The following is a 288,358-nucleotide window of genomic DNA, read 5'->3' on the forward strand; positions in this document are numbered from 1 at the left end:
TGGGCCTGGTGAAGAGTTATCTCATAAGCAAGCATACCACATCTTCTCTTTCTTAAATTGATTCGACATTGCCATGGTAAATTACGGAAAACGACCAAAAGACAAACAACAGTATATAAAACACAACATACAAATTAAAGATTCAGCACACGAAAAAGGTAAAATGACAAAAATACCGAACTCCAAGGAAAATTCAAAACGGAAAGTCCCTTATCGAATGGCAAAATCAAAAGCTCAAACACATCAAACGAATGGAAAACAACTGTCATAATCCTGACTTGTTTTCCTGTTTGTATTGTTTTACATTATCATTTTGGGGCACTTTATAGCTTGCTGTTCGGTGTGAGCCAAGGCTCCATATGACCTACATTTTTTAACTTTTATACATTGTGACTTGGATGGAGAGTTGTCTCATTAGCACTCATACCATATCTTCTTATTTATATTGGTACAGGCATTACTTTATGTAGCAAATGGGGGATTAAACGTGGTTTTATAGCTAGCTAAACCACTCACTTGTATGACATCAGAAACCAGGGTTAATTACAGGTGACCCATAAGACTAAGCAGATCCGTCGTGTTGCTCATTTAAATACAAACCCACTAATTCGGTAGGTCACATTCCGGGAAAAGTGGATGAATTGGGAAAAATAACATCAAAGAAAAGACATTAACTAGCGAAATGCATATCTGGGGCAGTAAAATTGGTACCGTTATTCTTATTGATACATGCATATGGTGCTTAAAACTATTGTGTATAGTGTAATTCGTAATATGAGTTCTGAAATAGCAATAAGATGGTCTATAATTATGTAATCAATGTAGGCTATTGTATCAAATTCAATAAAATTAACAATAAGGAGATGTGGAAGTATTAATAATGAGAAAACGTTCCAGTCGTAAGCCGCTATAGGTATACGTTCGGCCTTCAACAAAAAGCCAAACCCATGCAATGAAAACCAGATACTTATAAAACTGTCCATTGCAACTATCGACATCCTTAGATTTCTAATTCGAGATTTAAATATACTTTAACTTACCAAAGAAACAACACATTCAAAAGAAAGGATGGCCATTCAGAAACAGCATATGAATGTATTTGATTAATCTACATTGTGTTAAAGAAAAGCACTACCAACACATTTTATTATTATGAACATGCACATTATAAGATTAGTAACGTCCTACTACCTAGTTTCATTTTATTTAGAAAAAAAATAAAATGATTGCTTTAAAGTTCAGTTGATCTTAAACAATGTATATATATCACTAATCATTTAAGCCAGTATCCATGTGTCATTTAAATACAACGCAAAAAAATTAGAAATGTAAAATCATTTAATTGCGTATGAAATAACATGACAATTATAATTTAAAGAAAATGGTGAATTAAACGTTGAAATGTCAAGAAAATGGATTCACTTACATATTATTGAAACATAATTTCAAATTAGCAATTGTAATAAAAGCAAATAATGTTGATATGTATGTTGTAAACAACAAACAATCTGGGAGAGAAAGAAAATGATAAGAAAACATGTTTATAATATTTAATTCACATATGATGATGATGATATATGGCTGCTTAACGTCCATCGGCAAATTAATATGCATATTCAGGACGAAAACATGTTAATGTTATATAACTATTAGACATTTTCGAAAAGTCTTCTACACTGACACTTACACCAACACCATTACCTACACTGACTGCAAAAATAGAGGGACCGTTTCAAAATGTCGAAACATACCGAATGAATGACCTCGTAAATTTTGTTGCAGAGGTAGAAAATAACTTCTGTATTTTTTTTTATACAATTTTCATTCGCAATTTCAAAATTCCAAATGCTCTTATTAGTTTTGGATTATTTTAAGTAATGAATTAGTGATATTCCATCTGTTTTTTCAATTGTCTCCTTTTGCAACTACATGTATTTAAATGGAATACAGTGTTGCATGTACGATAGAATAAACATCATTGGAATTTAATTGCTAGAAAGCATTCGAAACACTATGGAGACATCCAATGAACAAAAAGAAATTCCATAAGCGATATCTGTGCAGGCTTAGTTTATCGTCGCCGTCAGCTGTTCTCTTAAATAAGTCTCTTATTTCTAATGAAGCAAGCATATATGTAAATCAACATGTCTTAGGATCTGTAATAATATTAACCGTACCAATGTTGCTGCACCAGATGCGCATTTCGACAATAAATGTCTTTTCAGTGATGCTCGTGGCCAAAATATTAGTAAATCCAAAGCCAAAATAACCAAAGCCGGGCAAGGAATCAGAGATTTCATGAGGGAGATACATTCCTTAATTTAAAAAAAATTTCCTATATTTCGTAACAGCAAATTTTAATAACAAAAAAAATCCGTATTTTCATGCCAGTACCGATGTATAGGCTACTGAACTGATGGACGTTTCGGTGACTCAAGAAGAAAATGTGAAATTTTTAAAAATAAAAATGGTAGCAACGTAATATTTTACCCCCAAAAATGCAAAAAATTAAAAGTTAACCCCCCTCCCCACACCCAAAAAAATATTAAAATTGACAACACGCAGCAGCATCGGTGCTGAAATATTAATTGGAAGTTTTTCATAAGAATTTTTAAATTCTACACCCCGGAAAAAAAATAAGTAAAAGGACGCTTCATAAGAAATACAATCGTTTTCTTGGTGTAATTAGGGGCGTGCGGAATTTTACAATGCATTTTCAACACCGGTGTAAAATTGCGTACACCCCTAATTACACCAAGAAAATTAACAATATCATCTATGTATTTATACGATCGGTCAATTCTCAGCTACTAATAAAGTAACAAATCATTCAAAATGAATGTTTTATACAGTGTTTAGAATATAAATTAGAAAAAAAAATATTACATAAATGCCTGTGGTTGTTGTATACATTGAGATAACCCCTTTTCAAAAAGGTTACCTGTCATCATAGTCATAGGTGTAAGCGTCGGTATCGAATAGTTTTTGAAAATGTCTAGTAACCCTGTTTTGTACTAGACCGACACACTGAACCGAATTTTTAACGTGCTAATACACAAGGTAACAGTCTGCAAGAAGACATGTCATCTTACCCGGACACTCCATTCTGACTCCGTGCTGAGCAGTCTTTGCTCTTAATGGGAAGCGGCAAATACCTATTTCAAAGTCTTTGGTTTGACCCGGCTGGGGTTTAAACCAACGACCTCCCGCACTCGAGGCGAAAACGCTACCAGGGGACCACCGAGGCGGTTTATTTGACATGTGTTATATTGACTTACCTACATCATAATGATTTAGATCTAACATAGTCTTCATGAGGTTTTACAAATTACATAACATGACATAATTAATAACCACATAATTGTACTTGATCAATACATTACTTTAACTCTATTTTGTAGAGAAGTCAATTAAACTTGAATATTCCCTTCATGCGTGTTACTATACTTTTGCATTGCACAAATTTCATTATCTAATTTGCAAGACTTGTCATAACATTTATAATTTTATAATATAATATTAAAGTCATATGAAACGAGTTTCTTGCAATTACAATGATCAGGAAAATTAACGGAAAGTAGAACGGAGCCTTGTTAAATTCTTTTAAGTCAAGTGTGGACACAATGATTGTATTTAAATCAGATTGAGTTTTATGCTTTTCTCTTTCCAACCTTTTGTTTAAAATCTTACTGATAATGAATTGTAAGTTTTAAAAAAACGCACATATGCTGCATCAAACTAATTTTGGGAACTTTTAAGCTGAATATATTTATAATTTCTGGAGCGGCAGTTTCCATTTCAAAGCTTGGTTAGTTTCCTGTAGTAGAGTGCACAGTTCTATCTTCGTTTCCAAATTATGTACAGTGTTAACTACCTTATTCAAAGTTCTTTTGTCGATGCTGTTAGTAGCAGCACTGTGCATTTTTTTTTATATTAAATATGGCCAAGATAGTTAAAAAGGTTGGTAGTGTGCACGATTCGGAAGAGTCTAATATGGTCTGATATGCTGTGCAGTATCTTCGTAACTCTTGTGAAACCCTTCTATGTAAAAGTGTAACTTTGTTTTATATTGTGTATCTCATATGGTTGTAAGTTAGCTTCCTTTTACTTTAATTAGATTATTGAATTTGAATTCCGTAGGTATGTGTGTGTATACGCTGCCTATTAAACTAAGAAAACTTGTCGATAATATTGCCCTAAACTGCTAAAAGCAATACATACAAATAAAAAAAAAATATCCAATATGCGTTCAGCTATTTATAGTCTTTAAAATGATAAAGAATCACAATACCTATCCTATTTTGTGTTGCAGTCATTTTTATTATAGATTACTATGCTACTGTTACATCCCTATTCTCTTCTTCTTACATCAGTATTTAATAGTTGACTGACAGTTAAGCGTCAAGTATTATACATAATTGAACGGATTGATATACCCTCATATTCTTTCAATTTAAAAACAAATAAAAAAATATTACAATAAAGTTAACTAAGTTATTCTTAATTTCTAAATAAAATATCATTTTTAAATTAAAGTATATAATTAGTTAAATAAAAATGTTCATCAATATTTGGAGATGGCAATTTTCTTTTTTTCAATATTATATATCCTAGAAAGGCATGTAATTTTTGTTCCTGTTTACCTTTTTGATATAAAGGTCAATAACTGTGTAGTAAGTAAAAATAATTGTGATGATCAGATGTCAGAAAGTTCACTTAGAAATAGTAATCTTGTTGTACTGATACATTCACCTCTGTAAAAAATGAAAAAAATGTTACAATCTTACACATGTTACGATGTATATATATATATATATATATATATATATATATGGCAATACATGCAAGTGACATTTTGTTAAAACTTTTCAAAAATAAAACTTATAAAACGCTCAAACAAATATTTATTATAAAATGTCGCATTTACCACACAAGGTTCTCGCTTTCGAGGTTAAAATTATCAAAAGAAACTGAAAATTTAAATGTAAAGAAGTTCAATATGTGTTTATATAGCTAAATACACCAATGAAACGTTTTTTATTAAGTGTTTTACTGAAAAAAACAATTGTTTTAAGTGTCAGAGTTGTTATCATTAAATTTTACACGTATACAAGAAAAATGGCAAGACATTCATCGTTCTCTATCTCATATAAAACACAAAATTGTGGCATTAGTACAAATAGTTCATAGGTAAAGCATTAAAAACGATTGATTGATTGATTGATTATTGTTTGCTTAACGTCCAGTGCCAAATATTTCATGCATGCTCATGACGAGAACAAACTGACAATAAATACATAAGGTATGTCCTGTAATAGAAGCCGTCAGGGATAAAGGTAGGGATAATATGGACTGCCAAAGGAAAATGAGGACATATTGGATAGGGACAGAAATTTGACCTTGAAATAGGCCACCTACGCATCCCCTAAAGAGTTGTTGCAAAGGTTATTAACGTGCAAAGAGCGAGGCACTCTCTCTACACGAGGTATTGGATTTAACGTCCCCATTCTTACTAGACGTGGCTGTGAACTTGTACATCCCGCACAACCAAAAGAACACCCCACTTTTGCGACGGTTTTACTGCCGGTCGGAGGAAGACCAATGATAACAATATCTCTATTCCGCAGTCACCCTTGGGGGCAATCAACAATGAAAAGAATCATATAACGAAAGCCTTGATAGCCTATGATGTTGCTACACTTTTAAAGGATATTAAATCATAATTGGGCATCGACTCTTCTTTGGTATAACTAACATTTTGTTTCGAACACTACTGAATAGAAATATTTTTTGGTTAAATGTTATTACCACTTGGTTGTTATCTTTGCAGGTAGTTTGTAACCCCCGAAGGTTTCACCAGCACAGAGGTCAACATTTCGTTAAGGTGATTGAATGGAAATGCAGATATTGTTTTATTGAAATTCATACAATCATCCTGGTATAAAGTTTTGGATTAATTGAATAACACTTTGGTCCTTATTCGGTTTTATCAGCTCTTTAATGCTTGTATTGAGTCGACAACGTCATGGCAAAATACGAAAAACGACCAAAAGACAAACAGCAGTATACAGAACACAACATAAACAAATTAAGATTGTGCAACACGAACCTCACCAAAAACTGGAGTAGAAGGCTAAGCAGATCCTCCTCTACCTGTGTCAACCGCCATGTTGCTCATGTAAGTACAAACCCGCTGATAAGTCTAATTCGGTAGGTCACATTCGAGGAAAAGATGACAAAATTTGGAAAAAATATTGCCTCGAGCATCATTGAGAACCCATTACTTGCCGTAATGCGCATCTTTGGTAGTAACATTGGTACTGTTGAAGTTATTGATACGCACATATGGTGTCTAAAAATTCTATATTGTGTTGCTCATATTTTGTATTCTCAGATTAGGATAACGTGGTCTATTGTTAGATTAAGGTAGATTTTGTATCAAATTCAACAAAAAATATTAATGAGGAGATGTTAGTAAACTATCCAACAGTGTCGTAAGCAGCATTATGTCATCGTTCGGTCTTCAATAAAAAGTCAAATACATGCCATAAGAACTAGAGACTTATGAAACTGCCCATTGCAACTGTAAACATTTTAAGATTTTTAATTCGAGATTTTAATTAATCATAACTTACCAAAGCAGCAACCAATTCAAAACAAAGAAGGACCATTCAGAAACAGCATATGCATTTATTTTATCAATCTTCATTGACATGAAGAAAGGCACTGCCAAAACTATTTTTGTTTCATAAAAATGCGCGTAATAACACCTGTACTGCCCTCTTACCTAGTTTCAGGTTATTTAGAAAACAAAATTAATTGGTTGCTTTCAAGTTCAGTCGATCTTAAAACAATATCCTAGTTCATAAATAATATATATTTGAGGACGATAGCAATATAACTTATCATTTAAGCCAATATTCATGTATCATTAAATACAATAGAGAATAAATTGAAATATAAAAACATATGATTTGATAATGATGTCTAATATTTTGTTTTACATATGATATAACTTCATTATAACCTAAACATAATGATACAATAAAAATAATCAATTAAATGTTGAAATGTTAAAAAAATGGATTAATTTACAGATTATTGAAATCTTTTTCCATATGTCGAGTAATTGTAAAAAAAGTGGTTAATATTATATGTATGTATGTTTTACGCAAAAAACAATCGGAGGCATCGTCGAAATATCGTATAGAAACTATGACGACACTAAAACCTTTCATCATCACTCATGATTTTAAATATTAACTTGGTATGTTTTGTTGTTTTTTCTATCCATCTTTTTGAACCCATTTTGCGATTTGATTCTTTTCCATGCAAAAGTAAAACTTCACACTTGATGTTATAGTTTCTTGTGTCATACTATAACAACATTTGCAAAATGATGTAATCAAGTATTATAATAAATTAAACTTTATGCAGCAATTTTCTGATCACAAGTGCATTCGATATATACCTTACAGTTTAAATTTTTATGTTTTGATTGCGACTTAAGCTAGTCTGATAAATATTGGATTGATTGATTGTGTAATTCACTTTAATCATTAAAAGTTGAAACTTCATGGTGTAAAATGATTATTTTTCATTTAAAACTAGTACAATGATGTACATGTAACTATGCAATACACGAATTAATTGTTTGTCACTAATTGACAAGTGACCATGAAACGTGTTTCAAATTTTAGTCGTTGATTTATTTGTACTGATGTTGTACTTTCCCTTTAAGTACAGATGCACTTATGATTCACTCAACTAAACTTTTAAACAAAGACTATATTCACACTGACCCTGTGAAATATGTTTTATGTACACAATTTTATATTTTGTATTTTGTATTTAAAAACCAATCAATTGTTTGATACGCATTCACTTGAATGTAAACTTGTTTCTCGTTATACTCCAGATTTTAAAATCTATGTCTAATCATTAAAAGAGACTTCAGTTGACGAAAGGTCTAATTACTTGAACTATTTCTATCACTAGCCTGTCAACACTGAGGCTGTGAGATCGAACCCCGCACGTGGCAGGTGCACTCAAATATAATCTTATTGACTAGGACTGTGAGTTTTCCTACCGAAGGTCGGGCGTCTTTTCAGGGCACTTCGGCTTCCTCTACCAGGAAAATCAGACTGCCACAAAATAGCCAACAGTGCTGAAAGTGGCATTAAACACCAATCAATCAAACTAATTCTAAAAAATGCCTGATTACTAGATTTTATTGTGCAATTACATGTAAATGGTAATTTATCGGGTATTTTCGAGATTTATAGAAATTGAGAGCCAAATAGATATAAAGTTTAAGAACATCAACACCAAAAGGCTTTAACAAGGACAGTCATTTTTTTCAAGGTGAATAATGATTTTCAACATTTTTAACAGTAAACTAAGGAAGTGTAATTTTAAATATATCAATAACGAAGCAATGGCTACTTTGTGTTACCTGGGTCTGGTTGATACCTAGGATAGAATGAAATTAATGTAAAAAATACTTTCATAATGTTTATTGAACATGTGTTATATTGGCTTATCACATCATACTCATTTAGAATTAACAAAGTGTTCATCAGATTTCACAAAAAAAACCATAATATCTTACATAATAAGTAACCATATAATTGTACTTGGTGAATTCCATGACTTAAAACATTACTTCAACTCTGAGTTGTCCAGAGGTCAACTGAACTCGATTATTTAATTTCATGTATCTTACCATACTGCAAAACGAATTTCACAAATTTCATTATTTAATTTGAATCACTTGTCATAACATTTATAATATCAAAGTCATATCAAACAAGTTTCTTGTAATTATAATGTTCAGGAAAATTCACAGAAAGTAGAACGGAGTCTTGTCAAATCCTTTTAAGCCAAGTGAAGATACAATGATAGTGTTTAAATCAGATTGCGTTTTATGCGTTCTTCTTTCCAATCCTTTGTTTAAAATCTTACTGTTAATAAATCATAACTTTAAAAAAAACGCACATATGCTGCATCAAATTAATTTTGGCAACTTATAAGCCCAATATATTTTTTATTTTCTGGAGCGACAGATTCCATTTCTAAGCTGTAGATATCTTGACTAGCTTCCTGTAGTACAGAGCACATTTCTATCTTTCTTTCCAAATTATGTGCAGTGTTAATTGCCATGTTCAAGGTCCTTGTTGCGGTGCTGTTAATAACAGCACTGTGCCTTTCTAATATTAATATGACCTAGATAGGTAAATAGGTTGGTAGTGTGCACGGTTCGGAAAAGTCGGATATTAGTGGTTGATATGGTCTGTTACGCTGTGCAGCATCATGGTAATTCTTGTGATACCTTCACATGTAAAAGTGTGACTTTGCTTTATATTGTGTATCGCATATTTTTTTAAGTTCACTTTCTTTCACTTTAATCATATTATTGAATTTAATTCTACAAGTATGTGTGTATATACACTGCTTTTTTAACCAAGAAAACTTGTCGACAATATTGCTATTAAAGCAATACTTACACATAAAAAAGAAGGTCTTGTATTTTTGTTCCGTTTTACCTTTTTATATAACGGTCAATAACAACGTAGTAAGTACAAATAGTTGTGATGATCAAATATTGGAAAATTCACTCAGAAAAAGTAATCTTGTTTTACCGATACATTCCCATCTGTTGAAAATGAAAAAAAATGTTACAATCTTACACATGTTACATATATATGTCAATACATGCAAGTGGTTGACATTTAATCAAAACTGTCATTAGGTGCAACATACAAGATATTTTTGTATTTCAAAAAGTTCTTTGAGCTGGAGTCTTCCTTAGACGAAACGTGCGTGTGGCGTTCACAATTTTAAGCCTGATATATATATATATATATTAACTTTATTTCCTTCTAATCGAAGATTTTGCAAGTAAACAATTTCATACAATAAACAAGTATTTACATATTAATCAAGACATTAGAGTGGTTGAATGATTTAGATGTCACATATAAATTAGAGTGATTGAATCAGTTGAATGTCAATTTTAAATAAATGATAATATTTCTGAATATAAGTTAACTGTAATAGAAAACGCTGCACATTTGATGAACATGTGTTATACAAATTTTTGGGAAATAAATACGTTTATCATCATCCAGATTATATTCCGTATCACGGACAAAAGTGTTGTTTTGAAAGTGGTTGATTGTAGATTGTCTAGATAAACACTGAACACAATCGGGTTAATATTTAGTTAGTCCTCCCAAAGCTTCACTCTTAAGTCTGATAGACATTCGCACATACAAATGATATGTTCAATAACGTAATAGAAAAGCTGTCCACATTTATCAAATAAGAGAGGCGACCCTTCTGTTTGGATGACAGAACATAGGTCAACAAAATGTTTAGCTCCTTCTCTGAAATTAGGATTAGTTTTAGCAATAACCTAAGCTATGTGTGCTACAATGTGTTTTACGGAAAATGTCAAAGTCACTGTCAACTGATATTCTTTGGTGCCATCTGTTATTCTCAGAACTCGCTATGGAAGCGGAAATGTAAGTGTTTTTCTAAAATTTAATTTAGCGGTTTTGTAATCCATGTAAAGTTTGTAATTACGGTCGTAAAATTTGTCATTCTCAATCCATGTTTGACGTTTTAATATCATAATCGTATGATATTCTTTCACAGTTTTTGTCCAATACAGTTTTAAATGTTTTACATATTGTTTTCCGGGAAGAGTCTCGATATCGGCTTTCAAAATAGCATTCACTATTTTGCTGTAGTATTTTTCAATATTAGCCGGAGTAGCAGTTGGTGTTTTGATGTTCAATAAAAATTGTGAGGTTGCAAAGGAATAATCGGCTATAGCACCATTCTGTACAGCTTTAATCCATGATATACGCCTTTGATCAGTAAGATCGACATCCTTAGATAAAAACTTTGTATTGTCCGATAGGGCAAACGAACATCTAACAGGCTTATGGTCTGAAATATTAAACATATGTTCCCCAGGGACTTATATATCAAAGTCATATCAAACGAGTTTCTTGTAATTATTATGTTCAGGAAAATTCACAGAAAGAGGAACAGAGTCTTGTCAAATCCTTTGAAGCCAATTGGTGATGTAATGATTGTTTTTAAATCAGATTGAGTTTTATGCTTTCCTCTTTTCAATCCTTTGTTTTAAATCTTACTGATAATAAATTATAAGTTTAAAAATTAAAAAACGCACATATGCTGCATCAAATTAATTTCGACAACTTATAAACCGACTATATTTTTTTATTTTCAGGAGCGACAGATTGCATTTTGTCAATGGCGGGTTTTGGTCCTCCTTGATATGACTGGAAGGTACAAACTGGTCCATTTCCATTTGATTCCAGATGCAGAGAATGCAGATTACATTCCTAAATAAAAGAGCGAAAACTGTATCTTCTTTTATCACAATCAAACATGTATCTCGGACCATCAACTTTACAATTTAAATCCCCCATAAGGACAACAGTTCCCATAGTTGAATAAATGCTTCAGACATCTATCAGAGTTGCAACTTTTTTCGAGATTAGTTCATAACATTTTGTAACTGCTGCTAGATCAACAGATTTGAGATAAATGTTTGGTGTGTCTGGAATATTTAATTCGATCCCCATTATTCTATTGCTTGCAATGTCAAGTATTTCAACAAAAGGCTGTAGCTATCTCGATACCAGAAAGGCGACGCCTCCTCTAGTATTAAAGTTGAATAATTGGTGACAATTGTCATCAGCGCCTTTCCCGTAACCAATATAATTCGTCGAATCAATTGTATATAAAAACAGCAGCTGACAAGAGCGAAGCCAGTGTTCTGCAATAGCAATTACATCAATTCTATTTGTATTTAAGAAGTCAATAAGATATGAAACACCAGACATGATTCCACGACAGTTCCAACAAGCAATGTTCGGGTCCATAATTAAGTAAAGATTTAGTCTCCTTTGTCATGAATAAATGAAGCCCAAGGCTTTTAATCTCTAGTAAAGATTTCTTTCGGCCAAACACTACAGTCATGTACAATATTTTCATTTCGTGCATCGATATTGAGTTGAGCGGAAGCTGTTTTAAGTGATTTTGTGTCAAAATATCTGTGAAAGGTCACTTAGATTCCGCTTTGTTGTAGAAAATATCGCATTCCTTGGTCAGACGAAACGGTTTTTTCAATGCCACTAACATAAAAAAGCGACTTTTTTACGTTCAACATGAACAATACCAGAAAAATTATGGACTGGGTTGCATAGTGATCGTGGGAAGTGTACTGAAATGTTTGTGTTTCCGTTATCTTTGGAATTTTTGATATCGTCTGTTGCTGATTTGGCATCGTATAACATGTTATGTTCTTCAGCAGTAATGACAGAGTCCCGATTTGAAAGTTCATCTAATTTAGCCGAATTTTGTTTTGGAGGCAGTTTGAAGAGATATTGATTGTCGAAATGCGCATCTGGTGCAGAAAATTGGTACCGTTTATGTTATTACTACCACTGGATCGATGCCTCTGCTGGTGGACTGATAGTCCCCGAGGGTATCACAAGCCCAGTTGCCAGTACTTCGGTACTGGCATGGAAATACGGATTTTGTGTTATTAAAATTTGTTGTTACAAAATTTTGGAAATTATTTAAAATTAAAGAATGTATCTCCCTCATGCAAAGCTCTGATTCCTTACCCAGCTTTAGCTATACTTTTTGTCCTTTTTGGTTTATTGTTCTTCATGTTTTTAATAAGCTTTAGATTTTCAAATATTTTGGCCTCGAGCATCACTGAAGAGAAATTGATTGTCGAAATGCGCATCTGGTAAAGAAACATTGGTACCGTTTATGTTATTACTACCACTGGGTGGATGCCTCTGATGGTGGACTGATAGTTTCCGAGGGTATCACAAGCCCAGTAGCCAGTACTTCGGTACTGGCATAAAAATACGGATTTTGTGTTATTAAAATTTGCTGTTACAAAATTTTAGAAATTATTTAAAATTCAGGAATGTATCTCCCTCATGCAAAGCTCTGATTCCTTGCCCAGCTTTGGCTATACTTTTTGTCCTTTTTGGTTTATTGCTCTTCATGTTTTTAATAAGCTTTAGATTTTCAAATATTTTGGCCTCGAGCATCACTGAAGAAACATTGATTGTCGAAATGCGCATCTGGTGCAGAAAAAATTGGTACCGTTTATGTTATTACTACCACTTGGTCGATGCCTCTGCTGGTGGACTGATAGTCCCTGAGGGTATCACTAGCCCAGTAGCCATTACTTCGGTACTGGCATGAAAATACGGATTTTGTGTTATTAAAATTTGCTGTTACAAAATTTTGGAAATTATTTAAAATTAAGGAATGTATCTCCCTCATGCAAAGCTCTGATTCCTTGCCCAGCTTTGTCTATACTTTTTGTCCTTTTTGGTTTATTGCTCTTCATGTTTTTAATAAGCTTTAGGATTTCAAATATTTTGGCCTCGAGCGTCACTGAAGAGACATTGATTGTCGAAATACGCATCTGGTGCAGAAAAATTGGTACCGTTTATGTTATTGCACGATGTATCAATACTGTTCATACCTTGACTACAAACACAATGCGCCGTTGACTTACAGAGGTGTTCATTGACTTTGTTCGCCTCATTCTCTCTGTTCACTTCAATAACTTTTGTTTATTTTGTTGATTTTGTTTACATCGTTCATTTTTCCTGTTTCGTTGATTTAGTTGGTTTTTTTGTTCGCACCCAATGTTAATGGGGTAACCTTTTTAACTATTTCTGAATAAGTTTTCTGGTTTTTGTTTAAGTTTTTAATTCCTTTTCTGCATTAACAAGAAGTTTACGGACATCGGATACTGATACACTCAAGGAGCTATAGGTTTGACATGCTAATTGTACTTGGGCGTCTAAGTTTGAATTAAAAAAATCTGTTTTAGATTTCAGACTTCTGACTCCTATTGCGCGGGTGTCTGACATTCCGTTTAGGAGCTCGGACTCTGCTTTCACGGTTTTGTTTATGGTTTTCATGTTCGAAGTATGTTTTGTTTTATGTTCACGAATTTTATCAAAGTCTGATTTCATATCTGTTACTGTTTTAACACTCTCCGAAAATTGAGCAACCAAAGATTTTAGTTCACTTTTTGTTTTACTATTCTGTTCACAGTTTTGTTGTAATTGAACTTTAATTGTTTTCACGTCAAGTTGAAATGTTTCTGTACATGTTGTTATTGATTCTGTTTTGGTTTTTGTCATATTGATTTGATTTTGTAGGTTCTTGAAACGTTCACTGTATTTCAAATCGCGGTCATTAAGCTCTTTATTTTCCATCTTTAGTTCCTCAATTGATCTGTTTAACATCTCAGATTCACGTGCATATTCTGATTTTAATACAATCATATCATTTTCTAGACGAACTAGAGTATCCTTTACTGCCAAGTTAAAGATTGCGTCATTTTGTGATGTAGATATCTCATCAGTACAATGTACACTATAAACTCATATTTGAGTTTGATGAAGATTTCACACTAAAGGCGTTTTTCAAGTCGTCTCCAAATTCCCTGACAGAGGCTAAATATAATGCATAACAGTCATTTTCAAGCGTACTTTCAACCGAATCTCCCATTAATTTTCTAAGACGCAATCTTTTCTTTAATATTGCATTTGGGTATGGGAAATTCTGTTGACTTTTTATCAGTTGTTATCAGACAATCTGTTTCTATATAAAAATAAGGAGATGTGGTATGATTGCCAATGAGACAACTACCCACCAAAGTTCAAATGAAGTGGATGTAAGCAATTATAAGCAACCGTAGGGCCTTCAACATTGAAAAAAAAACCATACCGTATGGTCGGCTATACAAGGCCCCGACATGAAATATATGAAACAATTCAATTGAGAAAACTAACGGCCTAATTTATAACAAAACAATTTACGAAAAACAAATATGACAGACATGAACCAACGACTACCACTGAACTACAGGCTCCTGACTTGGGACAGGCACATAAAAAATGTGGCAGTATTAAACATGTTTTTGAGCGCTCAACCCTCCCCCTAACCTAGGACAGTAGTGTAATAAGTACAACATAAGAACGAACTATAAAAATCAATTGAAAAAGGCTTAACTCATCAGATGGATACAAATAGAAATACATCTAACAAAAACACAGAGTGGACGTGGATGGGTACTTGTACATCCCAAAAACAACAAGACACTTAGTACAGATCTGAGAGCACTCGCAGTTACTGACAGCTAGTTCAAAGCCAATAACAACTAATGAAAAAAATTATGTATCTTAGACTAAAATATCAATCAGTACACATCCAACATCCAATGGATTTAGTTTAAAGACCTCATTAACAGTCAGAGATGTATGTATGTTGGCGTTTGCTTTTGTTGTAGTTCAGTGTTTCTGTTGTTCCATTGTTTTCCTCTTATAGTTGATGTGTTTCCCTCTGTTTTAGTTTATTACCCGGATTTGTTTTCTCTTTATCGAATTATGACTATTGATCAGCGGTATACCAGTGTTGCCTTTGTATATTAAACTTGTAAACTCATTTGAGTTGTTTTCTAATGTATTGAAGTCATTCTCTGTGTACGGACATGGTAAGGATAGCGGTAAATTGTAATACTGTTCATGTTGGCTACCGTCAAAACGTTGATGGATTAATAAGTCACTCGATTGAGTGACGTTCTGTTAAATTAGACATATTGTTGTTTACGTATATAAAATCCATCAATTATAGGTTGAAATGCTCTCTAGAAATACACAAATGTAAAGGTCCAACTCCGTTCGAAGTGTTGTGAGCTTACTCCTATGGGTATATTTGCCTAAGGGTATAGTCAGAAAAGGTCTCAAAGGACGAAATTGGAAGTTTTTTTGTTTAGTTAATAAAGTTAATAAAGTGGAATTTTTAGCTTCTAATGTTCAAATTTCTCATAACATCAGTTATTTATAATAATAATATTCACGTTTGCGAAATATGAATTCCATTGCATAACTATAACCATCCTAAATCTGTGAATTTTGGCAGAGCAAAATAACAATCCACGTTGTACAAATCACATGAACATAGCTGGAGTCTTCTGTAGACGAAACATGCGTTTGGCGTACACAATTTTAAGCCTGATATATATGATGATTTTGCTTAATTTGCATTACGAAAACATAATAAGCTTTAACCGCTATCGTCTTTAAGACACCTTTGTTGTGTATCTGGCTTAATGTTTGAACATTATAAGGAATGATGTATGCATATCATGCTTGACTAGAGTTTAAGGATTCCACGTTAGAAGTTTTTATGCCCCAATCAACTTTCGGAAACTGTGAGCACCCTTTGGAATAGTATTAGTATTCTCTTATCGATTGATATTGTGCACTTTTCTTTGTGCATGGTCTTATTTTTCTGAACGATAGAATATGGTGTCACATGACTAGCTCTTCTTCGCAAGTGTCTGTCCAAATATCAGTGTTGATATTCTAGAATGAAGTTGATTTAAATGTCAGATCTTTTAATGAAAGATTGGATCTTATAAATGAAACATTTTTGATAAATCCTAAACTTTAAAAGTATCTGAAGATACTCAAACAACATTATCTTGCTTTGTAAGAACAAGTTTAAAAGGGACATTTTTGTGGAATGTTACAATATCGCCAAAAACAAAAGTGATCAAAAGCTCGTCAACTATTTTGTTGTAAAAGGTCGCAAATCCCTCACAGAGTTCTCGATTTCGTCGTTAAAATTATAAAAAGAAACTAAAAATTTAAATGCAATGAAGTTCAATATGTGTTTATTTAGCTTAATATGCTATGGAACCGTTTTTTTTAAATGTTTGACTGAAAAAAATCATTGTTCTCTGTTTCAGAGGTTTTATCATCAAATTATACACGTACGCACTTAATTTAAAAATGCAAAGACGTTCGTCGGCTTTTATCTCGTATAAAACACATTTTGTGGCATTAGTACAAACAGTTCATTTGTAAAACATCAACCATGAAAAGAATCATGTAGCAAAAGCCTTGATAGACTTAATTGTTACTACACTTAAAGGATATTACATCATAATTGCGCATCAGCTCTTTTTTGGTATACATAACATTTTGTGTCCAACACCACTGCATAGAAATATATTTTTTTTTGTAAAATTAGTAACATTAATGTTAATGTAACCCCGAAGGTTTCACCAGCCCAGAAGTCAGCACTTCTTTTCTGAGGTTTCATGAAAATGCGGATATTGTTTTATTTCAATCTATAAAATTTTGGAAAGCTCTTTGAATAAATAATTTAAAAGAGAGGCTAAAGATACCAATGGGACATTCAAACTCATTAGTCGAAAATAAACTGACAACTTAATCTCCCTAACGCATAGCTTCGGATTCATTTAATATCATTTTGATCCTTATTTGGTTTTATCAGCTCCTTAACGCTTTTATAAGGTTTTGATTTTTAAGAGTGAGCCGAAATTTATAGATACCAAAGGGACATTCAAACTCATAAGTCGAAAACAAACTGAACAATCTACGTGATGTGGTCCCTGGTGAAGATTTATCTCATACGCAAGCATACCACATCTTATTTTTTCTTATATTGTTTCGACAACGCCATGGCAAATTACGAAAAACGACAAAAAGACAAACAACAGTATACAAAACACAACATAAAAAATTAAAGATTGAGCAACACGAACCCCATCAGAAACCGGGTTTAATCTTAGGTGACCAATAAAACTAAGCAGATCCTGCTCCACCTGTGGCATCCGTCGTGTGGCACATTTTAGTACAAACTCGCTAATTCGGTAGGTCACATTTGAGGAAAAGAGGATGAATTGGGGAAAATATTGCCTCGAACATCAAAGAAAAGACATTTACTATCAAAATGTGTATCTGTGGCTGTAAAATTGGTACCGTTATTGTTAATGATACATGCATATGGTGCTTAAAACTATTGTGCATCGTGTAACTCATACTATGAGTTCCCAAATAAAGATAAGGTGATCTATAATAATGTAATCAATGTAGGCTATTGTATCAAAATCAATAAAAATAACAATAAAGAGATGTGGAGGTATTGCCCTTTAGAAAACTTTCCATTCGTAAGCAGCTAAAGGTGTACGTTCGGCCTTCAACAGAAAAAAATCAAACCCGTGCAATGAAAACCAGATACTAATAAAACTATTAACATCCTTATATTTCTAATTCGAGGTTGTAATATACTTTAACTTACCAAAGACACAACATATTCAAAAGAAAGAGGGACCATTCAAAAACAGCGAATGTATTTATTTGACTAATCTTCATTGTCATAAAGAAAAGCACTACCAAAACAATTTAATATTATGAAAATGCACATTATAACACCAGTACCGTCCTGCTACCTAGTTTCACTTTAGAAAAAAAAGTTATTTGATTGCTTTAAAATTCAGTTGATCTTAAACAATATCCTAGTTTATAAAACAATATATATATCTGAGGACGATATCAATATAACTTATCATTTTAGCATGTATTCATGTGTCATTAAAATGCAATGCAAAATAATTAGAAATGTAAAATCATCTAATTGAATATTTTGTTTTGCATTTGAAATATCATGAAAATTATGATTTAAAAAAAATAATGAATTAAACGTTGAAATGTCAATAAGATAGATTAATTTACATAAAAATGAAATCTAATTTCAAATGAATTTAGTAATTGTAATAAAGTAAAATAATGTTGATAGGTATGTTGTTAGCAACAAACAATCAGAAGCATCGTCGTATTATGGTACCTGGGAGAGAATGAAATTGATATGAAAACATGTTTAAAATGTTTATTTCACACATGATGATAATGGATAGCTGCTTTACGTCCAGCGGTAAATTAATATGCATATGCAGGATGAAAACATGTTAATGTAATATGACTATTTACTCTGTTTTGTACTAGACTGACACGCTGAGCTGAATTTTTATCGTGCTAATACACAAGGTAACAGTCAGCAAGAAGTCATGTCACCTTACCCGGAAACATTGTTCTGACTCCGAGCCTACCGATCTTTGCTGTTACTCCTTAATACCGCGTGCTTAGCGGAGAAGCAGCAAATACCCATTTCAAAGTATTTGGTTTGACCCGGTGGAGGTTCGAACCCACGACCTTCCGCACTCGAGGCGAACACGCTAAAACGATACCACCGAGGCGGTTTAGTTGACATGTGTTATATTGAATTACCTACATGATAATGATTATGATTAAACATAGTGTTCATTAGGTTTCACAAATTACATAATATCTGACATAATCAATAACCACACAATTGTACTTGATGAATACATTGACGTAATGCATTTCTTAAACTTTCAATATTCTCTTTCATATGTCTTAGTATACTTCAAACGAATTTCACGAATTTCATTATATAATTTGAAATAATTGTCATCAAATTTATAATATTAAAGTCATACGAAACGAGTTATTCGTAATTATAATGTTCAGGAAAATTAACGGAAAGTAGAACTGAGACTTGTCGAATCCTTTTAATATAATTGTGGACACAATAACTGTTTTTAAATCAGATTGATTTTTACGCTTTCCTTTTTCCAACATTTTGTTTAAAATCTCACTGATAATGAATTATAAGTTTTAAAAAACGCACATATGCTGCATCAAATTCATTTTGGAAACTAATAAGCCGAATTTTATTTTCTGGAGCGGCAGTTTCCATTTCAAAGCTTTAGATACATTGGTTAGTTTCCTGTAGTAGAGAGCACAGTTCTACCCTCCTTTCCAAATCATGTGCGGTGTTAATTGCATTGTTCAAGGTCCTTGTATCCATGCTGTTAGTAGCAGCACTGCATTTTGTTTCATATTAAATATGCCCTAGATAGGTAAAAAGGTTAGTAGTGTGCACGTTTCGGAGGAGTCCGGTGTTGGTGGTTGATATGGTCTGTTATGTTGTGTAGTATCTTGATAATTCTTGTGATACCTTTATATGTAAAAGTGTAACTTTCTTTTATATTGTATATTTCATACTGTTGTAAGTCGACTTCCTATATGGTGCTTATTAAACTAAGGAAACTTGTCGATAATATTGCTCTCAAAGCAATACAAACAAATAAAACAAATATCCAAGATGCGTTCAGCTATTTTATTAGTCTTAATAATCATAACGAATCGCATTACTTACTATATTTTGTATTGCAGTCATTCAAATTATACCATATTGATCACTCTGCTACCGTTACGTCCCCGTTCGCGTCTTCTTACATCATTATGGAATAGTTGACTGACAGATAAGTGTCAGGTATTATACATAATTAAATGTATTTATATATAAAGGCAACAGTATACCGCTGTTCGAAACTCATAAATCGATAGAGATAAAAACAAATCCGGGTTACAAACTAAAACTGAGGGAAACGCATCAAATATGAGAGGAGAACAACGACACAACAAAAACACAACATTAAAATGTAATACACACAGAAACGACCTATAATATAACGATGGCCATTTTCCTGACTATGTACTGGACATTTTAAGAAAAAAATGGTGGGTTGAACCTGGTTTTGTGGCATGCCAAACCTCCCGCTTTTAATGGCAACGTCAAACACAACACCAAAACGACAACATTAAATGACAGGACCACAATACAAATAAATGGGAGAACATATAGGACAAAGAAACACACGAATAATAGCTAGCAGAAGGTACTAGGCTTAAAATTCAATACGCCAGACGTGCGTCTCGTCCACACAAGACTAACCAGTGACGCTCAGATAAAAAAAGTTTGAAAGCCAAAACAAGTACAAAGCTGAAGAGCACCGAGGACCAAAACCTCTAAAAGCTGCGCCCAACACGGCCAGGATTTTCTGGTTGGGACAAGAACATCCTTATTATTTAGAATATAATCCTCATGAATTATATTCTTTCAATTTTTAAATTTATAATTTTTGTTTATCCATAAAATATTTTTCAATGAAGTAAACTAAGTTAAATTCTTCATTTCTCAAATATTATTTTCAAATTAAAGTATAATTCTTTTAATGAAAATCTTCATCAGTATGTGGAGGTGGCAATTTTTTATTTTTCAGTATTATGTATCCTAAAAAAGACATGTAATTTTTGTTCCTGTTTACTTTTTTTTTATATAAAGGTCAATAACTGTGTGGTAAGTACAAAGAATTGTGATGATCAAATGTCAGGAGTTTACTCAGAAATAGTAATCTTGTTTTATCGATACATTCACCTCTGTAAAAAAAGTGTTACAATCTTACACATGTTATAATGTATATATATGTATGTGACCAAGCAAGCTTGTGATTGACATTTGATTGAGACTGTCATTAGAGGCCACTCATATCATACAGGTAAGAAAAGCCTTTGTATTTCACAAAGTGGTTTGTGGAGTCATCTGTAGAAGGAACACGCGTCTGACGTACAAAAATTAAGCCTGGTAATTTTTATGAGTTTATTTGATTTGTATAAGGAAGGTTTACTTAGCTTTATCCGCTGACGTCATTTTGACACTTTTTTTGTGTACCTGGCTTTACGTTCTAACAGTATTACGAATAGTTCAGGCATATCATGCTTGACTAGAGTTTAAGGATTCTTTGTTAGAAGTTTTTATACTTCATTCAACTTTCAGACGTGCGGGAGTTCTTTGAAATAGTATGATCTAGTATTCTCTTAATTGCAGCTGTTCTTCAGTAGAGAACCGTATCTGTATCGATTTATATTGAGCATGTTTCTTTGTGCTTTTTCTTAGTTAACTGCACGATAGAATGGAATCATGTTTTTAACTCAATTTTGTGATTTAATTTTTGCAATGCAGATGTTTAACTTCAAATTTGATGTGATTGTTTTCTTTGTTATAATATTGCAAAATTTTCAAAATGATGTAATCGAATATTATCATAAATCAGACTTCAGGCAGCAACTTTCTAATAACAAGTGCATTTGGTACACACCCGTCAATATGTTTAACATTGTTTCTTGTGCCCAGTAGTCAGCACTTATGTGTTGACATGAGTTATCAATGATATAGTCAAAATAATACATTTACTAGTTTACAAAACTTTGACGTTTTTAAATACAAAAGATTTTCGACCCCAGGAGTAGATAACCATAGCTATATTAAAAAAAACTTTCGAAAATTTTGAGCCCTGGATGTTCTTCAACTTCGAATGTTTTTGGCATTTATAACGTTTTTGATGCAAACGTCACTGATGATGAGTCTTATGTAGATGAAATGCGCGTCTGTCGAACAATTTGTCTTGTCCTGGTATATTTGATGAATTTATTTAACAGATTACGTGTCTATGTTTGACTGCGACTTCCGTTAGTCTATCAATCTGTTGTAGATTGATAGTGCGATTCAATTTAATATGCTAAAAGTTCAAACTTAAATGGTGTTAAATCTTTAATTTTTTTCATTAAAAACTTTGTCATTGGTGTACATGTAATTGATACTTCCATGAATTAAGCGTTTGTCACTAACTGATAAACATATGAACTTGAAACGTGTTTCAAATCATAATCGTTGAGTTATTTGTACTGATGTTGTCTTTTTTCCTTACGTACTGATGCACTAATAATGTATTTAACTGAACTTTTCACAATGCACATGATTTGTGTGCACAATTTGTAATGTTTATTGTTTTGAAATAAAAACGAATCAATTGTTCGACACGCATTCAATTCTATATTCAATAGACATTTAACAGCTTCAATTGTTTTCAAAATGAACGTATTGCTATTCTTTAATAAATGACCAAATTCAATCAAATTTAGTCGGCCTCAGTGTGAAAGCAGCCTTATGCTAAGCTGAATTATAACTAACATTATAAAAAGGCTTATTTTTAATGTTTTTCTCTCTGGTTTTTCTCCATATTTTAAAATCTATTTCTGACCATCAGAAATTTCTGATGACTAGATTGTTTGTGCCATTAATGATAATTTTAAAAGTATGACTCAATTTGTGGTGATCACGAAACCTTTTTCTGAAATAACCTTAGCTTTATCGGTTATTTTCGAGATTTAAAAAAAATGGAAAGCCAAAGATATAGATAGTTTAAGCGAATCAAACGAAAATGACTTTAAAGACAACAGACAAAATCTTCCTGGGTTAACAACGATTTTCATAATTTATAATTAGCAGTTTTCTCAATTGAATTGTTTCATATTTTTCATTCATGTCGTGGCCCTTTATTGCCGACTTTACGGTAGGGGTTTTTCTCATTGTTGAATAACACTGTAGATAACCTTAATAGCCTTTACTACAACGTGGACGGATAACACAATCAGTCCTAATCGGGCTATACAGTGCCGCTCTAAAGCCATTGGTTGACTTTGCAGCTACTTTGTTGTTTAAGTAGACGAAACGCGCGTCTGGTATACCAAATTATGTGCCTGGTATCTTTGTTGAGTTGTTCCAGTCGACAGTGGTTCTGATGAAGAATGAGACAGTTCTTATATTAGTCGATTGATAAAAGTTGGATTTTGACTGTTTTTTGTATTTATACAGTATTGTCTTTCCATCATTTTTGTGATGCATCCGTCATCACCGGATTTGTAATATCTGTTGATAAAACGCACGGCCTTTCTTTGTATCCTTTCTAGCTGGTCTATCTACTTTTTTGTGCATGGGTCCCAATATTGACCTTACGTTTGCGTATTTCTGCATTCTTTTTGGCAGTATGGTAGATTGCGCCTGAGGGAACCAAAGTTTGAACTTGCTTTTTTGCTGGTATTTTCTATATGTGTTCTCCATTTTTAAGTCGTCTGATTTTTGAAGTCCAAGGTATATGTTGGTGTCTTTTAGTAAATGTTCACTTAGGTGGTAAAATTTACCTCATTTTTTGTTCTTAGACATGATATAGCATTTTTCACTTTAAAATCATCTGCTAGTTTTTGTCACATATTTCAATGTTTTAGAGGTCTTGTTGGAGGCTGGTGTGGTCTTTTTCTGGCTGTTGATTACCCTGTATAGTTAGTAGTCGTCTGCAAATAGTCGGATGATTTAACTGCATCAGGGAGGTCATTTATGTGGCAGAGAAATAATACGGGGTCAATATTGGGCCTTGTGGTACTCCGGTGTCTTCTTTAGCTCGTTTTTAAAATTCACCCTCTAGTGCTACTTTCATATATCATATAGCTCTTTAACTGTTTTGGTTCTTATATATCCTTTGATTTCAAATAATCGTCTTTGAGCGTTCCTGATGAAGGTAAATCCAGAAAAGTGTTTTGTACGCATTAAATTTATAACGTTTTGTTTTCATTTCATTTTGTTTTGTCTGTTAGTTAGGAAGTTGGTCATCCATTTGTGCTTGTTGTTTTTGTTTTTTGAATGTTAGAATTGAGAAGTCACAATATTAGCTCTACTTTGCTTGTGTCCTTCCAAAGACAGGAATGAACTTTATCAGTGATAGCTGTTGTAGATATCAGTATGTATATTTTGTAATAAAGTTGATTTTAAAAGCAAATCTTTTGCAGTCTTGTTGAATTTATTCATAATTTTTTCAAGACACGGTGACATATAACTAGGTTTGACATATAATATCAAGACTACGTTGAAGAAAGTATGTTCGGTTTTTGAAAAGATTTACTTTTTTTATTAAAAATAAATAATTATTCTTATTCATTTAATGAGTGTTATAAATGAAACCATTTTTTTCGTGAATCCCAAACTTCATAAGTATCTAAAGATACTAAAATATATTCACTTGCCATCTAAGGAGCAAGTTTAGAATGAGCTTTATAGAACAATATAAGATTTTCTCCAACAGAAAACGGATCAAAACTTCAGTCAAATATTTATTGTGAATGTCGCATTAACCACACAGAGTTGTAGCCTTTGAGGTTACGATTATCAAAAGAAACTGAAATTGTAAATAGGTTTTCTATAGCTTAATACACCAATGAATCGAATTATTTTCTGATGTTTTACTGAAATAAAAATTTGTTCTCTGTGTCAGTGTAGTTATCCTATAATTGTACATGTACACACTTTATAAAAAAATGCAAGACATTCGGCGCCCTAAAAAATAATGTGTTATTAGTACAAATAGATCATAGGTAAAACATAAAAAATGAAAAGGATTATGCAGCGAAATCCATGTAAGGCGTAATTGTTACTATACTTTAAGGATATTACATAATAATTGCGCATCGTCAATTCTTTGTGATAACTAACATTTTGTTTCCAACACCATTGCATGAACATATTTTTGTAAAATTGGTAACATAATATCAATACTAATACTCGATCAACACTCCAGCTGGTGGTGTGTCACTAGTACTTCGGTGCTTGTATAAAGATGCCGATATTGTTTTGTTTAAGATTTGGGAAATCGGTTTTAATAAAGGAATTAATGTTCTGCAATCATAGCTTTGGAATCAATGACCTTAACTTTGGGCCTTATTTGTTCTATCAGCTCCACCGCTGGTGAAAGGTTTTGAATTTTCAAAAGAGTGGCGATAGATACCAAAGGGACATTCAAACTCATACGTCGAAAACAAACTGCACCATTTACGTCATTTGGGTTTTAGTGTTGGGTTGTCTCATTGACAATCATACCACATTTTGATTATTTATATATTAACAACGCCATGGCAAAAAACGAAAAAAGACAAAAAGATAAAAAGACAAACAATAGATTACAAAAGAAAATGATAAAGAACCGAAGATTGAGCAAAAAGAACCCCACTTAAAAGTATGGGTGATAGCAGATGCTCAGGAAGGGTAAGCATACCCTATTCCACACGTCGTGTTCCTCATTATATAAAAAAAATCCGGTCATAAGTCTAAATATGTAGGTCAAATTCCAGGAAAAAGTTAATGTTATCAATGTGCGCATATGGTGCTTAAACAAATCTTTATTGAGTAACTTATTCTATGTGTTCTCAAATTGTGATAAGGTGTACACCATAGTAGCAATATACCATGTTCACCTGCATTTGGGATATCTTTTTCCTAACTCATTCTGTATTCAAGAGCTTGCAGCTGCTACTCAGACTTTGAAAAACGTCACCAGTGTCTGAGCTGAAAGTTGATGAACCAGGGTTATGTCAAAGAACGTCTCGTCCTTTTTCGGAGGATACCAAGACCTTTTTGATGAATATTCCGTATCAACTTCACAAATAATACATGATGGTCTTGAAGTATAGATTCTAGGTTCGTACTGACGTTGTTTATCATCTTAATTACGTGTTATAGTGTTCTTTTATTTGTTTTTGTAAATTATTAACCTTTACTGTTTAGTCCAATTTTGGTAATATCCTCTTGGCGTGGCTCGGTATTTATGCATCTCGCCAATAGATTGTTGTGCTGTAGTCATGTTTTGTATTCTTGTCTTTCATTGTTGCTTATGTGCGTTGTCTATATGACATTTTGTTTTTCTTTGTTGACAAATTCTTTGTTTTTATAGTGATTATGATTATAACACAATGTTGACTGCTGTACCCGTATTTTTGACATTTTTACCGATTATGTCTGTTTGATTTCTTCACACATTGTTGTTAATATAATGGAATGTTATGGTTTAATCGATCATTTTCTTCATAAGGAAATGCCTGTACCAAGTAAGGAATATGACAGTTGTTTTCCATTCGTTTGATGTGTTTGAGCTTTCGAGTTTGCCATTTGATAAGGGACCTTCCGATCTGAATTTTCCTTAGAGTTCGGTATTTTTGTTATATTTCTTTCTACTGTTGGGTTAATGCAAGTTTTTTTTTTCATCAAATTCGAGTAAATAAAAATAAAGAGATGTGGAATGATTGACAATTAGACAACTATACTCCAGAATCATAAGCAGTTATAAGTCACCTTAAGGTCTTCAAAATAAATTAAACCCTTGCCGTAAGGTCAGTTATAAACGGCTCAGCAACAAACGACCACTGAAATTCCCACTTTAATCAGGCACACACAGAAAGTGACGTGGTTAAACATGTTTGTGAGCGCTAAAAAAACCTCTCAGCTGGGACAGTGGTGTAACAGCACATCATAAGAACAAACTAAAAAATCAGATGGAAATGACTTATTAACTTATTCGAAAGGCACTGATTACACTGACCACACAAAGTACCGACTTCATAGTACTAGCATTTACTGACGGCTAGTTCCAAGCCAATTACTCATTTATATAATTATGTTCTCAAGAAGAAAATAACAATCATGCATTATACATGTTATACATCTAACGGATTTAGTGTAAGGACGGCATAATAAATACGAGAAAAGAATGACATTATGCAATGTCAAAATATAAGTCAATAATAAATTTCATTTATTTTACCTTATCCCTAACAGATACTGCTAGATTTCAATATGTAATTACTAGTATGATGGTCATTATTATCAGAAGTATAAACAAAAGAGCAATTTTCACGTAGATATTTCATACTGAAGTATTTCATTCACTATACCGATCATATTTGAGAAGACGTAAAGGAAACACCAATCAATCAACTATCATGAGTATCTAGTTTTATTAAATCAATTTACTATAGACGTTTTTTCGGTCAATTCTAATAATTTTTTTTTTTTTTTTTCCTTTTTTTTTTGTTCTTTTCAAATGTGCATCTTTCAAAGTAAATTCTTCATATTTTATCAATTCAATAATATACAAGGAGGCAAACATGTTTTTGTTTGTCTTTTAACAATATTTGTCTGTTAATTGTGCATTAAAGAGAACTATGTCAATTTGTACAGGTTATATATATCTTATATGATATTATTAAGGGTTGTTGTAATTATAACTGAGCATGTCTTCTCTGATACAACCGCTTCCATTTACTTATATGTAGATGATTTCTTCTCATGTTCTTGTCCTGATATGCATGTAATGTTTGCATTTGGACGTTAAACTACCAATTCATCAGCAAGACACTGGCATAACGTTGAAAGAGTAATAGTGTTAACCTTCAAACGCAGTTGTATAAATACACATATCAAAGATACCAGGCATATAATGTGCATGGTTTTGATGCTGCCTTTTTGGCGATAACCATTCATTCACATAAATTCTATACTTTATATGTATACACTGTATTTTAAAGAATGTATATGTAATACTTTTTAATAATTGACTAATTTTTTTACTGAACTTTTTCCCTGGAAATTCAGTAACTAATAACAGGGATACTCGGGCTAACGCTGTAATCCGAGTAAATTGTTAAAACAGCAGATATGTAATAAAAGATATTTACTTTCAAGAAAAAAAAAAACAAAAAAAACTAAAGACTTAAGAAGCTGTTCACTGCAACTAAGATTTCTAATTTGAGCTGTTATCATACTATTATGTATCACAGAAGCAACATATTCAAAGGAGAGAAGGGCCTTTCAGAAACAGCGTATGCATTTATTTGGTTAATCGTCATTGTCATAAGGAAAGGCTCTACCAAATCAATCTTGTATTATAAAAATGTACATAAAACACCTATACCGCCCTGCTACCTAGTTTCAGATCATTTAGAAAAAAAGGTTGAATTGATTGCGTCAAATTCCGTTGATCTGAAACAATATCCTAGTTTGTAATAAATATTAATATTTGAGGACGATAGCAATACTACAAATTATTTAAGCCAGTATTAATGTGTCATTAAAATAAAATGCAGAATAATTTGAAATGTGAAAACATCTAATAATTGATTGATTGAATTTTGATGTGCAATATTTTGTTTTATATACGAAATAACTTCATTAAAACATGACAATGATGAAATATTAAAAATTATCAATTAAACGTGGAAATGTCAATCTAGTGGATTAATTATCTCATTGAAATTTAACTTCAGGTGAGTAATTGTAATAAACGCGATTAATGTTCATATCTATGTTGTAAGCAATAAACAAGCATCGTCGAATTATCGTACTTGAACTATGTCGACATTGAAATCTTTCACTATCACTCATGATCATAACAGGCATGGAGTTAATTATATTGCAATGTAATGCATTACATTACAATTACTTGGACAAAACCAGCATTATATTACAATTACAATAACATGTATTTTGTAAAGTAATGCATTACATTACTATTACTTTACCAAAGTAATGCATTATATTGCACATTACATTTTATAAATTTTATTTTCAAAAGAAACATACATACAACATTTTATACTGAAATCTTGGTAACTATTAAATAGGTTTTTACAAATCCTTTCACTGCCCTATTAGACCAAATGTCAACAGTCAAACAAATGTGATCAGCTTCCTAAAGGCTATCATATAATTCTGACGTTCATCCTTGGCCTTAGTCTGTATCAATTTAGATGAAAGATGTCTCCGGCATGGATTTGAAATTTTGGATTAAGATTTTATATCAAGTTCTTAAAGTTTAGACTTTCAACTGTTGAAAATGGAAGTAAATCACTTCTAGTTACGAGTATCTGTAGCTTTGTTTTGCTTTGGTTGCACCTGAGATCACCCCCAGTTTTTGGTGGGGTTCGTGTTGCTTAGACTTTAGTTTTCTATGTTGTGTCATCTGTACTATTATTTGTCTGTTTGTCTATTTATTTTTGGCCATGGCGTTGTCAGTTTGTTTTCGATCTATGAATTTGAATGTCCCTCTGGTATCTTTCGTCCCTCTTTTTTAATTGATATTTCTAAAAACCAAATGGTTTTACAAAATTTGCCGAGGTTGATTGTTCTTCTGGGTCAGGCTATTTATATTTCGAAGTAAACATCTCTGTGTTTTCTCAAAAAAAGAAAAACAGAAATTTTGTAAGGAATGTTATTGATTATATTGTTAACCTTCTCTCAATGTTATTTAATTACTTTAAAATCATAAATTCACTTGTTAAAAGAAAGGAATTGATTGCTATACAAACTAATTTGTGGTATTTGACATGTGTCAATTATCAATCATTTAACTTATTTCTTTCATCTTTCAATATATATGTTTAGGTTGTTCAATGACTATAATGGTATATGAAAATGACTGCAAATAAAAACAATATTAATTTTGTATGTTTATAAAATAGAATTGTTTTAATTATTAATACAAATATTTTAGTATCAAGGTTAGATGAAGAAAATCATAAGTTTTACAACAGTTCAAATTAACACTTTTTGTTAATCATTTAAGTAGACATTGATTTGTTTTTGATTTTCCTATTTTCCTAACGGAAAGAATATAAAGTAGGTACTAATTATCGCTAAAATTTGTAGTAATGTTTGGCACTATAAGACAAGAATTTATTCTATGTAATGTCATGTAATACATTAATTACATGCATGTTTGCCAATGTAATGCATAACATTGCAATTACATTTAATGCCAAAACTTTGGACATTAAACATTACATGAATTACTTGTATTTTGGGGCATTACAATTACAAATTAGCATTATCCCATGCCTGGATCATAATTGTTTATTTAGTATGATTGTAATTTATAGATATGTTTTTGTTTTTCTATCCACCGTTCTTAACTCAATTTTGTAATTTGGTTTTTCATTGCTTGGGTAAAACTTCAATTTCATGAGATTTCTTTTTTTTTTAGTCATAACATTACAAAATTGACAAAATGATGTAATGAAGCATAATAAAAATCAAACTTCATACTGCAACTTTCTGATCACAAGTGCATTTGATATATACCGATTTTAGTGGAAACGAAACCTGATTCTGGAATAAATTTTATCGGATATTTTCTAAATTAAAAAAAAATGAAAAGCCAAATCAATAAAAAGTTTGAGAGAATAATAAAAAAAAATTCATCAACGTGAACAGACAAATTTTCATAGGATAACAATGATTTTCATAATCTATAAACAGTACACTCAACAAATTTTTTTAATCATATAATAATCTTTGTGTTACCTGATATAAAAATAAAGAGAGATGTGGTATGAAAGCCAATGAGACAACTATCCACCCATGTTAAAGTGAAGTGGATGTAAGCAATTATGGGCAGCTGTACGGCCTTCAACAATGATAAAAACCCATACCGTATGGTCGGTTATTAAAGTCCCAGACATGCAAAATATGGAACAATTCAATAGATAAAAGATTAAAGGCCTAAGTTATAACAAAACAATTTACGAAAAACAAATATGACAGACATGAACCAACGACTACCACTAAACTACAGGCTCCTGATTTTGGTCAGGCACATGAAGAATGTGATAGGTTAAACGTGTTTGTGAGCGCTCAACCCTCCGCTAACATGGGAAGGTGGTGTAACAGCACAACATAATGTTATAACATTAACATTTAGTATGGTTTTAATTTACTGCTAACAAAATCAATATTTATACCAATAAAAACAATATTCAAAGATTTAATCACAGTGCTGAATTGGTAACCTTTGGAAATGAGTCGGATCGTATCTAAATTTCCGGGATCGGTTAACAACATCACCGTAAATCAGGATGTGCTATTCCGCTTGAAATAAGTTTTCTACAGGTACAGCCAAACTTGCAAACCATAAATATGGTTGATACCTACGAGAGAATGAAATAAATATAAAAACATGTTCATAATATTTTTTTTAAATGTGTTATATTGGCTTATCAACATTATATGGTAAAGAATTAACATAGTGTTCTGGAGCGACAATTTTCTTTTAAAAATTGTAGGTACCTTGACTAGCTTCCTGCAGTAGCAAGCATATTTCTACCCTGCTTACCAAATTATTTGCAATGTTAATTGCCTTGTTCAAGTTCCTTGTGACAATCCTGTAGATAGCTGCAGTGTGCATTTTTTTCTAAATTAGAAATGATCTGGATAGGTAAAAAGGTTGGTAGTGTGCACGTTTCGGAAGAGTCTACTGTTGGTGGTTGATATGGTCTGTTATGCTGTGTAGTATCTTGGTAATTCTTGTTATACCTTTATATGTAAGTTGACTTTCTTTTACTTTGATTAGATTATTGAATCACGATTCCACACGTATGTGTGTATACACGCTGGTTATTAAACTAAGAACACTTGTCGATAATACTGCCCTAAAACCAATACATACAAAGGAAAATAAAATATTGAAAATGCGGTCAGCTATTTTATTTATTATCATTATGAAATGCATCACTTACTCAATTTTGTATTGTAGTCATTCAAATTATAACATTTCGATCACTCTACTACCGTAACGATAATTGGAATCCAACCAATTCGTTATGGTGTCCGTAAAATTTTAGAAGGAATGTTTATAATTGTGTAGGCCAGATGCTCGTGTCCAATACATAAAATCAGTTTGAGATTTGTTTTATCTTCTATATATACATATTGAAAAACTGTTGACTTTAATAACAACTAACAACATACGGTTTGCATTATGTACAGAGAAACCTATCGAGAAATTTAGGAACTAAACATGCATTATTAATCCAATTAACAAAAAGGATTGACCACTGATAAATGTTATACATGTACTTTATGAACTCATTGATTTTAGAAAGACAATATAGAAGAGAAATGGAATTCGAGATACACATCATTATAATTAAGACTTGATGAATTTCGTGCTGTTTTGAACTCTCAACAAATTCAAGCCTGATCGTAGCATTCTGCTTGAAGACAGAAGAATTAAAGACTTAGTATATCTTATTCCTCGAAAAATGTATACTCGACACAGAAAATGTTTCATTTGACCTAAACCTGAGGTTGGTTGCATTCCACCTACCACCCCCATCCCTTTTGATATACTCCCAAACTTTTTATAGATTTTGGTGATTGACAGTAAAGTGTTTAGTATTATACATTATTAAACGGATTGATATACCCTCATAAATTATATTATGTTTGGATATATTATTGTTCTGTGTATGCAAATAATATTACAATAAAGTAAACTAAGTTATCTGTGCCTGTAGTTCTGACTGTAGTTCAGTGGTTGTCATTGGTTCGTATTTGTCATTTTTGTTTTTCGTAAATTGTTATAAGTTAGGCCGTTTTCTCGATTGATTCATTTCCTATTTTTTCATGTTGTGGCCTTTTATATCCGACTATACGGTATGGGTTTTTCTCATTGTTGAAGGCGGTACGATTGCCTATAATTGCTTACATCCACTTCATTTCAACTTTGGTGGAAAGTTCTCTCGTAATCATATCACATCTCCTAGTATTTCTATAAGTTAAATATCTGAATTTCTTAAATAGATGTCCTTTTACAATTAAAACATAATTCTTCAATAAAAATCTTCATCTTTATTTGGAGGTGCCAAATTTTTATCTTCAATATTATATATCTTAGAAAGACATGTGATTTTGTTCCTATTCACCTTTTTTATATAAAAGTCAATAATTGTGTTGTAAGTACAAATACGTGTAATGATCAAAGGTAAGAAAGTTCACTCAGAAGAAGTGTTCTTGTTTTATCGATACATTGACCTCAGTAAAAATGTTACAATCTTACACATGTTATTATGTATATAATATATATAATACAAGCATGTGGATGACATTAGATTAATGCTGTCATTAGAGGCAACATACCAGATACAGGTAAGGAAAGTCGTTGTATTTCAAAAAGTGCTTTGTGTAGGAGTCTCAGTAGACGAAACGCACGTCTGGCGTACAAAATATGAAGCCTTGTATCTATGATGAGTTTATTAACTTTGAATAATGAAAACTTAATTAGATTTATCTGCTATCGTTTTTTTTTATATAATTTTGTTGTGTACATGTATTAACGTTTGACTAATGATGCAGGCATATTATGCTTGACTAGAGTTTAAGGATTCTTTGTTAGAAGTTGTTATACTTCATTCAACTTTCAGAACTGCGAGCACTCTTTGAAATAGGATTATTTTTCTATAAATAATAGATGTTCTTTAGTAGATAACCTTATCAGGATCGATTGCTATTGTTCACTTTTTTGTGCTTTTTCTTAGTTTCTTAACGATTGAATAAAGTAGTCACAAAATAAGCCCTACTTTACAAATGTCTGGATAAATTCAGGAAGGAATCTTATCAGTGGTTGCTGTTGAAAATATTAATGTTAATATCCTGTAAGGAAGTTGATTTGAAAACAGATCTTTGGCAGTCTTGTTGAATATATTCAACAATTTTTGAGGCACGACGAGACATATTTATGATTGACAAATAATATAAGGATTACACTAAAAACAGTATGTTAGGCTATTGAAAAGGTTATTTTTTTCATTAAAATACTACATGGCCGTCGAAAGAGCAAGTCCGGAAGGAACTTTATTAGGGATTGTAAGATTTTCTCCCAAAAAAGCTGATAAAAATCTCAATCAAGTATTTATTGTGAATAGTCGCTTTTACCACACAGAGTTCTAATTTTCGAGGTAAAAATTATCAAAAGAAACTGAAATGGTAAATGTAAAAACGTTTAATAGGTTTTTCTGTAGCTTAATATACCGATAAACTGTTTTCATTAATGTATGTTTTTTCCTGAAAAAAAATATCTATCAGTATCAGAGTTGTTATCATTAAATTTAAGACGGACACACTTTATTTTAAAATCCTTGACATTCGTTGTCCTTTACAAACTTAATTTAAAAATGCATGACATTTGTCGCCCTTTATCCTGTATAAAACGCCTATTATGTCGTTAGTGCAAATAGTACATACTTGGTAAAACATCACCAATGAAAAGAATCATGCAACGAAAGAAGTGTTAGGCTATATTGTTACTGCACTTAATAGACATTACATCATAATTACACGTTGGCTCTTCTTTGAGATAATCAATATTTTGCTTTTAATATCTTTGCAAAAAATGTATTTTTGTAAATTTGGTAATATTAATGTTATTACTAACACTGGATCGATACATCTGCTGGTGGTCTGTAATACCCGAAGGTTTCGCCAGCCCAGAAGTCAGCACTTCATATTCAGTATGAAAATGCGGACATCGTTTTATTGAAATTTATAAAATTTTGTAAATATGTTTAAATAAAGGAATGAAGAGAGAGGCGAAAGATATCAAAGGGACATTCAAACTCATAAGTCGAAAATAAACTCAAAAGTCCAAAACAAACTGAACCATATACGTCATTTGGTCCCTGATGGAGATTTATCTCATTAGCATGTTTACCACATCTTCTTATTCTAATATTGAGTCGACAACGCCATCGCACAATACGAAAAACGACCAAAAAGACAAACAACAGCATACATAACACAGCATAAAGATTGAGCAACATGAACTCCACCAAAAACCAGGGATGATCTCAAGAAGGCTAAGCAGATCCTGCTCCACCAGTGGCACCCTTCATTTTGCTCATGTAATTACAACCCCGCTGATAAGTTAAATTCGGTAAGTCACATTCGAGGAACAGAGGGCGGATATGGTAAAAACATTGCCTCGAGCATCATTGTGTAGCCATTACTTGCCGAAATGCGCATCTTGCACAGTAAAATTGGGACTGTACATATTATTGATACGCGCATATGGTGTTCTAAAAAATCGGTATTGTGTTTCTCGTACTTTGTGTACTCAGATTTGAATAAGGTGGTCTATTGTTGAATAAAGATAGGTTTTTGTATTAAATTCAATAAAAATAATAAGAAGAAGATGTGGAACTATTGCCAATTAGACATCCATCCACCAGAGTCGTAAACAGCTATGGGTCACCGTTCGGCCTTCAACAAAATGTCAAACCCATGCCATGAAACTAGAGACTTATGAAAAATGTTCATTGCAACTATCAACATCCTGAGATTTCTAATTCGAACTTTCATTTCACCATGAATTACAAAGAATCAAAACATTAAAAGCAAGAATGACCATTTAGAAACAGTGTATGCATTTTTTTGATAACCCTTTATTGCCATAAACATGATATAGAAAGGCACCGTCAAAACAATTTTTTATCATAAAGATGCACATTAAATCACCTGTACCGTCTTCCTACCTAGTTTCAGTTTTTCTAGAAAAAAATCATAGGTTGCTTCAAAGTTCAGTAGATTTCCAAAATGTCCTAGTTTATAAAACAATATATATTTGAGGACGATAGCAATATGACTTATCATTTAGGCCAGTATTCATGTGTAATTTAATACAATGTAGAACAATTTGAAATGTAAAAACTTCTAATTGAATGTTGATGTTCAATATTTTGTTTTACATATGGAATAACTTCATTATAACATGACAATCAAAATATGATAAAAATTATCAATTAAACGTTGAAATGTCAAGACAATGGAAAGTTTACATATAATGGAAATCTAACTTTAGATAAGTAATTGTAATAAAAGCAAATAATGTTTATATGTATGTTGTAAGCAATAAACAATAAACAAACACCGTCGAATTATCGTACAGGAACTACATGTATGTCTACATTAAAACCTTTCACCATCACTCATGATCAAAGCTATTTATCTAGTATAATTTGTTGTATTTTGTTTAACCACCTTTTTTAACTCAATTTTGTGATTTGAATTTTTTCAATCCAAAGGTACAACTTCAAATTTTATGTATAGTTTTTTTGTGTCATTAGAAAATTGTCAAAATTATGTTATCAAGCATTATAATAAATTAAACTTTCTTATCATAAGTGCCTTTGATATATACCTTATAAGATTGATTTTAACAGTTGTGTAATTCAATTTAATCATTAAAAGTTGAAACTTCAACGGTGTAAAATTATTAATTTTCATTAACAACTAGTACAATGATGTACATGTAATTATGCACTGCACGATTTAAGCATTTGCCACTAATTTACAAGTGACCATGAAACGTATTTCAAATTTTAGTCGTTGATTTATTTGTACTGATGTTGTATTTTTTCCTTTACGTACATATGCACTCATATTATTCAACTGAACTTACAAACAAAGAATGCGTTCACACTGCCCCTTTGTAGCATGTTTTATGTACAAAAGTTTATATTTTTGAATTAAAAACCAATCATCTGTGTGACAGTTAGTCACTTGTATGTAAACTTGTTTGTTTCTGATTATACTTCATATTTTAAGATAATTTTCAAATCACTAAAAAGGACTCCGATCACCGAGTGGTCTAATTAGTTCAACTGCTGTGAGATCGAGCCCCGAACGTGGCAGGTGCACTTGAATCTAATCGTATTGACTAGGCTAGTCAGTTTTCCTACCAAAGGTCGGTGGTTATTCCCGGGCACTTCGGCTTCCTCCACCAAGAAACACTCACCACCACGAAAAAGTTAACAGTGTTGAAAATGGTATTAAACACCAATCAATCAATCTTATCCTAAATGCCTCATTACTAGTCTGTTTGTGCAATTAAATGATAATTGTAAAAGTATGATACCAGTTCATACATAAAAATGGAGAGCCAATTAGATAAAAAGTCTTAGAAAATCAACACCAAAAAGGTTTTAACCTGAACAGCAAAATTTTTCAAGGTTACCAATGATTTTCATAATTTATAAACAGTAAATTAAGGAAGTATGATTTTAAAGTGGCACTAGCTACGATATATATAAAAATTATAAAATACGATTTTTTTTTGTTAAATCATTAATGAAAGTGTTATAGTGAAATAATATATCGCTTTTAGCAGCCAGTATAGTTCAATTTTGTCAAAATGAGCTAAGAAACATTGAGGATGAATTATTCACTTGCAAGTGAATAATTCGACCTCATTGAATTCGTATTCATGTGAACTTCAATTTAACCCCTTGGCTTGAGATGGATACTGCATGCATTGTGCGTGTTCAATTATTTAAAGGAAAAAAATGTCAACATTGAAAGTGAAACAAAGGTAAATCATTTGATTGACTGATTCGATCCACAAGAAATAATTCTTATACAGGTATAAACGATGATTTACATATATTTTTAATCTATAATATGAAGTTAAGCAGACCTAGAAAAATCCAAATGCACGATTCTGCTATCTATTTATATCTTTATTTATGTTTATATCGCTTATATGGCAATCGGAGGTCTTCGGGGGTCAACTTGACAGTTAATTAGATGGCGTCTAGACTAGAATACACACGAAACGAAGCTACATATTATCGAGCCCATCCCCGGAATATTGTTTATTTTAGACTTTTTATAATTTGGATAAATGTTTTACATTGTTATAAATCAAATATGAGAATTTAAGTCAAATCGATGAACATGAATTTGACAGCTAGTGTCCCTTTAACCATATCAATTATCAAAGCAATATCTACATTGTGTTACCCGGATCTGGTTTATACCTATGTTGGCTTATCAGTATCAGACAAATTAGGAATAAACAAGGTGTTCATTAGATTTCACAAGAAAAAAACTAGTTGATAACCATTTATGTTAAACTTGGTCAATTACATTGACTTAACACACTACTTCAACTCTGCTTTGTCGAGAAGTCAATTGAACTTGATTAGTTTATTGCACGAATTTCATTAATTTATTTGAAACTTTTCGTAACATTTATAATATTAAAGTCATATAAAACGAGTTTCTGTTAATTATAATGTTCAGGAAAATTAACAGAAAGTAGGACGGAGCGTTGTCAGATCCTTGTAAACCAAGTGTGGACACAGAGGTTGTATTTGAATCACAATGTGTTTGATGCCGTCCGTTTTGCAACCAACATAGAAAGAATAAAACTAATACATGTCTGAAACTGAAAACTGACTATAAGCCCGTCCATTCCTATTTTCTCAATAACATAATAGTTTTAAATAGGATTTACATATAGAAAAATCGACAAATATCCTTTAGGAACACATGAAACGTACGTAAGAATTTAGAATCAAAACATAAGGAATTAAGGCCGAAAGCACATAAACGTTAAGTATAGGTAGAAGGTAGTGATAATTAATAAACTAAATAACTTAATAAGAGCCTTCTGTATAGAACGTGATGCTGCTGAGTGATTATAAATAAGTTATTATCAAGATCTATAAAGTATCGTGCAAAGTTTACTAAATACAACCTGATGCAACATCTGTTTCATATCGTACGTGGTATACATGCAGAATCTGAAGTTCTATGAACAACTGCTAAATCATGTGATCACGGTAAACATGTTAATGATAAAACAATTTGATATAATTAATTAGAAACAAAATTGATATTCAAAACAAATCAATGCATATAAGCGAATTTCATGGAACTCTACGAACTCTTATTTAAATAATTACTATTGTATGCTTGAGAGCAGAACTTTTTGTCTTAAACCTAAATATAAGATTCGTTGCAAATCCTTCCCCTCCTCTACCAAGGCATTGTTATTTTGTTAAGGCCATTTTTGTTGTTGTGTCCCAAAACCTTTATATTTTGTAGTATTTGAAAAATGTTCGGTCTCGACAGTACCTGGTAAAAGTTATTTGAAAAATGCGTGGTATACATACGGGAAATCTTATGTTTATTAGTTTCTTATCATCACTGTTTAAGATATTATGAAATTTAATTATAATCATTAAACAATGATATTATTTTCAAGGAAACACGTACAAGTACATTTGCGGATCTGTTTTCAGTCCTTGAATAGTACATGTATGACGATATAAACAAAAATGACAGTTTTTCTCTTAGTACTTGTGTCAAGTTGTACCTCATTTATCATGCTATTTTTGAAATTTTATTTTAATTTAAAACATTAGCAAGTAAAACAAAATCCCCATTCTCGTCATTTTTGTGAAATAGGTGATTAACAGTTAAGTGTCTAGTATTGAGCATACAGTAGATTCATAATTAAACGGATTTATATTCCCTCATCAATTCTATTCGTTCAATTTTAAAAAATGTAATTTTTTCTGTGTATGCACAAAATATTACAATAAAATAAACTTTGTTAAATTCCTATTTCTCAAATAAACATCAGTTTCAAATTAAAAGTATGATTCTTTTAATTAAAATCTTTAATATCAATATTTGGAGATGCTATTTTTTTTATAATCCAAAATTATTTATATAAGAAAGTTATTTAAGAATTGTGATGACCATATATCAAAAAGTTCACTAAGAAATAGTTATCGTGTTTTATCGATACATTCACCTCTGTAAAAATGTTACAATCTTTCACATGTTATTATGTATATATTTACGACAATACAAGCATGTGGTTGACATTTGATTAAGACTGTCATTAGAGGCAACATACCAGATAGAGGTAAGGGAAGTCTTTGTATTTTATTAAGTGCTATGTGGAGGAGTCGTCTGTAGACGAAACGCTCGTCTGGTGTAAATAAGATTTTAAGCTTGGAGAATTGAATTGAATTGTTTCATATTTTTCAGGTCGGTGCCTTTTATATATAGATGATTACACGGTATGGGTTTTTCTCATTTTTGAATGCCGTACGGTTTCCTATAATTGCTAATATCCACTTCATTCAAATTTTGGTAGATAGTTGTCTCATTGACAATCATACTACATCTCCTAATGTTATATTGATTAGAGTTTAAGGATTCTTTGTTTTTATATTTCATTGAACGTTCAGAACTGCGAGCATTCTATGAAATTGTATAAGAATTCTCATAATTGCAGATGTTCTTTGGTAGAGAACTTGAACTGGATCGATTTATATCGCGCATTTGTCTTTGTGCTTTTTCTTAGTTTACAGAACGATAAAATGGAGTAGTCACGAAACTAGCTCTACTTCCCAAGTGTCTATCCAAAGACAGAAAGGAAAATTTTCAGTGATTGCTTTTGTAGATATCAATGTTTATTTTATGTAAAGAAGTTGATTTCAAATTTCAAGTTGAATTTGTTCAAAAGTTTTTGATGCACGATGAGACATTACGTATAAAGTTAAGGACTACATTGAGGACAGAATGTTAGGCTATTGGGCTATTGACAAGATTTACTTTTTAACTTACCATACTACATCCTTTTATTCAGGTGTAATGAATGTAACTTGTGTTTACAAATCCTAAACATCACAGGTTTTTAAAGATACTCAAAAATTTTCACTTGTTATCTAAAGTGCAAGCCAAGAAGGAACTTTATTGAGGAAATGAAAGATTTTCTCTAAAAAAAAAATAATCTAAAGGTCAGTCAAATATTTTATTGTGAAATGTCGCATTTACCATACAGAGTTCTTTACATCTACGTTTTGAATTTTTTCTATCCATCTTTCTTAATTCAATTTTTTTATTTGATTTTCTTATGCAACGGTTAAACCTTAAATTTGATGTAATTGTTATGTGTATTATAATATTACAAATTTGTCAAAATGATGTAATCAAGCATAACAATAAATCAAAATTGATGCAGCAACTTTCTGATCACAAGTACATTTGATATATACCCTAGAAGATTATTTTTGACAGTTTAAGATATTATGTTTTGATTCCAACTTAAGTAAGTTTATTAATATTGAATGATTGTGTAATTCATTTTCAACATTAGAATTTGAAACTTTAATGATGTAAAATGATTATTTTTTCATTTAAAACTAGTACAATAATGTACATGTAATTATGCATTACACGAATTAATTAAGCGTTTGTCACTAATTGACAAGTGACTATGAAACGTGTTTCAAATCTAAGTTGTTGATTTATGTATACTGATGTTGTATTTTTTTATTACGTACAGACGCACTCATAATTTATTCAACTGTACGTTCGATTTAAGACTGTGTTCACACTGCCTTTTGTGAACATGAATTTAGATTTTTGAAAAAATAAACCATTCAATTGTTTGACAGGCACTCGATTCTATATTCAAAGGCTTATTAACACTTTCCAAGTTTTTTTTCAAATCTAATGCATTAATTTCAAACTTGGTTAGCCTCAGTGTAAATATAAAAATAAGGAGATGTGGTATGATTGCCAATGAGACAACTATTACCAAAGTTCAAATGAAGTGGATGTAAGCATTTAAAGGGAATCGCGCGGCCTTCAACAATGAGAAAAAACCCATACCGTGTAGTAGATTATAAAAGGTTCCGACATGATCAATATGAAAAACATTGAGAAAACTAACCGCCTAATTCATATGAAAACAATTACCATTAAAACGTTTAAACCCGCTGCATTTGTTTGCAACTGTCCTAAGTCAGGAATCTGATGTTCAGTAGTTGTCGTTTGTTGATGTGGTTCATAAGTGTTTCTCGTTTCTCGTTTTTTATATAGATTAGACCATTGGTTTTCCCGTTTGAATGGTTTTACACTAGTAATTTTTGGGGCCCTTTATAGCTTACTGTTCGGTGTGAGCCGTGTTGAAGACCGTACTTTGACCTATAATAGTTAACTTTTATAAATTTTGACTTGGATGGAGAGTTGTCTCATTGGCACTCATACCACATCTTCTTATATCTACAGACTTGAACCAACAACAACCACTGAACTACAGACTCTTGACTCGGGACAGGAACATAAAGAATGTGGTGGGGTTAAACATGTTTCTGAGCACTCAATCCTTCCCCTAACATGGGACACAACATAGAAACAAACTATAAATATCATTTGAAAGGGGCTTAACTCATCAGGTCGATACAAAGCAAAAAATCATCTAACAGACCGGACGTGGCAGTGTATTTATTTATATCCCTAACAACAAGAAAGACACAAATTACAGATCTGAGAGAACTCACAGTTACTGGCAGCTAGTCCAAAGCAGATAACAACTAATAAAAAAATCATGTGTCTAAGACTAAAATATCAATAAGTACATATCCAACATCCAATGGATTTAGTGTAAATACTTCATTAACAGCCAGAGAAAAACATGACCTTGTGCAATGCAAAAATACAGGTATCGGCAGATTGTAGTACCGTTAAAGTGTATATGTGCATAACAATATTTTATGTTTAGTTTAAATTTACTGATTGCAAAATCAATATTGATACCAATAAAACAATATTCAAAGATCTTCTTACATTGTTGAAGTGGTAATCTTTTATAATAAGTTTATTCACAGGATTGACAATTTACACGGATTGTATCTTGATTTCCGGGCTCGGTAAACACTGTACTCGGCCTTAGCCTATCATACAAAAATTAATTTTTTTTCACGATTTTTCAGTCTGGTTTTACTCCATGATTTTAAATCTGTTTCTAATCATTAAAAATGCCTGATAACTAGACTTTTTGTGCAATTAAATGATATCTTGAAAAGTATGATACCATTACAAGCGGAAACAAATCGTGATTCTGGTATAACCTTTATCGGATATTTTCGAGATTTAAAAAAATTGGAAACCCAAATAAAATATGTAGTTTAAGAAAATAAAAACCCCAAAACGCTTAAACGAAAACATACAAAATCTTTCAATGTTAACAATGATTTTCATAATTTATAAACAGTACACTAAGCAAGTATCATTTTAATCAAATAATTAACGAAGCATTTGCTACTTTGTGTTTCCTGGGTCTGGTTTATACTTGCTTTGGTAGATAATGAAATTTACATAAAAACATATTTATAATGTTTATTTTATATGTGTTATATTGGCTCATCAACATCATTATGACTTGAAATCAACATAGTGTTCAATAGGTTTCAAAAATTAGATAATATCTGACATAACTTATAACCATATAATTGTACTTGATGCATAAATTGACTTAATACATTACTAAACTTTGTTTTGTCAAGAAGTCAATTGAACTTTGATATTCATCTTCATGTGTCTTACTATACATCATACGCATTGCACGAATTTCATTATTTAATTTGAATAACTTGTCATAACATTTATAATATTAAAGTCAAATGAAACGAGTTTTTTGTAATTACAATGTTCATAAAAATTCACAGAAAGTAGAACTGGACGATGTCAGATCCTTGTAAGCCATGTGTTGACTCAATGATTGTACTTCAATCAGATTGCGTTTTATGCTTTTCTTATTCCAAACTTTTGTTTAAAACACTACTGATAATGAATTAAAGGTTTAAAATAACGCATTTATGCTGCATCAAATTAACTTCGACAACTTGTAAGGCGAACATATTTTTATTTTTTTGATGGAAAGTTTCCATTTTAAAAGGTGAAACCGTGGGTTGTGCACACGTTCCGGAAAGTCTGTGAATAATAGGGTGGTTCATCGCTGGGGTTACATTTTCATGGTTATTCGTCCTTTCTTGCATTCGATATTTTAATGACTTCACGCGATAACGTGTGACCCAATAGAATCGTTTATCAAATATGGAATAATACATGATAATTGCTTTTCGTCTTTCTTAAGGATATAGGCGAGTGACATTTTTTTCGAAAAGCCTCTAAGTTAACGACGTTAATGCACCCACCTAACATACGGCTATACTATATATCATTTGTAAGCTTTTTACCTGTACTTTCTGTTTTGTCCAGTCGTCAATAATTCGTACGGTGCAATTTCTGTTACAAGGTCAAACATAAAAAAAAAAAAAAAAATCCTAAATATTGCATATATTATGAAAAATGACCTTGTCTTGTTCTTTTATAATATAAATGGATCATTTGATGACATTTTACAGAACATGTATAGAGACGTTTTCTTTTCTTTTCTGTAAAGTTTAGTGAAGGGTTGACAGAATCCTTCCGCTCAACTGTTGGAGTGAAGCAAGGGTGCATTTTAAACCCTACATTGTTCTCACTTTATATTAATGACTTAGTTACCATATTTGATAGCTCCTGTGATTTTTCCATATACGTTTATGAAAATATATCGTGCTTGTTTCATGCAGATGACCTTGTGTTAATTTCTGAAACAGAGTCTGGGTCACAACGATGTTTAGACAAAATCAACACTTGCTGTGATTAGTGGAATTTAACTGTAAATCTAATCAAAACTAATGTTATGAATTTTAATAAGCCAGGTAAAGTTCTTAAAAATTACAACTTTAAATCTAATGATTTGACCAATGAATATGAATAGTTAGGTATTAAATTTAAGCCTTCAGGAATTTTCTCTTATGCGGTTAATCATCTGTGTGAAAAAGATTCAAATGCAATGTTTTGCACCAGAAAACTTTTATTTTCTGATAAACTTTACATTTATCCACATTTAAAACTGTTTGAAAGTTGTTTGAAACCTATACTACTTTATTGCAGTTAAATATTGGCATTTGATATGATAGTTAAAGACAATCCAAGTTTTGTAATGTAGATACATATCATTTTTGCCATTAAAATTTCAAATATCTTGTTGGTTTAATATAGCTGCAGTTAACACAGCAGTTTTAGCAGACACAGGTTTATTTTTAATTGCTATTGATGCCTTAAAGGCTTCTGTAGGGTTTCAGTGCCATTTGATAAATGCAAAATGCAAAAGAAAAGTTATGCTTCAAATGCCTATAAATGTAGTTTAAATTTACATAATAGTTTTGCAGCCAAATTGAAAAAAGTTCTTTAAAAAATAAGGTTCAATCATGTATGGGAAAATCAAAATTCTTTCTAAAAAAAATGCCTGATTAATGCTGTAGGGAACAAATTAGCTGAAAGATATATAGATGTCTGTCTTTGTAATGACAAACATAACCCTAATGGAAACAAACTAAGAACGTACAGAAAATTAAAAAAAATGAAAACAAAAAGATATGTTTGTTAATAGATTTAGACACTACGATACATGATATCTATATTTATTAAGATAAGATTAAGTAATTGTAATTTAAATATTGAACAGGGTAGACACCGTAAATTACCCCTTGAAAAAAGATTATGTCCCCTCTGTAAAAAAGTGGGTTGAAGATGACTATCAGTTTGCTTTAAAAAATAAAATTTTAGAAAAACGCAGGCAAAAACTTTTTCAGGAAAGAGAGAGTACAGTCCCATCTTTCAACAAAATGTCTGATGAGGGAAAATGTACATTTATGTTTTACATTTGATGAGTATGACAAAACTAGAATTATTGTTAAGAAGGTTAATGATTTATATGTACTAAGAAACAGCCTAGCTGACAAGAAAAACTTATTTTGTAATACACATTTGTGATTATTTTCTGTTTTTTTTTTATTACATATATATTTGCTTTGTTATATTTTATATCAAATTGAATATCATTAAGAATACTGTAATTGTTCTTTCAAATTTGCAAAAGTATTACTTCCTCCAAAATATCTCAATACATGATTTAGTTATATAATACATGTGTGAGTGTTGGTTAACTATAAATATTGTATGTTTGTAAATATTGTCATTTTTCTCTTGGTAACAACCCAGTATTTGGATTTTATACCAATAAAACGATTTGATTTGATTTGATTTGTATGATATTTTTAAATCTAGAAATTGTATAATTCTTATAGAACAACATAATTCTAAATCAAATAATATCAAGAGATTACATTGTTAAATTTGGGAAATATTTACAGAAAACTTCTAATAAGAATTCTTAAAAATCCTCCAAAATGATAAAATTGCTATAAAATCAAATTATTTCTTGTGGATCAATAATTATATACCAAAAAATAAAGCGAATTTATTGATTAGAGGTCAAGGATTGTTTTCATCAATTTAATCTGTAAGTAATGTTAATTGGTCTGGAAACAGCTTTCTATTGAAACTTTTACAGTTCCCAAAATACCTCCATCTGTTAATAAGCATCATTATTCCTCTGTTATGTTAAGTTAATCACATCGATTGTAGTCGATGTCATGAAGATATTAATTCGTCATAATTAAAGAAAAGTAAGACAAGCTCTCAAAGAGATATAGTGAAATATGCTTGTCGAAAATTATTTACATTTTGGAGTCATATTGAAATGAAAACATGAATTTGCTTCTAAATCAAAGGCAAAATTAAAACAGGTAACTTGCGTTTGGAAATGCTTAATTTTCCTTTTGATAATATCGATGAACCAGAAATAATTCGTCTGATGTTTCTGGTTTAAAGATTGTAATACATGTAACGACGTTTAATTTTGTTTCATTCCCAAATTAATACTGTTTGCACTATAATCTTTGTTACGGCCAGAAACCATCTTTAAATTGTAGCCAACAAGAACAAAAATCAATAGTAAATTTAACAGGGTTTATTATACAATTTTACAAATAGAAATGTCAACTTAACTGTTAATTTAATGTCCGATCCTGTAGTCTTTATCCGGAATTTTTCTCTTTACTGCAACGGAATATTTATATGTCCAATAACAGGACAAACTGGTAAAATGTTAAAGTAAATAAAAGTGTCAATCCAACAACTCCAGATTTCTTCTGAGATAAATAACTATTGTAATTACAATCTTATGCTTTTAAAACAATGTTATATGTTGTCCCATTATAAAGTTGCTTTCTTAAATATTGAATATTTCTGAAATTTCATAGTGTTCAGGATGATACACAACCAAAGATCATCCCCGATGCTAGGTAGTGTCCGCGTTTACATTTCAGTTTTGTGTTTTGTGGACTGTTGATTGGTTGTTCAACCTTTTTGCCTTGGCAATGTTGGTATCTTTGATTCATTTTGTCAGGCATACTAATGAACCGTTTTTTTTAATGTTTTACTAAAACAAAATAATTGTTCTCAGTGCCAGAGTGCTTATCATTAAATTTACGTTTACACTTAATTTAAATAATGCAAGACATTCGTCGCCCTTTATCTTGTATACAACACATATTGCGTCTTGAGTACAAATAGTTCATAGGTAAAACATCAACAATGAAAAGAATCATGCCTTGTAAAGGTCAATTGTTACTTAACTTAAAGGATATTACATAATAATTGCTCATCAGCTTTTATTTGGAATAATTAACATTTTGTTTCCAAAACCACAACATAGAAATATATTTGTGTAAAATTGGTAAGATTTATGTTATTACTACTACTGGTTCGATACCTATGCTGGTGGTCAAATCCCCGTGGTATCATTATTTCGGTGCTTGTATGAAAATGCAGATATTATTTATCGAAATATATAAAATTTTGGAAATCAGGTTGAATAAAGGACTTATCCTTCCTCATGCATAGCTTCGGATTCATTCTCATGTAAAGCTTTTGATTCTCCTCATCCATAGCTTCGGATTCATTCTCATGTATAGCTTTTGATTCTCCTCATCCATAGCTTCGGATTCATTCTCATGTATAGCTTTTGATTTTCCTCATCCATAGCTTCGGATTCATTCTCATGTATAGCTTTTGATTCTCCTCATCCATAGCTTCGGATTCATTCTCATGTATAGCTTTTGATTCTCCTCATCCATAGCTTCGGATTCTTTCTCATGTATAGCTTTTGATTCTCCTCATCCATAGCTTATGATTCATTCTCATGTATAGCTTTTGATTCTCCTCATCTATAGCTTCGGATTCATTCTCATGTATAGCTTTTGATTCTCCTCATCCATAGCTTCGGATTCCTTGACAATAAGTTTGGTCCTTATTTGGTTTTATCGCTAGAATTAGGTTTGGGATTTTCAAAAAACAGACGAAAAATAAAAAAGCAAAGGGACATTCAATCTCATATACAACGACAAACTGAATTTGTACATCATTTGGTGTCTTATTAACAATCATACCACAGCGTCTTCTTTTTATATTTCCAATGCCATAGCAAAAAACCAAAAAAACGAACAAAAGAAAAACAACAGTACACAAAACATAACATAGAAATTAAACACTGAGCAATACTAACCCCACCTAAAACTTTGGTTTGGATTAGGTGGGAGAGAGAGACAGGGAGTAGGGGTGTTTGAGATCATTATAATCTTCATTGTCATAAAGAGAGGCACAACCAAATCAATTTTTAAAATAAAATGCACATTATAATACAGGTATCGCCCTGTTACCTAGTTTTAGTATATTTGGAAAATAGGTTGAATTTATTGCTCGAAGAATGTTTGCTACTCTTTTTTTTGACTTTTTTGTCAGATATTCAGAATTCCTAGTTTTGTTCAATAAATTGTTCCGCTAAACACCACTTTTCTTTTTATAATTTTATTACGTGTAGTTTAAAAAAATTTTTTTTTAAATCGTATCAAATCCTTCGTTACTTTTTCATAGGTTTTGAAAGAAAAAAGGCGCCAATGTTAAATGTAGGAAAAATCTAGAGAGAATCATTTCCTGCCAAATTTTCAATGTAATAATTTTAAAAACAAGGACACGGACCTTTCATTTTTCTCTACTTTTTTAGTTCTGTTATTTATATACTATCAATTCTTAACAGTCTTTTAAAAGGCTTGTTATTTGGAAACAAAGGAACGAACATCATTAACGTTCAGTTGATCTAAAACAATATCCTTGTTTATAATCAAAATATATCTGGGAACGATAGCAATATTACTAATCATTTAAACCAGTATTCATGTATACATCAAAATATAATGCTGAATATTTAGAAATGTAAAAACATCTAATTGAATATTGATGTTCAACATTTTGTTTTACATACGAAATACCTTAATTATAAAATGACAATAATGATAAAGTAAAAATGATCAAATATCCTCAAATAAAAAAGGACATGTCAAATAAATGGATAAATTACATATGAATAAAATCTAACTTCTTTTGAGTAATTGTAATAAAAGCGATTTATAAAATAAAATTGAGAATGGAAATGGGGAATGTGTCAAAGAGACAACAACCCGACCACAGAACAGACAACAGCAGAAGGCCACCAACAGGTCTTCAATGCAGCGAGAAATTCCCGCACCCGGAGGCGTCCTTCAGCTGGCCCCTAAACAAATATATATACTAGTTCAGTGATAATGAACGCCATACTAAACTCCAAATTGTACACAAGAAACTAAAATTAAAAATAATACAAGACTAACAAAGGCTAGAGGCTCCTGACTTGGGACAGGCGCAAAAATGCGGCGGGGTTAAACATGTTTATGAGATCTCAACCCTCCCCCTATACCTCTAGCCAATGTAGAAAAGTAAACGCATAACAATACGCACATTAAAATTCAGTTCAAGAGAAGTCCGAGTCTGATGTCAGAAGATGTAACCAAAGAAAATAAACAAAATGACAATAATACATAAATAACAACAGACTACTAGCAGTTAACTGACATGCCAGCTCCAGACATCAATTAAACTGATTGAAAGATTATGTCTTCATCATATGAATATCAGGCACAATCCTTCCCGTTAGGGGTTTAGTATCATACCATCATAACATATATGAGAAGAACATAACCCGTGTCATGCCAACAACTGGTTTTTAAATAAATGTGTTTAGTGCCGATGCAAAGACCCTATAAGTGAATCAATATTAACGCCAAAATATGCAATCTTTAATGACCTGACAACAGTATCGTAACTATATCCCTTCTTAATAAGTCTATTTAAAGGTTTTGTTAGTTTCAGAGGTGAATACTGACATTTTTGTGCTTTATAAAGAATATTTCCATAAAAAATTGGATGTGAAATACCTGAACGTATAAGAAGTCTGCATGTTGAGCTATATTTACGAATGATGTCCTTATACCGATGATAAAATTTAGTAAATGTTTTGACTAGTTTGTGATATCGAAAACCCTGGTGTAATAATTTTTCAGTAATACATAAATTTCTCTCGTTAAAATCTAAAACATTGTTACATACACGAGCGAATCGTACAAGTTGAGATATATAAACACCGTAAGATGGTGACAAGGGAACGTCACCATCTAAAAATGGATAATTAACGATAGGAAATGAAAAATCATCTCTTTTATCATATATTTTAGTATTAAGCTTTCCGTTAATGATATAGATATCAAGATCGAGGAAAGGGCAGTGGTCATTGTTAGTATTAGCTTTATTTAAAGTAAGTTCAACAGGATAAATTTCTTTAGTATACATACTGAAGTCGTCATTATTGAGAGCCAAAATATCATCCAAATATCTTAAAGTATTATTAAATTTGTGTATCAGATGTTGTTTCGATGGGTCTTTACTGATTTTTGTCATAAATTGTAACTCATAGCAATACAAAAAAAGGTCCGCAATAAGTGGTGCACAGTTAGTCCCCATTGGAATTCCGATAACCTGACGATATACGGAATCTCCAAAGCGAACAAAAATGTTATCTAGTAAAAATTCAAGGGCATATATAGTATCAAAGCATGTCCAATTGATATAGTTTTTTTGTTTATTGCTACTAAAAAATTACCTAAAAGAGTTTGAACATATATATTCACATTCTGACTTTTTAAATGCCCATTTAATTAGGTGTGTGAATTTTTTTTCTTAATGAGAATGTGAGGCAATGTGGTATATAGGGTAGAAAAATCAAAACTTTGAACAGATTCAAAATCACCAATATATGCATGCAATTTATCAAGTACTTCCAACGAGTTCTTGACACTCCAAAAGTAATTAATTCCACTATTTTCGGAGGCCTTATTTGAACAATTTTATGTTCATATGTATGTCGTAAACAATAAACAAGCATCGTCGAATTATCGTATAGAAACTATGTTGACACTAAAACCTTTCACCATCACTTATAATCTTAACTGTGTATTTAGTATGACTGTAAATTACATCTACGTTTTGATATTTTTTTTTCAATCTTTTTTTTTTGCTCACTATTGTGATTTGATTTTTGCGATGAAAATATAAAACTTCAAATTTGATGTTATAGTTGTTTGTTTCATAATATTACAAAACTGTAGAAAGATGTAATCAAGCATTATAATAAACCAAACTACATGCAGCAACTTTCTAATTACAAGTGCATTTAATGTATATCCTATCAGACTATTTTTCACAGTTTTATTTTTATATATTTTGATTGCGACCAGTCTGTTATTATTTTTTTGATTGATTGTGTAATTCACTTTAATCATTAAAAGCTGAAACTTCAATGGTGTAAAATGATTATTTTTCATTTTAAACTAGAACAATGATGTACATGTAATTATGCATTACACGAATTAAGCGTTTGTCACTAATTGACAAGCGACCATGAAACGTGTTTCAAACCTTAGTTTTTGATTTATCTATACTAATAATATATTTTTTCTTTAAGTAGCGATGCACTCAAGATTTATTTAATTGAAATTACGAAGAACAAAGACTACGTTCACTTGCCACTGTGAAGCATGTTTTGTGTACACAAGTTTATATTTTTGAATTAAAAACCAATCAATTGTTTGACATGCATTCACTTGTACAAATGTTGTATTTAAACTTGTTTCTTTCTGGTTTTACATCAGATTTTAAAATCCATTTCTTAACATTAAAAGGAATCTCGGTGGCCGAGTGGTCTAAGTAGTTCAACTACTGAATCACTAGTCTGTCAACACTGGAGTTGTGAGTTCGAACCCCGCACGTGACAGGTGCACTCGACTCTAAGTGACTAGGATCGTCAGTTTTCCTACTGAAGTTCGGTGGTTTTTCCCGAGCACTCCGGCTTCCTCCACCAGGAAAGTTTTATCACCACGAAATAGTAAACAGTGCTGACCGTTGCATGAAACACCAATCAATCAATCAATCTTTTTCTTAAAAATGCCCGATTACTTTGTCTAAATGATAATTTTAAAAGTATGACTCTATTTCAAGTGGAAACAAAACGTGATTCTTTGATAACCTGTATCTGATATTTTCGAGATTTAAAAAATTGAAAGACAAATAAATGAAAGGTTTAACAAAATCTACACTGAAAGGCTTTAACGAGAACAGCCTAAATTTTTAAAGGTTGACAACGATTTTAATAATTTATAAACAGGACACTAAGGAAAAACAATTTTCCAATATCAATAACGAAGCAATTGTTACTTTGTGTAACCTTGGTCTGAATTATACATAGGAGTGAATGTAATTGATGTTAAAACACTTTCATAACGGTTATTTTACATGTGTTTTAAGTACATAGAACTGTGATGATAAAATGTTAGAAAGTTCATTCAGAAATTGTAATATTATTTTATCGATACATTGAGGTTCTAAAAAAGGAAATCACGAATTCACCAACATTCCAACTGACTCCAATTTCTGAAAATGACATCTGTAACAAACATAAACTTTTAGCTACCTCTTTACAAGCAGAACCAAACACTATGTACTGGCTTCCAAAGCTGCACAAAACTCCTTACAAATATAGATTTATTTCGTCTTCAAGCCATTGTTCCACTACTAAACCATCTATTCTACTTACTAGTACACTTGGTACAATCAAAAACCTGGTGATAAATTGTTCAAATAAGGCCTTTGAAAATAGTGGAATTAATTACATTTGGAGAGTAAAAAATTCGTTGGAAGTACTTGATAAATTGCATGCTTGGTGATTTTCTATCTGTTCAAAGTTTTGATTTTTCTACCCTATATACCACTTTGCCTCATAATCTTATTAAGAAAAAAATTCACACACCTGATTAAATGGGCATTTAAAAAGTAGGAATGCGGATATATATGTTCGAACTCTTTTAAGTCATTTTTAGTAACAAGAAACAAAAGAACTATGTCAATTGGACCTGATTTGATACTATAACTGCCCTTGAATTTTTACTAGATAACATTTTTGTTCGCTATGGAGATTCCGTATATCGTCAGGTTATCGGAATTCCCATTGGAACTAACTGTGCACCACTTATTGCGGACCTGCTTCTGTATTGTTATGAGTTACAATGTATGACTAAAATCGGAAAAAAACCATCCAAACAACATCTGATTCAAAAATTTAATAACATTTTTAGATATTTAGATGATATATTGGCTCTTAATAATGATGACTTCAGTATGTACACTTAAGAGAATTATCCTGCCGAACTGACTTTAAATAAAGCTAATACTAACAATGAACGCTGCCCTTTCCTGGATCTTGATAACTATATCTTTAACGGGAAGCTTAATACCAAAACTTATGATAAAAGAGATGATTTTTTATTTCCTATTGTTAATTATTCATTTTTAGATGGTGACGTTCCCTTGTAACCATCTTATGGTGTTTATATATCTCAGCTTGTTCGATTCGCTCGTGTATGTAACAACGTATTTGATTTCAACGAAAGAAATCTCTGTATTATTGAAAAATTATTACACCAAGGTTTTCGATATCACAAACTAGTCAAAACATTTACTAAATTTTATCATCGGTACAAGAACACCATTCACAAATATAAGTCAACATGCAGACACCTTATACGTTCAGGTATTTCACATCCAATATTTTATGGTAATATTCTTTACAGAGCACTTGATAATTGCATATTTTGGTATTATTATTGATTCACTCATAGGGTCTTTGCATCGGAAATAAACACATTTATTCTAAAACCAGTTGTTGGCATGATACGAGTTATGTTCTAATCATATATTTTATGATGGTATGATACTTAACCTGCAACAGGAGGGATTGTACCTGATTTTCATATGATAAAGACATAATCTTTCAATCAGTTTAGTTGAGGTCTGGAGCTGGCATATCAGTAATTGCTAGTAGTCCTTTGTTAATTTATGTATCATTGTCATTTTGCTTAGTTTCTTTTGTTACCTATTCTGACATCGGACTCGGACTTCTTTTAAACTGATATTTACTGTGCGTATTGCTATGTGTTTCTTTATTCTACATTGGCTAGAGGTATAGGGGGAGGTTGAGATCTCACAAAACCCAGCCGCATTTTTGCGCCTGTCCCAAGTCAGGAGCCTCTAGCCTTTGTTAGTCTTGTATGTTTTTTAATTTTAGTTCCTTTATATGTTTTGGAGTTTAGTGTGACGTCCATTTTCACTGAACCAGTACACAATTTTATTTAGTGGGCCAGCGGAATACAACCTCTGGGTGCGGGATTTTCTTGCTGCGTTGAAGACCCATTGATGGCCTTCGGCTGTTATCTGCTCTTTGGTCGGATTGTTGTCTCTTTGACATATTCCCCATTTCCATTCTCAATTTTATTCATCTCTGTAAAAAATGTTACAATCTTTCACATGTTATTATGTATATATATATATATGACAATGCACGCATGTGGTTGACATTTGATTAAGACAGTCAATAAAGGCAACTGCAAGATATAGGTAAGGAAAGTCTTTGTATTTCTAAAAGTGTTTTATGGTGGTGTCTTCTGTGACAAAACGGTCGTCTGGGGTACAAAAATACCTGGGATAATTAGCTTTATCCGCTATCGGTTTTTTTATGACTCTTTTGCTGTGTACCTGGCTTAACGGTTTAACAGTAAAACGAATAATGCAGGCATATCTTGCTTAACTAGCCTTTAAAAATCCTTTGTTAGAAGCTATTATACTTTATTCAACTTTCAGAACTGTGGGCATTCTTTGAAATAGTATTAGAACCCCCTTAATTACAAATGTTCTTTAGTAGAGAACCTTATCTGGATCGATTTATATTGTGCACTTTTTTGTGCTTTTTCTTAGTTTACTGAACGATAGAATGGAGTAGTCACAAAACTAGCTCTTCTGCGCAAGTGTCTGTCTAAAGACATCAACCATGAAAAGAATTTTGCAACGAAAGACTTGTAAGGCTTCATTGTTACTACACTTAAATGATATTACAAACTAATTAGGAATTGGCTCTTCTTTGGGATAACTAACATTTTGTTTCAAACACCATTGCATAAAAATAACTTTTTATTAAATTGGTATCATTAATGTTATTACTACCACTGGATCGATACCTCTGCTTGTTGTCTGTAATCCTCGAGGGTATCACCAGCCTGGAAGTCAGTATGTTTGTAGGAAATTACGGATATTTTTTAAAAAGTAAAATCACAAAAATACTGAACTCCGAGGAAAATTCAAAAAGGAAAGTCCTTAATCAAATGGCAAAATCAAAAGCTCAAACACATCAAACGAATGGATAACAACTGTCATATTCCTGTCTTGGTACAGGCATTTTCTTATGTAGAAAATGGTGGATTGAACCTGGTTTTAAAGCTAGCTAAACCTCTCACTTGTATGACAGTTGCATCAAATTCCATTATATTTACAACGATGCGTGAACAAAACAAACAGACACAATAGGTAAAATTGTCAAAATAGGGGTACAGCAGTCAACATTGTGTTATCATCTCAATCACTATAAAAACAAACAAATGTAACAAAGAAGCACAAAAAGGCATACATCAAATGTAACATCCTTATTTTGCTTTTTTATTATACGATTTTATTTATCTATGTAAAATCCACCCATAAAGGATGGAAGGTTTTGAGTAGTGGCGTAGAATCGCGCGTTTGACGTCACACAGGTAGATATAAAATAATTTTGTCGTTCAAAGTATGACGGGATACATAAGTACAGAGTCACGTCTAATGGATATCAGAAAAAACAGACTTAACAATAAAAGTAATATTAATAAAATAAAATAATTTTGTCGTTCAAAGTATGACGGGATACATAAGTACAGAGTCACGTCAAATGGATATCACAAAAAACAGACTTAACAGTAAAAGTAATATAAATAAAGACAAATAAAAGAATACTATAAAACGTTATTAAGATGATAAACAACGTCAGTACGCAGAATCTATACTTGAAGACCATCGTGTATTATTTGTGAAGTTGATACGGAATATTTATCAACAAGGTCTTGGTATATTCCGATGAACTTTTAAAAAAAAAGGACGAGACGTTCTTTGACATACCCCTGGTTCATCAACCTTCTGCTCAGACACTGGTGACGTTTTACAAAGTCTGAGTAGGAGCCGCAAACTCTTGAATACCGAAAAAGTTGAGAAATGTATATCCAATATGCAGGTGAACTTGGTATATTGCTACTAAGGTGGGGGAAATTGATAATTTCAAAATTAAAACCTTCTTGTTTGTCATAGATTCTGGTACTGAGATGACTGTGTATGTCAAATTCGAGGTCTAAGTCTAAAAATAAGGCGGATGAAGCCGTGTCTGTTGTTTTTTTAGTTTCTAGTTCTGGGGAAAAAATAATGGAACCCAATCAGAAAAGTTCGGATTGTTAATGGAAAGAACATCATCAATATATCTGAAAGTGAAATTAAATAACCTGGTTTCTTTGATCTTCTTGTTTTTGACAAGTGTCTGAAGGAACTCCGATTCATATGAAAATAAGAAAAGTTCGGCAAGGAGAGGCGCACAGTTCGTTCCCATAGGAATGCCGACAATTTGTTGAAAAAATCTACCTCCAAATTCAACAAATATGTTGTCAATAAGAAACTCCAGCATACTGATCACTTGTTCCTCTGTGTAGCATGTTTTACCCTTTTGTTCATTATTAACAAAATATGCCTTAAGCTTATGGTATCCCAAAGTAATAAATTTATAGCGTATGCTACCATTTTTATGTTGAAAAGCATTGTGGATTATTTCTTTTAGACGGTTTTTCAATTTCACATGGGGAATGGTGGTATACAAGGTTGAAAAATCAAAAGTTTTGATAGAACTAATTTCAGAAAAAGACCGAGATTTAAAATTATCCAGAAGTTCTTTGGAGTTTTTAAGAATCCACATATGGTTAATACCACTACGCCAGTAAAAAGTTTCACAGTATTTCTGAAGACCCTCTTTCACTGCGGACAGAATTGAATTTATAAAATTTTTGGAAATCAGTTAAAACTAAAAAGAATTATTTTTCCTGATGCATAGCTCCAGATTCAGCGACTATTATGTTTTCCTGATTGGGTTTCATCAATTCTTCAACGGTAGTATTCTGTTGTGGATTTTCAAATATTGATTTGAAGCTGCAGTTTCTGCTTTTCTTGCTAGGTCTTCCATAAAATCCCTCTTCTTCTTACGTGATGCTATCTTCACCTTTTTGTTGCACTCTATATATATTTTGTTCCTAGCTTTTCTTTAATTCTCTCTAATTGTTTGACATATTTTGTTGTTCACCTCTTTTCTTACTTCTTTCAATTTCCAAGTTTCAGGTGTTATCATTTCTTTGTGTACTTGTCTTTTGAATCCTAGTACCTTTTTACTTGCTTCAATGTAGATTTTATGTATGTGCTGTCATTCATCATTGACTGATGTTGTGTTTGTATCGTCAGTGATAAGGTTTTCTAATAGCTGGAACCTGTTCTTTATACCCAGTTTAAAATCTAGCTGAATTTTTTGGGTCTTGTAATTTACCAACATAAGATTTCCTTTCAATTTTACATGCGTGGGTAGACTACTGTTTAAGTTTTAGTTTGATGTTTGCCATTACTAGATGGAGATCACAAGCAACATCGGCACCCCTCATTTCACGGACATTTTGCAATGATCTTTTCCACTTTCAGTTGATTATAATATGGTCTAGTTGGTTCTTGTCGCTACCATTTTGAGAAATTCAAGTCAGCTTATGTATTTCTTGTTTTTTTGTTTTGTTTGGTAGATGGCTTTCTTATATAGTACTTTCGCTTTAAATTCATAGAACATATATAGATATTAGTGTATATTCATTCCTTAATATAGTTCAGGTATTACATTTTAGCTAGTAATTATATGAAACTACGACGAACAGGGTTGACTGAGTTATTATAAAGTATATATATATATGTATATAAAGAAGTCTAAATTGAAATCAACGTTCAAACCTATGATTACGTTGGATAAAAACCACAATTTTAATACGTGTGCATGCAAAAAAATTGTCTTGGTAGAGGGGTCTAAATACAGCACAAACAAAGTTTAAACCCTGCTGACTGCCATAGGCGATTGCCAAAAAATCGGATCACCAGATGTAACAAAATGGATCTTATCTATTGATTTAATACCAAACAGAAAACAATAAACTTGCGGAAAAGATGGTATACCGCAAACAAAAGGTGCTAAAATTAGTACACCATTGCCGGATTTCGACAATTAATGTCTCTTTAGTGATGTTAGGAATCGAAACGGTATTTGGAAGGCCATATAATTTACCTCAATTTAGGATAGACTCTTGAATTTTGAAGAGTCGAAAAATGATGAACGGATCATATAAACCCGAAGGCAAATATAATACAAGCCCAAACGAAAAAATATAAAGAAGTCTAAATTGAACACAACGTTCAAACCTATGATTGCGTTGGATAAAAACCGCAATTTTTATACGTGTGCATGCAAAACAAATGTATTGAAAGTAAATGCTCTGTGGTCGGGTTGTTGTCTCTTTGACACATTCCCCTTACCGTTCGCAATTTTATATAAAGAAAAAACAAAAACAAATTGAATTCAAAAATAAAAACAAAGCAAATCAATAAATGATAGTTCCCAATGAAATGTAAACTATAAACTGATAGGTAATTGTTAAGTTAATAATATTGTTAAGACATTATATCAGGTTGTTCACCTTTGTGTCGTCTGTGATAAAAATAAAGTATACTTTGATAAAATATAAGAATAAAGGTCCCTTTTTTAATGATATCTCGCTAAAATCATATTTTTAATTTTGAATGTCTAAACTATATCCTGGTAAATGTTTTGAGTAGTTTCTAAGTAATGCAGTCGGAAGGAACTATAAAATTCCCATTGTTTCTCTTGACTGCATTCCCGGACTTTGGAAATATTATGGGCGTAAGAATAAAGTATTTAAGATTATTGGCTGCTCAGCATTAAATAAGGTCCTTAAATTACCCTCACGGTAGGCTATTCTAGGGTGAAACACAGAATAAGGCATTTGCTAATTAAATGCTTCAAAGGATGTCTTCTACGATCGATGTAGCAGATAAAGAATCCTTTAATACGGAATTAAATTTTGTAGTCGTTCCTTTCCCATAACGGTCGCGAATATTATTCTCTTATAGAACTTTCAAAAGTCATACTGGTATTAAGTGATTCCTGCGTCCCTGACGAGTAAAAACACTTCTGTCATAGAATAAGAAATTACCCCTACCTACACCCTTAGTTGCCTATTTTAATATATATACATGTAAAATAAAAAAGAAGAAAAAAAAAAGAAAAAAAATGAACCACAAATATTAATACAATTATATTATTCAAACAATGCTGTTGTTGAATGTTGTTGTGAATATTGAGATTGTCAGCAAAACAATAGTGCAGGTTGTGAATATTATTACAATATCCTGTGTGTGTTTGTCTAACTGACAATATCCTCTAGCACAAATTTTAGTGACATAATCACAGAAAAGAATTAAGCACATGCTTCTATTCAGAAATATATGAACTTAATGTGATCTTTGTTTCATTTTTATTCATTTCTTATAATATGACAGCAATTGTGCGACTTTAAAAGAGATATTGTATTTTCTGCTGTTTTTACTGTTTTTACTGTTTTTTTATTATATATACTGTTAGATTATTTAGACACATTTTAGTGACACCTCCATAAGAAGGATGTAGCAAATGCTTCTATTCTTAAATAACTTAATTTTGGATGTAACCCGTCTTCTGATTGGCTGAAAGGTTTTTGTTCATCAGCTCATGGACATATTTTTTTCATGTGACCGTGACGTCATCAACGTTTTTGAAGTTTACTCCTTAAAAATGGATTTTAGAACTAAAATATAAAGAATGACTGTAATATTTTTCTGTCTATTCGAAGTAACCTCAAAATATGATGCTCACTTTTAAATAACACGCTTCGCGGGTTGTTCAGTGTGCACCACATTTTTGATGTTATTTCGTCACAGATAGAAAAAAAATATTAAAGTAATTCTTTAGATTTATGAGCATTGATACTTTTTTCTATCTCAGGTTGTTCCGCTAGATAGGAATCTGTTTTTTCTTCATCGTCTGCTTCATTTGTTGGACCATAGCATTGAATGATGGTTAGTTTTCCCTGCCTTGATTGGAAGCAAGCTCTCATTATTCTTTCGTTTACAAGGACATACTCTATCATCGCCTTTTTTTATGTTTCTGTTCATTGTAATTTGTACTCCTTCTTGTGGTTTCTTATTGTTTCTACCTGTATACACAAAGGTGTATCTGTAACAGTAAAATTAGTACCGTTAACATTTAGGAACCGGCCAGCTGAACCATGACTCCAGGTGCGGGATTTTCTCACTGCGTTGAAGAACCATTGGTGGCCTTGTGCTGTTTTCTGCTCTTAAGTCGGGTTGTTGTCTTTTTCACACATTCCCCGTTTCCATTCATTATTCCAAATTGTATCAAATTCAATAAAAATAAAAATAAGGAGATATGAAATGATTGCCAATAAGACAACAATCCACCTGAGTAGTAAGGAGCTATCGGTCTTCGTTCGGCAAAATCAAAAAGCCACACCCATACTGCAAGGTCTGCTATAAACGTCTCCGACACAAAACATGTGTAACAATTTAAACAAAAAAACCAACAGCATGAGAACAACAAAAACAAACAAAAAACAAACATTACAGACAGCAACCATCTATCCTTGAATTACAGGCTCCTGACTTTTGTTGACAATATTTGGTAGTGAAATTTGCATTAAAATAAATTATTACAATTTGTACAGGTAATATATATCTAATATAATATTATAAAGCGTTGTCGTAATTGTAACTGAGACATGTCTTCTTTGATAAAACCGCCGCGGGATATATTAGCATATTGATATGCATGTGCAGTTTCATATGAACTAGTTGCTTGCAACCTTTCACGAAAATCCTTGGTATCACATATTCACATGTTTTGATTGATATCTCGTCCTGATGCAATGTTTTGCTTGATTTTGATCGTTTAACCACTAATCCATCATCATCGTCATGACACTGGTATATTGTTGGCATATGACCTACATCTGTTAATTTACAGACGCATTTGTATAAAAACTAATCAAAGATACCAGCCTGATAAAGTGCATGGTTTAGTTGCTGCCTTATTCAGCCTTATAAAGTGCATGGTTTCGTTGATGCCTTTTTAATGTTATTCCATTTATTCACATAAAAACTAGTGACTTATGAACTGCAACTATCGACTGCATACCATTTCTAATTCCAGTTATTATCTTAGAATAACTTTCCAAAGTAGTCACAGATTGAAAGGAAAGAATGACCATTCAGAAACAGCGTATGCCTTTATTTGAATCATCTTCATTGTCATAAAGAAAGGCACTAACAAATCATTTTTTATGAATTATGAACATCAATCCGGGTCCCTTTTCCCTGAATGTGACCTACCGAATAAGACTTATTACCGAGTTTGTACAAACATGAGCAACACGACGGGTGCCACATATGGAGCAGGACCTGCTTACCCTTCCGGAGCACCTGATATCAACCCCAAGTTTTTGGTGGGGTTCGTGTTACTGAGTCTTTAGTTTTCTGTGTTGTGTTTTTTGTACTGTTGTTTATTTTTTGGTCTTTTTCTTTTTATTAGCCATGACGCTGTCAGCTTATTTTCAATTGATGATTTTGAATATCCCTTTGGTACCTTTCGCCTCTCTTTTACCAAATAATGGTATAAATAGGAGCAAGAACACATTAACTTAATGAAAAATAAGTAAAAATTAGAAGAAATTATAAAAGAAAAAGATAAAACTAATCTAAACACCGGGGATAAAACAAAGATCCATGCCCCAACGCCTGTGGTTTCACTTACGGACAAAAAGATTGACAGATAAAAGACGCCTTGAATGACTCTAGCGAAGGCAAGAAACACCTAGATTTAGGTCACTTTGCAAAGATAAGGGATTTCTTTTAGTAGAAAATGCCGATTTTGGTCTGGAGAACGAACTGTGTCTTCATGCGTTTATTAAAAAAATATATACTCATATTGTCCGGCCCGTATATAACCAAACGAGTATATACTCATATGGTCCGAACATACGCGTATAGACGGACCATATTTATACCATGATTATATAACTATGATCATACGCATATGGTCCAAATACTCATATTGTTCGGATCAAAGCTAATCATTTAAGCCAGTAGTCATGTGTCATTTAAATACAATGCAGAATAATTTGAAATGTAAAAAAAATCTAATTGAATATTGATGTTAACATTTTATTTTAATTACGAAATACCTACATGATAACAGGACAATGTTGATATAGTGAAAATGATCAATTAAACGTGGAAATGTCAAATAAATGGATTGATTACATATTACTAAAAGCTGGTTATTAAATATTGCTGTAAATTACAGCTATGTTTAGATTTTTTTCTATTCATCTTTTTAACCTCAATTTCTGTGATTTAATTTTTGCAATGCAAATATAAAACAACACATTTGATGTATTTTGTTTCTTTTTCGTAATATTTCACAATTGCCACAACGATGAAATCAAGCATAATAATAAATCAGACTTCATGCAGTAAGTTTCTGATCGCTAGTGCATATGATGTATACCCTATAAAATTATTTTCTAACAGTTTAAGTTTCTTTGTTTGATTGCGACGTAAGAAAGTCTATCATTCTGTTGTTGTTTAATAGTGTAATTTATTTTTTTTAATTAAAAGTTGAAACTTCAATGGTTTGATATCTTTCGTTTTCATTAAAAAATAGTTTAATGATGTATTTAGTGTTTGTCACTAATTGATACACGTGTGAACAAATTCAAATGTAAGATGCCATTTTGGTGGACATGAAACCTGTTTCTGAAATAACCTTAGCTTTATTGGACATTTTCGAGTTTAAAAAAAAATGGAAAGCCAAAGATGTATAAGTTGAAAAGAATCAAAATTGAAATGGCTTTAAAGATAAGGACAAAATTTTCAAAAGGTTAAGAAAGAATTTCATAATTTATAAACAGTTAACTAAGGAAGTATCATTTAAATCATATCAATAACGAAGGAATGGCTATCTTGTGTTGCAAGGGTCTGGTTTATTTCTGAGAAGAAATGACATTGATGTATACCGTTTTTAGAATAAATATTTTACTTCATAAATTTAATGGACGCCATCACTAGTTGGTTGACCGTTATGGAATATCTGTTTCACAGATATGACAGCAGGTATGTTTCAATTGTTATAACAACAATCCCGTCCCTTTTCCCCCGAATGTGACCTGCCGAATAAGAATTATTATCGAGTTTGTATTAACATGAGCAACACAACGGGTGCCACATATATAGCAGGACCTGCTTACCCTTCCGGAGCACCTGATATCAACCCCAGTTTTTGGTGGGGTTCGTGTTGCTGAGTCTTTAGTTTTCTATGTTGTGTTTTGTGTGTTTGTCTGTTGGTCTTTCTCTTTTTTTCAACCCTGGCGTTGTCAGTTCATTTTCGACCTATGAGTTTGAATGTCCCTTTATTATCTTTCACCTCTCTTTTACTGTATGGTCGTATGAATAGGAGCAAGAACACATCAACTTAGTGACAATAAGTAGAAATTAGAAGAAATTTAAAAAGAAAAATATAAAACTAATCTAAACACCGATGATAAAACAAAAGTCAATGCCCCAAACGCCTGTGGTTTCACTTACGGACGAAACGATCGACAGATAAAAGACGCTTTGAATGACTCAAGCGAAGGCAAGATAACAGAAACACCAATATTTAGGCCATCAGGCAAATATACGGGATTTCATTTAGTAAAAAATGCCGATTTTGGTCCGAAGAACGAACTGTGTCTTCATGCGATGGAAGTTAGCATTTATTCGAAAAAAAAACTTATATGGTCTATATACTCATATTGTCCGGCCCGTATATAACCAAACGAATAAATACTCATATGGTCCGATCATACGCGTATAGACGGACCATATGATTATACGCATATGGCTATGACCATACCAGTATGGTCCAAATACTCATATCTTTCGGATCAAAGCTGAACATTTAAGCCAGTAGTCATGTGTCATTACAATACAATGCAGAATAATTTGTAATGTAAAAAAAATCTAATTGAATATTGATGTTAACATTTTATTTTAATGACGAGATACCTACATTATAACAGGACAATGATGATATAGTAAAAATGATTAATCAAACGTGGAGATGTCAAATAAATGATTACATATTATTAATAGCTGGTTATTAAATATTGCTGTAAATTACAGCTATGTTTAGATTTTATTCTTTTAATCTTTTAACCTCAATTTGTGAATTAATTTTTGCAATGCAAATATGAAACTACACATTTGATGTATTTTGTTTCTTTTTCGTAATATTTCACAATTGCCACAACGATGAAATCAAGCATAATAATAAATCAGACTTCATGCAGTATGTTTTTGATCGCAAGTGCATATGATATGTACCCTATAGAATTATTTTCTAACAGTTTAAGTTTCTTTGTTTGATTGCAACTTGAGTAAAGTCTATCATTCTGTTGTTGATTGATAGTGTAATTTTTTTTTTTTTTTAATTAAAAGTTGAAACTTCAATGATTTAATATCTTTCATGTTCATTAAAAAATAGTTTAATGAGGTATTAAGTGTTTGTCACTAATTGATACACATGTGAACATATTCAAATGTAAGATGCCATTTTGGTGGACACGAAACCTGTTTCTAAAATAACCTTAGCTTTATTGGATATTTTCGAGTTTTTAAAAAATTGAAAGCCAAAGATATATAAGTTGAAAAGAATCAAAATTGAAATGGCTTTAAAGAGAAAAGACAAATTTTTCAAAGGCTAACAAAGAATTTCATAGTTTATGAACAGTTAACTAAGGCCTAGGAGTATCATTTAAATCATATCAATAACGAAGGAAAGGCTATTTTGTACTGCAAGGGTCTGGTTTATTTCAGAAAAAGAATGAAATTGATGTAAAACATTTTTAGAATATTTATTTTACATGTGTAATGTTGGCTTATCAGTATCACTCTAATTAAGAATCAAGATAGTGTTCATGTTGATTTACAAATTACATAATATCTGATATAATTATTAACCATTTATTTGTACTTGGTTAATGAATTATCTTAATATATTACTTAATTTCTGTTTTGTCTTGGAGAGAATTACACTTGATTATTCTCGTCAGTGTGCCTTTTTATACTTTATACGTACATGTATTGCACGAATTTCATTGAGTATAGTTTAAAGGAGCATTATCTGTCATATTCATGTTCACCGAACTTACTTAAATTATCATACTTGATTTGTAACATACTAAAACGTATATTGAAATTGAAAAAAATCCAAAAGAATCAATTAATAATGCTCGAACTTTTGATAATGTATCAGCATTTCGTGCGTTTTTTAGACTAGACGTCATCTAATTATCCATCGAGTGGATCCCCGAAGACTGCCGACGGTCATTTAATCTAATAGAAACATTAAAGAATATATAAATAGACAGTCAAGCACTTGCAATCGTATAATGACGATATTTTTTATGTGCTTGATTTCATGTTATAGATTATAAACATATGTATATAATCGTTTTACTGGTATCAGAATATTTTTTGTGGGCCGGGTCAGTCAAAGAAATTGTTATTCCTGGTGTCTCCCTTGTTTCACTTTTCAATGTTGTCATTCTTCTCTTTTTAATGAATGAACCACATGCTGAACACATGCGTGGCCAATTCACTAAGGGTAAAATTAAAGGTAGCATGAATACGGATTCCAATGAGGTTGAAATATTGACTTATTATAAATGTTTGAAACAAAAAAGAATCATATTTAATTTTAATGTTAACCCAGCAGGCACAGCAACGTTGATTCGACATTGAATAAACGTCAAATTTCAACGTTGAATCAATGTTGAAAAGTAGTGTTGGATTGAAAATTGATATGACGTTGAAAACATAACGTTGATTCAACGTCAGCTTCCAACGTTGAAAAAAGGTTGCATTTTGGTCTAAATTTGGTCAATGCAAGTTGAAAACAAGTCGAATGATGGTTGAACTGTGGTTAGTGTATGTTGAAATTAGGTCGAATGCTGGTTGAACTATGGTCAGCGTATGCTGAAAACATGTCGAATGTTGGTTGAACTGTGGTCAGTGTATGTTGAAATCAGGTCGAATGCTGGTTGTTCTGTGGTCAGTGTATGCTGAAAACCTGTCGAATGTTGGTTGAACTGTGGTCAGTATATGTTGAAAATAGGTAGGATTTGGGCCCAGGTAGACTGTTTAGGCTTAACGTAAATGCAAGTTGAATCTCGAAATGTGGTCAATGTTGAGAATATGATTTTGAACTTTGGTTAAATTGTGGGTTGTCAACAGCTGAAATCATTACCACTTATTATATTCATCAGTGCCATTCTATGTGTAATAAAACTTTCACAAAACTATATGTACTAAGTGGTAGTAGTCATGTGTCGGTGGTTGATGTACACGTAGTCTGTTGTAGAGTTCATTATTTAGGAGATTTCTGCCTGTTCCAATATTTCCCTTTTTGTATTTCGCTAAATTTTATGATTAAGTGAAAAATAAGTCATTCCCTTTGTTTTGGTAATTATTATACTGGTAATGAGACCACTCACTTCTGAATCTAGTGTTTATGATACAAGACTTGACAAGAAGAACAGGCACAACTTGTTAACCTTACCAGACATAGCTAATCTTAAACTTTATTGTAGTGTCAGTTGGCATACATTTTTGTACTTTCATTTTTCATAATAGACAGGATCATGTTTGTTCATACACAAAATATGATTGTGACATAAAATAGTAATTATATAACATGTTGCTCACATATGCATCTTACAATTTCAAACAAACACAAACTGAATACTTAATTTTATTTAAAATGTTAGTCCTTTTGCTAGACACATTCCCGATATTTCAGGGCGTATTTTATGTATTGCACACTAGTTCCATATTGTTGTCCATGTTGCACATTTGTGACTTGTAGCTATAGCATCTGCAACAGAAAAAAAACATATTATACTATTTTTATCATAACTAGGTTAGTATTATTTTGCAGCTCAAATAAAGAACACTACTGTAATATGTGAACAAATAATCTCTGTGCAATGATATTGTTATTTTTAAAAATATTTATTGAGAGCAACCATGTGCTTTTAAACTTGAGTTCAGATATAATAAAAAAAAAATGTTTAATACAAAAAACCTATAGGTTTTAGTAGACAATGATGCTAGAGCACATTTCTCACACAATTGTTAATGTGTAAAACAATGATATATACTTCAATACTCACCTCTTATTATTTCAAAAAAGCTTGAACCACCAAAGGCATGTTTATTCTTTTCACCCGTCATGTATTTTTCAGACATGGGTTTATAAGACATCTACAAAAAAGACACTTTTAAGTGCAGCATTTCCAAATTGTCACAACTCCTTCTACAACTTGAAATAGAAAAATGAAGTTTCATATGTGTGAAACGCTTACAAAATTTGGACTTCCAAAACCTTTCATAATTTGGTTGAAAATCTTTAAGTTCAATTATTTTTATTGTAGCATTAAGGGAAATTTGTCCTGCAGAATCCAACAAGATTCTGGAATCAGTGGGGGATCCGGAAATTTTTATAAGGGGGTCCACTGAGTGCATAAGAGGGGGCACACTCTAGTCATGCTTCAGTGATTTCTTATACAGTCTTTCAAAAGGTTCGCCTCTGGGACCAAGGGCTTTAGAATTAATTTTAATCCTAAATCATAGTTTGAAGATCTCACAATAAGCTAATGGCATTTTAATTTATTTTATCTAGACAGTTACTCATCTTGAAAAACAATAATGCACCACAAGCACCAAGATCTTGACAGTCACTCATCTTAAGAAACAATAATACACCACAAGCACCGAGATCTTGACAGTCACTCATCTTGAGAAACAATAATGCACCACAAGCACCGAGATCTTGACAGTCACTCATCTTGAGAAACAATAATGCACCACAAGCACCGAGATCTTGACAGTCACTTATCTTAAGATACAATATTGCACCGCAAGCAACGAGATCTTGACAGTCACTCATCTTGAGATACAATATTGCACCGCAAGCACCAAGATCTTGACAGTCACTCATCTTGAGATACAATAATGCCCCACAAGCACCGAGATCTTGACAGTCACTCATCTTGAGATACAATAATGTCCCACAAGCACCGAGATCTTGACAGTCACTCATCTTAAGATACGATAATGCCCCACAAGCACCGAGATCTTGACAGTTTCTCATCTTGAGATACAATAATTCCCCACAAGCACCGATATTTTTACAGCAACTCATATTGTTCAGTGGCGGATCCCGAAATTTTCATAAGGGTTGGCCCACTGACTGCCCTAAGAGGGGCCCGGCTCCAGTCATGCTTCAGTGATTCCCTTTATAATCAACCAAATTTTTCCCACAAAAAGGGGGACCCGCCTATGTTGTTAGTATAAAACCCATAAAACAACGCGTGTCGGCAGATAAAGCTTTGGGTGGTCACCTTAAGATGCTTTAGCTGTATTTTGCAAACCTTATAGGAATTTTTGGTCCTCAATGCACTTCAACTTCGTACTTTATTTGACCTTTTAAATATTTCTTGATTCGAGCGTAACTGATGAGTTTTTTGTAGACGAAACGCGCGTCTGGCGCAAATATAAAATTTCAATCCTGGTATCTATGATTATTTTACTTACGTTCATATAATTCAAAATAAATATTATTCATGTATAATTTATTTTATTGATATATTTCATTATATATTTAACTATTTCATCAACTAATATTTTCAGCATGTTTGCTATACTCAAGCAGTAGTTCAACTTTGAACCTTTGTTTACATTCTTCTTCAAACTGCAATAAATTCAAGTCTTTCCGACGTGATACGTCTTTTTTAAATTTTACGTATACATGCATATAGGTTATGTTTAGATATTACAACTAAGGAATATTGTCTATTTCCTTGAATTTTTTGGGCTGTAATAATTCAGTACGGTCGATTGAACAAGCATCTATTTCGACTTTATCATAACTCAGTATCAAATAAACCACTTTGAAATTGGTCAGCTGATTGTGTATTAATTTGTTATGGTCACACGTGTTTCTTATCCGCCGTACGTATTGCGTCACATGATTAGTAAATCTTCGGAATACATGCTGTGAGTGACATCTATTCTGATGCAGAGAAAATAATTTGTTTGTTTTAAATCTATTTCGAGTTCAAGAATGCCATGCGTTGTAAATCTTTGACTTTAAATTACATCAACATATAAAATATCGAGTTTGAGATTACATAGGTGAACTTCAAAAAAGGGGTTATAATTATTTGCCATACTTGCGGGGACAGCGAATAATTACAGCTACAATACTGTTTACATTAAATTATCATATAACTATTATTAAAGCAAACAATGAATGAAAAGTATACTTACTTTGCACTGCTTCGAGCAACTGTTAACTTGTTGTGGTAATCATATTGGCGCATATAAATTCGAAATGTCGGCCTCATACGCATGCGCAAATTAGAAAAAAGAAATCTCTTTCGCGTAAGTTAATTCATTCGCTCTTATCGTGTACATTTGAAGATTTATATAGTACACATGCAACAGTAATCATTTAATTTATTCAAAAACATCAGTAAACCAATATCAATAAAATGTGATTATTTAAACAGGAAGAATTTTATATGTCTTTGTCAAAACATTGTTGGAGAGGATATTTCAGGAATAGAACACGGAAGATCTATGCATATGGCTTGACTTGCGGTTTCTATAGTAATAAAAAAAAAATAAACAAAAAGAGAAATCAATAATGAAAATCAATATGTAAAACAATACCATGTTCTGGTGAATTCCAAATTATTAACATTTATTCCCTATAATTCCTGCAAAGTTGTTTATATATAAAATGATTCAATCTCACCTGGAATGAAATTTCGGTCGACACTTAAAGTCATCAACCTTAAATAAACCTTTTATCAACGTTATTATTTCGACCTATCAAAACATTGCAAGCATTAACTTAAATTCAATGTTGATTCAACGTTGACAGTTCAACGTTGATATTTTTAACCACGAATCAACGTTGATTCAACAACGTGATTTAAACGTTGATAGGATTGACGTTGAGACAACATTGATTTTACGTTGATCAACGCTACAACCAAATTTCAACATATTTTCAACGTTGCTTCAACGTTGTGTGCCTGCTGGGAATTCTTTTAGAGCATACATGTAGCTCTATATTAATGCATTATATAACACCGTCCAGGATGTTTGAACTACATTGTACATGTGTATCGAATAAAAAGCAAAATATATTGTCTTTCTTTATAAATTATTTACATGCGCACCCAAAAGTGGCACAATCCTCAGTATATTAATGGTGACCGCGTAATATTAGAAGTAGAATTCGAAATCATGTGAATTCAGTTGTTCTCTGAGACCATGTGCTTTTTATACATTCTGATACATTTAACGAGATACACAATGTTCCACGTATCAACAAAAATAATACTTTCTACCAATGATTGATCATGGAAAATAGTTTAAAATATTTTACGACCCGAAATATTTATATTTAAAAGAATTGTGAAAATCATCATTAAATTCATACAAACAGACATTCATGTAATCCGTTTATCTGCATTTTTATAAACCTAACTTCAAATGTGATAATGTCATAAAACATAAAAAAAATCCATGTATATATGTATGTTGTAAACAATTGGAAAACATTCAGAAGAAACGTTGAATTATCGTATCATACCAATGGTATCATGCATTCTATGAAAACCTATCTTCAAATGAGATCATGCAATAAAACATCAACATATGTATGTATATGATGTAAGCATTCATAAAACATTCAAAAGAAGAGTTAAATTATCGTATCATAATCATGTTATCATGCATTCTTGGAAAAACCTAACTTCAAACGAGAAAATGTAATAAAACATCGAAATATGTATGTATATGATGTAAGCAATCATAAAACATTCAGAAGAAAAGTTAAGTTTTCGTATCATAACAAATTTATCATGCATTCTGAGAAAACCAAACATTAAATAAGAGCGGATCAGTTACTTTTGTGACGAAAAAGCGTCTTAAAATCTGAAACATACTCTTAAGGATATGTTTCAAACTTTTAACGTACGAATCCTCCTTGAATGGAAGTATGACCATTAATAGAACGACCACTTCATGTCATTATTTGAAAATAAAAATCACATGTATTAGATATGAGTCTTTATTTGGCTAAATTTTAAGCAATTCAACATACAATATTTTATTAGATGCCGGAAGATATATATTAACTATAATCCTTCATTATTATTTAGGGTTTATATCTATGAGACAGTTCGTCTCGTTTCAAAATTAAACATGTTCACCATATATAACGACATTAAAACAAAAAACAAAATACAAAAAGAACCTCAAACTCAATATTTTATATAGGTCGACATGTTTCCCTACTTAAAGTGGCGTCTTCATGAAAATTTAGAGATTGAAACTAAAGATCTTAAGTACGTTCCTGTGGTTCATGTGGTTTACAAAAATTAGTTCAGAAAGTTAACAGGAACAAAATTTGGGGTTTATGCATAATATGCATATGTTTAAATTTCATTTTCATAAATATGCTGTGTAGTTCCATTTTTTCATTTTGTTTCTGGTTCTCTCTTTACTTTTTTTATTCATGCATGTCATGTATGTGTTAGACCTATGGTTAGTATACCAAAAACTAAAATTTTAACTGATTTACTTGGATTTCCACAATTCTCATCATAAGTGACGACCATTCATCTCAATATTCCCGACGCAATTGGAAGTGGTGTCTCTTTCAATGCAAAGCCGGTTAAATTGAATTATTGTGTATATGCGGAATTCAGTTAAATTTGTTTGGAAAATTAATTATTGAAGATTTTGTCCTATTTTGTTCAGGTCGTTTAAGTATTTATTCAAACATGCTGGAAGCATCATACTTGCAACTTTATTGGCAACACACAAATTGTAAAAGATGGACAAACAAAACAAATTCCTGACGAGACAAGGCAAATATTTATTAGCACAAACTCAATTGTAACAATCGGTAAAGACATTGTACTGAAATACATAAATTATATTTCTAGCAACTATAATATCAATGGGTTGAAAATAATGTCATTATTGATAGTTTTAAAATTCGAATAAAGTTTAGATACTTTTATCTCTCTTTTATCCCCATGGAGAACGTTTTCGTTACAATTGATTGCTTTGACAATAAATAGTCCATTTCATGATAAATTTCAATGTGATTTGTTGTTTAAATTCGTAGAAATTGAGAACCGAGATGAATCTTTTAATTAAGTAATAAACCAACTGAAAGGACTAAAAGAAGGAACAATAAAATTACGAAAGGCCACCATAATGACTTCTTCTGTTAAGTTAAATTTCTTTGATAAGATGACTCCCTATGGAAAAGGATCTGACTGGGGTCTACAGAAAAGATAAAAATATGTTTGAATAGAAAAAATAGGCTAATAGATAGAGAATAGAAATTAAAGGGTGATAAACTATTTGTAAAAAGGAGAGAATAATGGACAAACAAATAATGTTTAAAGAAAATGGCCTAAACAAATATAAAATAAAGGAAAGACCCCTACCCTTCTCCCTATTCAGATCCTCATTGAAAACAAATTATATGTCAAATAGTGCATGACATGTCAATTCACACCAGTTCCCTTCCACCACAAATTGCTCATAGTCATTACATATAGGTTTTAAGTTTTCATTAATACCGATTTTTTTCCACATATAATGAATCTTGTTGTGAGTATTGAGTGCATAATGATCATAATAGATATGCGTTCATTTATAAACCGCTATGTTTATACTTATTTTCTTTGTGTGGTTTTTTTTTTTTTTTTAATCTACATTTAAGTGATGTATTTACAAGGAAAAATTCACGGTCTTTTTGGGTTTTTTTTTAGTTGTTATATACATCAATTAAATAGAATTAGTTGTGTTACAATTGACTGCTTTGGCAACATATAGTCCATTCGATGATAAATTTCAATATCATTTGTTGTTTAAATTCGAGGAAATTGAGAATCAATTTGATTTTTCCAATTAAGCAGTAAACTGACTAAAAGGACTAACAGTAGGTAGAATTGAATTATAATGCCTTCTTCTGTTACTATTTAAATTGTTTCGGGGTCTGTTAGTTAAGCTTTTATTTTGATACATATAATTACTAAACAATGGATTGATTTAGATTTACAAGCGACAGCTTAGACATTGCATTTTGACCTCGTTAAGAAAAAATTGTATAAATAAAAAATTAGTGTCATCAATTAACTTCAGATTAAATAAAATACTAAATGCTGCAAACAATGGCAATAAACATATACCTTATCAGATATACGTAACAAGGTTAGGATATTATATTATGTTTGTTTAGCTTTTCTCTGCTTGCTTAATTTTTTTGGTATATTTTATTTTTCATTATTTTTATATATAACAAAAAACTTAAGCAAGAACGGAACAGCTAAACAAGCATAATATACATTTGTAATATCTTAACCTGGTTACATTGATAATATTAAATTTTAAAAGATGCATGTAATTACTTCAACAAAATGTTACTAACATTATAAATTATGATGAAGTCATTGAAAATACATTGAACAGAAAATCTTGCTTTTTACAATCTCTAAGTTACTATTCAGTGGTTGTCGATTGTTGATGTGGTTCATAAGTGTTTCTCGTTTCTCGTTTTTTATATAGATTAGACCATTGGTTTCCTTGTTTGAATTGGTTTACACTAGTCATTTTGGGGCCCTTTATAGCTTGCTGTTCGGTGTGAGCCAAAGCTCCGTGTTGAAGGCCGTACTTTAACCTATAATTGTTTACTTTTTACACATTGTGACTTGGATGGAGAATTGTCTCATTGGCACTCATACCACATCTTCTTATTTATATTTGAATCCGTTTGTGGTGTTCTTATTCTGAGGTACTAGTAACCAATGCTTATGTATACTTTTTAAAAATATTAACCCTTATGATGGCCAATTGGAGTGTCCCTTCTTTTTTGGGTAGTCGATGCTTATACATTGATGTGATCATTTATCTATATCTATATCTATAGCTAATTATATATATATATGTCTTCTTACTCTATGTGATGGCAACAAGACAACTCTTACTCTTGCTTCAAATATTTCACTTACTTACTATCAGAAATGTAACATAATCTGATAATATTATATAAATTTCAGCTCTAAGAATAAAATGAAATGTTACTTAGAAATGATTGTAGGCAAATTGATAATTGACACGCGTTTGAAAAAACAAACTAAAGTTTTAAATTATTATCATCCTGCAAAGCTATTCCATGTAATAACGATTTTCGTATTACAATTTACAAGATTTTATCACAATTGAATAAGACAGTTATTTTTTTAACAGAATTTAAGTATAAACTATTGCTTGAAATTCACAGAATCTGAAATGAAACGATTTATGAAAATAAAAATAAACATCTTGTTTCATAGCCGAAATTTTTAAATAACGATTTATATTCAAAAGTTACATACATTTAAATTTTAAATTTTGGTTTACTTACAGTTGATGAAAATATACGTTAAAATGAAAATACACAACAATATAACTTTTTAGTTCCTAGTGTCACTAATGATGATAACTGTGCTTTGTGTCTTTGAAAATAATGCATTATAATATTCCAGAGCTCTATTAAAGTTCTTTGTTATCCTTTAAATTGTTGCTACCGTTGTATTATCATGCATTTTAAGTAATGTCAGAAAAAATCATCACTTATTAAAAACAAACAGATACTGTCCGAAAGTCACGAAAACAGTGTGTCAGTCCGAATGATTTGAATCCTGGGCATGTTGCTTGGTGTCTTGTTTATATTTAATTCACATCTCCAAAAGATGTTTGGTATCCGCTTTTAAGGTTTTCCGGCATTTATGGTAAACAAGAATTAAATTAAATGAAGTGTGTGGCACTGTAACATAGTCCTCACTTGAGTTTTTCTATCTAACTCTCAACAGAAGAACAACTTCTGTGAGAGCAGAACCTAGATTTCTTCATTTCGGGGAGAATAGCAGGTTGCAATGCCCGAGATGGTATAAGGCATTTTTGTCGTTGTAGAGACAGGCCGGCAACACCCAGTGAGAAGAGGTTCGGATCTTTTTGATAAAGAAAAGGAAAGAAAAAGTAGTAACGATATAAGATGAAATATAATTTGAACGTTAAAACAAATTGAAGAACAATAATAAAATTAGACATGAATTTTCAATTACTTACTAAATATTAAAACAGCAATTATTTTTAAACAAGATTTTTTTATCAATATTCAATTAATTATATTAATTATATAAGTTTTATTAAACATTTCAAAGTTTTTAAAGTCGTAAAAACTTTTCTATTAAGGGAATATTCGCATTTTGGCGAGCCAGCTTTAATTCAAGCTTATAAGTAGTACTCGTTGATGCTATGGCAGCGTAAATTTCTTGATTATTATAGCCAAATATCGGACTGTCCGAAAGAAAGGCTAATTGTCAAGTTGTATACGAACAGATGTTTATATTATGTCCAGAATTATATAATAAATGTTGACCTGCTTGTGATGTTAATTTGATTCATATCTCATTAGAGATCTGTTATATCAAGAAAAAGTTAATTTTTCGTTGATATTAAGATAGTAATGATAAAGAAAGTGTATGAGCAGATTACTTAAATATTATTGACCATAACCAACTATACCTCATAATATTGACATGTATATGGAATATTTTGTCACAAACCAACCCTAATCCGAATTCCAACAAACAAAACAAACATATTTGAATCATATCAATATTTGGAGAAAAAATTACATTTTTATTGGACATTCGAGCTCACCAGTTTAAGATTCGTGCGCAATAGTTTAAAAGTGGTGCGAACCAGATATAAAGTAGATCGCACCAGATGAAAGTGCTCCACACCAGTTTCAAAGTCTTGCACACCAGATTGAAAGTCGAGCACGACAGTTTTAAAGTCGTGTGGATCAGTTTCAAAGTAATGCGCACAAGTTTCAAATTCTTGTACATTACTTTAAAGTTGTGCGCGCATTTAACCTGTTTTTTTAATACGTGTGCATCTAAGCCATATCTGAAAAAAAAAACGAACGTAGATTAATCGGAATATTAAATTCGGATTATTTACATTCAATCCGTGATATAGATTATAAATTTGTTTCTGTTTATCTATGCAATGTTTGTATCAGATTCGATCGGAATAAGAAAATTTCTTATACAGAATATCCACCACTGTTCCTGTCAAGTTTTAATTTGGGTCATAAAACCAAAGGCAACCTAAAAAGACAAATATCAAATGTCGATTTGACACTGGTTTTAATAGACTTTTTATAGCATTATTACAGTAATGTGTTCTACTTCATGTAAAACCAAAAATTGTTGCTGGTTACAACGTTTTACCTCTGAACGAAAAGAATTGTGCAGTCCTGTATATATTGTCCGAACACGACAGTATTACTTCTGGTAATGCCTTCCTTTGCGAGACTAACGTTACATTCTCATATCACCTATATGCTGACATAAATGTGGTCAAAAGTTTGCGTCAGTTATTTTTTTCACGTGACTGTATTGCAAATTTTACGTTTTTTTGCAACCATATTGGACACTGTTTGAATATATTTCTTTATGTAAAAAATTTTATCTAGCGTTGAGGGACACATATTTTGAGAAGAAAAATTTAAGGCCAATTTCCCCATGAAATTATTTCTTGAGATGAACATTTTTCAAAAGTGTTTTAATCTCAACAAGTTTACAGTATCACAGCTTCATGCATGTACATTAATGATCATGTGGTTTATTCTAAATTTATTTAACAAAGTATAAACGCCAAAATAAAGCTTTATCAAAATATGAATGAGAAGACAATCTATTAACCAATGACAAAATAAATGATACAAATATTTTTAAAATTATTGTCTTACAGATACAAATTGATTGGTGTTGGTTATAGATGTCCGCTGATGGAAAAATATACAACAACAAAAAGAGAAACATAGGCAAAATTGCTTTAAACAGAAATATGTTGCGCTATATAAAACTTGATTTTATGGAGCTATGTCAAATTGAAAAAAAGTTTGAAGTACACTACATAGACTTCTTTATATTAAAATTCCAGTAAGATTTAACAACTTTTGACCTGACCTTGTGATTGAAACAAACACAGGGGAAATCGTCACATCTCTCTTAAATTTTAGTGACAAGGAAGATGATTCATGTATTACACATAGCATATGGGGGTTTACTTTAAAATTTGCATGAAATTAAATAACAATTTTCATTTTTAAACATTGAACAATAAACAAGAAATCAATCTTTTCCTTTTTTATTTAGTGGATTTATTCTTCTGACGTTTTACATTTGGTATGATTTATCATAATGTTTTTGTGAAAATCGCTATTCATCAAGTTGTATTTGATGTGTATGTTGTGGTAACTGTGATGAATAGCAAGAGTTTTACCTAAAAAAGCCGATTTTGTTTAAATATATACATATTTTACAGAAATTTAAACCATTTCTTGGAAACTTGCAATGAATGGGCTCTGGTATGTTCTTCTTTATGTTCTTGTTCAGACGACACTTTTCGCATACGCGCAAGGCCCAGGAGACATTTCAGCAGCAATCGCTGATGCAGTAACGGAAGTGAGTGCCAGAAGACCTGGTGGACCTGCGCTAGCATCTGGTAATTAATTTATTAATAGATTTATATGTTGCTGAATTAAGTAACAAATATTTGTTTTAATCTTTAATGCAATAATACAATAATTCATTTATTCATTTTAAATGTCTATATCTAAAACTACATTTTATATCCATATAATGTATTTAAGCATTCATTCCAGACATTACATTATCATATTTATTCAGGTGCTGGTCCTGCTGGAGGTGGTGCTGGTTTTGGTGGTGCTGTCGGTGGACTTGGTGGTGCCGGTGGTGGACTTGGTGGAGTTGCCGCCCCGGGATCGGGATCTGTAGCAGACAACCCAGTATCTATCCATGCTTTGTTCAGTAGAAGAAGAGAAGCCCCAGGGGCAGTTGCAGCTTTTGGCTCCGCGGGAGATATATCAACTACTGCAACTTCTAACTTTGCCACAAGGTTTTTATATGTTTGATTTAGATGTTTCGATTGTAAATTTGTTGATGGAATTTCCAGTAGCCTAAATTTTGAACACGTAAAGATTAATCTAGTAAAACAAATATAAAGTATTCCATATGTTATGATTTGGAAAAACATAAAAATGCAAAATTTAGATATAACAACTTCCTATGCAACGTACAAATCATGAGATCAAATTTCTTGGATGTTCAAGAATCACGCTAAGAAACATTTAACTCGTGGAAATATCATTCTTGTATCGATGACTGTACATTTCATGAGATCTAAGTAATTTTTTTTATTGCTACAGAATATAAAGAAGACGTGGGGTTTTAATAAATGAGACGGCTATACATCACGAATTCTATAATAAAATATGTTTACACTAAAACTTATAAACTGAAAAATTGAAAAATCGCTACCAAGTCCGAATAATATAATTTCAAACACAGTGTTAGCCTACTACATAAAGCAGTCAATTTTTCACTTGACGCAGCTAAAACTTCCACTATCATAATTCGTTTATCAAAGCTCATATAACACGTCAGTAAAGAATTGAAAATATTCAATGTGCAAGAAAACACAGGATTATATTTATGGCATATTCGAATTATCTTCGTTTTTATACGTTGGGAAAAACTTTTTGTGGCAAAATTTGAAATTGTAAATACGAGTGTAACAGGATCAATTCTGATGGGGATTCGTGGATGCGAACCACAGCTTATTGACTGATTGACGATGGATACAAAATGTAATAACGCTAAAATTATCTAAACAAAATGAAACGAAAACAGTACAAATATGAAATATAATTTTTTTTCTGAATACAACTTTAAGCATATAAACCTCCAATATATAGAAATGGAATTCGGATATTTGGATAAGCTCGGCTATCCTACAATTGGACTGGAAGCCAATCCTCAGACAATTTGATAAAGCTAACAAAATACTTTATAGATGTAGGACTCAAATCTATGGTGGGTTCCTGATCTATGACATATTCCTAATCTATGGTAAATATGACGTCATGCCATCCCAAACTATGGCAGATTTTTAGAATCGGAATCTATGGCGAATTTTTAGTTTTCAATCCATGGTGGATTTCTAGTTTTCAAATCTATGGCAGATTTTCTGCAAATGGAAGACCAGTCAGTTCATATCTGACCAATGATTTCAAAGTTGCTTTAAATAAGTGGAAATGTCCAAAGGGTATCGCTAAAGCTGCTTTAAGTAAAGCCAGTATAAGAAAAACAGATAAGAGGTACGACAACGGGAGCATATCCATAACCATTTGTGAAATGAACATTGAATAATAGTCAACCAAATCGTGATGACAACCATAAAAATTTTCTTCGTAAGGAAGTGACATACACTAACATAGACTTTAGGTTTGAAATGATGTGCTCCGGGAGAATAAGCATGTCCTACTCTGTGCATAGTACATTGTTGACCCTGTCAAACAATGTACTATGCACAGAGTAGGACATGCTTATTCTGTGCATAGTACATTGTTGACCCTGTCATTTAACCAAGTCCCTTAACAACCAAAAGGCAGTTTGTATGAAAAGAATTAAACAGTTTGATTTTTTTACCTAATATTCATTGGAGCGTTTATAAATCTTTTTGAACTGATGACGATTTAAGTCAAAGCCCTGTAATGACCAATGACTTGCCTCAAACAAGTGGCTAATTCAAAATAGCCTAATTTCTATTACAGTTCAGGTACTCGACATAAATATAGCTGAACAAAATGTAAATAGTTATTTGAAATCTATGACCGATTTTTTATTTTAGTTTCTAATCTCAAGAAAGATTATTTGCTACAATAGTATACAGGTAGTCGCTGTAATAAAGCTGAAAAATGCTATAGATTATGTTTAAAACAAACTTGAAGAGTACCATAGGGATAAAAAAAAATAACAAAAAAATAGCATAGCATAAAAATAGATAATGAATGAAAAGAAAAACACTTTTCAAACTCACAGTAAAAACTCGTAAAATCAAGAAACTAGGGAATACCAGATACAAAGACGAGGATAAGAAAGCAAGGACCGGAAACAAACACGAAACATAAACACCGAAATACCAAAAACATAATCATTCATTTGCGTGAAATTGCCTGCACCAGCGATTATGCTGCTACGAATGACTATGGGTTTGAACGGTAGTATTCGTATATCATCCGAATCAGATGAGTACATCTTCTCATTTGTAGGGATTTCCGTTACCGTAAATTCGAATTCTGAAATATAATTTAATTTATGGATTAGGTTCCTTGAAACTGGCCTTTTCCTTTCCTTCTATATAACAAAACAGTCATCGTTAGCGGAGGCGTGAACATTATAGTTTACTCTTCTTCCCGGAAAAATACGTACTATCAAAATCTGCCATAGATTTGGAGAAAATAAAAATCGTCCATAGATTTATGATTTGTTTGGCATTTGTGACATCATGTTTACCCTAGATTAGGAATTTGCCATATATCTAGAATCCACCATAGATTTGAGTCCTACATATATAACTGCAAAGGTTCTAAATTTTGGTCATTAAGATTTTTAAACTTTTCAAAACAAGGCGAATATATTTCTGAATATAAATAAATGTCTTTTTGAAACAAATTATAAGCATCAAAGTCAATAAAATTTAACTTATTTGTAATTATATAATATGAAATCACTTGAAAAACATGTCACTGTATAACACATACACAAAGCACATATCAGAATCAGAATCAGGTTCATCTGTTAAAAGACGCGATCTTTATGTCTTCTTGGTATGCAGTCTTCGGTGATATTACGAATACTCTAACAGAACAGATAATGTTAAAATTAATAAAAAGTTGTACCAGGCAATGTCCACCAATGTTAATCTCACAGTTGCACATTTGACGTGTACCACCGGGTTATATTATTGCAGTCCAACGTACGTTGTTGATAACGGTAACACAAACGTTGTGCCACCGAAGATGAATCGGGTCCATCTGTATGCAAGTTTCACAAAATAAAATTGGACGATGCCCAGCTTTTTTGCAAAAGTTCTCAAATTAAAAACGAACGATGCCCAAATGGTGTACAAGGTACTGAATAATGGATCGGGTCAATCTGTATGCGCTTGAAGTGTTCCTAACTTCAGGCTTAACTTTCACTCTATTGGTTTCTGCCATGACTAAAAAAAGTCAAGTAGTCGGACTTCCATAAACTCTCTAAATACTAAATATTTAGCTAGAGATTACAATTCATGCAATCCAGAAAAATGAGCAGCAACCCATAAAACAAACCAATTCCTATTAATACTTGCTAACGTTCTACACTTCAAACTGCACATAAGATTACTGAGCCATGATGAATAAAGTAATTGATATTAAAAAATCAAGGCGAGTTGCACCGCATCCTTTTCTTGGAATAAGAAAAGCCAAACAGTCAAACTGAGGTATGTGACATCTATATGTACACTGAAATAAACCTAAAGTAAACATGCAACATAATGTAAAAACAAGCATTAAACAAAGGTAACACAATCTGAACTACAATATATGTGTTTCAAATCGTTCTTTCATATCGTCTATTTGGGGAAATTCACTTGATTTTCTGCAGACCTTTAAACTGTAACTTTTTTTTAGACATATTTGACATTTAGACCTGACATGACCTGACTGATGAAATTTGAGACACTTCTTAGGTTTAGGTTTCCTTTGTGATTTTACTCTTTCTTCAAAACATTAATCAAAATTTCAAGACTTGTATGAACAGTATGACAACAAGTTGATCTTTTTGTCTTATCCACAGTCTGTCAGTGGATCACCAGAAAAATGAACAGCTTCATATACCATATCCAATTATAAAGTCTCATCTAAACTATGAGGGAGCCTGAACGTGATAAATGTAGCCATCTCAATATTCAAACATGAAGTGAATAAGTCAGTAAAATACACATCTAAATCTGCAAAAAATCATCAAGATAAGCATTATCAACTTATATCTATAAACGCTGACCAAACTCAGAAATTATTTCGTTTTCCTTCAAACTACAAAGTCTTAATTGAAATTCAAAATATGCCACACTCTCTTAAGGATTGAACCTCTGAATGAGTACATTTTTCAAGCAGTCATTATCATACAACTGTGGTCTTTAAAGAAAACGTAAAACAGTTTGAGCATTGCCTCTCAAATCCATTATCAATTGACATGCCACCTCAAAATCATTCCACTGATTCCAAAGAGAAACTGTCTCAAAATGTACAAAATAACCGGTAATATCAATACTGACACCGTCAAATGAATAGGGCTTTTCCTCAAAATAAAGCATGATTAATAAACTTTTATGATATTCCTACATTGCTCCATTTCAGTTTTCAGTAATAAACTAGCAAAGTTGCTTTCAAGTTCTGCATTCACATCGTGGGACCAAATGTAGCAGGAACACTTTTGCTTTGGATTCTGGGATGCGGACCACAGCTTATGCTAGCTTGCTTATTGACTGATTGACGATGGATGCCAAATAAAATAACGCTAAAAGAATAGTCTAAAGTCAATTAAAAACAACAGTGTAACAAAATATATAATTTAATTTCCAAATACAACTTTTATAATACCAGCTTCCTATTTAATCAAAATGGAGCAATAACGGAATTGTAGTTACAGCTACTTAACCATTCAACGTTCTCGTTCTTTCGTTTTCGTTCCGTTTTTCATTCATTCCGTTTGCGTGTTTCGTTCATTCCGAATTCAGTTCATTTCGTTTGAGTCAATGCCGTGTTTCGTTCATTTCCACTTCGTTCATAAACGAAATTGACTGATAGCAAGTGTGCTGTGTTGTTAACGTGTGGGACTTGCCATTTCGCGTATGAACGTTTACAGCGTGTGTGAACGATAGTATCATTCTGAAACAAAAGGTATATTATAGACATATTTCGTTTTAAGTAATCACTACTTTACGTGTATTTTTTTTTTCGTCAACAAAACTGACGATCTTTACAACGATCATACTGGTTTTGCCATTTTACATGTTTTACATGAAATTATATACAATGTAACAAAATTGTGAACCGTTAAATTTCTGTACAAAATGGTTGTTTCATGCCTATAAGACCCTCTATTATAAATAAATCCCGTGAAACTGCGTTAGTATCAAGATGAATAGTCACCAAGTGTGATACTTATCTCAATACAAACGGAGGTCACTTGTGATTATTTTATATACTTATTCTTTGTACTTTTTTGGTTCGCAATGTATCCATTAAATACTTGTTCAGACTAAAAGATTTAGTGTACTTGCAGATAGATGTACAAAACGTATTTTAATTTCAAAGGAGGTTAAAAAAAAATGTCACTATATTAAAACTTATTATACAAATATATGAAAAGGATTTTCAGGGGCTTCCAACTTATATACACAATAAAATGAAGGAAGAAAAACAGTTTGGTAGTTCGTATATTGTTCTTTTTTTAAATAAAGTGAATAAGTTAATTAAATGAAGGAATAATATTTCAGAATGTATGTTTTCCATGTAATGTAACAAACTCTTTAGTTTTCACATTAATGTTATTTAAATGTAGGTAATGTAATCTTAAGGAAGACTACTTTAATTGACCTATAATTGTTTACTTTTTACACATTGTGACTTAGATGGATAGTTGTCTCATTGGCACTCATACCACATCTTCTTATTTATGCACTAATCATTTACATAATTATGTGACAAGTATATGCAGCCGTGAGTTAAATTATGCTTACTTGATAACTATAATTAATAACATAGTTAGAAGACTTAAAGTACGTATGCCATTACTATATTAACATTAATTCCATGAGATGTGTGCTTATAAAAAAGTGATGATAACGTTTTCAAGTTTCGCAATCAAAATAACCTGAAGGCGAACTATGCAGGACATCTCTCTAAACTTACCAGAACATTTCACACTTATCTGTTTAACAGATAATTTTTCTACCGCCAAACATCGTTCTTTTTGGAAATGAATCTATTGTCTTTTTTTGTAAGCATTTGATACTGATATATTTTACACAATTGCTAATTATTTTGTCGGTTATGCATATTGACAACGGGTGCTATGAACAAGGACCTTTTTACCAATGTTTTAATTTTTTTTTAATAATATGCTTTATGATTTTAATCTAATCTATTTCCTTTATTTAAAATGTGTTTGTTCTTTTATATCCATGCAATCTCACAATATCAGTAGGGGACAATCATTTGAATCAGACATTTGTTCACAATAAATTCTGGTATTTCGTGTCGCAAATTATTCATTTTAAGTCTGACTTGGGCAAAATCATTTATTTTCAGCTTTACATATATACCAGGCCTAGACAAGGCAAACATTTTTTTTCTAAATCCTCATCCAACACCCCCCCCCCCCCCTCCCCCTTTTCGAAAATCAAATGGTCGTTTCCTAGTGAAAAAAATCATTGCAGCACATATAAACGGACGAAAAGAGGTTTTATGATTCAAAATTTAATGATTTTGGTTTTGTCAATGGTGCAACATAGATGTAACATATATCTACAAAAGCGGTGACACAACTTGTTTCTGCACCATGATTTAATTGATTGAAAGTTTCGTATAATCTTTCTTATGCATAATGTCATAATGAATCTCAGGTTTTTGTTTTAAATAAAACCATTCCTGAAACATGTATGTGCTGTATAAAAAAAAACTAATGAAGCTTAAAACCAGTACCAATAGTTGATGTATTCAGCTATTTTTTCCATTTCTCAATGAATCAAAAAACCTTTAACAAAAAAAAAACTATACTTTTTCCGCAATTTGACTCTTGAAATTAATTTTGATTAACAAAAGCTTACCTATATATGTACATGTACAATGATTGTTAAAATTTAAGCTAATCAATTTGTTTCTCAAAATGTTCTCATTGTTTCAAAGTGTTGAGTCAAAATCGAAAATGTGCAAGTTTTATTGAAATCACATTACAAAAGAGTCTTTATTAGAAATTTCTGAAAAAAATCAGCAACTGTACAAATTTCCATAACATAGAAACTCGACTCAAATCTTAGTTGACTAGGATTGTAAGTTTTCCAACCAAAGGTCGCTGGCTTCTCTCCGGCCACTCCGGCTTCCTCCACAAAAAAAATGGACCGCCACAAAATAGCACAATAGTGCTGAAAGTGGCAATAAACAACAATTAATGAATCAATCAATCTTTTTCTAACATGAGAGGAAAATCAATTAATTATCCCTTAAACATTCTTTATAGGTACCTACGCCCTATTTATCTTTTTTTACGTGGTTTTGATATATGAGATAGAAATTTATCAATATTGTCTCTTTGTTTATACAAACATTATTGCTTCTGGTAGCTCCCCTCGGGCATTTATTTGCTTCAAGTTACCAGGTTTTGATTTAGTGTGAGGTTTAGAAATTTGACTGTTGTCAGGGTAAGGTACGGGTTAGTGTTAACCCAACCCACCCTTCCCTCGAATTTGTTGTGTTCATATTTTTTTTCTATTTAGATGTATTGCAAAATTTTACGGTCATTGAATTTACTTTTTGTTTTACTCTTTCATTGATAACAAGTCAAAGCTTGTTCTAGCACTCCCTTTGTGTTGGGGTGGAGATTTTCCTTGTAAATATGTTAATGACACATCTCCATTGATCCCAATATGGAGTGTACACGAATTCCACTGTACCATCGCAGCTCTCCAGGAGTGATCCGAATAACGGAAGTATCTACAAGTACACACATACATATATATCTATTCTTGAGGAATGCACGTTGACCTCTTGATATATAGTCTTTGGTTTTTAGTTACGCAATAATGCTACCTCATTGGTGTATACCCCATGTCTTCTCTTATGTCCATAAAAATAACACAATTTTAAACTTACCAGCGTGTATGTTTAATTTCAGACTTGCTTATTACAAAATAATAAATGAGCAAATGAATGAAACAATGATAATTATTACCGTTTGAATGAATAATTTCTTATTTGAAAATCAAATCAATTGATTATCTGAGAAAACAAACATGTTTACTCGTTCACCAAACCCCACATCCTTCTTATGTCACATATAAATATATCAAATTACAGAACTGGAGGTGCTACACCCGATGCAGCTGAATTCAGCAGACAGATTGCTCCATATTGTCCAGTTCGTCGCCCTGTATGTAATCCTAACGACCGCTATCGAACAGCAGATGGCTCTTGCAACAACTTAAACAATCCATTATGGGGAGCCTCTATAACAAATCAAGCAAGATTTCTCTCACCTACATACGGAGATCGTAAGTTTATTATTTCGACTGAGTTGAAAAAACTAAAGGGTATTAAAATAACTATGCAACATTTCATTGATCATATTTCAAATATTTACCAGTAATGTCTTGCTTAGTATTGAGTTTAGCTTTTTAGTCTTTTATAAAATGTTTCTGACTCCTGTTTTCAATTCGATATGAAATATGTATACATGTAAATTGATATACATATACAACACAGTTTTGACATGTCTTTTTCATTGTAGCATTTAACACTGGCTCTGTTCCACGTATACGTAGTGTGCTTGGATCCCTCCTCCCTAGTCCACGTGACATATCTAACGCTGTCCTAAATGGTGGTGTATCACCTCCTAGAAGTAGAATTTATAGTATATCCTTAACTCATTTTGGACAGTTTGTCGACCACGATTTCATATCAACACCTATACTTAAAGGTAAATTTTTAAATTGTTTCTGTATAAAAAGACTCCAAAAAGACAAATAATATTTTAAGCGAAAATGTTTTTGCTATAACATTAATGTTTGTATTAATATGACCATGTTACTCAAATAATTTACATCTAGACATCCTGAACAGATCATTTTTGACAGCACTGCTACGTTAGGGTTTAAAAATTTCATGGTATTTTTTTTTTTTTTTTTTTTTGGGTGCAAAAATAATGGAAATGAACATTGGGTGTACTTAAGTCGATTGTTTACAAATACACTTTATAAACTGGTAAATCAAACTAGTATAAGAAACATATATCCCAAGTATATATCTAAGGTCAATGTTAACGTTTTTTATGTATCATAATTGTTTGTGTAATAAAAATTTGTTTGTACTATATTTTTGTAGATGGTGACCAAGATATAGTCTGCTGCAATGGAGATGTTCCGATTGTCAGGTAATTTCAGTGTAATGTGCATGCTTGTAAGCAAACCATTTGGTTGGATGAAAATCAAATAACCAGTCCCTAAACGGTATTTTGCATTTTTCTTAGTTCTTTCAATTATGTGCTAATCAAATTAAAATCATTACAAATCTCCATGTCTTTAGTTCAGTTACATACAGCTACAACATAATTCGTGTAAGCAAGTGTGATTAAAATGCAGGAATATAACTTTTTCTCAGTTAATGTATGAAAATACTAATTGGGCGTGAAAAACTTTCTTGAAATACAATCTTGTTCATAATAGAACGAAATTTCTCACTTCAAACCTGACATCACTTAGTTCCAACTTGAAAGTTTCGAGTTTTCATATCACACTACTATACCAGAAAGCTGTGATTAGACATTTCAGGAATATTGGATTACACTTTAGCATTTAATTACATTATGCTAACCATGTCAAATTAACCAAACTGGTAAAAACACAATAATCTACACTAATAATTTAGGGATAATTCATAAAGTCCGAAGACATAACTGAAAACCAACATTTTAATTGGACATGATAAACTAAAATACTTTGTGTTAATATTTTTTTACAACTAAATAGTTTGCTATTTCTCTCATGAACCCTTTAAATATTCGAATTTTTAAAATATATTTTGAGAGTTTGAACATTTCAATTTGTACATGGAATGTGAACACAAAGTAGACACTTACAATTTATAATATTGTTTAAAAAACAAATACATCTCTGTATTCACGTTTTTTTTTTTGTATTTGTTTTGTAGACCAGAGTGTTTTCCCTTCAGAACTCCGCCAGGCGATTTCCAGACTACTTGTATGCATTTTGTAAGATCGGACTTTGGTGTTTCCCCAGGATGTCCACCTGGTAAGGATGTTTCAAATGTCAAAATTTTGTTTAAAAAGTATAAACAAAATAAACCAGTTTAACTTTTCGACTAAAACAAAGCAAAAGTTAGAATAAGCAATCGTACAAACATATACATATTTTTTCATACTTACCGGAACCGCCTCGTTGGTCTTGTGGAAGTGTGCTTGTCTCGAGTGCGGGATACTACCTTATGAATTAGCCGTTAAAATCTTATTGTGGGTCTAGTCCAAAGCAACGTCCATATTCATATCACATGAATATGTTGCCGTCCCGAGATTTGTGTATGTAAAATATCTTCTTCTTCTTTCTCTCCTTCTCCGTAGTATGCATTTACTTGAAAAATCCGTTCCATGTTCAACAACAACATTCGGAATTTTAAAGCAAACACAACTCTTGTAATTTACGATACACAGACCCTCTACTGGTTTACTACTCCGTGATTGCGACAATCCAACTTGCAAAGAAACCTAAAAGTGGGTGTTCGTGATATATTTGTTGATGTTTTGGTAAAAATATCAATGTCATAATGTCATTAGAACATGCAATAAAGCAGCAGAATCAACTCTTTCAATTTTCTAAATAATCAACAAACAAGCCATTTTAAATAAGTTATATGATGTCAAATTTAACTCCTTAAATTGCACTTTGCAAACAATATTGCAAATTACTTCTGCTGGTCGTGTTCATATGATATCCACGACTGCTTAACATTTGGATATAAAAAGAAAATTATAAGACTGGGCGCATCATAGAAGTAAAAGTGAATCATCTTATGCAAAAAGATTCAGGGGGTTGATAATGATTGGTGGACTCGTTCTTACAACATTGTATAGCCGCTTGGCCTTTTCTTCAACGCCTTTATAAGCGTACACTGCTTTTTCAGGCAACATTTGGAGTTTTTGTTTGTTTCTTATCGCATTATCTATCTCCTATCATATCTGCAGGCAAATGGATTTTTGTTGGTTCCAAATAGCAAAATACATTTATTTTCTTATTCGATTGAATCATATCGGTACATGTTATTGTTCATTTTGAATTGTTTTTCATTCTGCTCTTTATGAGACTTTATTGTTTACCATACTATATGAGTTTTTCTCAGCATTAAAGGTCGTAAAGTAACTTGTAATTGGTTACACCCTTATTTCTTGTTCTTTGGTGGATAGTTGTCACATCATACCACATCTTATTGTCTTATATTTGTTGTCGAAAAAAATATGTACTAGATTTAAAATTGAATATATAATAACAATAAACTTGTGAATGGAATTGAATAACTCGCTTGAAAAAATTTCTAATTTGATATGTTCTCAGTTAAATGTCATTGTTCGCCTTCTTGCTGTTTGTTCCGTACAAATGTTTGGGGGTACCTCTACAAAAGGGAGCTAGGTTTTTTTATGGAATGAATCCTCAAAGATTATGTTCCACATAGTAGCAATTCAGTTGTGCAACTCTTATTTCGAGTCTTGAATCAACGGTGAACCGCTATTTTTTTCCAAAGATCAAAAAGAGGGGTCTTCATTTTTAAGTTTTGCTTCTAGATTTTCGTGTAATTAAACCAGAGTTGTAAAAATGTATCGTTTAACATATTATAAAGAAACACACTAACTATATATAATAAACCATTTATATGTTTTACCAGAATCTAGAAATCAAATAAATCAGAGGACATCTTTTCTTGATCTGTCTGTGACGTATGGAAACACACTCGATGGACAAAATGACTTACGAGAATTGAACACAGGTATTTACACAATATGATGCTATTTTACTTCGACGCTTTAAAGGGAGAAAAATGTCAACTTCAAACTAAACAATAAAAATTAGGAAGCAGATACTGCATGTAGTTCCAACTTCATACCTGTTAAAAGATTCCATCGTTTAGTCTTCGCAGTTACTAAGTTAATGCATCGTCACAAAAAAGAGGACTTGTTCTTAAGCTTTCTACAACTTCGAAAATGCGCGACTGTGATTAGATTGAGAGAAAACTGAAGTAAGAGTGAAATGGTGTAATTTTACTCATTGCCAGTTATAAAAGTTTCCGCATTCTAAATTATGTCTGATAATAGATATAAGATGTGGTATGAGTGCCAATGAGACAACTCTCCATCCAAGTCAAAATTTATAAAAGTAAACCATTATAGGTCAAAGTACGGTCTTCAACACGGAGCCTTGGCTCACACCAAACAGTAAGCTATAAAAGGCCCCAAAAATTACTAGTGTAAAACCATTCAAACGGGAAACCCAACGGTCTAATCTATATAAAAAACGAGAAACGAGAAACACTTATGATCCACATCAACAAACGACAACTACTGAACATCAGATTCCTGACTTAGGACAGGTGCAAACAAATGCAGCGGGTTTAAACGTTTTAATGGTACCAAACCTTCATTCTTTTTCTGAAACAATAATGTAACATCACAACATAGAAAGACACACTATAAAATATCAACTGAAACTGACTATATTTTTAAGGTAGCATTATTATATTAAATGTTTGAATAATTATTTCATCACTTTGCTTTTTAATATTAATGGTATAGGCAGACTCCAAGAAGGCATTAACAGACTTCTGCCTACTGGTCCTCCAGGATCTGAATGCTTAGCAGGGGAAGAGTGTTTCAAATCTGGTACGTAATAAATAGTTTTTACTTATTTCCTTCCGGTATTCTGTTTCTTATAGTTAGCGAATTATTGTACCGCTAAATAATTTAATTGGATATGATCGTCTGAATAGAAGTTGATTACATTTGAGTTTCAGATATTTTCAGACATATGAAATTCTTGTACACGAAGAGTAAAATGTAAAATCAGCGTTGCTATCTTTTAAGTTTTCTTCTAGTCTGTCGTATGTACACAAACGAGAAAAAATACATTTTACCTTTGTGAATAGAAACAAAGAAATATTTCTTTTCTAGGGGACAACAGACCAGCAGAAGTTCCAATGCTGACAGTCGTGCATACTGCATTTTTGCGTGAGCATAACAATATTGTTGAAAGGTTGAGAGCACTGGGGTGGACTGATGGAGAAGAATTGTACCAGGAAGCAAAAAAAATTCTCACAGGAATTTATCAGCACATAATTTACACTGAATATCTTCCTATAGTACTTGGGGCAGAAGGTATGAATTTTTTTGGGCTACGAAGTAATCGATTTGGGTTTAATACATTATATAATCCTTCTGCAAATCCATCTACGAGAAATGCATTTGGAGCCGCAGCATATCGATTTGGCCATTCTCTTGTTGGTTCTTTTGTTGAATCGTTTAACCAAGACTTCACACCACGCGCCAGGGTACCTATGGAAGACCATTTCTTTAGTACTCGTTTAATAAGAGACTTTACTACATTTGGTCCAGATGCAATAGCCAGATGGATGACAACACAGTTCAAGAGCAGAGCAGACCGTTTTCTGACTCCAGCAATAAGGAACAGACTATTTCAAACAATGCCAGGAAACGGCTTTGACCTTGGTTCACTAAACATCCAGCGTGGTAGAGACCATGGCGTTCCATCATATAACAGATGGCGACAGTTCTGTGGATTACAGCCTGCTTTACATTTTGGATCAGGACACTTAGGTTTAACCAACCATCATGCTTCGGCTGCAAAAGCATTATCATCCGTTTACAGGTAAATTATGTTGATTGTGTTATTTCCTTAAGGTAGTATTGAGAGTATAAACCAAATTAATAGATCAATACCCTGTCGAAGATGAGTGTGCCACAAATGATTTATGTAGCCTAACAATTCATATATTGCAAAATCATTAGATTTCTATTTAGAGATTGCTGTATCTATATTTAACATGATACATATTTATTATATTAAGGTTAAATCCAACTATCCTACTGTCTATCGATACTTTTATTTTGGCATTGCACAAGTCGTGTCTTCTTTGACTGTCTAAGGCGTTAAAACACTAAATTCCTGGGATGTGTTTTAATTGTTTTTAGTCTCTTTTGTTTATAAATGTTGATATGCCTAACGTATTTTCCACTAAAAAGGATATCGGAAAAGTTAACTTATTTGGTTATTCATATAAGGAAGATGTTACTATATTCTCTATTAAATATTCTGTCTGACATAGTGATAGGCGTCATTCGGTCTATCAAAGACTCATTCCGTTGATCTATGTTTTATGAAGTTACATAGGAGAGGTCCGTTGATCGAGAAGGCTACTGGTCCGTTGGAATTGATTTTTAAACATCTGCTTCAATTTTGGTAGAGTTTTATGATTTTCTTATATTTGAAGTATTTTTGCAATAGGGTTTAGTATTTAGCATTACAAAATGAATACCTGTAACAGTAAACTCTGAATAAAACCGAAAGACGACAAGAGACTTCTTCAAATCGATCCTACAGACATTTCAAAAGTTAATGACAAAAATAAGAGAAGCGATTATATACGTCGCTAAATCAGACAATAGTACTTAAAAGTAATAGCGATGTCTTACATTTATTTTCTGGGGAAAGAAATACACAAAACAATATTTTTTTTTATCAAATTGCAAACGATCTGTCCGTTGATAAGAAGTATAAATGTAACCCTGTCCGTTGATAAATTGTAACCATCAAACGTTATTGTTGGTATTGATTAAAGAAAGCTCTTTTTTTTATTTTATTTTATTTTCTATTTTGTTTTTTAAAGTTACAGGACTTTAATTATCAGATTTAAATAATGATATCACATGTTATACCATAACTCGAGTTTGCTAGATTGATTTATTGGAAATTTTACATAATTGTTGTTATTAGTGAACGCGGATGTCGATTGACAAAAAACATTCTGACAGGTCATTCAAGAGTTGTGGGACTTTGATCGTCGGATAAATAAAGGCATTATTTAAATGCCATGCACAAGCTAGTAGCTATAGTATGCCTTTATCAAATTAATACAAACTTAACACTGTTGTTGTTGGGATTGATGAATATCGACTCACTTATGAAATTGATAGTTTTCTGTTTGTCGGATTTTTAACAGTCACATTTGAAACAAGGTTATCTTTATTTAACGTCATTGTCTTCATCTGGAAGCATTTATGTCAGACCAAGTCGGAAAAAATGTCCGATTGTGCAGAATTCTGATCAACGAGTGTCCTGGGTTATACTCAAATTGATCTGGCAATATCATGACTCCTTGTATATCTGATCTACATCGATTGTGCAGAATTCTGATCAACGAGTGTCCTGGGTTATACTCAAATTGATCTGGCAATATCATGACTCCTTGTATATCTGATCTACATAGAAGTATATATATATATATATATATATATATATATATATATATATGCATGATAATAGTTCATGTGTGCGGTCTATACTATTGATATTGAGGCAACCACATTACTCCCACCCCATCTAATGTTCCCTTATTGTTCTCAGTTTTGTTTTATCTTTACCTCCATGCAGGACATTAAAGTCATAATAACCAATCTAGAAAAGATATATGGACAATGAATTGGAAGATTGAACTTCTAAATTACAGTTCATCGTTTATTTGATATGTGGATATTGAAAAAGACATTTTCAGGTAGAACAGAATTTGAAGTTTGCATTCCTGAAATAGTTCAGTGTTACACTGAAACGATAAACATGATTAGCGTGATAATATATTATTAATCGAAATCACCTTTCCTACTTTTTAGCCATCCTGATGATATTGATTTATTTCCTGGTGGACTGTCAGAAACACCAGTAGCAGGTGCCCTGGTGGGACCAACATTCAGATGTATCATTGGACTTCAGTTCATGTTGTTTAAAATTGGTGACCGTTTCTTTTATGAGAACGAATTCGTTCCCACTGGTTTTACTGCTGGTTAGTATATATATATTTCATTAATCACAATTTATGTCTTGTTTTTATTTGTTTATACAATATAACATTTAAACTAAAATTGCAATATAATATAAGCCAAAAACAGCTGAAAATGACCATTTATTTCTCCTACGGGAATGATATTTCTTCTTAGTATTCCTTTTTTATAACAATACTATGTCGAAATTATATGAACATCTATCAAATAACTTTTTTGTTAGTTAATGGATAATTCAACTGTATTATTTTTCAATTAAATATTTTTACATTACATTGTAAACAAAAATGGAGAAAAAAATTAGTGCTAAAATAAATATTTAATCCTTTATATATAAGTTATTCTTGATATACATTTAAATCAAAATGCCAGTAAAATAATTGGATAACTTTTTCTAACATCATTTCCCCAAAACGGTCCATATATTTCTCTACCATCGATAAGTACTTATTTTCCAATAGACAATGAATGCATTAATTTTTTAATAAAGGAAATTGCCAAGTGTAAACAGTTAAGGTTTACGTCAACTGTTATTCATCAAGTGCAAGGATCACTAGAAGCCAAAATCTATTGAGGTATACCCAAAATTTAAATACAGATTTTTTGCATTTATTTCAGCTCAATTGGAACAGATCAAAAGACAGTCTTTGTCGGCACTTTATTGTAGAACTCTCGATGTGAAATCAATGCCTGCAAATCCGTTTGTGTCTCCGTTAACTGGGTAATGCTTGATTACAGTCTTTTATTATACCCCACGGAACAAAGTTCCGTTGTGTAATATATTTTTGACCCGTCCGTCCATCATTCTTTCCGTCAGTCTGTCCGTCATTATGTCCGTCAGTCTGTCCGTCAGTCCGTTAATCCGTCCTTCAGTTATTGACATCGCAACTTCTCTTAAACCACACAACAGAATTTCTTTAAACTTTGTAAATATTAAAGGACATACTATGTTGCCATACTCCTGTTGTGAATATCGACAGGAAATTATGATTCTATTTTTTGTCCTAGGAGGTATGCTCCGTTGAACTTAGAATTTAGGCCTGAATATATTACTGCAACATATCGACAGGAAATTATGGATTAAATTTCTAGGCGTTATGCCCCTTTGAACTTAGAATTTCCTACAAAAATACATCCGCAATAATTTGTCAGCGCAACTCCTCTGAAACCACGCAACAGAATTTCATGAAACTTTGTAGATAATGTGCACATAATATGTAGATGTGCTTATCGAAAAGAAATTTTTATCAGTTGACTTTTGTAAGAGTTATGAGTCTTTGATCTTAGGAATCCGGTGAGATTTTGTTTGCCCAGTGACAATGCTGGGTGTTGGGTATGTGAGCGTGCTCACAAAGTTTCTTTTATTTATTCTATTATGTATAGGGAACTGAAAACGTAAGAAGATTATTGAGTCTTTTTATTGCATTTATTTACATAATATAAGTGTAATGGTCTCAAGCTACAAGAAACAGTTGAATATCAAGCAAAATGCACAGATATTCAAACAAAAATACTAAACAGAAAAAAATAATCGTATAAACACGTTATTGTTGAACAAGGAAACTATTTCAGAACATTTACTTCGTTGTTGTATGACATTAATTTTCCTAAATTATGTCTAGAGATGTGATACAGGAATATATTGATTTTCTATCACATTTCAAATATTTAATGCAGTTATCTACATGTATGACAGGGTATTGGACGATCCTGTTATAACAAATGTCTTTGGGAATAGCTCATGATTGTAGTCAATTAGACACTCAATTGAAATTTCTAATAACATATTAGAAAAGTTCAAATTGTTTACAATTTACAGGAATAAACAGTATCAAGTATACATTTAAGATAGCTGGGTGTCTAAATGTTTCACTATAGATTTTTCTTAAACTTCTGTAAAGATAATTTTGGTCAATGTACCTTCAAATTTCAATACAAAAACTGGGGTCACGGACCTTGTGTTTTCGTTAAAAAACATTGAACATAACGAAATTATAGTTATTTTATATGGGTTATATAGTAACCATTTTATTTGTTCCCATTGAGGAAACATTAAACAACAGAATAGGTTAAAATTAAATTAGAGAATTGCTATTCATAAAAACTTTTGAAATATCAAATAAAAGTAAGCGGTCACGGGCCATATTTTCTTGAAAGATGCAAAGCTCAAAGGATATATAACTACTTCAATACAGAGAGCTTATGAACAAAATGAGAGAAAGCTCTAATATTTTTTCAGTAGTACGTACTTATACTCGAAACAGCTGCGTCATTATGTTCTTCTTCACTTTTGCTTGAAATATGTATGTTTATCGACATTATTAAGCAATCAATTCGAATTATATAATCTTCATATTTCCGATTGTTGATTTCAAATTTGTATTGTTTCTGTAGTTATGTATATGTATATCCAGTAAATGTAAATGCAGATTTAACGAATAATGATACATTTTCTTGCCTATTATTGTCTTTAAAAATTAGAAATATAACACAACATATATTAGCTGCAATGCAAAGATGAATCAATATCAATATCTATTAAGAACCGGTATGGTTTTTTTCTCATTGTTGAAGGCCATACGATGACCTATAGTTGTTAATGTCTATGTCAGTTTGTCCCTGATGGAGAATTGTCTCAATGGGAATTATACCCCATCTTTTTTTCATATTTACCTTACTGTATGTGTGAGTTTTTCCAGTGATAAAAACATCAATACGACTTTAAATGAAGAATAGCAGTTAGTGCAGGCTATTCATTTGATTAAGGATTTGTCGATTATGTGGATGAATTTTGTGTCAAGAATAAATACAGGATCTTATGCATTTCATGCTATAAGCCGGACGCAGCCAACTAGTCTAGTATGTATTTGACCATATCCGGTCCAAAATACAATGTCTGCGGGAAGTTTCTAACTTACAATCAAGTCCTCGGTTAGGAACTTATGACGTTATCTTGAGAAACAATTTATTTTTTGATATTATATAAGAAATAATCACTTAAACTAAATATACTTTTTATGTTTTCTTTAGAGCTCCACGTATACCTTGTCAAAATTTTCCTAGACTGGATTTAAGACCATGGAGTAGAATAAACAATTCCGGTTATCCCAGAAGGAGTGGTAGACGAAACAGAAGTTGGAAGAAAAAAAACTCTTATTAAAGGGGGTCACAATAATTTTTTACTTGTTTTCATTTTGTTTTTCATTATAATATAGAAAAAAACAACTGAACAAACCAGAAAATCAAGGATTCAGCAACATTAAAACAAACAAATGACCGGGACGGCATTTAGGTACTCAGGAAGAGTAAATTGGATTTTGTGTGGAACTAGTGGCAAGCGTCGCGTTATTTATGACTAGTCAAATCTGGTATTATATAACCGTTGTCATGTGTGTTACAGACTTGCGTTAACGGTCATGATGGGGCGTGAAAAACGTTCTAAGACATGCCTCATCTTTATCGATAGGAACCCTTTGTTAAACAGAAACCGTCTATGAAGAAAATCTTGATGAGTAAAGAAATATATTACTGAATAAATAAAGTAACAGATATTGAGTAACCAAAAATATAATACCTACAAATATAATGTTTATATCAAGTAATATGTATAATTGTGACAAATGTGTTCATAATACATATAAAGATAATTCGAGTTACCAAAACATTAAACAGTACAAACGACCACACAGAACACAAACTTAGGACACCATGGGGAAAATATAATCAACCATAAAAAACATGTGTTTCAGGTAACACATGTGTTAGGATTAGACCAGTTCTATGTTCAGAAACCACCCCTTTTGCTTATATAAATAACAACATCGTAAAATTAAAACACAAAAAAATACGCAAGTTTCATTTTTTAACAGGATGAATACTTACTTGAAAAGTACGGCCTTCAACCTAGCCCAAAATAAACCGTACAGTAAACAGTAAAAGGACTTCACATGCCAAAATGTAAAACAATTTAAACAAGAAAAACCCAAAATCTGATTTATAATAAAAATTCAAAGAATAATAATTATGACAGACAGTGACCAATGACAAACCTTGAATTACAGGATCCTGACATGGGACATACATATAGAGTGGCGGGTTTAAATATGTTTATGAGAGCTCAACTCCCCTTAACCTGGGACAGTGATGTAACAGTTCAAATTAGGGACAAAACGGTAGATATTAGTTTAAAAAGGCTTTACTCATCATATCTGCACGACGCATTAAAACTGATATTAGGCAAAAACAAAAATAACAATTAAAGAGTACTCGCAGCGTAGTTACTTAATATAGATAAGAAGATGTGGTACAGTCCTTGGATGGTGTAAACTTCCCACTCACACCATTACACCATTCACCATACACCATTACACCATACACCGTGTGCCATTACACCATACACGTTACACCTTTGCACCATACACCTTACACATTACACCATACACCATTACCCATTCTATCTACACGATCCGAAATTACCCATAATGCAATTAAATTTCAAAGAAAGCGTGCGACTACAAAATTATTTATTTGATTTAAAAAACGAATTTTGATCACAATTATATTGTAAATTAATGTATAAAATTAAAATCTCCGTGGTCATGCCTATGATGGTTATATAAACAATACAGATTAAATATATATACATGTATTTGTAAATAAAGTACGCATAAAACTTTGCTTGTAATGCAAATTTATCCGCGATCTGCCTATCTATAAATTAAAAACGATATTGGTTACAATACTATTATTATCGGTTTTAACATGTATCGTAAATCTTATAAACTTGGTTTTCAGATAAAATCGGCAAACAATGCTAAAAATGAATACTTCAGGATGACTGGTACATGTACAACATGTACAACAAAATTATTTTAAGCATCAACCAAAACTGACCATATTTGCACTTATAATTATAAAATTGAGAATGGAAATGGGGAGTGTGTCAATCTGTTAATTTATATAGGGTTAAAAAATTTGGAAATATTTTTGCCCTCCTTTTATTAAAAATATTGTCTCGCTACAAAATTTCAGTAATTTTGATACCTCAGGCTGACTCATATAACAAAATTATTTAACTCATCAACCAAAACTGACCATAATATTTTCACTTTATTATATAGATCTATATAGCCGCATAGTAAATCAGCAATACTTTGATGTCAGGGTGGATTGTATAATACAAATGACAGCAACATTGCAAAACAACATGTACAATGACAAAAATTTGTCCCCATCAATCTAGATTGCCAGCATGTCCTCTTTTTATTCAATATATTGTCTCGCAACAAAATTTCAGTAGTTTTGATACCTCAGGTTGACTCGTATAACAAAATTATTTTAACGCATCAACAAAAACTGACCATATTTGCACTTTATTATGTATATCTATAAAGCCACATAGTAAATCAGCAATATCTTGTTGTCAGGATGGATTGTATAACACAAATGACAGCAACAGTGCAATACAATGACAACAAAATTTTGTCCTGATCAATCTAGATAGCCAGCATGACCTCTTTTATTCAAAATATTGTCTCGCAAGAAAATTTCAGTAGTTTTGATACCTCAGGCTGACTCGTATAACAAAATTATTTTAAAGCATCAACCAAAACTGACCATATTTGCACTTTATCATGTAAATCTATATAGCCGCATAGTAAATCAGCAATATTTTGATGTCAGAATGGATTGTATAATACAAATGACAGCAACATTGCAACACAATGACGACAAAAAATATACCCATCAATTTAGATAGCCAGCATGTCATCTTTTTAATTAAAATATGGTCTCGCAACAATTTTTCAGTAATTTTGATACCTAAGGCTGACTAGTATAACCAAATTATTTTAACGCATCAACAAAAACTGACCATATTTGCACTTTATTATGTATATCTATAAAGCCACATAGTAAATCAGCAATATCTTGTTGTCAGGATGGATTGTATAACACAAATGACAGCAACAGTGCAATACAATGACAACAAAATTTTGTCCTGATCAATCTAGATAGCCAGCATGACCTCTTTTTTTCAAAATATTGTCTCGCAAGAAAATTTCAGTAGTTTTGATACCTCAGGCTGACTCGTATAACAAAATTATTTTAAAGCATCAACCAAAACTGACCATATTTGCACTTTATCATGTAAATCTATATAGCCGCATAGTAAATCAGCAATATTTTGATGTCAGAATGGATTGTATAATACAAATGACAGCAACATTGCAACACAATGACGACAAAAAATATACCCATCAATTTAGATAGCCAGCATGTCCTCTTTTTAATTAAAATATGGTCTCGCAACAATTTTTCAGTAATTTTGATACCTAAGGCTGACTAGTATAACAAAATTATTTAAACGCATCAACAAAAACTGACCATATTTGCACTTTATTATGTATATCTATATAGCCGCATAGTAAATCAGCAATATTTTGATGTCAGGATGGATTGTATAATACAAATGACAGCAACATTGCAATACGATGGCAACAAAAATTTGTCCCCATCAATCTAGATAGCCAGCATGTCCTCTTTTTATCAAAATATTGTCTCGTAAGAAAATTTCAGTAGTTTTGATACCTCAGGCTGACTTGTATAACAAAATTATTTTAAAGCATCAACCAAAACTGACCATATTTGCACTTTTAATATTATGTATATCTATATAGCCACATAGTAAAGCAGCTATATCTTATTGTCAGAATGGGTTGCATTATACAAATGACAGCAACATTGCAACACAATGACAACAAAAATTATCCCCATCAATTAAGATTGCCAGCATGTCCTCTTTTTATTCAAAATATTGTCTCGCAACAAAATTTCAGTAGTTTTGATACCTAAGGCTGACTAGTATAACCAAATTATTTTAACGCATCAACAAAAACTGACCATATTTGCACATTATTATGTATATCTATATAGCCACATAGTAAATCAGCAATATTTTGATGTCAGGATGGATTGTATAATACAAATGACAGCAACATTGCAATACAATGACAACAAAAATTTATTCCCATCAATCTAGATAGCCAGCATGTCCTCTTTTTATTCAAAATATTGTCACGCAACAAAATTTCAGTAGTTTTGATACCTCAGGCTGACTCGTATAACAAAATTATTTAAACGAATCAACCAAAACTGACCATATTTGCATTTTATTATGTAAATCTATATAGCCGCATAGTAAATCAGCAATATTTTGTTGTCAGAATGGATTGCATAATACAAATGACAGCAACATTGCAACACAATGACAAAAAAAATTTGTCCCCATCAATCTAGATTGCCAGCATGTCCTCTTTTATTCAAAATATTGTGTCTCAAGAAAATTTCAGTAGTTTTGATACCTAAGGCTGACTCATATAACAAAACTATTTTAAAGTATCAACCAAAACTGACCATATTTGCACTTTATTATGTAAATCTATATAGCCGCATAGTAAATCAGCAATATTTTGATGTCAGGATGGATTGTATAATACAAATGACAGCAACATTGCAATACAATGACAACAAAAATTTGTCCCCATCAATCTAGATAGCCAGCATGTCCTCTTTTTATTCAAAATATTGTCTCTTAAGAAAATTTCAGTAGTTTTGATACCTCAGGCTGACTTGTATAACAAAATTATTTTACAGCATCAACCAAAACTGACCATATTTGCACTTTTAATATTATGTATATCTATATAGCCACATAGTAAAGCAGCTATATTTTATTGTCAGAATGGATTGTATAATACAAATGACAGCAACATTGCAACACAATGACAACAAAAATTATCCCCATCAATTTAGATTGCCAGCATGTCCTCTTTTTATTCAAAATATTGTCTCGCAACAAAATTTCAGTAATTTTAATACCTAAGGCTGACTAGTATAACAAAATTATTTAAACGCATCAACAAAAACTGACCATATTTGCACATTATTATGTATATCTATATAGCCACATAGTAAATCAGCAATATTTTGATGTCAGGATGGATTGCATTATACAAATTAAATGACAGCAACATTGCAACACAATGACAACAAAAATTTGTCCCCATCAATCTACATGTAGATAGCCAGCATGTCCTCTTTTTATTCAAAATATTGTCTCGCATGAAAATTTTAGTAGTTTTGATACCTCAGGCTGACTTGTATAACAAAATTATTTTAAAGCATCAGCCAAAACTGATCATATTAGCACTTTATTATGTCATGTATGTAAATCTATATAGCCGCATAGTAAATCAGCATATAGCCGCAAAGTAAATCAGCAATATTTTGATGTGAGGATGGATTGTATAATACAAATGACAGCAACATTGCAATACAATGACAACAAAAATTTGTCCCCATCAATCTAGATAGCCAGCATGTCCTCTTTTTATTAAAAATATTGTCTCGCAAGAAAATTTCAGTAGTTTTGATACCTCAGGCTGACTCGTATAACAAAACTATTTTAAAGTATCAAACAAAACTGACCATATTTGCACTTTATTATGTAAATCTATATAGCGGCAGCCGCATAGTAAATCAGCAATATTTTGATGTCAGGATGGATTGTATAATACAAATGACAGCAACATTGCAATACAATGATAACAAAATCTTGTCCGCTTTAATTTAGAGTGCCAGCATTTCATCTCTGTATTCGTTATATAAAACTGTCACTAAAGTCAGTATCAGTATCTGTATTTCCCACTTTCATGACTTCTGAATATGGACGGGTACATCACAGATTCCTTTTGGGCTATAGTGTGATGGGTTGGTCTGCGCATAAATTAGTCGTGCTTGCTGAGGTGTGATGATTTAAACTCAGTAGTTCAGGATAGTTTGTATAATAAAACTATTCCACCTCATCATCCAACAGTGTGACTGACATGACAGATTTCATTTGTACTTTATAATGAAAAGTATGAGAAGTTCTCTTCTAGGAAAAGTATACTGTTAGTATATTATGTCGGTTGGTTGATTTTGTTGGTGGCTAAATATCAAGCGGCAAATATTTCATTCCGTTTCACATAAGTATATTTTTTCGGATGTTCAAGATATCATTTATAATCCGTAAAGACAAATCTAACGAAATTGACGAGATTGTTCATAATTATACAACACCTTATGTGCAATAACACTGTACAATTTTCCTTTGAACATTTTTTGGAAAACAGAATCGTAAATCCAAGGCAAACATAAGTGAATGACGATAAGATATTTATAAAGAGACTGTCAAAAGTGGGGAACGAAGCAACTTTAAAAATGATGTTGATAACCCGTGATATAAAAATACTGTTCCGATGCGTGGATAACCTTTCTATCCGCCTTCTAGTTTAAATAAAATCCTTTCTTTTATGATAACTGCATGTGATCACAAGTGTGTAATTTTAAAGCCATTGTTTAATGTAAATAAAAATATGAAAAAAAAAAGATTTTTTAATATGTGTATATTAAATATATATGACATAGAGTCTAACGAGTAAAGTAATTTGCTTTACTGGGAAAAAAGAACAATAGGATTATTATTATTGTTTATGTTTACAATCCGAAAAATTAAAATAAAATGAACTTCGGTTTCAACCAATGAAATGTCGTACACCATTCATTCACACCATTCCCGATCGCACGTTACACAATCACACCATTCCTCATACACCATTACACCATTCCCCTTACACCATACACCATAGCACCATACACCTTCTACCATTGCACCATATGCCATACACCATTACACCATACACGTTATTTTGGGAAGTTTACACCATCCAAGGGCTGTATGAGCGTAAATGAGACAATTCTCTATCCAAGTAACAATGTATAAAAAGTAAACCATTATAGGTCAAAGTAAGGGCTTCAACACGGAGCCTTGGCTCACACCGAACAGCAGGCTATTAAGGGCCCCAAAATGACTAGTGTAAAACAATTCAAACAGGAAAACCAACGGTCTAATCTATATAAAAAACGAGAATCGAGAAACACTTATGAACCACACCAACAAACGACAACAACTGAACAACAGGCTCCTGACTCAGGACAGGTGAAACAAATGCAGTGGGTTTAAACATTTTAACAGGCTAGTTTAAACCAATTAAAACCAATAAACGAACCAAGATTTCCCATACTAGAATATCAATCAGTACACGTCCAACATACTAAACATACAGACGTCATTAAACAATATGAGATACGATTGCCTTTGCGCAATGCTAAAATGTTAGCATCGACAGGATATAAAACCATAATTGTTAACAACTGTATAGCAATATATAGTAAGTAATGTTTAAATTTATGAATAACAAAAATAATAGTTGTGTATCAATACAGACAACATTTAAAGATCTCATAACACTGTTTCAATTTGCCAACTTATAAGTGTATTCAAATGATGGAGCGAATCTAAATTTACAGGCCATATAAACAATATAACCGTAAATTAGGATGTACTATCCAGTTTCTACAGGTACAGACTACAAACCAATGGAGATGGGGCAATAAGGCCCTTATTTGGACCAAACATTAGTGCAAATTAAAAAGTAACCATACGTATTCATAACTTAGTCCAAACTACACTAATGTTCAAGGTGTTCAGAAAATAAAAACAAATTTCACATTTAACGAATTACTATGGCAACAAACTATGACAAAATGTGTTTATTTTGTAAAATTTCATGATTTTCCTTGTTTTCATGAATTTGGGATATTTTATGACGTAATTGTAAATGGTATGTGCAAATTTTAAATAGGTCTCATAAACTTTTTTTTCTTGAGCTAAAACCGGCCTTAATGCCCCTACTCCTTTTTGTATCTATGGAAGAATTTAGATATTATTTATTAGTAATTTTGTGTAACGAAGTCCCTGACTTTATAAATTATCAGTCAAACCTTAATTAATTTCATTGAAATCAAAAGCGTCACTTCAGACACGGACATAGCGGAAGATCTGGTAAATACACACAACGTAAGAAGGGGCAAACGAAAAATCACAATCGAAAAAGGAAAATTAACAACAGGAAACAAAAAATCGCTTTTTTCAATTTTGTATGGATGTTAAACTAAACTACTTTTTTTTTTTTTTTTTATGAGTATTTATTGTAAAATAAAAATTGTCGACCTTTTGGTATGCCTTAATTCTTTGCATCAATCTTATTGACAATGAAGTTGTCATATTTTGTTTGTGTAGAGATGTATTTTATCTAAATCAAAGGACATTCGACGTTTAGTGAATAACATTGTATCAATTAAAAATGACAGGTTATGATTTTTTACTTAAAACAAACTATTTCTTTATGCTTATTTATTGTTTATTTTTAAGTTGAAATTGGTTTTGAACTAGTTCTTATTAACTGCAAGTACCTTGTGTTTTTTCGTCTTTGTAGTTTTTGTTGTTGATCTTCGTTTAGATATGACGAGTTAAACCCTTTCCAAGAGAGGCGAAAAATACAAAAGGGACATTCAAACTCTTAAGTCGAAAATAAACTGACAACGTCATTGCTAAAAAATATAATGACAAACAGACAAACAACTGTACACCAAACACAACATAGAAAACCAAAGACTAATTTCACTGATTTAACTGGTTTTCCGCACACCAACCTGTTAAATCCCACCCCTTTTTAATGTTCCTGTTCCTAGTAAGAGCATGTTATTCAGTGGTTATCCTTGGTTTCTGTCTGTCATATTTTTTCTCGTTGCTCTAGCATAATCTGATCATTGTATTCAAAATTATTTATTTTGTAAAAATATTTCCTTTCTCTATTGGTACTGTACAGGTATACCTAACAACAAAATTATTTTCATTTACCTGTGTTTAAAGTTATTGCAAATGGATGGTATTTTTGTTCGAGCATATTGTTTTTCTTTAATTGTTTAACATTTCTTACCGATATAACATGTTACTTTTTTTATTATTCTTCCCTTAGTTTATTTATTTTGTATTTACATTGTGTCATAGGTAAAATTTAATTGTTCAGTGTATGTTCAATGGTGTTAATATGTCTTTTGATTGAGTTAAGCTATTTCAGTTGATATTTTATAGTGTGTCTTTCTATGTTGTGATGTTACACTATTGTTTCAGAAAAAGGGTGAAGGTTTGGTACCATTAAAACGTTTAAACCCGCTGCATTTGTTTGCACCTGTCCAAAGTCAGGAATCTGATGTTCAGTAGTTGTCGTTTGTTGATGTGGTTCATAAGTGTTTCTCGTTTTTTATATAGATTAGACCGTTGATTTTCCCTTTTGAATGGTTTTACACTAGTATTTTTTTGGGGCCCTTTATAGCTTACGGTTCGGTGTGAGCCAAGGCTCCGTGTTGAAGACCGTACTGTGACCTATAGTGGTTTACTTTTATAAAATTTTACTTGGATGGAGAGTTGTCTCATTGGCACTCATACCACATCTTCTTATATCTATTGGTTTCATTTTTGAGTTTTTCAATTTTTTTCAATTTTTCCTGCCATGGCTTTACACAGCTAACAGTAAAGGTTTTATTTATTATTGAACGCGTTTAGTGGTGTTTACTTCCTCGTCCATTAGTATCTGTTGAATAGATGTCTCATTGGCAATCAGTTATATTTGTATATATATATATATATATATATATATATATTAAATATCAATTGCTACAGATTTATTCCAATTGGGATTTGAAAAACTGATAATTACTTCTTTATGAAAATATGAAGATTTGGAATGATTGCCAATGAAACAAATTGCCCCAAGAGATCAAATTACGTAGACTCTAGTAACTATTGGTAACCGTAAGGCCTTCAACAATGAACAGAACCAATAAATGTAATACAATTCGAACGAGAAAACTAACGGCCTGATTTATGTACAAAACAATAATCGAAAAACAATTATTACATCACAAAACCAAACGACAACCACTGAATTACAGGCTCCTGGATTTGAACAGACAGCAATCAAATAGTGGCGGGTTTAAAACTTGTTTGCGATTGTCATGTTCGACCCTGGTTTCAATTAAAAACATGAAATGGAGTACATTTTATAGTGTACAATGTTGATGTACCCATTACGTCATACGACAAAAAGTATTCATATCAGAACTCCAGAGGGCACTACATTACTAAGGGATACTAACTTTACTTGAACTTTGATATTCATATAATCTATAATATCATTAAATGTACTTTTTAGACATGTCATATTGTAATTTTACAGTGTTCAAGATAAAATAGTTATTTCTAGCAATCTATGAAATAAACAAGAAAGTTTCATTATTTTTCAAAAAAGAACTGGAAGATACCAAAAGGATATTGAAACTCATATGTCGAAAAAGAACTAACAGGTATATGGCAATAAACAAAACACAACCAAAAGACACATAACCGTTTGAAAAACACAACAGAGAAAACTAAAGACTTAACAACGCAACCCCATTAAAACCAGCGGTATTTATATGTGCTCCGGAAGGATAAGAAGATCATGCTCTACATGTGACAGCCATTTTGTTGCTTGTGTAAGTACAAACCCGGTGATAAGTCTAAACAGGTAGGTTTCATTCGAGGAATAGGGACTGTTCGTGGCCATTTGTTAAACAGATATTCCATAACGGTCAACCAACTCGAGATTGCGTCCGTAATATTTTCGAAAGGATGACTTCATCTTCACCGCTTCGCACTCTTGGCTTAAGAGTTTCTTTGAAAGCAGCAACCCTCTATCAAGGAAATCATAAAAGGAAACGCATGAAATATTTTATGAAATGGGAGATATATACTTCATATGCAGACGCTTCTCGATTGTTGCAACGTAAAAATGGAAAGTTCACATTGGGAAGTTATGTTCTTAACAGATCATCATTGTCAACTTCTAAATGTAAGGCAAGATATTCGGCAAACTGCATTTATTAAACCTTTATTTCAAGTTCGATAGGATAGATGCGATCAACATAGTCACCAAACTTTGATTATTCAGTGAGAAGACATCATAGATACAGCGGAACATGAAGTTAAAGGATGATGCTAGCTTCATTTCATTCTTCGTTTGAAACTCCTGCATGATATCTGCCTCAAATGAATAAAGGGAAAAGTCGACAAAAAGAGAAGCACAGTTGGTTCTCATTGGAATGCCGATTGATTGTTGAAAAGCATGTCCTAAGAACGTTAAACATCATACAGATTTTGAGGAGTAAGTATCATTCAATTAGCGTAAGATTTGAAAAAAATATCCAGTCACACAACTTTCCGAAATTGTATTACTATACTATACATAAAACAATGCACATGCAAAATTAGCAACAGTAATTAGTCAATCAGTCAATCATCACTTAATCGACAGTTACGTAACATATCATTTTAAATAAGTGATGTACTGACATTTTTAAGTTGTAGCTATATTCTGGTCATATTGTTTAAATGTTTCATCGACTGCAACCTATCACGGAAGTTTAAATTATCACAAGGAACACGACAGGTGTCACTGGTGTCACATGAACTTCCTCTCCTTCCAGAGTGTTTTTGAATTTAACACGATATATTGATGAACCTAGTTTTTCTTTTAAACTAGTATCAGTATTATTGTCGTTTTATTCCACTTTAAAATACTGGTTTCATTTGCGCCTTACAAATTTCCTTTGTATCCTTTGTGTCTTCTTTTCTTTAAATGAAAAGTAATGTTTTCCAATATTTTGTTATTGATAAAATGATTCTACTGTTGTGACCTTTTGATATTCAGCATAAAATGATACATGATTGCTCCCTGTGTATATTAAAGAAACCTTTCTTCGTATATATTAATTGGCTCTTCGTTTAAGGAATGAATTTATCTTGGCTGTTGTATAATTCCTTGGTTTTGTTTCCTTTTTTTATATTAAGTGTGTTTGCATGGTTATTGATTAATCACGAATAATTACTAGTCAGTCAAGATAGAACACATGCAATCTAGAACATTAACAATGATGCTTTATAGTCTACGCCAGTTAAGCTTCGCACAGGTATGAAGTTAAATAACTACTATCCACATTCGCCATGGTTGTCTTTCTTTAACGTGTCAATTAACTCGCTTTTATAATCCATCATTTCAGCAACACTAACAGTTTTGTTTCCCTTTAAGGTTTTTAAATGGTGGAGCTAAAGTTATGTTTGAAAGTGTTCCTTTTAAGAGCTGGTTTAACTTTTTTCAGAAAACGCGAGATTAAAAAAAAAGGTAATATCAAAGAAAAAATAAGATAGCAAATGATACTGTTTTAAAACAAATGTATGAACGAGATATCTGGTGGTTCGTATTGATGATCGCTTCTAAAACAAAATCAACGTATGTGACTCTTCGCTATATCAAGGCAATATTACTTAACTCATGTTAACGTTTTATGTAAAAAGGTGCGAGAAACTTCATCATGAAAGTCTTTTTGTTTACTTCTGCCTGTTTGTGGTCAAAATCGGCATATGTCTATTTTCTATACTGTATTTTATTTCAAGATGTTAAATCACATCTATTATGAGACTTTTAAATTGCATTTAACCGAACATAATCATAATTATATAATCCGATATTAAATTGATTCTGTTAGGATTTCATACAACTAAGTATTCGATTTGAAAAAATGTTAAAAAGCTCTTGACGCAAAACATAAGCACTTCTTCATTCGCTTAGTTCATCTTTGGTGGGGTTTATGTTGTTCAATGTTTTATTTCTGTATAGTGTTTTGTTAATGGTTTGTTCTTTTTGTTAACTCTGTCGACTGTCGAAACATCTGACCTCCTTCCGTTATGAAGTCATGCGATTCCCTTGGATTGTGTCTCTTGTTTTTTTTTTTTTATTCACATTTGTTAAAAAAAAACCATTTTAAGCCTTGTATCTTTGATTGGATTTAGTTATTAATATCCAAGTAGTCGGTACTGACATTTAACTGGTGTTGTCATTTCCTAACATTTGACTGTTCATACAATATTCGAATTATTTGAAACACCATGAATTTCCATTCAATACACAGGATTTGGAATTTTTGGTTTTCAGTGCTCTTCAACTAAATTTATGTAGCCTTCTTAAAGAAAAGCCGGCGACCAAAATGGTATTCAAACCCATTCCCAAAATGATTTGGCAACGATATGGCAAAACGAACTGTTATAATTCGAGCGTCACTGATGGGTGCTATGTAGACGAGACACACGTATGGCATAGTAGTGTAAAAAGGCCGATTCTACACTAACCCGAATAATTCAGTACCTCCCGGTAATCGATCTCTCCTACTTGCGAGGGCCTGAATTCCTAACACGATAAAAATTCTTCACGAATCATGGATTGTGATTGGTGCCCTGTAGAAGAGGTGACCAATCAGTAATCATCTCAACTTTATCGAGATAGGGAAATCCCGAGCTAATTCCGAATGATTGATAGAAGATTTTTCATTGTCTATGCATTCAGGCGTTAATGAAGTAATCGTAGATCAGCGGAATATAACGACTGAATTATTCGGGTTAATTCTACACCACCTCCAATTTAAGAGTAGAAATATAGCATCTTAACTCCAAAATTCAACATAAATTGTAAACAAACAGCGTTTGAATTAGTTACTAAGTAAATATACAACATGATGGCCTTTTTTAAACAAAAAGATTTAATGATTTTAAAATTGAAATAAGATAAAAGAATTACAACTGATAATAATAGTAATAAGGATTTGATACAAAGGTATGATTTTGAAAATATGGAAGATGACTTTATCAGCGACAGCGCTTCCAAGGAAAAGGTACTGGAGCAAAATCATGAAATTTTGAAATGGAAGGAACTCCCCATCGGAGTGATTTATAAAATTTTAGAGGTGAGAAAAGAAGAGACTAAGTTTGATAAAGATGAAAAACTTTTTTTGAAAAATAGAGAAGGGAAGATATTAAGGTGTTGGCCTGTAGTGGACTTAATAATAAGAAAGAACCTATGGTAAAAAAACGTTTGCACAACCTATGTAAAAGTAAAGGTTTAAAAACAAGTAAAAAGATCAATAATGAGTATTTTTCATACGATCTTGTTGGTGTTTTGCTTGATTAGAAATTTTTAGATAGTTATGTTTGTGAAAACGTTCCAACTCACCCAAACCACTTAACATGGAAGAAGATGAAAATTTACCCTGTTGTTTCAACAACTGTTTCATCGCTATTCATCACTTAGGGGGCGCTCGTTCCATCGCTATAGAGCGTTCGTTCCATCGCTATAGGGCGTTCGTTCCATCGCTTCATCGTGTAGAGCGTTCGTTACATTGCTCCATCGCTATAAAGTGTTTGTTCCATTGCTATAATGCGTTCGTTCCATTGCTATAAGGCGTTCGTTCCATCGCTCCATTTCTATAGCGCTGAAACGATGGACCAAACGTCCTATAGCGATGAAACGAACGCTCTATAGCGATGGAACGAACGCACATTACCGATGAATAGCGATGGAACAGTTGTTGAAACAACTGGGTAAATTTTCATCTTCTTAAATTTTAAGTAGTTTTGTGTGACATTGATTCACAAACTGATGTCCTTTGTTTATTATTGCACTGCATTGGGGCTGATGAGGCTTTGGACACACTTGACCATTTTAAGTGTCTGAGGCATAGGTCTTGGGTCGGCCGACACCGATTATGCATTGAGGTCCTAACTTCGTTTTTTCACTACATTGCGGTTGTTGAGAAGGTTTCGGCCGGTGGTAGGTCTTTCCTCTATTCCAGTTATCGAAACCACTATTGGAGTCAATGAGGACACATAATGTCACACCACATTTATATAGCCTTTATATTAAATAGTCTTTCAAGACCGTCATAATCATGATAATTATTTGGACTAGTATTGTGAAAATAATTGTGAATTTTTGGATCTCGTTCCATATAATTGTATGAATTTCAAGATTATATATACGTCACAAAAATACGTCACAGTGTGTGGTGTCCTGTGTTGTTGTAAATGGGAGACATCCGTTGTTATTCTGCGGTGTACATGTTGTACATGTTGTAATGTACTATCATATTATTTTTTATGTGCTTCTCTGTCCTGAATGTTCTTGTGTTTATTTGTACTGTATTCCTGTCACGTAATGTTGTCATTTTAGCGTTATGCTTAACATTGCCACCTTTTTCGCAATTACAAAAAAACTTCTAAAAAAGGAGATTGATTAATATTTTAAAGAATTTCACTATAGATGAGAGATTATCAGCAACTCAATATCAATCTGAATCTATCTTCACAAGCATATCAATTCAAACCTGTCTTTACCTAAATCTCGATAGAGAAATTTTTATTCGTATGACCACAAACAGAGTCAGCAAACGCACGCCATTACACATATAAAATGAATTGTACAGGATTGACTTAACCTTCTAGTATGTTTAATAGAAAGAATAGATCGTCCAAAGCTATGGATAAGAAACGCAAAAGTGCCTAATTTAAAGAAAAACGAAAACTATACATTATTAAACGACAGCAAAATTATAACCACTGTAAACAATCAAAGTATAATTAGATAAGAAAGTACATAAAAATAATCAGGTTTTAACAGATTCACCAGGTGTCGTGCCACAAAAATGTAACTGCATTTGATACGTTACACGATAGAAACATATTGATAACAATTAAAAAGTAATCATAATCAAATGTTACAGGAAAATAAATGAATTAGGCCAGGGCACCTGACGAGGATGAACGGCCTTGGTCGAACTTGACCTAAATGATATCCGAAACACCAGGTGTAATATCATCAAATTAAAGAAATTCATAGACGACCAGTTGATTACCACAGCTCGTTTACGTTGGGAAAATCCTTTCAAATAAAAAGATGTGTAAAGGTTTCTAACTAACCACAGAACAATCTACTGAGTAAAGGTCAAATCAGGTTTTAACAGTTAAAGATAATATACATAATTTAAAGTAAATATATATAAGCGAAACATGCTATATATATATGAATCACCAAATCATGCATTAACAAAGCAATAACAGAATAAACCTGTAATTTAAGACAAACATTTAAATGCATATAAAATTGCATATAACGTATACACAGCGATGCATGGAAAATCATTATAGAAATTGATACGGACAAGAAAAAAAATATCCTATAGGCAATAATGTTAGTAGGTTTTGCTAAGATTGGTTCATAGACACGATTATTTATAAATTGTACTGTATTCCTGTCACGGAATGTTGTCATTTTAGCGTTATGTTTAACATTGCCATACAAGCTGGAGGTTTGGCTAGCCATAAAACCAGGTTCAACCCACCATTTTTTTCTTAAAAATGTCCTGTACCAAGTCAGGAATATGGCAGTTGATATCAAATAGTCTGTTTCTATGTATGTTGGCGTTTGATTTTGTTGCAGTTCAGTGTTTCTGTTGTTCCGTTGTTTCCTTTTATAGTTGATGTGTTTCTCTCGGTTTTAGTTTGTAATCAGGATTAGTTTTCTTTTAATCGATTTATGACTTTTTTATACTACTTTTGCCTTTATATATAACACATCTTGAACCCCCTAATGTCTACATACATAGTTGCAATAGCTCATACACATGAGTTCCTTTTCAAGAATCATTATGTGATGGTTTATCAAACAGTTGTAACAAACATCGCTCAGTCGTTCAAATGTTTGTAGTCTTCGTTTTTTTTTAAATCTTACTACAGTCACATTCTCCATCGAGATTCCATTTCATCTGTTTGAGGCAGTGTTCTATAGAGCACATCTAACACCTATTGTTCCAATGCGGTATTCCCAATGGTATCGTTCTTGCAATTTCGACTTGTTCTTCTGTGTCGGATGTCTCGTGTGTGCCATTTAATCCAAAACGTTGGTACAGGAGATAGTCCTTTTCGTTTTCAATAGTCTTTTCCCTCATCCTGGTACACCCACATCAATTCATCGTATTTGTCTTCAGACTTCATTTTTTATTATCAAACGACATAGAACTCTTTTATTTTGAATCTGTATTTTTCATTTTCATCGGTGTTGGTGAGATCGATGGTAACAAATCCGTGAGGTTAAGACCAGCGACGGTTGCACAAAATTTTGAACTTCACTGAGGTGAAATCCGAACAATGATCGCGGTAAATTAAATGTGTTGAAGATTCTTGGCATCATGTCGAAAGAGACATATAAAGTTGGTGTTTTTCTGAATGGACTGGCGTAGGAGTTTCAAGTAGTTTTGACATAGATAGAAACAGTCCACATCATTGCAACGTAGACCGATATCGCAATTAGACCCGATTGCGGCTATACAGTGCCGCTTTAAAGGCTTCGGTTGACTTTGCAGCCACTATACTGTCTTCTAGTAGACGAAAAGCACGTCTGGCGTACCAAATTATAAGCTTGGTATCTTTCATGAGTTTTGTTTTTGTTCCAGTCGACTGCCATTCTGATCAAGAATGAGAGTTGGATTTTGACTATTTTTTCGTATTTATGCAGAATTGGCTTTCCACAGTGTTTGATAAAATACAGTCTTTTTGGGGTTTTTTTTTAGGATTATGTGGTCGAAAGGTGGCATTGCTGGTACCGTGTCCCTTAACCAGTCTGTAGTAAGATATTAGCTACTGATGTTTTCGTCATCGTCTAGTAGTAATAATTCTCAACCTTGCTTTTTTGTGATTCATCAGCCATCACTGGATTTCTAATCGCAGTTCATAAAACACACAGCCCTTCTTTGTATTCTTTCTAGCTAGTATATCTCCTATTTTGTGAATGGACTCCATATGATAGTCTCAATTCAAAATTGACCTTATTAGGATACGTTTGCGTTTTTGTTTCTGCATTCTTTTGGGCGATATGGTAGATTGCATCTGAAGAAACCAAAGTTTGAACTTGTTTGTTTGCTGGTATTTGCTATATGTCTTCTCCATTGTAGATCGTCTGATTTTTGAATTACGAAGTAATTGTGGTGTCTTTTAGCATATGTCCCCTTAGATGGTTTACTTGATCTTTTGATCCGCCCTTTTTTTGCCCCATTCTTTAATGTTTCAAAGCCTTGCTGAATGATGATGTGGTCTACTTCTGGCTGTTGATTTCTCCATATAGTAAGCAGTTGTCTGCAAATAGTCGGAATGAGGATTTTACTGCATCATTCATGTGGCAGACTTTTCTTATCTTACTGTGTCTTACCTGTTGAGTTGTGGCATGTAGTAGAATCCAACAAGTAGATCCTCATTTGGTAATATTTTAGTTTTGATGTTTCCCAGTTATATTACAAAGTTATCGGTACTTATACATCCTCGGATTTCAAATGTTTGGCTTTGAGCGTTCCTGATGAAGATAAATCCAGAAAAACGCTTCGGACGCATGAAATGACTAAACGTGTTGTTTTCAATTTTTTACAGCACTGGGTCGATACCTCTGCTGGTGGACTATCAGTCCCCGAGGGTATCATCAGCTCAGTAGTCAGTACTTCGGTACTGACATGATTTATAACAAACCTTTCTAAAATTGTTCGTTTATAAATTTCGAAATTATAAAGAAAATATGGTTTCAACTCCCTCAGGCAAAGTTGACCTAAGATGAATTTGGCTATTTTTTAATGTATTTTTGTCATATAGCTCTTCAACTGTTTCAGTACTTATATATCCTCGGATTTCAAATGTTTGGCTTTGAGCGTTCCTGATGAGGGTAAATCCAGAAAAGCGCTTCGGACGCATGAAATGATAAAACGTGTTGTTTTCAATTTTTTAGTTGTTAAATCTGGTCTTTCTGTAGATGTTAGTTCTTTATGGACCACGATTAAAGTGCCTCCTCCTAGTGTCCTTCTATTGTTTGGGGACATTGTGTTTTTGTATTGTAAGGTATGCCCGAGATTGAATTCTTGTTGTTAGATCCTTTTCTCGGGGATTGTTTTGTACCTTGGCTAGCTTCCTGTAGTAGCGAGCACAATTCAACCCTTTATTTCGTTGTTCAAGTTCGTTGTTGCTATCCTGTTGGTCGCTGCACTGTACAGTTTTGTTAAATATAAGATATGGTATAGAAAGGTAAAAATATTGGTTGTGTGCACGTTTCGTAAGAGTCGAGTGTTGTTAGTTGATATGGACTGTTCTGCTGTGCAGTATCTAGTAATTCTTGTGATACCTTTCTATTTAAGAGTCTTTATTATCATAAATTAATGCACTGCTACATCAATGTTGTATTGTAGTCATTCAATTTACAACATATCGATCACTTTGCTACCGTTATGATAATTGGAACATATCTGTCGTCATCTGTGAAATAGATATATCATAACGGTCAACCAACTCATGATGGTGTCCGTAAAATTTTCGAAAGGATGATTTTAATTGTATAGGCAGGACGCTCGTGTCCAATACAGAAAATCAGTTTGAGATTTGTTTTATCTCCTATATGCCAATATTGAAGAACTGCTGACTTGAATAAGAACTAACAACATACTGTTTGTATTAGGTACAGAGAAGACTATCGAGGGATTTAGAAACTAAACATGCATTATTAATCCACATAACAAAAAATATTGACCACTGATAAATGATGTACATGTACTTAATCAACTCTTAAATTACAATTGATTCTTTAAAATCATTGATTTTAGAACCACAATCAAGACGCCAAATGGAATTCGGGAAACACAGCATTATATCTTAGACTTGAAGATTAACTTGCAACAAATTCAAGCTTGATAGTAGAGTTCAAGGCATTCTCCTTAAAGGCAGAAAAATAAGGACAAAGAAATATCGTATTACTCAAAAAGTTGACTGCAGAAAATTTGTATTCGACATAAAGTTGGCTGCAAGACCCCCCTCAACCCTACCCAGGCAGTGTTAAATTGTCAAGGCCAGTTTAGTTGTTGTGTCCCAAAACCTTTTATAGTTTTTAGTATTTTTTTAACAATATGTACCTGGTGAAGGTTATACAAAAAATTCAAGGTGAACATACGGGAATCTTATGTTCATTGGTTTTTAATCATCCCGGTCTTCTATATTATCAAATCTAATTATAATTATTAACCTTGAGATTTTTTTCAAGGAAACAAGAACAAGTGTATGCCAATCTTTTTTCAGTTCTTAAAAAGTACATGTATGAGGCTATCAACAAATATGACAGATTTTCTCTTTGTACTTCTCAAGCTGTAGCCCATTTATCAAGGCTATTTTCGAAATTGTAATAATTTTTTTTTTTATTTTTTTTTTTTTATTCAACAACAATATTGCACATGCTGTTAACAGATTTCTTCACTGGTACAGCTATTTCAGTGGAGATCCCTGTATATTAGTACCTTAAGACCAGGGTATCTTCAGGTATATATTTATAATTTTGTTAGTATGTATATTATATGTCTTTAATACATTGTTTATCATTAATACATTATTTCTCTATTATTTTACTATTATAATTCTGAATATGAACTTTATATATATAGTAAAAAAACAGTTTTCTTTAATATACAATCAATTGCTACTATCTGATAGATGCTGAGAATAAAACAGAATAACGGGTTATGTTAGCGTGTTCGGAATTTGGTTTGTGGTTTAATATATTTCTCTGTTGTCCGGTATAACGGTTTTTCAGTTGTTGTATTTTTGTGTGGATTAATTGCTTTCACCACGTGTCTCCCAAATATAATTGTATTAGGCACGGAAGGTATGTACACAAAAAAAAAATTGGTCTCATATAGTAAGCATAATTTATATATCTTCCGTATAATCTAAAATTATAGTATATCAATTTGTGGTAGAAATAAGTGGTACTTTCACTTTCAAAACTCATTGAAATTGTAAAATGAAATGATCATCTATCAAACCGTTCTGTTAAATTACATATATAATAACAATATTGACAATAATATAACAATGTTGTCAAATATAAGAATGTATCTTTTCTAGTATCCCTTTTCCTTCAATATTAATATATTTTTTTTGTAATAATAATCCTTTTTTAAATTCTGACCTAAAAACATTATATAGATTGATTTTTTTTGTCCTATATTCTGACAAATAGTGTATTTTGTGTATAGTGAACACAATAACTGTAAGTAAAAAGTTTATTTCATAATAATGTTCATCATTAATTTTATATCCCCAGATTAAATTTTTTTCAGTGAAAATGTGTCTACCAATCTTAGCTATTTCAAATAACTTATATATTTCCCCCCAAAACTCATCTAAAAAGTGGCACGTTACAAAAAAATGTTCATAGTCTTCTGTAAGGTTACAAAAATTACAGGTAGAGTTATGGCTTATTTTCCAATGTTTTAACAACACTTTGTTTGGAAGAATAAAGTGTAATAGTTTCCATCTGCACATTTTTAATTTATTATCTTTTAAATAGTTATGAATAAATTTTTGCATATATTGAGCTTCACTTTGTATATTTTCACATTTTAATATTCTGTTCCACTTATGATACCCTATTGGAACTTCTTTATCATATTCTATTAAAATTGTATAAATTTTCTTCGAATCTAATTTTTCTAGTTTATGTTTGCAATTATTTTTTTCACATATATATAGTGAGTTATTTGTTAAAACACTAGTTTTTATTGAACTTTCTTCATTTAATATTTTTAACCATTCTTTTGGAATTGCTTTTCTTAATTTTGAGAATTCAGCTATCCAATTCGATTTATTCTTTAATTTTAAACTTATAATTTTTTCTGAAAAGACTCCATTTTCATCAATAATATCATTTATATGAATGATATTGCTATCTATCCAGTTTTGGAAAAGCAGTGTTTTCTTTTGAAATTTGATCAATTGATTTCCCCAAATGACTTCTTGGCGGATAAGTCTGTAATTATTTGGATGTTTAGTTTTATTATTTTTATTTTTTAACCATACTTTAATCATATCAAGATAAAATTCTGGTAGCTCTTTAGTACCTGGTAGCGAGTATATATTATAAGTATTCATTCTTAAGATAAGTAGATTGCTACCAAATTTATTTAGATAAAATTTTGGTATAACCATCCAATTAAGAAATTTATCAGCAGTTAATCTTTTTATCCAACCTATTTTAATAGATTCTATATATTTATTAATATTTACCATTTTTAATCCGCCATCTAGTTGGTTGAAGCTTAATACAGTGCGTTTAACTTTTTCTGTCTTATTGTTCCATAGAAATTCATATATAATTTTTTTAAATTTATCTAAAGACTCTTTGCCCAAGGTTGAGACTGTAGCCAAATAAGTAATTATAGGAATAACTAAAGATTTAATAACTGTTATTCTTCCTATCATGGTTAAGTTTCTTTTTTTCCAATTAGATATAATTTTTACAGACTTTTCTAGCTGTTTTTCAAAATTTAGTTTAAGACACTCTTCTTTGTTATGCCCAAAATATATCCCCAGACTTTTAACTGGTTTATCTGTAAAGTTAATATTTTCATATTTTTCTTTACAATGTTTTTGTTTCCCTAGCCAAATACCCTCCGTTTTAGATCTGTTAAGTTTTAATCCTGACAGTGAAGCAAATGTTTCAATCATGTTAAGAGCTTTTGAAATATCTTGTTTTGATTTGAGAAAAAGAGTGGTGTCATCTGCTAGCTGACTTATTTTTAAAGTATGGGTTTTTCCATCTATCTTGATTTCAAATCCTTTAAGGTTATGGTCTTGCCTAATTTTACAAGCTAGAATCTCCACAGCAATAACAAAAATTATCGCACTACATGGACAGCCTTGACGTATTCCACGATATATACTCATGGGTTTTGAAATCCACCCATTATTTAAAACTGAACTTTTTATGTCAGAATATAAAAGTTTTATCCATCTCATCATAGAATTTTTAAATCCAAATTTTTGTAAAGCAAAGAACATAAAATCCCACTCTAATGAATCGAATGCCTTTGAAAAATCTAAGAATAATAAAGCGCCCTCTATATTAAATTTGTCTGCATAATCTATGACATCTTGAATTTGTCTAATATTATATCCTATATATCTGTTTTTAACATACCCATTTTGATCTCCATGAATAATTTGGGGTAATATTTTGATGATTCTTTGAGCAAGTGAATAAGCAACTAATTTTGTGTCAACATTCAGTAATGTTATTGGTCTATAATTGTCTAAACTGAGAGGATCATTTTTTTTTTTATGTAAAAGGGAAATAACTCCTAATTTTTGTGAATTTGTTAACTTCCCTTTATCAAATGAGAAATTAAAAGTTTTGACTGCAAACTCTTTAAGATGTTCCCAAAAAGTTCTATAAAATTCTACACTTAAGCCATCAATTCCTGGGGCTTTATTTAGTTTCATTTTAAATAATGAATCTGTGCATTCTTGAGTGCTTAATAAGCCTTCCATACTATCGCCTTCTTTATCTGTTAGGACATGATCACATTCTGTATTCATAACATAATCTTTTATAAAAATTTTATTGGGATTTATTTATTTCCGTCCTCCTTTTTGGGCAGAATCTTCATATTTTGTAAAGGCTGTATATGGGAAGATGTGATAAAAGACAACAGAGACAAATGGATTTTAGTTTATATTAGTATAATAATCTAAAACTTTAGGAAATAAAAAAAAATTCCAATTCTCGTCTTCTTACATTATTATGAAATAGGTGATTGTCAGTTAAGTACGGATTTATATATCCTCATAAATTATATGCACAACATAACAATAAGATAAATTAAGTTAAATTTTTAATTTCTCAAATGAACATCATTTTCAAATTAAAGTATGATTCGTTTAATAAAATATTAATCAATATTTGGAGGCGCCAATTTTTTTTTGTAATCCAATATTATATATCTAAGAAAGGCAGGTCGTTTTTGTTTCTGTTTTCTTTTTTAATATAAAAGTCAATAACTGTGTAGTAAGTATATCTAATTGTGATGATCAAATGTGAGAAAGTTCACTCAGCTATAGTAATCTTGTTTTTTTTTGTACGTTCACCATCTTACCCATGTTAGTATGTATATATATATATATATTTACAAGCGTCTCTATGTTGTTCGGTTTTAACTGTTTTATTGTATAAATTTCAAGAGTGTTATAGTTTAATCAGAATAGATTGATATGATTCATTTTACATCATAATCATACTGATGAAGGATATCTGTTATCCGAAATATTTATAGATAATTACATTTAATGTTTCCTTTTTTTTTGTTATTGGTGTTGTTTTGTACCTTTTTATGCGTTTATATAATATATTTATTGTGTACATGTATCGTTACTCGTAACGATCCAGCGCCCTCGTGGGAAAGATCGTTGACTTATATTCAGACGTTTTATATTTATATATATATATAAAAACAAGTCTTAATTGAAAACAACGTTCAAACCTATGATTGCGCTTGATAAAAACCGCAATTTTTATACGTGTGCATGCAAAACAAATTTTTTGGTAGAGGGGTCTAAATTCAGCACAAACAACATTTTCCAAAAGACCGAAAAAGTGAAAAAGTATATTTTAACAAAACGCATTTGACTAGCAGTTCGAACACCGGATGTTATTAAACCCTGCTGACTGCTATTGGCGATTACAAAACGGATCTTCATTATTAATTATATATATATATATATATATATATGACAATACAAGTATGTGGTTGCCATTTAATTAAAACTGTCATTAGGTGCTTCATACAACATACAGGTAGGGAAAGTATTTGTAATTTAAAAAAGTGCTTTGAGCTGGAGTCTTATGTAGACGAAACGCGCGTCTGGCGTACAAAATTTTAAGCCTGATGTATAACATAATTTTGTTTAATTTGCATTAGGAAAACATAACACGTTTTATCTGCCATCGTCTTTTGACACATTTGTTGTGTACCTGGCTTAAGGTTGGAACATCCTTATGAATGATGCAGGCATATTATGCTTGACTAGAGTTTAGGGATTCTTTGTTTGAAGTTTGTATACTCAATCAACTTTCGGAAATTCTTTGATTAGTATTAGTAGTCTCTTATCGATTTATATTGTGCATTTTCTTTGTTTTTTGTTATTTTTTTTTTTGAAAGATAGAATGGAGTAGTCACATAACTAGCTCTACGTCGCAATTGTCCTTCCAAAGACAGTGATTGTTGTTATAGATATCAGTGTTGATATTCTGTAAGGAAGTTGATTTTGAAATCAGATCTTTGATAGTCTTGTTAAATGTATTCGCAAATTTTTGAGGCACGATGAGACATTACTAGGATTGACATATATAATAAGACTGCATTGAAGGCAGTATATTTGGCTATTGAAAAGGTTAACGTTTTTTTACTAAAATACAACATCCGTTTAATCGAAGATTGCATATTATAAATGAAACATTTTTGATAAATCCTAATCTTCACAAGTATCTCCCTTACCTTGCCAGGAGCAAGTTCAAAAAGGACTTTATTGCGGAAAGTAACATTTCTTCCAAAACAAGACTGACCAAAAGCTCAGTCAAATATTTCTTGTAAAATGTCGCTTTTACTACAAAGAGTTCTCGCTTTCGAGGTTAAAAGAAGTTTAATATGTCTTTATTTATTTATATTAATGAACCATTTTTTAATGTTTTACTGAACAAAAATTGTTCTCAGTGTCAGAGTTGTTATCAATGAATTATCACGTACACACTTTATTTAAAAATGTTAAAAAAAAATTAATTGATTGCTTTAAAGTCCTATATCCTAGTTTTTAAAACAATATATATTTGAGGACGATATCAATATTACTAATTATGTAACACGAAAGCCTATTAAGAGTTATTTTCTGTAAGCATCACAATCAGGTGGAAATGACATGTAACAGAATTGATTCAAACTTTGTAAAAATGTTTTAACCATTGAGTTATACATATATCAAAATATGTATCATGTTCCACATAAAAAATTTTGGTTGTTATGGAAAGTGCTTGGCCACTTTATGGTCTATTTTTTAAGTGAAAAAGGCTTAAAATATGCAATAACAATTGAATCCATATGGTCTTTAAGAGAATGAAAAAGAAAATCGTTTTTATTGTTATGACTAAGTATGATTATTACATATTTTAAAATTGCATTAAGAAAAATATATTACTTAGTAGTTATGTCAAGAACTTATCAATAAACAGTATCAAATTCCTTGTGTATTCGGATTCCAACTTTACCCTGTTTTAAAAGTTTTGTGGAATTTCTACCCAGATTTTCCAAACATGGCTAAAACACTCTTTTTTAATAATTTTACCATCTATAAATCAAAATACAAAAATATGGGAGGGTGATACTTAAAAATGTTGCACAATTCATTTTTTTCGAAACTGTTTGAAATGGTAAATAATGTGTTTACCATAATCCAAGACGGTTTTATATCATTCCCAGTGACCAACTGATCTAATATTTTAATTGAATTAGGTATTTTACCACACAATATATTGAAAAGTCCGAATTTTCTGTATGTTTACCACGTTCAAAACAATTGTCAAGCAAAATAAAGTAAGGAAGAGTAGAGATTTGTGCATTGTACCCAGGGCAATTAGTACACATCCAAATGATGACTTTTCAAAGAAGACAAACATATCAGTTAAATTCATAGAGAGACTAGAAATTATATGTTGATTGACAATGTTATAAATTTAAATTTTCCTCAGCATTATTGAATTTAAATCAATAGTTAACGCAAATATTGTTGAAACTACAATGTAAATGTGCTCTTACTGCATGTATGATAACACATTATTTGATTTTTCTTTCTCCCAGCTTCGTGTATCATGAAAAGTCAAAAGTAAAGATATGGATGAGATACCTGGATTGGCAGGTATATATATTTATTATTGTTTTCCTTGTTATCTTACAACTATAACCCCATTTTATATTTTGATGTTTTACTTTTATCAGCAATTTGAATTCATATTAGCTAAATGCACATGAACTATTTGCTGTAAATTGTTTTCATACCTGTAATTAAAAGAACAATATTTTTATGAGGTTACATATTCAATTTTTAATGACACTTTTTTTTTAATTCGATACAATTTATTTCCAATATCCTGTTACTGTTTTTTTTTTTTTTTTTTTTTTTTTTTTTTTTTTTTGTTGTTGCTCGCAGAATAGAAGACAGGGATTAATTCTGGTAGAGATGGCGTAAACTATATATTTAAAGCTTTATATTTCAGAAGGAAGAAGACCTGGATGCTTCATACCTTGTATTTAAATGCCTTAATTTACGAATTTTACGTCTGTTATATGACCATTGTCCTTGACCTGATTTCCATGGTTCAGTGACTGCTTAAAATAAATGAAGTTTTTTTGCCATTCAAATTTAATAAGTAATAGGATATCTTTATTTGGTTAATTGGTTTTTTTGCAACGTCTACATGTCGATGAGATAGGTTTCATCTAACCTCAAATTCATTTCATGGATCAGTGATCAAGGTTTTAGTTATGTGATTAGGTCTGTTTCTAAGATACTATAAGCAGTAGGTCTCTTATATGTGGTGTATGGAATGATTGGAAGGTGTACATTTCAGTCTGGCGGGTTTAATCTGACCTTGACCTCATTTTCATGGTGCCTTTGTCATTGTCAAGTTTTGTGTTTACGTCTGTTTTTTTCAAGTATTGATACTTTAAATCAAAGGTCAACTATATTTGGTGTATGGAATGATTTTTAGGTGCACATGTTTGCCATCTGTAAGTTATCGTCTGCCCTTTACCTCATTTTCATGGTTCATTGGTCACTGCTAAGTTTCTCTAGTGTAGTCCTCTTCCAAGATACTATAAGTATTAGGTCAATTATACATGTAAGGTGCACATGTACTACTATGCGATACTTGTAGTAAAATCTTTTCTTTTACACCACTGTCTCAGTTTGGAAGGTTGGGCGTCGGCAAACATGTCTAACCCAATCACATTCTTTCTGTGCCTGTCCCAAGTCAGGAGTCTGTAAATCAGTGGTTGTCGTTTGTTGCTTATATATCATATTGTTTTGTTTTCGTTTATTGCATTGTACTGGTAGAATTGTTTTACATTTGTCACTAAGGGCCATTTATAGCTTGCTGTGGGGTATGGGCTTTGCTCATTATCGTATTCCGTACAGTCACCTGTACATGTAGTTGCTTACTTTTATTTGTTTGATTTTTAATCTCTTGTTATGACTGTGTGTTTAAAAATTTCAATTTTAACATTTTCTCTGTCTCAAAGCGGTCCTGAGGATAAAGAAACACCTGTTGTCCGTGTGTCTTTCAGTCCAGCTGGTTTAGAGTAATTTGTGAAACTTAGTTCACATGTTCATTATGAAAGTGAACTATTTAATATACATGTATATGCCAAATTAGGGTTTAGTTCAAGATATCACGGTTATATGAACATATAGATATACTAGTGGGAAACCACAATGCGGCTATGCCTTTTCTATTTTTATAAAGGTAAATGTTTTTTTTTTTCATTAAACAGGAAATATTATCTGCTTTGAAACAGTGGCAATTAGTAGCCCAAAATATCAGATGTCAAGCAATCAGAAATAACGTTAAATATGATGTTGCATTTAAATGTACATATTTTTTTCAGGAAACGGAATCCAGAAATCTGATGGTTTTAGATTGCATCTTCCTTCTTTACAAGACCAAGTGGTTGATCATTTAGAATATGATGTCACCTTTCACAGTGTAACTAGACCAACAACCAAATCGTGAAACAATAAAGACGTTTTTGTATGCACCAACAATCATTGTATGACTTATTTTTCTACATAAATTGTATGTGGAATGTTAGAACTATGCGACTATAGATAACTGTAAATTTCAGCTTGAGGAAAAACCAAAGTTGAAGCAGTCAGGCTTTATGTTGATAAAATAAAGAAAATAGATAAAAATTGCCTCAACTAGTGCACCTTTGCTTCATCATCTTATTACAGATGGACTGGGAATTGAAGGAAGTTAGAAAAAAATGTGAAATTCACTAACAAACAAAAGTAATTTCTTATTGCCAAATTTAACAATGGAATAGTGTGTAGTCACCAAGATGACCATAAAAGTGTATCAAACTACTTGGTATTTTCGACAATCCAGATGACAGTAGAATGTTTGAAATGGATTAATTTCTAATACCTCAACAAATAATTTGTTCACCTCATGCAAGAAAACGTAGTGCAGCTGGATAGCAAGTTATAACAGAACTTCAGAAAAAATTTTCAATGACAGTTTTTATAAACAATGAATATTTCATCATGCAAAATGTCTTATCTTTTGTTAATAGAAAACTTGAAATCCCAATAAAAAATTTCCTTTTACAAAATTTCCTGGAGTAAAAAGTTTGAAAAGCAGAAAGTTATTCATAAGATATTTCCAAACCAACATTAATATTAGCATGAATAGTATAAGCGTTTGGATACTTCTCCTTAAGCATTGAATCTAATTTTTGCAGATATACTTTTTTGTGCCAGATATTCTTATTAATGTATTATTATTATTGTATCAAACATTTGTTGAAATTATTTTTTTTTTAAATTATCTTAAACTCTAAATCCTACTAAGGTGGATTTAAGCCAAGTATATTATTTGGATTGACAAATGTATGCTTTACTCGACAGAGAGATTATTGGTCAATAGTTCATTTAGTAGGTTACGCCCATAATGCAACATTTGGCCGATTTTCAGATTCTATTCCAAATTATTCGCTAGTTACAAAACTTACATACATACTTTTATAATCTAATGTTTTTTGACAATAATGTATTCCGATTTTGTTTTTTGTAAAATTTTCATTGCATCAACTTATCGAAACATAAGTTTTGATGGCAATGGTTACTATGGGTACGAAAGAAATTTCGACACCTATTTAAGAAGAAAAGGCAGTTATTTGAAAGCTTGATATTAGGTCATTCACCATGCAACAAGTTTCCAACAACTTGCATGCAAAATATGTGTTCTATTTGGTTAATCAGGAAAAATATGATAAGTCAACCAAGCAAGGTCATTTAAATGAGGAAATCTCTATTTTTCGTTCTCATATTTAATTATCATTGACTGTTAAAGGTATTTAAATGTGTCTAGTGTATTTCCGTGTATTGCTTGGACATAACTGATCATTTGATATGAAATATTTCCATGAATGAACATCCTCTGGGATTTTTTTGTAAAGAATGCATCAGATGCAATATTTTAAAAAGTTTATGCCACAAAATCTGGAATGAAATTTTTTAAAGCGGTAAAGTTGAGGTTTTTTGTGAATTTTTACAAATCGTGATTTTTTGAAAAAACCACAAATTTAAAAATTCACAATTTTTACTAAAAAAAGAAAGAATTTTCCAAACTTTCAAATATAATTATGAAACATTGATATGTGATATTTTGATAGCAAAAGAAAAAGTGGCAATATATATTTAGATTTTGTTTAAATCAAAGTGATAAAAACATGGAAAAAAAGTAATATTTTTGTTGTCAGTGCACTATATAACAAACATCAGATATAGAAATAGGAAATCCTGGATTATTCATTTCTCATTTTCTTTCAAACTTTATTTATTCTAACAATGAATGACTCTTAAGAGGTTTATTGAGAAATATTTACAGAAATTCTTAAAAATCCTCCCAAAATAATAAATTGCTCTAAAATCAAAATATTTCTGATGGGATCAATATTTCTTTACCCAAAATAAAGCGAATTTATTGATTATAGGTTAAGAAACGTTTCATTGGTAAGTAATGTATAGTGTTCTGAACACAGCCTTCTATGGAAGCTTTTACAGTTGCCAAAATACCGCCATCTGCTAATAAGCATCATTATGCGTTTGATATGTTAAGTTAAACACATCGATTGCAGTCGATGTCTGTAAGAAATTAATTCGTTATAATTAAAGAAGGGGTAATACAAGTACTCACAGAAATATAGTAAAATATGCTTGTCAAAATTTTATTTACGTTTTGGAATCATATTGAAATGCAAACATGATCTTGCCTCTTTATAAATGGCGAAATTGAAGCAGGTAACTTGCGTTTGGAAGTGCTTGGTCGTCTTTCAATAATATAAACAAACCAGAAATAATTCATGTTAGAGATTGCTTTATCTATATATAACATGATAATATTAATTATAAGGTTAAATCCTAACAATCCTACTGCCTGCCGATACTTTTATATTGGCATTGCACAAGTCATGTCTTCGTTGACTGTCCATGGCGTTAAAACACTAAATTCCTGTGATGTGTTTTTATTGATTTTAGTCTCTGATGCATGATTTTTTATGTAAATTGTTTTTGGCTTTGAACTAGCTTTCAGTTACTGCGAGTACTCTCAAATCGTACTTTCGTGTTAATTTGACCTGTTGACACAATTTGTAATGCATTTCTGTAATTCAATGTTTACCTATTTTGTGTTATATCTCGTCTCACTATCTTTAATATCTACCACCTTTGATAAGTATTTAGCATGACGATAAATTTTAACTTCTGTACTCGTATTCTGAACAACAAATTTATTTATTTTGTGAAAAATGTATACTTCCGTACTCCTAAGAACAAAATTATTATATTTAAATTTACCTGCGTACGTTGTTTTATTTAACGCCATTTTGTCCCAGGTAAGAGTTGTCTTATTGACACTCTTCCTATACCTTTTATAATTACTACTTGTAACGTCTATGTTATAAAGGAATCTACGTTTTAATATTGTATTTATATTGTGTCATAGATCAAACTTATTCGTTCAGTGTATGTTTACTTGGTTTTGTTTAAATGTCTTTTTGATCGAGATAAGCCATTTCAATTGATATTTTATAGTGCGTCTTTTTTGTTGTTGTAATGTAAAACAACTGTCTCAGGTAAGGGTGAAGGTTGGCGCCTGTTACGACGTTCAAACTCGCTGCATGTTAATGCATCTGACCTAAGTCAGGAGCTTGTTGTTCTGTGGTTGTCGTTTGAAGGTGTGGTTCATAGGTGTTTCTCGTTTCTCGTTTTTTATATAGATTAGACCGTTGGTTTTCCTGTTTGAACTGTTTTACACTAGTCAGTTTGGAGCCCTTTTTAACTTTCTGTTCGGTGTGAGCCAAGGTTCCGTGTTGAAGGCCGTACTTTGACCTATGATTATTAACTTTTTATACATTGTGACTTGGGTGGAGAGTTTTTTCATTGGCACTCATACCACATCTTCTTATTTATATAGATAAAGAGTTATAATCATGAGTGATGGTGAAAGGTTTTAGTGTCGACATAGTTTCTGTATGATAATTCGGCAGTGCTTGCGCATTGCTTACAACATGCATTTTTTGCTTTTATTACAATTATTTATTTGAAGGTGAATTTCATTTGTATGTAATTAATCCATGTGTTTGACATTTCCACTTTTAGTACCAAGTCAGGAATATGGCATTTGTTATCAGACAGTCCGTTTCTATGTATGTTGGCGTTTGCGCTTTTGTTGTAGTTCAGTATTTCTGTTGTTCCGTTGTTTTCCTTATAGGTGATGTGTTTGCCTTGGTTTTAGTTTGTTTCCCGAATTTGTTTGTTCTTAATCGAATAATGACTATTGAACAGCGGTATACTACAGTTGCCTTTGTTTAATTGAAAATATTCGATCACGTTTACTTTATCATTATTGTCATGTCACCAGCCCAGTAGCAAGTACATTCGGTAGTGGCATGAAATTTACGAATATTGTGATGTTTAAAATTTACTGTTATGAAATTTTAGAAATCAATTCAAATTAAGGAATATATCTCCCTCATGCAGAGCTCTGATTGCTTGTCAGATTTTGGCTATACTTTAGGTTTTTTTGGTTGATCAGCTCTTCAACGTTTGTATTAGGTTTTGGATTTTTTCAATATTTTGGCCTCGGACATCACTGAGGAGACCTTAATTGTCAAAATGCGCATCTGATGCAGTAAAATTGGTACCGTTTATATTATTATAATGAATGTGTTTTGTTTGTAAATATTCAATTAAATGATTTTACATTTCTGATTATTCTGCATTGTATTTAAATGACACGTGAATACTGACTTAAATGATTAGTAATATTGATATCGTCCTCAAATATATTTGTTTACAGGAACTATGATATTTTTTAAGATCATTTACACGTTTAAGCAAGCAATTAAACCGGTTTTCTATATGAACTGTAACTAAGAAGCAGGGCCGTACATTTGTAATTATGTGCATTTTCATAATAAAGACTTGATTTGGCAAAGCCTCTTTTTACGATATATAGATTAATGAGATCACCCTTGGTTTTAATGGGGTTCGTGTTGCTCAGTTTTTTGTTTCTTTGTTGTGTTTTTTGTACTGTTATTTGTCTTTCGGTTGCTTTTAGTTTGTTGCAAAGGCAGTGTCAGTTTTTTTTTCGGTTAATGTAATTGCATATCCTTTCGTATTTTTTCGCCTGTCCTTTAATCTAATAATTTTGGTGCGCGCGTGCAGTGGTGTTTTTAATGTCTCGACACTCGATTATATATGTGTGAAGTAGGCTCTGCTTACCCTTCTAGAGCATCTGAGATGACCCTAGGATTTTGGTGGTGTTCGTATTGCTCAGTCCTAAGTTTTCTATGTTGTGTTTTGGTATCCTGTTATTTGTTTTTATTCGTTTTTCGTTTTTTGCGATGGCGTTCTCAATATGAAAATAATAAGATATGGTATGATTGCCAATGAGGCAACTTTTCACCAGAGACCCAATGACGTACAAGATTCAGTTTGTTTTCGACTTGTGAGTTTGAATATCCCATTCTTTTGGTATCTTACGCCTCTCTTTTGAAAATCCAAACCTTAATACAAGTGTTGATGAGAAAAAAAAAAGTACCAAAGAGAAAGTCAATGAACCCGAAGCTATGCATGAGGAAGATTAATTCCTTTTTTTGAAACTGTTTTTAAATTTCGATAAAACAATCAATATCCGCATTTTCATTCACGCAACGAAGTACTGACTTCTGGGCTGGTGATACCCTCAGAGATTACAGACCAACAGCAGAGGTATCGATCCAATGGTAGTTATAGCATTATTGTTACCAATTTTACACAAATATATTTCTATGATAAGGTGTTGGAAACAAAATGTAAGTTATTTAAAAGAAGACCTGATGCGCAATTATTATGTAACATCCTTTTAGTGTGGTACCAAATGACACTTACGAGGCTTTCGTTGAAGGATTCTTTTCATTATTTATGTTTAAACAATGAGCTATTTGTACTGACGACACAATATGTGTTTTATACGAGACAAAGGGCGACGAATGTCTTACAACGTTAACTTTAGATAAAGTGTATACGTGTAAAATTTAATGATAACAACTCTGAAAATCAGAACAGTTATTTTATTTCAGTTAAACATTTATAATATTAAGCTAAAAAAAAGTATTGAACTTCTTATCATTTAATATTGCATTGCAATTTCCTTTGATAATTTTTACCCCAAAAGCTCTGTGTTGTGTTAAAAAAAACCTGTTGAACTTCGTAAATCGTAACCCATGATAGGATTAAACAAAGATACCACCATTACCAAAGCAAAAAGGTTGAACAGCCAATCAACAGTCCACAAACACAACAATTACACATAAAAGCGAACACTAACTAACACTGGGGTTGATCTTTTGTGGTCAGGAAAATCCTGAAAATAATGATTTCAGTAATGTTCAATATTCAAATATTCAAAAATACACCAACTTATTCATGTTACAACACATAGAATTACAAGGGTTTGTGAACTTAAAGAGCAAAGTGCAAACAGTATTCATTTGGATATTGAACAAAATTAAGCTTCTTTACATGTTTAACACTTTTTAAACAAAAAGCAAAAAAAGCAGAAGAATTGCAAGTGTCTAAATAGAAAATTAACGTGGATGTGTATTTATACATCCCAAAAACCATTCGAAAAGAATACAAATTTAGTTATGTTTTAATTTGTTGATGGCAGTGCCAGTGTAAACAATATTCAAAGATCTTATTAAAACATTAAAAAGATAACCTTTACTAATAAGTTTGTTTAAAGGGTCGATGTGTTAACACGGATCACATAATGAATTCCGCGCTTTTAGTACAATGTTACCGTAAAATTTAGGATGTTAAATACCGTTTTTAATAAGTTTTCTACAGGTACAGCCAAGTTTACAAATCAAATCTTTGTATCTAAGAAAGAATGAAGTAAATGTTTTAAGTAATTTATAGTTACGAAATTCCTGACTTAATAATTATGACTGTAAATTACATCTACTTTTTGAATTTTTTTTTGCATATTACCTTTTTGACTCAATTTTGTGATTTAATTTTTGCAATGCAAAGGTAAAACTTCATTTGATTGTTTTCTGTGTCATAATATTATAAAATGGTCAAAACGATGTAACAATAAATCAGACTTTAGGCAGCAAATTTCTGATCACAAGTGCATTTGATACATACCATATAAAATTGTTTTAACAGTTCAAATTTAAATGTTTTGATTGCGACTGAATTTAGTCTATCAATATTTTGTTGATTGATTGTAATTTAATTTTATTCATTAAAAGTTGAAACTTCATTATTTTCATAAAACAATATTACAATGATGTATATGTTGTTTACACAAATTTAGCGTTTGTCACTGATTAATAAGTGACTATGAAACATGTTCAAATCTTAATCATTGATTGTTGTGTACTGATGTTGTTTTTTTTCCTTTACAGATGCACTTAGAATTTATTCAACTGAACGTTTTCGATATAAGACTGTGTTCACACTTCCCATATGAAACATATCTTTTTTTGGTACGCAAGTTTAAATTTTTGAAATCAATTGTTTGACACGCACTCGATTCTATATTCAAACGCCAATCAACAGCTTCAAGTGTTTTCAAAACTATGTCATTGATTTAACGCATTAATACTTTTAAATAAATGTTCAAAATTATATTAAACTTGTTTCAAAACTGCTTAGCCTCAGTATGAACGCGGCCTTAGCCTTTCAAACTAGAATGATCTATTTCTAAGGTTTTTCTTTTTTGTTTACTCCATATTTTTAAATCTATTTCTAAAAATTAAAAATGCCTGATTACTTTTTGTGGAATGAAATAATTTTAAAAGTATGAAACCATTTCTAGTGAAAACGAAACGTGATTCTGGAATAACCTTTATCGGGTATTTTCGAGATTTAAAAACATGGAAACCAAAAAAAAAAAAAAATAGTTTAAAAGAATCAAAACCACACAACACTTAAACGAGAACAGACACGTTTTCCAAGGTTAGCAATGCTTTTCATAATTTATTAACAGTATACTTAGCAAGATGCATCTTAATCAAATAATTAATGAAGCAATTGCTACATTATGTTACCTGGGTTGGTTAATATATGGAAAAGAATGAAATTGATATCAAACATGTTCATAATGTTTAATTTATATGTGTAATATTGGCTTATCTGCATCATAATGATTAAGAATTAATAAAGTGTTCATTAGGTTTCACAAGTGACATAATATCTGATATAATTAATAACAATATTATTGTACTTGATGCATACATTGACTTAATGCATTTTTTCAACTCTATTTTGTCAAGGGGTCAATTGAACTTGAATATTCTCTATCATGTGTCTTACTATGCTTCAAACGCATTGCACGAATTTCATTATTTAATTTGAATAACTTGTCATGATATTTATGATATCAAAGTCATATGAAACGAGTTTCTTGTAATTATGAAGTTTAGGAAAATTAGCAGAAAGTAGAACGGCGCGTTGTCAGATCCTTGTAAACCAAGTTTGAACACAGAGATTGTATTTGAATCAGATTGCGTTTTATTCTTTCCTCATTTAATCTTTTGTCTAAAACACTACTTGTAATGAATTATAGGTTTTGAAAAACGCACATATGGTGCATCAAATTAATTTCGGCAACTTTTAAGCCGAACATATTTTTTTTATTTACCGGAGCGACAGTTTCAACTTAAAAGTTAAAACCGTGGGTTGTGCTCACGTATCGGAAGAGTCGGGTGCTGGTGGTTGATATGGTCTGTTATACTGTGTAGTATCTTGGTAATTCTTGTAATACCTTTACATGTAAAAATGTAACTTTGTTTTATATGTGTACCTCATATTGTTGTAAGTTGACTTTCTTTTACTTTAATTAGATTATAGCTTTAAAATTCCACAAATATGTGTTTGTATACGCTGCTTATTAAACTAAGAAAACTTGTCGATAATATTGCCCTAGAGCAATACATACAAATGAAAAATTATATCCAAGATGCGTTGACCTATTTTATTGGTCTTTATCATCATAAAGAAATGCACTACTTACTATTTTGCATTGCAGTCATTCAAATTATAAAATAATAATATCGATCACTCTGCTACCATTACGTCCCAATACTCGTCTTTGTACGTCATTCAGAAATAGACGACTAACAATTAAGTGTCTAGTATCGTACTGAATTAAACAGATTTATGTACCCTCATCAATTATATTCTTTTAATATTTGAAAATATTATTTTGTCTGGTTATGTAAAAATTGTTACAATAAAGTATACTAAGTTAAACTCTTAATTTCTCAAATAAATATCATTTTCAAATAAAATTATGATTCGTTTAATATAAATCATCATCAATATTTTTATATCCCATTATTATATATTTTAGATAGCATGTGACCTATAGTTGATAATTTCTGTGTCATTTGGTCTTTTGTGGAGAGTTGTCTCATAGGCAATCATACCACATCTTCTTTTTTGTATGTAATTTTTGTTCCTGTTTACGTTTTTATATAACGGTCAATAACTGTCTAGCAAGTACAACGAATTGTCATGATCAAATGTGTGGAAGTTCACTTGGACATTTATCTTGTTTTATCGATACATTCACCTCTGTAAAAAATGTTCAATCTTACACATGTTATTATGTATGTATATATATATATATATATATATATAGCCAAGTCGAAATTGAAAACAACGTTCAAACCTATGATTGCGTTGGATAAAAACCGCAATTTTTATACGTGTGCATGCAAACAAATTTCTTGGTAGAGGGGTATAAATACAGCACAAACAACATTTTCCAAAAGACCAAATGAGTTAAAAAGTATATTTCAACAAAACGCATTTGACTAGCAGGTCGAACAACTGATGTTCTTAAACCCTGCTGACTGGCATTGGCGATTGCCAAATAAACGGATCACAAGATGTAACAAAATAGATCTTAATATTAATTTATTACCAAACAGAAAACAATAAACTTCCGGAAAAGATGGTATACCGCAAATATGAGGTGCACAAATTTATACACCATATCCGGATTTCGACAATTAATATCTCTTCAGTGATGTTAGGAATAGAAACGGTATTTGGAAGGCCATATAATTTACCTCAATTTAGGATAGACTCTTGAATTTTGAAAGAGTCAAAATAGGATGAACGGATCATATAAACCCGAAGGCAAATATAATACAAGCTCAAACGAAAAAATATAAACAAGTCTAAATTAAAAACAACGTTCAAACCTACATTGTATGATTGCGTTGGATAAAAACCGCAATTTGTATACATGTGCATGCAAAACAAATGTCTTGGTAGAGGGATCTAAATACAGCACAAACAACATTTTCCAAAAGACCAAATGAGTGAAAAATGATATTTTAACAAAACGCATTTGACTAGCAGGTCAAACAACTGGTTTTCCTTAACCCTGCTGACTGCCATTGGCGATTGACAAATAAACGGATCACAATATGTAACAAAAAGGATCTTATTATTAATTTATTACCAAACAGAAAACAATAAACTTGCGGAAAAGATGGTATACCGCAAACATGAGGTGCAAAAATTTATACACCATATCCGGATTTCGACAATTAATGTCTCTTCAGTGATGTTAGGAATAGAAACTGTATTTGGAAGGCCATATAATTTACCTCAATTTAGGATAGACTCTTGAATTTTGAAAGAGTCAAAATAGGAGAAACGGATCATATAAACCCGAAGGCAAATATAATACAAGCCCAAACGAAAAAATATAAACAAGTCTAAATTAAAAACAACGTTCAAACCTACATTGTATGATTGCGTTGGATAAAAACCGCAATTTGTATACATGTGCATGCAAAACAAATTTCTTGGTAGAGGGATCTAAATACAGCACAAACAACATTTTCCAAAAGACCAAATGAGTGAAAAATGATATTTTAACAAAACGCATTTGACTAGCAGGTCAAACAACTGGTTTTCCTTAACCCTGCTGACTGCCATTGGCGATTGACAAATAAACGGATCACAATATGTAACAAAAAAGATCTTATTATTAATTTATTACCAAACAGAAAACAATAAACTTGCGGAAAAGATGGTATACCGCAAACATGAGGTGCAAAAATTTATACACCATATCCGGATTTCGACAATTAATGTCTCTTCAGTGATGTTAGGAATAGAAACTGTATTTGGAAGGCCATATAATTTACCTCAATTTAGGATAGACTCTTGAATTTTGAAAGAGTCAAAATAGGAGAAACGGATCATATAAACCCGAAGGCAAATATAATACAAGCCCAAACGAAAAAATATAAACAAGTCTAAATTAAAAACAACGTTCAAACCTACATTGTATGATTGCGTTGGATAAAAACCGCAATTTGTATACATGTGCATGCAAAACAAATTTCTTGGTAGAGGGATCTAAATACAGCACAAACAACATTTTCCAAAAGACCAAATGAGTTAAAAAGTATATTTTAACAAAACGCATTTGACTAGCAGGTCGAACAACTGATGTTCTTAAACCCTGCTGACTGTCATTGGCGATTGCCAAATAAACGGATCACAAGATGTAACAAAATAGATCTTAATATTAATTTATTACCAAACAGAAAACAATAAACTTGCGGAAAAGATGGTATACCGCAAACATAAGGTGCAAAAATTTGTACACCATATCCGGATTTCGACAATTAATGTCTCTTCAGTGATGTTAGGAATCGAAACGGTATTTGGAAGGCCATATAATTTACCTCAATTTAGGATAGACTCTTGAATTTTAAAAGAGTCAAAATAGGATGAACGGATCATATAAACCCGAAGGCAAATATAATACAAGCCCAAACGAAAAAATATAAACAAGGCTAAATTGAAAACAACGTTCAAACCTATGATTGCGTTGATATATATGACAATGCACGCATGTGGTTGACATTTGATTAAGACTGTCTCTAGAGGCAACATACAAGATACAGGTAAGGAAAGTCTTCGTATTTCAAAAAATGGTTTGTGCAGAAGTCTTCTGTATACGAAACGCACATCTGGTGCACAAAATTTTAAGCCTGGTATCTAGGATGACTTTATTTATTTTGCATAAGGAAAACATTATTCACTTGATCTGCTATCGTCTTTTTGACAATTTTATTGTGTACTTGACTTAACATTTTAACAGTATGACTGATGATACAGCCAAATCATGCTTGACTAGAGTTTAAGGATTCTTTGTTAGAAAATTTTATACTTCATTCAACTTTCCTTTGAAATAGTATAAGTATTCTCTTAATTGTAGATGTTCTTTAGTAAATGACCTAATCGTAATTAATTTATATTGTGCACTTTTCTTTGTGCTTTGTCTTCCCTTACTGAACAATTGAATGGAGTAGTCAAATAACTAGCTCTACTTCGCAAGTGTCTGTCCAAAGACAGGAAGGAACCTCATTGATTGATGTTGTAAATACTTAAAAATATTCACTTGCCATTTAAAGAACAAGTCCAGAATGAACTATATTGAGGAATGTAAGATCTTTAACACTTCAGAAATGTCGCATTCACCACACAGATTTCTAGCTTTCGAGGTAAAAATTATAAAAAGAAACTAAAATTTTAAATGTAAAGTAGACCAATAGATTTTTCTGTAGCTTAATATACTGATAAACTGGTTTGATTAATGTGTTCGTGAACAAAATAATATTTATCAGCGTGAGAGTTGCTATCGTTAAATTTTACACGGACATACTGTTTTTTTTTTTAAATTCAAGAAGTGCGTTGTCCTTTACATAGTTTATCTAAAAATGCACGACATTCGTCGCCCTTTATTACGAAATTATTTTTCATGCCATGCTCTATGCTCATTTTAACAAGGATAGGCATTATATTTGTCAATATCGTTATACCGAGCGTTAGCGATGTGTTAAATGTTGACAAATATAATGCCTACCAATGTTAAAATTAGCATAGAGCATGGCATGATAGAATTATTTCGATTCTAATATGAAAAGTTTTATCTTTTGTATTACAAAGCGGACCTATAATACACGTTCGGAAGGCAGCCATTTTGATTTGATGAACCAAAAACGTTATAGAAAATCGACAATTTAACAAAAAAAAGTGAACAGATACATTTAAACTTACTTTTAAAATGATTTAAATTAATTTCCTAGCAAGAAACACCAACACAAATGTCCATTTTGATCTCCGGCGTTGTTCAAAATTTAACTGACGCTGCAATTTCAATTGCGACGTCAATCACGTGTAGCCCATGTTTTATTGGAATAAGAACATGTCTTTGTTTCCAAAGTGAAAGAAGAACATTATATAAGAATCTCGTATAAAACACGGATTTTGTCGTTAGTACAAATAGTACAAAAAATGTACATAGGTAAAACATCAACTATGAAAAGCTGAAGGATATTGCATAATAATTGCGCATCGGCTCTTCTTTGGGATAACTAGCATTTTGTTTCAAACACCATTGCATAGAAATATATTTTTTCAAAATTGGTAACATAATGTTATTAATGCCACTTGATCTGCTGGTGTTCTGTAAACCCCGAGGGTATCACCAGCCCAGAAGTCAGTTCCCTGTGTTTGTATGAAAATGCAGATATTGTTTTATTGTAGTTTAAAAAAATTTAAAAATCAGTTTTAAAAAAGGAATTTAATCTTCCTTATTCATAGCTCCGGATTTATCGACTATATTGTTTGTCTTTAAATATAGATTCTACCACTGCATCGTGTGTGATACAATATTTTTCCACTCGAGACAGTAACATTTTCCAATGCTAAACGCGAGCCTCGTTTTGCACGAGATTTTGTTATAGAATCCGTTTCTCTAATGATTTTTAGACTATATGTAACCACACTTCTTTTCCAATGATATGTAAACAAGTGCTCTTTCTATGAAATGTCATCAGAAATGGTCGCCTTTTTTCGTGACGTCACAATTAGGAAATTAGATTAAAGGAAGAAAATTTTACGTCATAATTGAATTTTGACCAACGAAGAAATAAGATCAGATGAACCACACCTTGATTAGATGAAAATAATCAACAGGTCAGGAAAAGTAGAAATCCACTAAGAATTCAGGAATTGGTTTTACCAGCTCTTCAACGCTATTATTATGTTTTCAAATATTGCCCCGAACATCATTGAAAAGACAAAACTTGCCGATATTGTGTAAATAAAGGCAACAGTCGTATACCGGTGTTCAAAAGTCATAAATCTATTGAGAGAAAGGAAAAAAGGGTTACAAACTAAAACCGAGGGAAACACATCAACTATAAGAGGAAAACAAAGGAACAACGCCAACATACATAGAAACGAACTATTCTATAACAACTGCCATAGTCCTGACTTGGTACAGGACATTTTAAGAACAAAATGGTGGGTTGAACCTGGTTTAATGTCTAGCCAAACTTCCCGCTTATATGACAATGTTAAAAAATATCGCTAAAATGACAACACTACGTGACAGAAATACAGCACAAACACACACAAGAACACTCATCACAGAGAAACGCACAATCAAATAATATAATAGTCGAAAAACCATGCAAACCGCAGAACAACAACGAACATCTTCCATCAACCGCAGACACCACAGGACATCACAAACAGTGACGCACTTACGTAACGAACATGCAATCTCGAACTTTATCAAATTATTTTCACAATACCAGTCAAAACAATTTTCATGACAATGATGGTATTGAAAGGCTATTTTATATATGTGGATGCAGTAGAATGTGTCCCCGTGCTTATGGTGTATGCTCTTATATTTTTCAATTATGGGTTGTTTGCCTGTGAGAGAGCCTCCACGTGTTTATTATATCTTTGTTCTTAATTGTTTATTATATATTATGGTGTTTGGATGTATAAATACTCATCAACGCCTGCTATTTTTATTATTGTCTCCTGCTATGGTTTTACTAAGATATAACTATAAATTTTCATTTCTTCGTACTATGAGCATCAAAATTATTTATTTTGTAAAAACATTTCCTTTCTCCATTTGAACTGTATAAGTATACCTAACAACAAAATTATTTTCATTTACCTGTGTTTAAAGTAATTGCAAATGGCTGATATTTTTGTTCAAGCATATTGTTTTTCTTAAATTTGTTTAACATTTCACAGCGGTATAACATGTTACTTTAATTGTTCTTCCCTTAGTTTATTTATTTTGTATTTACATTGTATCATAGGTAAAATTTGTTTGTTCAGTGTATGTTCACTGGTGTTAATATGTCTTTTGATTGAGTTAAGCCATTTCAATTGATATTTTTTTAGTGTGTCTTTCTATGTGGTGATGTTACACTATTGTTTCAGATAAGGGTAAAGGTTTGGTACCATTAAAACGTTTAAACCCGCTGTGATTGTTTGCACGTGTTCTAAGTCATGAATCTGATGTTCAGTAGTTGTCGTTTGTTGATGTGGTTCATAAGTGTTTCTCGTTTCTCGTTTTTATATAGATTAGACCGTTGGTTTTCCCGTTTGAGTGTTTTACACTAGTAATTTTTGGGGCCCTTAATAGCTTGCTGTTCGGTGTGAGCCAAGGTTCCGTGTAGAAGACCGTACTTTGACCTATAAGTTTACTTAGATAAATTTTGACTTGGATAGAGAGTTGTCTCATCAGAACTCATACCACATCTTCTTATATCTATCTACTAAAACGTACTATGTGTTCTCAAATTGAGATACGGTGGTCTTTTGTTTAATTAATGTAGTCTATTGTACCAAATTCAATACAAATAAAAAAGGAGATGTGGAATGATTGCACCATCAAATTGTCATGCAGAAACTATGTCGACACGAAAACCTTTCACCATTACTCAAAATCTTAACTGGTAATTTAGTACGGCTGTAAAATACATCTATGTTTTGAGTTTTTTTCTTAATTCCCTATTTTTATTGTGTTCAAATCTTAACCATTTCAGGGCCATCAATATTTTACAAAAAGATTCTACCTTTTTTGTACATACGAGACATTTTAAGACACACATTTATTTTCAAACATTTTATTTTGTGTTTGTTACTACAGTAAGGTTAGATCTTCTTCAATGGTTCAAACGGCCCATCCACTGTTCATTCGGTATAATAAAACAATTGTGGCTCCTTAGAAGCGATGAATATCCAAAATTGTCAACCCTAAAATAATTATTTCACTGAGGGCTGCGCCCTCAGTGAAATAATTCTTTCGTGTTGAAAAATTTTGGTCACTCATCTTTTCTACGGGTCATAATTGTATAATAATGGCTTATCTGCACCACAATGATTAAGAATTAATACAGTGTTCATTAGGTTTCACAAGTGACCTAATATCTGACATAATTAATAACGATATTATTGTACTTGATGAATACATTTACTTAATGTATTTCTTCAACTCTGTTTTGTCGAGGTGTCAATTGAACTTGAATATTCTCTGTAATTTGTCTTACTCTGCTTCAAACGCATTGCACGAATTTCATCATTTAATTTGAATAACTTGTCATAACATTTATGATATTAAAGTCATATGAAACGAGTTTCTTCTCATTATAAAGTTTAGCAAAATTAGCATAAAGTAGAACGGAGCGTTGTCAGATCCTTGTTAACCTAGTGTGGACACAGATATTGTATTTGAATCAGAATGCGTTTAATGCTTTCCTCATTTAATCTTTTACCTCAAACACTACTTATAATGAAATATAGGTTTTGAAAAACGCCCATATGCTGCATCAAATTAATTTCGGCAATTTTTAAGCCGAACATATTTTTTCATTTACCGGAGTGAGTTTCAATTTTAAAAGGTAAAACCGTGGGTTGTGCTCACGTATCGGAAGAGTCGGGTGTTGGTGGTTGATTTGGTTTGTATGGTATGTAGTATCTTGGTAATTCTTGTGATACCTTTCTATTTAAAAGTGTGACTTTGTTTTATATTGTGTATCTCATATTTTTGTAAGTTGACTTTCTTTTACTTTAATTAGATCATAGCTTTAAAATTCTACAAATATGTGTTTGTGTACCTGCTTATTAAACTAAGAAAACTTGTCGATAATATTGCCCTAGTGCAATACATACAAATGAAAAAGATGCGTTGACCTATTTTATTGGTCTTTATCATCATAAAGAAATGCACTGCTTACTATTTTGCATTGCAGTCATTCAAATTATAAAATAATGATATCGATCACTCTGCTACCATTACGTCCCAATACTCGTCTTGGTACGTCATTCAGAAATAGATGACTGAAAATTAAGTGTCTAGTATCGTACTTAATTAAACGGATTTATGTACCCTCATCAATTATATTCTTTTAATATTTGAAAATATTATTTTGTCTGGTTATTTAAAACTTGTAACAATAAAGTAAACTAAGTTAAACTCTTAATTTCTCAAATAAATATCATTTTCAAATTAAATTATGATTCGTTTAATATAAATCTTCATCAATATTTTGAGATGGCAATTTTTTTATATCCCATTATTATATATTTTAGAAAGGCATGTGACCTGTAGTTGTTAATTTCTGTGTCATTTGGTCTCTTGTGGAGAGTTGTCTCATTGGCAATCATACCACATCTTCTATTTTATATGTAATTTTTGTTCTTGTTTACCTTTTTATATAAAGGTCAATAACCGTGTAGTAAGTACAACGATTGTCATGATCAAATGTGTGGAATTTTACTCGGATATAGTTATCTTGTTTTATCGATACATTCACCTCTGTAAAAATTTTCAATCTTGCACATGTAAATATGTATATATATATATACAAGTCTAAATTGAAAACATATATGACAATGCATGCATGTGGTTGACATTTGATTAAGACAGTCATTAGAGGCAACATACAAGATATAGGTAAGGAAAGTCTTTGTATTTCAAAAAAATGGTTTGTGGAGAAGTCTTCTCTATACGAGACGCACCTCTGGCGCACAAAATTTAAGCCTGGTATCTATGATGACTTTATTTATTTTGCATAAGGAAAGCATAATTCGCTTGATCTGCTATCGTCTTTTTGACACTTTTGTTGTGTACCTGGCTTAACGTTTTAACAGTATGACTGATGATACAGGCATAGCATCCTTGACTAGAGTTTTAGGATTCCTTGTTTTCGAAAATTTTATACTTCATTCAACTTTCAGAACTGCGAGCATCCTTTGAAATAGTATAAGTATTCTCTTAATTTTAGATGTTTTATAGTAGATAACCTTATATCAATCGATTTATATTGTGCACTTTTCTTTGTGCTTTTTTTTCCTTACTAATCAATTGAAAGGAGTAGTCACAATACTAGCTCTACTTCGCAAGTGTCTGTCCAAAGACAGGAGGGAACCTGCTCAGTGATTGATGTTGTGAATACTAAAAAATGTTCACTTCCCATTTAAGGAGCAAGACCTAGCACTCGAGGTAAATATTATCAAAAGAAACTAAAATTTTAAATGTAAAGAAATTCAATACTAGGTTTTTCTGTAGCCTAATATACTGATAAACTGGTTTGATTAATGTTTTCCTGAACAAAATAAAATTTATTAGCGTCAGAGTTGCTATCGTTAAATTTTACACGGACACACTTAGAATTTAAGACGTGCGTTGTCCTTTACACACTTTATTTAAAAATGCATGACATTCGTCGCCCTTTATCTAGTATAAAACACGTATTTTGTCGTTATTACATTTAGTACATAGATAAAACATGAAAAGTTAAAGAATATTACATAATAATTGCGCATCGGCTCTTCTTTGGGATAACTAGCATTTTGTTTCAAACACAATTGCATAGAAATATATTTTTGTAAAATTGATAACATTATGTTATTACTGCCACTTGATCTGCTGGTGTTCTGTCAACCCCGAGGGTATCACCTGTCCAGAATTCAGTATTTAAGTGTTTGTATGAAAATGCGGATATTGTTTTATTGTAGTTAACGAAATTTTAGAAATCAGTTTTAAAAAAAAGGATTTAATCTTCCTTATTCATAGCTCCGGATTTATCGTCTATATTCTTTAAATAAAGATTCAACCACTGCATCGTGTGTGATACAATATTTCTCCACCCGAGACAGTTACATTTTCAAATGTTAAACGCGAGGCTCGTTTTGCACGAGATTTTGTTGTAGAATCTGTTTCTCTGATGATTTTTAGACTATATGCAGACAAACTTATTTTCCAACGATATGTAAACATGTGTTCTTTCGATGAAATGTCATCAGAAATGGTCGCCTTTTTTCGGGACGTCACAATTAGGAATTCAGATTAAAGGAAGAAAATTTGACGTTATAATTGAATTTTGACCAATGAAGAACTAAGATCAGACGAACCACACCTTGATTAAATAAAAACAATCAACAGGTCAGGAAAAGAAGAAATCCACTAAGAATTCGGGAATTAGTTTTACCAGCTCTTCAACGCAAGTATTAGGTTTTTGATTTTCAAATATTACCTCGAACATCATTGAAAAGACATAATTTGCCGAAATGCGCATATGAGGCAGTTAAATTGATACTGTTAATGTAATTGATACATGCATATGATGCCTAAAACTATTATGTATCGTGAAACACGTACTATGTGTTTTCAAATTCGATAAGGTGATCTTTTGTTTAATTAATGTAGTGTATCAAATTCAATACAAATAAAAAAGGAGATGTGGAATGATTGCACCGTCAAGTTGTCATACAGAAACTATGTCGACACGAAAACCTTTCGCCATTACTCAAAATCTTAACTGGTAATTTTGTACGGCTGTAAATCACATCTATGTTTTGATTTTGTTCTTTATCCTCTTTTTTAACTCAATTTTGTGACTTGATTTGTTGCATTTCTCACATTGACTATTCATCACTGTGAAACTGCTGTAAATTATGAGTCATTCTGTTCAGCTGTTTCTGATTAAAGTTTGTCAAAAATATCGTGTGACGAACGGACGCTCAGATAGGCAAACAAGGTTTTAGTTTTATAGACTTAAACTTAAAGTCTATTATATCAACATATATGGCTTTGGACTAACATTTAGTAATTGCGAGTTCTCTCAGATATAAAAATAAGAAGATGCGGTATGATTGCCAAAGAGACAACTCTCCACCAGAGACCAAATGACATAGAGGTTATCAACTATAGAACACCATACGGCCTCTAACAAGGAGCAAAACTCATACCGCAGAGTCAGCGTCTCAGGTGTTTAATTTGTTTCTTTAGTGTTTTTGTAGGTTGTTATTGTGCTTTGTATCGATCTGATGAGTTAAGCATTTTCATTTGAATTTAATGTTTTTTTCTTATGTTGTGCTGTTGCACCACTGTTCCAGGTAAAGGGAGGGTTGGGCGCCTGCACACATATTTAACAATGCCTCATTCTGTTTGTGCATGTCCCAAGCCAGGAGCATGTATTTCAGTTATTTTGCGTTTGTTGCTGTGTGTCATATTTGTTTTTCGTTTCTTGTTTTGTACATGCATTGTTTGAATTGTTTTTCATTTGTCAGGTCAGGGCCTTTTTTTTTAGCTTGCTATGCGGTATGGGTTTTGCTCATTGTCGAAGGCCAAAAGGTGACCTATAGTTGCTAATTTGGTCTCTGGTGGAGAGGTGTTCCATTGGAAATCATACCACATCTTCTTATTTCTATATAGATAAAACGTAGGCATCAAATCTTTTTTTTCTTCTAAATATTGACGTAGAATTCGTTTAAATTCATTAAAAATTGCAATTTCTCTACAATTAACTCTACAGCATGTAAGCTTTGTTCACACTCGACGTTGCAAGCGACATAATTTAGATCTTTATAGAAGCTTTTTTCTATCAATCATAAGTCCACTGCTAAAGAATTATATAAGTATCTATTTATAGAAAATACTGGTCACGGGCTTCAAATATATTTGAATGTTCATAGCTGAATAACACAAGCCAATGTGCAGGTGAAACATGTGAAACGAATGAAACATCAAAAACATGAAAACTCACATTTCAATTCATTTAATTTGAAGTTGGAATAGTTTGAATATTTGTTATTTGAGGAATATTTGTACGTACTTCCATGCAGTAAGTGAAGTATATGCATATATTAAAATTAAGACCATTCACGTTTATTCATCTTTTTGTTTGATAATGGATTCATATTAGAAGTGATAACATTTAACAACGAACAACTAGAAAAAGGAAACAAATATACATGATTGCACTGATTCGAGCATGGCTTGGTGCGACCATGACGTAACATGTATACGAACCACGAAATCAAACCTAGCAGAGTGGTTTAACAATTCATATTTATCTTTCCTAAATATTAATGGAGTGGTCTATTTTCAGTCTTTATATCCTTTATAAATTATATATTTAAGATTTTAGTACATTAATTTTCGGTCATTGATTCATGGTCCATACCCTTTTTTCATAATCATAGAGAGTGTAAACATGAAAAATGAAGTTTTCGTCACCTGCACTAGGAATCCTTTTTTCTTATCAGGTGCGGATCTAGGATTTTGAAAAAAAGGGGGGGGGGGGAGCCTAGAAATCCAACGTTTGGAGTAATCCTTGTAAAACGTCTATGCATTTATCATAAATTATATGTAGCTCCCTATGGGGTATCCGGGCCCCTCTCCCTAAATCCGCCTCTGCTTAATTTTTTTTTATTTAATTCATTGGATGCAACAAATCGACAAACAAACTAGAATAAAACTTTGCTGTGATGACAAATACATCATGAGAGGAAAAATATAGTGTATTCATAACAGAGTAATCCGCAACTTCCAAAGCCGAGTTACCGGTACATCACATCATTAAATTATTCAAGTTCTTTCAGTACGTTTGTAAAAATAAAAACTGATGTTCTTCGGTTATTTCCAAAGTATATTTTTAATATATTACATGTCTTATACGAATCAGCGGTAGTTGCGTTCCACTATAGTACTCCGTTAAAATAGCACTAGTAAAAATCCGTATTTCAGTTCCGTAGGCACTTCTTTTAATTTTGAAATTATTAATTTCCCCCACCTTAGTAGCAATAGATCAACTTCACCTGCATATGGGATATACATTTCCCAACTCATTCGGTATTCAAGAGCTAGCAGCTGCTACTCAGACTTTATAAAACGTCACCAGTGTCTGAGCAGAAAGTTGATGAACTAGGGTTATGTCTAGAAGAACGTCTCGTCCTTTTTCTAAAAAAGTTCATCGGAAGATACCAAGACCTGATTGATAAATATTCCGTATCAACTTCACAAATAATACATGATGGTCTTGAAGAGTAGATTCGATGTACAGACGTTGTTTATCATCTTAACAACGTTTTATAGTGTTCTTTTATTTGTCTTTGTAAATTATTAACCTTTACTGTTTAGTGAATTTTTGGTAATATCCTTTTGGCGTGGCTCGGTATTGTGCTATGGTCATTTTTTGTATTCTTGTCTTTCTTTTTTGCTTATGTGCTTTGTCTATATGCCATTTTGTTTTTCTTTGTTGAAATATTTGTTTGTTTTTATAGTGATTAAGATTATAACACAATGTTGACTGCTGTGTTCCTATTATGTCTGTTTGTTTTGTTCACACATTGTTGTCAATATAATGGAATTTTATGCAACTGTCATACCAGTGAGAGGTTTAGATAGCTATAGGTTTATAGGTTCAATCCACCATTTTCTACATAAGGAAATGCCTGTACCAAGTCAGGAATATGACAGTTGTTTTCCATTCGATTGATGTGTTTGAGCTTTTGTGAATAAAGCACGGGAAAATTACACGGTAAACATAAATTCATGCTGGCCAGTGCATCAATCTATTGATAATTATTAAAAATTGCGATAATTTGATGCCTTTTTTTGCAAAGTTTTCATCAAAATTCAGTATTAGCGCAGCTTTACCCCACGAAAATATTTACACACAAGATGCAATTTGTTGATATTGGTACAATGACAAAATATTTTATTGGGGCAAGACTGCTTTGTTTTTTCGTACATATACCAAGTGAAAATTAGATAAAGATTGAAAAAATCCTATTTCTGCACGTGAAGTAGCGTCAAAACACTGCATTATGACGTCAAATACCTCAAAAATGTTTTCGTTCCTGAAAGTAAAACTGTTCAACTAAAAAAAAAATTTATTCACATTAGAATAAGTAGACTTTGAAAATTTCATGAAATTGAGACCAATATGAGTTTTTAGAGCCCCCACTCCTTCATAATACTACAAAATTGTCAAAATGATGTAATCAAGCATAATATTAAATCAAAATTCATGCATCGAATTTTTTAGCATAAGTACATTTGATAATACCCTATAAGATTGATTTCAACAGTTTAAGTTTTTATGTTTGGTTGCGACTAAAGTCTATCAATCTGTTGTTGCTGGTGTTATTCATTTTGTTCATTTTAAAGTTGAAATTTCAATGATGTAAAATGATTACTTTTCATTAAAAAGTAGTACAATGATGTACATGCAATTATGCATTACACGAATTAAGCGGCTGTCACTAATCAACAAATGACCATGGAACGTGTTTCAAATCTTAGTCGTTGATTTATTTGTACTGATGTTGTACTTTTTCATTACGTACAGATGCACTTATGATTTATGCAACGGAACTTTTAAACAAAGAATACGTTCACACTACCCCTGTGAAACATGTTTTGTGTACACAAGTTTATATTTTTGAAAAAAAAATAATAATTGTTTGACACGCATTCACTTGTATGTAAACTTATTTCTTTCTGGTTTAAATCCATATTTTAAATCTATTTCTAATCATTAAAAGGGGTCTCGGTGGCCTAGTGGTCTAAGTAGTTCAACTACTTTATCACTAGCCTGTAAACACTTCGGTTGTGAGTTAGAACCCCGCATGTGGCAGGTGCACTCGACTCTAATCTTAATTGACTGGGATTGTCAGGATTCCTACCGAAGATCGGTGGTTCTTCCCGGGCACACCGGCTTCTTCAATCAAGTAAAACTGACCGCCATGAAATAGCCAACAGTGCTGACAGTGGCATTAAAAACAAATCAATCAATCAATCTTATCCTTAAAAATGCCTGATTACTTATCTTTTTGTGCAATGAAATGATAATTTTAAAAGTATGAGACCATTTCTAGTGGAAACAAAACGTGATTCTGCAATAACTTTTATCGGATATTTTCGAGAATTAAAACAATGGAAAGCCAAAGAAATCAATAGTTTAGAGAATCAAAACTGATAAGGCTTTAAAGAAAACAGACAAAATCTTCGCAAGTTAACAACGATTTTCATAATTTATAAACAGTATACTAACCAAGTATCATTTTAATCACATCAATAACGAAGCAATTACTACAGATCTTGCACCCTTAGGCGTTACTCTTTGACGGGAACTTGACTGATCAGTGAATTATCGGTGACGGATGTTTTATTGATCGATGAATGATTGTTGATCAATGACCCATAGAATCCGTCAGATACTTCAAATAAGCTATGTGAGAGTTACCGTGACAACAGTCAGCGATCGATCAGTCAAATAATTATATGCACGTATCGGACGGATACGTATATAATTAAATTTTTTATGTAAACCGAACTCCGCTGCATTTACATACGATAAACGCGGACCTCTACGGAGACACCTTTACCCGACATTTGTTATCAGCTAGATCGCAATCACATATTAGAAAAATACATATATTTCTTTTAACGCATCATAATATGCAATGTCTTTATTATTGGTTCTTTTGTTTTTCTGCTAAAAAAAAACATAATTGCAGAATAGTGACAATGCTCAGAGTGTTTCTGTATCACCAATAAAAGATATCATGTTAGACTTAAAAAAGTGCCCTATTTATCACTTACATGCAATTTAATGCCACTAGATAAGTTAATGTTCATAAAATGTAAATACTATAAAAGTAAAGATACTCAAAGCTTTGTTTGTGTCGATTAAGAGTGCAATTATTTCTTCATCTTAATGAAAATCATGATCCGCTATAGTTTTTTCGCACTTTTCTGTAAATTCAAATGGGTTGTTTTTCATTAATAAAGATAAATATTTGAGACAAGTTACTACATTTTTGTTCACATTGTTTTAAAAAACCAATATTTCTTCTTTTCATAAAAATCAAAGCACATATTTGTAATCAGTCGTTTCAAATGCCTCTGGATTATTATTTTTTTAAATTGACTAATCTAAGGATAAGGATGCCTCAACTTTGTGTGTTTTGAAAGAGAGCGCAATTATTTCATTATTTTAAGGGAAATCATAAGCTGTCATTAGTTTTTAGTACTTTTTGTACATCGGGATGGGTTGTTATTCATAAGACAGGACGAATATCAGAGAAAAGATACTAAAATACTATTCGCAATGTTTCGAATTTTGAAATTGCAATTTAGTACTTTATGTACATCAGGAAGGGATGTTTTTCACAAATTATGATAAATATCAGAGAAAAGATACTAAAATTGTGTTTGCATTGTTAAAATGTGCCAATATTTCTTCTTTTTAACCAAAATAATGCAATGTTATTTGAAATCAGTCGTTTTAAATGCCTCTGAATAAGTTATTCTCTTATAAAATGTGAATAATATAAGCATAAATTTGTGTAAACTCTTGTTTTTATTTAATAAGAATGAAATTATTTCTTTATTTTAAGGAAATATAATTTATATTTTGTTTGCATTATTTTAAAGTGTTCTACTTGCATATTTCTTCATACCTTTGAAAATAATTCACCGAAATTTGCAATTATTTAATATTTCATTACATTTTTTAGAGAATTTTCGGCAAATTTAGTAGATTTAACAATCGCGATAAACACCATTTTTATCACTCATCGGGTTTGAATATTAACGACAATCACAATTCTTTAATAATATTTAAATTTTAGTTGCATCTACACATTTCTCTTCTATAAAAAGAAAAAATCAATTCTATAAACTTTGCTGAATGATTAACAATAAAATATCTGGCATCCTGAACATTTCGTATTCTTCCGTGGCGCCATTTTAATTAAATGAAACGAAACTAAGATTCCGTAGTTTGTATGAGTTTAACATGTGACGTAGTAGAGATCAATCCGTCAGAAAGGTCAATCCGTCCGATCCGTCCGACCAGTCAAAGATTTTTACTATAAGTCTGACGAATTTGTGACGCGAACTTGACAGATCGGTGACTGATCGATGACCGCTACATGATCCCTTAAATAGTAACGCCTAAGGTTGCAAGTACTGTACTTTGTGTTATCCGGGTCTGGTTTATTTCTGGAAAAGAATTAAGTTGGAATAAGAACATGTTTTAAATATTTATTTTTATATGTTTTATGCTCGCTTATCAGCATCACAATGATTGAGAATTAAAATATTGTTCATGCGGTTTCACAAATTACATTACATCTGACATAATTAATAACTATATAATTGTATTTGGTGAATAAATTTACATAATACATTACTTCAATTTTGTTTGTTCTATAAGAATCAATTGAACTTGAATATTCTCTTACTTGTGCCTTGATATGCTTAATACGCATTGCACGAATTTCTTTAAGTATAAATAGTATAAAGGGGCATTAGCTGTCAAATTCGTGTTCACCGATTTTATTAAATTAACATACAAGATTTATAGCACACTAAACAGATATTGAAATTACAAAATGTCCAAAATAAACAATTAACAATGCTTCGATTCGTTTTAATGTATCATCATTTTGTGCGTATTTTAGACTATACGCCATCTAATTATTCATTTTGATGACCACTGAAGACTGCCGACGGTCATTTATCCCGATATAAAGATCATTTGCTAATTAGAAATGCTTAATAAAATCATTTAAGACAGCAGGGAAGATTAATTCTGTATTGTTTACAGCTCAGACTTAAATAAAGAGGGAGCTATTTGTACTGTTAATTTATGATGTTTCTGTACTGGTCAGTGAGTCAGATTTGTCATACCTAATTAAACAATAAATTGTTGAATTTAGATAACATGTTTTCACATGTAGAGAAATTTCACTAATCAAAGCCGCGACTTCTGCTGCAGCTAATGGATTGGATTTCCGTCTTCGTGATTCAAGTCGAATGCGTTTATTGAATTGATGAGGATATAAAGGATTAAGTCAGTAATAAAATATTATGCTTCAGCTGTTTTGGGTCAGTATTGCCTGCCAAAACGTTTATTATCTTTATTAATAAAATGATAATGTTCTGTTTTGGATCAGTATTGCCTGCCAAAACGTTTATAATCTTTATTGCATACAATTACAACTATCTGTTGATTTGTCGAGGAAGAAAAGTTGTTCTCTGGCTTACGTTTTATGATGTAATGGGGAATGTTATTTTCAATTTAATTATGATCATTGTCGAGTTTATATATATATATATATTTGTTTTGCATGCACACGTATAAAAATTGCGGTTTTTATCCAACGCAATCATAGGTTTGAACGTTGTTTTCAATTTAGACTTGTTTATATTTTTTCGTTTGGGCTTGTATTATATTTGCCATCGGGTTTATATGATCCGTTCATCCTATTTTGACTCTTTTAAAATTTAAGAGTCTATCCTAAATTGAGGTAAATTATATGGCCTTCCAAATACCGTTTCGACTCCTAACATCACTGAAGAGACATTAATTGTCGAAATCCGGATATGGTGTACAAATTGTTGCACCTCATGTTTGCAGTATACCATCTTTTCCGCAAGTTTATTGTTTTCTGTTTGGTAATAAATTGATAATAAGATCTATTTTGTTACATCTTGTGATCCGTTTATTTGGCAATCGCCAATGGCAGTCAGCAGGGTTTAAGAACATCAGTTGTTCGAACTGCTAGTCAAATGCGTTTTGTTAAAATATACTTTTTCACTCATTTGGTCTTTTGGAAAATGTTGTTTGTGCTGTATTTAGACCCCTCTACCAAGAAATTTGTTTTGCATGCACACGTATAAAAATTGCGGTTTTTATCCAACGCAATCATAGGTTTGAACGTTGTTTTCAATTTAGACTTGTATAATATATATATATATATACATATATATAGTATCTAAAAATAGCAACAATTAACATTCAATCTATCTAGGCGTGGATCAGTTTGTAAATACACTAATGCAGTTACTACATTAAATCATATAAGTGCCTAAGAATGTAACTTTAACACACTAATGAGTGTAATAAAATTAGTTGTTATATTTTATATTATTCACGCAATATTTCGCTAAACAAATTAGCTTCATCAGGCGCGTGCAGCCAACCAGGTAAAAGTTAACTATGTTTTTTTCATTTATGCCCTCAAGCCCGACCTCCCAGTAAGTCCGGCACGCCCAAGCTGATCTCAACAACCTTACATTCACAATCGTAGACAACAACGAGGGTTGGTCAAGGGCCGAAAGACTTGCTCGGTAAAGGTTTTGGATAAGAAAGCTAAGGACGGTTTCCCCAGATGACATAAATGAAAAAATATAGAATGAGTCACTCATTTTCCCTACCATCACTCATTTTCCTGACATCATTTGTTTCCAGTTACTCCGGCTTCCTTACTTGTCTCTTACAGTTTTAAGGATTCTTTTGGATTTTTTTGAATTTTACTAGTTTAAATACCAGGGTTCTTTTCGTTTGGTAGGGATGTACAAGTACGCATCCACGTCTAATTATTTATCCTTAGCCCAAATTTACTATTATTTTTTTCTTTACATTATAAAACTGCTCTCTATTTGGAATGATAAAAACTCAGCCTCTGTTTGAAATATTTTACCAGCTTATACCGATCAGTGCTGTTTTTTGGGGAATGTGTTTACACGCAGTTGTTGTGACATCTTAACTGACGTCATTTTGGAATTTAAGAGTTGTGCCAGTTCATATCTTTAATTACTATTTTCATTTTAGGCATGTCTTTGAGTCGTTTTTTCGAAATTTAAAAAAAATTATTAGCGTCTCTGCATATGATGTTCGGGTGAAACTGTTTCACTTTTTTTATTGTATATAATTCAAGATTGCTATAGTTTAATAATCAGAATAGATTGATCTGATTCATTTTACATCGTGCTCATACTGATGAAGGATATCTGTTATCCGAAATATTGATAGTTACATTTGTTCGTTTATTGTCATTTTTTGGTGATGCTGTACCCTTTTAGACTGGTTATATATATATATATATACGACACTGAGGAAGGCTATTTGTTAAGCCGAAATATTTGTCAACACGATTTAATAACAACATCTTCGTATAATACCATCTTATATTAGTATCGTTGTGCAAATCTCTAGACTTATATAATTGTTTCCTTATCTGCACAGTATCGTCTATTCTAGACGATCCTGTACATAGTTAATTTGCTGGTTGGTCCTTTTTATAGACTTATATATATATATATAAAATGACAATAAACGAACAAATGTAACTATGAATATTTTGGATAACAGATATCCTTCATCAGTATAAGCACGATGTAAAATGAATCAGATCAATCTATTCTGATTATTAAACTATAGCAATCTTGAATTATATACAATAAAAAAAGTGAAACAGTTTCACCCGAACATCATATGTAGAGACGCTAATAAACTTTTAAAATTTCGAAAAAACGACTCAAAGACATGCCTAGAATGAAAATAGTAATTAGAGATATGAACTGGCACAACTCTAAAATTCCAAAATGACGTCAGTTAAGATGTTACAACAACTGCGTGTAAATACATCCCCAAAAAAAAAACAGCACTGATCGATATAAGCTGGTAAAATATTTCAAACAGAGGCTTTTATCATCCCAAATAAATAGCAGTTTCATAATGAAAAGAAAAAATAATAGTAAATTTGGGCTAAGGATAAAAAATTGGACGTGGATGCATCCCTACCAAATGAAAAGAACCCTGGTATTTAAACTAGTAAAATTCAAAAAAAATCCAAAAGAATCCTTAAAACTGTAATGGTCAAGTAAGGAAACCGGAGTAACTGGAAACAAATGATGTCAGGAAAATGAGTGATGGTAGGGAAAATGAGTGACTCATTCTATGTTTTTTCATTTATGCCCTTTGGGGAAACTGTCCTTAGCTTTCTTTTCATATATATATAGCTTTGCCTTTGGTAAATATAAATTGTATATAGGTGTCTGGATTGGGCAGTATTGCTTGCCCTCCTGATGTCTTTACATATTTTTATAACCGAAGACCATGTGCTATTCATACATTCTTATACATTTAACGAGATAAACAATGTTTCCACAAATTTGTGTGTTTATACGCTGCTAATTAAACTAAGAAAACTTGTCGAGAATATTTTCCTAGAAGCAATTAATACAAATGAAAAAAATATCCCAGAGAAACTTTGCGTTCAGGTATTTTAGTGGTCTTTATTACCATAAAGAAATGGCACTACTAAATCAATTTTGTTTTGCAGTCATTCAAATTATAACAAATCCACAACGCTGGTACCGTGTTTCATTACATCTAGTTCGAGGTTGATTTTTTTCTATTGCTACAAGTTAATAACAGATTCCAAGAAATCATTCATATTTTATAAAAAATACATTTTCATATTTGAGGACACAGTACAAGTATTAATCATTCAAACCAATATTCATGTCTCATTATTTTTAAATACTTATATGTCTAATTAAAATTAACATCAATGTATGTCTAACATACGATATTACTGTTATGAATAACTACATGACAATGCTGATGCAGTAAACATGATCGACAATGATAAATGAAACAAGGTAATGTAAAAATAAATCGATATATTAGACATATAATAAATCTTACTTTAAATGATGTAATGTGATAAAACATACAAATAAGCATGTAGGTCCTCAATGCTCTTCAATTACGTACTTTATTTGGCATATTTAACTTGTTTTATTCGAACTCCACTGGTGAGTCTTTTGAAGACGAAACGCGAGTCTGGCGTACAAAAGTTTAATCCTGGTATCTATGATGAGTTTATTTGTAAGCAATCATAAAACATTCTAAAGAAGCGTTGAATTATGATATCATAACCATGTTATTGTGCATTTTATTTTCCCTAACTTCAGATGAGAAAATGTTATAAAACATCAAAATATGCATGTGTATATTTATGTTGTAAACAATCATTACACATTTAGAATTCGTTGAATTATCGTATCATAACAATGGTATCATGCATTTTAAGAAAACCCAAATTCAAATGAGATAAAGTAATAAAACATTAAAATATGCATGTTTGAATGGTTTTATACTAGTCATTTTTGGGGCCCTTTATAGCTTGCTGTTCGGTGTGAGCCACGGCTCTGTGTTGAAAACCGTACTTTGACCTATAATGGTTTACTTTTACAAAATGTGACTTGGATGGAGAGTTGTCTCATAGGCATTCATACCACATCTACTTATATCTATGTATATGATGTAAGCAATCATAAAACATTCAGAAGAAGCGTTGAATTCTCGTATCATAACAATGTGATTATGCATGCTAATAAACCTGACTTCGGTTACTTTTTTGTCGAAAAAACATCAAATCATCTGAAACATACTCTAAAGGATGTGTTTCAAACTTTTCACGTATGAATCCTCCTTCTTGTTAAATTATGTTTACGTATCCATCTTTTTGTATTTGAAATATATAAAATGAACATTTCAAAAGGTATTTTAATCTCAACAAAATTTTACAGTACCACATCTTCATACATGTACATTTTGAATATCATTGATCAAATTATAAACGCCAGAATAAAACTAAAATCAACATTTTTTATAGATTTAAACAAAGAAGTATTTTTTTTTATGTGCATGTGGTGGTTACTGTGATGAATAGCAAGAGTTTTACCTAAAAAGTAAAGCCGATTTTGTTTAATTATATATGTTTATTTTACAGAAATTCAAACCATTTCTTGGAAACTTGCAATGAATGGCCTCTGGTATGTTCTTCTATATGTTCTTGTTCAGACGACACTATTTGCACGAGCGCAAGGTCCAGGAGACATTTCAGCAGCAATTGCTGATGCTGTAACGGAAGTGAGTGGCAGACGACCTGGTGGAACGGGTAAATAATATATAAATTTAAATTATAAATTAGTATGTTGATGAAATAAAAAACAAATAAGTGCTTTCAATAATCTACGCACTTATACAATAATTCGTTTACTCCTTTTAAAAGAATATATCTAAAACTACATTTTAAATCCATATTATGCATGCTAGCATTCATTCCAGACATTTAATTAGCATATTAATTTAGGTGCCGTTCCTGCTGGAGGTGTTGGTGGTGTCGATGGTGGACTTGATGGAGTTGCCGCCCCAGGATCGGGATCTTTAGCATACAACCCAGTCTCTATCCATGCTTTGTTCAGTAGAAGAAGCGAAGCCCCTGAGGCAGTTGCAGCTTTTGGCAGGGCGGGAGATATATCAACTACTGCCACCTATAAGTTTGCTTCAAGGTTCTTATATGTTTGATATAGAGGTTTTAACTATAATGAATTGTAAACATTTTCAATGCCCTAATATTGAAAACTAACAGATAATACTAGTATAAAAAGTACCCGTCCACGTCCACTCTGTGTTTTTTAGATGTATTTCTATTTGTATCCATCTGATGAGTTAAGCCTTTTTCAACTGATTTTTATAGTTTGTTCTTATGTTGTTTTGTTACACCACTGTCCCAGGTTAGGGAGAGGGTTGAGCGCTCACAAACATGTTTAACCCCGCCACATTTTTTATGTGCCTGTCCCAAGTCAGGAGCCTGTAGTTCAGTGATTGTCGTTGGTTCATGTCTGTCATATTTGTTTTTCGTAAATAATTTTGTTATAAATTAGGACGTTAGTTTTGTCAGTTGAATTGTTTTGTTTCATATTTTTCATGTCGGGGAATTTTACAGCCGATCATACGGTATGGGTTTTTCTCATTGTTGAAGGCCGTACGGTTGCCAATAATTGCGTACATCCACTTCATTTGAACTTTGGTGGATAGTTGTCTCATTGGCAATCATACCACATCTCCTTATTTTTATAAGTAATTCATATTACATTATTTGAAAATACATAAGAACAAATGCAAGATTTAAATATAGCAACTTCGTATGCAACATCCAAATAATGTCATCAGATTTTTTTTGGACGTTCAAGTATCACGCTTAGCAACATTTAACTCGTGAAAATATCATTATTATAAAAATAAATGTACACTTTATGAAAGGTAACTAAGGTTTAAATTGCTACAGAATATAAAAGATATGTAGGATAGACGTATATGAGCTAACATTCCAATGATACAATCAAAAGACATTTACTGATATTTCTATGACAAAAAAAGACCCCCACGCATACACAAAAAAAACACCCCAAAAAAACCAAAGGTCGGTGGTTCTATCAGGGCACTCCGGCTTTCTCCACCAATAACTGACTGCCACGATATAGTAAATAGTGCTGAAAGTGGCGTTAAACACCAACAATTAACCAATCAAGTTGGACTGGGATTGATAATAACAAACAAAATGGATATTTTATAGAAAGAAGAGTTAAACAAGTTAACCACATCATATTTCATGTCCGTCCACACCCAGGAATCCATTGTTTTTATTGGTTTATCTGATACAAAGTGGATATGTGCCTTCATTAGAACAACTTTTACTTCAACACTGCATAATAGCATATAGTGCTTTTGATAAATGTTAACTTTAGAGATATTTCAGAAGTGAAGTTTCTATTTCTTTCATCATAATATAAATGACTATCCTGACTAAACTTTAAAGTGCCAGTCCGATTGCCATGTCAGTCGGAGTTATTTCCGTTAACTAAGTTGCAGGCAAAGTTGGACTAGTGTGAAGCTAGCCGTCGATAACAGCAGGTGTTAATAACAGGCAAGTCAATCGGTGTCTTCTTCGAGGTCCGCGTTTACTTAATCAATCATAAAAAGGAACTATTAGTCTTCTGCAAGGTCTGCGACTTTTAAACAAACCAAAATTTTTTTGTACTTTGGTATTTTTTTTTTTTTTTTTTTTTTTTTTTTTTTTTTTTTTTGCCTCATTTATGGTATAAAGCTGAGATAAATAAATATGTGGAACAACAACAACAAGAACTCGCTGATATAATTATTATCTTTTTTTGCTTTCTGGTTTTTAAACGACTTATATAAACATTTCATCAAGCTTAAAGCTATGCTAAGCTATATTAGTGGAATATTACAAGTTCACCCCGGTACCTCTCATATGTTAGATGTGGAGAACAACAAACCAAAAACGTGCAGCTAATTTCCTCTTTTGTTTCTTTTTTTTTCTACGTTGCAAATATTTTACAAAAATTATGGATAAACTTTCTCATTTCCTGTATATATTTCCTTCTGTAATTACATATCTGCTTTTTCTGATAATAACCTCCTTTAATTACATATCTGCTTTTTCTGATAATAACCTCCTTTAATTACATATCTGCTTTTTCTGATAATAACCTCCTTTAATTACCTTTCTGCTTTTTCTGATAATAACCTCCTATAATTACATATCTGTTTTTCTGATAATAACCTCCTTTAATTACATATCTGCTTTTTCTGATAATAACCTCCTTTATTTCACTTTTTCTTACTTTAACCACATACATTTTATAATTACATGTACTTTTTACTTCCTCTGAATTCGAATTTTGATAAAGTCTCACATATTTCGAACAAACTTTTCTTTACATATCTTTTCTTTTGCACATTAATAGTTTTCCTACTCATTTGTAAGACTATTAATTAAAAACAATATAAAACTTATAAAACTTATAAACTTTAACGATTTTCATTAACCATCTTTCATTCATATTTTTTTCACTAAAACATAAACTTCTTTTGACAAAATTTCAGTTACCATACTTTCCTAAACCAGTTTTTTTTTCTTTCTCTCTCTTTTTTTCTTTCTTTCTAAATTCCAGACAGTTTACCAAAATAATTTTTCTCATTTTCTATATATATTTTCCTTCTTTAATTACATATATGTGTTCTCTAGATAATCTCATCTATCTCTTTACTCCTTCCTTTAACCACATGCATTTTATAATTATCTCATTTATTTTTTTTTCCTCTCTCTATTGAATCCTTAATAAAAATCTCATATATTTCGAACATCTTTTCTTTACATATCTTTCCTTTTGAACGTAAATATGTTTGTTTCAATCTTTTAATAAGACTATTGAACAAGCATGAACAATCCTTCTTTAATCATTTTTCAATTGATCTCATATTTTTTTCACTAAAACGTAAAATCCTCTTTTCACAAAATTTCAGTTACCATACTTTCCTAAACCAGATTTCTTTTTTTCACTCTTATTTTTCTTTCCTTTTTTCTTTTTTTCTCAATCGCAAACATTTTATCAAAATTATGGCTATTTTTTCTCATTTTCTCTTGATATTTTCCTTCTTTAATTACATATCTGTTTTCTCTAGATAACCTCATTTATCTTTTTACCTCTTCCTTTAACAACATACATTTTATAATTATCTCATTTTTCTCTCTCTCTCTTTAATCATTAAAAAAAATCTCAAATATTTCGAACAAACTTTTCCTTACATATCTTTCCTTTTCAAACTTTGTATTGAGGCTATTGAACAATCCACAACTTAAAAGCATGAACAATTCTTCATTAATAATTTTTCATTTACCTCATATTTTATAACTTCATGTAAAATGTAAAACTACTTTTCACTACATTTCATATACTGTCTTTAATGCATACTACTATGCTCTAAAATTTCTTAAAATCATTTTCCATATATAATTTGATCATTAAGCTAAGCCTTTCTTAAAGTGCACACTTAACACTTTAATGTAATCTCATTACCATGTATCTCATAAATCTCAATGTAATATTAAACACACATAAATTTGCAGACTGCCCAACCTAAACTAATTCTATTACTCTTTTCTTTGAATTGTAAAAGTTATTTGATGTTTGATTTACAGCACTGAACATAATAATTGTCTTCCATTTACCTCCTAATGTCATTAAAATATCCTCCTATAATAAATTAAATTTGTAATAATGGTAAATTGCGCAAAAGATTATTATAACGTTAACCAAACCATTGATTACGCAAGACTTTTTTCACATAAACTTTGATCAAAGATGCATGATAGTGTTTAATTACCCGAATCAACTTAAATATGAGCATTTATCTTCTAAAAACATAACGAAACCTTCTTCTTGTCTAACATGATCACTTGCTTTTTAAACAGATTAAACTGTTCTTACCACAGTTGTCTCGTTTGCCTTTTTCCTTTTCGTAGGTGGCTCCGATTTCAGGATCATCGTCTTCCCAAAATTTTCTTATGATTTGTAAGATATCCATTTTACGTCTGACTGGGACCGCAAACTCCAATCAACTGACCAGAACGCAAGATGACCGCGTTATCTTAATATTCGGGGCACCCAAGGGTGAACTTGTAATAGGGAAAGGTAGTTTGGCGATAGCTGAGGTTATAAAAGCTGGTTGAATAGCGATCATTGATAGTCTCTGTTTAATTTATTCACAACTTATTATTAAGACTCGGAAGGATTGAGAGCTTGACATATTGTTGAGGAATGTACGTTGACCTCTAGATATCTTGTCCCTGATTTTTAGTGTCGCAATGATGCTACCTCATTGGTGTTTAACCCATGTCTTCTTTTATGTTTATAATAGGGATGTCAACTCGGTGAAGATTTGCTAATCGAGTACTCGTTTGATTTACCGAGCGATATCGAGTACTCGCTCGGAAAATCATCTACAAAATGGAAAAACAAAGATGAAAGAAGCAAATACTTACCATAATATTGTAATAATAATATAAATGTTATTAGATTAAACAAGTATGTTCAATATGAAATTGTGTTGAGCTTGAGAAACTTTGTAGATTCATTAAATCTATGTCTGTGAAAGTCTATCCTCCTGGTTAAAAACAACTACTAGTATATGTTCTTTATCTTTTGTCCAAATATATATTATACTATTATATAACAGTCATTTGTATTTCACATGTGCTTTATTATTAATATTTGTATCAATGTAATATATTATCTTTTCTGTAACTATGTATTTGGTTTGTGAGAATAAAGATGCATTCATTCATTCATTCAAAATTATACCCAATTTACGGATTGTGGGGAGTTGTCTTATGGACGTAAAACCCTAAACATTATTACCTAGGACTAGATGATAATCTAATCATTCAATTAATAAATATCAATAGAAAATTGATTACTCAAACAACAGAATTTGGGAATCGTAAAGAAAAACATTTAATGATCAACATTGGGGTGATGATTAGAACTTTAACCATTTTCTGAGGGTCGACACAGGGTGCAACGAATTTGTTTTGATTTAGATATATTATCTTGTCAACTTTTTCTGGGACGAGTCGATTAATCAACTTTGTTACGTAACTAACAGTTCTGCTGATGAAAATATTTGCTCTGGCGGTACAGAGGTGGTAGAATGACTAAGACAAGATTAGCTAAATGTGTAGACCTTGGAAAGGTGCTCTTGTGCATAGTCTACCTCTGTTCGAGGGAATTTTAAATGACAATTAAACGCAAACATTCGAAACGTATTTTTATTTTGATTAATTTTGATTCATATTTAATTTCCCGGGAGGCGCTGTAATAAAAATATTTTTCTTTAAGAAGGCAACACCATTCTAACAAAAAACCGATTAGTTGAGTATTATTTTGGTATTTGATACACGGTAGTACCGAGCGATACTCGAGTTCTCGAGTACTCGTTGACATCCCTAGTTTATAGAAATAACACAAATTTTAACTAACTAGTGTGTATGTTTATTATTATTTAACTACATTTATAACGAAAAGAATGTTTACAGGCTCATGGCGGGCGGAAGTGTTTTATTTGAAAACTTAATTTGTCGTAGGGGTTGACACGAAACACATAATCATGCATATGAATTAGGCCTGTGTCGCTGATCTGATCTTTTTGTTGCAAAATTCTTAACTTTACACCTATGCTTTCTCAAAATACAAATTTCCGGAACAACCGATTTATATAATCCGGAAATTCAGCTCTTTCAAATTGTATGGAGTTCTCTATCTGAGACTACTGTTATAGTCCCTGTCTCTATTTTTTTCTCCTTAAATTGGGTCATCGTATCTCAGCTGGATTTTTTTCTCATTTCTTTTGGATATTTTGCATCAAGGAAAAGGTAAGAATTAGTATATATGCAAACATTTCTAGTCGTCAGTGAAATTGGGTTTCAGTGGACCAGTGGAATAACCCGTCTGGCTGTCAGATTTAACAGTGACCTGGTGACGGCAAGGTCTTTAAATGCTTTTTCGTATGTTTTAAGTCGGCTTTAGATAATGAGAACTGGAACCTTATATACGTGAGGAGAAAATCTCATTATAGTAGGAAATTTTCCAAATGAGGGGTCTGTAGAAGCTAAACATATATTTGCTTTGTGTGAGAGCAACAAAAACAGGGACAGGAGGATTTGATCTGAAGACAAAGGTACACAGGTAGCACAAGCAGGTATCAAGTTGAAAGGAAAGGGGATTACCATTTGATTTTGAGGAGGAGGATTTTGAAAATGAATATCCTATCCACTGAATAAAATAAACATTTGTAGCAACAGATGAAAATGAATAGTCAATCTGTTAAAAAACCTCCTGGCCCCCTAAATTTATCAAATGTTCATCTAATTAATTTGTCAGTTTGTTATACCTTGCGTAAATGGGGTATCGGATGCGTCCGCACTTACTACATGACCGCCCTGGGTTCGATCGCCGGCAAAGCCCGTTCGTCCCACTTTTATTATGTTTTTAAAAAATATATTAATACTAATGGTATTAAGATTTCATAATTTAAAATTTATTCAGACATTGTCAGGTATTTATATGGTAAATGTTAAAGAAAATATATATTTCTCAAAATTCATGGACAATAACATGGAAATATTTAAAAATCAATGGCTTGATTTATTACAAAATAATAAATGAACGTCAAATGAATGACAAAATGGTAACCTTTACCATGTTTACTGTTTGAATAATTTTTTTCTTATTTGAAAATCAAATTGAGTTTATTATCTGAGAACCTATAATTTCATATGAATAATCAGTGAATATATCACTTTAAATCCACTTCATTCATATCAGAATAACTGTAACAAAGGTTTATGGTATGTGAAAATAAGACAGCAATACAAAGACATAAAAAACACCAAACGAAATTTAAAGGTAGCCAAAAATATGTTTACACTTGCGACAAACCCCAACCGCCCACATCATATCTGCTTCCTTCTGTCGCATATAAAATATTTCAAATTACAGAACTGGAGGTGCTACACCCAACGCAGCTGAATTCAGCAGACAGATTGCTCCACATTGTCCAGTTCGTCGCCCTGTATGTAATCCTAACGACCGCTACCGAACAGCAGATGGCACTTGCAACAACTTAAACAATCCAGTATGGGGAGCCTCTATAACAAATCAAGCCAGATTTCTCTCCCCTACATACGGAGATCGTGAGTTTACTATTTCGACAGAGTTGAAAAAGTTAAGGATATAAAATAAGTATGGAATATTTCATCGCTTATATTTCAAATATTTACCAGTAATGAGTTCAACTTGATATTCTTTTGTAAAATGTTTACTTTTCTGGCTCCTGTTTTAATGCGGTTTGAAACGTGTTTATGTATACATGTAAATTGTTATACATGTACAATAAAGTTTTGAAATATCTATTTAATTGCAGCATTTAACACTGGCTATGTTCCACGTATACGTAGTGTGCTTGGACCCCTCCTTCCTAGTCCACGTGACATATCTAACGCTGTCCTGAATGGTGGTGTATCACCTCCTAGAAGTAGAATTTATAGTGTATCCTTAACTCATTTTGGACAGTTTGTCGACCACGATTTCATATCAACACCTATACTTAAAGGTAAATTTGCATATATTGTTTCTGTATAAAAGACTGCTAAGACGAATAATATTTTAAGCACAAATTTTTGCGCTATGACTTCATTTATACATTTCTGGGGGGGGGGGGGGGGGGGGTATTTATATGACCACGTTACTCAAATGATCTACATCTAGACATCCTGAACAGATCATTTCCGATAGCACTGCTACGTTAGGGTCTAAAATTTCCTGGGGTTTTTTTTATTTTTGTCTTTTGTTTTTGATTTTTTGGATGCATAACTAATGGAAATGAACATTCGGTTGTTTACAAGCATTGCTATATAACATGGTAAATAAAAGTTGTAAAAGAAACATGTATCCCACATATCCAACATATATAATCCAAGTCAATGTTAACGTTTTTTATGTACTATAATTGTTGATGTAATTGAAATTTGTTTGTACTATATTTCAACAGATGGTAACCAAAATATAAATTGCTGCATTGGAGATGTTCCTGTTGACAGGTAATTTAAGTATAATATGCATGCATGTAAACAAAGCATTTGTTAATAGGTGAAAATCAAATAATCAGTACCTAAACAGCATAGTGTGTTTTACTTAATTCTCCCAATTTTGTGCCAATCAACTTAAAACATTTACAAATGTCTTTAGTTCAGTTACAAAAATCATCAAACTACATTTACAACATGATTCGTATTAGCAAGTGTATAATTATGCAGAAATGTTAAGTTCTCTCCGGTAATATATGAAAATACACTTCGGACATTGAAAAAATATTCCGGGAATAACCAATGATTTGCAAAAGTAACTTGTAATAAAAGACCGGTTGCGAGATTCTGGTGTTACAATTTTCCATTTCACACTTGACAATTCTCATTTCCTAGTTGACATTTTCAAACCCAACTTGACAATAAATTTCAGTGCCAACTTGAAATTTCTCGGTTCTAAGTTCACATTTCTCAAACCCAACTTGACAATAATTCCCAATTCAAAGTGACATTTCTCGGTCCTATGTTGACATTTTTCACTTCCGACCTGACATTTAATACTTTTTTTTTCTCGGTTTCAACATGCATTAACATTTCTCACTTCCAACATTTTTCAGTAACATGGATGGTTTGCGTTTTTATATCGCACTAATATACCTAAAAGCAAGAAATGTACAATTTAGTTATATGGTATTACAATTAACCATTTAATTACATTATCCTAACCATGTCAAATAAAACAATGCTATGTGGTAAAATACAACAATCTATACTAATAATTTAGGGGTAGTTAATAAAGTCAAAAGCCTTTACTGGAAACCAATGATTTAATTGGAGATTGACATGATAAACCAAAATGTTTTGTGCAAATAATTTTTACAACACTTGAAAAGGTTGCTTTTTCTCTCACTAACCATGTAATTGTTCGAGTTTTTAAAATCTACTAGTATTTTGATGGTTTGCTGCGACAATTCTGTCAGCAAAAGACTCGTGTACTTGTAATGTGAATAAAAGGTAGACGCTTCAAATTTGTAACATAAAAACAATTTCGTCTCAGTATACACATATTTGTTTTTGTCTTTGTTTTGTAGATCAGAGTGTTTTTCCTTTAGAACTCCGCCAGGTGATTTCCAGACAACTTGTATGCATTTTGTAAGATCCGACTTTGGTGCTGCCCAAGGATGCCCTCCAGGTAAGTATTTTTTCAAATGTCAAAGCTTTGATATCAAAGTATAGACAAAATAAATCAGTTTGTTTTTTTGCCTAGGGAAATTAAAGGGTTAAATTTGACCATTGTTCAAACATAGAAGTATCTCTTCTTCTTCTTCTTCTTCTTCTTCTTCTTCTTCTTCTTCTTCTGTTTGTGTGTGATGTTGTGGTCTATTAGAGTGCGCTGTATGGTCAAATCTCTTCATACTTATCCGAACCGGATCGTTGTTCTAGTAGAATTGTTACAATCCTAAGTAAAACAAATTACTTGAAAATTGGTATTTGTTGCTTCTCAGATAATCATGCGGTTTTTGGTGGTAGCACACTGGTAACAAGACAGAGACATAATAATGTGTCTGGCTAGGATGATATGTCGTCGGTCGGGCTATTTATTACCATACACATGAACCGTTAAAATTTGCGTATGGGTCTAGTACAAAGCAAGGTCTGTATTTACATCATATGAACATGTTTTCGTCCTTATATTTATGTATGTCAAATTTGAAACTTGTCGCTAAAATATCAATTAATCTTTCATCTTCTTCTTCTTCTTCTTCTTCTTCTTCTTCTTCTTCTTCTTCTTAATTGGTTCTTCCTGATAAAGCTTTGTATGTTCCTGTAAAAACGAAAAACTTAATGTCATTAGAACATGCAACGTTACAGCAGAATAAACTTTTCAAATTTTTCACAATAGTCAGCAAACAAGTTGTATAGTCAGTTATCTGCTGTCAAATTAAACTCATTTATAAATTGTACTTTTTAACAAAATTACCAAATTACTTCTGACCGTTTCTATATGTAAACCACACTATGTAAACATTTGGATATAAAACAAATATAAAAACAGACGCATCATACTAGTACTATGTAGTAGCAAAAGTGAACTTCCTTCCGCTTAAAGATTCAGGGGGTTAATTATGTTAGTGTACTCGTTGTTACATGCATGTTATTTTTTATAGTCGTCTGCTCTTTTTTTTTTTTGCAAAGACTTTATAACTGCGTTTATTTCAAACATTCAGAGAATTTTACTTTCCTAATGGCATTATGTATCTCCAATTATATCTGCGACCAAAGGTATTTTTGTTGGCTCCAAATAGCAAAATAAGTGTATTGCTCAAATAACGAAAAAAACGATACTTATGACTTCATCTTGGTTTGTTCCGTTTTATAGAAATCGTTGTACATATATCGATCATCATTCTATCCCGTATGTTGTATAAAAATACAATTACTATCGTGCAATTTAAATCTCACCTAATTTCGTAATTTAAGTTTATTACTGTAATCACGAAATAAACAATACCTATGATTTCATCTTGATACTAGTAGTAAATCACAATGTTATTTCGTGATATATTGTAAGAAATACAGGTAAATATAGATATGAAATCTTAACTTTATTCATAATTTTACATGACACGATATACTACATAAAAAAATCTATTTCATTCTATCCCCGTAATGGAAATGACGGGATAGAAAACGGATATAGCCAAGGAAGGTAGTTTTTTTTTTAATTGCAATTTCTCCAAAACCCCTTTCTTCGTTTGAATCAATTCTAAAAGAATATGATCTACATACTAATTATGCAGTAGCGCAACTCTTGATTCAAGCTTTGAATCAACGATGAACCGCTATACACCTTATCGATATTTAGTCCATTCCGAAAAAAAAATAGTCATTTAGACAACTTCCTGTTTGGGTTAACATCGCAAAAATAAAGATCATCAGCAATTAGCTGAGGGATAAAAAAAAGTTCGGAGAGTGAACATTTTAAAAATTTGAGAGTTTATGAAGCAATTTTTAAAAGACAAATTCAAGTCGTTAAAAATGCTTTGTTTGGTGGGTTTACGATGGTTTAAACATGTTTCTATGAAAAGTTTTTTTGCACAATATATTGTTTGAACAAGGCCCCAGATAGCTTCAACTGATTTCAAAAAGTTGTGTAATTCAAAAACTTATTCGGATTGGTATAAATAGCGATAAGTGGTATTTTGTTCCACCACAACAGCTCAAAATAGATTTAGCAAATCTTCAAAAGGGGACTGCATTTTTAGGTTTTGCTCCAAGATTATCTTGTTATTAAACCACAATTGTTAAAAATGTTTTCTTTTGACCTATTATGTAAGAACAATCTAACTATATATAATAACGATTTATATTTACCAGAATCTAGAAATCAAATAAATCAGAGGACATCTTTTCTTGATCTGTCTGTGACATATGGAAACACGCTTGATGGACAAAATGACTTACGAGAATTGCGAACAGGTATATACAATAACATACTATGCTTGACAAAAATAAGGAAGCTGGTAGTTCCTACTTCCTACAAGTAAAATTATTTCCACCGTATTTAGTCTTCTCATTAACTATAAGTTAATACATCGTGATAAACAAACGGCCGGACTGGTTCTTCAGCTTTCTACAACTTCGAAAATGAGCGACTGTATTTAGATCGATTATGTTACAAGTAAATAACACAGGAAGTAATATGATCGGTATATTTTCCATAAAATTAATGTTTTACATTCAATTCAATTTTTAATTTTTGTTTTTTACTTTTTTTTTTTCTTTTGCAACATTTTCACAAATGCTTTTATTAGTTAGATTAAGTAAACATAAGGAACAGTACAACATTTATCTGCAAGCCGAGACACGTCTTATTTTCATATTCAGTGCTAGTCTTATGTGATGTTAGTTTAATGACAGTTGTATGAAAAATACGTCAGAAAATGCAATAATACATTTTGGGATTTTCAAGTTTACTCCAACTGCATGAAAAAAATAATTCTATCTTGTACAAAAAATATATTTATTTTAAAGGTTACTTAATTATGTATACGAGGTAAATCTAACCCCTAACAATAGATAATAATTTCAAAAGTGTACGTTCGATTTCAAAATTGAAATAAATATAAGCATCTGGTAGTGTAATAGCTTTCAATAAAAATAATAATAAAAAAAGTTGTCGTATGCTTATTTGTACCGGTTCTCATCAATGTTAATGGAATCAAAGCATATACAATTCTTTCTTAACCTTTTATATAATTATTTTATTATTTCGATCACAAATAAAATATACGCTTGTTTGCCATTTGTTTGTACAGATTGGAAAGGTGTAGAAAAGTTTTATGTATTTTATCCATTACCAGTTATAAAAGTTTCAGCATTCTAAAATGTCTGAACTATTGTTTTGAAAAGGTAACATTATTATATTTTTATTTGTATAACTGTTTCATTAATTTGCTTTTAAATATTGATCTTACAGGCAGACTTCAAGAAGGCATTAACAGACTACTGCCTATTGGTCCTCCAGGTCCTGACTGTTTACCAGAGGAAGAGTGTTTCAAATCTGGTAGGCAACAACTGTAGTTTTTACTTATTTCCTTCCGGTATTCCATTTCTTATAGTAAGATTATATTGTATCGCTAAATAATTTGAATAGATATGATAGTCTGATAAGAAGTTCATTACATTTGAGTTATAGTTGTCGAGACATTTTCGGAGGTAAGAAATTCTTGTACACAAAGAGTAAATTGTAAAATCAGCATTGCTGCTATTAAGGTGTCCTCTTGTCTTTCGTATGTACAAGAACGATCAATAATACAGTTTACCTTTTTTAAATAGAAACAAGAGAAATCTTTCTTTTCTAGGAGACCAAAGATCAGCAGAAGTTCCAATGCTGACAGTCATACATACTGCATTTCTGCGTGAGCATAACAATATTGTTGAAAGGTTGAGAGCACTGGGGTGGATTGATAGAGAAGAATTGTACCAGGAAGCAAAAAAAATTCTCACAGGAATTTATCAGCACATTATTTACAATGAATATCTTCCTATAGTACTTGGGGGAGAAGGTATGAACTTTTTTGGGCTACGAAGTAATCGATTCGGGTTTAATACATTGTATAATCCTTCTGCAGATCCATCTACGAGAAATGCATTTGGAGCAGCCGCATATCGATTTGGGCATTCTCTTGTTGGTTCTTTTGTTGAATCGTTTAACGAAGACTTCACACCACGTGCTAGGGAACCTTTGGAAAACCATTTCATCAGAACTCGTTTAATAAGAGACTTTACTACATTTGGTCCAGATGCAATAGCCAGATGGATGACAACACAGTTCAAGAGCAGAGCAGACCGTTTTCTGACTCCAGCAATAAGGAACAGACTATTTCAAACAATGCCAGGAAACGGCTTTGATCTTGGTTCACTAAACATTCAGCGTGGTAGAGACCATGGCATTCCATCATATAACAGATGGCGACAGTTCTGTGGACTACAGCCTGCTTTACATTTTGGATCAGGACACTTAGGTTTAACCAATCATCATGTGTCGGCTGCAAAAGCATTAGGATCCGTCTACAGGTGAAAAAGCATGTTATGTTGATTATAAAATTTCTTGATGTTAGTATTGCGAGTATAAAAAAAAAATAGATTGTAATACATTGCCGCAAGGAGAGTATTCCTTTTTACTTGCGCTGTTAAGTCCTTTTTTTGTGATATCCATTTGACGTGACTCCGAACTTATGCATCCCGTCATACATTGAACTACAAAATTATTTTATTTCTACCTGTGTGACGTCAAACGTGCGATTCTACGTCAAAGTTATTGTTAATTTAACCATGTGTCTGTCAGAGTAAGGATTCGGTCCCAGTACTTAAAATCTTTCCATCCTTTATGGGTGGATTTTACATATATAAATAAAATCGTATAATAAAAAAGCAAAATGAGGTTGTTAAATTTGATGTATGCCTTTTTGTGCTTCTCTGTTTCATTTGTTTGTTTTTATAGTGATTAAGATGATAACAAAATGTTGACTGCTGTACCCCTATTTTCGACATTTTTACCTATTGTGTCTGTTTGTTTTGTTCACGCATCGTTGTCAATAAAATGGAATTTGATGCGACTGTCATACAAAGTGAGAGGTTTAATTAGCTATAAAACCAGGTTCAATCCACCGTTTCTACATAAGAAAATGCCTGTACCAAGTCAGGAATATGACAGTTGTTATCCATTCGTTTGATGTGTTAGAGCTTTTGATTTTGCCATTTGATTAGAGACTTTCCTTTTTGAATTTTCCTCGGAGTTCAGTATTTTTGTGATTTTACTTTTTACATCCACTTCCTAAACTTTTAAAAGTTGTCTCATTGGCAATCATACCAAATCTTTCCATTTTTTAATTCAAATCTCGTCCCTGGCCTTATATTTAAAGTATTGAGAAATCATTAGATTCATAGATAAATGCAAACTCTTAACCGTAGTCTTTTAGATATTTTAAAATTTGCCTAGATTTTAAAATCGTTGGATCACAAACATCTTCTTTTAATTCAAAATTGACAAAATTTGTTAATCTTTTTTGACACATTTGTGTGGCCTTCGTTCATCCCTGAATCTAATTTGGACCATGCCTTTGCAGAATTATTATAAATGTTTATGTCGACATTGTTTTAAAAAAAATATGATATGAAAATTCTCATACTTTGCTAGAGCTACCGACATAACAACTGGATAATTTGCAACAAAATTGTATTCCATTTTTAATCTGCTTACCCTTCCGGATCACCTGAGATCACCCCCGGTTTGTTTCAGGGATTCGTGTTGCTCAGTCTTTAGTTTATTTTCTATGTTTTGTTTTGTGAACTGATGTTTGTCTTTTGGTACTTTTTTTTTTGGCCATGCCGTTGTCCGTTTATCTTTGACTTGTGAGTTTGAATGTCCCTGTAGTATCTTTCACTGTCTTTTAATCAAAGTGTGTTTCTGTGTCTATAATAAACGCTATCACAAAAAGATAAAGTAATGTACATATTTTCGTTGAAATGAATAGTCTTGCAAATGAATTGCAGGTTTTCTTCAAAACTTCCTTTTTTAAAATATCTATTACGATCATTTGGATTCATGATGGCTAAATACTCCTTTACCTTTTCAACTGTATAATATTGATCTTTAAAATTTTTCGGGTATTTGTACATATATAAGGATACAAAATTAATGTTGATGTGCTTGACGTATTTTTTCCTCATATAAAGGTTATCGGAAAAAGTTAAGTTATTTGGTTATCCATATAAGGAAGATGTGGCTATATTCTTTATTAAATATTCTGTCTGACATAGTAATGGGCGTCATCCGGTTTATCAAAGACTCATTCCATTAATCTATGTTTTATGAAGTTATATAGGAGAAAAGTCCGTTGATCGAGTAGGCTACTAGTCCGTTGGAATTGATTTTTAAAAAGCTGCTTCAAATTTCGTAGAGTTTGATAATTTTCTCATATTTGTAGTATTTTTGCAATAGGGTTTAGTATCTAGAAAACTGATGTAGCATTACGAAATGAACAACTGTAACAGACAATTCCGGTAACACTGTCCATCGACAATTTGTAACCATCAAACGTTATTGTTGGTATTGATTAAAGGAAGCTCTTTTTTATTTTTTTTTAATTTTCTACTTTGTTTTTTCAAAGTTACAGGACTTTAGTTGTCAGATTTAAATAATGATGTTCCTATGTTATACCATAACACAAGTTTGCTGGATTGATTTATTAGAATTTTACATAATTGTTGGAATTAGTGAAAATAACGCGTTGCTCGATAGACAAATGCATTCTGATAGGTCAGTTTGGAGTTATGGGACTTTGACAGTCAGATAAATAAAGACACTTTTTAAATGCCATGCACTAGCTAGTAGCTATAGCATGCCTTGATCAAATTACTACAAACTTAACACTGTTGTTGGGATTGGTGAATATCGACTCGCTTATGAAATTAATAATTTTCCGGTTTGTCGGACTTTTAACATTTATATTTGACACAAGATTATCCTTATTTAACGTCATTGTCTTCCTCTGGAAGCATTTATGTCAGACCAGGTCGGACAAAATGTCCGATTGTGCAGATTTCTGACCAACGAGTGGCCTACTCGAATTGATCTGGCAATATCATGACTCCTTGTATTTCTGATCTACCTAGGAGTGCATATACATGCATGATGATAGTTAATGTGTACGGTCTTTACTATTGATATTGTGGTAACCACATTACAACATCTAATGTTCACTATTTTTTCTCAGTTTTGTTTTATTTTTACCTCCAAGCAGGACATTAAAGTCATAATAACCAATCTAGAAAAGGTATTTGGACAATGGATTGGAAGATTGAACGTCTATATTCCAGTTCATCATTTACTTAAAAAAAAAATAATATGAATAAATGATTAGGAAATACATTTTCAGGTAAAACATTATTTGAAGTTTGCATTCCTGACAAAAGTCAATGTTACACTTAAACAATATACATGATTAGTGTGATATGTACTAAAATCATCTTTCCTCCCTTTTAGCCACCCTGATGATATTGATTTATTTCCTGGTGGACTGTCAGAAACACCAGTAGCAGGTGCCCTGGTGGGACCAACATTCAGATGTATAATTGGACTTCAGTTCATGTTGTTTAAAATTGGTGACCGTTTCTTTTATGAGAACGAATTCGTTCCCACTGGTTTCACTGCTGGTTAGTATATATATTTTATTGATCAAAATGTATGTCTTATCATTATTTATTAATACACTTTAACCGTTAAACTGATATTGCAATATCATATCTGCCAAATACAGCTGAAGACGACCATTTATTTTTCCTACAGCAATATTTCTTTTTAATATTCCGTTTTTATAACAATATTATGTCGAAATAACATGAACTTTAATAAGGTCCATTTAGGTTTTTTTTAACAATAAAATATGTTTCAAATAACCTTTTTGTTAGTTAATGGAAATCTTTACTGTTTTATTTCTCGATTAAATATTTGTACATTACCCTGTAAACAAAAATGGAGTAAAATAATTACTACTAAAATGAATGTTTAATTCTTTATATATAAGGTATTCTTGATATAAATTTGAAAAAATGCCAGTAAAATAATTGGATAACTTTTTCTAATATTATTTCAAAGTATATATATTTCTCTACCATCGATAAGTACTAATTTTCTAATAGAAGTGAATGCATTGATTTTCAATAAAGGAAATTGCCAGGTGTAAACATTTAAGATTCATTTCAACTGTTATTCATCATGTGCAAGAATCACATGGAGCCAAAATCTATTGAGGTATAAACAAACTTTAAAAAATGTGTTTCGCATTTATTTCAGCTCAATTGGAACAGATCAAAAGACAGTCTTTGTCGGCACTTTATTGTAGGACTCTCGATGTGAATTCAATGCCTGAAAATCCGTTTGTGTCTCCGTTAACTGGGTAATACTTGATTGCAGTCTTTTATTATACCCAACGGAACAATATACCCAACGGAACAAAGTTCCGTAGGGTGTAATGTTTTTGACCCGTCCGTCCGTTATTCTGTCCGTCAGTCAGTTCGTCCGTCCGTCAGTCCGTCTGTCAGTCTGTCCTGTTCTTGTAATCGCAACTCCTCTAACATCACACAACTGAATTTCATGAAATTTTGTAAATAGTTAGGACATACTTTGAAGATTTTCATATCTACAGAAAATTATGATTCGATTTTTTTTTTCTAGGCGTTATGCCCCTTTGAAATCAGAATTTCGGCCCAAATATACTAATGCAACAGTTTGTCTTTGCAACTCCTCTGAAACCACACAACAAAATTTTTCATGAAACTTTGTAAATAGTTAGGACATACTTTGAAGATTTGCATATCTACAGAAAATTATGATTCGATTTTTTTTTCTAGGCGTTATGCCCCTTTGAAATCAGAATTTCGGCCCAAATATACTACTGCAACAGTTTGTCTCTGCAACTCCTCTGCAACCACAAAACAGAATTACATGACACTTGGTTGATAATAAGGACATAATATGTAGATGTGAATATCTAAAAGACATTTTTATCGGTTGACTTTTGTAAGAGTTATGAGTCTTTGAATTTTGGAATCTGGTGTGATTTTTCTTGCCGACTAACAATTTTGGGCGTGGGGTATGTCAGCCTGCTCACAAAAGTTCTTTAATTTATTCTACTATGTATAGAGAACTAAAAACTTCAGAAAATTGTTGAGTCCTGTTATGGCATTTATCTAGATAATATAAGTCTAAAGGTCTTAAGCTTCATGAAACAGTTGAATTTCAGGCAAAATGCACAGGTGTTCAAACAAAAATACTAAACAGAAAAAATAATAGAATAAACACGTTATTGGTGAACGTGGAAACTATTTCAGAACCTTTACTTCGTTGTTGCAAGACAATAATTTTCCTAAACTGTGTTGTGATACAGGAATATCCTGATATTTTATCCCATTTCAAATATTTGATACAGTCATCTATAACATGATATTGGACGATCCTGCTATAACAAATGTATTTGGTAATAGCCCATGATCTTAGTCAATAAGACACTGAATTTGAATTTTTAATAACATATTATAAAAGTTCAACTTGTCTACAATTAACAGGAATAAACAGTATCAAGTATTCATTTAAGGTAACTGGGGTGTCTAAATGTTTCACGATAGATTTTTTTCTTAAACTTCTGTAAAAGATATCTGGGTCAATGTACTTTCAAATTTCAATATAAAAACTGAAGGGTCACGAACCGTGTGTTTCCGTTAAAATACATTAAAATTAACGAAATTACAGTTATTTTATATGGGTTATATAGCGGACATTTAATTTTTCCCCATTGAAGAAATATTTAACATATACATTTTATATAGAATATGTTAAAATTCAATGAGAGAATTGATTTTTATAAATACTTTCGAAATATCAACTAAAAAAGGGGTCACGGGCCGTACTTTCTTGAAAAATAACAAAAAACACAAAATCGTCCTATCAAATTTAATTTAATTATCTGCCCTTGATTTTAAAAGGATTTTTTCTGTAAATTTTAAATTCACTTAAAGACACTTATTTGAATTTCAAATTTTAGATGTTTCTGTCGTATATGGAATGATATTTTGTAAAACATTTTTAAACCAAAAAAATATTTTTGCAACATGACCAGAAGGGATGCTCAGAAAAAGACACCCTATCTACCTTAATACACGGCAAAGTCAAGTATAAAATTGTTTTCGCTACGGAAACCTGTATGTATAAATAAATTTGACGTTCTCACCTTAGTGCGTAGGACACCCTAACTAATTTAATTTTAAATCTAATCTGAATTTCATAAGCGGAAAATACCACTTATAAGTTTGATGCGTCCGAATCCCTTTTCTTGATTCACCTACATAAGGGACCTTCAAACTCAAATATTTGAAAGTCAAAGGATGTATAAATACTTCCATTCGTGCGGAGTTTATGAACAAAAGGAAAATAAAAAGAATAACAAAATCAATCAAATGCAACTTTGCCGGAGCGAGTCATTATGATTTTGCAACTTTATCAACGGCTAATTTAAGAAAGTGTCTGATAAATCATCTCAGTACCAAAGCATTGCCTATTGAGCTGATTACTCTCAGAGTCTAGCAGTCCACCAGCAGTGGTATCGACCCAGTACTTGGAAATAAAAACAAGGCATTATAATTTTGGTGTATCCAAAGCGCTTTCCTGGATTTACCTTCATCAGGAAAGCTCAAAGGATTTATAACTACTTGAATACATAGAGATTATAAACAAAATGAAAATAAAAAGAATATCCAAATGAATCTAAGTTCAACTTTGCCTGGAAGAGTTGGAACTTTAGTTTCGTAATAATTTCCAAACTTATCAACGGCGAATTTAAGTAAGGTATGTTATAAATCATGTAAGTATTGCATCACGGGCTACTGAGCTATAAATACCCTCGTTGACTAGCTGTACAACAGCGTTATCGACCTATTGCTTGAGAACGAAAATAATAATACAACAATTTGATGCATCCGAAGCGCTTTAACTTCATCAGCTGTTAAAAGCCTCATTAATAAAACATTGTGAAACAAGCAAACAAAAACGACCAAGATATGAACTCCTTTCAGAAGAGACAGTTTTAATTAGATCTGATCAAGTAAAAAAGCCGGCAGATAATTTGACCGAATCAGACTAAACAGCAATGTGGTAATCAATCATGTTTGATCAAATGGCCATAATGATAAAAATTTGCTATCCAACTGGACATTTCTTAAAAAAATAAAGACTTAAGTGATATAGACCTTACTTATCCATATAAAATATACATTTATGCAAATCAAACAGTTCTGAAATGAAAATGAAGTGTATATCAATAAAACAGTAAAGAAATTATAATTTGATGAAATGAATAAAATTCATAAATAATTGTTCTTATACGTTTCATATAAAAAATTCATTATACATACCAGTACAAGGTCGGTGTTCTGTAAATCACCGAAACGCTGTTTGAATTTCCCTAGCCTTGATTCATATTTAATTCGATTGCCATAGCACTGTGCATTTAGTATGAGATGTTTATCTGACTGTTCAAGCATCTGCAGTAAATTTTCCTTTAAAAAATACTCAAATGTTGGAATTTTCTTTCATCATACATGTAAGACAAAAAATCAAAAGGTAGACGCGAGACAATAGGATACACGGTACAAAAATGTCTAACGTCACGTTTTCTGCATGCAACGATATTCAGAAACATAACAAGTACACTTAAATGAGTATCATATATATGTTTCTTCTTTTTCTCTTTATCTAAAATTTAACTACCTTTTTAAAAAACTTAACCAAAAAAATGTAGGTTACAATGACCAACTTTGCTGGTGGAATTCAAAATCAACCCAGTGTGGGAACACAACATAATATTAGCTGCAATGCAAAGATGAATCAATATCGACATCGATTAAAAACTGGTGATATGAGCTATCTTGACTTTATTGTGAGGTGTGAGTTTTTCCGGTTATAAAAGCGTCAATATGACTTTAAATAAAGAACAGCAGTTAGTTCGTGCTTTTCATTTGAATAAGGATTTGTCGATTGTGTAGGGGAATTTTGTGTCAAGAATTAATACAATATCTTATGCATTTCATGCTATAAGCCGGATCAGGCCAACTAGTCTTGTATGTACTCGACCACATCCGGTTCAAAAAACCATGCCTTCAGGAAATTTATCGTCATACTTGTTTTACCTACACATGTCCTCGGTTAGGGACTAATTTCATTATTTTGAGAAACAGTTTTTGTTTTGATATTATATTAAAAATAAACATTTCATTAAATATACTTTTTTTATGTTTTCTTTAGAGCTCCACGTTTACCATGTCAAGATTTTCCTAGACTGGATTTAAAACCATGGAGTAGAAAAAACCATTCCAGTTATCCAAGAGGGAGGGGTAAAAGAAACAGAAGTTTGAAGAAAAAAAAATCATATTAAAGGGTGTCAAAATATAATTTTCTTGTTTTCATTTTGTTTTTAATTACAATAGATGAAAAGCAATATATATTTAGTAATGTTTGAATTTATAAATAACAAAATCAATACTTGTGTACCAATCAAGACAACATTTAAAGATCTTATAACACTGTTTCAATTTGCCAACCTATAAGTGTATTCAAATGATAGAGCGTTTCTACATTTACAGGCTATATAAACAACATCCCCGTAAATTAGAATGTAAAACCCAGTTTGAATAGGTACAGCCAAACTTCCAAACCAAATTTGTAATTACGTTCATTGAAATCAAAAACGTCACTTCAAACACAGACACGGAGTTGGTTAATAAACACAACGTAAGAAGAGGCAAACGAAAAATCACAATCGAAAATTGGAACATTAACAACAGGAAACAAAAAAACGTTTTTGGTAAATTTGTGTATGAATTTTGCTTTGTAAACTGAACTACATTTATTTTTTTTCTATTAGTATTTATTTTAAAAAAAATGTCGACCTTTTTTAATGCATTCGTTCTTTGTGTCAATCTTATTTACGAAGTTGCCATACCTTGTTTGTGTAGAGATGTAGTTTGTCTAAATGAAAGGACATTCGACGTTTAGTGAATAACACTGTGTCAATGAAAAATGACTGGTTATGTGTTTTTGTTTTAAACGAACTATTTGTTTATGTTAATTTATTGTTTATTTTTTATTTGAAATTGGCTTTGAAGTAGCTTTTATTAACTGCGATTACTCTAAAAATTGTACGTTGTGTTTTTTTGTCTTTAAGGTTTTTGTTGTTGTGCTTCGTTTAGATGTGACGACTCAAGTTTTTTTTAACTAACTGGTTAGAAAAGGGGTTTTCGTACATGCGCCAACTTGTTAAATCCCACCACTTTGTTTATGTTCCTGTTCCTAGTAGAGAGCATGTAATTCATTGGTTATCCTTGGTTTCTGTCTGTCATATTTGTTTCTCGTTGCTCTAGCATAATCTTGTCATTGGTTTCATTTTTGAATTGTCTCCAATTTCTTTCCTTCCGGGGCCTTATATAGCTTATAGTTTAAGTTTATTTCATTGTTGAATGCGTTCGGTGGTGTTTACTTCTTTGTCCATTAGTCTAAGTTGGGTAGTTGTCTCATTGACAATCAATTATGTTTATATATATATTAAATATCAATTGCTACAGATTTGTTCTAATTGGAATTTGAAAAAACTGATAATTACTTCTCTGTGAAAATAAGAAGATGTGGTGTGATTGCCAATGAGACAAATTGCCCCAAGAGATCAAAATACATAGAAGGTAGTAACTATAGGTCACCGTAAGGCCTTCAACAATGAACAGAACCCATAAATGTAATACAATTCGAACGAGAAAACTAACGGCCTGATTTATGTACAAAACAATAATAAAAAAATAAATATCATAACACAACAACAAACGACAACTACTGAATTACAGGCTCCTCACTTGGGACAAACAAACAAAAAGTGTTCCGGAATGATAAGAATATCATGCTCTACATGTGGAATCCGTCTTGTTGCTCGTGTAAGTACAAACCCGGTGATAAGTCTAATTAGGCAGTTCATATTCGAGGAAAAGAGGACGGAAATGTGGATACGACAATTTGTTTTAACATATTCCTCACCATCTGTGAAACAGATATTCCATAACGGTCAACCAACTCGTGATTGCGTCCGTAACATTTTCGAAGGGATGACTTCAGTTTCACCGCTTTGAACTCTTGGTTTAATAGCTACTTTGAAAGCAGCAACCCTTTATCAAGGAAATCATAATAGGAAATATAAGCTCTGGAATATTTTATCAAATGGGATATATCCATAGGCAAACGCTGCTCGATTGTTGCAAAGTAGAAATGGAAAATTCACATTGGAAAATTATGTTCTTAACCGATCATCATTGTCAATTTCTAGATGTAAGTCAAAATATTCGGCAGACTTAAATGCATTTCTTAAACCTTCATTTAAAGTTCGTTCGGATAGATGCGTTCAACATAGTCACCAAACTGTGGATTATTCAGTGGGAGGACATCATAGATACAGCGGAACATGAAGTTAAAGGGTAATGCTAGCTTCTTTTCGATCTTCGTTAGAAACTCCTCCATGATGTCTGCCACAAAGGAATGAAGGGAAAAGTCAGCAAAAAGAGGAGCACAGTTGGTTCTCATGGGAATGTCGATTGATTGTTGAAAAGCACGTCCTCAGAACGTTACATAACATAAAGATTTTGTGGAGTAAGTATCATTCAATTAGCGTAAGATTTAAACAAAAAAAATATTCATTCACATAACTTTCCGAAATTGTACTATTATAATATGCATAAAACAATGCGCAAGCAAAATAAGCAGCAACAAGTAATCAATCAGTCAATCATCACTTGATCGACAGTTACGTAAAATATCATTTTTAAGAGTGATGTACTGATATTTTTCAGTATATTCTGGTCATATTGTTGAAATGTTTCATCGACTGCGACCTATCACGGGAGTTTTAATTATCACAAGGTACACGACAGCTGTCACTGCTGTCACAGGAACTTCCTCTCCTCCAGAGTGTTTTTGAATTTACCACGATATTTAGTTGACTTCCTATTGCTGAACATGGTTTTTCTTTTAGACTTTTAGACTAGTATCTGTCTTATCGTCTTTGTTTATTCTACTTTAAAATTCCGGATCCATTTGCGACTGACAAATTTCCTTTGCATCTTATGTATCGTTTTTTTTTCTTTAAATGAAAAGTAATGTTTTCAAGTATTTTTTTATTAATAAAATGATTGTACTGGTGTGAACTTTTAATATTCAACATAAAAAAGATGAAAGATTGTTCCATTGGTATATTTGAGAAACCTTTCTTCGTATATATTAATTTGTTCTTCGTTAAAGGAATGAATTTATCTTGGCTGTTGTATAATTCCTTATTTTCCCCCCTTTCTAGACATTAAGTGTGTTTCCACGGTTATAGATTAACCACGAATACTTACTAATCAGTCAAGATAGAACTCATGCAATCTAGAACATTAACAATAATACATTATAGTCTACGCCAGTTAAGTTTCTCATAGGTTTTAGTTAAATAACTACTATCCACATTCGCCATGGTTGTCTTTCTTTTATCGTGTCAATTAACTCGCTTTTATAATCCATGAAGATTTTATCCCAAGTCCATCATTTCGGCAACACTAACAGTTTTTGTTTCCTTTACAAGGATTTTAAATGGTGGAGCCAAAGTTATGACCGAAAGTGTTCCTTTCGAGCTGGTTTAATTTTTCAATAGTTGAAAGGTAAGATCAAAGAAAAAATAACATAGCAAATGATAATGTAAAATTTAAAACAAATGTATGAACGAGATTTCTGAAGGTTCTTATTGATGATCGCTTCTAAAACAAAATCAACCGTATGTGACTCTTTATTAAAATAAGGCAATATAACATACCTCATGTTAACGTTTTATGTAAAAAGGTATCATATAAGTTTCATGGATATTGCTGGAATCCTCATAGAAAACCAAAATAGCGGAATTACAATGCAAAATCTTAATATCGAATGTCAAGGTAAAGGTTTAAAAGTCAAATAACATTATAGATGATTTAACTGTAATTATTGTGAATGCAATTTTACTGGCGAAACTTTAAAAAGATAACTTGAGGGATCGCTTTTGGTAATTATATGATAGTAGACAAAACACCTCTGCAAAATTATCCTGGTGTGGTGACTAGCGAAAAGCTCACACATGTTTATATTTCAAAGTTAAAATGAAAGTGTTCTATTTGTTTACTTCTGCCTATTTGTTGACAAAATCGGCATATGTCTATTTTCTATACTGTATTCCATTTCAAGATATTAAATTACATCTATTGTGAGACTTTTAAATTTCATTTAACCGAACATAATCATAATTATATAATCCTATATTAAATTGATTCTAAAAGGATTTCATAAAACTAAGTTTCGATTCGAAAATATGTTTCAAAGCTATTGACGCAAAACGTTAGCAATTCTTACATTGCCCTAGTTTATCTTTTGTAGGGTTTGTGTTGTTCAATGTTTAAATTTCATATGCCTACCCTGTCGACTGTCGACGCACTTGGCCTCCTTCTGTTAGGAAATCATGCGATTCCCTTAGATTGTGTCTCTTGGTTTGTTGATTCACATTTGTTAAAGAAACATTTTTAAGCCTTGTATCTTTGATTAGTTTTAGTTCCAAGTAGTCTACACTGACATGAAATATCACTGGTGCGGTCATTTCCTAAAATTAACTGCTCGTAAAATATTTAAATCATTTGAAACACCATGAATTTTCTATCCAATGCACAGGATTTAGAACTTTTATAGTTCGAGCGTCAATGATGAGTGTTATGTAGACGTGACACACGTATAGCATGTCAACGTAGTGACCGATAATGTGCTGTGATTGAATAGTTATATAATTAATGCAAAGAAGGGATAATTTATAAGCTCTTAGAAAAAAACTTATTTTATTTTTGAAAATTGGTAATTCATATATGCATATGGACAAACTATTAGATACCAAGACCTTGTTGATAAACATTCAGTATCAACTTCACAAATAATACATGATGGTTTTGAAGTATAGATTCTTGGTACTGACGTTGGTTATCATCTTAAGTACGTGTTATAGCGTTCTTTGTATTTGTCTTTGTATATTTTTAACCTTTACTGTTAAGTCCATTTTTTGTAATATCCTTTTGGTGTGGCTCGGTATTTATACATCCCGCCATTGTCTTATTGTGCTTTGGTAATTTTTTGTATTCTTGTCTTTCATATTGTTTAATATGTGCTTTGTATTAAGAGTGTCTTTGTGTTTTTAACAGTAATAGCAAAACGTGGGTACGATTTGTACATTGATCTATATACTATAATTTTTTTACAATTAAAAGGTACTTTTTGTTAAGAAATAAAAAACACAACTTTTTGTGTCAAACAAATCTTAAAGAAAATGAGATTGTATGGAACATATTCATTTATTATGGTTTTTGTACCAAACATGTAAAATGTGCATTAATTATTTACAAAATAAACCAAACTCCTTTATATTGGATCTGCTCGCCTTATTAAAGACAAATGCATAATAAAGTTCATCAGCTACTTGCTGCCTGGGCCACTGAAGGTAACAAGCACAAAAAACCAATATACAAGAATATTTTTGTGTATTACGTACGCAAATACAAATTATGAATCAAAATAAAAGATTCAGTTTATACACACATTCTTTGTCATATTAATCTAAAATAGTATAAAACCTTTATATGGAATCAGCTCGCTTTACTGTGTACATCAAAGCTTCGAAAAATTACGACAAGGTGAAAAGAACATGATTAAATTCCAACTATTTGAAACGGAAAGTTTATCTTTCAAGTACTCGTTCACATAACTGTCCTTTGCTGTGTCACTTTTCCATCGACTATGTTTTTTTAACAATCTATCATCTAAACCAGCCACTGTAGATGCTAATGCCACTCCTGAACGGAGACTACGCTGTCAATTCTTTTTAAAGTCGAAGTCGATATCCTGAATGCATGAAAGTAGTATTTCCCGAGCTCTCGTATATGACAACGGACCTGTACGTCTAAGTTTATAAGAATTATCAGATTTGCAAAACAAAACCAAATCCAAAAAAATCTTCAGCTTTTGATGTAATAAGAGCTAATTTGAGATATCATAGTTTCTAGCATAGAAACACAACAAATCACAATACTACTTCGAGAAATAACTTCATCCCTCCCTTCTCTGTAAATATAAAAATAAGAAGATGTGGTATGATTGCCAATGAGACAACTCTCCAAATGAGACCAAATGCCATAGAAGTTAACAAGTATAGGTCACCGCATGGCTTTCGAAAATGAGCAAAACCTATACTGCATTGTCAGCTATAAAAGGTCCCAAATTGAAAAATGTAAAACAATTCAAACGAGAAAACTAACAGCCTGATTTATTAACATAATAATGAACGACAAACAAATATGATGTATAGCAACAAACGACAACCACTGAATTACAGGCTCTCAACTTGGGACTGGCAAATACAGTATGTGGCGGGGTTAAACTAGTTTGAAGGCGCCAACCCTCTTCCTAACCTGGAACAGTGGGGAAACAGTACAACATATGAACAAACTATAAAAATCAGTTGAAAAGGGCTTAAATTTATTCTATATTTAACACAAGAGGACCGATTGTTCGTTCCCTATTGTTAATTTCCCTTTTTTGGACGGTGATGTTCCTTTGGCACCATCTTACTGTGTTTATATATCATTCGCTATGCCTGTTTCTGTTGTGACGTTTTGGATTTCAATTAACTTAATCTATGTATTACTGATAAATAGTTAAGTCAGGGATTTCGTTACCACAAATTACTTAAAACCTTTACTAAATTCTTCCATAGATATAAAGATTTGGTTTTGAAGTTTGGTTGTACCCGTAGAAAACTTGTTTCAAACGGGATAGAACATCCTCATTTTTACGGAGATGTTGTTTACCGAACCCGGAAATTTGGAAACGATCCGGGTAAACTTACCAATCCTTTAAGTAACGTTTCTCGTTTTTATATAGATTAGACCGTTGGTTTTTCCGTTTGAATGGTTTTACACTAGTAATTTTTTGGAGCCCTTTATAGCTTGCTGTTCGGTGTGAGCCAATGCTCCGTGTTGAAGGCTGTGCCTTGACCTATAATGGTTTACTTTTATAAATTGTAACTTGGATGGAGAGTTGTCTCATTGGCACTCATACCACATCTTCCTATATCTAATTATTCTAAAAGGTAACCAATTCAACACAGTAATTAAATCTTTGAATATTGTTTTTATTGATATTAATATTGATTTTGTTATCAGTAAATTAGAATCAAAGTAAATATTATTTTATATACATATGAAAATTCATGGCTCTACAATATGCCGATATAAAAAAGAAGATGTGGTATGATTGCCAATGAGACAACTCTCCACAAGAGACCAAATGACACAGAAATTAACAACTATAGGTCACCGTACGGCCTTCAACAATGAGCAAAGCCCATACCGCACAGTCAGCTATAAAAGGCTCCGAAATGACAATGTAAAACAATTCAAACGAGAAAACTCATAATTTTACTGATATAATCAGCATTCAAATTTTCGCCTCAACGCATCCATTGAGAAGGAATCAGATTGAGATTTTGCTTAGACAAGTAAGATCTCGAGAAAATACCCGTGTTAGATTTTAAATTTTCAAGAGATCGTACTTGTCTAAGCAAAATCTCAATCTGATTCCTTGTCCGAATTTGACTATATTTTAGGTCCTTCTTGGTTTGATCCGTTCTTCAATATCTGTATTAGATTTTGGATATTCTAATATATTTTGGCCTCGAGCATAACTGAAGAGACATAATTTGTCGAAATGCGCTTATGGTGCATCAAAATTGGTACCGTTTATGTTATTAAAATATTCACAATCAAAATCAGACAAAAAATTAAAAAACTTATCATTAACTATATGTCCGTTGTAAAATAAAATTTTCTGTGTTGTTTTGTTGGTGTTGAACTGGTTGGATTTGAGTAGCGGACAATTCTTCCACCAGTGGCCAATTCACTTCCAGGCATTGCATAGGTCGTGTTGGGACGGCTCACGTCGCCCGCTGCCGGCTCGTAATGGCGGCGGGTTCAGACGCTGGTACTGATTGACATAACAGGATTAGGCGCAGTTTCAATAGAAGCTGATCTAGAAGTAGTCTTGTATTGAACTACATGAGGAGGGTTAAGCTGATATCTTTGTAAAGTATTCTTAACATAAAAGTGGTCAAATACGCATTTAATTACTCAATCAATAGAAAAATAAAACAAATCCACAATGCAATTTGAAAATCATATGATATATGATGAAAACATTTATTGAGAACGACAGTTGGTCCTTTAAGTACATATTCACATGAAAGTACTTAAATGACCTATGCACCTTTCAATTTGATATGAACATATACATCAAGCATAAAAACATTATTTGGTTGAACAACATTATGCAAACAAAGTGTTATTATAGCCCTGACTGCCCCTTATTATTCTGTTTATACTCAAGACCAAAGAGATGTTTAAAAGTCTGCATGTAACGCCTACGTGCCACCCACATTTTGCCTTTTTAGATTAATAGTTTTAAATTACTGGTGTTATATTTTCCGTCAGTTTAGTCATCGATGCATTCGACAAAGAGAGGCAGAAGATACCAGAGTGACACGCGGACTCACAAAACGAAAAACGACAAAAAGACAAACAACTGTATATAAAACACAACGTGAATTATAAATAAAGACTGAGCAACAGTCGGTATTCCAATGGGTACTAATTGTGTAACACTACTGTCCGACTTGTTTTTGTACTCATATGAAGCAGAGTTCATACAGATTTTCTTAAAGGGTAAACGAAAAAGCTTCTTAAAAAGTTTCTTAATTTCACTTTCAGATATATTGATGATGTTTAGTCACTCAATAACCCACATTTCAATTGAGTGCTTACATCTCATATATACCAGTGAACCTGAAATTAATGATACCACCGAAAGTAGAAGGTCTACTCCATATCTTGATGTGTTCCTCGATATTGACACAGATGGACGACTTCAAAATAGAATCTATGACAAATGTGATGATTTCAACTTTAAGTTGTCAGCTTTCAATTTCTTAGCAGTAAAAAAGAATAAAACAAAATTCCGAACTCCAAGGCATATTCAAAAAGGGGAAGTCTATAAAAACTGACAAAAACAAACGCTATCAATCAACGGAACAAGTAATAAATAACTGCAATATTCCTGACTTGGTACAGGTATGTTCCGAAGAAAATGGTAGGTTAAACCTGGTTTTATAGTTAGCTAAATCTCCCTCTTTTATGCGATTGTTTATAGTTCCGTTTTATTGACAAAATTGGGTGAGCAATCCAAACAGACATAATAGGTTACTGTGACAATAATTGAGATCTAGCGGCAAAAACTGTGTAAACATACATCAAAGATATACAACACAACTGACTCAAAAAATCAAACAAATAAATCTAAGTAACATAAATCTGTTAATACGTTACGCTCATGCACGTTCACACTTAACGGAATTCATTAACAGGATGTTCTCCTTACACAAAACTGCTACAACAGAACTTTGATGAAGAAGACTCAAATCGACACTATATTATTTTCTGTTTGTTACATTGATTTGATACATCCTATTCGATTTACGATATTTGAACATTGGTAAACTACTGTCTCCTTAATTTAAATTACTCGTTTTTGCTGTTGAAAGTTTTTCTATATACATGTATATCATAATTTTTCAAGATAACGGTATAATAGGCAAAAACCGAAATAGTTGGGAAAAACCCTCATTTAGTGGTAATATCTCTATTAAGTAATCGACTGACGATTTTAAGCAAATCGACTTCTTTGTAGATCTTGTCTTGCTGATCATATAAATAAATTATGTTTTTTTTTTTAACTGACTATTATAGTTTTCAAGATAATCTGCATAAAAATGGTAAAAATCGTTATTTAAGGGCAAAGAGAGTCATTTGACAAAATAGACATTGAGTAAATCGTGACATTCGTAATATTTTTCTTGACGATAAGCAATCAACAATCAATCAATCTTAATATTTTTCCTGTGTGATTTTCTCTATCCTTAACTGTTTTCAAAACAAAAAATCATATTTGCAATTTACCCCTATATTCTATTTTTAGCATAAGCAGCCTTATTGGTTGGCAAGCGGGATCATCGGACACAATTTTAATCCTGATAAGCCATGGCTGATTGCCCCTTAGTTCGGTTAGATTTAGCACTGGTTTTAGAGAAGATGATTTTTGGGTACAATCAAGTTTCGTATGAATCTAGTGATTATTCTCAGAATGAAAATAGTCAGGTTTATTATCTAATTAGTGAAAAAAAAACATCATATTTTTTTTTTGTATTTCCTAGTGAGAATTAGTTAGTTAACTTTCAATGAAAAACTTGTTCAAAGATCAAAATTATTTTGAAAATAAGAAAAAAAATAAACATGATTTAAAGGGAGACAACTCTATCAACTTTCTGTTTTGTCGAAGGGAAATTTGAAATCTAGTTTGTAGCTAATGTAGCTGTTTCCGGAGCTGGAGAATGACCCTGTAATGAGACTTTTTCAGTAGACCATGCAATAATCTTTGAAATTCATACTGGTTTTATTATCCGAAAAAAGTGCCTGTATCATGCCTGCATGGGTCTACACATGACCTGATTTCATAATTTTTTAACATTTGTTTTTAGCAGAACTTTTTGATAATGTTAAAATTACACTTATTTTTTTCCATTTTAAACTTGCGAAAATTATGAATCCAGTGATATCTGGCTTCATACAAGTATCTTTATAAACAAAACCACCACTTATGGGTCATTTAAGCATGGTCCCTCACAATATGACGTCATGTAGAAAAACTTTTGATTCCACCCTTTGAAAAAAGTTAACTGACGACGGACAACGGACGCTAATTGGTGAGAAAAGGTCATTTCGCACAGGTAAGCTTAAACTGAGGGAATTGCGTTAACTCCAAGTAGGATCCAGATCGGGTGCCTGGTCATAAAAAAAAGAATAACAAATATATCGAGCTCCAAGGCAAATTCAAAAAGGGAAAAGTCCATAAAAACTGACAAAATTAAACGCTATCATTCAATAATCCAAGTAAAACAACTTCCATATTCCTGACTTGGTACAGGCATTTTCCGAAAAAAAATGGTGGGTTAATTAAACCTGGTATAAAATTGACGTGGCACAGGCACAAGGCGTCTGACTAATTTCTTTTTAGAAACATTACGAGATGTGGGCATGAAATTATGTAATGAGGACAATCAGTAACTATTTTTATTGCATCAAGAAAAAATGTCATTGCAGAAGAAAAGATAGAGTTCCGAAAATAATATGATAAAATATCTGCAACTAATATCTTCTAATTGAAATGGTTAAACCGTAACACGTGCGTCAAATATTTTTGTAAAATATTCGGAGGCGATTCCAATTCCAGTTTCGGTGTTGTTACCAATGTTAAGGATCTGTCCATACTTCTTTCTGTCTCCATCAGCTGTTTCATAATGTGAAGTACTAAAAACGACTGCTCCATTAACGAACTGAATTGATGCTGTATCGTAATCAACCTAAAACATGTGTGGCAAATAGCAGATTATGTTCACCTTCGTGTTTTTTGTTATGTCATACAGGCAACTAACGACAATTTATTTTACAATGAAAAGATAGTGAATGAAAATATAACAAACACGAATTTAATATATGAGATTGGATTTCTATTTCAAAATTGAATGCATTTTTTTTATTATGATGTCATAAAAGGTCAATGGCCTAAGTCATACTTTGCATAAAGCGCTCAAGCACAAGTATACAAATCTAATAATTATATTGCTATGCTATTATAAAGACAATACGAGTGTAATCAATCCTTTCATTTTTTTTTGTCTTGCATATTCCTTCTAATTGAAACATTGTCATGGAGAGCACGTTCATTCAATTTATTTTTTTTACAAAATTATGTGTACTCTTATAAAGTGTGTCAGTATTCGTTCATGGTTATATTATATATATTTTGTTGTGTAAATCTTTTAAAAAAATTAGATAGATGCTACCATTCCTTGTTAACGTGATAAAAACTGTATTGGGTCTAAATTATTCGAAATTTGGTGTTTCCATTTTACGATTTTACAAAAATGACAGATTCAGGGTGATATTTTTTTTATCATCTACATTGCGGTGACAGTAAGCATTTGTATTTCTCACCACGCATTGAATAAACGTGCACTGATGAAGTATGTTAGCATTAGTCTATTCAATGGTAAATAGATAATCAATATAATTTATGTATTACCAAACATTGCTTATCTCAGTCAAAGTCATGAAGAAACAATATGTCATGTCGTATCTCACTTATGGTGGAACCATCGGCAACGTTTATAGCAGATGTTATTAGCTTTAAGTTTGATCTAAACTCATCATTTGATTTTAAGATATTTCAATGAATGAAAAATAGATGAAATCCGAAATTCACTACATGTTCTATCATGCATATACAGTCTATGTGCTAATTAGATACAAGAAGATGTGGTATGAGTGCAAATGAGACAACTCTCCATCCAATTCACAATTTGTAAAAGTAAACCATTATAGGTCAAAGTACGGCCTTCAACACGGAGCTTTGGTTCACTCCAAACAGCAAGCTATAAGAGGCCCCAAAAATGACTAGTGTAAAACCATTCAGACAGGAAAACCAAAGGTATAATTTATACAAAAAACGAGAAACGAGAAACACTTATGAACCACATGAACAAACGACAACCACTGAACATCATAAATTTTTTTTATAGAAACTTTAAAATCAGCAGTGGCCTAAAACTTTCGGTTGATTAACATATACTAGTAAAACAACACAATTTATACAGTTTAATGACTTGCTAATAAATCTTTACCCATTCATCCACCATCTCCTAAATTGTAATTATTGGATTTTAACTGTAAATACTCATTTTTTAACTGTATATAGAGGAGAGCTGTACTGCTATGGTACGTATGCGTCAGTATGGATATACTCAAAATGAGTCCTACACTTAACCAGAAGAAGAAGAAGAAGATGTGGAATAATTCAACGTATAAGAAAGAAGACACATACAACCCAATTGCAAAAGAGAAATAAGAAATGAAATGACAACTAGTAAGGAAAACTGAAGTTCAAGCAATAAGAACTAGATCTCTTGGTCTATTTGTCCTTTTCATGTGTTATCTTAATTTTATATTTGATTTTGATTCATTGGGTCCATTCACTTTCATTTCAATAAACAATTTCACGAACATAATATACTGAAAAAAAAATTCTTTCGGGTTTATAAGTTTATAAGTTTATAAGAATTATCAGATTTGCAAAACAAAACCAAATCTAAAAAAAGTCTTCAGCTTTTGATGTAATAAGAGCTAATTTGAGATATCATAGTTTCTAGCATAGAAACACAACAAATCACAATACTAGTTCGAGAAATAACTACATCCCTCCCTTCTCTGTAAATATAAAAATAAGAAGATGTGGTATGATTGCCAATGAGACAACTCTCCAAACGAGACCAAATGTAATAGAAGTTAACAAGTATAGGTCACCGCATGGCTTTCGAAAATGAGCAAAACCTTTACTGCATAGTCAGCTATAAAAGGTCCCAAATTGAAAAATGTAAAACAATTCAAACGAGGAAACTAACAGCCTGATTTATTAACAAAATAATGAACGACAAACAAATATGATGTATAGCAACAAACGACAACCACTGAATTACAGGCTCTCAACTTGGGACTGGCAAATACAGTATGTGGGGGGTTAAACTAGTTTGAAGGCGCCAACCCTCTTCCTAACCTGGAACAGTGGGGAAATAGTACAACATATGAACAAACTATAAAAATCAGTTGCAAAGGGCTTAAATTTATTCTATATTTAACACAAGAGGACCGATTGTTCGTTCCCTATTGTTAATTTCCCTTTTTTGGACGGTGATGTTCCTTTGGCACCATCTTACTGTGTTTATATATCACAAATCGTTCGCTATGCCTGTTTCTGTTGTGACGTTTTGGATTTCAATTAACTTAATCTATGTATTACTGATAAATAGTTAAGTCAGGGATTTCGTTACCACAAATTACTTAAAACCTTTACTAAATTGTTCCATAGATATAAAGATTTGGTTTTGAAGTTTGGTTGTACCCGTAGAAAACTTGTTTCAAACGGGATAGAACATCTTCATTTTTACGGAGATGTTGTTTACCGAACCCGGAAATTTGGAAACGATCCGGGTAAACTTACCAATCCTTTAAGTAACGTTTCTCGTTTTTATATAGATTAGACCGTTGGTTTTTCCGTTTGAATGGTTTTACACTAGTGATTTTTTGGGGCCCTTTATAGCTTGCTGTTCGGTGTGATCCTATGCTCCGTGTTAAAGGCCGTGCCTTGACCTATAATGGTTTACTTTTATAAATTGTAACTTGGATGGAGAGTTGTCTCATTGGCACTCATACCACATCTTCCTATATCTAATTATTCTAAAAGGTAACCAATTCAACACAGTAATTAAATCTTTGAATATTGTTTTTATTGATATTAATATTGATTTTGTTATCAGTAAATTAAAATCAAAGTAAATATTATTTTATATACATATGCAAATTCATGGCTCTACAATATGCCGATATAAAAAAGAAGATGTGGTATGATTGCCAATGAGACAACTCTCCACAAGAGACCAAATGACACAGAAATTAACAACTATAGGTCACTGTACGGCCTTCAACAATGAGCAAAGCCCATACCGCACAGTCAGCTATAAAAGGCTCCGAAATGACAATGTAAAAAAATTCAAACGAGAAAACTCATAATTTTACTGATATAAGCAGCATTCAAATTTTCGCCTCAACGCATCCATTGTAAGCTTATTGAGATTCCCTTTTGTAAACAAAAATGGAAATGGCTAAATTAGGCAGGTTTTGTTTCTTTCATACTTCCTGCTTGAACAATTTTGATTATGTGTGAGCCATTTTAAGGATTTTCCAGTAAACGCATGTTATTTAGATATAAATGCCAATGCAATAGCCTTCAATTCCCTCCACTAGGAACTCTCTAACATTTCAGTGGATTTCCACATAGTGTGAAATATTTTACTTTTTAAATCTTCTGTACATGCACCGGCAGCTATGCTGCTACCATCAGAATATATCATATCATGCGACTGACTCTATTGATTTAATATTTTAAAATTGACGTTTGTTATGTTATCAAGACAGAACTCTCATTCTGATATTACAAAACTCTTCATTCTAAAACTAAATAACTATCTCATGACATTCTACTTTCAATATATATGTAACAATATCTAGTCATTATTCTAGAAATATTTCCGATCACAGGAAACCTACTTATAATTGTACCCGTTTCCTGTGCTGAATTTCTGGCAGAAATATTTGGAATATGTTTTTAAACATTAAGAATAGATTGTAATAATTCGTCATTCCTCCTTTGAGGAATGCATAAAGTGAAATTACTAGAATCCCAAAAAATACCTAACTTGGAGTAAAAGAAGTAAAAAGCTGATTGCTTCCGCGTTAAGAAGAAACCCAGCATTCAAAAGTGATTGTTACACGAATTCAGCATCTTTCATTCATACATTTTTGTCATTATTCATTCCAAAATCGGCATCAAGATATTAAACGATTTTTATACCATTTTTTCTCCAATACTTGACCAATGGTCTAAGACACAACAGTCTAAGGGACCGTGGAAAGACCAAATGCTAAAATGGTAAAACAATACAATTTCTCTTTCTAAGAAAATCCCAAACATGTATGTTGCTGTGGGCATATATCCAAATAAAAATCATCAATAAAATTCGAAGTGCTCAAATCTAAAATAAGGCGCTTTTTTTCCCAGGATTTTGGATAACTTCGCTCAGCAGATTGACAATTTAAGGTTGAAATGGTACTTCAACAACGCAACCTAAAAGAACAAGTTCATCAACAGATTGGCTACCATTTTTGTTATTCTGGAGAGCAGATTTATTATTTCATGCACATGTCGAAGGATTATCAATAAATGCAATAAGATATCCATTTTTTTCGTTGTGTATAAAATAACAGCACCAATATGCTCCCACTACTGAATACACTAAGCTATCCTTCCCTTAACACCAAAGAAAATACCCATGTTAGATTTAATACTCTAAGCTATCATTCCCTTAACACCAAAGAAAATACCCATGTTAGATTTAAAATTTTCAAGAAATCTTACTTGTCTAAGCAAAATCTCAATCTGATTCCTTGTCCGAATTTGACTTTATTTTAGGTCCTTCTTGGTTTGATCCGTTCTTCAATATCTGTATTAGATTTTGGATATTCTAATATATTTTGGCCTCGAGCATAACTGAAGAGACATAATTTGTCGAAATGCGCTTCTGGTGCATCAAAATTGGTACCGTTTATGTTATTAAAATATTCAAAATCAAAATCAGACAAAAAATAAAAATACTTATTATTAACTACATGTTCGTTGTAAAATTTTCTGTGTTGTTTTGTTGGTGTTGAACTGGTTGGATTTGAGTAGCTGACAATTCTGTCACCAGTTACCAATTCACTTCCAAGCATTGCATATGTCATGTTGGGACGGCTCAAGTCGCCCGCTGCCAGCTCGAAATGGCGGCGGGTTCAGACGCTGGTACTGATTGACATAATAAGGATTAGGCGCAGTTTCTCCGCCCGACGGATTTTCTTTCCATCTTCACAATCCGAAGCGATGGCATTTTACTCATATTCTCTGATAGTAGCTCAACCACCAGCTGAAGTATCGGCTGTACGTATGACTTTGTAAATGATGTCTATTATAATACGAGATACCTTCGTTCCAGAACAGGGAACAAAGCTATGAATCATGACACATTAACCTATCATGTCTCTGGGTTGCTCACCCAATTTTGTCAATATAACGGAACTATAAACAACTGTCATGCAAGTGGGAGGCTTCGCTAACTATAAAACCAGGTTTAATCCACTATTTTCTACATAAGGAAATGCACAATCAGGAATATGACAGTTGTTCTCCATTCCTTTGATGTGTTTGAACGTTTGATTTTGACATTTGATAACGGACTATCCGTTTTGAATTTTCTTTGGAGTTCGGTATTTTTGTTATTTTACTTTTTGTTTGGATCGGAAATAACTTCTTAGTGAATGATTTTATTGTCCTCGTGCTTGAATTATTTAACGAAACTTCTTCTATGAGCTTTTTGGAATAACGTCCTGTTAACGGACCAAATCTCATTTAAGATCAACTAGTTTATTGTCAAAGAGGGGTGAATTTTCGTAAATTCATGCATTTTGTCAAAATATTTTTATAAAGAAAAAAAAGTTCGGCCAAATCACGGCGCTCTTCTGATATATGATTACAACTTTGTGAATTACCAGTTGAAATGTGCGAATGCGCAGTCTCACCTTCAGACATTGGACTACCTTCTATAATAACTTTGCTGCTCCAAAAACGAACAACTGCCAAAACTTTAACACGAAATGTTTGAAAGCACCTTATTTAAATATCATGGACAGTTCTAACTTAACCAATGAAAACTATCTAACTTATTATTTACGTTCAGCAAGTGTATTAACTATAAACATAATACACTATATACGCATTTAACCCCTACGTGCCACCCACATTTCGCCTTTTTATACAAAAAGATAAATAACTGTCTATAAAACACAACGTGAATTATAACTAAAGACTGAGCAACAGTCGGTATTCCAATGGGTACTAATTGTGTACCACTACTGTCCGACTTGTTTTTGTACTCATATGAAGCAGAGTTCATACTGATCTTCTCAAAGGATAAAAGAAAAAGCTTCTTAAAAAGTTTCTTAATTTCACTTTCAGATATATTGATGATGTTCAGTCACTCAATAACCCACATTTCAATTGAGTGCTTACATCTCATATATACCAGTGAACCTGAAATTAATGATACCACCGAAAGTAGAAGGTCTACTCCATATCTTGATGTGTTCCTCGATATTGACACAGATGGACGACTTCAAAATAGAATCTATGACAAATGTGATGATTTCAACTTACCAGTTGTCAGCTTTCAATTTCTTAGCAGTAAAAAAGAATAAAAAAAAATTCCGAACTCCAAGGCAAATTCAAAAAGGGGAAGTCCATAAAAACTGACAAAAACAAACGCTATCAATCAACGGAACAAGTAATAAATAACTGCAATATTCCTGACTTGGTACAGGTATGTTCCGAAGAAAATGGTAGGTTAAACCTGGTTTTATAGTTAGCTAAATCTCCCTCTTTTATGCGATTGTTTATAGTTCCGTTTTATTGACAAAATTGGGTGAGCAATCCAAACAGACATAATAGGTTACTGTGACAATAATTGAGATCCAGCGGCAAAAACTGTGTAAACATACATCAAAGATATACAACACAACTGACTCAAAAAATCAAACAAATAAATCTAAGTAACATAAATCTGTTAATACGTTACGCTCATGCACGTTCACACTTAGCGGAATTCATTAACAGGATGTTCTCCTTACACAAAACTGCTACAACAGAACTTTGATGAAGAAGACTCAAATCGACACTATATTATTTTCTGTTTGTTACATTGATTTGATACATCCTATTCGATTTACGATATTTGAACATTGGTAAACTACTGTCTCCTTAATTTAAATTACTCGTTTTTGCTGTTGAAAGTTTTTCTATATACATGTATATCATAATTTTTCAAGATAACGGTATAATAGGCAAAAACCGAAATAGTTGGGAAAAACCCTCATTTAGTGGTAATATCTCTATTAAGTAATCGACTGACGATTTTAAGCAAATCGACTTCTTTGTAGATCTTGTCTTGCTGATCATATAAATAAATTATGTTTTTTTTTTTAACTGACTATTATAGTTTTCAAGATAATCTGCATAAAAATGGTAAAAATCGTTATTTAAGGGCAAAGAGAGTCATTTGACAAAATAGACATTGAGTAAATCGTGACATTCGTAATATTTTTCTTGACGATAAGCAATCAACAATCAATCAATCTTAATATTTTTCCTGTGTGATTTTCTCTATCCTTAACTGTTTTCAAAACAAAAAATCATATTTGCAATTTACCCCTATATTCTATTTTTAGCATAAGCAGCCTTATTGGTTGGCAAGCGGGATCATCGGACACAATTTTAATCCTGATAAGCCATGGCTGATTGCCCCTTAGTTCGGTTAGATTTAGCACTGGTTTTAGAGAAGATGATTTTTGGGTACAATCAAGTTTCGTATGAATCTAGTGATTATTCTCAGAATGAAAATAGTCAGGTTTATTATCTAATTAGTGAAAAAAAAACATCATATTTTTTTTTTGTATTTCCTAGTGAGAATTAGTTAGTTAACTTTCAATGAAAAACTTGTTCAAAGATCAAAATTATTTTGAAAATAAGAAAAAAAATAAACATGATTTAAAGGGAGACAACTCTGTCAACTTTCTGTTTTGTCGAAGGGAAATTTGAAATCTAGTTTGTAGCTAATGTAGCTGTTTCCGGAGCTGGAGAATGACCCTGTAATGAGACTTTTTCAGTAGACCATGCAATAATCTTTGAAATTCATACTGGTTTTATTATCCGAAAAAAGTGCCTGTATCATGCCTGCATGGGTCTACACATGACCTGATTTCATAATTTTTTAACATTTGTTTTTAGCAGAACTTTTTGATAATGTTAAAATTACACTTATTTTTTTCCATTTTAAACTTGCGAAAATTATGAATCCAGTGATATCTGGCTTCATACAAGTATCTTTATAAACAAAACCACCACTTATGGGTCATTTAAGCATGGTCCCTCACAATATGACGTCATGTAGAAAAACTTTTGATTCCACCCTTTGAAAAAAGTTAACTGACGACGGACAACGGACGCTAATTGGTGAGAAAAGGTCATTTCGCACAGGTAAGCTTAAACTGAGGGAATTGCGTTAACTCCAAGTAGGATCCAGATCGGGTGCCTGGTCATAAAAAAAAAGAATAACAAATATATCGAGCTCCAAGGCAAATTCAAAAAGGGAAAAGTCCATAAAAACTGACAAAATTAAACGCTATCATTCAATAATCCAAGTAAAACAACTTCCATATTCCTGACTTGGTACAGGCATTTTCCGAAAAAAAATGGTGGGTTAATTAAACCTGGTATAAAATTGACGTGGCACAGGCACAAGGCGTCTGACTAATTTCTTTTTAGAAACATTACGAGATGTGGGCATGAAATTATGTAATGAGGACAATCAGTAACTATTTTTATTGCATCAAGAAAAAATGTCATTGCAGAAGAAAAGATAGAGTTCCGAAAATAATATGATAAAATATCTGCAACTAATATCTTCTAATTGAAATGGTTAAACCGTAACACGTGCGTCAAATATTTTTGTAAAATATTCGGAGGCGATTCCAATTCCAGTTTCGGTGTTGTTACCAATGTTAAGGATCTGTCCATACTTCTTTCTGTCTCCATCAGCTGTTTCATAATGTGAAGTACTAAAAACGACTGCTCCATTAACGAACTGAATTGATGCTGTATCGTAATCAACCTAAAACATGTGTGGCAAATAGCAGATTATGTTCACCTTCGTGTTTTTTGTTATGTCATACAGGCAACTAACGACAATTTATTTTACAATGAAAAGATAGTGAATGAAAATATAACAAACACGAATTTAATATATGAGATTGGATTTCTATTTCAAAATTGAATGCATTTTTTTTTATTATGATGTCATAAAAAGTCAATGGCCTAAGTCATACTTTGCATAAAGCGCTCAAGCACAAGTATACAAATCTAATAATTATATTGCTATGCTATTATAAAGACAATACGAGTGTAATCAATCCTTTCATTTTTTTTTGTCTTGCATATTCCTTCTAATTGAAACATTGTCATGGAGAGCACGTTCATTCAATTTATTTTTTTTACAAAATTATGTGTACTCTTATAAAGTGTGTCAGTATTCGTTCATGGTTATATTATATATATTTTGTTGTGTAAATCTTTTAAAAAAATTAGATAGATGCTACCATTCCTTGTTAACGTGATAAAAACTGTATTGGGTCTAAATTATTCGAAATTTGGTGTTTCCATTTTACGATTTTACAAAAATGACAGATTCAGGGTGATATTTTTTTATCATCTACATTGCGGTGACAGTAAGCATTTGTATTTCTCACCACGCATTGAATAAACGTGCACTGATGAAGTATGTTAGCATTAGTCTATTCAATGGTAAATAGATAATCAATATAATTTATGTATTACCAAACATTGCTTATCTCAGTCAAAGTCATGAAGAAACAATATGTCATGTCGTATCTCACTTATGGTGGAACCATCGGCAACGTTTATAGCAGATGTTATTAGCTTTAAGTTTGATCTAAACTCATCATTTGATTTTAAGATATTTCAATGAATGAAAAATAGATGAAATCCGAAATTCACTACATGTTCTATCATGCATATACAGTCTATGTGCTAATTAGATACAAGAAGATGTGGTATGAGTGCAAATGAGACAACTCTCCATCCAATTCACAATTTGTAAAAGTAAACCATTATAGGTCAAAGTACGGCCTTCAACACGGAGCTTTGGTTCACTCCAAACAGCAAGCTATAAGAGGCCCCAAAAATGACTAGTGTAAAACCATTCAGACAGGAAAACCAAAGGTATAATTTATACAAAAAACGAGAAACGAGAAACACTTATGAACCACATGAACAAACGACAACCACTGAACATCATAAATTTTTTTTATAGAAACTTTAAAATCAGCAGTGGCCTAAAACTTTCGGTTGATTAACATATACTAGTAAAACAACACAATTTATACAGTTTAATGACTTGCTAATAAATCTTTACCCATTCATCCACCATCTCCTAAATTGTAATTATTGGATTTTAACTGTAAATACTCTTTTTTTAACTGTATATAGAGGAGAGCTGTACTGCTATGGTACGTATGCGTCAGTATGGATATACTCAAAATGAGTCCTACACTTAACCAGAAGAAGAAGAAGAAGATGTGGAATAATTCAACGTATAAGAAAGAAGACACATACAACCCAATTGCAAAAGAGAAATAAGAAATGAAATGACAACTAGTAAGGAAAACTGAAGTTCAAGCAATAAGAACTAGATCTCTTGGTCTATTTGTCCTTTTCATGTGTTATCTTAATTTTATATTTGATTTTGATTCATTGGGTCCATTCACTTTCATTTCAATAAACAATTTCACGAACATAATATACTGAAAAAAAAATTCTTTCGGGTTTTTTTCTTGCACGATGATAAGCCAAATAAGTCTAAATGTTGATAAATGGCAACTGTAGTTGTTCCTGGACCTACTAACGTTTTCAAGGCAATTTGATTTTAACTTGGGACAACAGAATTTAATATAAAGAAACACTGAACAAGTAATAATAGCATCATTATATGAGTTTTGGGTTTCCTTTTGGTATCTTCTGGGTCTTGTGTGTATGATATATGATCGTATATGGTATATTGCAACTACTACAAAGTAAAGAAAGAGGCTGAAGATACCAAAGTCTCATTCAAAATCACAAATCGAAGAAAACTGATAATTTCACAGAAAAAATTAAAACGACGAAAAGACAAACAACAATCTACAAAACTCTACGTAGAAAACTAAATTCTGAGCAACAAACAAAAACTTGGGAATTTCAGGTGCTCCGAAAGGATAGGCAGGTCCTGCTCCACATACATACATATAACTATATCAAAACATTACCTTTGTAACGATAGTGTTATCAATTGTATCATTAAATGTAGTTTTAAGCCATGCAATGTCAGATATGGCAGTATTCTGGCTGGACACAGTTGTTTGCCCGCAAACTACAAATAAAATAATACAAACTTAAATAACTAACCAAATGATTTAATAGAAAAACAAAGGATATGAGGTTTCCATCCATGACACAAAATCAGTACATGCACAGCAAAAAAAACCACAAAAAGCAAAGGAATAGCTATAATAGAAAAACCAAAGATAATCGGCTTTACATTACTAATGTAATATGAGGGTCTGGATACGGACATTTCATGTCTGTATTCTTTGTTTTTTTCGGGGCATTTTTCTTTTATCTTTAAAACTAAGTTTGATTCTGTAAGATTCTCTTGAAATTTAGTTAACTGTTAGATTTATTTGTAATAACTTGATTTTTTTCTGTACATGGTTCATTTCTGTATTCAGCATTGTATAAACTTATTCTTTTATTTTCCATAGTTATTTTTATATATTTGAACCAAATTATTCTCTATTTTTTTATATATATTTTGTTTGACTCATTTTTCGCTATTCATTATATTTTGGCCATTATTCAGAAAATCAGAATTGTCTTTTTTTAGGCTGGATAGATATTTTTAAAAATCAATTTTTACTCAAACATGCTTCATATTATTGATTTTTCTTTTTGCGGAAAGATATCTCCTTTCAAAACTGTTTAATGTCATTTGTGAAGCTGATATTCTAGCTCTCGTTCATCCTCGGTTTTGGGTGAGGTTTGTGTTAGTCTACTTTGTGTAGAGTTGTGTGGACTTGCTCGTCTTTTTTATTAGTTTATTTTTATTTTTTGTCCAATCTCCAACGTGAATCCTATTGAATAGGATTACGAGAAAAATCGAAATTATATAAAATATTACCGTGTTCAAAGTAACAGGAAATGTTTGATGTTCAGTCAACTCAATATGTACAATACAATCAAACACATACACTTTTTACAATGGAGTAATGATCAAAACTGACCATTTTTCGTCAACAATTTTCGACAGAACAACAAGCAGAGGTGGGTCTTACGAATAAAACATAGGGAGTTAACATCAACCAAAAAGTAACCAAACAAGACGTACACGCCCATCAAAAAGTTAACATATGGTTTTAATATAAAAATATGGAGATGTGGTGTGATTGCCAATGAGACAACTATCCATCCAAATTCAAATGAAGTGGATGTTAGCAGTTATAAGCAACCGCGCGGCTTTCAACAATGAGAAAAACCCATACCGTATGGTCGTCTTTAAAAGACTCCGACATGAAAAATGTGAAACAATTCAATTGAGAAAACTAAGATTGTTTATGAAACTTTTTCAAGTAACTTACTCATTGTTGTCATTTGTTCAACAGTATATTTGTCCTTGTCAAGTTTGTCACAAATTGGGCAGCTAGCTACGCATCTTCTTTCCAACAACATTCTTCTTCTTCTACCTAAAGCATAAACAGATAAATGTTTTAACATAAAAATGAGGATATGTGGTATGATTGCCAATGAGACAATTATCCACCAATATTAAAGTGAAGTGGTAGTAAGAAATTTGGTCACCATACGGTCTTCAACAATGAGAAAACCCATACCGTATAGTCGGTTATAAAAGGCCCCGACATGGAAATTGTAAGACATTCCAACTACAAAACTAACGGCCATATTTAAAACAAAACAATTTAGGGGGAAAAATAGGATAAACATGAGCCAACGACGATCACTTTATTGTAGACTCCTGACTTTGGACAGACACATAAAGAATGTGGAGGGGTTAAACATGTTTGTGAGAGCTCAACCCTCCTAAATAACCTTGGACAGTGGTGTTACAGCACAACATAAGAACTGTAAGAATTAGTTGCAATTGGTTTAACTCAAAAGATCGGTACGAGGCATAAAAACAACTAACAAAAACAATAGACACAAAGCACCAAAATAAAAGTACTCGCAGTTACTGAAAGCAAGTTCAAAGCCAATAGCAACTAATAAATAAATGATGTTCTCCAAGACTACAGTATCGATCAATACACATTCATCGGAGTAAATGTAAAGACGTCATAAACGTTCAGAGAAACGCTTGATTTTGTGTAATGCCAAAATATAAGAAAAGAGTATCGAACCGACACCTAAAATGTAACACGTTAGAGTTTAGACACATCTCTGAAAGATCGTAGACAAAAATAATTACCATATTCCAATTTCAATATTCGTACTTGATGTTGCTTGTTATCTACTTTGAGCACACAGGGCAAATTTACCTTACACAATTTGAATACTAAACTTTATGGTTCCGTTTTAAGCCTGATTTGACCCTTTGAATGAATAATTGGATAGCACAAAAATAAAATAAAGCTTTGCAAATTTAATGTGTCCGACGCGCTTTTTTGTATTTACCTTTATCAGGAAAGTTCAAACCGACAGGATTTACCCGATCGGGGATTGGACACAACTATTTACCATTTTCTAAAGAATGATGCTTCCCATCTAAAACTGATATCATTTCAGAAAGTAGCGCCTAAAACTACAGAAATCCCCTTACTATGTATTTGATGTTGAATTCCTCATTTAGCTTCATTTTGGTTCTAATATGGATGGCTGCAGCGGTGGTTCCCTTGATTTTCGCTGGTTTATGGTCGCCCTTAATTACACACTCCAAGTGACTACTTAATATGTACCTTATGTTTTAGAGAAGTCACTTGCTGTAACAGGGGTCCTAGTTTCTATACAGTTGGCCCAGTAGTAATGTCGAAGGAAAATATTCACTATTAATACAGTTTTCTTTGGAACTATGTGAAGAGTATACAAATACTAAATGCATTTAAGTATCATGTAACATTTGTGGTTTTGTGTAAAGAACAGGCTTAATTGGATTTAGTTTGCATCAGATAACGGCGATTTGTAAAAATATATATATACATTATCATTATCAAAGTAATATACTTTCTACTATTTCAATAAGTAAAAAGTGAAAATGCATGCACATACCTGTAAAGAAGTTTTTGATCGAATTTCCCCAGGATTCCATGGTATTAGCAAAACTATTCAAAAGGTTGTTAACTCCAGATAAGGCAGTTCCGATATAGTTGTCGAGGTTTGCGATGCCCTTTCCAAGATTCATAAATCCTCCCAAAGGATTTCCAAGTGCCGTATTTATTTTATCGCCCACATTCTTAAAATCTTGTCCTAGATTTCTAAATCCGTTGCTCAATTTGTTCAATTCCGCTTGTCCTGACCTCTCAAACTGATCAGCAATGGTATTTGCAAGTGTTGAGAGTCTATGTGAAAATATCCCTGCTTGATCTCCCATCCAATCACCGGAGTTTTTGAACCAATCCCCAGCGTCCTCTAATGCCTTTCCAGCAAATGCTATTCCTGTATTGGCACCCGTGGACAACATGTTTAAAACTACTTGATCTACTGATTGTGTACTGAAACATATAACACTTTAGTAACTAAAAGTTGTTAAAAAATTCATCCTCTGCTCGCATTTTTCCATTATGAAAATGATATTAGATTTTAATGGTTTCTTCAGAATAATCAATGTGATGAACAATTTTCAATTTGTTCTTTTTAGCAAGTGAACTTTCTCAAATCAATGGAAACGACCTTATGTGCCTGTCCTAAGTCAGGAGCCTGTAGTTAAGTGGTTGGCATTGGTTCATGTCTGTCATATTTTTTTTTCGTAAATTGTTTTGTTATAAATTATGCCGTTAGTGTTCTCAATTGAATTGTTTCATATTTTTCATGTGGTGCCCTTTTATGGGTTTTTCTCATTGTTAAAGTCCGTACAGTTGCCTAAAATTGCTTATATCCACTTTATTTGAACTTTGCTGGATAGTTGTCTCATTGGCAATCATACCACATCTCCTTTTTTTTATATTGATAGAAAATAAGAAGATTGCCAAGAATTGTAGAAACAACAGCAGACAACTTGAATCTTAGTGAACATTTTTTTTCTTGAATTTCCGTTACGAAAATGTGTACTGAATATATATGAATATGGATTGCAAGATTTGTTTTTACAGTATCAAATAATGATAAGTGGAATGCAACTAATTAAGAATGAAATGATTTTGATGATACAAATTTATAATTCCTTGGGAATCGACCATGATACTCGAGTATGAAACAATAAATAAATACTGGAATTTTCAATATGATTATGAATTATGAGTGAAATCTGATTTTAATACCACGTTTCTTTTGACAATCATGTTGGCATTTTATATTTTATACTGGAAAAAGTGTTTTAATGGAACAGGTGATTGTTATTTCGTGACTTGTTATACACGTATACTAGTTAAAAAAACTAGGGAACTCTTACAGGCATGCATGCGTATCGGTTAGTGTAAGGAAAATGCCATTTCCACCGCCTTTTGCGGTTTGGTTTTTTAAAACTCGTGCTTGAAGATGTTGGAATAACATGAACGTATGATTAAAATCAGTTTAAAAAGCAAAATATCTTCGACAGGAAATGAATTTGTCAGTTTATACTTACGGCTGACATAGATCTTGCCGACAAGCGTTACATGCGTCTACAGTGTTGTTAATTTGTTCTTCACATCCATCAATTAGAGACCTTTGTTCCAAAGCTATTGAATTCAATTTGTCAACGATTTTACCAAGGACTTCTCTTCTTGCCTCAATGTCGACATCTGTAATAAATTTCAATAAACCATAAAGGAGTCTTAAATTGTTGTCCAATACATACAAAATAGTAAATATAAGTTTGGTTTATCAAAAATTGTCTAAAACGTAACATCATTTTGACAATGAACATTATTTCTCAAATATCCTAATATTATAGATAATATGGTACGTTGTGTGAAAAGGCCATTATTTAGCCATAAAATTCAAAAAACGATTGATTAATTGATTGGTTGATTGATTGGTGTTGAACGCCATTTTCAGCACTTTTGGCTATTTCATGGCGGTTAGTTTGTATCGGCGGAGGAAGACGCAGTGCCGGGAGAGAACCACCACCCTTTGCAAGGAAAACTGACCATTCGAAAAACGAATCAATATTACAATACAATTCCTTTTAAAACCTATTCAGATTTAACTCAGTTATGCTGACTGGTGATATAAGAACTGCGGTTAATCAAAAACAGATATACGATATTGTTTTGTAAATAAAAATAGCATGATATTAAAAACGAAAAGTCATAGATATGACGTATTTTGAGACAAAACTTTATGAAATACATGTTAATACCAAAATAAAGAAACAGCGCTGATTTACTGTTCTACATGTTGACGTTAGCTGATGATTGAGCGTAGTGTCTTTACCTTGTAGGAGGGTCTGGTGGGGGGTCCTTCATTTCTGTATTGTTTAAATTTTTATGCCATTTTTCTCTTTTCTTTATACTTTTTGCCCATTATTCTCTATTCTTTATATTTTAGCACCACCTTATTCTCTATTCTGTAAACCTCCATCCACACCTCTTGTAGAGATGTCAAGAAGGACTAAATATTTTTTCGCATAATTTTCGTGCCTATAAAGTTATGATTTTAACACGGTCGTCTGGTGTTCCTATGAAGAATAGAAAGACATAAGATGAAAACAAATAGTTACCTTTTAAACTGGCATCATTCATGACTTGGACCCCACAGACAAGTCCTGTTACTGTTAATAGAATCAATGCTGCTATCATTGTCGTTTCTTCTCCACAGTGTATAATACCTTTCCCTGGAATAAACGTACGCTATTTATACTAAAAACAGAAAACGTGTTGTTTCAAAAAAAGTCATTAATAATTGCAAATTTCAAAACACGGAGGTTGATGATTTATTAAAGAGTTTAGCCTCATAGCAGTTTGGTCAGATAATATAAATATATTATGCAAATGTATTCTAAATGATAACTTGCCTGGAGAAAACGTGTTTTTGGGTTAGCAATTGTTTTCAAAATAGCTTTCTATGTATGAATATTTGTTTAGCTTTTTTGTTGTTGTTGATTTCTGGGTTACGCGCATGATATAAGTACATTATGTATGTCAAATCCAGTTACAATTAAATAGATCATTCTAGATGCTACATCCGACCATAAACAAAATTTCATCAATACAAAAATACACAGTACATACAACATGAATGCAAGTTCACATAAATATAAAAAAAAGTAAAAATCTAAAACAAAGTATAGTGACTATGTTTAATTTCAATTTCAGCAATATAAGAGGGTCTGGATTGGGGTAAACGGACAGAAAGTCACAGGACAAATAGTCACAGGACAAAAAGTCACAAATAATTTGTTCACAATTGTTTGAATATATAAGAGAAATTTCTTGAAATATTTTCTTTTTATTACATCTATTCATTTTTAAGTTGAGGAAACTGTTCATAAGCCTTGATAAATGAAAATGTATTGAAATTTAATCATGCAAAGGATATATTTCTTGGCACCATGAAGCCATTAAGTACCAAGCCACTTTGACATTTTGTTTTCATAACAATTATTTGATCATTGTTGAAATTTATTGAATTAATATTAATTACAAAGTTGCTTTATATATAATAGTTCAAAAAGAAAAAGACAAAATAAAATATTTTTAAAATTAGTGTTTTCTTGTTCAAAGAAAAATATTCTAAACAACTGAATTGTGACTTTTTGTCCGTGACTTTTTGTCCTGTGACTTCCTGTCCTGTTCTGGATTGGGGGTCCTTCATTTCTTTATTCCTTATATTTTACCCATTGATCTCTGTTCTTTATATTTTAGCCCCCATTATTCTCTATTTTTTATTGTTCGTCCTTTTCTTTCTATTCTTTCTATTTTTTGCCCATTATTCTCTATTTTTTATATTTTTGCCTGTTGTTCTCTATTCTTTATATTTTTCCCATTGTTCTCCATTCTATATATTTTCGCATCCCATTATTTTCTATTCTTTATCTATTTTTTTGCTCTTTTTTCTATATTCTTTATATTTTTTACACTTTATTCTGAACTTATTGCATATTATTTTCTATTCTGTAAACCCCATCAAGACCCTCTCATAAAGATAATATTTAGCTCAGATAACATTTGTTTTTGGGGCGAGGGGGGTAGTCAAGGTCGTTAAAAAAAACCGGCCTCGTCGTCAAAGCATTAATCCTCATTGCAATGGGGGGTACTTCGAAGAAATGATCCTGTAACGGCCTTCAAATTAAAACAACATTATTTTTTTACCGCAAATTCATTGAAAGCATTGATTTATCGAGCAACACAGCAAATTCAAATGCATCAATAGTTTGTACTTTTTTAAAGTTGAATTGATAAACTATTTCAACATTTGATTGCATATTAAAGTAAAAAGTTTTAACTGATTGGCCATTAAAACAGATTGAAACTAAAAGTAAAGTTTACTGTTTCTTGTATTATACAGATGAGAATTACAAATTTTCACACAGTTGTTTTTCATATTTGGAAATTGTTGTAAAATATTACATGTTTGTAATTTAGCCGCATTTGTTTCATTTTTTCAACATTGAACGAACCAGTATCAGAAAGTATAGAACTTGCATACCCGTTTCTACTATTATAGCCGTGGGTTTGATAAATCTTATACTAGTATTATTTGAATTTACATTATATGAAACTAATATCTTAGGGTCTTATTCCCCCAAGATTGTCATGATAAACAATAATTGTCAAATGATCTTGAAATAAAGCCAGACTACAACTTTTTGTCTTGGATTCTCTGTGCATGACATTTTAGCTTTCCTATAAAAGCACTGCAATGTTGCATTTGCTTTCTAGTCCCCCCTCAACGAAGCCAAAGGGCTATCAGTTTGCCCTCCATCCGCCAGTTCGTCCGTCCGTTAACTTTTCCGCACTTTTTACTATAATGCTACATTTGTATTTGTATCACAGTCATGTCATACGAACTTACTGATCGAGTTTGAGTTTTGTTCTAACGGATTGATTGTGATCGAGTTTGAGTTTTGTCCAACGGATTGATTGTGATCGAGTTTGAGTTTTGTTCTAGCAGATTGATAGTGGTCGAGTTTGAGTTTTGTTCTAACGGATTGATTGTGATCGAGTTTGAGTTTTGTTCTAACGGATTGATTGTGATTGAGTTTGAGTTTTGTCCAACGGATTGATTGTGATCGAGTTTGAGTTTTGTTCTAACTGATTGATTGTGATCGAATTTGAGTTTTGTCCAACGGATTGATTGTGATTGAGTTTGAGTTTTGTCCAACGGATTTATTGTGATCAAGATTGAGTTTTGTCCAATGGATTGATTGTGATCGAGTTTGAGTTTTGTTCCAATGGATTGATTGTGATCGAGTTTGAGTTTTTGTCCAACGGATTGATTGTGATCGAGTTTGAGTTTTGTTCCAATGGATTGATTGTGATCGATTTTGAGTTTTGTCTAACGGATTGATTGTGATCGAGATTGAGTTTTGTTCCAATGGATTGATTGTTGTGTAAGTTCTTACCTATGGAAATAGAAAATAACTTGAAAATTTCGGCACTTTTCTCTGTTATACCTGAACAAACTGGAAAGATATATAGTCATATCAAAAGAAGTTTGACCTGCGTTCCATGTTTAACGATGTTTCACGTAGTTGTGTTCCTTTGGCATTGACAATACGTTTTTCAACACTTTTTCAGTAATGCAGGAATCAATAAACTATCATTATTATTACAAGACGTTACAGTTCAATTTTCAATTTTGTTCTGGTTGAGCGAAATTTTGAAGTAGACTTGGCATATACAAAAATTCTTAAACATGTCCATTTTTAAACATTTGTCAGTAATGCCTGAAACGCTTGACTGGATATTTGGATGTATATACATACATAGTCCTATCACAAAAAGTTTACAGATCGACTTTGAGATTCGTTCCAGTTGTATGGAAGCAGTTGAGTGTTTTGGATATTTGTTTGCATGAGTTTTAGTTCTCGGACAAAAAAAGATTGTTTTTCTGTAGTGCCTGATCGAGTGATTAGATATTTGGGGTATACTATAGTTCTATCATTAGAAACTTGAGATTGATTTTAAATTTAGTTCCGGTAGAGCGATGTGTGGTCCTTGGATATAGAAAACAAATTTCACGTATATGCTTTAAGAGAAATAAAAACTTTGATTATTCAGGGGTTGGATTTTGCTTGCCCCTATTGAAAATATCCGCATCTTTAGATAAATATTCTGACCCAAATAATGATAAGATGGTTTGCAATTACTAGTATATCAGTTACAATGTTTATGCTTGTTCCATTTCAGTGTAAACTCGTACAATGTAAACATTACAGCCGGAAGAAGAAATTGTATGGCATATGAAAAACTCTCACAATGTATGTTGTATAGTGTTTTACTATAATGTCTCCAAATATCCACACTGAGGCCCAAATACTTCACAATATGTTGCCAAAAAATAGTGCGCTCTTTACATATGATACTGAACTACTTAAATTTTTGAAAGTCTTCCCTTAGACCCCTTTTTTAAACTGAAAGATAAGTTGCTGTCGACTATAACCCATGGCTGTGACTTAAAATACTTCCCTTAGTAACCCCACAGTTGACTCTGAGGAAATTACACTTTAACATTAGCACTGACCTTTTGATGACGGTCTTATAAATAGAATTCAAACCACTTAATGGAAAGAGCACCCATCGTTAGAATCTGTTTGCACAGTCTCTGGTGGTCTACAGTATGTAATCTCACCAATGGTTCCAGACTTATGATTTTGTAAGCTTTTTGTTTCGTCTACAAAGACTGATCAGTGACGCTCATGCTTGCTGAAGGACAAGAATGTTAAAAAAAGGAGAAGTCCATAAAAACTGACAAAATCAAAGGTTATGAACCAACGGAACGAGTGGAAAACAACTGTCATATTGATGACTTGGTACAGACATTTTTAGAAGAAAATGGTGGGCTATACCTGGTTTTATAGCTAGATAAATCTCCAACTTTTATGACAGTTGTTTATAGTTCCGTTATATTGACAAAATTGGGTGAGCAACCTAAAACCAGAATAGAGAGAAAGTGCAGTATGCGCTTCAATGCGATATAACACAAGTATTATAGAGTATCTGTTGGGTTATTACTTCGGAATACAGATTACATATCTTAAAGTAAATTATTTTTGATGAACACAATTTTTAAATCAATCATAAAAGTACGTTCCTTAAATTATAGGAATATTGATTAGAACACTGAGGGGATGGTTCATGGAAGTGTTGATTGAATACCATTTTATTCAGGATTTTCACTAGCATTTAAGCATTCGAGTTCTTTAAAGTAATACCCATCCCTAACTGGTGATAGGTTTAGAATTTTATTGTTAAGAAAAGTTTTTCTTTAGGATTCTCTGAAAAAATCAGTGTGGTAACCACATAATTTCTTTGCAGAAGTTTATTTGGAAACCAACTGTTCTGCTTTATTTGGAAAGACATGATCAAATAAATTCCAACCTTTTTTCGAGTCATTTCTTGGTCAATAATTAAAAAAATATATATATATATATATTGAATATTTCACCTTGTAACTGAGAACTAAATTTCTGTGCTATTGCCATTATTCAAGGACTATTTTAGCTCTCTTCAATTTCATTTTCAAAACTATTTTCTGTAACTTCTTTGTCCTTTTTTCTCTTTTTTCTTTTTTTTTTTACTATTTCAAATTCATGCAGTGCGCACACTTATTCAAGTATTTGAAGTCAATACAAATGCATCATGTATTGATCATATTTTATAAAGACGTATGTATTATATTGGTTCCGTTGTTTATTATTCTATATCAATAAAAAGCAACATCAAATACCATTTTATGACTGCTGCAACATCAATACCATTTTATGACTGCTTTTTTGTTGAAACATTGGACTAAAGCAGTTCATCCGATGATGTATAAAAGAAAAGTTATATTTTCAGTGATTGAACTGAAAGACAAAGAAAAGTGTCCGATGATTATGAGTTAATGTCGTTTATGTTTGCTATTCCAATATGTATATATTTAAATTATTATGTATATCTACTAAACTAAATGATAAGTAACACCTGAATAAGGTTTAGTAGGATTACTGTAACTCACATCTCCTTTTGCTCCTCTTGATGTATATCTTTAAACTATGTCGATTTATGGTTCCATGGTCAGTAGCATACTGTATGCTTTAACATCTACATCGTCTAAACAGTTTTCATCAAATTGATCCTCTCTACTCTTCATACTGAAGATGATTGCCATTCATTTTTGCCTGGCTACGCCACTTAAACACATATCTTCTGCATATAAAAGTAGATGACATGAAGCCAAGGTGAAAAGAAATAAACATCTGAAGGTTTTGACCACTGTTACTGACACTTATGCATGGATACTAAATATGCTATTCCTTATTAACGAGACAGAGGATATCAAGATGACCGCCAAAAACACTGAGTCCAAGAAAATCAGACCACATAATGCTCAAAATAAAAATAAACAGAAGGTAAACAACAGTTTACTAAACAATAAAGACTGAGCAAAACTTGGAAAAGGAGGGGGGTGGTAATATTATGTGGTGTGGAAGCATAAGTAAGCAGTTCCTATTCCATTAGAGACACCCGTCCTATTGCTCGTTGGTATAAAACAAATCGATGATAAATCGCATTCGATAATATCATATTGTGGTAACATATCCGTTATCAGCTGTGACACAGATGCTCTATAACCAAATCATGATGGCGTCTGTAGAATTTTCGAAGGGATGACTTCAACAATTGAAGCGCTTCTCGGGATGTTGCTACATACATGTTAAAATAGAAAATTCAAAATTCTAATGCTGATATAACTTCTTCCGTCGATAAGTTTAATTCCAAACCAACTCTCGTTGACAATTTCTATATGTAAGTCATCATATGAAACAGACTTAACTGTATCGCTAGAATCCTTTATTTCAAAAATAAAAAAATTCACAATTCTAATACTGGTATCACTTCTTTCGTCGATAAGTTTAATTCTAAACCAACTGTCGTTGAAAATTTCTATATGTAAGTCAACATATGAAACAGACTTAACTGTATCGGTGGTATCCTTTATTTAAAATTCGATGGGATAGTTGCGCTCAACAAAGTTATCAAACTTTGAACTAACTGGTAAGAGAATATCATCTATGTAGCGGACCGTAAAGTTTAAGGATACTGCTAGCACAGTTATCTTTTTTCTTGAGAAGCTCCAGACTGTATCTCCTGTATGATGTTTGACTCATTTGAATATATGAACAAGTGAGCAAAATGATTAGCACGGTTAAACATCATAGTCTTACTCGTTCTTAAGCTTTTTGTTTCAATAAGAGCTGAAATATGCAAATTTGCAGTAGTGAGAACATTCTAGCACATCAGTCTAGAGTTTATTGTAAATCGTGTTTCTATATGCTGATATTATAACTGAATTATGATTGAGCCCTTAATTTGTATTGTATTATATTGTATTGTATTTATTGTATTGTATTGTATTGTATTGTATTGTATTGTATTGTATTGTATTGTATTGTATTGTATTGTATTGTATTGTATTGTATTGCATTGTATTGTATTGTATTGCATTGCATTGCATTGCATTGTATTGTATTGTATTGTATTGTATTGTATTGTATTGTATTGTATTGTATTGTATTGTATTGTATTGTATTGTATTGTATTGTATTGTATTGTTTTTAATAACACAAGAGACTATATACTAGTACCTATATCTATAAATCCATTTCTTGTTTCATACATTTAATTTTAACCTACAAAGTTCAAGTTTCATACTATATGCAGCACTTTTTTAACCTTACAATGAAAACCCGTTGTGAGTAAGGGAATTTGAATTTAAAAATTCACTGTTAGCAAATTAACAACAACTTTGCTTTATACATTATGCAGGATAAAACATATATATACAACATTTAATTGCATACTAGTAATTCACTAAAGACGGGCAAGTAGTTAGGACTAAAATTTTATTCTGAATAAAATCACAGTTAGAATTGAATATTGTCAGAAAGACTATCGTAGTTAACATGCCCTGAATGCCAGACGTTCTTGTCATGTTCCTGGAGGTGGTAATATAACATGTATAGTGTTAAAATCAATCACTCTAGGACAGTCTTATGTCGTGTACTTTTTCTTAATTTCTTTTAATTAGTTTACGCTGGTTGTATGGTGGCCTTGTCTAGGGTCTAGAACTATTGAAACGTTGTAATATAAAGCTTACAGAATAAACGAAGGAATATTTAAAGAGTTGTTGGATTATAATAAAATAACAAAAAAGTTTCAATTTAATACGACATAGAGAACTCTAGAAGGGTATCAATTACATTCATGCTTAGTTAAGTGGAAGCGTAGTTAATTTTATTGATACGACTAATCAGTATAATAACTTAACTAAGGAAGTTATTGGTGAAATCGCATACGCGTCTAGCCGCCGTATAAATTTTGGACTTACATCGAAGTCCGGTCTCTAATCCAAGACTGTTCCCAATTGACATATTTCACCTGATTCTTTGTCATGACAACAACTTTACATATTGTTAAACTATATTCTGGGGGTTTCAGTTTTGCTGATAAGACACTTTCCATGTCCCAAGTTTTATTTGTATCCGAAAATACAATGCTTAACTTAACTTTCGATAGAATTCTGGTGTTTTTGTAGAAATAATTGTACTAAAAATTGTCACATTCTATTAGACCTGTGGTGCCTTCTTTTCTGTAAACGTTTTATGTGGCGAAGTGTTCACAAATTCACAATTATGTTCAAACGTACTTAAAATATATAAATATGAAATTATGATACTTTTAATTAAAGTTACGATTGCAATACTTTAAATGGAAAATGTCCCTGGTGTGAAGTTAATTCTAGTGACGTGAATTGTTCCCACTTTTTTATTCACTACTTTCGATAGATTGTTCAGTCAGCAGCTGCTGTTTACGGTTGAAGACTGTAATCTATGTTGTCCTCTATATGTTTTTTTGGTTGCTGTCTCATTTTTAATTTATATGTGATCATATGTGTATGAATATCATAAAGGATGAGACAAGTCCATGATATGTTTGATGTTTCTTTTGAGTCTGACTGCTGTCTGTTAAAAACATATTAAGTGTAGTAAAAAGTTTAATACTGACTTAAAACAAACGTCAAACATATTCGAACTCTGTGTACGCCGTGACAAGAAAAAAAATATTCCACTTTTGTTGAGGCGATTATATTTATCATCATTATTTTATCTATAATAGATACATTATGAATAATGTATTCATTATTTCTAATTCTCCTGCCTCTGGAATATTTGTGACATCATAGACAATATTCTGTGTATATCAATCATCGATGACTAAACAAGCAGCTGTTAATCATAAAAACAATCAAGTGACAGCTTCAATCATTCCAAGCCATGCAGTATCTTCATTGTTTCGGAATGGTCTTAACACTGAAACACCTAGATTTCCCACCCAAACGAAAAACATATCAAACAAGCATTCAGTGAGTATTGCATTGCAATACATAGTCCCCTACCGGTTAAAAATTCATTGTAATGGAGTAAACCTACCACTAAATTCTTCAAACAATTTACTAAAGAAAAGGAAAAAAATCCAAAATGTCATTTATCTTAATACAATGTCTTTTACAAATCTTTAAAATAAAATGCTCCGCAGGGCGCAGCTTGATACGACCGCAGAGGTCGAACCCTGAACAGTTGGGGCAAGTATGGACACAACATTCAAGCTTGATACAGCTCTGAATTTGGATTGTGATTAAATATTTGACACAGCATAGGTTACTGACACAGAATGAACGTGGTCTAAGAACTTAATTTTTTTTTATTAAATTGGACGTTCACCTATTATGGTCCAATATCCAAAATCTAAATACATGGTTAGATTCAGCATATCAAAGAACCCCAAGAATTCAATTTTTGATGAAATCAAACAAAGTTTAATTTAGGACCCTTTTGACCTCAATGTGGACAAAGTTGATAACAGGGCCCAAAAATCAAAAATCTAAATACATGGTTAGATTCAGCATATCAAAGAACCCCATATATTCAATTTTTGTTGAAATCAAACAAAGTTTAATTTTGGACCCCGATTTGGACCAACTTGAAAACTGAGCCCATAATCAAAAATCTAAATACATGTTTAGATTCAGCATATCAAAGAACCCTAAGATTTCAATTTTTGTTAAAATCAAACTAAGTTTAATTTTGAACACTTTGGACCTTAATGTAGACCAATTTGAAAACGGAACCAAAAATTAAGAATCTAACTACACGGTTAGATTCGGCATATCAAAAAACCCCAAGAATTCAATTTTTGATGAAATCAAACAAAGTTTAATTTAGGACCCTTTTGACCTCAATGTGGACAAAGTTGATAACGGGGCCCAAAAATCAAAAATCTAAATACATGGTTAGATTCAGCATATCAAAGAACCCCATATATTCAATTTTTGTTGAATCAAACAAAGTTTAATTTTGGACCCCGATTTGGACCAACTTGAAAACTGAGCCCATAATCAAAAATCTAAATACATGTTTAGATTCAGCATATCAAAGAACCCTAAGAATTCAATTTTTGTTGAAATCAAACTAAGTTTAATTTTGAACCCTTTGGACCTTAATGTAGACCAATTTGAAAACGGAACCAAAAATTAAGAATCTAAATACACGGTTAGATTCGGCATATCAAAGAACCCCAATAATTCAATTTTTGATGAAATCAAACAAAGTTTAATTTTGGACCCTTTGGACCTCAATGTGGACCAATTTAAAATCGGGGCCCAAAATCCAAAAACTTAATACACGGTTAGATTCAGCATATTAAAGAACCCCAAGAATTCAAGAATAAAACCCCATTGAAATTGGTCAAGAAATAAGCAATTAATACTGTGCAATTGAATATGTCTTGCTATTGCGCAATACCGTACAATTGACAATTTCTTGCTATTGCGCAATATTGTGCTATTGGATATTTCTTGCTATTGCGCAATACTGTGCAATTGAAGATTTCTTGCTATTGCGCAATACTGTGCAATGAAAGATTTCTTGCTATTGTGCAATACTGTGCAATTGAAAATTTCTTGCTATTGCACAATACTTATTATATAATAATTTACACATCCTGTTTGGTGTGTATCTCCTACCATATCATTATTATTTGCTTTTAAATATAAATCAGAAATAACCAACTTAAAATGGAAAATTTAAAAAGAAAAAAAAAAGGAAAAAAAGAAAAAAAAGGAAAAAAAAAAATCCCCCCCCCCCCATTTTTTGAAACCCCTTATGATTCATCACCCCCAAACTCAATCCCAGCCTTCCCTTTGTGGTATGGTACCTTGCAGTACAATTTCAGAAAGATCCATACACTTACACACAAGTTATTATCATGAAACTAGAAAAATGCTTGTTTTTTGCCCCTTTTTTGGCCCCTAATTCCTAAAATTTTGAGGCAATTACCCCCAAAACCAATCCCAGCATTCCCTTTGTGATATGGAACCTTGTGGTACAATGTCAGAGAGATCCATACACTAACACACAAGTTATGTCTGGAAGTTACAAAAATGCTTATTTTTGGCCCCTTTTTGGCCCCTAATTCCTTAACTGTTGGTACCATAACCCCCCAAATCAATCCCAACCTTCCTTTTGTGGTATTGAGCCTTATGGTAAAATTTCACGGAGATCCATTCACTTAAACTAAAGTAAGAGTGCGAAAACCAATGTGTCTTCGGACGACGCCGGACGACGCCAGACGACGACGACGACGACGACGACGACGACGACGCCAACGTCATACCAATATACGACAAAAAAAAATTTAATTTTTGCGGTCGTATAAAAACGAGTTATTTCCCATTGAAGAGAAATCTAGTAATTAATAAGTATTTCATCAAAAATTTAATTCTAGGGAAAGTTAAAAAATGAGTTAATTCCCTTTGAACAGAAATCTAGTAATTATTAAGTATTTCATCAAAAATTTAATTCTAGGGAAAGGGCTTTAACTGAACAAGGAGAAAAGCTAAAATCGTGAAAATCGAACTTGACCTGTAACTTGTCATGATAAAACAATACACCAAATATCAAATCAATATCTTCAAGCATGAAGAAAAAAAGTCTGGAAAACTTATTTGTCAGACTGACGGACGGACAGACGGACGGACGGACAGACAGACGGACAGAGTACAAACCTAAAGTCCCCTTCGACTTCATCTGTATGGGACTAATTAACAACAATTCCCTAAAGGTTTTCTTTAATATATGCCTACATGTAGGGTATAAGTAGGAAATATAGGTTGTGGTCATAGGATACGATTTTTCTTTCGGCTTGTGAACGATTTCTTATAATTCGAAATTAAAAATAGATTTCCGAATTAAAGAATATATGACATTGTACAGTTACTTGCAAAATTAATACAGTTAAATCCCTATAGAATAATTGGTGGAAAATGTTTTAATACCTTTTTGAAATGTTCTTCTGAAATTATTGATTAAGACATAAAGGTAACAGCTTATATAACGTTACATTGACTATAGAATACGAAGCGGGGCGTTACACGTGCGTTTTAAATGTCTGTTTCGCTTTAATTTTAATGACATTTGCGCTTAAACAAAAAGGAGTTTGCGATGTTTCAAAGACATTTAAGCTTTTTCCTAAAAGGTATTTTCAGACTTTGAATTTGGATTTTGCCCTCTCATGTGTTCTCCGTTTTATGTGACCTGCGGGCTTAACCTGGTGGAGTTAAAGATATTCAACGGAGACGAATTTATATAAGTTTGTCTTTTTACCGAATCCATTTATTTCTGTTGTATGTTTGTCAGTTGTGCACGTTTGAAAAATAAAATATTGTTTAAACTAAAGGCATTTTGTTGAAGTTTAAAAGTTAATTACTATCCAAACCAAATATGATCATTCCAGCACTTCTTAGTCTGAATCGCTCACCTGTCAAAATTGAAATAATACCTATTATAATTTGCAAGATAAAATGCAAAAACGTGAATATAAGTGAAAAATGTCATTTGAGGGCAATAACTCCTATGATGAGTTTTCTGATTATTTTGATGCATACAAGAAGTAGGTAGATATTGAAATTCTGAGCATTTTTGCACCTGTTATTACTTTAATATTATAGTTTTCAAGATACAAGACAATCATTGGATTATACCCTTATGTTCTATTTTCAGCCATGGTGGCCATCTTGGTTGACTGACTAATTAAAAAACACAAACATTGTACTACATACCCTAGGAATCATTCACCCCAAGTTTGGTAGAAATTGGTTCAGTAGTTTCAGAGGAGAATATCTTTGAAAAGGTATACGATGGACAAGGAAATTAGTAAAAAAATTGTCATTCAGGGCTATAACTTCTTATAAGCACCTGCTTGTTTCTGTTATATCGTTTTTTTTGTAGATCTTGTATTTCAGATTATTTTTGCTGTTTAGTTTCTGCTATAATTTTTGAGATAAAAGGCAACAACACTAAAAATAGTCAAATAACTGTTGACACAGAGATATGTCTTGCCTGTTCAAAAATTCAAAAAAAGATTATCTGATGGACAGCAACATTGCTAACCAATTCAATTCAAGTCGATGGGGGCAGAGCCTTGAACAAGTCTTCAAACTGATATGTAATTATAGTAATGCGATTTTATAGAACATATCATTGATCTATCACAAGTAGTTCCTATCAAACTGATTTAAGCAGAAAACTTAACATTAAAAATTGCCAATTAATTCAAAGTCACTGGACCATGACCTAGAAGACAGATCCTCGAAATAGTTGTCAATCTAATATGTAGTACTGATAGTAATGTAACTTTATAGAAAATATCAATGATCTATTACAAGTAGTTCCTTTCAAATTGACTTAAAGGAGATGTGACACAATTTTTGTTTTTCTTTTTAATTTATTAATAAATACTAGTCTTAAAACAAGTTTCACATAATTTTGCTAGTCAAAACCTGATCAATCCTCATTTTTTAGGTCAAAGAATCCATCCCTTGTCAAAATCAATGATTTTTATTTTGATAACGTTCACATGATTGTGCTTACGTCAGAAGTTCCAAGCTGAGAAAATGTCTCAAAATGGACGGTGTCGATCACTTTTCTGCATAATTAAACAGTTTTCCGGGCAACTCCCAAACTTTGGATATTCTACCTTATCAATTTGAGCCATTAAGTGTGAAAAATAATCAAGTAGAAGACATTTAGCAAAAAAGTTAACATTGAAAATGGCTAATTAAATCAGTCACTGGACCATGATCTAGAAGGCAGGGCCTCAATATAGTCATCAAACTGATATGCACTGATAGCATATACAAAATATCATTGATCTATCACAAGTTGTACCTATCATCTGACTTAAGCAGAAACTTAACAATTGTTGACACATCATCTGCCGTCGCTGCCAACACCGCCTGAAAAGCATGACACATGTATGACTTTCTGTGATTTCCATCACAGGTGATACAAAAATCCTGATTTACAGGCAATAACACTTTATGGGGTCATTAAATGGTTTAGATTATATTGGCATTTATGTAGATCTTGTGTTGCTGATCACTTTTGTCATTAATAGCTTCTACCTACCTAATATAGATTTTGAGTTATTATGCAAAAACATAAAAATTAGCCAAAAATCATCATTTAAGGGCAATAACTCCTAAATGTGTCATCAGATAATTTTGGTGCAAACAAGAAGTAGGATGATCTTGATATTCTGAGCACTTGTGTCCATGTCAGATTTTCTTTATCTATTACAGTTTCAAGATATAAGACAATTAATGCATTTTACCCATTGTTCTATCTTTAACCATGGTGGACATGTTTGTACATGGACGGGGAAAAAAACACACAATTAATACAAGATAGCCTATGGATCACTCACCAAAAGTTTGGCAGAAATTAGTTCAATAGTTTTAGAGGAGAAGATCTTTGAAAAATATTAAGACTACAGATGAGAAGTGATGGCATGGCCCTTTGGGTGAGCCAAAAAGGTACAAAAGCAACCTGTCTGTTATATTGCTTTCAATAACTTTGTACTCAAGAAGAAAAAACTATGTTTTTACTATATAAAAATTTTATTTTTACAATATCAATCTTGAAAATTAAACATTTTTAAATACTGAACACAATAGCAAATTGTATCTTGTCATGTATATATATATAATATGTTTAAAATTTTAATGAATCAAATTCAAAAAGTACCATGCACTACTCACTGATATCAGAATAAACTTCTAAAAAGATAATTGTCTATACAATCAAGTAATTAATTATTCTGATTCTAATATCTGTAAAGAAGATTGGATTCACAAATATAGTAGAATTCGAAGATTCTGCAACAAGCATAGAAGCACTATTCAGACATTATTAAACATGATGCACCAAAATAGCCTTAAATAACAAACAATAACAATATGTATGTGGTATATATACATCTATATATAAATATAGTCAGGGATACCATCAATGAGACAATACCTCTACATAACAAAAGATATCCAGAAGTTAACTTATATGTAGTCTTCAACAATAAAGTCATATTTCATTCATCAGCTGACTATAGTTTTTGACATGTAAGGAAAAGGACAAGTCTTTTTAAATATTAAGAATTTTGAAAAGAAGAATCTGTGTCCATAGGTCACCAACCCTGCTAGCAATATATTTCTATGTTCAGTGAACTAAAAATCAGGGTCAAAACCCTTATAAGGCATATCACTTTAAAAGTTAACATCAGAATGAACATGTATCCCAAGTTTCAAGTTGATTTTACCACAACTTCATTGTAAACTACATGATAGATGAATAGACAGACATACAGACGAGAAAACATAATAACTACTCACTTTAGTAGATGGGACAAAAAAATATTGTTTTCAAGTTTCTGCTTTGTTTCCTAATACCGTAATTAAGTCTATATTTGTTTTGTATGTAACATTGACTGTATAGTGACCTCTAGATGTCCTTTTCTTGTCAACTTGTGATGTTGCCTCTAAATGACATTACCTTTACATTGCCTTTTGGCTGTAATGGTATGAAGATATAAAATTATTATATCACAGGAGTAAGTTCACGAAGGGTTAAAATTGGCCCCAAGATTTTAATACTACAAATTTTACAAAGAATTAGTTATGATATAACTATGCGTACAAATTAACTTCTTTTTGGAACATCACATTAAAAATATCGAAGAAATGACCCCTCAAGTATGCATTATTTGTGTTGTAAGGTAAATTTTGGTCAAATTTTCAATAATTCTTAACAGTTTTTAACATAATTTACTTTGGCCGCCACCACTGATCCATAAGGTTTTATGTCTAGGGTTTCAATATCATCACTAGCAACTTTTGGCTACAGTACATTTTGGATCCTAGGTTGCGGCCAAGTGTTTCCGGAAGCTATTAGGTCAGAAAAATGCACAAAATCTTTTTTTTTTTTATATTACAGTATATCCAAAATGTGCTGACTTTGAAGCCTAGAATGTACTCTAATGAAGAGATTTGTTGAACCTAGTAGTAAGGCTTTTGAAATAGATCCGTTTAAGAACCAAATTATGGCCATTTTGAAATTCTATGAAAAAGTTAAAATTCAAGGCCATATTTGGCCTAAAGTGAACCTTGTCCTTTACATGTTCGAAACCAAGTGACAATTCATTTATTCCTTATATTTTCCTCTATTCATTACAGTCACACCGTGTATATTGTTTTTGCTGAAGACTTAGGGACATTTTTCAAAACATCTCTCACTCCTTGCTAGACACCAACAATTAAAATTCAAACTTCAACACCCTAAAGTCTATAAATCAATTTGTCTGAACAAAAAGTTGGGATTCATGGTTCCAATTGTTCCAAAATGAAACAAATGGAACCATTAATAAAATAATAATATTCTACAAAGAGGGTAGAGCAATATGAAGGTTTTGAAATTTGGACTACAACTGGATAAAGAAAGTATATGGTATAGGGACAAAAATTTAACCTTGCACCAGGTAGTCCATTGACCCAACTAAAAGTTTGCAAAAAATAGTTCCTATTTTCAAAGTAAACCATAATAACAATCTCATTAAAATCAGTACTATGTTTGTCTCAAATGGCATAGTTTGAATTAATCAGAGCCAAAAAAACACCAGCTGATTTTAATCAGATTGTCATAAATAATAGCAAATTTATTCAATAACTAACAATATACACTATAAATAATAGAATTTGAAAAGAGTTTCATAGAGCCCTGTGTCTGGCCTGAAAATGTCACTGTCAGTGTAAAAGTGTTATGTTGACTGCCAAAAACTAAGTCCTAACTTCAGTAAAATACAGAAATTTTTTTAAAAATAATTTTTTTATCTTGAGATATTATTTCTTGATCATGAAAAAGCTTCTGTCCAAGTTATGTAACATTCAATAAAAGTTTAACAAAGTTATTGATGTCTTTAAAATTTTTAGACACAGACTGAATCTGAATGTTGATAAATCCAACGAGGCAGATGATGAATGTAGGATCCCTATGGATACCATCTTGTCTTTTGATACAGGCAGGACAATAAAAGCATTGTCCTTTTACAAACCAATGTAGGAATTTTGTGTCAGAAATCACATAATTTTTTTTATCTAAATGATAAGTCTTCCAAAGGAATTGCACTCCAGTATCAACATTTGCTTATTTCATAAAACATCTGGTAATCTTATTGTTTTCTGCTATTTATCCATCAATAATGGTGCAGGACTCCATACTACCTTAAAAATGACAAACTGCTTTATAGTAAAACATGCAAAAATAACATATTGAATTGAAAATTTAACAAATTATTTATAACATAATAACTATTTATATGATGATTTTTTTCAATGAAATCAAACATGTACAATAGCATTGATCTAAGTATCATGGATTTGATACATCACTAATGACATTCTCACATTGATTGATGATTGATACCATCATGGCATGGATTTGAAATCACTAATGGCATTCTCACAAGTTTCTAATTTCTTTTCAACTTTAAGTTTAGATTCTGCCAGTTTATTCTTGACCTCTGACATTTCCATAGTCTGGTCAGTTAATTCGTGAATTTCTGTTTGGAGCTGCTTCACTTTATCTAGGTGGTATTTTAATATAGAATTTCTGCTTGCAACTGTTTCCATGTTGGACTCACATTTCACACAAACTTCTACAAATAGAAATATCATTTTATATCATTGTTTAAGTGGGATCTCTGTGGGAATAATGATTTTATTTTGTTTTATTTTGGAATTGATAGGGATGCATGGGGTAAGGGATGCATGGGGTATACACTATTATACACTAATGAGACATCAACCCAACAACAACAAAAAATAAAATGATCCAATAGACACAGAGGTTGAACCCTGAACAGTTGGGGCAAGTATAGAAACTACATTCAAGCTTGATACAGCTCTGAATTTGGATTGTGATTAAATATTTGACACAGCATTGGTTTCGACACAGAATGAATGTGGTCAAAGAACAGAAAAATTTGTATTGGATTTTTACCTATTATGGTTCAATATTTAAAATCTAAATACATGGTTCGATTCAGCATATCCTAGTATACCAAGAATTTAATTTAATCATTTATTAATGGACAATATTAGCTAAGTTTTCAAAGGTGTTCACTTCATCAAAATACATATATGCTATTTTTAGACATTATATATATAAATAAATATTGTTTGGGGTATACCATCTTTCCGCAAGTTTATTGTTTTCTGTTTGATATTAAATTAATATTTAAGATCCATTTTGTTACATCTGGTGATCATTTTATTTGGCAATCGCCAATGGCAGTCAGCAGGGTTTAAGAACATCCGTTGTTTGACCTGCAAGTCAAATGCGTTTTGTTAAAATATACTTTTTCACTTTTTTGGTCTTTTGGAAAATGTTGTTTGTGCTGTATTTAGACCCCTTTACCAAATTTGTTTTGCATGCACCGAAAGCTTTATTCTTATAGAGCCTAGGAGGTCGAGTGGTCTAGCGCGTCGGTGCAAGGCGACTTGGTGCCACGATATCTCAGTAGCATGAGTTCGAATCACGGCCAGGGAAGAACAAAAAATTTGCTTCCGCAAATTTACAGATCTAAACATTGTTGGGCTGTTGTTTAGACGAATTATATATATATTTATATATATAATGTCTAAAAATAGCAAAAATCAACATTCAATCTATCTAGGAGTGGATCAGTTTGAAAAAAAAAAACTGATGCAGTTACTAAATTAAATTATATAACTGCCTAAGAATGTAACTTTAACACACGAATGAGTGTTATAAAAATAGTTGTCATATTTTATATATTCACGCAATATTTCGCTAAACAAATTAGCGTCATCAGGCGTGTGTAGCCATCCAGGTAAAAAATCAGATGCTGTAAAGAAATTTTTGCAGCTTAATGTAGATGTCTTTGAGATTTTTGGGTCTGTGATAAGCAATAACAGGTGATGGAAAAAATTCTTTTAAGGAAGAGTCATTTTCAATAAGACGCCAGTGCTTGCAGACAGTAGATGAAATATTTGTCAAATCGGGATGGAAGATGACAACAAACGGAATTCTATCTGTGCAGGTCGTCTTATCTTTGTATTTCATAAGGATCTTTCGATGTTTTTCTTGGGCTTTATCGAAAGCTTCCTTGATATTTTTGTTTTTGTATCCTCTTAATTTTAGTTGTTTTCTGAGTTGTCCCAAACGGTCGTTGAGTTTGGATTCCGAGGAGCAAATTCGCTTTAGTCTGATGGCTTGACTGTAAGGAATGCTCTATGAGCAGTGTTTTGGTTGACAACTTTTTGGAGAGAGAAACTGGTGTTTGTCAGTTTTTTTTGTGTGGAGATCTGTTGTCATGACCCCGTTTTTTACAAATGTGGTGGTGTCGAGAAACGCAATTTTCTCGCTTGAAAATTCAGATGTAAATTTTATTGAATGATGGAACTTGTTACAATGATCTAAAAAGTCTTGTAGATGTTCTGCAGTATCGTCCATTTCATGGCAATATCATCAATCAAACTGAGCCAAGACAAGTGTTTGTATGGCACACTCAAAAGAATGCGTTCTTCAAGATCCTCATAAAAAAAGTTGGCAAAAGAAGGTGCCATTTTTGTTCCCAAACTAGTACCGTCAATCTGTAAAAAGTGCTTGTGTTGAAAATAAAGTTATTATTTTCAAGCACTAGTTTAAGTAACAGAACTAGACAGTCAGTTGGGGGATGTTTATCCTTTCGAGTGTTCCATACTTTTTCACACGAGGTTATTCCTTCATTTTTTGGAATATTAGTGTATAAAGAACACACATCCATCGAAACCAAAATTGTGTTGTTAGGTAAGGGACTTAAGGAATTCATTTCTTCAAATAGTCAGTTGTATCTTGAATATGAAATGGCAGTTGTCTAACATGTGGTGTAAGATGGTAATCAACAATTTCTGAAATTTTTTCAGTAGGATGACCATTAGCTGATACTATAGGTCTCCCTGGAATCCCTTCTTTATGGAGTTTTGGAAGTAAATAAAATAGACCAGCTGTGCGAGTTTCATCTGGGCGTAGATAATCGTATGTGTTGTCATCAATTTGTTTATCTTTCTTCATTTCCGAGAGGACGTCATTTTTTTTTTTTCTGATTAGTTTGATCACATGTTAACTCTTTATAAAATTTAGTATTAGAGAGCTGACGATTCCCTTCTTCAATGTAGTCTGCCTTGTTCATCACAACAACGGTACTTCCTTTGTCTGCTTGTTTGATAACAATGTCGTCATGGTCTTTTAAGTTTTTCATGGCTTGGCTTTCTGACTTCTTTCTATGTTGTGATGTTACACTATTGTTTCAGATAAGGGTGAAGGTTTGGTACCATTAAAACGTTTAAACCCGCTGCAATTGTTTGCACCTGTCCTAAGTCAGGAATCTGATGTTCAGTAGTTGTCATTTGTTGATGTGGTTCATAAGTGTTTCTCGTTTTTTATATAGATTTATAGACCGTTGGTTTTCCCGTTTGAATGGTTTTACACTAGTAATTTTTTGGGCCCTTTATAGCTAGCTGTTCGGTGTGAGCCAAGGCTCTGTGTTGAAGACCGTACTTTGACCTATAATGGTTTACTTTTTTAAATTTTGACTTGGATGGAGAGTTGTCTCATTGGCACTCATACCACATCTTCTTATATCTATTTGAAATAGTCCATACTTGTTTACCACTGATTGAAGATCTGACTTCAGCTTTAACTGATGTTATAAATGATTCCAAATTATGGTTTTTGCTTTTAGGTGGATTCCATGTACTTTTCTTTTTAAATCTGAGGATGCATATGTCTCCTTCATCACTTTCATATTCAGATTCATTCATTCTGGTTTCTTTTAAATTTTTCTTCTGTTGTCTTCTGAAATGTTCTTTCAAACGAAGACGCCTGGCAAATTCTTCTACATCTGTCTCTAATTGTAAATTATTGAAGGTAGCTGGTACTGGACAGAAATTAAGGCCTTTACTCAATATTTTTTCTTCAAAGGCAGTTAGTTCTATTGATGACAGATTTACAACTAAATTATCTTGGACTGAGTGTTTATGTTTCTTAAAACGTTTTTTTCTCTGTCGTTTAAATTTACTTTCTCTTTAAATTTGATTTTTTTTCAAAAACAGAACTTTGTTAGTTGAAACGATCTTGTATGAATTTCTTATTCTCTGTGGCTTTGAAATTTTGTTTTTCTATTTTTTGGATGTGGGATAGTCTTCTCTGAATTACTTCCATGTCTTTAGTAGTAACAGGCAGTGGTGATTTTAGAAACGTTTCATTTACTTCTGAATTAATTTGTTTGTAACTGTAGATAGAAAAAGAGAGTAAAAGTTGAAGAAGTCGGAAAGATCAATTGAATAAAATATCGTCCGAACGTTTCATAAACCTGTTTACACCCAGTGTTTGAGGTGTCAATTTGATATTTAAACCTTTTGGTATTATGTTGTCATCTATGTACGATTTAAGATTTGAAACAAATTCACTGTAACATACATATATAAATATATATGTTACAGTGAATTTGTATAAGCAGGGATTATGTAGAATCCCTGATTTTTCAAGAATTTTGCATAATCACTAAAATCATTAGTGATTATATATAATCCCTAGAAATGATCAGTGATTTTACATAATCACTGAAAATTTTAAGAATTCTTTGACAAATTCCCTGAAATGATTTCAGGGATTATCAATAATACAAAGATCCTTTGCTTGATAAGAATAAGTCAAATTTGACAAATATATCATATGTATTACCCTTTATGGTTTAAGTGGACAGTTTTCATTCACTGTCCATTTATCAAATCTTATTATAAAAGTGAACAGTTTTACTGGTGATATTCTATTCAACTGTGTTGAACCACATTTAGTCATAAACAAAAATGTATTTAAAATTGAAATTATTAATACTAACATGAATGCATAGATCATGTAATTTGTTGTAAAACAAAGGGAATGAAAGGGATTGAATCTCTATTTTATGTTTTCTTTGTTCCAAAGAACAAGGAATTCAAACTAAGCAAAGCAATGCAACTAAAGGTACAGAAACACAAACAGAACACATGCTTAATGGATTGAACACAATTTTGGATGTGGCCAACATTGGCTGTAATGTTATACCGATTCCGGCGATTTTTTCTGCATGTTGATCATGGAAAAGGAGACCACAAAAGTATATGGGCTGTTCCATAAAAACATACATGGGAACCAGGGAAGGCACTTCCAAATCTCAACTATGGGTGGGTGTCATCTTTGTTTATGCATAGTGGAAATATAAACGAAATTCTAATATGCCTCTATAGGTGGTTACCCCATTTTTGAAGTGCCTTCCCTGGGTACCATGTATGTTTTAATGGAACAGCTCTAATGACCATTGTTCATAAAAGGACTGAAAATGAAAATGCTTTGCTATGAACCATGAAAATTTTGTCAGATATTACACAAGGAATCAATTAGAAGTGTCTGATTGACCATTTTAGCACCTTCAGATGTTTCTGATTAACACAAGAATATTGTGCTTACAAATTTAATATTCATGTTTCTAAAATTATCAGTGATTATACATAATCCCTGAAAATTGCAGGGATTCTACATAATCCTTAATTATACACATTTTTTGTAACATATATATATATATATATATATATATATATATATATATTCATAATTACTCTAAATATCACCATAACAATGTTAAATCTGCAAATTTGTGGAAGCAAATTTTTGTTCTTCCCTCGCCGAGATTCGAACTCATGCTATTGAGATATCGATACAATATTGTAATTAAATATTTGACATAGCATAGTTTTCTGACACAGAATGAATGTGGTCTAAGAACTTAAAAATTCAAAATGGGACATTCACCTATTATGGTCTAATTTCCAAAATCTAAATACATGGTTAGATTCAGCATATCAAAGAACCAATTCAATTTTTGATGAAATCAAACAAAGTTTAATTTTGGACCCTTTGGACCTTAATGTGGACCAATTTGATAACATGGCCCAAAATCCAAATACATGGTTAGATTCAACATATCAAAAAACCTCATATATTCAACTTTTGTTGAAATCAAACAAAGTATAATTTTGGACCCCGATTTGGATCAACTTGAAAACTGGGCCCGAAATAAAAAAATATAACTACAAGTTTAGATTCAGCATATAAAAAAAAACCTTGAATTCCATTTTTGTTAAAATCAAGCTAACTTTGACTTTGGACCTTAATGTGGACCAATTTGAAAACCAAGCCAATTAATCTAAATACACGGTTAGATTCAGCATATAAAAGACCTTCAAGAATTTATATTTTGGTGAAATTAACATGATTAAACAAAGTTTAATTTTTGACCCTTTGGACCTTAATGTGGACAATTTGAAAACTGGGCCCAAAATCATTAATCTAAATACACAGTTAGATTTAGCATATTAAAGAACCCCCAGAATTCAATTTTTGTTGAAACCAAACAAAGTTTCATTTTGGACCCTTTGGACCTTAATATGGACCAATTTAAAAAAGGGCCCAAAATCAAAAATCTAAATACGCGGTTTTGGTATATCAAAGAACCCCAATAATTCATTTTTATATGAAATCAAACAAAGTTAAATTTTATACCCTTTGGACCTCAATGTGGACCAATTTAAAACGGGGCCAAAAATTCAAAATCTAAATACACGATTAAATTCAGCATATCAAATAACCCTAAGAATTTAAGACTTTGAATTAAACCCCATTGAAATTGGTCAAGAAATAAGCAATTTACACAAAGAACTAGGTACGAGAAGGCTACCTTTTTGTTATTTGAATTTGAAAAGCTAAATTTAAAAAAAAAATATCATTCAACATCATTCAGATGTTCACAAGACATCTGTCAGATATCAATATCTTTACTTTTGAATTGTTTCTTAGGTATTTGTGTAAGGGCTTCAGCCTTTTTACATCTAATGGAAAAATGCAAATACTGCCAAGATAGATTCATTTTGAAATCTTGTCATTAGTATTTAGATCAGTCAATGCCTTACTCAAAAAGATGTTTTTCTACAAGATTTCTTATACAAAGATGTGTATCAAGTACATATGTGTGTAAAGACTTGGTTCATAGCTAATTTTACCAAAAAATTATGAGTAAATTGCACTTTTAGGTCAAATACATCAATTTCAACATGCTTATGATGTCATAATGACAACACAACTGACATTTCTGAACTCAAGTTTCCAGATTAATTCATCCTATTCATTTATTTATCAAGAAAATTAACATTATTTTGAAAGAATTGAAAATGTTTCCTTTTGAAATTTCATGGGACAAATATTGGCACTAGTTATATCTCCTACTTGATTTAGGACATACATGTATGTTAGGTTTACAACTATCAAAATACTTGTATTCATTGTACATCCAAGAACAGAAGTTCAGTTAAAGGGGCATTAGCTACGAAGTTGACAAACAAATCAAAATATGACCTACGGAAATCTTCAGAGATCATCTCAATGGTTAATTACATGGAGATGGCGTCTATTCTAAAATACACACGAAATGTTGATACACACATTGTAAATTGTTTTTTTTTTTACTTTTTGTAATTTGGATAGATGTTTTAGTATGTTGTAAAAAATCAATGAACATGGATTTGACAATTAAGGCCCCTTTAAGATAAGTTTCCAGTTGATATAAATTTTTGCACAGGCATTGTTTACTGAACAAGCTGACAGTTGAACTTCTTCAATATATAAGAACCAGATTTTTTAATTAGAAAAATATGATAAGTTAATTTATTTGACAAGACATAATAAAGGCAACAAGATCACATAAGAAAATTATTCTACTTTATAAAAAAAAAACAAAGTGCAGAGAACATGGAAAACTAAAGACATTTGGACTTGAGTGTATGGTCATCGATTCAACCTGGTATGTTGATAAATGTTCTGAAGCTAAGATGTTACCTTTGTACTGTTTTTCAAGATTGTCTTTCTCGTCCATATATCTATCCCTGTCCTTGTACAGCGTTTCTAGAAAATCATGTTTGGTGTTTTCACTACACATAGACAGATAGGACATTATTCCTTTTCCGTTCCCATGATCAGAATCTATACTACCTTTAATAATATAAGAGGTAAAAACACATTCAATATAATCATGGTAATCTAACTCAAATATAGAAGTACTTCTGTGTTTTTAGTATTGAATCATTTAAATATTGAATAATTACATTGTATCTTCATTGAATTATTTAATAATACTTTATGCTAAAATGCCACATTTCAAACTTGATCTGTGTTTTGTGGTAATAAGCATTGTGTATAAGTTTCATAACGTTTGGTTGAGGCAAACTTAAGTTAGAGAACGGAAACTAAAAATTTTGCAATTTTTCCATTTATAAAGGGGCATAACTCTAGAACAGTTAAAGTGACGCCACCAAAATTCAAATTTGATCTGTGTCTCTGGAACGGTTAGAGTGACGCCACCAAAATTCAAACTTGATCTGTGTTTTGTGGTAATAAGCATTGTGTATAAGTTTCATAACATTTGTTGAGTCAAACTCAAGTTAGAGAACGGAAACCAATTTTGGGACGTACGGACGGACAAGGGTAAAACTTAATGCCCCCACCGCTACGGCGGGGGCATAAAAACAAACAGTTATATTAATAGATTATTTTCGTATAACTGATTTTTGACTCCAGAGTATATGATTTTTCGACAGGTTACCTTCTCTGATGTAGGACATTCTGGTACTTGGTCTAGTAAGAGCAACTAAAAGAAGTAAATCAAGCTAACATTTGGTGCAATTTGGGAAAAGATTGACTGCTTTCTGATCATGCTGATGATTTTGTTGTGTATAGAAAACTGTTTTAAACAAAAAAACGCTCAGGATGAAATTTAAATGCAATGGCACAGGCCATGTGAAAATTGCCAACAAATCTATGGCTTGCATAAATTATTACTTAATTAACATAAATATGATATACTTACAGGTAGAAGACTGACTTGATAGACTTTGAAATGGGCTTGTATTTGATAGTGCCCTATAAAAAAAGGTTGTCACTTTTTTTTATATGGAAATGCATATTACTTCTCTACCATGCTGTCTGAAAAAAGTGCATGCAAAAAAAAAACAACATGAAATCTGTGTGGCTTATATTTCTACTAGAAGAACATTTCAATTTCTGTGATTTCTGTTAACAGCCATACTATTTAAGAGTCTACATCTTCTCAAATAATGTCAGACTGGATCAATAGTATTCTCCGATTAATTTTTATTATTTTCTTTTCTTTCTAATATCGCTGTTGTCAAAGTCAGCAAATATGACAACACTTTGAAAGCCTTATGACAACTTAGTTGTCCTGAAAAGTAAATTCATATACTAGACTGATGCTTAACAATGTTATGTCTACCCTTATTAAAAAGATTTGCAATATTGTTTGAACAGCTATTTGTAGCGCAGAATAACATTTTGACTTTATGGAAAAATGGCTAAAAAATATTTAAAATATATTTCATCGACTCTTTAATATTGGAATTCCTGTAGGTTTTAACATATTTGTCCCTAAAAAAAACAATTTTAAAGAAAGTTGACCATACCTTGTTTATCTTTAATTCTTGCAAAAATTTTTTGGATCGGCATATGAACATTTTTTTTAACTTAATCTTTAGTTTTAATACCATAATAGCACTTTTTACATAATAATTCTAGCTGTATGGTTATGCACTTGACTGAAGATCTATTTTTACTGTGTGGAAGATCTATCATGGCAAAAGATTCTCTGTTGTTTGTCATCTTTGTGGTTTTGCTCTTTGCAATATCTGTTCATTATTATTTGATTTTTTGGACTACATAAATTCCTCACAAATAATCAGTGCTAGCTCAGACTCATTTGGACACTGATGGGCAGTTGTCTCTTTGGCAATCATACAACATTTCTATAAGTCTATGATAACCAGAAATATGCAAAGATGTAAGGTCATTCCTTTTATTTCATTTTCTCTAGTATAGCTGGTATTTTCCCTAAATATAATGTGTTTACAGATAATCTGTAAATCAGCCATCAAAATGAGCCAGATTAATTAAGCAACCTGACCTGTTTAAGACTTGTCATACCTGCATATACACCTATCAAAGCACTTCAAGGGTCATTTGAATACAAAACCTTTATAATTTTTCCTTGATAGCAACATTTCCATTCTTACTCACTTGAGGGGCCTTGGTGGCCGAGTGGTCTAAGTAGTCGAACTACTGTATCACTAGCCTGTCAACACTGGGATTGTGATGGGATCCTATCTTAATTGACTAGGATTGTCAGTTTTCCTACAGAAGGTCATGGTTTCATTTCGGGCACTCAGGCTTCCTCAACCAATAAAAACTGACCACCACGAAATAGCACAATAGTGCTGAAAGTGGCATTAAAAGCCAATCAATCAATCAATCTTACGCACTTGTTTTACTGGGCCTTATATAGCTAACTATACAATATGGGTTTTTCTCATTATTGAAGGCATTACAGTGACCTATAATTGCTTATATCCAAATTCATTTGAACTCCTGTGGATAGTTGTCTTATTGGCAATCAAACCACATGCTCTTACTTTTATATTGGTTGAATATCCTACCTGCATTATTAGTTGATCATTTAATTTCTTTCATTCCATATATATAAAAAAAAAACATGTACCTCTGATCAGCCAATGAAACCTCCATCTCCACTGAATCATCATCCTCTATCTGTAAGGTAGACCAAATCAGATATATATCAAACAGATCCTAATATTCAATTTGGAAACAAATATACAGTCCTAATTCTTTATAAGAATTCCATATTTAGTGGTTGCTAAAACACATGCAATTCTTAATTTTGAATGTGGTTTATCAAATGTTCCAAAATTTTTATTTACCTGTTGGAAACTACAGTCATTAGGCCATGAAAAAATTAGTGTTTGTCTCCCAGGTCAATACTTTTTTTCTTTTTCTTTTTTGCAGGTGAAAGAAAGGTATTGCTTTGGTTTCTTTTGACAATTTTCAATGACGCTTTTTAAAATTGTCTGACAATCTCTTAAAAGCATGTCAACATTGTTCAATTATCATTCCTTTAGTTTCATATAGCTTATACCAAAATATAGAATGTAAAACAAGAATTTACTGTCAGGTTAACATAAAATAAAAAGTTTTTCCTGCCTGACGGGTCTTAATAATTTTCACATGTTAGGGGAAACCAACATTCATTTTTCCATGGCCTTAAGAGACATTGATCAAGTAGGTTTTTACAGTTTTTTGTGAAAGAATTACCTTAAGTAGAAAAGCTAGATTTTGCTGGTCATAAAGTCATATGCTACTGATATAGTTAAACATAAGAATTTTTTATACTTGTTCATCATATTCAACAAATTTGTTTGCAATTTTCATTAAGAGAATTTGAAATTTTGATATAAAGAAAAAGGTAGAATGCATTTACTTAATCAGTTAAACTTTCTTGTTTTTTAAATTAAAATATTACATGAATGTTTATTGTTAATTATGCAATAGATTTAAATAAATTTTGTCACAAGTTGCCACCTTTTTTACAGACCGTATTATTTGTAATTTAAGCAATACTTTTACAGCATCCCCTACTAGACATGCTAGAAAACAATTAACAATATATTAACTAGTCACTCATATATTGCAATTGATCATTGCCTGAGTTTATTAAGGGTTAACAATGGTCGTCAGTAAATGGGGACCTTTATAATATCGACATTTTCTGATGTCTACATGTTGTCCCTATGACAAATATCCCATTTCTTCTCCTTCAATAGAAATACCTTTATGTACTTGATTGGATGGTCTTTGTCATTACAGCTTGATGAGACCGAAGTTATGTCTTTCCTTTTGCAACCATTTGATGTACTAGATACTACTGTAATTTGGGGAGATGTTTGTGATACTGTCATGTCTGAAACATGCTGTGAATTTGACTCATCTGAATATCTAGTATTTAAGAATTTGTCCACGATCGTACTCATAGTTGTATTTGGCTTTGGTAAAGTCTTTGAATGAGATTCACTGTTGATGGATTTTTTTACATTTTCTTTAGGAATTTTATTGACCGACATGATCTTATCTTCCTGACATTCACTTGATTTCCATGTTTTTACTGTGGATGGTATTGACTGTTTTAGAAGCAAACCTTTAGAGGCCAAAAAATCGGAAGCTTTTGATGCAGGAATAACACAAAATGTCTGTCTGGACCAAGGAACTCCTTTTCCAAAATCAGATGATTGAATTGAATTTTTACTTTGTGTAATATTATCATCATTATCAGTACAAGATGACTGGTTATTTTCTGTACTAATTTTTTTAACATGTGACACTATATTTTTGTGCTTTAGTTGATGAATTCCTTGATGAATTGTCCCTGATAAAGGAAAACTAGCCACTCTTTTCATTCTTGCATTTTTTCCTCTCAGAACAATAGGAACATTTTTCGGAACATAACCTGGTGCGACAGATAAACTATCAACAAAACTATCTGACGGACTACCTAAACTGTCAGTAATATGAATTTGATTCCCTTTAATAGCATAATATACTTTCTGCTTCTTCTTTTGTGCAGGCTCTGGCACTTTTCCAGTGATTTGATTATTGGAATCTAAAGGTAAACACAAATTGTTACCATAGTTACTATCTGATTTCTCCGATACATTTATATCCTGTAAAATAAGAGCGTCATTTCCCTTGCTCATGTCTACTGGTGACGGTCCAACCCAATCTTCATACCGTTTAATGTTACAGACATGAGCTGGTGTTGAATTTTTCATCTGTGTGACAGAATCTGCATTGTTGATAGCATTTGAAGTTGATGTCACTCTTGTCAATTCATTATTCAGGTCTTCTGATTTGGGAGAGGATTTTATTCTACAATCAGACCTTTCTTGTTTGTTAGCACTCAACGAAGTTGATGAAATGTTTTCTGATCTAGATGAGATTTTAATTTGAAAATCTTCCTTTTTTTCATGACTTGCACTGGGAGACAATGAGACTTTCATTTGTTTTGGTTTAATCAAACCTTTTTTGGACTCTGGGGAAGTTTTTGTATATACATGTGAAGATGAGCATGGTGAAGATGGTATTTTTAAACATCCTTCATTTGGTTTATGATTAGGAGAGATTTTCATATCATGGTCTGCTGTAGAAGATAGAGTTCTGTCATTTCCAGAGGTTGATTTTGTTCTGGTAATTTTTCGTATCAGTTCTGTCTGTTGCTGTGAAAAACGAGTGTTTTGACAAACAGGTTGTTCTGTTCCTTTCTTTAGGTTGCTGTATTCCATTGACTCTTTACCAATCTTTATCAACATTGTGGAGATTTTTTCATTACCACAGCTGAAGGCAACATCTAATGCAGTCATCCCCTGTTAACAAAAAAGTGATTCAAAATATATCTGTATAATGATGTTCAGTAGGATTAAATAAAACAAATAAACTGTTATCACAGAGATATGTCTCGCCTTTTTGTAATTTTGATAATGCAAATGTTGAAATTAAAATAGCAATACTTTAACATGTAAGTTATGCAAATATTCAAAGTCTATGAACCATGACTGAAGGTACATGGCTAAACAATCTCCATGGAATGAGATGTGCCAATGCTAATACAACTGCATACCAAATACCATTGACTTATTATAAGTCGTTCCCTTTAAACAAACCTAAACACAAACATTAACTTATAAACTATGTAAAAGTTTCAAAGTCAATGAACCATGATCAGGGGTGGGGCTATATAATCTCCATGGAAACGATAGTTGTAAATGCCAATAAATTTGCATACCAAATATCATTGACTTAACATTGGCAGTTCATCTTAAACTGATCTAATCACAAACTAATACATGTAAACTAAGCAAAAGTTTCAAAGTAAATAGACCATGACTGAGGGGCAGGGCCAAATATTCTCCATGGAAATGAGATGTGCTAATACTTATACAACTGAACACCAATTAACATTGGCCTACCACTAATGGTTCCCCTTGAACTGACCTAATCACAAACTAATACATGTTAACTTAGCAAAATTTTCAAAGTCTATAGACCATGACTAAGGGGGCGGAGCCAAATAATCTCCATGGAAATGAGATATGCCAATGCTTATACAACTGCATACCAAATATCATTGACCTACCACTAGTGGTTCTCCATAAATTGACCTAATCACAAACTAATACATGAAAACTATGAAAAGTTTCAAAGTCAATAGACCTTGACTGAGGGGGCAGTGCCAAATAATCTCAATGGTAATGAGATGTGCCAATACTAATATAACTGCATACCAAATATTATTACCTACCACTAGTGGTTCACCATGAACTAGACCTAATCACAAACTAATACATTGTTGACGCCGCCACCGTCGCCTGAAACAGCATACCTATGTCTCGCTTTTTGACTCCGTCAAGGCGAGACAAAAAACTAGTTAATTTCATATAAAAACAAGTGGCTCCAAGGGGCCAGTATAACTCTCCTGGCTTTTTTGCATTAAACTGACACAATGCAACAATTATATTTTTAGTTGAATGGAAACTTAGTTTCTGTCTATCCATTATATATTTCAAGAAAATAACCAAAAATGACAAAAATGGGATAAAATTGTCTGTTGATTGACTATTTCATTCATATCGACTTATTTGTGGACCTTGTGTTGCTGATTATTTGTGCAGTTCAAAGTTTGAGACTATCTATTACAGACATCAAGATAAAAGGTAATAAAGAGCTGCACCATGAGCGCATGATACACCTGTCGCTTTTTCAAAGAATAAAGTTCCATAACTCCTCAATGTCATATCAGAAATTTATAAAAAACTAAAGGGAGGTTATTTTAATAGATATAAACCAGTCACCAAAGTTTCATGAAAACTGCTCAAAGCACTTTTGAGTTATTGTCCAAAAACTGGAAAATTACCCCTTTTTTATGAATAAAATCCCATAACTGGAAAATGTAAAATCTAAAATTTATAACAGTATACCATAATACGTCCTGTAAACGGGCGTATAAAAACAAAAACACTAAATTTGATCAAAGATCATAACCTAATTAAGGATAATAACTTCTATAAAGAGTTGACTAAAGAATTCAGTTATAATATCTATAAGTAGATCCCTTTTGGAAACTGCATTCAAATTAAAGTAATTTACATTTTTAACCATTATAAATATGAATGTGACAAAAAAGTTACCTCATTATTTTTAAGCCCAAAATCAAAATGTACAGGTTCCAACATGAATTGAATAGTATTGTAGTTCTTGGAGAATCTGGCCAATATATGTACAGGAGTATCACCATTGTCATTCACTGAGTTCACAATGTAACTCAATTCTAAAATAATAAAGGACAATAATTAAAAAAAATACTTTTTTTTGTTTTTTAGACTTTTTATTAAATATCTTACAAGAAATGTAGGCATCAGATCGCTAACAATGTTATTTTCCATACAATTTCAATTTCAAAGTATGTAATTTTCATAGTAAATGCAAATGTAGCAGGGTTCGACATTAACATGATTAACGGCTGTCCAATTGCCCAGGACAAGTGAAAGTTATCATTGTGCAAGTAAAAGCTGTAGTGTATTTGTCCTATGGGCAAGTAAAAAACTCAAAATTAACTATGATTATAAAGATGGAAATCACATGATATGTTGTGGCATAATATAATTTGTAAAAGGCTAGCTATAAATACAGGTAAGCAGTCAGGGGACTTATTGAAATAAGTGGCTTTTAAATCACTTATTTAAGTAGCAAATTCGAAGTTTTGTCACAAATTGTGATTTTGTAGTTTTACCAAAATTTTAAACACATAGCTTTAGATAATATCTTTTCATTAGTAAAATTGAAAAAAATGAACTTTTTGCCTCTTTCAAGCATCAAGGTTTATGCCTTTGATGCAATCATTTAGCTGCAAATTCTATTTTACTTGAAAAAATGCTATAAAAATGGCTTTACATAATGAACTGATACTTTCTCAACAGATTTTTCCCAGCAGTGGGAGTATTTTTCCTGTAAAATTCAAGGTTTCATCTTATAGATTATGTAATAAAATTCTACTGTTCGTGATCAAAATTTCACTGTTCGGGGGTGTTGAAATTAGTGGGGGTTATTAAAATAATGATACTTAAAGAAGTGATTTTTTGGAAGGAAATTGAGGTATGATACTTGAACAAGTGATTTTTATGTCATTATCCTAGATTTAGTACAAGGTCATCACCTGACATGACCCGGTCATCCTATCAACACAGATGTTGGTTCTGATAATTTTAGCAACATAATTAGTTCCTGGATCATAAGTATTCTATATTTAAAGCTACAATAAAATTAAATCACTTAGTTTAGTGATTAATTTGTACTACTTAAATAGGTGATTATTAAAGAAAGACAACTCTTACTTCCAACCTTTATGTAAATAATGTTACTTGAATCAGTGATTTAGAAAATCACTCATTTAAGTAAGTCCCCTGACTGGTAAGGCAAGCTATAAATACAGGTAAGGCAAGAATCACTGGGAAGGTACTAAATCACTTGTGATTTGAAAAACATACATGTTACTTCAACAGCCAGAGCTCAGACATAAATTAGTCTAATTTTGCTTTTGATTTGTAGAGGTCTAAATTTGCATGTTTCATCGGTTCTCTCCCTTTATTTAAAAAAAAATGTTTTTCCAACAAGTCAATATATGTTAAGCAAAAAATATTTGACCTTTATCAAAATGTTGCGATTAATGATTTCTTCAAGGCGAAAAGTTGCCAAAATTGGCTAACTTCAAGACCCATGCACAAATATAAAAAGGTAATGAAATTGAGAAAACATTGTTAGGCAATGCATTGTCTTCTGAACAAAAATGTCCATTCACTTTCTGGTACAACCATTTATAACCACTAAAATTGGAAAAAAATGAAGATTTAAAAAAATGTTCAATCAGATCATTACTTGTACATGTAGCTTATTTATAAATAGCTCAGGTCCTTGTAAATTCTCTGAAAGATTGTCTTGTCATCATAGGTGATTTACTTTGACCACAAGGTCAAATAATGTGTTTTCATCCTGTTTCATGAAGCATAAATAGACTTAAAACATGTTAAACAAGTCTGTCCTTTTCTGACTAGGACAAGTCCCAAATTGTAAACACATTTTTATCAAAATACATAATTTGACTTCTTTAACATGGCTAGAGGTATAGGGGGAGGGTTGAGATCTCACAAAACATGTTTAACCCCGCCGCATTTTTGAGCCTGTCCCAAGTCAGGAGCCTCTGGCCTTTTTTAGTCTTGTATGTTTTTTAATTTTAGTTCATTTATATGTTTTGGAGTTTAGTTTGACGTCCATTTTCATTGAACTAGTTCACATTTTTGTTTAGGGGCCAGCTGAAGCCCGCCGATTTTCTCACTGTGTTGAAGACCCATTGGTGGCTTCTGGCTGTTTTCTGCTCTTTGGTCGGGTTGTTGTCTCTTTGACACATTCCCCATTCCCATTCTCAATTTTATTAAGTAAGAAACAAAAACAGACTTGTTTATGTCGGAGCTCTGACTGTTCCACATATCATGACATCTTTAAAGGTGCAATATATGTACTTGGTCTGTATTTAGGATCTAATTGAAATTGTGTATACATTAAAACTTGGCAAACTACATCTGAATTCTGAATATTAAACAAGAGGCTCACATCATGTCATGAGCCTGAATCACTCACTTGATGAACACTGCTTATGAGGACCTTTAATTGAACATACTAGTTTTTTGTTTTTTTTGTGTTGCTAATCATTTTTTGCAATTTATACTTTTAACCTACATGTAGCACCTATACTTTTAGAAGAAAAAAAACAACCAAAACTGCAAAAAAAAAATTAAAAATATTTAAATTGACATCTCAGGGACAACAACCCTAGAAGAAGTCATCAGATTTTCTGAAACTTTCAGGGTAGATAGATAGATCTTATCATGTTGAACATTTTTTGCAAATTTCACTTTTAAACTAGCTCTACAGCATGTACAATTTTCAAGATACCAGCCAAAAACTGCTAAAATAGGAAAACACTGATATTTCAGGGGCAAAAACTCCCAAATGGATTGACATGTTTTTCTAAAATCAACAGAGTAGATAAATCTTGTTGTGCTGATAATTTTTACATTTTTAACCTAACTCCTATTATAGTCAGATAACTGCCAAACACTGCAATAATCTGTAAAAATAGATATTTCAGGTGCAATTACTCCAAAACCTGTTATTAAGAGTTTTCTTCGATTTTCACGAACATACATCTGTTTGTGCTAATCATTATTTCAATTTACACTTTACCCTAGTTCATATATTTTTAAAGATAATCATAAAAAATCCGTGAAAATTGGTAAATACTTACATTTCAGGGGCAAAGCATTACAAAGGGTCTTTAGATTTTCTAAAATATCTAGGGTAGATAGAACATACCATGTTAAACAATTTTGTGATTTACACTTTTAACCTACCGGTAGCTCCTATAGTTTTGGAAACAATATCCAAGAACTGCCAAAAACTTAAAAATTAACATTAGAACGGATGACCAGTGTTACCCTAGTTTTCTTTAACTGTTAAAGTTTGTGATATATTAGCCAAAAACTGCAGATTAACCCCTATGTTTTTTTGTGTCAAGGTGGCCATGTTGGTTGATCAACCTCGACTAAAATCACTAAGTTCATATAAGATATCCTTTTGATAAAGCAGACAAACTTTCTTTTCATTTATTGAGCTGTTTCAGATGATTAAATATTTAAAGAAAAGTTAACCAACGACAGATTACAAAAGTAAAACAAAAGCATTTTAACAGCCATTTGTACTACTATACACTTGTAGAAATATTTCCCCAATCTTAAACACATATACCATTTATTATGCATTATGCAGATCCAGTTAAATTATCTTTAAATGCCTTCAATCTTTTTTAAAATCTGAAATACCAACAAATTTTGTGTACATCCATGTCATTTGGTCTCTGATGGAAAGTGATTTCATTGGCAATCATACCACATCAACTTATTTTTATACAATTTTATATACTTCTCCATAAAGAATTTTTCATAAACTATGTTATTTTTAAGTCACATACTTACTAGGGTAATCTCCTTTATACCGGTATGATTTTTTAAACCTGGTGATTATACTGTAAATCCATGAAATATAATAAGCCTGTTTACTTTTGCTAATGTTATCTTGTAAAGGGAGACAACACATATGTAACGGCATATTTCCATCCTTATTTTTGACAGTTAGACTATCTTTCCAAAAGATAGCAAGGAGTTCATTGATTATATTTCCTATCTCATGAAATGCTATATCTTTGTTTTCCTGTAATAACTCTATCATTTTATGAAGAACTGTATGACCATCTCCAGAATATTTTGGTAGACACATTTTGTTTCTAAGCAGCCATTTAACTAATTCAACTTTACCTGCAAAAGAGTTCATAACTACAATAAAGACAACTTTCATACCTATGATCAAACTTCTCTTCACAACAATCATTTTAACATTCAAATACAATTGTTCCAAGTTTTTTTTTTTTTTATATACATTTTGGATCAGGTTCTAGTGATCCTTCTAGGGCACATTGGTTAATCTCCATTCTTTGATAGGATTTATGTTGTCCAATCTTCAGTTTTCCGTGTATTGTTTTATGAACTGTTGTTTGTTTATTTTTCATTTTTCTTAAGACCATTATTCTGTCTGTTTTTCTTTGACTAATTGTTTTTGGTTGACCTTTAGGTATCTTCTGTTTTTGGTTGACCTTTAAGTATCTTCTGTTTTTGGTTGACCTTTAGGTATCTTCTGCCTCTTTTTAACAAGGGCCTTTGAGACATTAATTACTAGACAGTATTGATTGATTGTAGGTTGCTTAATGTCCAGTGCCAAATCAATTACATTAATTACTAGACAGTACAGTGAGCCTGTATTCCTAAATTATTCAAGGTTTTGAAAACAGACAAGCAAAGAATTACTCAGATTCAGTAAATAACTAAGTTAAATCTGTCCACCACAAGCATAGTATGGGATTTGTTCTTAAGATTTTTATTATTTTATTGAAGAATGTAAACAGATATTAAGTCCACAGTTTTATTTTTCCTTTGCTCAACATTATTGTACGTGTCTGATACCTTCCCAAAAAAAGTTAATTCCAAAAATCTGATTATTTTCATGGCTATTTTGTTTTTCATCTCCATCATGTGAGGAATGGATTGCATTGAAATATAATATTCGTGAGGCTCTAATTATAAAGAAAATTATGTATCGCTTAAAACATGTTTTGGCTTGTGACAGTCTAAGCTTGTTTTTACTTCATAGTGTCTTAGCTCAGACTGATACAGACTCTCTGTTTTTATGCCTAAAATTGTATTGCATTGTGGACAATGAATCGACAATTTTATTGCATAAATTGTTTACATTTGAGGCTTAAGAAATTGTCAATAAATTCATAACAATTATAGTACCAAGCGCAGCAGCCCAATGGAGCATGGTAAGTCTATACTCTAGATTAGGATCAGGAATATCTGCACTCACATCCCATCCTCCATTCTGAAAAAAATGACATCTGCCTATAAATAGCTTTTATCGATTCATTATTTTAGCTAATGTGAGATCACCTTGCACAAAGAAAGCTATATTTCTTTCAGTCTGAGTGTTTGTCTTTTTGTCTTTTTTTTTTTGTTTTTTGCCACGGCATTGTTAGTTTGTTTTTCAACTATGAATTTGAATATCCTTTAGGTATCGTTCTTCTCTCTTTTACATTTTGTTTACTAACCTGTAGAATGACCTACATTGTATCTTAACAATGACTAAATTAAACGTTAATTATACTACATAACTCACCTCCTCACAAGTGTCGAATGTTTTAATCAACTTATCGAGTTCAGAAAAATCTGTATCAGTTCTTTTTACATTAACCATTTCTACTATTATAGGATGATGTTTTGTTTTGCAATCAACATAACAAAATGGGGGACATAGCTTTCCCTCATTATTTGATGCCATCCTAAAATATAAAATAAATTATTCAATTACTAACTACATAAATGACTTACATATACAGTATGCACCAAAATCTTTTCCAACTAATAGTCCAAAGAGCATGTATATCATGTATATAGAAATATATTGAAATAGGCCAATAAATCAAAGTATTTTTGATGGATTCTGTTTGTTTTTTTTTTGCATTGAAAAGTATTTTCCTTCAGCATGTTCAGAAAACAACAAGCATTCTGAGAATATTGCATGGCAATACATAGTCCCCTACAGGGGTAAAAGTTCATTTTACTTGAACAAAATGCTAACTTGATCTATAACATGTCATGGTGTAAACAAAAAGTAAATATCATGTCAATATCTTCAAGCATGACTAAAACCAGTGTGGAAAACTGATTATATGTGTGAAAAAAAACATAAGATATGATTAATAGTTCTCTAAAATTAGATATGATGTAATACAGTGTATATCTATTTTCAAATTATAATCAAATATAATTAATAGTTCCAAATATTTTTTCTTTCATTTGTCACAAACTAATATAGATTTGTAACTTATCTATAAAATGTCAACAACTTTTATCTACACAATGTAATGTATTGAAATATATACATTAACAAAAATAGATTATTATTTAATTAAAGGATTTCTCTTCGTAATTTTTTTTATATCTATAGCATTCAGAAAATTAGTTTATACTAAATAACAAACAAACCTGCCAAAAAATTCTTCAAATAATTTAACAAAGAATGTCTTTTAAAAAATGAGTTATCTCCCTTTGTACAGAAATATGGTTTAACATAGTACTCTAACATTAGATATGGTCCATAACTCTGGACTAAATCATCAGACCGGAACAAAATTCAACTTGATCTATAACTTGCCATGATAAAACTATATACCAAATATCAAATCAATATCTTCAAGAACGAAAAAAAATGTGTGGAAAGCTGATTTGCCGGACTGACGGATGGACAGACGGACGGAGTGCACACCTAAAGTCCCCTTCAACTTTGTCGGTAGGGGACTAAAAATACATTACAGGACAGGACTGTAAGAGCAGATGTATGCACAGAATGGACAGAAGGGAGCATAAAAAGGGGAGCACTGCCATCTACACTTATTTCTGGCAAGGTAAGACATTGTCATGACTGTTTTCAAGCCTGCAGAAAAGGATAAAATAAACAAACACCCCAATTTCATTCAATTTGTTTTATTCACATGGTATTGAGGCTTCACACAAATTATTAAACAGTATAACAAAAGACAGATCAGTTTCCATAATTTTGGAATGTATATATAACTAGAGGCTCTCAAGAGCCTGTGTCGCTCACCTGTATTTACTGATGCTTTGGAAATCATGTAAAATAAGGTTAAAATCATAATTAATAGTATTAGATATTAGATATTATAATGATATCTAAGATAATAACAAAAAACTGCAAATTTTTGTAAAATTACTAACTCAGGGGCAGCAACCCAACAACAGGTTGTCGAATTCTTTTGAAAATTTCAGGGCAGATAAATCTAAATCTGATGAACATTTTTGCCACCTGTCAGATTTGCTCTAAATGCTTTAGTTTCAGAGATATAAACCAAAAACTGCACTTTACCCCTATGTTCTATTTTTAGCCATGGCGGCCATCTTGGTTGGTTGGCGGGGTCATCGGACACATTTTTTAAACTAGATACCCTAATGATGATTGTGGCCAAGTTTGGTTAAATTTGACCCAGTGGTTTCAGAGGAGAAGATTTTTGTAAAAAGCTAGGTGAGCTAAAAAGGGATATGAGGTATGATTGCTAATGAAACAACTATCCACCAGAGTCCAAATAACTCTATATAAAGCAACTATATAGGTTACTATTGTGCATTCCACAATGAGTAAAACCATTATACTGTACAGTAAGCTATAAAACCTGGAAAAGAAAGGTGAAACATATCAAGCGAGAAAACCAAAGGCCTAATTTGTGACAAAACAATTATAGAAAGACAAATATGACAGACAGCAACTTATAACTACCACTGAATTACAGGCTCCTGATTTGGGACAGTCACACACAGAATGTGGTTGAGCTAACATGTTTGTGAGCATTCAATCTTCCCTCTAACCAGCTGAGACAGTTATATAAAAGCACAATGTAAGTAGAAACAGTAAAAATTAGTTGGAACTGGCTCGACTTTCAAACAGATTTGCACAAAGCACAAAAACAACTAATTGATTATTAACATGGTTAATAATGTCTTAACACTATTTCCAAAAGACAACTTTCGAGTTCGTTGCATTTCCGTCAAAAACTTTGGTTTTAGTGAACATCATTTGTGCGTTTAGGGGCATTGTCACTTCCGTTCCTATGTTGAGCGATTGGCTGAAAAAATGATAATGCTATATTGCACGAATTATTCGGCAAATTAAAGTCTTAAAATTGATAATCAGCACTGCTGTCATTAGGGAATTGTGATTAAGTACTTACGGAACAAATATTATTTCTAGTTTATCCTGCATAATGATAATCACAAAGACGCTTGATGAACTTTAATAGAGCAGGGGTACAGGCGATCTCCTCTATCTGGTAAATGATGTCACAAAGGCGCACAAAATTGAAGGACATAACTCGAAAGTGGTCTATTGATGTTGTATGTGTACTGTATGATATTTCAGTCTTAGACACATAATTTTTTTATTAGTTGTTAAATTGTATTTGCTTTGAACTAGCTTTTAGTAACTGTGAGTACTATCAGATCTGTACTACGTGTCTTTTCTGTTATTATTAGGGTTTTATGTGCTCAGAATCATTCTGATGAGTTAAGCTTTTTTCAACTGATTTTTATAGTTTGTTCTTATGGTGTACTGTTACACCACTGTCCCAGGTTTAAAGGTGGAGGGTTTGGCGCCAGCAAACATGTAACATAAACCCTGTCACATTCTGTATATGCCTGTCCGAAGTCAGAAGCCTATAATTCAGTGTTAGTCATTTGTTACTGAATATCATATTTGTTTTTGTTTTATTGTTTTGTACATAAATCAGGCTGTTAGTTTTTCTTGAATTGTTTTACATTTGTCCATGTTGTCAGTTGGGGCCTTAAATTTACAGTCTACACTATAAGCCACTAGTCTGAAGTCCCAGGCTAGTAAAATTTTATTCAGACTAGTAAATATTTGTATAACTTTGTTTCAACACATAAGAAAAATGTCAGAATATTGAATTCTAGTCAAATCGGCACCTGGTTAAAGCAGCACCTAATGTAGTCATTTCGGCACCCATGTAAAATATGTGGAATATGCCGATTTTTTTCGGTAAAATGATTGCAATTAAAATTTAAAGTAGGTGTTATCCACAAATATTGACTTTAAAACATCTTTGTGGATTTCAGTATGTTTTTTTTGTTGTTCAACTTAATATGTCTTCGAGGTATTGGATATTTGTTATGCATGTTTTGAACAGTTGAGAATTTGCATGATTGTTGGTTTTAATGCTGTTTAAACCTTCCTGAAATACCACCTTAATTTCATATAAGTTTGCATGTGAGTTTGATAACCAAGAACGTGTCATTACGAGCAACAACCAAGCTGGTGTTTAAACGGCAGGGAAATGTAAGTATAAGAATTATTCATTTTGTCCGTTTTATTTAAAGATGAATATTTTGCATGCTCATTGGTTCATGGTTGATTGAACTTTATAAAAGTTCCAACTTAGTTGAATATTTGAACTGATTCAGAAACTCTTTATTGCTAATAAAACCAAACTGTGTAAATAAGAAGAAAATATAAGTATCAGACATTTTTTTTTATTTATATATTATATACATATATATAACAGTTGATCCCACAAGTACAGTAAAACATAAGTAAAAGTAACAGTATGCACTAATCTATTGTCATGATTAACTATTGTCTTGAAGCAAAGCACTATATTAACATCATTAAACTAAGATTACATGTATTCAATAATAAGAAGCACTTTTACAGCAGTATCACTTTATAAATATCAAAGACAGTCTACATGTAAACATAATATAGCAAGCACTGTGTCAATAACTGAATTTGTCACTTTGCCGGTGGAACATAAATGGCAGCACATTCGCGTAGAAGGTTGCTGGCTGATGTTGCACGTTCACAATAGTCATTCCATAGGCTGAAAACCTTGCCTTGCACTTGTCGACTCTTCTTCCGTTGGTAGCGCTGTAGTTTACCCTCAGTTACAAGTTTCAGTTGAAGGGGGATGTCACCTGCCTCTGCAAACAGTTTAGTTACCATCTGGTAGAACGGGACAGGTCCTCTGGTAGCTACATTGGTGTTAAAGCAGTTGTGCCATCCCTCGACATCATTGTTGGTCCGAATGGCTGACATGAATACACTCCAATGGTTGATCTGGAATATGGTGCTGTCTATCCAGGTGGAGTACACATAGTTCATTACGGGAACTATGGCCTGTGGTGCTCTGGCATCTAACTGGAGGAAGGTATCGGTGATGTGCTCTGGTGGCAGGAAGGGAAGAGCCATCAGTTGTCTCAAGAAGGTGTAAACACTGTCTTTCTGGTTGTAGGCAGTCTGAAAAATTATATACAAATTAAATACTTAAAACAAATTTGAGAAAAACAAATTATATAATGTAAAACACTGATGCTATTATAGTTTTTGATTATAAAAATTTTATAATTAAGCTGTATTGATTTTGAATAAAAGACAATTATCATAGTTGTAAAAAAAAATTCTCAATATCAACATTGTTGAAGACAGTACAGTGTGCTATAGTTGTTTACATCAAGGCCATTATATTTCTGGAAAGTTGTCTCATTAGCAATCATACCACACTTCTTTTCTATTTGATCAGACATAACAATATATATATATATATATATATATATATATATATATATATACAAATGTATGTTACCTGCAGACCATGTTCTTGCACCTTTCGGAATACTGCTTGGGACCAGGATGGCATAATGTGGAAACTGCTGCTTCAGTGCTTGCCACAAACCAGCTTCAAAATCAGCAACAAAACCATCAAGGGAAATGTCTTCAGGTAGTCTGTGGTCAATGAACCTTAAACCTGTAAAATATTATAAATATTAGGAAAATTAAAATTAATTATAACATGATCCATAACACAATTTAGTTGGATTTATTGATAACTGACAAAAAATACACAATTGGATTCCAATTAAATTTGACAAAACTACTGAATTACAAACAGTACAATTCCAACACATAATAACTCAGAATTTGTCATGGTAATGAATGTAGTATATGTGTTCATGTTCTTGTAATAAATTATTAATAAATATTGAAAAAAAATACCTCTGATGCTTCTGTGCAGTCCTGGCAAACCCATTCCAACTGAGTGGATTCTCTCACAGCTTCCCTGTACTGGTCTCTAGATATACCTACAACAAACAATTACAATTGAAACTGGACTATTAAAGAATGTAAGAAATTGTTTTTTTTAGTAAAGAGAGATAGAAGATGAATTATATTTCATCGTACATTGTAGCAGATATACTGATATATTCTGTATTTGAATACGCTTGTTGAGCTATAAGGCTCAAAGTTAATAAATAATTAGAATTTGAAAAACTAATGTATATATATATATAAGACAGACAGACAAACAGAATAGTTTATTATAGTGTCACATACATAAAATATAAAGAATCTGAATAAAATTCACAATGTATTAAAAAATGTGTAATTATATGTATGCCATAGCTTTCAACCATTCAATGATTTACCATCAACAACAAAATTAAAAATTATCTTTTAACCAATATCTATCGTAAGAGTATGTATAAAGATCTTCCAAAATAATGTGTATGGCAGGCTCTTGACACAATAAAATGAATCTCATATGGAAGAAATTGGCTGTTACATCGGAGAGTTTTGGATTAAAGAGAACTGGTCTGAATATTGGGAAATAAAAATATTCTTTTCTAATCTATAACATATTATAAGCGCCCTTAAAAGTGTCCTGCATATTTATTTAATAAACAAATTAAAGAGAACTATAAGTTAGATTACTTACCCGTATTACAGGTTCTGTGCTGCCAGCCTGAACATCTTTCACACTGAATTGCCTCTTGTCTTGGCCTAACTACTTTGGTTCACTTAATACAGCTGTCGTCTGACATTGTGATAGTGAAGAGGGGGCTCATAGTTTTCCCTTTTATTGGTTCTAATTTTCTCATGATTTAATAACAGCTTGGGTAATGGCTTCATTGTTTTTTTATTTAAGTTTTTGAAGAAAAAACATCAATAACTACCTGTTTAGAGTTAAAACAACAAACATGTTAATTATTTAATTGATAAAAGTTAATATTTAATTAATTGAAAAGAAAACTAATCAAAACATCAGTCATAGAATGTTGAGAAAACTTCAAACAAATTAACTTATGTATTCTAATATAACTGCTAAATAATTAACATGTGATGATTTTCAACGATTTAAGAATAAAATAAATCCCACCTAAATTTTGTTAAACATAATTAGAAATTGATAGATCATTTATACAAGTCATATTCATAATTATTTATATTATATCAAACATGTCAAATATTATCGGATGCCGATTTGACCACCTAAATGCCGATTTGACTATAAAAAGGTGCCGATTTGACCGGATGCCGATTTAACCAGGTGCCGATTTGACTTTTTCTTTAGGTGCTGATTTGACCAGGTGCCGATTTGACTTGTACCCAGAATATTGGTCTTCAGACTAGTAGTTGGAAAAGATTTTGGTGCAGACTGCTTTTACAGGTTACTATGAGGTAGTCGTTAACTTTGCTCAGTGTTGAAGGCTGGAACTTTAACCATAATCTTTGTAACTGAGCACAGGAACATATATATTGACGTTAGATATACTGTTCCCAGCTGAGCACAAGACTTTAATGTACATTGAAGTTCTTTTGCAGAAAATTAACTGTACATATTTGTTTTTAATACTAGCCTATTTATATCATTTCAACCTTTTTTTTACATGTAGATGAAAGAAGAAGGAGATGTTAGAAAGTGAAGGAAAAACCCATAAATTATTGATTTTCTGTTTCCATTAAATATTTGACTTGTAAGCAGAATGAAATAATTGCAATTTACAAACAAGTTACCCTATGAAGTTTTAAAAAAAGGGGGACGTCCACCTTGCTCTTTTTTTCGAAGGAGAGAATAGTCAAAATAAAATTTAAGAAAAGAAAACGAATTTCTGTATTTCCAGTTTTAAAAATTAAAGATTACTTTTTAGCAGTTAATCGTGGATCTTGTAATGTAAAAACTAATGATTATCAAGTTTTTTTTTTCCTCCAGTTGATTAAAAATTGAAAACAAAAATAGTGATTTCGTTTTGTAAGTTTTAAAAATTAGAACTGAATACAGACAACATGGCAAACCGTTTTGCTTTCCTGCTTATTTTATCAGTTATACAAGTAGACGTTTGTTTCTCGTTTATGGCAGGGTTATATTGTGGACTTGATAACTGTTATGAGAGTATGCAGTTTTAATTTTGCATATAAATATTGTTGAAAACATTATAACCAGAAAAAAATGATATGCACTATATTCACCATCTGCTAAACTTTAAAGTCAAAATGATTATGACGTCTTTGAAGGCTATATTTTATTTTTTTGCTTGGACGCGTTCCGGTGTTGCTACCTTTGCTATATATATTTCATGCTGATACACACTTTGACAACATTTGTATATAACCCTCATTGCTGTCTACAAATTTGATCCACCTAAGACTTTTTGAGTTATATTGTGTGTGATGAGTGTGTCACTAGCTAGACTTGGGGTTTTCAAGTTTAAATCATGAAAAAATATGTTGTCTTTCATGGTGGTAACTACAAAAACTTTCAATTAAATAACAATTTCAGAATTGTGTCTGGAATAACTAATACGACCAATACAGTGCTGTCAACAGTCAAGTCTCAAGCAATTTCTGTGAGACTCACACATTTTCATGCTTATTTGACAGGATTTTTCTTTTATCTATTGTTTTTTCTCTGTGATCTTTACAAATCTCAAGCATTTGCTTCATGAAAACTTGACCGCCCTGCCAATCTTGAGTTGTTTTTTATGAGTGGGTTACACCGGTTGATGGTGACCCAAGGTCAATCTGCGTAAATGACATAATCAAACAAATGTTTCTTACTGTGATGTATTAACATTCAATTATTTTTTATCTCCCTTTGACGGATAGGTATGCTACTAGTGGTAGGTCAATGATATTTGGTATGCAGTTGTATTAGAATTTGCACATCTTCATTCCATGGAGATTGTTTGGCCCTGAACCTTCAGTCATGGTTCATTGACTTTGAATATTTTGCTTAACTTACATGTTCAAGTATTGCTATTTTAGTTTCAACATTTGCATTTTACTATCAAAATAGCAAAAAGGCGAGACGTATCTCTGTGTTAAACACTTTAATTTCTCATTCATTCTCGAAAATTTATCTAAAATAAAAAGTCAAACTGCTAAATATTTGAGTCTGCACCATCAGCCACTAGTCCGATGTCCCATACTAGTTAAATTTTATTCGGACTAGTAAGTATTTGCAAATATTTGTTTAGACGCATTAGAAAATTGTTGGAATATTGGTCTTTGGACTAGTAGCGGGAAAAGATTTTGGTGCAGACTGATATTTATATACTCCTTAACCATGTACATATATACATGTACATCATGTACATATAATATTAAGGAAGAAGATACTAAATCCAGACAACTTCTTGGTAAAAAAAATGATGGTCAGAATAGCAACAAATGCTCATACATTGTGTAAATGTAGCATCACACAGAAGACTAGATAGAGCAACATGAAATTACGAACCAAACCAGATACCAGTGACGAAGTCAGATATATGTAGTTAAGAAGGGAATGCAGTTTCTACTCCACTAGTTGTATCCTTTATGTTGCTCTGACGATGACACGTAAACATCTTGGAAAGTCCTGTTTAATTTTCATGATTTTTGTGATTTTTTTTAAAAGTAATTTTTACAGAATTTACATCACAATTATTTTTACCTGATTGTATTTACCTTTATCCATTATGACCAAGCAAATATTAGTAATTCACATTTTTATTATCTTTTACACATGTACATGTATTTGTTTTATTTTTAGTTTTGGGTGTCACAAGAGATGCTACCAAGGTAGGACATTTTTTTTTAATTCTGAAAGACTCTAGCCATGCTAGCTATTTATATAAAAATATCAAGATGTGGTATGATTGCCAATGAGACAACTCTCCACTGTAGACCAAATGATGTAGAAGTGAATAACTATAGGTCATGTACGGTCTTCAACAATGAGCAAAACCCGTACTACATAGTAAGCTATAAAAGGCCGCAAAATGACTAATGTAAAACAATTCAAATGAGAAGACTAACGGCCTGATTTATGTTTAAAACAATAAATGAAAAACAAATATGATATACAGCAACAAACAACAACCACTGAAATACAGGCTCCTGACTTGGGACAGACACATACAGAATGTGATGGGGTTAAAATGTTTGTTGGCATCAAATCCTCCCCTTAACCTGGGACAGTGGTGTAACAGTGCAACATATATAAAAGAACAAACTATTAAATGTTTTTTTCTGCTCTTAATAGATTGAAAGTCCACAAGGTTTGGTGGCAAGTTTGAATAATTGCCATCACTCAGTGACCTTTTGCAGCATTATCAGAAACTTCTAGGTTCATTTCAGCCAACCTTGGCAGAAGTAAAATATTAAAGGCTTAATAAACTATGATCATGATGATAAATATTTCATTTCAATCTTATCATGCCTTTTGAGATATTCTGTGATAATACATGTACAAAAATGTATATCTAATATAAAAATTGGTTGAACTTATCATGCTAATCATTAGTCCAAATTAGATTGGCTATTGAATGTACTACAGTACAGATTTCGCGAAAGGCTTCCCAAACTCCGAACACCAAGTTTTTTCTTGGTGTGACACCAGGAAACTCCGACATCCTTCCCTAAATTCTCGGAGAAATTTGGGAGTATTCCCTCCGACTTCCTCGTAAATTCGCTACCTTTTGTTTATTGTATTAGCGACATCTCTCCCAGTCCGGTGTGACGCAGTGTCACACCAGGTAATTAATTGCCCTAATCCTTCTGATCTATACCGGCTTGCGACAGTCAAGGTATGTGAGATTACTTATGTAATTAAACAGTTGTATTTCCTGTCTGTTGATAATCAGGTTATATTTCTGATTGCTTGAAACAAATAAAAGATTTAAAAGCAAAACGTTGTTGTTAATTCTTTCAATTACACTGTACATTTAAAAATAGTTTTTTTTTAATAAAAACTATATTTGATTTTTACCTCGTTTTTTTTTTCTGGTCAGTAAATTAATATTTAATTTACAAAAAAAGATATACTTGTGTAAAAATAAACAGAGACTTACGCTGAATAAATGTGGGCAGTTTAAAGGAAAATTACATGTCTCAAAGTTTTGTATACAAGTAAAAAAGAAAATATTATTCACTATTCGTTATGCTAATAAGTCCACACCATTTTCATTTTATGATTACATAATTGCTTGAAACAAATTAAAGATTTAAAAGCAGAATGTTGTTGTTAATTCTTTCAATTGCATTCAAGTTTTATAACAAAAACTATACTTGATTTTGACCTTGTTTAAGTTCATCGGTAAATTATTTTATTTACGAAAAGAGTCATACTTGTGTAAAAATAAACGGAAACTAACGCTGAATATAAAAGTTTAAAGAAAATTACGTGTCTCAAAATTTGTATATGCAAGTAAAAAAGAAAATACTATTCATCATTCGTTATGCTTGATAAGTCTACGGCATTTTCTCTTTACCATTTGTTGGCATTACTTTAGGATAAATAATTACATTTCGGCTACAACAGGAATACTTCTATAGCTGCATCAACTCGTCGTTGCATAAAATTGAATATTCATTTACGCACAATGAATGTAAACTTGTGTGTTGTATAAAGGACAGTGATTTTTAAATTTTTTAAAAGAAATTAATTGCCGTGGGAAGACGATACACATCTCAGTGGTCAACAGTCCGTGGTTGAACTTTGAACTTGACTTCGCTCACAATATTGAATGCTAAAAATAGTGACATCAATTTTGTCCACAAGATTTTTATTTGGCGGGAAATATTATCACGTAACAGTAAACTCAGGTGACCTTTCTGGATGATCGTGGGAAAATTCATTCGGGGTTTAAGTTTGCTTTGGAATGATTGACATTTGTATGCCTTAAGATTGAGGCTCTAGAAGGTCCTTTTACAATTGATTAACCGGAATCTAAAATATAATCCTTTTCTGAATAAACGAACACCAGCCTTTTAATTTTACGTTTCTCAGTCAACACAGGACATAAACCTGGACATTATTTATACGTCCATGGTCAACAATATACATAAATGGTAGATGAAAACAGGATGCATGTCGTTCAGTTCCTGTTGGGCATTGGTAGAGATCCTCTGTGAAAATGTGTAGATCGTAAAAATCCGATCCACATTTTTTTCACATATTTCTTTCTTGTAGAACACGATATAATTTCATTTAAATATTCTATAATATTAATTGTTGAAATACTTCTTTTTTAAATTTCGCCAAGGACTTTTAACGAGCAGTTAAATACGGATTGCGCCCATCCAATTTTATTTTAAATAATAAAGGATCAATAACAGATCATAACAAGAGATAAACAACACATGATTTTTTTTCTTCATATAATTAAATTAGGTTGTGATTATTGTGTTGTGTCTGGGCGGGGAATGTCTCTCAGTGTTGTGTTTTTATGAATATAGGGCACATTGCATACAAAACGTTTTCCCTTCGTTCAACAGAGTTGTCACTTTACAGTTTCTTTTCTGAGTTCAAATATTTCAAGTCGGTAATCTACCAAGGTAGTGAAACATAATATTTTACATTGCAAAATAAATTGAAAGTAACAGAGTTCACTTGTTGATCCGATAAATTAACTCTTGGGTTTAGATTGGACAAATTACCGTAAAAACATCATTTTGTTTTAAGCCAGTTGATATTTATATATTGAACAATTAATGAACCAGATAATGCTCACTGAGTAGGTCATAAAAGATTCTAATTGTAGTAAAATCGTCTTTGTTGAAAAAACAAAAATTATGACCTGACCGGACTATAATAATAATACAAAATAAGTGTTTTATTCGTATTTTTATACGTTTGTACGTTTTATTTCAAATGACAATGACATGGGGCAAATACATACAAGAATAATTATCTTATTTTGAATGAAAATGTCACATTTTTATCTGTCAAAGAAAGGAAATTTTAATACCGTGTTTTAAAGCACACAGGTGCAATCAAGATCGATTAAATGTACAAAGGTAATAAATCTGGCTAATCTGATTATGTTGTCACGCGTCATTAATTTTCAGTACATCCGATGGGCAATAAACCAATTAACAGCTACACGGTGTTGAGAGAGAATCTTTGGATGAAATTGGGAGTATAATCCATGATTCGCGCTGTGACACCGCTACACTCCGAGCAAAGGCTTTGAAATGATGTAGAGAAGCTGTCAAAACACACTTTAGTTATTACAGGCATAATTTTTCTTTAATAACATAGGTGTACTATGCATGATTGGCAAACTATGAACTGTGATATCTTCTTAAGTTTAGTATACATAAAGACAATAATACTATCAATAGAACTTGTATACATTTTAACAAAACAAAGGATGTATATTGCCTCATTGAAACATGTAACATACATATGTGATCACAGTTTTTGGAGTTTTTAGTCCACAATAACAAATGTATGTTATTTTTCTCTAATAACCCTGTAGAGTTATATCCCTGACTGATGTATGGCTCTTTATACTATTAATATTTTTTTTGTACGAAAACCATTGTTTTTATTCATGAGTTTTTTTATTGATATTTTGCAGACTGAAATAACTAAGGGCTACAGAAAATTAGCAAGGAAATGGCATCCAGACATGCACAAGACAGAAGTAAGTTTTTGTGAAATACAATGAAGGCAAAACAAAAATAACCCAACCATGTCCTTTCTCTTTATATTTATGGATTTAATCTATATATAGCTACTATTAATTAAAGGCTATTTTATAGGTCATAGTAATGTGTAAATTTCAAGGCTATTGTTTATGATAATTTGATAATTTGTTTATCGGTGCCAGAAGTCAACAATATCAAATGTTTCAAATTAAACTCTGTATTACCATGATTACTTTTTTTCTATTGACAGTAATATCTTGCATGTACATAATATGCACATTATCATTTCTTTGAAGATAATGTAATGCAACTAACAATTAATTAAATCCTAAAAAACTTAACATGATATAGCAATATATGTATATTGATATTGCAGAATTTAAGACTAGGAATTTTGGTTAAACTGAAAAATATATTTTTTCCATTTTTAACAAACATGACCAGAAATGAAAGAGAGGTGAATTTATTGCAAAACCTTTTTATTGAAGATAATGTAATGCAACTAACAATTAATCAAATCCTAAAAACTTAACATGATATAGCAATATATGTATATTGATATTGCAGAATTTAAGACTAGGAATTTTGGTTAAACTGAAAAATATATTTTTTCCATTTTTAACAAACATGACCACAAATGAAAGAGAGGTGAATTTATTGCAAAACCTTTTTATTGAAGATAATGTAATGCAACTAACAATTAATCAAATCCTAAAAACTAAACATGATATAGCAATATATGTATATTGCTTGCAGAATTTAAGACTAGGAATTTTGGTTAAACTGAAAAATATATTTTTTACCATTTTTAACAAACATGACCAGAAATGAAAGAGAGGTGAATTTATTGCAAAACCTTTTTATTGAAGATAATGTAATGCAACTAACAATTAATCAAATCCTAAAAACTTAACATGATATAGCAATATATGTATATTGATATTGCAGAATTTAAGACTAGGAATTTTGGTTAAACTGAAAAATATATTTTTTACCATTTTTAACAAACATGACCAGAAATGAAAGAGAGGTGAATTTATTGCAAAACCTTTTTATTGATGTAGTAGACATGGTAGAAATGTTTAATAACCTATTTGATTTGATTTGATTTTCACATACTAGCAAGTGAACATTTTTTGCAAGGGGTTATTTTTTGTTATTTTTGCAAATAAGATAAAATCTTGTAAAATTAACCTTAAAGGAAGATAAGAGTCAGGAACAACATGAACAAGATTAAGAAAATACAAAAATAAAACCTCTTGAAAAGGTTTGGACTTTAAAGTTGCTAATTTTAATATCTGCAAAATAAACCATTTTACAGTAGATATTTTGACTTTTAACCTCATATTATTTGTAATTATCATATTTCGGATTAAATAAATATGTTATCATTTGTAACAGTTAAGAAATAAAGATTAATGCATTTTTATCTCATACATGTATGTGAGGACATTATGCAAAGACAAGATTTACATGCAGCTATTACTCCTGCATTGATGGAAAGCTTAAAAGAATTACAACTGCAAAAACCTTTGTTTTTTAGCCACACTTTCATTTCTTTTAATATAAATTTGTATGGAAATCATTTATGTTGAGATTTTGTCAGACAGTCATTGTAACCTAACCTTTAACCTTATTTTCATATTTTTCTTTACAATTTACAATAACAATCCATTGTTAGAACCAGGATGCTTAAAGGTTATAACATTGTGCAATACAAAAAATGTTCTGTTAACTTATAGAAAAATGTACACTATAGCTACAATGTTTGTTATAAAGAAAGTCTTTTTTTTCAATACAGAAAAAGAAAGAAGAAGCCACAGAAAAGTTCAGAGAAATAGGAAATGCATATGAAGTAAGTGATATATTTAGATTTTCAAATATTCCATTATTATAATAGTCATTGGGGTGTTGTGTTGTTAGTTCCAGAAAAGAATCAAGACTTGAAGAATTAGTCATTTAAATTTGATACTTGATCAATGGAATGGTTACCAAGATAGTTATACTTACTGATCTTGACTTTAACTCTAATGAAAGTGTACCTAGAACATTATTGATGTAGACATTAACTATCAATGAGCAAAAGTTTTATTTCAAAAGGTTTGTTTTACAGAAAGCTTTCATACTTGGTGGGATTACTTCATGTTATTGGTCTTAGATAAAAAAAACTTTAAAAAAAACTTTTTTAACACATTGGCACCTTGTAAATTCAACTCCCTTCAGAGTTTTTGCCCAACAGTATTCATTAGAGTATTGTTTGTCATCATGTGTAGTTGGCAATACTATACTGTCATTTAGTTATGGCGATTATTGGACTTCGAATATCCTTAGGAAATAGCAGTTCATCCACACATTCTAACTGCATTCCACATTATACAGCTGGTGGGTGTTTTTTTGCTACAGTGTAACTCTCTTGTAGATTTTAAAATGTTGGGTTAGAGGAAATGTCTGAATAAACAGCAAATAATTTGATAAAAGAAAATCTGTTAAGACATCATTTCTTTTAAAATATCAACAGTTAGGTAATGTTTTGTCTGTTTTTCTTAGACTTACGGTTTTGTATTGTCCCTTGAGATCTACTTCCTCCTTATAGCTTAATTGTCTTTTGATTAAGCATAGAATTTAGATTAAAATATGTATTTTGCAAAGATTTTGAAAAAAATACTTAAATGAACTCTGTTTGAATTTCCTTGAATTATTTTTTTTAAGCCATATCAAAATGAAATCAAAGTTCCTCTCATTTTGTATCTAACTCATTTCAGTTAATAGGTTTAGGCAGAATGGACACATTTAAAAGATAAATTAAAATCAGTATGCTTAATTTACATTAATTTTGTCTCTTGAATTTGGTGATCTTGTATTTGAATAAACATGTGTCCTTAAAATTCTGATGACATAGATTGTACATAGATTGTTTTTATTTAAAGATACTAAAAGATGAGGACCAAAGGAGTGATTATGATTACATGTTGGACCATCCAGGTAAATGTCAGAGTATTCTAACTTTAAACAATGAAAAAAATTAAAAACATTTCACAGAGTAAATGATTGTTATTTTTTCTCAAATTTAATATAGTTATATATTTCTAATAAATTATTTTCGATCTTATAATTTGAAAAAAAATTCAGGTAAAAACTTAAGCTATGGAATTGTATTCTGAAAAATTAAGATACAATGTAACTTATATATCGTGGAAACAGATTTGAATTTTTTGGCAGAAGTGTGAAAAGGAGGTAACTGGTGATTGTTTAAGATAATTTGTTGTTAAAAAATGTGTAAATGATATTATATCTATCAAAGCAATAACAATAACAATAGCAGTGCATAGAGTTGATTACCCAATATAATGTCCAGTTAGCAATATGAAGAAAAGAATTTTTTTAATTCAGAAATTTGTCAATCTAATCTCTGTTTTCTCTCCAAAATTTTTAGATTTCATAATTAACTTTTTCAGATGAGTTCTTTGCCAATTACTATAATTATTACAAGAGAAGATATGCTCCCAAAGTAGATCCCAGGATAGTTATTGGTGTAACAATTACAGTTATATCATTTATACAGGTAAGAGTAGGTGTTATCTTTAAGGAGTGAGGGATATGTTGGATTCACCTTGTCTGTCCATCCGTTCATTCGTCCAACAAATTTTTATGTCACACTTTCACAGGTAGTACTGAGCAGAATGACTTCATATGTGATCAGCAGCTTGATAGTGATGACTAGTAAAACGTCAGGGGTTTCTAAATCTGCGAGACACCTATTTCCTGTTTTCAGATTCTTTGAATAATGATTTAGGGTTAACATTGATAATTCAATCCTTAGATTCCGCTGCTCTAGATCTACAATCATGACAATGGCTACATTAATGCCTGAAAGCGTAGTCAATACAAAATTATAAATTCAAAATGAGCTCAAGATTTACCTATCCTGATAAAATTAAGCTATCAGCTGATTGACTCTCTCATTCAGAGAGCACCAATCAAAATCCTGGATTTGTGACACAATTTTGATTGTATAAAGAGTTCAGGCCCTCGTGAGTGGGAGAGTCAATCACAGGGATCGACTGAATTATTTGGGTTAGAGTTGGGTATGCTAAGCACAACAAGGTGTGCAATATTTTGTAAGGTATAGAGGTGCCAGTAGGTGTTCTCTAGTTATGTAGGTGAGAATAGGTATTTTTCAGTTGTACCTGTAATGGGTGAGAATCAATGACACTTAAAAGGATTTTTATTCAGTGAAGCCAGAAGTCACTATTCAAACATTTGGTGAGTCCTTCTATTAAAGTGATTTAGCTTTCAATTGATTTGTTTTGTATTTAATATAAAACACTATTTTATTACAAAACCAGGTTTAATACCTATCTGATACATATATAACAGTAACTCCTCATTTTCTTTGGAAAATGTCTGTACCAATCCAGGGTTCTCACTTAGGCGAGTCCACAAGCCCTGAACGGGTGAATACTTGTCTGGACTCATTATTTTTATGCCCCCGCCGTAGTGGAGGGGGGCATTAAGTTTTACCCTTGTCCGTCCATACGTTCCAAAGTTGGTTTCTGTTCTTTAACTTTAGTTTGCCTCAACCAAATGTTATGAAACTTATTCACAATGCTTATTACCACAAAACTCAGATCAAGTACAAATTTGGGTAGTGTCACTTTTACCCTTCTTCAGCTATGTCTCTTTATAAATTTATATGATATGCAAGCAGGGACATCATCTGTGTCCCATGGACACATTCTCCATTTATTTCAAAACTGGTGAGTCCAAAGATGCATCAAGATTTTAAAATGATGTATCAACTGAGCCCAAATATAATCGTTTTATGCAAAAGTTTAAAAATAATCCATATTTGATGTCATTTCCTTGCTCAATTTTGTCCTGGACACTGAAATAATGAATAACATAGCTATAAAATTTCATCTTCTCACCGTTGGGCTTGCCATGGCCAAAAATGACAAGTCCCTGGTCTCGCCTTCAAAAATTCTTAGTGTGAACCCTGCTAATCCAGGAATATGACAGTTGTTTTCCTTTCTTTCTTTTAGTTTAACCTTGGAGAGTTCGGTATTTGTGTTAATACTTTTTTGAATTGAGAAGCTGTGTATGACACCAAGGACATAAGAATGGACTGACTCACAAAAAGAGTTAGTGCTTTTTTTCTTTGGGTATTTTCAATTAAGAAGGGTTATGAGACCTGTAAACAGATCAAACAATATAATCTGTTCTCTTGCTGGGAAATATAAAATATATCATCTAACATTGGATAATTTCCTTTTCCAGTACTGGGGTGCTTGGAATAACTACAACAGTGCCCTTGATTATGCTTGTAAAGAAGCAAAATACAGACATAGGGCAATGGATATTGCTCAATCAGAGGGGCTTGTTACTGGTGGAAAGAATAATAGGAAAAAAGATAAACGATCAAAGGTAATATTTTACATCAGTTAAGTACAAATTAAAGATTTGATTAAGATACATGCCATTATTTTATACAGTCAAGTCTGTCAATTAAGGACACTTAAGGGAAGGTAGGTAGTTGACCCTTATAGACAGCTGCAGATGCTGTTTATAAAGAGGATGTTATTGGGTTTTTTTAAGTACTGTACATGCTTACATGTATTCTGATATACACTGCAATATACAGTTCATGTACATTTGTTTACATTCATGAATCATTCAAAGAAAATACTACTAATACACCATGAATTATTTGCTATTTTAGAAATGGCAAAATATTACACTGCTATAATTGTATTTGATATTCTTCATACTTCCTATTCCAAAATCTTTGCTAAATCTAGATATGTTGGTACAACAAGAACAGCCTAATTATTATATATGTATATTTGCGGAATTCATAGGAAATATGAAGTGCACCAGGTATATACACTGGCAACACTGTGTTCATGGGTTTGTATTGTGGCTAATAGAACGAAACTGAGAACAATGTTGATAAGCAGTAGGTCAACTGGAACAAAACATAAAATCAATCTGTAAGTCATCATTATACATTTAAGTACCATAAATTAGCTCCTGATCTGCAGGCAAAACAACAAAATGACTGGGCAAGTACAATTTTGCTGAGGTTTTAAAGGCTGTAATTCAACAAATTGTCAGTGAGCCGGAAAGAAGCCCAAGCTTGATCTGTAAAAGCTGTTCATCCTTTTAGAATAATAGAGTAAAGTCCATAAGTCATCATCATATAGAATATACCTAAAAACGGATTGACATCTGCAGGCAAAACATAAAAAGTCTGGACAACTGTTTGAGGTCGATTGCACAGACATTGATAACACAATATATCCAAGTCTTTTAGTGGCAGTGGAATATAAATCTATAATGATACATGTACATGAAATTAGATTTTTTTTTCATAGGAAGAAATTAAATCTGAAGAAGAAGCTGTCATAAGAAAAGTAATAGAAGATAAAATTCATATACAGTAAGTTTATATGTAAAATTCTCTGGACCTTGATACTTCTTTCATTGACTAATATTTCTTTAAAAAAGATTAAATTTGAAGATATAAATATGCAGTAGGGAGTAGGATATAATACATTTGATTTAAGAGTGTCTTTCTTCTGGGATATTAGCAGTGTGTTTTAATTAGACAAATAAAATTGAGAATGGAAATGGGGAATGTGCCAAAGAGACAACAACCCGACCAAAGAGCAGAAAACAGCCCAAGGCCACCAATGAGTCTTCAACACAGTGAGAAAATCCTGCACCCGGAGGCGGCTTCAGCTGGCCCCTAAACAAAAATGTGTACTAGTTCAGTGAAAATGGACGTCACACTAAACTCCGAAACATATAATAGAACTAAAATTAAAAAAACATACAAGACTAACAAAGGCCAGAAGCTCCTGACTTGGGACAGGCGCAAAAATGCGGCGGGGTTAAACATGTTTTGTGAGATCTCATAATAAATGCTTATTTGAAATCATTTGAATTTCATTAAAAATGGAAATCAACAATTTTTGTCTCGCCTTGACGGAGTCAAAAAGCGAGACATAGGTATGCTGTTTCCGGCGTCGGCGACGGCGTCAACAATGTATTAGTTTGTGATTAGTCTAGTTCATGGTGAACCACTAGTGGTAGGTCAATGATATTTGGTATGCATTTGTATTAGCATTGGCACATCTCATTACCATGGAGATTATTTGGCCCCACCTCCTCAGTCAAGGTCTATTGATTTTGAAACTTTTCATAGTTTACATGGATTAGTTTTGTGATTAGGTCAATTTATGGGGAGCCACTAGTAGTAGGTCAATGATATTTGGTATGCAGTTGTATTAACATTGGCACATCTCATTTCCATGGAGATTGTTCAGCCATGTACCTTCAGTCATGGTTCATCGACTTTCAATATTTGCATAATTTACATGTTAAAGTATTGCTATTTTAATTTCAACATTTGCATTATCAAAATTACAAAAAGGCGAGACATATCTCTGATAACAGTTTATTTTTTCTTATAATGGAGGATATTTTAATGACATTGTGTTATCTCTATTTCAGTGGCGGTTATGGAAAGCCAACAGTATATGATATATTATGGGTACAGATTGTATTTTTACCATATTACTTATTACAATATATATGCTGGTGGTGTCGTTGGATTTGGAAATTTACCATTTGTAGGAATGAATATGGTGAAGAGGAGAAATTACATTTAATTAGAAAATTTATGAAATTAGCTACTGCACAATTTGATGTAAGTATAATAGAAATGTTCTTTTACATAGGATGAAATTTTTATATCATATAATTGAAATGCAATTCAGGATTAAGAAATATGGAACGGTTATAATTCTAATGTACATTTTTCAATATGAATATAAGAGGATGTGGTTGCAGTGATTTGACAACCCAATAATAAACAATACAAAATGAAATCTGGAGGCCAATATATGGCCTTCACAATATACCATATATGTGAAGCTCTAAATTCTCTAAAGTCAAAAAAAGTTTGATAAAGACTATCACAGATATGCTATCAACACTGAATTCCCCTCATTACAATAACCATGAAGATAGTTCCTGACTTGGCACATGCACATGAACATTTGGTGGAGTCGAACTATTTTTTTGAGATCTAGATCAGTGGAATAGAAAAAAACATAAAAGAGTTTACAATAAAAATCAGTGCAGCAAAAGCATAATAAGTGTATAATAGATACCAAAACCAAAAGTAAAGCAATACTACAGTTTTAATACTTCAGAGTAGAATTCATACAGAATTGTCATAAACGAGAAGGAAAATATAATCTTCTACATTCCTTGGACAATTATGATAAATGCAGGTGTATGAAAGCCAGTTTCTGAATTAATTTGAGTTTGTGGTTAAATTTTTCTTGTTCATTTCAGGCTTTAGAAGATCATGAAAGAGAAGAATTTTTAAGAAAAGAGTTATGGAAAAAAGATAATTTTACTGTAAGTACAAATTTTACTCATAGTCATATTTCAGAGGTAGAAACAATATGTTTTCTTTTTGCAAAATTACAAAACTGTTTCCATGTTATGATGAGATGCAGTGATTTTGTAATACAGATAATTTTTTTGATGATCTTAAATGATATTTTAAAAACTGGAAAGTTCAATAAAAAATAAAAGAATCCCTGTTTTTTCCAGTGAACACAATTGTTTGTATTGTATAGCTATATAGCCATTATTATGTCTCCCAATCAATGGTAGGATTAGTCAGTTTCCTTTTTTTGTTGGTTCTCATACAACCTTTTGCAGGGCATAACTTTTTTTATCTTTTCATTTTAAGACTTTTATAGTACACCATAGTTTTTGTCCCTGGTGATCATATATAAAAAAATCCCCACCCATAGACTGTATATACTCTGGACTTTTTCTTCTGCAGCATAGATTTTGTCTGGTTTGAGAAGTAGATCATAAATGGTTAAACATATTAAAAACAGTTAAGATTCCCACTCATTTATCATATTTATTCTTATTTACCTTCCAGCACTTAGATGTGTTTGTTGTGGTTTTCGTTTACTAGAGTGACTTCTATATATGCTATAGATATGAGGGGACATATGTATTAGTCCACTAAAACAGTTTAACCTGTAAAAACTAAATTTACATCTGATTTCTAACTGGAAAAAGTTTGTTCCATAGTTGTGCAGATAATTTTGTGCAAACTCTTACATTTTTCTAGAATTATAATTCTATAAAATAGACACAATTATATACCCTTAGAATGTTGTTTATAAGCACTTAAGCCTTAGACTGCTAAGCGTGACTATTGTCATTCCGATAACGTAGTCCGCCACTGCTAGGCACGACTATTGTCGTTTCCGTAACTCATTTGTTCACACGGTTACCATGGAATGGGCAGGGTCAATATTCATGAGATTGCAGCATTTCAGACTTGTATGAATTTAGATTGGTTCAAATTCAGCGTATTTTCGAGTTTCTCTTGACTTTAAATCAGGTATAAGCAATAAACCTGAAAGAGAAAAACTTTGATAAAAAAGATAACAAAATGGCGGATATTGTTTGGCGTGATGGCCAACAAGTTCAGAATTATTTGAATGATAATGACGTGACAGTCCCGGCCGTTTGAAGGATTTGGACGAAAGCAGAAGATATGATAGATGGAAATAGAAATATCCTAGCAAATCTGCCAACAGAAGACTTTTCATGTAAGAACCACAGGGATTTCCCAGACGATGTACGAAACGGATGGACATGAGACAGGATTGTGATGTTTATCATTCTGACGTTCAACTGTGAAACAAAATTGATCATCGAAATCGATAGTTCCGAACTTTTCGTTTGTTTTAGATTATTTATTGACGAAACCTTTATCAATGAACCTGTTGGTTAAACTTAATTGTACATAGAAGTAAACGTCGACATGATTAAAAATTTATTCAACAATACACAAAAGTACAATAGAAATGAATGCAGCAGTCTAAGGGTTAAGGTTTATATTCTTATATCTGAACTGGAATCAAACTTACAACTGTGTAGAAAAACAAATGCCTTTATACAATTTGAAGTTTTGGATTGTTAACTGCTTTACTGTTTTACTTCCAATTAAAACATGACCAGCTTGCTTCCCATTCAGCTTTTTTGTAAATAGCAATTTGTGCGGTCAATTGTTTTACCAGAGTTACACCCATTTATTAGTGAGAAAAATATTGGTTGTGATTTTTTTACCATCAGATATCTTTCAGTTTATTTTAGATTGGCTCAAACATGTCAAACATAATAAACTTACTTTTTAATATTGCTTAATGTACATGTGTTACAGAGGAAAAACAACCTGTAAGATTTGTAATTCATGTTTAAAAATTTGGTAAGATGATTTGGTAAAATATACTGCTAAATTATTTATTTCCATTGATCTCAATTTTAGTGGAAAGAGAGAGAGGAAAAATTGTACATTCCTTGGTTATTGACTTCCTGGTTTTGACAGTTTCTGCATACAAGCTGATATTAAATTTGTATACTTTGTTCAACACTTGCTATTGTGATTCATTTATACCAAAGAAATCCATGAAAACTCTGTGCATGATGCAGCATCATGTTGTATTATTTGTTTTTAATAAAGAAACTTTCATGTAAATATTTCATAAATATTTCAGAAATGGAAGAAGAACAAAGAAGATGAACAAAAGGCAAAATTAGCAGAAAGTGGACGTTATAAAAGTTACAGAAGATATATGAAGTCGGGTGGTCCTGGTCAGATGACCTTTGGCCCAGAATGATATCAAAGATCTGAATAGCATAGTTTTTTTTTATTTATTCTATTGGTGCAGAAGTTTATGTTCTTTTAAGCAAGTAAAGTTGCAATATTTAAGTCACCTTACAATCAGGCAAAAACAATTGTAATATATCACTTGGAAGGTACTACTGCATCTTTCTTTTGTGAAGTAAGTAAGGCCCCATTTTGACCCTTTCAAAAACTTGAAGAAGAAAAAAAAAATTTTAATACCAGCTTTTCTATTTAGAATATCATATACAATTTGCATTCTGTAACCAGCAAATATTGACCACAATGAGAGTCCTTACATAAAAATTTCTCTCATAGAAGTATCAAGATTTTTTTTTAAAGGAACCTTTTTTAATTGTGCAAACAATTTTCAGTCATTATCTTAATTCTTTGACACTAAAACATATTAATTTTTGGTTTTCATTAAAAGCCAGTCAGTATTGTCAATTACAGCCAGTGTGATACAGATTCACTGATAGGAATTTCTTCAAGTTTAGGAATAAACAAAAAACCTTGCAGTGATTATTTTAAAATGAGTCCATATTTCTGTTTTAGCTATTAAAAATCTCAGTTGAATTATATACTCATAATTGCCTGATTGTAGGGAGCTATCTTAGTAGAATCAAACAGAGTAGGTTAAATGTTTATTTGTGAATTTTAAGAGGATGTTGGTATTTTTGTATTATTTTAAATGTGGGTGAAAGTTTATTAATTTGTATTAGATGAGTTAGATTACATTAAAAAATAGAATTACATCATTTCACTGTGACATTAACTAAATTGTAAGTTAAAGGCTATTTTAGCATTTTTAGAGAGTAATATTATAAATTCAGAAATTATTGCATGCATTTTTTTTGCAATTTTTGAAGAATGGACGAAGATTTATTATTGTGATATAAGGAAAATCTGCATACATAAATATGTATCAAAAATCAGAATGCTAGTTCTTATTTTTGTGATACTCGCCCTGTTGTATTATTCGCATTAATAAAAACATTGCAATAACTTTGGAATTTATAGGTACAATTATTCAGAAGTCATATTTATAACAATTGTTTGATTAACTTGTTCCATTTTTCCCCTTTTTATTATGTGCAATGTTTTACAGTTTTTATCAGTGAATTTTGACTGTTTAATTTGAAATATTTTCTGAGTTAAACATATTTGTTATATCATGTTATTTTGTCTGAAAGTTGCTGCAAATGGTTAGGTTGTTTTTGAAAAATTTTGTTTAATGTTGCTACTGAATATAGTATATGTTTATTGAAAGCAGTCATTCCCATTGCAATAGTTTCTATATAACTTCATACATATCAATGTATTCAATTAAACAAAAATATTTTGAAGTTATTTCTTATGTGACTTTAATTTTATATTTACCATTTAACTAAAAATTATTTGTTTTTTAGAAATTGTTATTTTTTTTTTGTAATTTTAGTTTTCAAGAATTTGGCATCAATTTTCAAGTTCGAATATTTGTGTATAGATTTAGTTAGTTATGCTGTCAATATTTGGAATTTATGTTTATCTGATGAATCCAAAGACATTTAAATTTTAAAAAATGAAAATTACAAAAAGAAACTACAAACATTCTGCATTGTATAATGATTTTTTTTCCTCAAAAGCAGATAAAAAATGACTTCAAAATAATTGATTGAAAATTTTGTGATTGATAAAAAAGAGCTTGAAAACAAAAATGTAAAAGGAAGGATTTTATACATGTTTTTCTTGCCCATGAAATTCTTCTTGCTATTTAAATTGATATTTAGGTACTGTGTATTAATTTGATTCCTGATGTTGATAAATTCCATCCAGGAAGGCAAACTTCTAGTTTGCTAATAAAATTTGAGTTTTAAGTTGCTTTGCTTTAAAAGTTATAAGGTGTCTGTTTTGTTAACTTTAGTTGTATGGTTGCTTTCTTACTGATGTCTACATCATGTTCTTTTTCATTCAGATTGCTAGCAGGAAATTATAAAACTGCACAATTCTCAACATAAAAGAAGATTCAGAAATTAAACTAGTCAACAGTATAGCCTTATTAGACACTGAATGATCTGAAATAATCATTGAATACCAAGTAGATGTAACTTATTTAGTAAATAAAAAATGACTTCTAACTCTCTGTGCAGGTTATTTAAGGATAGTCCAAGGTTAAAATCTACTTCACTACGCAATACAGCTTTATACTTGTTGATATGTTAATGTTGTGGATATTTACAAATTTATCTTTTAAGCATTCAAATTGTGAATTATAAACATTCATTTTGCTTCATGGTGAAGTATTGAATAGTTTCAGTGGATAAAGAAAATGAAAGGAATGTAATAGTTTTACAGACTTACTTGGATGACTTATTTTTTCCAAACTACACAACCACATTTCAAAAGTAGTTTTTTTTTTTGTCATGAGATTTGTATTATAATATCAATTTAAAAGAGTTGTGTTAAAGGCCAAAGTACTTCAGACTGTTACCATGCAACCTTTTAGAATTGTTCATGATCATTATATATACTGTCACAATGGTTGAACTGACTTTTGCTGAAATTTTTAGTTTTGTGAATAAATAGTTGCACTGCCATTTAGGCCATACCATTGAAATGGATTTGCGATGATGGAAAAGGACTTCCAAAGTATTATAAACATTAATTTGGCATCATGGTTAAGTAAGAATAGTCCACCCAACAACTCACATTCTTTGGGTAATTTTACATGCATTAAATAGACATACCATCACGAAAAACACACTGTCCATGTCCAAAAATATCCCCCCTAACATTTCACATTCATTTTAATTGAATGGCCCTTTCTTTTACGATACCTTATACATATTTTGATCTTGTATTGTATATATCTTAAGTTGGACAAAATGTTTGAGAGTATCGTAGTAAAGATTTTGAGAAAAAAAGAAAAACTTAAACAAATGATTATTCATATTTCTTTATAGATAAGTGAGACGAAAGAATCTAAAAGTAAAAAAAAAATCTGAAATAACACGTTTGAATGTAGAAGTTTACAATGCAGAAAATGGCTAAACAAGAACACTGAAAATTTGGATCAACCATTCAAATATTTATTTGTAATGATAATATATATTGTATCTTAATAAAACCATCCATAAGAAAAACCCTCTCTGTCTGCTTGTTATATCTTGAAAGTAAAAAAAAAGTTGAATTACTCAATAGGTTTTTATAGATTAACTTTGTAAATTTCTCAGGGTACATAATAATTTGGGGAAAAGATTGCAAAAAGTGCTATAGAATCCCTAAAGGAACCAGTGTCATATGGTATTTTGACACCGGTTGGTAAGCTATAGTTATTAATCCATCTAATCTACCTTGTTTTTGCGATTACACACAACATAGTGAAGCTAGGTGAACAATCTTTAGATTCCGATTTCTATTTGCATACTAGAACATCCCCAAAGCAGATTTGAATTGAAAAATTGATTGATTGATTGTTGGTTGCTTAACGTCCAGTGGCAAATATTTCATGCATATTCAGGACGAGAACAAATTAACAATAAATACAATAGGTGGGTTCTGTAATAGGGGTGTCCGGGATTAAGGTCGGAGAAATTTAGACTACCACGGGAAATGAGGGTATATTGGATAGGGACAGAAATTTAGCCTTGCAGCAGGTCACCTACGGACCCCTAAAAGAGTTGTTGCAAGGGTTCTTAACATGCAAAGAGCGTGGCACTCTCTTTACACGAGGCATCGGATTTAACGTCCCCATTCTGACCGGACGTGGCTGCAAATTTGTACATCCCGCACAGCCAAACGGACGCCCCACTTTAGCACAGGTTTTACTGCCGGTCGGAGGAAGACCAATGGTGACCATACTTCTATTCCCCAGTCACCCTTGGGGGTAGAATTGAAAAAAAGAACATTTCAGTTTACATGATATTGACTGTCATCAAACAAAAACCTCATCTTTAATAGTTGAAATTGTATTTGGTCTGATTAATGTTTTGTTTACCAGAAGTTTTATTAAGTTGTTTAAAATGTATTTGCAACTTTTTTTTCATATGTATGTGAAAACAAGATATCCTTAATAAACAGAGAGATTCTTGTATTGAAACTTTGTTTGATGTAAATAGTTTAAATGTTTGTTATTTATTAATCTTACAATTAGTTTCTTCTTGATAAACAAGTAAATGTGCATATGGTTCCATCATTGTATTTTGGATGACCAAGTAATTGCTGAATATAACACAATGCAGTTGTTTGTATTGAAAAATGAACATATGTTTTTGTAAACACATTTAAGTGACAGAATTTACCAAAGACTTGTTGAAAAACTTTTTTTGAAGCATCTTAAGACATTATGCACTTAAATAGGCGTTAAAGATCAAAGTGCAAATGAAGGAATGTTCGATACAATACATATTTATGGGTAAGATAAGCTAAAAAATACTGTCAAATATATGAAAAACAGTCTTTGTTAAAAGAATGCAACATCTTAGAATGAAGTACTGTATTTCTGAATTAATGTGTCTATGAGAAGGATTTTTTTTTAATGTTCAATTGTAGTTATTTGAGATATGTATAAGCTGTGCATTTGTCTTGTACCTCGTGATATTGTTGATAATCAATGTGTGATAGATGGTGTAAACATCATACTGTATATCAAAAAGTATTTATTACTAGTATTTTTTTTGTCTTCAACCAGGTCAGTTTGAGTTATATGAAACTAATCAAAAATCAGTCAATTAGTTTTGTATTAAATCCTTGGTGTACAATAAATTCTCATTATGGCTATGAAATATTGAAGTCTTAGTAAAGCCAAAACAAATTCTTTTGTATTGTTAAACAATAACTTACGAAGTAATTATCATATGCCCTCATCCTTTTATCTGCATATCCCTTCCCATTTCACCTTTTCTTTTTAAAGTAGGGGAAATTTGTCTTCTTTTTGTCTCTGCTACAAGAAACAAACACAGAATTTAAATGAAATTTTATTGAAAGTGCCATGATTACACTTATAACAAATTAATTACATTTGATTAGGAAAAGTTTAAGATAAATATTTCTAGGAAATATTTCCCTTCCGTATTTGCTTGTCGTACTTCTTTAAAAACTTGTCTCCTGTCCTAAATACATACATAATACAAAAGGTCCCAGACCTCTAATTTACACATTATGAAGCTGTGATCTCACATGTTCTTTTTAAAAAATATTATACTTTTTTATTTTAGAAATACATCTAGTAGTTTTTTTTCTGTAAGTGAAATGGATCTGACTGAATTTTCAAAATGTAGATATGTCGCATCAAATTAAATAATACCCTTTGAATTCAAAAATTAAAAAAATACAATATATCTATCAAAGAACATCATTTACAAGACATTATTTTATAAGTCTATCAGATATCAGTAATTGTATTTTGAGTTGTGTCTTACATTAGTGCTAATGGGTTATAAACTTGCCTTTGATGCAATACTGCTAAAATAGCCTCATTTTGAGATATTGTCATTAATATATCGAAAAGAGTCAAGGTCTTAGTCAAAAAGATGTTTTGCTACAAGATGTTTTGTATAAAAAATCTTTATGAGTCTAAAATATCTCTTTGTGTAAGGCCTTGGCTCATAATCTATGTTTAAATTGACAAATTTAGATCAAATATGTTACAGTGACATCAAAGCATACATTTCTGTGATGAATGTGTCGAGATTGTATTGTATGCATTTATCAATTAACCTTACACAGTTTTGAAAGCATAAATTTGGGGGCCAATTAAATGTCTCATCATATCAACATTTTGATAGATTTTCTTAATTTTTTTCGAAAACAAATTTATGGAAGTTGACCAGTTGAAGCCATATTTAGAAGAAACCTCCATTTAAAATGGTATATCTTACTGAAGTAACAAAGAGATAATACAATGTTTCATTTCTTTTGTTAAAGAGAAAATAGATCACAAAAAAATGCTTTATATGCAGTATTTGAATGAATGTAATGGTGGTTTTGTACTTTGTCTGGGTATACATATGTTTTATGTGGATGTTTAATAAATTTATTGGTTATTTATTTACAATATGTATTGTGTTTTGTATGTTGCAAAAGAGGGGGTATAGTGGTTTACATCTGTTTGTCTGTTCATGTTTCTGTCACACTGCCATTCTAATGACATTTTTGCTACACTTTTCTCAGGGAAATTCAAACCAGAACTTCCTGAAAGTTGGTATTAGGCTTCATATGAGCATTCTATACCATGTGATGCTTTTTCAATTTACGATAATGACAAAAGAAGAACTTGGAAGGTGATAATGTCGGTTGTTCGTCCTTGTTAGATAATTCTTAAAGTGCAGTATATAACTCTATTAGTGAAATAAGGTCTACTATACCATATCATTCCAAAAATTCAGAAATTCGAACGCTCAAAACTGGGTCATATGGTATGTATCTATTCAAGAATGGGAAGTTGACAATAGGAAAAGTAAGATTATTGCCTTAGTTTAAATCAAACATTAACACCAATTTCAAGGAAAATATCAGGATGTGAAGAAAACATTGTTGTCTCTTTGAAATCCTTACCGAGAAAATTACTTTTAATTGTCGTCTGCCTTTGAAATTTGTTTTTCATTCATATTTGAATAAACCGACAACATGCAGATGAATGATGTTTTTATAAAAATTAAATAAGTCAATAGTGACCCAAAATTGTAACAGCAAATTTTGATATAACGATATCCGTATTTGTATGCCAGTACCAAAGTACTGTCTACTGGGATGGTGACACCCTCGGGGACTAACAGTCCACCAGCAGGGATACAGACCCAGTGGAAGTAATAATAATAACGGTGACAATTTTTATGCAATAGATGCGCATTTCGACAATTAATGTCTGTTTGGTGATGCTCGAGGCCCAAATATTTGAAAATCCAAAACATAATAAAAACGTTTGAAGAGCCGATCAAAACAAAAAAGGACCTAAAGTGTAGCCAAATCCGGACACGGAATCAGAGCTTTGCATGATGGGTACTTATTCAATAATTTAAAATGATTTAAAAATTTTGTTTTTAACAGCAAGCAATCTAACAATATCCGTATTTTCATACCAGTACCAAAGTACTGGCTCCTGGGCTGGTGACACCTCCGAGGACTAACAATCCACCAACTTTAATTTAGAAGTTGACATATTGTATAAACACCTGTCTATTGTTTGAAGACATAATGTTTGCCTTTAGATGTTTTTGCTATTGTTTTTTTTGTGTTGTTAGGTTACTGTGTCTACCATTGTCGTATATTTCATCTCCTTTTATTCATACATTAACCTCGAGCTCACTATAACTGCAACAATGTCAACATTTGTATTAAATCCATTAGATCTCATAATATATCTAAACTCATTGTTTCACTTTGGGTTCTGAAATATTATTTTAATAAGATAGCTGTTAATTCTTTGCATAGTAGTTCTTTTTTGTTATCATAAAAAAAAGTCTATTACTGAGGATCCATTTGGCCCTATGTTTGAAACAAATCGTTAATTTCAAATGTGTAGCATAGCTTCAAATAAGGAATGTAATTTTAGAGACAATATGACCTATGTAACGTCGAAATAAAGTACAACGAGGGTGTCAGTATGCTTGAACTGTTCTATCTTTGTTAATCTTCTGGGGCAAATAAGGACAATATTGACATATCTTTAAACCTTACAACATAACGTTAAACAAATATTAAATGTGCCAAACACTATCAAAATCCCAGTACTATATTTCTATTAATACCTTAAATTATTTACCGAGGATTTGAAGATGACATCTTGCGATTACTCACAATAAATGTGATTAAGGTGTAAATTGAATGAAAAGTAAAATAACAAAAATACCGAACTCCAAGGAAAAATCAAAACGGAAAATCCTTTATCAAATGGTAAAAATCAAAAACTCAACTACACCAAACGAATGGAAAATGACTGTCATATTCTTGAATTGGTATATGGCATTTCCTCATGTAGAAAATTGTGGATTAAACCTGGTTTTATAGTTAGCTACACTTCTCACTTGTGTGACAGTCTCATAGGAACTCTTTCTTTAAACCGTATTATTCTAGAATGTTATTAACAAAAAGAAGTAGATCTGCGATTTTGTAGATTGTTTTTAGAAAAACGATTATTAAGAAAAGTCCTTAATATTAAGATAAAAACTTATTTATTTTTCGTATAAACAGATAAAACTATCTATCAAGCTGTGTTTCGTTTGGTCATTATAATGGTTCTAACAATGAAAACCCATATCTGCAATATAGGGACAAATGTACCCTTCGCATTACATGTATTAAACACTGGAAAAAAAATTAAAGCACGTTATAAATTTCATGCGTCCCAAGCGCTGTTCTGGATTTACCTTCATCAGGAACGCTAAAAGCCGAATATTTAACAGCCAAGGATGTATAAGGAGTAATACTGTATTTTCAAAACGTACACCAATGACTTTAATCTTTTGGTAATTGCCGGTCTCGTTATTACTAAAACGAATTATTCAGCTACAATAGATATAGATTTACCAAATCTTTCAAGACACCAATATATGACGTATGAAAATTTCTGCATGATTGGAATCAACGAAAGTGTCATCCGAAGAATAGAGAAATCATACATATTAAGAGGACAAACTAACGATTGAAAGAATGCACCTTTACCTGAACTAGTATATCTTATTGTCTAGGGGCCAGCTAAAGCCCGCCTCTGGGTGACGGATTTTCTCGCTGTGTTGAAGACCCATTGGTGACCTTGGGCTGTTTTTCTGCTCTATGATCGGGTTGTCACCTTTTTGACGCATCCCCAGTTTCCATTCTCAATTTTACCTTTACCAAAACTTCCAAAGACATTTTAAAACAGTGCTGACTAGGACATTTAAAATTTATGTTATTCACGGTATTAACTTGATCAAGTTCACAGTTACTTATAATACAAAAGGGTTTCTTCTATGATATCGTTTATCAACGGTTTCTAACTGGAAATACATGATGAATGGCTTACACTTCCGGGGAACCTGAGTGTTAAGTGCTGTTCGAATCCCCCACATATCCTTGTTTATTGAATGTTTATTTTTCAATATATAATGTTGTCTGTCTTATCTTCGGCTTATGGTTTCTGACTACCCCTAACCCTATTCCTCAAATTAATGTACATAGATTGCAACAAAACATGTATCAGTAAAATATTTTATCAAAACAAAAATACTCAACGGTTATGTGTCTGAATTTTATTCATTTATATTATGATATATAAGATTTCTAAATTCAAAATAGATATATAGTCACATTTGTCACTAGGTGCTAGTTTGCAGTTTGCGCAAATGCTACTTATCAACGGTATCGACTTGACATACATGTCCGGGTATCGATCTATACTTCATATTCACTCAATTAGCCAATGTATTTCATATATCTAAATTACTTCATTTTAACAAAAGACTTTAATGGGAAGGCTTTTTGAAGCAATAAAACGATTATGAAAATACTTAAACATCAAACAGTAATGATATTTCAAAAAAGAGTTTTATAAAATATTTATCCAGCAAATTATAATACTCACAACCAATTACTCTCATTTAAATTTCAGATGATTATACGCTAAGTAAATACAATTTTGAGCGATTTTGTTTAATACCCAAATACAACGAATTCTATAGACATTATTGATTATTGATTAAAAAATAACCTGGTTAGAATTTAAGGGTATTTATGGAATGAAATCGGATTAAGACGAATGATTTTTTTAATTTTGCTTTCGTTTCCGAACTATTATTTTCAAATCCCAGTCATGGAAGAAATTATTTTACATATAAAACCCAGGTAAATAAACTCATCATAGATACCAGGATTGAAATTTTGCATTTGCGCCAGACGCACGTTTCGTATACAAAAGACTCATCAGTGACGCTCGAATAAAAAAAAGTGAAAAAGGCCGTAAATCAATTTTTCCCTTTTCCCTTTTTGACTTCTGCTAACATTAAATTGGCCATGTTTTTTTTTAAGGTGAAATAAATTCTCATTTCTATGGGCAGAGAAAACATACCAAGCTTTAGTCCAAGCAATATTATTACGGATTTTAAGCTCAATTTGGACTGTTATCATCATCTGGACTATACAAGGACAACTGCATGCGAAAATAACTAGTAACTGATAATGATATTTTTCCATTTTAATTTGTTGTTTTTATCTCAAGGATGTCCTCCCCACCCCTCACGTTTGCTTTATGGATTCATATGTTGAAATTAGCTATTTCAAACTTATGTCTCCTTTAATTTACATCTCTTTTTCCAATCCGATCTCAGCCATATACTTACTCTGGTTTAATCAGCATACATTTAATTGAATAACAAGAACCAAGGTTAAAAGCTGTTGAAACATATATTAGAAACTACAATTTCTATCGCGATCATGAGGAACCCTGCCTGACGGGCTTGTACACATTACAATCATTCCATACAGCAATTTTTTAACCTAATGCTTATAGTATGCGAATAACGAACTTACTAACAGAGACTGTACACCTTACAATGATTCCAGACACCAAATATAATTGAACTTTTGTTTATTGTATCTGAGAAATGGACCAAACCACGAAACATTGACGTTGAATACTCATCCATGAGTGAGGTCAAGGTAAGATGAACCCTGAAATAATTCTTTATATTCGAGCGTCACTAATGAGTCTTTTGTAAACGAAACGCCCGTGCGGCGTACAACATTTGAAGCCTGGTATCTATGACGAGTTTATTATCTGATGGACAATTATATACATGTATTCAATAGTCAACTATTCTATATATTTAATATAGTTTTATTTTTTCACATAAAAAGTGATTAAATCATGTGATAAAAAACTAAACAATTGTTTAGCGTCACTAAACCATGGAAATGAGGTTAATGTCAAAGAACTAATGCCAGACGAAAAGTTCTGAACATAACGCATCAGTATACAAGTCGAAGATATGAAAATGTGAGTATGTTTTGTTCGCATTTGTCAACACTGCATAGACCCAGATGGATCATTCGAGTTTGTAAATTTAAATCAAAGGGTCAGTCTTCGTAATATCCAAAATTGAAAATTTGAAATTTCATTTTGTGGTAATTTTTTTCAGATATAAAATAATGTAGGGTTTTGCGCGTTAAGGCAATCAATGCTGCATTTGTCATTGTTGATTTTATTCAGAAACTGATCAAAATGCACCGAAAAAAAACGATATGCATGATTTAATGTTAGTTACATCTTTTGATAAGATGCAGGATTAAAACATCCGCTGTACAAACTTTCGTTTAGCATTAGATATGGCGTTATTCAAAAAACAAAAACAAAAATATTTTTCTATAGTCTATAGTCGGATGGTGATTCAATTTCATCGCAATTGTTTTGTCTGTGGTAAATTATAACACATGATATAGTGTTACAAAGGAAACCATTTTTGACATTGACATTGTTTTCCTTTAAAGTATCCTTTTTTTATTTACAAGTATATCTTAACTTTGCAGACAGTTTGTTTAAGTGGCATACAGTTTGAATGGAAGATATCATGGCAAACGAACAACAATGGTAAACCTTCAGCTTCATTATACTGAAAGGCGATGTATGAGTCTTTTGTGTCCCGTTTGCAAGTGTACTATTATTAACTAATGGATGTTGTAAATAGGTTGTATTAGATAAGATGCAGTCAGTAATGCATAAAACAGCTAAAACGGGAAGAGATCAGATGCTTCGGAAGGGAAGGCCTGCTGTTTTTGTCTCCACCTGCCATACGATCAGCAGTAAGTTTAAAAACAAGGAACCTGGTCAAACTGGAGATTTGAAATCGATGACAAAGTTAAAATATCATTAAGAAAATGAGAATCGAGATACTGTTACGATTGCCACAATTTACAATTGTGACAATCAGTAAGTTCGTTGTTCGTCATTACCCTGTAAGATGTGTCTTTTAGTATGGTAACACATATCAACGGTATAGAAGTTCAAACGCCCAAGACTTGGTCAGATGGTATGTAACTTTTAGAGAACTGGAAAGTGACAATAGGAAAAGTTAGATCATCGCATTTTTATCATAGACTCTAATTCTAAATTGACCATGAGCATTCATTTCATGGAAAATACCAGGATATGAAGTAGACCTTCTTGTAACTTTAGTATTCTTAACGAGAAAATGACTTTTATGTGTAGTCTGCCTTTGAAATTTAATCCAATTGTGTTAGATCCGCAAATTTGTTTTTCATTCATGTTTGAAAAGACCAACAACATACAATTTAATTTTGTTTGTATACATATATCAAACTGATCTTTCCTTTCCAATAACGACCAATGCAGATTTCAAGCATATATATGCATTTGTTGATATTAAAAACTTTAAGCTATAATTGAAAATCAAATATATCAAGTAAGTGTTTGTATTGATAATAATGATTAACTAAAATTAGTATTTTATTTATGCTCGTTTTAAATATAGCATCGATGATCAAGTACCAAATAGCACTAACTGAATTTTTTAGATTTATGCAATCTAGATTTTAGTGAAAGGTACGACGTAATACAGTGTAAATGTAGGTTTTTATGTCTTTTGTGTAGTTTTATTCAACACTTTTAATTCATTAGGCTCTTAAAATCAACAAACAAAATTATATAAATTGAGGTTAAACATTTGGGTTCATGTACTCAAGTTCATTTTCCACTCTTTATCTACACTCTTCATCAATATTTTACATTATAGGGATTTAACCTATAAATTTGCCAGTATGAGAGAATACAGTGTACAAATACGTAATATTCAAAACATGCTTTTTAGTTTCCGTTATTTGAAGTTTTGAATATGTAAGTTGCATATAGACTATCAGTATCCGAGGTAGAATCACCCCTGTAGCCAGGGCTTCAAAATTATTTCAAATAATGATTTCCGATTGTAATTTCTTAAAATTATCTAATTGTACGAAAGCTACACCAGTAAGCTACTCCGTAAGACAATGAGTTAATTTGATCGGTTAGCTGTTCTGTTTACGTCATTTTGGTTTGTTTGCTCAGTGACACTTACAATTTATCTTTTGGCTTTCCGAACTTTTGGTCTCAAACGCAAGTGATGAATGTTATTTCAACAACACGACGTGTTGAATGCACGGACATTATTTTTCAGTTATTTTGAGTCCTTTGTGTATATTTGTCATAGTTTATCTTTTGGCTTTCCGAATTATTTGGTCTCAAACGCACGTGATGAATGTTATTCCAAAAACAAGTGTTGTGCGAATGGAATTTTTTTCTTTGTTTTGTTTTCAATAAGATAAAGATATTTTGAGACAAATCTTTCAATTGTATGTATTTTGTGTATGTGGGTCATAGTTGGGGTACTGTTTATTGTTTCTGAAAATACTTAATTATGTGATTCTCTTCTGTTGTACTATCCATTTTTTATGATGATAGACTCTATATATTATACATGGTTATCATTAACGAAGTCCATCGGTAGATAGTTAAAATTCTTATTGAGACCAATTCACTTCCTTTGATCGCAAATTTATTGCAGTAAATAATTGTTCATACTTTACGTGTTTTTTATATTATTTGATTTTTATTGGTACTTCTTTTAATCACATTTACTCAATCATTTAAAACCCAGTTGATAAATAACACGTCTTTACTGATGATGTATTTGAATGTAAGAATTTTTATAGTTTCACGACAAATTTTTACACTGGACATCTTGCTTTGAATATATCTAAATCATGTATAAAGGTGCCGACTGCTTTATTCTTGATTTAGATATTTCTTTTTTCAAAATTCAAAACAGAATAAACCATTTTAACATGTTCCCTCTCCAAATATTTCGTTGTCCCTATCTCATGAGGCTTGTATTATTTTAAAATATAATTCCATTCAGACACGAGTCTGTTATATGTTTCAGAGGTCGTGCGAAAAAATGTTATACCTGTTATTTCGTCACCAGAGTGGTTAACACGATTCACAATTCTTTTATTATTTTGAAGACCTGTACTATGTTGAAGATTTTTTTTTGTCTATATAAATCTAATCAAAATATTATGTCAAAAGTTATGAAGATTTTTATTTAATACTTCGTTAAGAGTACCAGGCAAAACACATAAAGACTTACAGGTTGACATATTGTTCAGACACATGATTTTTGGTTTGAAGACATAATGTTGCCCAATAGATGTCTTTATTTGTTGTGCTGTTAAGTTACTTTGTCATTGCAGTATATCTTCCACCTCATTATTCATTTATCAGCCCAAAAAAAATTGCAACAATTCTTAACATTGTTATCAAATCCACTGATCCTCATAGTATATCGTAACTCATTGTTTCTAATTAGTATCTACAAGATTATTTAACTCATTTATAGGTATTTGCTTGTTCTTTGTGCCGTTATTCCTTTTGTTGTGATGGAAAAGCACACATATTACTGTGGACCAATTTGTCCTTATTTTGGAACAAATCATTAATTTCAAACGTGAAACATAACAACAAGAATAAGGAATATACCATTTTTAGAAACAACATGCCCTCTGAAAGATCAAAATAAATTACATTAAGGGTTTCAGTACGCTTGAACCGTTCTATCTTAATAAACTTTAGGGGCAGATAAGGACAATATTGATCTCCCTTTAACCCTTTCAGCATACTAGTAATGTTAAATAAATATTAAATGAGTATAATACTTAGTCTATCAAAATCCTAGTAATATATTTCTATTAGTACCATAAATCATATGAAGATGGTATCTTGTAAATCCACAATAAATGTAATTGCGGTATAAATGGAATGAAAGCTTTTCTCAACAAATTTGAAGTTTGGTGAAAATCGAGTATTTAGAAAAGTCTTGATTATTTAGTTAAACACTTATTTATTTGTCGTATATACATCTGTACGGATTTAATCTTTTGTTGCGTTTCTCATTAGTGTATTGATTGTGATTGTAGTTTTTATTACTTAATACGAATTGTATCAACTACAGTAGATAAAGATCTTACAATTTTTTTTTTTCAACAGACCAAAGTATGACATATGAACAACTTTCTTCTGCAGGATTGTGGCATAAAACGGTAGTGACACTCAAACAGTACTGAAATCATAACTGACAATTGAAAATTTGAAACTTTGCCAAAACTTCTAAAGATAACATTTTAATACTCAACAGAGCTGAATAGGGATAAGAAAGCTAACGATTTTCACGGTATAAACTAGATCACGCAAGTTCGCAATTACAGATAAAACGAAAAGGGTTTCTTTAAGGATATCTTTTATCAACGGTTTCTAACCGGAGTTACATGACAGTTGTCGATAGTGAAGCAGAAACGGTTTAATCTTCCGGAAACACTGTGTTTTAAGTGAGATTCGTGTTCTCCATTTTTTTTTCTATAAATGGTCTGTTGGCTGTTGTTTGACTTTTCGTATTTTTCCTTATGACCATGGTGTTGTCTGTCTTTCTTCGACTCAACTATGGATTTTGATTGCCATCTAAGCTCCACTTCCAGCTTTCTCTCAACTTTTATAGATATAGATGACATCAGTAGAATTTTCTCTTAAAAAAACCTCTACGGATATATGTCAACATGAATTGTATTCATTTATGTTATGAGAAAAGCTTTTTAAATATCATATCAGGCAAATTTCTATGACATGATTTATTCCCCTACCACTCTGTTTGAAAGAACTTAAGAATTTAAAATCCGCCTTTGGTCACTTTGTTTAAGGAGATAGCTTTCAGCTTTAACAAATGCTACTAATTAACGGTATCGATTGATTGATTGTTAGTTGCTTAATGCCCAGTGGCAAATATTTCATGCATGTTCGGGACGAGAACAAACAACAGTATTGACTTGACATACATGCCAGTTTATTGAACTATACTTCATATTCACACAATTAGCCACGATATTTCACATATTCAATTTACTTCATTCTTATGAAATACTTTAACAAGATGGCTTTTTGAAGCAATAATACGATTATGAAAATATTTAAATATTAAACAGAAATTATATTTTAAATAGGACATACATAAAATATTTATCCAACAAATTATCATACAACAAATCAATTACTTATATTTAATTTCATTTGATTACTAGTATACTTAAAATAAATATGATTGCGAGCGGTTTTATTTGATAATCCAAATATAATGTATTTTATAGACACAAATTGGTGTTAATATTGATTAGATAAAAAACTAGTTGGAATTTATAATGCTTTGTGGAATGTAATTGGACCATGATAAACGAAATCATTTTTTTTTAAATTCCGATCTATTACGGTAACATTTCGGTCATGTTAGAAAGTATACAACCTTTCTCTGAAATAAAATGTAGGAGCAAACAACTTTTTATTTCCCTTATTAAAATTTTATGCTAACATTGTATTCCCTTTTTTTTTATTAATGTGAAATGATTTCTCATTTTTTACAGCAGAGATTACACATTTAGCTCAAATTGGACTTGTAGTATTACTCTGGAGAATACTAGGAAAATCCATGTAAAACTTACAGGTAACTGATTATGATATTTGTCCATTCTAATTTGTTATTATTTTCTCAAGAAATGATCCTCCCTATTTATGTACCTTTAATAAAACACTGTTCATTTATCAAAACAGTGATACCAGAACAAAGAAATTAAAAGAAATTTGCCTTCTTATTTTGGTATAAAGCGCCAAATTTGATTAAAGACTCAATTCTGTTGTTGAAAATGATGCCGTTAGTAACACAAATAGCACAGTAACAAACAAATACAAAGGAAGCCGTTTAGTACACATACATTAACACCACCTTGTATGCATAGCAGGTAAACAATTTATTTACGGCTCAAAATCGATTTCGGATTATCGAATCCCTGTTTATGAAGTTGCCTACATGTATGCCATGAAAAATTTCGAATTTGAAAGAAATTCAAAGAACAATACAATTTCAACTGATAGCTACTGTTTACGATGAAAATATATAATAGACATCATTAGTTAAAAACAAATGCGCATATAAAGACGTTTCATGGTAGGACTTGTTTGCCTGCTATTTTACAATTAAAAATGAAAACAACACGTTACAATAAGACTGAAACAACAATCTGATTCTATTTGAAGGTTGAAAACTGTCTGACGCAAATTTGTCATTAAAAGTGAATTAAAGCAATAAAGGGGGAAAAATTCTAATTTTATCCTCGACACCCTTCCCTCCAGTTTTCCATATTCATCCAAACTTACAATTAAACTATTTCAAACATGTGTTGCCTTTATATCTTACTTTCAACTTCAATCTCAGCAGTAAACCATAAGAACTGCATTCTTACTCTAGTTTTAAAAAATCAGCATATATATAGTTGCATAACAGAAAGCTGTTTCACAATGATAACAAGATATTGGAACAAATATTTTGTGATCATTTTAACTATTTGACATCTCAATAATACGTACACACATTTTGCAGTAAAAATGCATTTCCAACAACACAAAGTTATATAAACATTTCTAGTTATCACTTAATAATAAGTCTTCTTGATTTTATGTTTACATGTGTCTTTCCTGCTTCAATAATTACACCAAAAGAGAAACTATACTTTTATGAAATGGTGTTTTCCAAAGCTTTATCTATCCAGTTGTGCTTCACCAATACAATATACTATATTTTGCTCAACATTCTGAATTTAAATTAAAATTATGACTTTTTTGTTAACCGATCTGGATTCAAAAATGCAAATCAAAAACTTCGATGACAGAAATACTTGAAACCCATTTACGAACATCTAAATAATAACTTTAACACTATCTTGTACATCAGCGAAAGTAGAATTAATGTGTTTGCACTATATCTTAATGTTGAAAGTCGTAAGAATAGTAGGATATGGGTTGAACAGTAAATGAAATAAAAGTGGAATGAATCATTCTTATGGATGTTAATTACAATCCAAATGCAAATAAAACTAGTTGACTAATATTCTTTATTTGTTTTTTTTCATTTTTGTATTTTAGAAAAGAAGTGGGCCGCGAGAAGATGCACATGAAAATACCTTCTTTTAAAATACATGTACTAAATATTTAACAATATATCAGAGGAAAATCGGAGTTCGTTATGATCCGTTCTCCTGAATGTACTGGAAGCATAATTGAAAAGCTTTTTAAAACAGGGGAAAATATGTCTATAAACGATAATGATATTTGTAAAATAATTTAAATTTATAATGAAAATGAAATTACATTTTCTTTAACTGATTCCTGTGAGTACTCTGAGTAAACCATAAAGACGAAACAGTATGTTTTAGTGCAGATGTATGCATTTTTTTAAAAAAGAGATAAATTAAACAACGAATGAAATAAAGTTTGCCCCTAATTTGAAAGTTTTTTATTTGTGTAATGTTTTGGAACTTGGAAAAAGAATGAAAAAAGTGAGAAATGAAATAGAATACCACAAAAAAAGCGGGACTTGCGAAATTATCGTTCATTATGTCACCCCCTCGCTTGATCAATCAAGGTTAGAAATAACAAATCGTGATTAAAATTTTACTTCAAATTCGAAGTCCAACATCATTGATATTTAGAAACAGATTGGTCAGTCGAATTAGGACTTATATGTATGCCCTGATAAGGATGCAGACACTCAACAGAAATTGATAAGTAAAGAAGAATTTTGGATAATAAACTGCTCATCCTGCCAAGCCATTCAAGTTTAACCTTGATTAAAATTTTGTGGACTGTTGTTTTTGTTTCTTCTATATCTTTTGACTGTGATGACACTACGATTTTTATTGCTCTTTAGGTAGACTGAATTCAAGACCAGATGAACCCTACCTGACGAACTTAAACGCGTTACAATCATTCCTTGAATCTGAATCCTCGCACCTCTCAAATAACATGTGTTAAACATGAAAGCAAGTTATTCTACTCAAATGTGATAAGGGCACCTTATTTCGTTAAATTATTACTTTGCTATAAATCTTTTTATTTTAAAGACAATCCGGTACATGTTAGAATATTTCTATGAAAACCTCATGTTTCACCATTGCTGTTACAGAGGGTGACTTTGTTACTATTGTTTTCTGTATACCATTGTATTCACAAAGGTTATCGAAAAAACTTACTTGTCACATGTCACCATATACCAATATAGTTAACCTAATTATAGCAGTATGCGAGAAACGAACTTAGCGTTGAACATTAAACCAAGAGAATGAAGTCAAGATCAGATGAATTCTACAAGACGCACATGTTTACCTTACAATAACTCCTTACACCAAATATAGTTGACCTATTGGTTATAGTATTTGAGAAATGGACACAACCATGAAACATAACGTTGATCACTGATCCATGAAATGAAGTCAAGGTCATGTGAAATCTGTCTGACGTGTCTAATTATACTATGCAATGATTATTGGTAACAAATACAGTTGTCCTATTTCTCATAATAAGTGATTTAATCATGTGGTACAAAACTAAACAATTTTTCTAGCAACCGCTGAACCATGAGTATGAGATGAAAGTCAACGAACATATGCCAGACAAACATTTCAGAACATAACGCATCTGTATACAAGATATGTAGATATGAATATGCTTTGTTCTCATTTTTCAACTCTGCATAGGCCCAGATGGATCATTCGAGTTTGTAAATTGAAATGTGTTGGTCAGTTTATTTGATTTCCAAAACAAAAGGTTTATAATAATTGAAAGTTTCAAATTGCTTCTTCTTCTGTCATTAATTTTCACAAGGAAAACCGATAGTGACATTGACAA

The 288,358-nt window shown here is 31.7% G+C and overlaps 5 protein-coding genes across 14 annotated transcripts; 2 read left to right on the top strand and 3 right to left on the bottom strand.

The window, feature by feature from the left end:
* The first annotated feature begins 33,380 nt into the window (after positions 1–33,380).
* LOC127706940 (peroxidase-like protein) lies at positions 33,381–179,071 on the top strand. 7 transcript variants are annotated; one of them, XM_052211651.1, is made up of 13 exons: positions 33,381–33,402; positions 77,842–78,021; positions 78,207–78,435; positions 86,504–86,697; positions 86,934–87,122; positions 87,527–87,575; positions 88,352–88,452; positions 90,095–90,196; positions 90,999–91,085; positions 91,374–92,088; positions 94,107–94,276; positions 94,893–94,995; positions 97,305–97,454. In XM_052211651.1, the coding sequence occupies exons 2-13, from the start codon at positions 77,871–77,873 to the stop codon at positions 97,432–97,434; spliced, it is 2,220 nt and encodes a 739-aa protein (XP_052067611.1). In that variant the 5' UTR covers positions 33,381–33,402; positions 77,842–77,870; the 3' UTR covers positions 97,435–97,454. The 7 variants fall into 7 exon arrangements, with proteins under 7 accessions (XP_052067611.1, XP_052067612.1, XP_052067609.1 ...); XM_052211652.1 differs by lacking the exons at positions 33,381–33,402; positions 97,305–97,454 and adding exons at positions 39,915–39,967; positions 178,925–179,071; XM_052211649.1 differs by lacking the exon at positions 33,381–33,402 and adding an exon at positions 39,915–39,967.
* Positions 179,072–189,919: 10,848 nt separating this feature from the next.
* On the bottom strand, positions 189,920–207,142 carry LOC127704465 (uncharacterized). 2 transcript variants are annotated; one of them, XM_052208552.1, is made up of 6 exons: positions 207,039–207,123; positions 205,962–206,118; positions 204,449–204,891; positions 202,807–202,911; positions 201,439–201,542; positions 189,920–190,223 (listed from the first exon to the last, which is right to left on the bottom strand). In XM_052208552.1, exons 1-6 carry the CDS (start codon positions 207,115–207,117, stop codon positions 190,032–190,034), a joined length of 1,080 nt encoding a protein of 359 aa, XP_052064512.1. In that variant the 5' UTR covers positions 207,118–207,123; the 3' UTR covers positions 189,920–190,031. The 2 variants fall into 2 exon arrangements, with proteins under 2 accessions (XP_052064512.1, XP_052064511.1); XM_052208551.1 differs by lacking the exon at positions 189,920–190,223 and adding an exon at positions 198,926–199,229 and having other exon boundaries at positions 207,039–207,142.
* Positions 207,143–221,460: 14,318 nt separating this feature from the next.
* On the bottom strand, positions 221,461–252,057 carry LOC127704146 (uncharacterized). Of its 3 annotated transcripts, XM_052208033.1 has the most exons (10): positions 252,012–252,057; positions 244,752–244,914; positions 244,373–244,457; positions 242,999–243,337; positions 239,102–239,241; positions 235,694–237,280; positions 234,568–234,617; positions 232,870–232,922; positions 231,843–231,995; positions 221,461–224,565 (listed from the first exon to the last, which is right to left on the bottom strand). In XM_052208033.1, exons 2-10 carry the CDS (start codon positions 244,911–244,913, stop codon positions 224,336–224,338), a joined length of 2,799 nt encoding a protein of 932 aa, XP_052063993.1. In that variant the 5' UTR covers position 244,914; positions 252,012–252,057; the 3' UTR covers positions 221,461–224,335. The 3 variants fall into 3 exon arrangements, with proteins under 3 accessions (XP_052063993.1, XP_052063992.1, XP_052063994.1); XM_052208032.1 differs by lacking the exon at positions 252,012–252,057 and having other exon boundaries at positions 244,752–245,176; XM_052208034.1 differs by lacking the exons at positions 221,461–224,565; positions 231,843–231,995; positions 252,012–252,057 and having other exon boundaries at positions 232,905–232,985; positions 244,752–245,177.
* LOC127704147 (uncharacterized) lies at positions 248,673–249,956 on the bottom strand. The gene is made up of 2 exons (XM_052208036.1): positions 249,802–249,956; positions 248,673–249,455 (listed from the first exon to the last, which is right to left on the bottom strand). The coding sequence occupies exons 1-2, from the start codon at positions 249,853–249,855 to the stop codon at positions 248,952–248,954; spliced, it is 558 nt and encodes a 185-aa protein (XP_052063996.1). The 5' UTR covers positions 249,856–249,956; the 3' UTR covers positions 248,673–248,951.
* Positions 252,058–252,272: 215 nt separating the features above from the next.
* LOC127705105 (dnaJ homolog subfamily C member 25 homolog) lies at positions 252,273–269,647 on the top strand. Its single transcript, XM_052209371.1, has 11 exons — positions 252,273–252,387; positions 254,026–254,054; positions 257,840–257,905; positions 259,711–259,764; positions 260,837–260,891; positions 261,365–261,471; positions 263,187–263,333; positions 264,284–264,348; positions 265,425–265,620; positions 266,274–266,339; positions 268,511–269,647. Exons 1-11 carry the CDS (start codon positions 252,282–252,284, stop codon positions 268,631–268,633), a joined length of 1,014 nt encoding a protein of 337 aa, XP_052065331.1. The 5' UTR covers positions 252,273–252,281; the 3' UTR covers positions 268,634–269,647.
* Positions 269,648–288,358: the final 18,711 nt, after the last annotated feature.

Source organism: Mytilus californianus, unplaced genomic scaffold (genome assembly GCF_021869535.1).
Source record: "Mytilus californianus isolate M0D057914Y unplaced genomic scaffold, xbMytCali1.0.p SCAF_6, whole genome shotgun sequence".
In the NCBI taxonomy this organism is placed as follows: Eukaryota; Metazoa; Mollusca; class Bivalvia; order Mytilida; family Mytilidae; genus Mytilus; species Mytilus californianus.

Excerpts from the sequence above, each read along its gene's own strand:
- LOC127706940 (XM_052211651.1), top strand. The coding sequence starts at position 77,871 with ATGAATGGGCTCTGGTATGTTCTTCTTTATGTTCTTGTTCAGACGACA. Across the intron at positions 86,698-86,933 it reads CTCACCTACATACGGAGATC|CATTTAACACTGGCTCTGTT; the intron begins GTAAGTTTATTA and ends TTTTCATTGTAG. Across the intron at positions 92,089-94,106 it reads GCATTATCATCCGTTTACAG|CCATCCTGATGATATTGATT; the intron begins GTAAATTATGTT and ends CCTACTTTTTAG.
- LOC127704465 (XM_052208552.1), bottom strand. The coding sequence starts at position 207,117 with ATGATAGCAGCATTGATTCTATTAACAGTAACAGGACTTGTCTGTGGG. Across the intron at positions 206,119-207,038 it reads GAATGATGCCAGTTTAAAAG|ATGTCGACATTGAGGCAAGA; the intron begins GTAACTATTTGT and ends AATTTATTACAG. Across the intron at positions 204,892-205,961 it reads CGGCAAGATCTATGTCAGCC|TACACAATCAGTAGATCAAG; the intron begins GTAAGTATAAAC and ends TATATGTTTCAG.
- LOC127704146 (XM_052208033.1), bottom strand. The coding sequence starts at position 244,913 with ATGGCATCAAATAATGAGGGAAAGCTATGTCCCCCATTTTGTTATGTT. Across the intron at positions 243,338-244,372 it reads CCATTGGGCTGCTGCGCTTG|GTAAAGTTGAATTAGTTAAA; the intron begins GTACTATAATTG and ends ACTCTTTTGCAG. Across the intron at positions 234,618-235,693 it reads ATCCAATCAAGTACATAAAG|ATAGAGGATGATGATTCAGT; the intron begins GTATTTCTATTG and ends TCTACCTTACAG.
- LOC127704147 (XM_052208036.1), bottom strand. The coding sequence starts at position 249,855 with ATGCCATCCTGGTCCCAAGCAGTATTCCGAAAGGTGCAAGAACATGGT. Across the intron at positions 249,456-249,801 it reads TGCAAGAACATGGTCTGCAG|ACTGCCTACAACCAGAAAGA; the intron begins GTAACATACATT and ends ATAATTTTTCAG.
- LOC127705105 (XM_052209371.1), top strand. The coding sequence starts at position 252,282 with ATGGCAAACCGTTTTGCTTTCCTGCTTATTTTATCAGTTATACAAGTA. Across the intron at positions 259,765-260,836 it reads AAATAGGAAATGCATATGAA|ATACTAAAAGATGAGGACCA; the intron begins GTAAGTGATATA and ends TTTTATTTAAAG. Across the intron at positions 260,892-261,364 it reads TTACATGTTGGACCATCCAG|ATGAGTTCTTTGCCAATTAC; the intron begins GTAAATGTCAGA and ends TAACTTTTTCAG.